Source organism: Ambystoma mexicanum, chromosome 7q (genome assembly GCF_040938575.1).
Source record: "Ambystoma mexicanum isolate Mex_15411 chromosome 7q, UKY_AmexF1_1, whole genome shotgun sequence".
NCBI classification, from domain to species: Eukaryota; Metazoa; Chordata; class Amphibia; order Caudata; family Ambystomatidae; genus Ambystoma; species Ambystoma mexicanum.
Genome location: NC_090941.1, coordinates 254,327,616 through 254,615,973, shown reverse-complemented (window position 1 = coordinate 254,615,973; position 288,358 = coordinate 254,327,616).

Here is a 288,358-nt window from a genome sequence, read left to right as displayed (position 1 = left end):
ACAAAAGCACGCTTTCGGGATGAAGCGGCTGCTCCTGCCGCACATTTGGTGAAAATCCGTCCAGCGGTTTGGGCTGTAGACATGAGCAAAGTTTGTTCCCCATTCAGTCTATGGAAAAAAAATAAGTTTTGGGACGCCCCCTATAACTTTGCCCCCCGTGGACCAAACCTCACCAAACGTTGCAAAGAATTCAGAATGGGCCATATACTTTTTCTGCAAAGTTTGGTGAGGATTTGTCCAGAGGGAGCGAAGTTATAAGCCGCCTAAAAAGTGCTCTTCCTATAGGATTAGCAAGTTAGACCATAACTACACAGCCACTACCGTGGCTGTGTAATGATGTGAAATTGTATGATATGCCATTTATGCTGCGCATATACACAAGGCGTGCCGAGGCAAGGGAGGGAAAACAGATGGGAGACAGAGACAAGGAACCTGCTAGGCCAGGTGTCACTCAGATCACACAAGTGCATGGGGAGGGGGAGGAGAAAGTGGAGTACATGGGAAGAAGAAACAATGACAATAAGTAAAAATACGGCCCGATGCTGGCAAGTGCATGGATAAGTGCAGACATCAGGTGGTGGTGGAACTGTTAGAGATACAGAAAACAGTCCCCAAGTGCAGAGTTTGCCAGAAAGTCAGTGCAGAGGTACGACAGGCAGGGGGGGGTTTCCTGGGCCCGGGATCAGAGGGTGGCCAGGTAACCAGTGCAGAATAAGTTTCAGCCAGGAAGTCAGCAGGGGAAAGGAGGAGAAAAAGCATAGGGAAAGAGAAAGGTTTTGAGGTGCTTCCGGAACCGGTGAGGGTTCTCCTCAGGTTTCATGGAGGTAGGGAGGCTGTTGCAGTGGGAGGCCCCAGCCGAAAAAAGAGATCTACCACCAACTGGTTGCTTGCTAAAGTGAGTGACCCTGAGGGAGTTGAAGGTGGAAGGGCGAAAAGCTCGAGCACAGAGATATTTAGGAAGTGAGAGTTGCAGGTATTGAGGCCTGTAAGGATATTTGGCATGTTACAGCACAGAGTACAGCACTACTGCACAGGTAGCAAACAGCACAGAGTACAGCACTACTACACAGGTAGCAAACAGCACAGAGCACAGCACTACTGCACAGGTAGCAATTTTTTTTTGCAGCACCACCACAAGGGTGCGGTGCATTGCTATATGTGTTACCAGATTAACAAGGAAAGACAGGCCATTCAGTCAAAAACGATTTTAACATATAAGATGCAAATCTATTTTTACAGTTAAAAGCACATGTGCACACCCAAAAATGCACACTATTTTTCACCTGAAATGCCTATGGTGCGAGAGACACATTTGAAAATAATAACTAACCTTACTGACAACTAACCTGACTAATGAAACATAATCCACTAATAAAAATGTGTCTCCACTGCAGAATTAGGCCTATTCTGAAAGTGAACTTTTAAACGTACATCCCTTTTTTTTTCTGTTCTCTCTGCTGCCCTGTCCACATAACTACAGGAAGCAAATGGGCTCGAAAGAACAGGAAATCAGTTGGTTACAAAGTATTACTATAAAAATGAGCCATTGTGTAGAGAAGGAGGAGATGGCGTGATTGATTCTGATTGGAGCAGCGTCATAGCAAGTATCATGCTAGAGGGAGTGATCAGGCTTTTTGCTGGGGGAAGTTTGAGAGAGGAGAAAGGCAGTCGAGATTGGGGAGAGCTGAAAGAAGGACCTTTCCACTGGCTGAGGCATTCCTATCTGCAAAAGCTGAGAATTCCAGGCAATGACCCCGGTTTGAGAAGGAAAGCGTTCCTTTTTACTGGAGTTAATCTTCAAGGGAGCCACATTCAGAAAGAGAACAGCCAAAGAGAACAACTAAAAAGATAAGGTAATTACAGAAGTGTGGGAGCTGAGTGTGTACGATAATATGCAGTCAGTGTAGGATTCCTGTGCATGCCTTAATCAAATGCTAATGTTGCAATTTGAGTTCTGTTCTCCGCCACTCTCTTTGCAGTGTGTCTTAGACAATGCTTTTACTGTACCATTTTATTTATTTCTGTAAAGAATGAGATCGTGTTTAATTGCAACTTTTATAATACAGAAAAATATTTGAAAACAGACGGGTGGTGTATTTACTATTTACCATTACAATGCTGATGATGTGGGGAGATTTTAAACAGTGCAATGGTCATTTTAAGGCAGATGTGTGCATGTCAGATTCAGTATGAACAGTTGTGAGTGACTGTAGCATAGCTCGTTGGAGGTACATGAGCCAACGGGAAGGGAGCCTCTCTGAACATAGCTCCCTACCGTATATAAGGTAGTGGAAATTACCACAAGATTACCATATATAGTTCTCTGTCGTAAATAAGTCAGTGAGATCGCCCATGGTGGCACACTAGCACTAACACTGAAAAATGTGGTATTCCTAAAATGTAGGTCTGAGGTCTCTCTAGTGATTACACGAAAAATCTAAGCAAAGATAAGGGATTCTGGACATTGGGGCCACAAATAAAACAAGGGAATTATGCTCACCAAAATACCACCAACCGCGCCTACCACCCACGCATACCAAATATGCATGCCTGGGTGCTGAAATAATGCATGTTCACTGTATTATTGTTGTACATGGCCCAATCTGAATACAAGGAGTGATTGTTGCTAAGTTATATTTCGGCGGTAAGAAAATACCGTCAGGCCCCAAATCTCCACAAAATACCCTACATATTTATGGTGCGTTGCAGGCCGGGAAAGTGATCATAGAGTACCTACTGGGCGTGGCAAGCGTGTCTCACACTGCCATTTGCACATTAAAGGGAACCCATTTTATAATAGCAGTGTGCCACTAAAAACGAATTTCAGAATGTCACAAAGGGAAACCACATTCTCAGATCTAGTGCAATATTTAGAGGCAAAGTTATCTGCACATGGGAATTGGTCTTCGAATAGCACGTTAGAATGGAGTAACCGCATTCAGGGTGAGGTGCAGAAAGAAAAACTAGACAATATTTTTGCAGAAGGCAGCATAATTCAGGTCTGCCTTACAAGATTATTGAATGCAGCCGATAAAAGTGCAGAGAAAGACTGTTTAATACGGCTATGCGGCAAAATATGGTTTATTTTAAACAAGTCCCTGCGAATGCAAGAGAATGATACTCAGCTAATTAACAGGTTAAAGACTGAATTAGAGGGGGCAAGTAAAAATCAGGAAATGTTGAGAGCAGAATTGGATGTATGCCAAAAAGACATGCAATTAAAATGCAGAGACTTTGATACTCAGTTATCCAAAAGCAAGAAACAATTTGAAGATAGTGAGCAAGAATTGGCACACTTAAAAGCCTTAGTGGATCACATTAGGCAGGATAAAGATGAGGTTGTTTCAGAAATGCAGATTTTACAAAAAGAACATTGTGAAAAAGAAGGTGATCTCCAGAGTGCAGAACAAGAAATGATTAAAATGATCCAAGAAAGAGACAAGAGAAATAAAGAGTTCAATGAATGCCAAATGCAAATGTGCGAAATGCAGGAGGTGATTAATAAAATGAGTGATGAAAATAATTATTTGCAAAATGAAGCAACCAGACTCCTTAAAAAGTGTAAGGACTTAGAACAGCAAATGTGCATTCCCAGGTCCCAGGAGAGGCGGCAGGGTACCACATTCAATGGAGTGGAGGTGAATTCTAGCTCTGCCCAAAGAGCTAGTGCTCCAGTGACTGGGCCGGTGACTGAACTTGGTTGCAGCGCCCTTGGGGGATTTGATACTCCCATTGGGGGCAGCCACCAATATCATACACCTGAAAACAGGATTGAATCACAAAATAGTGCAATTCCATGTATTGCAACAAGTAGCCCCATAAAAATAATGAAATCCATTAAAGCCCTGATCAAACCATTTAAAAAGGGAGGTGAACGCTGCATTGAGGATCACTTAGAAGCGGTGCATGACATTTTTAAAGCACTCCAGATACCTAAGGAACAGTACAGACAATATTTTCATTTAACTTTAGATGCCCCGACGGCCAGCATCATAAGGGGATTAAATGAACAGCAGAATATGACATGGCTGGAGTTTGAAAAAGAAATTAGGCGTCATTTTTCTCCTTTTCAGTCATTGCAGGAGGCAAAGAAAGTCGCGTACACAATTACTGCTGGACCTAATACATCCCCTCGCCAATTTTTACAAGACTTAAAAAGAGCATTCTCTCGCTTTGATGTATCTTTTGACTCAAATTCCAATGAGTTTAAAACTGCATACTTCTATGGGCTACAGAAAGACATCATATCCCTATTGGTCCGTGAATTTGACCGTGACAAGTCCCTTGAATGGATTGTACATCAAAGCACAAAGCTATATGAGGTACTCTATTGTCAAGGTAGAGAAAGTGATAAAATGAAAGATACTAGGCCTAAATCTAAAGAACCCTCAGCCACAGTAATGGAAATCAGGTCAGCCAAAATGTCCCTTGAGTCTGCTCAAAGCCAAGGTAAAAATAATGTGGCACCTGAACAAAGGGGTAATCAACAAAGATCGCCATTTCCTGTACCAATGTTCCAAACACATGATCCTAGTAATAGACAGAGCTACATCAGCCCTAGGTATTTAGGGGATAGACCCCGGGTAGGATATCGGCCTGATATGGCAGGTATGAACAATAACCAGAGACAAAATCAAGATCAAAGAAATGATGGTCCCTACCAGTCATTGGGGACACAGAGCAGATTTGATCCCAGCACCATGATATATGGTAATCAGGATAGGCCCCGATATGTGGATCGATTTACTGATAATGGAAATCAACATAGGGGACAGTACCCACAATCTGAGAGACAGGACATGAGGCAAAACGTGAACTACAGTCCACGCCAGTACAATGATTCCCCAGCAGGGGACTATAATCAAAGGATGGGTGCAACCCGCTCCCCTCCACAAATGAATCAAGAGTTCAGAAACCATCCCAACCGACATCAATCACCTGAGAGGTATCAGAATATATCCAATCAGGGGGAAAACAACCAATATCGACCTAGGCCACAGAAAGAGGATCCTAGAGAGATGGAAAGGTTCCAGTGCCTTGAGGCCCAAGTGAAAATGTTAGCTGAGCAAATAGGAAAGCTCTATACAGCGCAAAAACAACCTTCCAAAGAGGGGGCTGATGGCCATAGCAATGACCGGGGGGCTTCCGAAAAGTGACTAAGTACTCATGATAACTGCAGTGCCAAAATGACAGATTGCTCTGATATAATTTTGCATAACGACTCTGAGATGCCTAATGGATTAAAAATGAAAGTACCAGTAAATGAAATTGTGATAGAAAGTGCAAATACTTCTAAAAAAGAGGTACGGTTTAACTTAGAGCTAAATAAAACAGTAAAGATTTGCACAAATGAAAAAGAAACATTAGGAATTCCAAAAGAACAAAGGAACAGATTTAAGAAAAATGACTCCTGCATGGGGAATACCAGTGAACAGGGAGTAAGTGGGGATGCCATAGCTCCTTCCCTGGGCAAGCAAAACAATGACCAAACACAGACAGAAAAAGGAAATACTCACAAGGAGGGTACAAGTCAATCACCTGAAGAATTCTTTGAGCCACACATTTTTGAAGAGGCTGAAAGGGCTGGTATTACACTAAATGATCACAAATGCACAGAATTAAAAAATGACAAATTGCTGAATGATGTTGTTACACATGTTCAGTTGGAAGGTTGTAATGTGGTCTCTGATGTTACCCAGATGGATGGGCGAACAGTGGCCACACTCCAAAAAACCTCTGAACATGGAGAAATGAATAAAATATCTCGCACAGAAATGGGTAAAAAGGAGGGAAAAATGTCTTTTCATTTACCAATGTGCTTAGCCAAAAGTGAAAAAGATCTGAGAAAGGTGAGCCCTGAAATCAGTAAGAATTCACATTTCTTATGTGAATTAGAGGAACTTGAGGACAGATATTATGCACCCATCACTGTAGAAGAAAAATGCCACACCTTTGCTATGATTGACACTGGCGCACAGGCCACAATTATGTCCAAGGAGCTGGTAAAGAGTATCAATGAAGGGAGGCCTCCACAGAGTCAGATCACAGTGAAGGCAAATCAAGGCCCAGTGCATAACTTTAATGGGGAGGAGGTGCCCATCATAGGTGTAACTGAGGTTGACATAAAAATAGGAAAGCACAGAATGAAACAAGAGATATTGATTACATCTATTTGTGAAATTCCATTTCTGATGGGGACAGATTGCCTGAAAAGATTGTCTCCTCTCATAGATGGGGTGAATGGAGTGCTGTGGTCCTTAACCAAAAAACCATTGAGGCCTAAGAAACTAAAATCACAAAACAGCAATATAAATGAATGTCACACCGTTGCCAAAACAAATGATGCTGTGGAGGTATATCTCCAGAATAGCTGCATACCTAGTGTCACTGTTATATTAATGTGTCAAGACAAAATGCAGAGCGACAATGAAAAACTACCTGTACAAATATACTTGGACCCAAGGAAAGATTGGCAGACTGCCATAGATGAGCACACATTATGTTTTTATCTAAAAGAGAAAACGTGCAAACAGAATATTGCTCCTAAAACAGATTCAGAAAAACACATTACCACTCTGGCAGAAATACACATGGAGGATGAGCAACCATGGGTTCATGTTGGTATAAATGATTATCTTAAAACAATAAAAGCCACTTTAGCGCTTGAACATGAAAGGAGTTTCATTAATGAGAAATTGTTGCAAAAAATTATGGAGAGGGAAGAAATCCCAAAATTTAGGATTAAAAACCAATATGTTTCTGGGTTGGACAGTCCAGACTTTGAAAACCGAATTGCAGGCAGATGCATGCTTAAAATTAGCATTGGGCAGAAAACAATTTACCATAATGTATGGATAGTGAGTGGGGCACAAAATGAATTTTACATGGGCAATGACATCATGCACAGAATGTGTATGGTGTTAGATTTCCTTAATCAAAAAATATGGTCACGCCTAGGTGGTCCGGCACCTGAATTTGAAGACAAAAGAAGGGCTTATCATTGTGCACAACTGGTTCCTTATGCAGTCGAATTACAAATGAGGAAAAATACTATTATTCCTGCATTTACAAAACAGTTTGCAATAACACTGAAATGCAAAAATGGACAGCAGATGAAAGGCTCTGATGCATTTGTATGCCTGAATGAATCCATAAAACAGCAAGGCCTGGATTATGAATACATTCCATTGGTAGACATTGGTGAGGGATCTGTAAAAATCATGGTAAATAATAAAGGTTGTCAGGATATTCATTTAGAGGAAAACTCCCCATTAGGAATGGCCATACAAAAATCACATTATACGGCAGATTTAAATAACATGGTGATTGGGAATATTCCTGAAAAATATGTAGATGCCAAGGGCGAGTTGCCAGAACACCTGGACTCTCAGCCCAAAGGAATATTTAAAATTCATTCTGTGTATCCTTATGATTCAAATGAGACAGTGTGCTGCCATCAAGAGGATTGCATAATATTTAATTTAAATGAAAATGAAACAGGAAATCAGCCCATTGAAGTGGAAGCTGATATGCCAAAATATTTAAAAGTGGCAGCTCTACAAAAAGACACAGCCACACAGTTAGAGGAAAGCGCTGAGATTCCTTTAACAGAAGAGTTTCCAGAATTTTCCAGAATGGTAGAAGAGCAGATCTCCTTAGCGGATGCATGTGACAGCGATAAGGATAGGGACGACCTGAGGGAAATATTTATGGAGTTTAAGGATGTATTTGCAAAAGATGCTTATGATTGTGGTTTAACTGATTTACATGTGGCCACACTACCAGAAGGTTGTAGCAGAAATCCAGTGTTTGTACGACAGTATAGACTACCGCTGGCATGTTTAGAATCATTGGCAGAGATTATTAAAAATTTGGAATCACGGGGAATAATCAGGCCCATTCATAGCACATCCAATACGCCTATTTTAGGTGTGTTAAAGCCAAATGGTCAATGGCGGCTGTGTGCAGACTTAAGAGAGTTAAATAAAAGAGTACCAATATCTAGATGGCCACTGCCATTCATTGATCAGGGCCTAGCTCAGATACATGGTTCAAATGTATTTACCACATTAGATCTCACCTCTGGATATTGGTGGGTGCCATTGGCAGAGGAGATACAACACTTATTTTCCTTTACATTTGACAGGACTCAATATGCCTGGCGTAGAGCTCCATTCGGGTACATCAATAGTGGTAGTGAATTTGGCATATTTTTGAGAAAGGCCATGCCGGATGCAGCGGAAAGAGGAACAATAGTTTATGTGGATGATGTCCTGATAAAAAATAAAAGCCTGAAAAGCCATTTTGATGAAATAAGACATGTACTTGGCCAATTGCAGAAAGCAGGCGCCAAAGTATCTTTGCAAAAAGCACAATGGTGCAAGAAAAAAGTGAACTTTCTAGGGCATGAAGTGACTGAACATGGGCTAAATCCACAAAGGAAGAAAATAGAGGCCATACAAAGATTAAAAGATCCTAAAAATGTGAAAGGAGTAAAAAGTTTATTAGGGATGACAGGCTATAACAGAAAGTTCATTGAGAATTATGCAGAAATCACTCAACCATTGACTAAACTGCTTAAACTGAATACTCCCTGGAAATGGGAAAGAGGGCAGTCTGATGCAGTGGCTAAATTAAAGGAATGTCTTGTAAAGGCACCATGTTTAGCATACCCCATAAAGGACAGGGATTTCTTTATAGAAATAGGTTTTTCTGAACATTGTATGTCAGCAGTGTTATCACAAAAACACGATTTGAATCACAAAACCATTGCATATGCAAGTAAGGCATTTTCCCAAGTTGAAATGAAATTTAATGAATGTGAAAAGGCCCTATTAACCACTGTGTGGGCGCTACAACATTTCCGCCCCATTGTTCAGGGAGAAAAGGTGATTATTGAAACAAATCATCAACCTTTGCAATTTTTAGAGAGTAAAAGAATTAGATCAGGCAATCTAGCACAATCCAGAATCACTTCATGGACGCTGGCATTACAAGGTTTTCCCGTAGAAGTGAGATATGGACAAAATAAAAAGAGCCCAATTGCTCAAGGGTTAGCTGACTTACATGACTGTGCAGCTGAACAAATACCAAATGAAATGGAAGTGGAAACTAGTTTACAGGAATTTGAACAATCACCACACAAAGCTTTTGATGAAAAAACATGCAAGGATTTGCCAACTGTATATGTGGATGGTTGTGCTTTTCACATTGAAAATGACAGTAATAAACAATTAGTGGCAGGAATAGGAAATGTCTGGTTGAAATGTGAAGGCGTTCCCAGTATAGGGATGAGGATTGGAGATAGGAGCAGTCAGGTGGCGGAATTGGCAGCCATTTCTAAAGCAATTGCTACTGCAGTTGATAAAAAGTTCAGTGAAATTGTCCTGGTGACTGATTCTGACTATGCACGGAATAGCTTTGTGGAGTATTTGCCTGGTTGGAAAGCAAGAGGCATGGTTACATACAACAAAAAACCACTTAAACATGGAAAAATGATACAAGCCATAGACAAATTGGTGTCAGCAAATAATTTAACAATATACTGGAGAAAAATTTGTGGGCATTTAAAAACACCAGGAGAGGATAAGGAGGGAAATGATAAGGCAGACCACCTGGCTAAGATTGGGGCTGTGATGGGAGAATTGCTACCTATTGATTATTTAATGGGTGAAATACAAATTGATGCAGTCACACGTTCTAAAGCACCAAAGGAGGTAGATCAACCGGTGGTGCAGTGGAGTCATGACACGCCAGACCAAGATTTGGTTGAGGCACAAAAGAATGATCAAATTTTGGGAATCTATTATAATCATTTGATAGATCCTGAACAAAATCCTTTAACAGAAAATGATTGTATGGGAAAAGAAGAGTTGAGGGTGTTATTAAAGAACAAAACACGAATTAGATTACAGGATGGACTCATGATTAGAGAGTCCATAACAGGGCAAATACAGTGGGTAGTACCCCTTTCATTCAGAGGACTAATGCTACACCATGCACATGATGCCATAACTGCAGGCCATAGAGGTTCACAAATAACATTAGAAATACTAAAAGATTATGCTTACTGGCCACATATGTCCCAAGATGTGGAATTATATACTAGAGGATGTCTAGTATGCGCCCAATTTAAACCTGCTTCACCAATGCATAGAGCACCATTGATGAAAAGAGGCCTAACTCTCCCGTGGTCAGATTTGCAAATAGACTATGTAGGTCCTTTAAAAAGGTCGAGCAGGGGACACCGTTATATTTTGAGTGTGGTATGTTTGATGTCGAAGTGGATTGAGTGCATTCCTGCACCAGATTGTAGTGCGCAAACAGCAGCCACATTGCTGGTGAACCATGTGTTCTCAAGGTTTGGGTTGCCACAAAGAATTGAGTCAGACAGAGGAAGTCATTTCACAAGTACTCTAATGAGTAAGGTATGGCAAATACTAGGTGTGAAAAGGAAACTACATATCGCATATCGGGCGGCGTCTTCAGGTACAGTTGAAAGAAGCAATAGGTCTGTTGTGGATATTTTAAAGAAATTTGTGGCAGAAGCAGGTTCCAGCTGGGATTTGCGTTTACCATTGGTTTTGATGGCAATCAGGTCGACTCCTGCCAAAGCAACAGGTGTTAGCCCCCATGAGGTCTTAACAGGTAGGAAAATGGTGTTACCACAACACCTACTATACAGAACACATGAGCATACCCTTGTGAGTGCATCCACAGTTCATGAATATATTGATGAACTGAGGAGGCATTTGCAACATGCATTTGCTTTTGTGCAGAGAAATCTGGAAAGAGCTGCTGACAGTGCAAAGTCATATTATGATAAAAAGACATCAGTAAAGGAATACAGTGTAGGGGATCAGGTGTACAAGTTTCATTTTGGAAAAAGTAAACAGAAAAATTCTAAATTTCTAGCAGCCTGGCAGGGGCCATTTCGAATTATAGATAAGGTCTCTCCTGTGGTTTATAAAATTTTGAAAAATGAAGGTGAAACAGCAATAGAGCAGTTTGTCCATGTAAATCAAATCAAACCATGCCATCCCAGACATGAGATCAGGCAGCTTGAGCATGTAGAGACAGATAAAGTCCCTTGAACAAAAAAAGAGAAAATAAATGGGTGTAGCCAGGAGGCAGTGACAAAGAAGTTAAAAAAAAGTTGATTGTTATGATGGTACATAAACACTGTAATATATGTAAAAATATATAATATAAATAAATAAATAAATAAATAAATAAATAAATAAATGCACATATAATGGAAGCTCATGGTTGGTGTGCAGAGAGAAAGTGTGTTAAATATTGAATATCTGCTTGTTTTCTTTTAACTTGTGTTTAATTTCAGGAAAAAAAAAAAAAAAAAAAAAGAAATATTTTTACCAAGCATGTTTTATTTTTGGCAAAAGGATGAAGTTAGTATTATGCTATGTACTTAATTTGTTTATTTTCTATTTTGATTTAAACAATTAACATTATTTGGTCGGAGGTTCCGAGATCAGAGCCCACGGGAGAGACGATGGAGTCCTGGAGTCCCCTGGATGAAGACCAAAAGATGCCTGCCTCCAGGTGGAGGTGAAGACAAGATGACCAGAATGCTAAAAAGGATGACTCCTATGGATCTAAGATTGCCAAGATGGAAGTGTACTCGAATGAACCGAATAACATCGCTGGTCGGGACATATCAGAAGCGGACAAGAGTGCTGACATATGGAGTTCCACGTATTTATTATTTTAATTATTTATTTTAATTTGTTATATTAATTATTTGTTTTAGTTAGTTGTTTTATTTCTTTGTTTTTAATTGACTTGGAAAATCTAAACTTAAAGTAATGCCACTTCAACTGAGAAGGCAAATGTGGAATATTTTGTAAAATAATGAACTCAGATGAATAATGTGTTGATTGCAAATTTTTCATTGATGCACATGAATATTCATTTTGTTGGATTGCTATATTGTAAAAGAAAAAAAGAGAGAACAAGTTGTTTTTAGGAATTGGCTTGGATTGTAGCCAAGTTCTAAAAACAAAAGGAGGGTATATGTAAGGATATTTGGCATGTTACAGCACAGAGTACAGCACTACTGCACAGGTAGCAAACAGCACAGAGTACAGCACTACTACACAGGTAGCAAACAGCACAGAGCACAGCACTACTGCACAGGTAGCAAATTTTTTTTGCAGCACCACCACAAGGGTGCGGTGCATTGCTATATGTGTTACCAGATTAACAAGGAAAGACAGGCCATTCAGTCAAAAACGATTTTAACATATAAGATGCAAATCTATTTTTACAGTTAAAAGCACATGTGCACACCCAAAAATGCACACTATTTTTCACCTGAAATGCCTATGGTGCGAGAGACACATTTGAAAATAATAACTAACCTTACTGACAACTAACCTGACTAATGAAACATAATCCACTAATAAAAATGTGTCTCCACTGCAGAATTAGGCATATTCTGAAAGTGAACTTTTAAACGCACATCCATTTTTTTTTCTGTTCTCTCTGCTGCCCTGTCCACATAACTACAGGAAGCAAATGGGCTCGAAAGAACAGGAAATCAGTTGGTTACAAAGTATTACTATAAAAATTAGCCATTGTGTAGAGAAGGAGGAGATGGCGTGATTGATTCTGATTGGAGCAGCGTCATAGCAAGTATCATGTTAGAGGGAGTGATCAGGCTTTTTGCTGGGGGAAGTTTGAGAGAGGAGAAAGGCAGTCGAGATTGGGGAGAGCTGAAAGAAGGACCTTTCCACTGGCTGAGGCATTCCTATCTGCAAAAGCTGAGAATTCCAGGCAATGACCCCGGTTTGAGAAGGCAAGCGTTCCTTTTTACTGGAGTTAATCTTCAAGGGAGCCACATTCAGAAAGAGAACAGCCAAAGAGAACAACTAAAAAGATAAGGTAATTACAGAAGTGTGGGAGCTGAGTGTGTACGATAATATGCAGTCAGTGTAGGATTCCTGTGCATGCCTTAATCAAATGCTAATGTTGCAATTTGAGTTCTGTTCTCCGCCACTCTCTTTGCAGTGTGTCTTAGACAATGCTTTTACTGTACCATTTTATTTATTTCTGTAAAGAATGAGATCGTGTTTAATTGCAACTTTTATAATACAGAAAAATATTTGAAAACAGACGGGTGGTGTATTTACTATTTACCATTACAATGCTGATGATGTGGGGAGATTTTAAACAGTGCAATGGTCATTTTAAGGCAGATGTGTGCATGTCAGATTCAGTATGAACAGTTGTGAGTGACTGTAGCATAGCTCGTTGGAGGTACATGAGCCAACGGGAAGAGAGACTCTCTGAACATAGCTCCCTACCGTATATAAGGTAGTGGAAATTACCACAAGATTACCATATATAGTTCTCTGTCGTAAATAAGTCAGTGAGATCGCCCATGGTGGCACACTAGCACTAACACTGAAAAATGTGGTATTCCTAAAATGTAGGTCTGAGGTCTCTCTAGTGATTACACGAAAAATCTAAGCAAAGATAAGGGATTCTGGACATTGGGGCCACAAATAAAACAAGGGAATTATGCTCACCAAAATACCACCAACCGCGCCTACCACCCACGCATACCAAATATGCATGCCTGGGTGCTGAAATAATGCATGTTCACTGTATTATTGTTGTACATGGCCCAATCTGAATACAAGGAGTGATTGTTGCTAAGTTATATTTCGGCGGTAAGAAAATACCGTCAGGCCCCAAATCTCCACAAAATACCCTACAGGCCCCAGGGCCCAGAAGGCCTTGTTCATAATGCAGAGGGTTATGACCTTATTCTTCGCAGCTACTGCGAGCCAATGCAGACATTTCAGTCCTAGAAAGATGCAATGCCTGGGCTTGTGGCCAAGCACAAGGCACGCAGTCTTCTTCTGGATGAGTTGCAGTGGGCAGAGAGTACAAGCAGACAGATTTAGAATGAGGCTGTTGCAGTAGTCTAGCCTAGAGAGATCCATATCTGTTAAGACAGTGATCTTTTCTGACATTGCTTTAAGTTAGTAACATACATTCAGTGCTGGTTATGGTGCCATATTTGTACGATTTATGCAGGAGATGCGTTAGTGGGCAAACACATTCTTACAATTGTCGGAAGGAACGAAGAGAGTTCCTGTTTCTATATTACAATGGGTGATATGGGTAAATGGAAATGTTGCAAGCATATACAATTGACGTGTCACTTGACGGTAGTGGATGGGAGAAAGAAAAGTCACCTTTTTAAGAACGTAATGGACGCTCACTGGTAGATACCGTGCACACAGGCACTTATAACAGAGTTGTAAACATACTGCAGAAAAGGTTTTCATACCGCCACTTTGTGGTTATGGGTGCTCATTTGGATGAATGTTGATGCACAAATCTTGCATTCTTTTACTGAACTTTCTACTGGACATGCTTTCCAATGACACGACACTTGGAGGCTTAATGTGCAACGGTACATATGAAGTGTTGTACAGAAGTGACAGTATTAGATGCTAACCTCTTGGATGCCATTGGTGGATGTGTGTACTCACTGAGGTAGTGATGGACAGAAAATAGTGGAAAGGGATGAAGGACTGCTCCTGCTTTACTGTGGCGCGGCCTCGCAGTACTTGGGGAATCACACGTGCCACATTCTGCGCTTGTCAACATGCTGGCCATTGGAAATGGGACTGTGGGGATTGTCCAATCAGGTGCTCATGGTGTGCGTCACAGGAAAAGGTAGCAATACATTTTCATTACTCTGTGTAGTGAGGGTGGCAGGCAGAGATGGAGAGACGCACTGTTTAGAAAGTCGGTGATGCTTTTGTGGAAGATCTGTTCCAGTATGCCATCGAAAAAGGCTTTTATGGCAATTTTGATTTGGAGGGAGTGGAGGCTTTGTGGTGCTGTGGCGATGGGTGCAGTTTTGGCGTGTGCTTGCAGAATGTCGACAAGTGGCCACTTTTGCTACTGTACATGGTGTGGTTGTGTACTATGGAGCATTGCATGTGGGTTCCATGCCTTGTTCCCATGTGTACCGTCAACTGAAGAAGTTGATGAAAGCAGTGAAGCACATTTTTTACAATGCCAAGGTGCTTTTCTCATGTATACCACCAAGAATAGTACGGGACTATTCCAATGATTGTTGTCACCAGCCAGAGGTCAGAAGGGGTCTTATCAACAGAAGCATGTGTGACTTCTTGAGTGCTCCTGGGATGTCCTCCTGTGAGAATGACAACATTGGTTCTCAATATATACACCTTTTTAATGCAAATTTCATTTCTCTGTTGACCAGAGGCAATTATATTTTGTTTAACAATATACAGGCTGCACTGAAGACCCAATTGTAAGAATGTGAGCTGAACTACAAAACACAAAAATACTTATAAAAACTGTACAAAAGGTGTTTCTATGGAAGCACCTTTAAAAAAATTGTCTTTTCAGAGCAACCACTACTAACAAAGTCCCCTACCCTGGTTGAAATGTATTCCCTCACTCCTGCACACGCACAGCATGAAAAGACCACGGATATCACAATACTTGGATGTTGTGCCAATGTCGTACTTCAAAAATGTGAATATGACGTTTCACAGCACAAAGACTTTTTCCCACAAATAGCATTAATCTTACTATTCCTGCCATTCCAATTTCTGCATGCCCTGTCAAAAATGCCTTGCTGCCCTTCTTGGAAGTACAGGAAGAATTTGTGTAGTAGTAGTAAACTCTTCAATACGCACTGCAACACATTAAAAAAAAAACCTCTTTTTATGGCGAGCCCTATCTACCCGATTCTACTACAGTGTTTTCCAGAGTGTCACGCCTCCCTTCATTTAGCGCACATTCTGTGGAGCTTATATGGTCCGCAGCGTTCTGCATCCGTTCATTGGCAATTCAATTGTTCAACTCTGAAAGGAGTTTTCATTATTTAACTTGTTTCCTTTTCCAGTTGATTTCTATTTATTTTGGTCTTGTAACACACAACACCAAATGAATGGAAGGCAAGGGCCGATCCAGAAAGGGCAGCACCTACAGGGATAACACAGGGGACGTGCAGAGAGAAGAAAATGTTGGGTGGCCCTCACTTGAATAGGTGGCAGTCATTGTCATGCTCCCGGACCGACCATTCCCAAGCACTTCCAAGTAGCTTCCCTCTGTAGAGTAGCCCGTCCTAGTACATGCACAATACAATGCCCTTTGCCAGTTAAGGGTCTGTAGCGCAGCATGTCTGGATCGGATGTTTTAAAGATCTGCTGCCCTACAGGAGTGTCTCTGTTGTTGGCGGCAGCAGATGTGGAGAATGCTGTAAATGAAATTACCCTACTGCATTGTTGGAAGGGCAGTACCCTGTCCACTTTTCCCTTGTGCTTCGATTTCAGTTCTCGTCACATGCAGTATGGACACTTCATGGTAAGACATTAGCCGTAGGACCAGGATTCATGGTGATGAATCCATTCTGAAATGCAAGAATGCTTACAACATCGAGAAACGCAGCTTCATTACGTGGAGCAGGAAGATATATATTAAGCAAGACCCATGCGGCTACAGTACTTTTCTAACCATCACTGATATTCTTTATGCTCCAAAGAATCTGCTCTTTGCTTACTTCTCTTTACATGTACTAGTATGTGAGTGACCAAGCTGCATCAGCTTCTCCATTTTGCAGACTCACTACAAAATGTCACATCTGTAGTTAAATGTTTTTTCCAACTCTAAGACCCGCAGGCGAACCCTTGAAAATTTCCATCACAGTGCTCAGTGCAAAAAAAGTGTGTCTGTTTCATGGGTCATGGAAAGGCAAGCAGCACATCAATCAAATTATGTGACATTTAACACGCCCACCGTACACTGGAGGTTGCTGTTCTTTGTTTTCCAGTGGGCCTCATACAGCCAGGCTTTATGCAGCCATAAATTGGTAGGTTTGCACAGCAACTCACGTAGTCGCCAGGACTACTAGAAATGCGGTAGCCTACCGTATGAATCCTGGCTGGCGACAGGGGCGGTGTTACCGGCACACAAAGGATGCCCTATGCATGCGCATAGCTGTGCAACAGATAGACGTGAGCTCCCACAACTAATTAAAAGTGCATTAGAAGCTGCAATCATACGGCCAATACTGGAGTCCTATGCATACCTGCATTGTGATTGCACATACGCCGTAATGCTTACCTGCAGTCATCTCAGACAGCGGCACAGACTTGCCATGCAATGTTAACACAAAAAGAAAAACCACTCACACACTCACCAACACTTAACATGTACACCTTTAATTTCTAAGATACACTGACACTATTAGGAAAAGGAAGGGGTAGCACAGCGGAATTCGGGCTTTCAACAAGGTCATCATGAGGGCAGCCAAGGAATCAATGACAAAACATTGTTAAAGGGACGTTATGGTTCAGTTGCGGTACCAAAAACCTATCACTGTTATAGAAAACACTATGCTAAAGCAACGTTCCGGTTAAAGTGCCATACTTAAAACCTATGAAATTCCCTAACAAAAAACATTGTCAAAGGGACGTTGTGGTTAAGTTGCGCTACTAAAAACCAATCACCTTTACTGAAAACACTATGTTAAAGAAAAGTTCTGGTTACAGTGCCCTACTAAAAACCTATGAAATGCACTAACAAAAGAACATTGTTGAAAGGGACGTTATGGTTAAGTTGGGCTACTAAAAACCTACCCCCTTTACTGAAAAAACTATGCTAAAGGAAGGTGCTGGTTACAATGCCCTACTAAAAACCTATCACATTCAGTGAAACATTGGTAAAGTGATGTTATGCTTCAGTTGCCCTAAGAACAACCCAGCAAATTAATTTCAAAAACTTTTGTTACAGGGACGTTATAGTTACTTTGCACTAACAACAACCTATCCATACTATGGTTACAAGTAACACGGAAAACCCCCAGAAATTTACCAGTAAAGTGATGTTATGCTTCAGTTGCCCTAAGAACAACCTAGCAAATTCATTTTGAAAACTTTTGTTACAGGGACGTTACAGTTAGTTTGCACTAACACCAACCTATCCATACTATGGTTACAAGTAACACTGAAAACCCCCAGAAATTTGCCAGTTATGGTAAGCTAAGCAACCATAACTCGTGCCACCACTGTGCACTGCTAAGACTAACACCCATGACATCAAAGATGGTATCACAAATGTCATTGATGACATTACTGACATATTTACGTTATTTGTTGCCCATAGAATCTCCTTTTTGGGATTGGCAAATTGAACTATTTTTTTCCAAGTGCACTTCGAGACTATGCTCCTTAAAAAACTAAGCTGCATAATTTAAAGACTCTTGAAGACCACTGTGCGTTAGATCAAGCAAAGCTGTGTCATCCGCATAAATTAATGCCCCATATTATGTCCCATTTATAGCGGGGGGCTAGTCCTTGCTAGTGAATTATATGAGTCAAAGTCTGATAGAAATAAAATAAACAACCATAACCCCTTTGTTAGTAGTAAACTCCTAGTAGGTTGCAAAACCTGGGCATCTTACGACTGCACACGTATATGTGTATAAAAGTTGGATTCATTTAAGTAGACCCGCAGGAACCCCAGCCTATCTAATTTACTCCATAGAATTGGCCTATCTAGAGAATCAAAAGCTTTCAATAAATCCAGGAAAGCAACATAAAGACATCCAGACTGAATCTTAGTTTATTTTTCAATGATCGTATTGCATTCAACATGAAACAGTGATCCAATGTAGTCTATCCTTTTCTGAACTCTACCTGGCTTTCGGGGATCATTTTATTAATCTCTGCCCATTTTATTCTAATCTTTATAATATACATTTAGAAAATATTTTGCTTCTACTGTCCAGCTGAGAAATAGGCTGATAACAGTGGGGATGGCTAGTTAATCCATTTTTGCAAATTGGCACAATTAAGCTCTCTTTCCAAGACACAGGAAGTAGCTGAGAGTGTGCTATCGCATTAAAAACTCTAGTCAACGTGGGGGCCCACCATGCAGAGAACCACTTGATAACCTCAACCTTAATACCATCCGTTCCCTGAGCTTTTCCCCCGTTAGCAGCCACCAGTGAAGGAATAATCTCTTCTTCTACAAATTGTACACAATCAACAAGACAAACTACCAGTCCTGTCCCATGTATTCCAGCCTCTGATGAGCGAAAAGAAAAGATACCTGAGAAATGTGAGCACCATACTGCAGGCTTAATTATATTTGCTTCATTGTTATCCCTCAATGTTTAGCCACCAGTCTCCAGAAGCCCTACTTGGTATTTTCCCATACCATTTGGTTCAAGTGATCCCATTATTTTTCTATATGGTCTGCTTTTTTCTTTTGACATAAGCTTTCATAACCCAATTTTAAGACATGGGGATTTCTGGCATGGAGAACCCAAGTCCTATATTCCTCACACAATCTCCATTTTGCCTTCCTGCATTCTGAATCGAACCATGGTGCATCTACTCTCCTTCTGGTTCAGATATTCAGTTTCAATTTGCCTTTGATTAATAGGCTTTGTTATTTCCTACATTAAGAGTTAAACATTGTCAATTACTTTAAGGTCTTCCACGTTGGGGTGGAAGATAACTGATTTTGAAATTCCAATATTTGTTCTATTTAAGACTGTTTCTATCCAGCTCTTGGTTAAAGTAGGTTTTGGTTTGAACTGATTCTCTACAGTCATTTCACGAGGCCCATCTATTAGGATCTCCCACTTAATCAATAAAGGGTTATGGTCACTGTCCGGGGCGATTAACAAACCTAAAATCAAGCATATTTTTATATGCAAAATAATTTATCAGCCCATAATCTATGACTGAAGACCGCACCCTGATCTAAACGTGGCTCTCGATGGGCTATCTCCAGAATATCTTCCATTTAACTGCACCAGCCAGGCGATTTTCATAAAATAATTGATCCGGCGTCCTTAGGCATCTTGTTTTGGGAAGAAGGGGCTTTGCCCCAGAATGGCACACATTTTTTGCCAGAGAAGTCTGGTCCTTGTCAAGTTCTTACTTTACCCCTAGTTTGGCATTAAGATCACCCAATAGCAGGTAGCTGAGGTTTTTATCCTGGAATAAAACCGTGCTCAGCATACCACCGATTTTAAACACATTCCCAGGTGCCTCCTTTGGGTGAATATAGATGTTAACAATACAGAGTTTCTCGCCAAAACACGGGTCAATATCCAAGAAAATGATAATACATTATTTGTTATCTTGGACATGTCTCTCTACTTTAAAAAATGCACTCTTACAAATCATGGTAGCAATACCCGCACTTGGCCGACATAGCCCTAAATGTTTTGCAGCAATCGAGAATACATAAAAATCATAAAAATATTTCAATAAACATCAACCAATCCTGTTTCTTGCATGCAAATCATGTCATGCTCTTTTAGCTATGCTTCACTGAGTTTACTAAACACTCTGGCAACATTCTAGCTAATTAAACTAATGCCTTCCTTTTGCTCTAAAAAGCTGCTCTGATGATTAACAGTTAAGGCATCATTAGGGCAGACTTGGATGTACATGTGTAATGCACCCATACACTGACTCCTATGTCTGAGCTGAAATTCTACTTTGAATCATTTTATGGGGCAAACAAGGGGTTTATCTCAGGTTAAGTTCTAATTCAACACTGGATTGATCAATCATGAGATGGTTATTACCAAAGGTGGTAGAAAGGCCAATACTCTGTTGTTGTGCTGGCTTGACTCTCCCTTCAATATGAAGTACCCACCTAGGGTTGAAACATGTATTATGCAAGTGATATATTTCATGCTTTGTATCCTTGTACACCTCAATCCCTCTGTATGACAAAGCTTCACTACAATTTATTACACAAGCCCAAAAAGAGGATTTGTCATCCCCAACCTGACATTGCACCCACCACAAAACATACAATCTGATAAAATTCTTCCAGCAGAGAAAATACTATAAGAAACATCTTGGACTCCCTGAATATCAGCCAGGGCCTTAATTAAAACTCTTTTTTAGGAGTCTTATTTCCGTCTGTAAAGCATTTAGAACAATATATAATATTCTGATTCCTCCAGTCCTCTAGAAGATCATATGTATTTTTAGATGACACATTTCGTTCCTCTCTAGACACAGGGGTAGGGAGGTTTAGATTCCAGTCCTGGAGCACTCCTCTTGTTTACTGCGCAGTGGGCATATTAACTCCTGTTGTGCCCACCCCTATCATTTCTAAATGTCTTCCGGCTGTATTTAGACCAGGGTTTTTACTCGACCTTGTAACAGGTTCACCACCTCCCGGGTAGGGGGGCTATACAGTTCCCCCTAAAGCCACTTAGTCCACTGTAGCCACCTTGCTATATACGCCTGGAGATGTTTGAGAAGACATATTCCCCTTTGAGCCTTCAAACACCTCTTTCCATTTTGAACTCTCTCAGTAGTATTTGAATCTTGCAATTTGGTGATAATGTCCAGACATGTGTCTAGCCGTAAAACATCCCATACACGTTGTTCTTGTATCAGACGCAGTTGATTGCTCATATCGGAGAACAGAGCGTTCAACTGCGCTAGCCACTCCACTAGGTGACTTTCACTCAATCTTGGCTGTATAGGATTTAAATTGATTCTAGACACACTAGTCCCTTCACCGAAATTGAAACGAGTATTAGTGATTAACCAGATACTCCACCACTTCAGCTTCTTCTGTCACTAAGATACTCTGTAGTAGATCAGCCTCATCAAGAGGTTGTGCTTCATTATCCAATTGGGAAGATGCAGCTATACTTCCCTCAGAAGCAGGCTTCAACTCTGTCCTTATTTCAGTCGATCCAATTGACTTAGAGATAAGATTGTCCATACAATCCCTAATAACTCCACTGAAGAAGGGAATAAGGGTGGCTCTGACAGCCCTCTGCTGTGCCGAGCTTTCGCCATGCTCCCTCCCCTGTTCTTGAATGAGAGCTAGCGTATTTATTGAAAAAGTAGAAGCTACATCTGAGGCATTGTCAAAGGGGTGAGTCTTCAGTAATTGTATCGTCTCTGGTGCCAAAACTGAAAGCACTGATAGATTACCAGCTACAGGAGCCCCATGTTTGGTTTGGAGTCATTTTTCTACCTTGATAGAAATTATCTATATAACGTCCCAACCCCTCCACTCCCTCCAAGAGAGTGAGGCCTGAATTAATTAGCTCTGCAGCAGCAGGGCTGTCCGCTCTTTTTGTCTGTTCACCCACCTCTGCTGTTAATGGCATTCTTGATAACAGGTGAAATCCAGGACCTTCTACCGTAGCCTGGTATAACTCTGTTGGAACTGAGCCTGAGGGCTCCGGGTATTCTTCTATACCGCCTTCTGAGTGTTCCTCTAGTTGCCCTTGCTCAGCTCAGACTTCTTGGCCTAACCCTTGCTTTGGGCAATCCAGCTCCATTCCCAATGCATTTCCAGGCGCAGTTTTGCATTCAGCCAGATCCCCAGGATCAGCCAATCTCAATAAAGGCTGTCTAGCTTGGCTCCTACGCACCCAACCTATTGGTGCTTGTGTTACCTTATTCATTTGAGGGGGGCGGGGGACAGAAAGTAGCCCGTCTTCCATCAGCAAAGCCTATACAGGGCTCATTGGTAGTTTTACTAGCAGCAATCCGATTTAGTTTTTAGATCGCCCCCATGCTCTCTGCTGTTACGACATGCATTTACCAAATGTCATCAAGCAGACACTGTCTCCCCTACGGTCTGCCACAGCTTTTTGACTCACACCCATCTTCTCTGAGTGGGGTGTGAGCTGTGGGGTGTCATCAACATAAAGTGATGCACTTAGACTATCAAGTATTTCTTGCCATAAGTGGAATTTAATAAAGGAGGGTTGGGGGCTGGGGCTGGGTCCGTGTCAAATATGCCAATGTCAGTTTTTGGTCACACTAGCTTTTCACTAGCTCTCACAGACACAACACAACACACATGCCCAGACAGACCTCTAATGGGCCTAACCAAGTTTCCTCTGCAGACTGTGTCCTGCAGAGTGTGGCATACACTCACTATTTGACACTGGCCGCGGGATTGGAGAACAGTATGTGGACAGCTTGCATGCACTGTGGACTCAGTATAGCACCCCACCTTTCTTTCTTTCCTTACTGCTTTACCGCTTTACCACTTTGCCACCAACACTAGCAATAATAGTGGTACTTCACAGGACTCCCACAGAAAACTGTTTTCCAGCAACAAAGGGGGCTCCTCACCTGCTTCAGCTTCCAGGGCTCACACAAACACACTAGATGAAAGCACCCTATAAGCATGTTGTGTGGTGTGTGGTTTGTTGTCAAACCATCACTGTCTCAGAATGCAGCCGCTACCGACAACCAAACCACAGACTTCCTCACAAGCATTTCATATATTCAGCATTGTCTCACCGTCCCTTTGTAACATTCTTACATGGTGGTTTTTCAACCAATTACTATATGTTTGTTTTATTTTCTGCATTTCCTTAAGGATTATGGTAGGGTCACTCAGCTTTTTCCATTACACAAATCATCTTAATCATTTCTTCCTTTCACAAACCACAAAGTCAAAGGTATGTGGGTGATAATGCTTATTTATCATCCCTCCTGCCAAATCACACTCTTCTTGGAAACAAACTTTCAAATGCACTTTCCAAAAAGAGTAGAAAATTGTCCCAAAGTAAAAGTACAAACTTTCCAGCCAAAGGTTGTATCACTTAAAATGTTCTCAAACCTTCCAGTAAATGTATGAATGGAATAACTATTCTAGCTCACCTTAATCCCACCAGTGTTGATCATGGTTCCTGTCAGAGAGCTACTGTTAATTAGTACCTGGAGAGCGGTATGTGGCGGCTTCACAGCCAATGTGGAGGCTCAGAACGCGGGCATTACCAGATGTTAATTCCTCCTCAGGGCTGGTGGCCACCATCTCCCCTCGCCTGGGAATGAGGTAAGTCTTCTATCTCCCTGTCCCTTTCCCCACATTTCCTTTGCCTCCTTCCCCACCACACATACCTGCTTTTTGGGAGCAAACGTGCTGGAAATACTTCTATCTTCAGCGTGTCCGCTCCCGATCTGCGACAGGCCACCATGGAAAGGAAGAAGTCCCTTCTGGACAACATATTGTCGCTTCTCCCTTTCCATGGTAGCCATTTTGTTTGTTTACTTTTTTAAAATTGTTTTCAAAGGCTGCCATGCAAAGGGGAAATTAACTTTTGTTTTCCCTTCCCAGCGGCCATTTGTTAAACTTTTTTTTCTCAATCCCTGGAGCATTTAAAAAAACAAAAAATACTTTTAGTACCCAGCTCTTATGGGCCATGGTACTAATAGCATTAAGCCCCTTGCAGAGGGGGGGGGGGCGGAGGGCATTATAACTTCTCAGGGCTTATTGCTTAAAAGGTAAGATTCTCCAGAAATCAGGTATTTTGTTGTATGTTATTCAGATGGTACAAGTGTAGAAGATTGGATGAGGGGCTGGGCCCCAAGAGGGGAAGGGAGGGGAGACACATAGACCCACTGGCACACACCACCCAAGCTTACATCTCCAACTGCCAGGGACGCAACCAGTGGAACACATTGCACACATTCCAAGCACTCACTCATTATTCTCTCAATGACCTCACACTCTCAGGTACACATGGGGAGAGGATGTAACAGCTACAAACCAGATTTTGCAGTTGAATGGCTAACATTGCTGTGATCAAACTTTGATCTCTACGCTGGGTATTGATAATCAAAAATCACCACATAACTTACTAAACAAATCGTCCACAAACATGTAATCCAATACAGCCACTGAACCACCCCTATGGCAAGTTGCCTGTGCCGGCAGATCACCGGACCTATTGCCATTCAACAGAAAGCACACCATAGCAGTAAGGCAAAAGTCCCACTTAAATCCTGCTGACTCCTTAACCATAGGACATACAGTCAAAGACAAAATTCGAGCCGAACACACACCTTGTTCCGCACATGGAGTTAAGGTCCACCGCAAGAACAACGTGCCATTGGTTTACCCCAAAATTCAATCTTGAACATAGGCTGATAGCTTTTCCAAAAACACTTGGACGGAAGAAATACCTTTCTGTCAATAAATATTAATCATAAATAAATCCATAGAATAAGGACCTTAAGCAAGTTTAACAAAAGTAGCCAGGGGCCCACACATAAAATTACAATAAGATTTAATAGACGGCCCCACTGTTGGTTTGACGGCTGTATTGAGACCTCCAGATGAGTATCCCTTACAAAACTTTAGAGCAGCCTGGAAAGCAATGGAGAATCCATCAAATAGAGGAGAGTCCAATCGCCACGTCTTCCAAAGTAGGTCAATCTTGTACTCCCTAGATTCCTCAATTCCACAGCGCGGCACGAGTTTGAAAACTGTTGTAGGTGTCCCCTGGAATTCCAATAGATGACCTACAAAAGATTTGCATGACTAAAGACTAGGCTTCCTTTGCTGATTAGAGTCAGAAGAGGGGGATAGCACACCAACCAACCAAGCCCAATCATCATAACCTTTAGGAGCAGATTGTTTCAAAGATGCCTGGGAACCCTCTATCAATAATGTGTCAGAACTAGAAACAGTTAGGCCAATACCCCTAAGGTCTAAAACAGTAGGAACAACATTAAGGTTACAGTACTGAGTGAGAGGCTCAGTCCTACAAGGTGTCATATCATAACCCATCTGCCTTAGTGGTGCAGATTCATTTACAATTGCATCATATACAACTTTAGTCAAGATGTTAGGAATGACAGTTTCATTGGTAGAGTTATCAACAAATTCAACTTAATCTATGTCTTGCAATGAGATTAGGTTAGGGACCTCATTAAATAAGGTTAGTACATTCAATTGATTGAGTAGTTGTGGTTGAACCTCTTGAAACAGACATTCAAACAGGCTATGGGTATACTTACTTTTTACAGATAGGGAAGGTTGGACTGGCCTGTAAGAAGACCCTCCCCTACAGCTAATCACGTCAGGCGCCCAAGAAGGAATTGGGGGTTGGAGGGGTTGCACATTGCCTGTTCCTCTAAAAAACGAAATACCTGTTTGTTATTGTAAGGACATGTATAGCATTTTTGCCAGCATATAATAGCATTTTGACATTAAATCGACACATATGTTACACAATGTACATAAGCCAGTAACACCAGCCACAAACTGTAGGTGGCGTTAAGAATAAACTCATTAGGTTCTATGAGATTTGCTAAGTCTGGGGCTCTCTACAGATAAATAGAAAATATTATAATGGAAAGGAAAGTTTTTTTTTTATAATGAGGTTATAGCATAAGAAAAAAGAACCATGCTCACCACCATACCACAGGAATAAGATAATTCTGAAAATACCACTAAAATTACCACTAATACAAGCTAACAAGGTAGGGTCACTAAAATAGTATGACACCAGGCCCACTCTAAATGTAAGACTAATATGCAGCCAAATTACCACCAATATTTTTACAGTAAGACAATACTGCCAAATCCCAACTTTACCCCAATAAGACAAAATCTCCTACATTATCCACCCTACTACTTAAAGGGTCAATCCCAGCAGTATGCATTTGATGCTCAGCTAAACATTTCCCCAGTGGAATAATAGATAAATCAAGCCTAAGGTCATCCATTACCGGAACAACCATCCTACTAATCAGTGGACAAACTAGTGACCCACTTCCCGAATTTGCTTCCTGCCAGGATAACGCATGCTCCCCAACCATTGTCTCCTGTGAAATTGTCATTACGGCAGGGCCTAGCCTTAAAGCTGAAGGTCGAGATGAAATCTCAGGCAAATTACCAGAGTGAACAGTTAAGAGGGACAAATATAAATCCTCTTTATCCTTATCCACAACCGCGTTCCCTGAGTACATAAAATATGTAATGGAACTCTTCCCCTCAGCCAGTTTAATATTTGCTTTAGCAGTTTTCTTTGCTCTTTTCTTCATAATGGGGGATTTCACTCTCTGTGTTTCGATTGCTGAGGTAGACAGACTTGCACTAATAGCCTAGTCCAAGAGCACGGAGTCTGCATCATCGTTGATTTACATAAGGCTCACATTAAGGCGATGCAAAAATGTATGTGTGCCCTTATTTTTAAGCTTATCAAGACACTTTACAACTGTTTTCTTTGGGGGGGGATACATTAGAAATGTTTCGACTTCCCAAACTAGCGTTCAGACAAACAACAGAAGTTCTACTTGCTGGGACCTCTGTTTGCAAATGAGCAAATAGACCACTTGACCTTGAAGCATCACTGCTACAACTTCCCCCATAACAATCAGAGTGATTGACTGTTAACTGGAACATGGTGCACTGCTATTAGAAGCATCCAAGATATAAAAATATATTTTTCAGCATTATCAAGCGAAATATCCTAAAAGGAAGAAAGGAAGTAGCAGCCGTCCCCGGTAAACCTCAAGGAGAGTCTTCCAAAGTGGGTACCAAAGCACTTTGCTCCTGAGACTTTGCATAGATATAACCCTCTAGAAAGTTCAACCTGGAAGTAATGGTTGTGAGGGAGTTTTGCTGGTCCTTAAAGTCATCCTTTATTATTTCATACAGTTTCACTAATGAAGTGAGAGCAAAGTTGAAAGGGTGGAAAGCAGGTGTAGAATCTTGAATCACATCATTAAAGTGGGAATAGAATCACGTATAGGCCTTTTCAGAGAAGAAGGTTGATAAGAAAAAGGAGACAGCTCGAATATCTTTGAGCTCTCTGATGAGCAAAGTGAGGAAGAACAGGACAGACGTGACGGTCTCAAATAATTTATGTGCACTTCCAAAAATGCAGAGGGGGTAACTGAAAGCTTGGGTCCCCAGCTGATTCCAAAAAATACCCTAACTCGATGGGAAGGACCCCTTTAGAAGCAGCCAACGGCTGATATGTAGTGGCTTCCAAGATGGAAAGATGCCCGACTGGCTTCTGCGTGGGACTCTGAGCAAGATTAGTCCTACTAGCAGTAACTGGTAAGATATTAGCAGGGTCAGCTATAGAAGTCAATGCATTGGGTGCATGAGAGCCTGTCTTTTTGGCAGAACAGGGAGAGGACATCATCGCGGCAGCCAAATTGGATCCCAAGAAGGCATCTGGTAGAGCGGTCATCTGGCAGAATTCTATTATGCAAGGCATATGCATACATATATGAACAATACAACAAAAGCACTTGCAAAACAAATTGCACCAAGGATCAGCTCACCTCAAGGTCTTGCCGTGGACTGACGCAGACTGACATGCTGCTTCCACTTTGCAAGGCACTCCGTGCCAGATGTGTATTTATTTGGATCATGCTGTAAATCCAACTGTAGCACCAAAAGTGCCCCCCACACCCCTGCAATACTTGCCAGGTAAAAGGTTTCCAGCAACTCCAGAAACACAAGTCACAAAAAGACTGAGGGCCTCATTACAAGTTAGGCGGAATGGGTTAACGGGGCCCCCTAAAGGAGGCGGACCCGTTAAACCCGTTCTGCCTCATTACAAGCTCCCCTCGCGGGACCCGGTAAGTAACGGCTGGTCAAACCAGGCGTGCTTACCGGGTCCCGCGAGGGGAAGAGGAAGCAAACAACGGGCCGCTTGTAATCGGCCCGTTGTTTGCTCCCTCCCCCATTCCCATTCAGCCCTATAGGGGCTGACATTGGAATGGGGAAGGTCCGGGCCCAGGTTCCTGGAGGGAGGAATTACCGGGCACTCCGAACTCGGAATGGCCCGGTAATTCCCCATTCTGGGAACCCGGACCCGATTTTGGCGGCAACCATGCCGCCAATAGCGGCATGGCTACCGTCAAAATCGTAATGAGGCCCTGACTCTGCATCCACTCCGCTGGTCTCGTCAGAAAGGTACACCATCAAGCAAGGGGTTTACCCAATGCCGCTGATAGAGACTAGCTTTGTAAAGCAAGTATTAATAGGTGGAAATGTTTGAACTAAGGCTTCATGTTAATTTAGCATTATTCCGGGTATTAGGAATTTCCATCATTTTTAGTTTGCATTTGCCATTAAAGAGCAGGACCCAAGATGTGGAAAACAGTGTTTATCCTGGCCTGGCCCGAAATGGAAGAACCATGCAAGAATACCTTGGCCATGTCCCTAATCAAAAGCAACAACAACCCCACGCATTTGACTACATTTTTACAATGCATTCATGAGGTGTATCTCTTCTTATAATTTGTGCAAAGGCATGTTGATTCAATAGGAAATCAAAGCAGCTCTGCCGGCAATAAAATCAGATGCACGTGAAAAAGCCACTGGATATCCTCTCGCATTGTCCCTCTCTCCCCATTAACCTTACCCACTGACCTATTTCAGATCTGCTAGGGCACCTGGAGACCATGCAAATGGTAATAGAGCACAAACCCTAATATTCTAAAAGCAGGTTACAAGGAGAGGATGGGAGTGGCAGAACTGATATGTGTAATCCAGGAGTGTACGCTGTGTTTCAAATCAATCAAAATCACAGTGTGTATAAAGCAAGTGTAAAACAGTATGATGGTACGGATTCTTTACGCGCCTTGCCACCAAATTGACCCACATGGTATGCAAAAAGATATTTTAAGATGATTTGAAACCCAGGTTGCATTTGGAGCATATGCATATCTTATTTTCAGCTTTGCAAACTAGATGAAATCGCAGCTGTTCATTTGTAACAAAGCATACGTTGTATATAAACGTATAATTTAATTTTCTTTAAAAAACAGCAAGTCATTTCACTTTATTTTGGTTAAGATGTCAAATGTTATTTTGCACAAATCAGTTAATGAAAACCTATTAGTTTACATATTAACTACTCACATAGTTATTATCTTTTAAACAAAGCACCCAGACAAAATACAGTTGTCACATCAACAATTTGGTGAGCAGTGTGTTTAACAATGGCCTCTCATTATCACTGCCACTTGACATTTGCTGGTAATTTTGCTATCAAGAATCTAAGTTAAGTTTAAAAAGGAGAGGACTGACAAAGAAGTTCAGACCCAAATAACATGGTCATACGCTTTTAATGGCTCTCTTTCATTAACCTCTAATGGGGAACCAAATACATATATTTTTTTAAATTGTTAACTTAATTGCGAAAACAAACACAATAATTTCTATCAAACAGTTTGTTTTATGAGTAGGACAATGTAAATCAAAATAGTGCATATTTAAAAAAAACATTGTAGAGCACTGGTGGAGAGGTTCAGGTCTGTTCTTAAGGTCCATTCATTTTTTTATAGTCGAGTGTCTGATCCTCTACACTAATAATCCTCTAGGGGGGCTCCCGCAAGCATACATGAGGGTAATCATTGTATGGTGTGTGGACAAGACTCCATTTTGGGGCTAGCCATGACCGAAATCTTGTTTACAAGATGTCTGGCTTTCATGACACGCCACACTCTGAGAGACAGGAGATACATTTAGTTTCCTTTTAGGCATACCTGTGATGGGGGAAAAAGGGAAAAAGCATGAGCGTTGGCTCTCCAGTATGAAAGGTGTCATATTTGCAGCAAAGGGTATATCACATGTTGACTGTAATTACCATGTTTATAAAAAGTCCTGCGCTGGGACCTCCCTCCGGGACAGCCTCCTTCCCACTCTGAAACTCGAAGAGAACGATCTCCAGTTCCGGATGCACCTCAAGACCTTCCTCTTTGCTTCTGCCTTCTCTCTTCCTGTGCCCTGCTGATTTCCTGTCTGAAATCCCCCTACCTGCACTTTTGGACACCTACTTTCTGCACTTACCCTTAAACCTGCCACCCGCTGGCCACACTTCTTGTCATTGTTTTGATCCCATGGACAGCACTGACCCCACCCCTTTCCCCTGGCTCTTTTCCCATCCCCTCCCATACACTTTGCGTGATCTCAAAGTCACCTGAAGCGATCTCAAAGTCACTTGGCCTAGTAAGATCGTTGTCTCTGTCCTTCCTCTGTTCCCCCTTCCTTGCTTCGTTGCGCCTTTAAACACTTGTGTATAGGCACGTTACAAATGCCATATCATATCATATCATGAAAGTGAATCACAATGTTCCTCTGACTTGTAGTCTAGTTCAGAAGTAAGCACATTTGAAGCAATATCTGAAGTGAAAGATATAAATAATATTATAGTGAGCAGATTACTTCAACATTGTTATTGTTTATTATCTTGTGGATTTGGGTACATACCGAATACCAGCTACTGTGAAAATAGTTATCACTTAACGGGCCTAATTAACAAAATGTTTAGCGTGGCGCAAAGTGACTTTTTGCGCTGCAAAAATACATTTTGTTCCACGCTAAATGGATTTTACACCAATTCAAAGGTTGGACTTTGCACTGACCTTTCCCACTTGGCACTAGGCAAGAGCCATTTGTGCGACAGTGAATGCAACACACAGAAAGGGCCAATGCAAAGAACAAAATAGGGGGTGGAATGTGCACACTCCTCATTAAAGGAGAAAAATGAGGAAGAACATGGGCGGGTGAGGGACGCACCGTGCAAACAACCAACGCACCCCACCAAGCACTTCATAAACCCTATTCACAGAAACAATGGCGCTATCACTTTGAGTCCAATGGAAAACGAACACACTGCAACCTGTCACCTGCCGGAAAGCACAAAGTGCAATGAAAGCCCATGAATAAAAAGCGCAATGAAACCCAAAGAACATACGATTTCCACAATGCCGGATACTGCATTGCTAGCACTGATATTACTACATGGAAGCAGAAGGACGGGGAGGAGGAGGGGTAGAATCTTCCATCCACAAACAACAATTTTTTTAAGGCCAAATGAGGTGCATGGAAGATAACGCTTCCCTCCCCATGTCATTCTAGACCTGGTCAGGGAGTGGGAGAATGACCTGGTATCACCCACCATGTGCTCACAGACTTTAACACCTCTTGTCAAAGTGCTATCATCCTTACACTTCCTAGCCACCGGATCCATCCAGCATACTACAGCATTGTTGGGGATATATCACAGCACTAACAATCAAGGTGCCTCCACCAGTTTTTGTGCTACCTCCCAGCACATGTGCATAGGCACATTTACATGCCATTAACACTCCTGGAAAGACAGAAAGTGTACCAATACAGTACAGGTCAAAACTAAATCCCTAAAGCCTGGTCAAAATTCACATAGATTTATTTGTTAGGGTTCGATGTAAAACACAACAAATAAATCTATTTGAATTTTATATGTTGGCTTTGTTGAGTTGGACATACACTTGTTCAATGGTGTTTTTCTAATGTGCATTGTTGTAATGAACGTGCTTGTACTCTGACCTGTGGATAGGGGTCAAAAACAACACAAAAAAACAACTTCTTTAAAACAATGGTTATAATGTTTTTGTATCAAATGTTCTATTGTGCTTTGAATAAAATAAAATAGAAGTGTATATTTTAAAATGAACAAATTGTTTGTATAGTGTGTTTAAAAAAACAGATGTCACCCGAAATATATAAAAACAAGACAGTGTGCCAGGAATGTAGCGCTTCAACCCCTCAGAGAGACTGAGCACATCTATCGCAACAGGAAACATTGAAATTCTATCAATGTGCAGGTGATCTGTGATGCCAAGGGACACACAATGCGTGTGAATGCTAATTATCTAGATTGCACGCATGATAGCTACAACCTGTAGCATTCCCCCATATATGGGTGAGTATCAACTATCAGCCACACACAAGCAGTCACATGACACACATGAACTCATGAAATTATATTGCATACAATTAATAACCATTTGGTCCTTTTCAGGAAACAGTGCCTACCTGCTGTCATCATTCCTGCTGACACTGATCAGGAATCCAACCACCCCAGGATAGGCACATTACAATGCAGCACAAATTGCCACTAGGGGCAAAGTTGGGTGTACATTCACACTGCTCAAATCATGCTTCCACTCCCTTGACGACTCAGGTGGTGTATTGTGAAGGGTTTTGACCCATGCTGAATCAATAGACTGGGTAGATGTGGGGATGAGCTGTTGCCGCCCATCATTCCATCCCAGAGTCCAGGAGAACCGCGCAGTTGTGCGCATACCAAAAGCACCAGGGGTGAAAGGTGGTGCCAAAGGAAAAATAGCAGCACCTGTCAGAGCAAAAGCGCTTTTAAATCACCTCTGTTTCTTTGAGTGCAAGCTCCAAATGTCAAGTTCAAACATTGCAAGACAGCTAATACCGGAGACCTTTGTTCAAAAATCTGTTTTACTGATGTCAAAAAGTTGCTGAAATCATGGGCACAAGACCACTCTAAAGATTCAACCTTCTTGTGGGGGGTTCCACATAACCACTCTATTGTAAGGATGCCTATCAGAATAATAGCAAAAATCTCCTGTCAAATTCAAGACAACTCAAAAATGGATGCAGTACCGACAAATTCCACAAGGTGGCGCTAGCGGTCTAAACTCTGACAGGAGAACTGGCTGACAAAGGGACCTGAGTCAACTGGACTTCAAAGCCTGTGGGTAAATTAAAACATCTTAGCCACCTGCTGTTCCCAGAGGCCAAGAGGCTGAGAACTCTTAACACCCCAGAGACTCACAACAGGAGGCAGGATATCACATGGCCTTTCTGAGTGAGAGGGAGGGGGTCTCCCCTTCTGCCTGGAGGAGAGAGACAATAGCCCCTTTCAGTTGAATGGGGTATGTTCATTTTGAGTGTTTCCTGTCAACAGCCCTCTGCCAGCAAGGAGAGACATGTGATCACTGACCCACCCAGACTTCTGGAGGCGGACCCAAACACTTTGGGGAGTTGAATTGCAACAAATATATATGTTATAGAAACAGTCATAACTTATTGTAACCAAATGACAGGAATGTACAACTTTGAGAGTCTGAGTATGGAAAATGCCCTCACGATTTGAGTCCAAAGTCCAATTTGTACCATGTTCTGGGGCAAAACCCTGCTAATTATGAATATTGTAGACACTGTATTTAAGCTAGAGACATGGAAAGTTACTGGGATATATGTGGAAGGGAAATGTACCTTTGTATAATTATTGATGAAATTCCCATATTGCAAAACCCACTAAAATCGAAAATAAGTTGCCATTTTTGAATGCAAGCTCCTAGAAACACCAGAGTCGGAACAGAGACTACCTTAAGCAAGGTGTAATATGTACCTGTAATGTCAACCACTTGTGTACCTGGGAAATATGTATTTGGATCAGAAATAGATTTGTGTGCACATTGACCAGGGAGAGTCATTTCTGCAGGTCATAAAAATGACACACTATCCCTTCCCAAATCAGGGACCAAAGAATCTATTGACCTATCAAATTAAGAGAGGGGCAGGCTTAGTGAAGCTAGCCTCTCGACCCACTTTCTAAACACATAAAAGCAGACAGTGCAGGACAGATAGGACATTCATTTCCATTTATGCAGAGCATTTTGATGGCCGACATCCCATCCAGACAGAGACCAGAACCAGGGACCCATAGACTACAGAACTTTGAACCTAGAAGGCCCACTGCAAGCAAAAGTATTCTCAGCAGGCCTTCAGAATCCATCAAACCTAACAAAACTATTCAACAGCCGGGCGAGCTGTTTGAATTCTTTGCCAAGAACTTTTGCCGGAACCGCAGACCAGACCCAGACCCAGACCGCTGTGAGCAGAACCAGAGATCCGGATCGCTGTGAGCAGAACCGGTGCCTGATTGACCTGATTGATCCGCCGAGCAGAGAGATCCGCCTCTGGACGTGTTGACCAGATCCATGACGAGGCCCATTCATTTCAAAATTAGGAGTGAGTATCCCCCAGAACTGTGCAGAAGCCAATCTTTTAGTTAAAATAATCTAATCCAAACTATTTTAACCTAATTAGAACAGCCTCCTATAAATCGTGTCATCTGTCATTTTTAAAGCTGCACAACTGTCACCTGTCAATTCTGCAGCTGCAAGCTGTCACCTGTCATTTTGAGTTTACTTTAAATCCGAAAAACTACTTTCACAAAATCGTCCGTATCTCTGGAACCGTTTGTCCTAGGAACGAGATTTAACTTTCCTCTGAAAGCTTAGAGTCTAAGCTTTCCAACAAACCGACTTCCTACTCCTTATATTATAATTTTACCGAAATCGCGATTTACGCACTGGCAAAATTTACCGCGATTTGCGATTTGGCCTGATTTCGTCATCTGTAAAAAGATAGCCGCTTTTGCCTGAACTGCTAAAATTCATTTGCAACCTAATAACCATCCATGAACCATTGTTGGGGCTGACCTGAACTGATTTAAAGTGTCTATCACTCACCCTGAACCTCCTATAGGGAATTAAAAGCTATTTTAGCATTTTTCACTTCCTTGCCACCACATTACAAAGCACTCTTGCCTGTGTTTTAAAAAGCATACCTGTTGTCTAAGCTTGCTGGGGGGGGGGACTGAATTCTGTGTTTTATTTGATAGTATTCCTGAAGACTGTGTGTGTTACTTCCATCTCCTTGCATTGCATATAGGGTGAGGGGGGGGTGAATTGCCACCAGGGGAAAAGTGAGCATATGATCTCTTGTGAAACCATATCAGTTTATTTTCTGTACTGCATTTATTCCACCTTGCATTTTCTTGAAACCATAAAGCATTTCAGCTACCTCATCCTCTATACTACTTCTAAGTAACCAAATCAGTTTACCAGTAGAACATTATCCATTGTTGATCACTGTCATATTTTAAGTGTGATATCCAATATTAATTTATTATAAAAGTGTGATAGATATATATTGTTATATTTCTCAAATAAACCTTTTAAATTGCAAAACAGACCTACTTCTTGGCTCAGTGGGATCAGGGGGATTCTAAGAGAGTGGTGTTATATAAGGGTTGTCATCCAGAGTACATGAACTGGACCTACAAATATATCAATAAGGGTTTCCCTCAGCATCCCAGACTAAGCATTGACTTAGCTGTAGTGTTGAAGTGAAGCCGCTTAACAAAGTGGGGGCTCGTAGCCGGAGATTCTGGGTTAGATCTATCACTTTTGCTGATTAATACAGTGTGCTAACTGACAGGAGACATACATCCGGTCGGATCACCACGCTGTGTTACGCTGTAAAGCACTCCTCAAAGGAACGCTCTAAGGAAACGGTCTGTTTTGCAAAAATGAAATACAAACTTCTGTAAGTCAGGAAGGAACTCAAATTCCAGAATGACGACACTGGTAGACATCAAAATAGCCAGAGAGCACTTCTCACATAAGCTATTTGTGAGAGGTGAGTGGACTCATCAGGACCAAACGGTCTGGTTGCAGGAAATCGCGCAACAGGTCACTGAAACAGGGTCAGATATATGGAGAGATCAGGGTCCACTACATGTGGCCCTGAGTGAACTATATATGGCCCCTAAAGCCAAAGATGAACATAATAAGATTGCCAGGATAGCGGCATATTTGTACCTATATATGGGAGCCATGCAGGACAAATGTGCTGAAGGCCAAGATCTGGCAAATAGGCAACAGATGGCGTTAGAGAAGGCCCAATCTGATCTGGACTCTTCTGAGCAGAGGCTGCTCAGGAGCCAGGAGTCAGAAAAGGACAGCACACAGTACATCACTAAAGTAAAGGAGGATATGGATGTGCTGCAACAGGAAAAGGCTGACCAGGATACCAGATTTCTGGCCTTACAGAAGGAGTACCAAGAAGGTTTGGACTCCCTACTGCAGAGCCAGAAAAAGCTGGAGCAACAGTTAGACTTCAATAGGGCATGTGCTGATCAGGTAGTCACCCTGCAAAGCCACCTAGATAGGGAGAAGGCAGAGAGCAATAAACTGATTTTGAAAGACCTGGATACCCAGGCAGAGTTTGACCAGGAGCGCCAGAAAGCTGGTGCCTTCCAAAGGCATAGGGACGACCTGGTGGCACACATGCATGCTCTTAGTCAGGAAAGGGATACCTTAGGCCAGGAAGTCTGCCACTTAAAAAGGAAAATGGAAGAAAATCACCTGGCCCTCAAGGGACTGGGTGATCTCCAAAAAGAACACCAGAACTTGTTAGAGCACACCAGGAGGGTGGAGGATGCTCTGGCAAGAAAGGAGCAGGCCAATAGGGACACAGCTCAGGAGGTAACCCTCCTGCAGCAAAGACTGGCCCAGTACTCCAGGACCAATCAGGAGGCACAGAGAGAGAATGAGGCTCTCTGCCAGCACAATGATAGGCTCCAGCAACAGGTAGCGATGCAGGAGAGACTGATAGACTCTAGTAAGGCCTTAACTGAGGAACTGAAAGCGCAGGCTCTTGCACTGCAACAGGGAGCAGGGGCGGATAGAGATGAGGTTCGCTGGGAAAGAGAAACTCCTGAGCATAACCTCAGGAGCCCTAGTACCAGAGGCCTTCATCTCTCCCAGTCCCTGGACTCTGCCACCCCCATGTCCCCTTGCGCACATGAGCCCAGGGCCACGGGGGTGGCAGATTACTATCCAGCTAGAAGTATGAGGCTCATAGGCCAGTACCTCCCAGGAATGGATGGGCGGGCATCCGGGTATGGGCACCCAAGCACAGTGCAATTTAGTGGGGAACCCCAGGAGAGTAGGCCCATTAAGGGCATCCTGAAAACCTCTGCCCAGTTAGGTCAGTGGGGGAGGTACCCATCAAATCCTGGCAGCAAGGAGGGATCTGAAGACTCCTCTGAGCATTACAGGACACATGAGACCAGGTACCCACATTTTGCCAGCCATTCCCAGGCTCGCAGAATCCGGGAAAACCTGGAAGATCAGACGGAATCCGGGAAAACCTGGAAGATCAGACAGGATCCTCTGGGAGCAGTGCTTCTGAGTCAGAGGATGAATGGACCAGGGTTACCCAAACCAAAAAGGCAAATAAGGCAAAAAGGGCCTTGCTTAAGGACCCATTGAAACAAATAAAGGCAATAAGGAGTGTCATCACGCCTTATAATAAGAACGCCAATTATTCTGTTTGGGAACACTTGGAGCTCTATGAGCAAATGATGGAGACTTTCCATTTGAAGGACAGCAGTAGATGCATCCAGTACGTCAAATGGACCTTCTCATCAGAATACTCCAGTTTCTTTGCAGGGCTGGAGGATCAAAACCATTCAAGGTGGTCCACATACAGGGTGGCCATCTTGAAACATTTTTCTGTACGCAGAAATCCTCAAGAGGCTCGCAAGGCAGCCTACAATTTGCAATGTGGGGAGGATCAGGCCCCACAAGAATTTGTACAAGAATTGAAGCGTGCCTTTGCGCAGACCACTAGAAGGGTGCGCACGGACAGCAGAGAATTTGTCAATACTTTTTTTCATGCCTTGCCCAAATACATCATGACCCAGCTAGTGAGAGATTTTCACGAGAAGAGGTCACTAGACTGGGTCATTGAACAGGCTACCCGGATCTATGAGGTGCAGAAGCCTATAGAAAATAAAAGTAATGTGCAGAAAAACCCCAAAACCAACAGCACCCCTGCTGCTGCCAAGGTGGCGGAGGTAAAGGTTGCCCCCGTTTTAGATTTGGAGATGGGGGGCCTAAAAACCTGCCTGCACCAAATAATTCACAGCCCAGAAGGCCCTCGGGCCAGTCACAGACAGGGAGTCGAGGAGGTAGTCCCACAAATGGGGTCACTCACTCCCCTGATTATGTCAGTTCCCGCAAGGGAAACCAACCCATCCTGGGTTATGTGTGGACTCCCCAAGCCCAAGGGGGGGGATCCAGCCAAGCACCTAACTCAGGGAACTTCCCTCCCAACTTCCCACAGGAGGGCAGAAATTCTCCAAATCCTGGGCAGAACTTTTTCCCCAGGTATCCGCCCAACTTCCAGCCCCAAAATCATCCATCCTTCTTTCCCCACTTTCCTGAGCCCAGACAACCTAATCCGGGAGAGGGGAGGCCAAGGGTGGAGGGGTATCAAAATCTTCCCAACCAGGGGCACTACCAGAGAAGGGATAGCTACCCTGCCCGGGATCAGCCCAGGGGAGAAAACAGGACCCCGTATCAGCCTGAGCGGATTTCCCAGTTAGAGCGCCAGGTTCAGAACATGGCACGGGATCTGGGTCACATACTGAGGGCTCAACAGAACCCTCATATGAGCATGCCACCGCAGAATGCCCCAAACTCTGGACCTGGTGCTCCAGAACAATGACGGGGGCAGCACCCTGATAACCCACCGGTTCCCAGGGAGGAGACACAAGGGGAAGGGGGGTATAAAGCCTTGGAGGAAGCTTCCTTCCCAACTTGTAAACAGCCCCTGGAAAACCAGGAACCGGAAACAAAATCTCTTGCCCCTGTAAGTCTGCCACCCAAGGAGCAGAGGGGGGGTAGGAGAAACAAAGGACCCAAACAGGCCCAGTTTGTGGAGGAGGTACAGATCTTCCAATTTGAAGGAGAGGGATCCTGAGAGGATCTTGGGAAAAGGATCTTCTCCTTTAGAGATGGGGGAACTCCTCTCAAAGAAAAATGGGCCCCAAGGGATTCCAATCCAGACTGGGGAGATATGGAGACTGAGCTACCGCCGCCCATCATCTCATCCCAGAACCGACAATACCAAAATCCCATGGGTCAAACCCATCCTGATGACTGCCTCCAAAAAGGGGGCGGCGGCCCAGAAGCCGAAACCATTTCCAGTTGCCAACTTTTTCTTTCAGATTCCCCAGGCTCTCCACAGAATTCTGCCCAAATCTCTTCGCTAGCAATGTCCAAAACCAGAAAGTTAGCCCACCAGTTGTCCAGAAATGTGCATTATCTGTGCCCCCTTGAGGAGAAGGAGAGAAGATATTATGCCCCGGTACAAGTACAGGGGCAGGGTACAATTTCGGCACTGGTGGACACTGGATCCCAAGCTACCCTTTTGTCCAAAAGGGCCTTTGATGAACTAAATGCAGGAAGCAGGGAGAATTACTGTATTCCTCTCACCTCTCTTCCTGGACAACTGCAGAACTTTGACGGGAAGGAAATTCCTGTCGAGGGGATTGCAGATTTGGACATCAAAATTGGGCGACACAAGGTGAAACACCCGGTCATAGTAGTGACTCCAGAGGGCACCCCTTGTTTACTAGGGAATGACCTCCTGAGAAGGTTGTCACCCCTAATAGATTGCGTAAACAAGGTCCTCTGGACCCAGACTAGCCGACCAATAAAATTAAAACAGAGTGTCAACCATGTTAGTTTAAACGGCACCTGCCACACGGTTGAACAAACTTCTGACCAAGTAGAATTTCACTTCCAGAACAACCAAATTCCAGACGTGACAGTAATAGCAGTAGGACAACAGACTGGTGATGGGGGGTCCTCTCCATTTCTGAAAATCAACCTTCCTTCCAGTTTAAGGTGGTATTCCACACTGGAAGGAAACACCCTGAAATTGTTTACTAATCCACAATCAGAAACTCCCTCTCCTATAGTCCAGAAAGATGTGAAATCAGCTCAGAGCCTGGCTGATCGTAAGCAAATTGGAGAGCAGTTGTTCATCCCTGTTCAGTCAAATGATGGGAAGGACTCTGTTCTCGCTCGAGTGTGTGTGAACAACGGTAAGAGCTTCATCAGCGAAGCCATGTTCTGCCAACTCCCAAAAGATCCAGCCATTCCCACATTCAAACTAATAGACAAATGGGAAATGGACCTGGAAGCACCTAATTCCAAACATCTCCTGCCAAGCAGGTGTATGCTCAAAATCTTCATTGGCAACAAGAGCATAGTCCATAATTGTTGGGTCGTGTGAGACGTCACTGCCACCTTTTACTTAGGCAGTGACATTCTCAATCGCTTCGCCATTAGTTTGGACCTAATAAACTTCAAAGCTTGGTCCCAATTAGCGGATAATCCCATGGGCTTTGATGATTCAGAAAAAGCATTTAGGTCAGCTCAATTGCTACCTTATGCAGTTGAAATTCAGATTAAAGAGGAAGTCACCATCCCAGAAAGGACCCGACAATTCTCCCTAGAAGTGAAAGTTAAAAGAGGACAAAAATTGAAAAACCCTGATGCTTACATTCATCTAAATGCTTCTCTCCAACAGCAAGGGTTAGGGGTAAACCCAACACCATTAGTCAACATAGAACATGACACCATTCCAATAGAGATGGATAACAGAGACTTAAAGAGTATTACTCTAGCCGCAGACACCATTATTGGAATGGCGGTTGATGACCGACATTTTTCCGTTGATCTAGGAAATGAACTGTTAGGACCAATCCCCAAGGACTGTTTTGACAGTGACACTGATGACAACACAACACCAGACAGGATTTTCACCCGGCATGGGGGGAACTTCCTGGTGTACACTTCTTGCCCTTATGGTAAGGAAGATGTGAATTGTGACTTCAGGAGGGATGAGGTGATTTTCCAGGTCCATGAGGGCTGCCTTTCCCACCTGAAGCCTACAGTCCAAATCAGCACTCTGACCAGGGACTTCTCCACCCAGCTGGAGGAGGCCGCTGAGATAGCCAAGCCAGAAGTCTTTCCCGGCTTCAGGCAGATGGTGGAAGAGAGGGTCAACCTAGCTGATGCCTGCGTGACTCTGGAACAGAAGCAAAAGTTGAAACAAGGTTTCTTGGATTTCCAAGATCTCTTTGCGGTAGACTCATATGACTGTGGTCGCACTGACATCCACACCACAACAATTCCCACGGCCCCTGGAATGACTCCAGTGTTTGTGAAGCAATATCGTTTGCCTCTCGCATCCATGGAGTCCCTTACTGAAATAATTAAGAACCTTGAGTCCAGGGGAATAATCCGTCCAGTACACAGCACCTTCAATAATCCGGTGCTGGGAATATTGAAGCCAAATGGCCAGTGGAGACTCTGCGCCGACCTTAGGGAGCTCAACAAACAGGTCCATACTTCCCGATAGCCTCTGCCCTACATTGACCAAGGGCTGGCCCAGATTCAAGGGTCACAAGTATTCACTGCAATAGACCTGACCAATGGATACTGGACCGTGCCTGTCAGTAGGGAGGACCAATACAAACTGGCTTTTACCTTTGGGGGCCAGCAGTACACCTGGACCCGGACTCCCTTCGGATACCTCAACTCCGGCAATGAATTCAACATTTTCTTACATAAGGCCATGACCGACCTGTGTGCGAGGGGTAACCTGGCTTATGTAGATGATGTCCTCATCAAAAGTTCATCTGTGGAGGAACACATAGCAGAGATCCGTTATGTTCTGATGCAGCTGAGGGCCGCCAGAGCAAAACTTTCCTTTAAGAAAGCACAGTGGTGTAGAACCCGTGTTAATTTCTTGGGGCATGAGATTACTCCTCAGGGTCTCTGTCCCTAGGAAAAGAAAGTGGAAGCACTTCAGAAACTGAAAGACCCCACGACTCTGCGGGAACTAAGGAGCCTCCTTGGACTGACTAATTACAGCCGAAAGTTCATTGAAGGCTACGCAGAGATCACTAGACCCCTGATTCATCTCTTGAAGGGGGGGGTCAAGTGGGAATGGGGTCCAGAACAATCCGAGGCAGTAAGACAACTCAAGAGAAGCCTCTCACAAGTGCCTTGCCTAGCTTACCCTGTCAGAAACAAGGAGTTCTTCCTGGAGACAGGGTTCTCTAATACGTGCTTGACGGCAGTATTATACCAAAAGCATGACAAGGTCAATAAAGTAATCTCCTATGCGAGCAAAACTTTATCCTCTGTGAGGAAAAATTCAACGATTGTGAGAAGGCACTCCTGGCAACGGTGTGGGCACTGCAGAATTACCGCCCGTTTATCCAGGGGCAACACATCATAGTGGAGACTCCACACCAGCCTCTGCAATATCTCCAAAGTGACAGAATCCGGGCCGGATATGTGAGTAATTCCCGAATTACTTCCTGGATTCTGTCAATGCAAGGCTTCCCTGTGGAGGTCTGATATGGCCAAAATAAGAAGAGTCCCCTTGCGTTAGGTCTGGCTGACTCGCATGATTGTGCTCGAGAAAACTGTCTTGAGGACGAAAGTCTAAAAATCAAGGACAACATGGAAGCATACCTAAATTCCCCCCACACAGTCTTTGAAGAAGACAAGTGTGAGGGAATGCCCACTGTCTATGTGGATGGATGCTGGTACCATGTTGACAACAACGGGGAGAAAGAACTGGTGGCCGGTGTAGGGAATGCATGGGTGAATGAGTCCCCTGAACCCTCCGCTGGATACAAAATTGGTCCCCAAAGTAGTCAGGTGGCAGAATTGATGGCTGTGCATTAGGCCATCCTCACTGCTGTCCAACATCAACTCCACGAACTGGTCATCATCACAGATTCGGATTATGTACGGAACGGGTTCGTCGAGCACCTGGTTAATTGGAAAACCAGAGGCATGTTATGTGCTAATAACAAACCCTTGAAACATGGGAAGTTAATCCAAAATATTGATGATCTGATCACATCGAATGGGATGACCATCTACTGGAAAAAGATCAAGGGTCATTCCAAAGTAGAGGGACCAGACAAAACTGGAAATGACTTAGCTGATCAGCTGGCCAAAACCGGGGCCATCCAAGGGGATCTAATAGAAATAGAGTCCCTGTTGGTGGAAATCCAGGTCACTGCCATCACTAGGTCCCAGACCAATGCTCACAATGATCTTTCAATTGCACAATGGAGTAAGGAGACCCCTGATGCTGATTTGATTACAGCTCAGAAGGGGGATCCAATAATTGGTAAGTTTTACCAACACATTGAGGACCCTGAGAACTTTCCCCTGACGGATACCGATTACATTGGGAAAGAGGACCTAAGAGTGTTGATGAAATGTCCAAAAAGGTTCCGAATCCAAGACAGTTTGTTGGTAAGGAAATCACAAGCTGGCCATGATCAGTGGGTGGTCCCTACCTAATTCCGAAGCCTGATGTTAAGTCACGCCCATGATGTGGCAACCGCCGGTCACACAACACTGGCAATCTTAAGAGAGGTTGCATACTGACCACACATGGGGCAGGACCTCGACCAATACTTGAAAGGGTGTCTTGTGTGTGCACAATTTCAGCCATCATCCCTCACACACCGTGCGCCTCTCCGAAAGAGGGGGATGACACTGCCATGGTCAGATTTGCAAATCGACTTTGTAAGCCCTGTAATTTGCTTGTCTAGAGGAAACAAGTACATATTGACGGTTACATGCTTGTTTACCAAGTGGGTGGAATGTCTCCCAGCCCCAAACTTCAAGGCAGAAACAGCAGCTGCCCTGATGATTAACCACATCTTTTCCCCTTTTGGTCTACCTCAAAGGATTGAGTCAGATAGAGGTAGCCACTTCACCAGTGAAGTAATGACAAAGATGTGGGATATACTGGGGGTTAAAAGGAAGCTACACATTGCTTACAGGCCAGCTTCTTCTGGAGCAGTAGAGAGGTACAACCGAACCATTGTGAGCATATTAAAAAAGTTTGTGGAAGATTCTGGGCCAAGTTGGGATATCCGATTACCTCTGGTCCTAATGGCCATCAGATCTACCCCTTCATCTGCAACTAAAATGTCACCATTTGAGTTGATGACCGGACGCAAGATGGTGCTTCCCCAGCATCTGCTCTACAGGACCCAAGAGCAGACACTGATAAATGCCTGCACAACTCATGAGTATGTGGAGAATTTAAGGAAACACCTCCAACATGCTTTTGCCTATGCTCAGCGGAATCTAGAAAGATCAGCTGAGAGTATGAAAACCACCAGGAAGGAATATGATGTGGGAGACCGGGTCTATCTATACAATTTCCAAAGGAACCAGGCCAAACAGCGAACATTTTTGCCTACATGGAAGGGACCCTTTGAAATTATAGACAAGATCTCCCCTGTTACCTACAAGATCCGCATCCCCAAAGGTAGTCTGGAGGAAGGGGAAGACAAGTGGGTACATATAAATCAGCTAAAGTGTTGCCATCCCAGGCACACGCTGCAGCAACTGGAGGAGTCCTCTGCAATACCAGAGGGGACCGCTCCAGATTAATTCAGTTCCAACCCTAAAATATCCCACACATAGTCTCTAAAATATTATGACGCTTGTAAGCCACTGTCTCTGAAGTATATCTGTTTTTTCAAAATTGGAAAGCTATGTCTATTAAAGTATAAAATGTATATGTCGCCCCACTATATCAATAATGGAGGAGAAATGTCTGTGAATAGGTATTGCCGCTTTCCTTTGTCGTCCTAGGAGAAAGAAAACCTGGGGACTGGCCAAGGAAGACGCCCAGGGACCGGGAGTAAAGATCCAAGGGGCCCGGTGTACCGCCCAATATTCCCATCAGGACCGGCGAGGAGGACCGATTGATCCAACTGGGTGGAGGAAAAGATGCTGAACTGTGCCATCTACAGAATTGGAAGAAGATAATGTGGACCTACCAGCGCAAGGGCTCAAAACTTCCTTTGCACCCGACTTCCCCTCGACTTGAATCAAAGCGTAGTCGGGCGGGGGGGTTTGTGAAGGGTTTTGACCCATGCTGAATCAATAGACTGAGTAAATGTGGGGATGGGCTGTCACCGCCCATCATTCCATCCCAGAGTCCAGGAGAACCACGCAGTTGTGCGCATACCAAAACCGCCAGGGGTGAAAGGTGGTGCCAAAGGAAAAATAGCAGCACCTGTCAGAGCAAAAGCGCTTTTAACTCACCTCTGTTTCTTTGAGGGCAAGCTCCAAATATCAAGTTCAAACATTGCAAGATAGCTAATACCGGAGACCTTTGTTCAAAAATCAGTTTTACTGATGTCAAAAAGTTTCTGAAATCATGGGCACAAGACCACTCTAAAGATTCAACCTTCTTGTGGGGGGGTTCCACATAACCACTCTAATGTAAGGATGCCTATCAAAATAATAGCAAAAATCTCCTGTCAAATTCAAGACAACTCAAAAATGGATGCAGTACCGACAAATTCCACAAGGCGGCACTAGCGGTCTAAACTCTGACAGGAGAACTGGCTGACAAAGGGACCTGAGTCAACTGGACTTCAAAGCCTGTGGGTTAATTAAAAAATCTTAGCCACCTGCTGTTCCCAGATGCCAAGAGGCTGAGAATTCTTAACACCCCAGAGACTCACAACAGGAGGCAGGATATCACATGGCCTTTCTGAGTGAGAGGGAGGGGATCTCCCCTTCAGCCTGGAGGAGAGAGACAATAGCCCCTTTCAGTTGAATGGGGTATGTTAATTTTGAGTGTTTCCTGTCAACAGCCCTCTGCCAGCAAGGAGAGACATGTGATCACTGACCCACCCAGACTTCTGGAGGCAGACCCAAACACTTTGGGGAGTTGAATTGCAACAAATATATATTTTATAGAAACTGCGATAACTTATTGTAACCAAATGACAGGAATGTACAACTTTGAGAGTCTGAGTACGGAAAATGCCCTCAAAATTTGAGTCCAAACTCCAATTTGTACCATGTTCTGGGGCAAATCCCTGCTAATTATAAATATTGTAGACACTGTATGAAAATCCCATATTGCAAAACCCACTAAAATCAAAAATAAGTTGCCATTTTTGAATGCAAGCTCCTAGAAACGCCAGAGTCGGAACAGAGACTACCTTAAGCAAGGTGTAATATGTAGCTGCAATGTCAACCACTTGTGTACCTGGGAAATATGTATTTGGATCAGAAATAGATTTGTGTGCACATTGACCAGGGGAGTGTCATTTCTGCAGGTCATAAAAATGACACACTATCCCTTCCCAAATCAGGGACCAAAGAATCTATTGACCTATCAAATTAAAAGAGGGGCAGGCTTAGTGAAGCTAGCCTCTCCACCCACTTTCTAAACACATAAAAGCAGACAGTGCAGGACAGATAGGACATTCATTTTCCATTTATGCAGAGCATTTTGATGGCCGACATCCCATCCAGACAGAGACCAGAACCAGGGACCCATAGACTACAGAACTTTGAACCTAGAAGGCCCACTGCAAGCAAAAGTATTCTCAGCATGCCTTCAGAATCCAGCAAACCTAACCAAACTATTCAACAGCCGGGCGAGCTATTTGAATTCTTTGCCAAGAACTTTTGCCAGAACCGCAGACCAGACCCAGACCGCTGTGAGCAGAACCAGAGATCCGGTTCACTGTGAGCAGAACCGGTGCCTGATTGACCTGATTGACCCGCTGAGCAGAGAGAACTGCCTCTGGACGTGTTGACCAGATCCGTGACGAGGCCCATTCATTTCAAAATTAGGAGTGAGTATCCGACAGAACTGTGCAGAACCCAATCTTTTAGTTAAAATAATCTAATCCAAACTATTTTAACCTAATTAGAACAGCCTCCTAGAAATCGTGTCATCTGTCATTTTTAAAGCTGCACAACTGTCACTTGTCAATTCTGCAGCTGCAAGCTGTCACCTGTCATTTTGGGTTTACTTTAAATCCGAAAAACTACTTTCACAAAATCGTCCGTATCTCTGGAACTGTTTGTCCTAGGAACCGTTTGTCCTAATTTTACCACAATCGCGATTTACGCACTCGCAAAATTTACCGCGATTTGCGATTTGGCCTGATTTCGTCATCTGTAAAAAGATAGCCGCTTTTGCCTGAACTGCTAAAATTCGTTTGCAACCTAATAAACATCCCTGAACCATTGTTAGGGCTGACCTGAACTGATTTAAAGTGTCTACCACTCACCCTGAACCTCCTATAGGGAATTAAAAGCAATTTCAGCATTTTTCACTTCCTTGCCACCACATTACAAAGCACTCTTGCCCGTGTTTTAAAAAGCATACCTGTTGTCTAAGCTTTCTGGGGGGGGAACTGAATTCCGTATTGTATTTGATAGTATTCCTGAAGACTGTGTGTGTTACTTCCATCTCCTTGCATTGCATATAGGGGGGTGAATTGCCACCAGGGGAAAAGTGAGCATATTATCTCTTGTGAAACCATATCAGTTTATTTTCTGTACTGCATTTATTCCACCTTGCATTTTCTTGAAACCATAACGCATTTCAGCTACCTCATCCTCTATACTACTTCTAAGTAACCAAATCAGTTTACCAGTAGAACATTATCCATTGTTGATCACTGTCATATTTTAAGTGTGATATCCAATATTAATTTATTATAAAAGTGTGATAGATATATATTGTTATATTTCTCAAATAAACCTTTTAAATTGCAAAACAGACCTACTTCTTGGCTCAGTGGAGTCAGGGGGATTCTAAGAGAGGGTTGTTATATAAGGGTTGTCATCCAGAGTACATGAACTGGACCTAAAAATATATCAATAAGGGTTTCCCTCAGCATCCCAGACTAAGCATTGACTTAGCTGTAGTGTTGAAGTGAAGCCGCTTAACAGTATTTCTATATGCACCTCCTGTATGCAAAATCATTCTGGCATGCTGGGTCCTAAATATTATTTCCACATGTCTTGGCATACCAGTAGAGATGCAGCAGGGCCTACGCTCTCCTCCACAGGCACCACCCAATCCCTTAGGAGACCAAAGGGCACAGGGACAGGACACACGCAATCAGGTAGTAGAAACCTGATTCACATGAATTACAACCCCTGTGGAAAACACACAGTAAAGCCACATCCCTTGCAGCCTTTGATTATGCAATCGGGCTATTCGAGCATGCCCATAACAACACTCTGAGAATGTGTCTCTGGGATTAGCAAGCAATGAGTGTCACATAACATTAAAAATAAAATGCCATCCCATCACCATCCATCACATTAAGTGCACAAGTCACTGCCACAGTCATTTCAAGTAGAAATGAAAGTTTCCATGTCAAATGCCCAAAATCGCAAATGTGCAAAGCCTGCCCCTGCCACAATGTCTCCATATGATGCGTTCCCCTGACTCACATGCATCAAGTGAAACAAAAATGGCTAACGTAACTGCCATCTTGATGATGGGTCCCTCTGCACAATTGCTGCTTGTCCTGCTCACCATTGTCATTTATGTGCTCAAGGAATGGGTGAAATATATGCCCACCCAGACCTTCCTCATGCATGTCTCAATAACTTTAACATGTTCCTTGTCCATATATAAAGACACGCTCCAAATCTTCCAGAATATAAAAGAAAATAAATATGTACGCACCATTCAACATTAACATTTTATGGTCACATCATTGGGAACACAACAGCAACCTTACACATGACACATGAAAAAGACATTTAGGGTCTCCCACAACCGCTCGTCACCAGCAATGCACTGCATTCTTCGCATATCATCCACATTCAAACTTGTCATCTGGATCTTCATCCGTCTTCTGTGGACTGTGAAAGTCATGTGTGGTACATGCCCATGCCTCGTGGACTGGGCTAGACTGGCAACCAAAAGAGCCCCAGGAAATAATACTCAAAGTGTCCCCAGATCACACTTTATTCCAAAAGCCAACCCTGTCCCAATGAGAATATGTGGAAATACCACAAAAAAAGAAGCCCAGGGTTCAGAGGTCTACCAGAAATGATCAAGAATACTGCATAGGCCAGTTCCCCCTGATCAAGGAATCACTACTTCACATGACAAATATCAGGCGATGGCATGCAAGGCTGGCATGACAGGAGTGTAAATATAATGTCACACTAAATAGAAGCTGTTGTGTCAGCCCTCAACAAAAACATGTGCACAGGAAAATCCTGAGGAAGCTGACTGCAAGCAGCAAGTCATGGGTGTAACCAGTAACACAAAGCACATGCATAGCAGACATGCACATACACAATTATGTAGGACAACTCACATCAATGACAGTGACCTTCACCTGATCATCACCACATATTATTAGACATGCTAAACCCTACAGGTGCCACGTCATGCCACTATTGTGATGCATATATCAACAGCCATGAAAATGCATGACAGTGCACAAACTTAACTGGTGCTGCTGTTGTGCTGTGAATCCCCCACCACCTCCACCTAACACTGTGCCTCCACATTGGTGCTAGGACAGTCAGTGTCCAACAGAGGGAATGGAGACTTGACTGGAAATAGAGTGATCAGGTTGTCCTCTCAGGGAGTGTAGGCACGGGATGAGGCAAGATATCTGAAATTACATTGGACATTTGTTTGGACCATCTAAAGGATTTTGTCTGACAGACTGCACTCAAATACATCAATGTTGAATGCATTGTTCACCTGTATTTGGGAGGCTGTAGCAGTCCATAGCAGAGTGTCAGTTGACTCCACTGAGCACTGCCGCATGCCGAGTCCCCAGCTGAAAAATGTGTCCAGTAGTTTGAGCAGTTGAGTCACTGCCATCTATAACAACGTGGCACTGTTATGAGGGAAAAATAAAACAGTCCGCCATGGACAGAGGAAAAAAATAAAAGGAAAATAAAACATGCTAATGCTACAGGCTCATAGACACAGTGCATGAAGAAGGGGTGGTGGTGACAAGAGGATAGGGGTGTGTGGGGACATGGCAATGACATCACTTATGTGGTTCACTTTGAACTCCCATCCTGTGGTGGATCCTGGGATGGTGCACTCTGACCATGGAATGCCAAAGCCTGCTCCTCAGTGGCTACAGTCACTCAAAGGAGGGGTGCATGCATGAGGGCCCCAATTGCAACAAGGGGGCCTGATGATGGCTATCTTGAGTGAGCAAAGAGTCAGCTTGCATTGTAACCCTCGCCGTCTCCAACTGCATGTTGAGAGTTTTCCGCAAGGCAGACATCTCCTGGTGGTGGAGGACTCTTGAGGACATCAGCTCCTCATGCAGAGGTTGACTCCGGAAATCAATATCTTGATGATCTGCCACATGATATCTCTTGCGGCCAAAAAACAATTACACAGGGATTGCAAATAGGAAGAACCCTCCGCGCGAGTCACCTGGCTCTGGTGTTGTGTGTCCTTTCTCCTCTTCTGCTGCAATAGGTGGGGTTCAGCAGTGATTGCGGCAATGGAGGAGATGACATTTTCCACCAGGCAAGGGATGTCCTTGGCCATCTCTTTCAGAACCTCATCCCATTGGGTAGTTGCACAAAGCAACTCCTCCACCCACTCCAAGTGTCTGGCAGGCACACACCCACCATGTGTGCGGAACATAGCAAGCCGGGATGCTGGAAGCAGTGTCTGTCGCTGTGAGTGCACTGTCATAGGCTGATGGTCTGCAAAACTCCCATGGACATGAGCTTCAGATGCTGACCCCATGATGGTAGGAGACAAACGTACAGACACAGAATCCAACATTGAAGCTGGGCATCTCTACTGCCAGGCCCAGGGTCTCCTGGCTCTCCCCCTCAGATTCAGCAGCCTCAAGGAACTCAAGGAGCTCCATCCATGGCATCCAGTCTTCTCAGTGGTGGAGCCTCCACCATGTCCCTCAGGATGCCTTCCACATCAGAATCTGCAGCATCATTGGAAGACGAGTCGGCAAGCCCGCTGATGATGGCCTGCAATATGTGGGGCTTCCCACCAGACACATCATCCTGGGCTGCACTGCTGGATGGTTATGCCTCATCCACCTGCTCCTCCTCATTCTCTGCATCCTCACTTGCACAAAGTCAGACAACAATATTCAGAGGCCTACCTACCCAGCCAATCATACATATGCAAAGTTAAATGCATGCAGAAAAATTAGGGGCAACCACATCTATGTCAGACATTGAAACTGGGCGTTCAGAAATGTGGAAAGCACAGTTGACCTAACAAACAATGTTCTGTGCAATCATGTTGGTGCATGTATTGGAGTATTAGGTAAACATACATACACACATACATGTATGAGAGTGAAACCTCTAACAGTAGATGGATGCAGTTCTGTGCAGAAATGCTGAGCCCCTCCACCACCACATCTATGGCAAGATGTGGAAGTATCACATTTTCTTATGCTTTAAAAACCTTCATGCAGGAAACTGTGTTGTCAAAATCCCCATCACTCCCTTTGCTAGATTGGTCAAGGCTAGGTTTGTGGTTACTCACGCTCACATGCATCTTGACCATGTGTGAGAAGAGTGCAACATGGATATGACAAGTGTGCTCTTGCTTGACCTCTGAATAACTGGCACTCCAAATGTGGAATGAACATCACTCATCAACAATATTTTTCCAACCACTTCAACTTCTGTCTGGAGCACACCCTCATGAGACTTCTCACTGACAGTGTTGGTCATCCGTGTCCACTGGCTGCCAGGGCCAGTGAATGGATGACTGACATCAGCCACTTCTGACTGTTATTCCATGTGAGTCACAATAAGTGTTCATAATACACTATCCACAAGCTTGTGAGTGTGTCTAATGACATTTGTCTTGCAGGCCATTGCCAAATATAGCAATGATTCTAAAGAATACTGTATACCGTAATGTGTGCTGTAAGGTCAATTTCAACCACAAACATGGGGCAAGCATCCACCGTCCAGGATGCACAACATGCAATGGAATTTTCTATGAATGCATTTCTGTAGTACTGATGGATGGATGAGAAGGATCCTGGGCAAAAGTACTACAACATGTACTAGCATAATATATGTTGAGCAAAGTGTATATATATCATGAACACATGACATGGCTGCATAGATGTCCATGCCTCCCTTGCCAACCATCTGCTCACTGCTGATGAGTCCACTGGTGACTTCTTCAAATGGAGTCAGCTCATCCATATGTGGTGATCCACCTCCAGTAGCCTGGGCAGAGACCACATTGCTGCCAAGCTTCTCCTTGTTCTGCCTCATGAGGTCCCTGACTCTCTTGTTTACCTCTTCCCCTGTCTGCCTCTCCACCCTATAGGAATTGACCTCCTGCCACATCCTTCACTGATTGGTCACAGAAAGGGTACTTCCAGCCCAAGGAGTCAGGTCAACATGATGTTCATCAATGTAATCAGTGAGGATTGTTAGCTACTCATCTGTGAAGTGCCTCTTCTTTGCTGGCCCCTTCTCCTTAATCTTTGCCTCTTTGAGGGGTTCTGCCTGTGCCTGCTCTGTAGGTTGATCCCTCTTAACCCTACTGGGTCTTGGTGATACTGTGACACCTGCAGACTCACCAACATGTTCAGCATCCTTTTCCTCTCCTTAGATCCCTCTCACTCATGCTGCAAGGTGTGTTCATGGCAAGGTACACACAGATTTTGTCTACGACAAATCTGCATAGTACCCCCTAAATATTGCTGCCTCCAAATCCTCATGGTAACACCTAAATTCTGCCTCCTCTGTTCACGGCCAGAAATTCACATGGTACCTCCTAAATATCATTGCCTCCAAATCTGTGTGGTACCCCCTAAATATTGAGACCTCTGTGCACAGCAGGAAAGGTACATGCAGATCGGAGGCACTTGTGAGCATGTTACATGCATGTGCACTGCGGGCGACACAGAATGTATGCGCAATGGGCCCTTCCTCTGACTTTGTAACTTCTGCGTAGTGCATGAAGTGGAGACACCTGTGCCTTGCTGTTACTTTTGCCTTGTGCCTCCTAAAGCCATATTTTCCTCCAAACCTCTAGATCTCCCTCTGCCTGGTAGTGTGTAACTGGCTGCTGACCACTAGCACTGCCTTGGAGTGCTTGGTATTCCCCCATAGCCTGTTCTTCTGTGGATCTACTGTCAAGCTCTGTGACCATCTCATCTGCCATATAAGGACTTCCACCTCTATATATCACCACAACAGCTCCACAGTACACATAGTCAGGGCCCAGATTAACCTCACCAACCTTAGGTGCACCATGAATGCACATCATCTAGTCCCCTCGAAGGCTAGGCTGAGTGCCATCAACTTCTCAGCTGCCGACTTTGGCATCCTGGGTGAACAGGTCTTGGCACATTTTGATGCTGTCTTCATTCTGCAGAAGTAACTTGGAACATGTGGCTTTCAAACGATCTGAGTGGACATCATGGCTGCCACAAACGTGGAGGAGGTGGCAGTCTCTACAGTGAACCATGCAAAAAAGCACTGAGACCTTAGGAACCAGAGCCAGGTGAAAGCAAAGAAAGCCCTTGAGCAGTTGTTCTCTGCACACCACCATTGGGTGTTAGCCGTTCACCTCCAGATACAGCAGAGGATCAACCCAGCGGTCCTTGACATACAGACATGTATCCAACCTGCTGGTGAGTACTCACAGGGTGAAGATTTCCACAAATCTGGTGTGTCTTGCATGGGCATGCATAACTTGAGCAAGTTAGTTCTTTTCACAGCATGTGTGTTGCACAATCCTCAAATGGCATGCAGCCTCATGTTGACACTGAAAGTATACAATGGCACACATCTCTGAAGTGGACAGGTGGTCAAATGAGCTCAGTCAGCTTTTGGTGACAAATTATACTCGAGTTCATGCACTGTGAGATGCTAACAGCAAGGCCTCTGACAGAAACAGTGGCCAGATTGAGATGTTGAGACAGACATGTGAGGTACATGTATGCACCCTCCTCTATTGGTTGTCCAATTGTGTATGATGATTGCATCAACTCCACTCAGCAGCTCAGACTGACCCATGTGTCTGGATGTGTGGTAATGGTAATTAAGTGGATTTTACTATCCAGATCAACATTGGGACCTGTCCGGCCACTGAATGAGGGGGCATACATGGTATGTCATCATGCCATTTGTTTGTGTTAGGAGCACGAGTATGGCTGTTTTATCCTATGCAACTGGTGCATTTACATATTGCATGCTTTCATTTTGGACTGTTAGTGGTGTATGTTGGTAAGTATGGTCAGATGTAGGTATTTCTATGTTGCTACAGACGATTGTGGCCAAGAGCTCTTTACATGGCCCTTCCTGCAGGATACACTTGGGTCACTGCTTCATTGTGATTGTGATGTGAAAGTAGTTGTTGTTCAGGGAATGTGCCAGGCATCAATGTGCTATGTTTGCATGTCTCATTGTGACTTGTCCTTTTGCCTCCATTTGTGAGACTGGATTCTTTCTGATTTCCAAGAATGGGCCTGTGTACATGATTCAGTTGCTTTTCGACTAATGCTGACAACATGCTACTCATACAATTGGGGAGTGTACAGATGCATTGGCAATTATGATTATAGGCCTGCCCACAGTGTCAGGTGAGGTTAACAAAGTGACAGAAGGCTGTGCATTCCACCTTGGAGGGGTCAGCATAGCCTCCTGTCCCAGGTACCTCTGCTGCAGCACTACCCACCTTCACTGATACTTCCACCCAATTTGGCCATACAGGATGCAGTGCTGCATTGCTGATGGGTGGCTTGAAGTGGCATATGTCTATCCATGATGCTGTGCAAACTTCTCAGGAGCTGTTTGTATAGAATCACGGTCAGATGGGCAATCTCTTGTCCCAACTGGTAACAGCACTGCTTTCTGTTGGCCTCTCTGGACATGCCACTGAAATGGCCCCCTCCTCCTCATCAATTGTGTCCTAGTCAATCCCAACTGAGGCCTCCATGCCAGCTATCACCATGGCCTCCTGTGCCCCTGACCCACATTGGCCAATCTAGATGTGCCTGCCCGTGTCACTGGTGGAGGTGGAAGTCCATTTGATGGCAGATAAGGTGGTCAATGAGTCATCCCAGGAACCTGCAGTGAACAGACTGTGCAGGAACACCAGACACTTGATGGCAGTTCAGGTGCTGTACTAAACCAATGCAGGCTGGCATCCAGTCAGAGGGAGTACCTGCGCTACAGACACATTTCCAAGGAGTAGGAAATGTTGTCAGTGAGGAGGCAAGTCCTGGATGGCATTGCAAGCAGGAGGACACAAGGAGGTGCAAACATTGTGCAATTGATGCAGGAGGCACAATGACACCTGCAGGCACTGGTGTCATCACAGGTGGGATTTGTGAAGCAGCAGACAAATAGAGGCAGTGGGTACATGAGGCGGCAATTGCCAAGGCTGTCATTGCGAGAGGTTGGCACAGATGCAGGAATCCATCCTGGAGGATTCTTGCAGGGCAGCAGAGGAAATTGAGTATAGGGTAAGGGAGGATGTGAAAGCCCTCTGTGAATCAACTGAGGCCTGCCTGCAAGAGGCGGATGTGGATGGCTAATCAGTCTTGGCTGAGGCAATTTCTGAGATTGACATGCACTAGCCCACTGACTCTTGTATATAGTTCAATAGTTGTATGTTTGCTTTTGTTTTGTTGATTTTTTTAAGGACCATTATTCTGTTTCCATCATTGCGCAAAGTTTTGCCTCACTATATTTATATTTCATAATTCAACACCACTGTTTGCTGTCTCTTTGTGCCATGTGCAGTATGTGTTGGCTGGCGTGCTGAATGCTACTCATGTTTCATTGTGCTGCAAGTTTCTGTGCACTTTTGATTCCATGAATCGGGTCCCATCTCAGTACATTGGATCTGCGCGCGCACTTTTCGTGATCGCGCTAACTACTTTGCACATACTTAGCACTTCTTTGCAACTCAGGTCAAACGCATTTTACTAATTATTATTTTTTTATAATACACACCTGTGTTCTTATAATTTTTTTGACAACACGAGTAATGTGAGTAGAAGAGGTTGAAGTGAGCAAATCACTAATGAAACAACGATGAAGTTCCTTTATTTTGCCCTGTTTATTAATGTCTGATATGGAACGCTTTGCATTGTGGGATCTGGTTTAAGAAATTGGAAAGTGGGTTTAATTTACTTTGGAGCATTTAAAACCCCTACACCGTGACCAAAAGTAGGTAGTGAGTTTCTGTATGTTTGAGTAATAAGTGCACAGGGACCTGTCTATAGACAGAATCTGTGTATATCTCAGACGTGTTTATACAAGGGCTAATATATGGGAGGAATGTTCAATAACTTGTAACTGTAACTTGTAAATGACGTGTAACTGACAGGTTCATCACCTTCGTACATCTTGAAAGGGAACGAATTGACGAACAAAACTGTGGGTTTTACTTAAGCTTAATCTTTGGAATGAAGAAATAGGTGTTTTAGGGCCTGATTTACAAAGCGTTTTTTAATGGCACTTTCATTGCATGGAATCCCAAAATGACATGGATACAGATGAAGACCCTTAAATGTGAGTGTCTGCACTCCCCTACTTTATACTTCTGCTGTTGAAGTGCATTATATTTTTGGAGATTTTTTTTGGGTTGTGTTACTGTAGCAGGTTTGGCAAACATAATTAAACAAACATCTATTTGAATCTTTTTCTAAAAGTATGGAGAAAGTATTGCAAACTCAGCAGTAAATATCTGGTTACCTTAAAAGTATATTTATTTTATAACTGACACCTAGCTTTAATTTAGAAATGTTCATATGTTTGCAAAGAGAGCTTCAGCTCCTCCTAAGACCAGGTGGGCGCTGGATTCGTAACATTGACTTGAAAGGTGAAGTGGGTGTGTTATTAATACCCACAGGTACTATTCTGGTTTGTTTGGGCCCTGGACTAAAAACTTCACTTGACTGCAGGTATCCAGGATAGTATGCCAACATGGAAAACTGGGCATTCACTTGCTGGCAAGTGCCACCCAGGATGGCCAATGTTGAAAGGATTGGGGCACCTCTAAAATCCCCCAAAACCTGCTAGCAGTATTGCTGAGATGGATAGAGAATGCATTATTGTGAGCTGGCAGATTGTTTACTGCCAGCTCCAGTGGTCCCAAATCTTTAACATACTTTCTGACTACTTTTCTCAAGGACATTGAGTATATTCGTTCACCCACAGAATACGTTTGAGTCACAGCCTTAAGGTAGACCAGTCTTCATGAAAATCCTGCAGAACTACCATTTTGATCTCTTTGAGGTGCTGCTTCCTCAATATTTTCGCTGTGCTCCCTAGCACCCAGTGTTTTGTTTGAGTGACTCGAAGGTCTACTCAACCCCGTTTACCTTAGAAAATGGAAACCGTAATTTCTTCCGTTTAAAAGGCTCTGTTTGCTTTTTCTCATTTTCCATGCATACCCCTTCTTTTTTACTTACATCAGCGTATCCCTTCCTATGGCCAGTGATACCACTGTAGACAAATATTTCCATTTCCTACTCTCAAATACTGCAACAACAAAAAACCTCAATTTTCAGTGTGATGTAATGTTTGCGTGTCCTCAATTAAAGGTATTCTCATAACTTGCAAAGCAAACATGTTTTCACTACTCCTCCCCATATACAACAGATAAACACATATCATTTGAGCTTTAACCGTGCCCTTGGTACATTTATATGCAAATAGAACATTTCCTGTCCAAATCCAAGTGTGACATTTTAAAATGAAGGGCCTGATTCATGGATTTTTCTGCACGGTAAATAGGGACTTTGTGGCCCATTCTGCAGGAATTTTCCAGACTTTGCGAGGACATAGCCCAGCACCAGCATGCTTCTGTGAGCAGTCGAGTGAGTGCCTTGCGTGAGACTCCACTATTCATGGATCTGACCACACAGCACCATGTCAGGGGAATCAGCATACAAATCTCTGGATCACACTGCCACATGAAAGCAGGCGTAATGCCCCTATGGCATAGGAATCACTGCACAAATGTAAGGCCTGATCAGGAATTTGGGGGTGTGACCACACAGTTGGGGGTGTCGTTCATAGGTAGGGGTGTGTGTATGCAGAGTAGCGGGGTGCAGCCACGGGTTATGGGGGTTCACATACAGATTGACCGGAGATTTGCCTGAGTTATGGAAAATGGTATGCATGTTTCAGGGTGCTGTTAACAGTTACAGGGGACCCCATGCAGTGTCATCAGGGTGCTGTCTTGGTTGTGGTGGACCCCACACAGTATTACCAGGGAGTATGAGTTCACGGCCAAGGAGTCCCCAAAGGTAGATGTATGTGGCTGTATTGGCTTTGTGTGGGGGCGTGTCAGAGGCATTCTGATCGCTACTTGTGCATATGGTTAGTTTGCAGGAAACATTCCATGACTGCACGGAGCGCGCAAAAAATCATATGTGCGCAGGGACGCACAAAGTTGTTTTCGGCATGGAGACTTTGCAGGATCAATGCACACTTTTCTATGAATCAGGCCTTTAATGGTAAAGGCTTTTTCATCACAGATTAAAACAGTGATGCATAAGTGTGTCAGTCCTTAGTGAAGATTGTAAAATGTTCATAATTGGGAGAATTTTAAAGTTAAATAACTTTGTGTGCAAAGGTCAGATAGGCCTGCGGGCAGTGCAGTAACTTGGCTAAAAAATGTTGGGGTGACATGACATCTAAATGAAAGGGTCCCCTGCCATATGAGTGTGACAAAATGGAGTGCCACAAACATTGGGGGACAAACCCCTTGCCCTCCCTAAAATTATGCCCATGCCTGTGGGTCATTGCTATCTTTATCAATTTGTTTAGCTAAATCTTACAAAGGCATTGGCCTTGATAACATGTTCGTGTCTGTTTATTTTCGTTGTTCAGTACTTAGTTTGGTACCTATTTTGTTGTGTTCCTATTTTGCTTCTAATGTGCTGGTGAAAGTTCATCCCTCACCCATACACAACACCTCCATACAGCCTGAACATGATTTTTAAGATACAGTAATCTAAGTAGACTTTTCAGGTCTCAAAACTGTCTCCTTAAAGACAATCTTAAATATCATGTCCTATAAATATGTGCCTGCATGTTTAAATCATAGGTCTTTGACTATCTAAGATTCCAAAACATGTGGAAAGGATGCAAAGCAAGTTAAGGCCTAAAACAATTCCCAAACCCACAACAGCCAACAACCCTTTCTCATTTCATATCTGTGGATAATCATTTTTCTTTTTTTACTGACACCCATTTAACCTTTCATTATCAGAAATCTCACTGTAGTCTCAGCTCATACAGGTATCTAATGCCAGGAATCTCAGATGAATACTGGCCTAGAAGGTTTTAGACTTCTGCAAAGGCACTTAAAGAGTTAATCTTTCTCTTGAATCTGATGTACGAACCAGGTAATTATCCGAATGAAACACAGCTCTGCTAAAGGACTGAGTATACATCTTCTTGTCTAGATGTGCCCCATCACCTTGTAACTTGACAATTAGGGCAGGATTCACAGAAGCATTTGATAATAGCACAATCCCATGGAAAATGCTCTGTGAATAAGGCCCTTATTGTGATGCTGCAGACGTTGACCTGTTTCAGTAGTAACCCATATCTTCATCATCCGTGTGTACCTGAAAACCTGCTCTGACCCCATACATGTCTATGACTCTTTGAGCCCTGCTCCAAAGCCTTATCTGATAAAACCTATCAACGCTCTCAAGCCCTAGCTTCCATACCCAGCCTGCAGAGACCAGCCTCCTCATCTAACTCCTACGTTGTCTCCTCTTCAACTACATCCCAGTGATATACTGCTGGGCTAACCAGCATGGATTACCTGGCGCACCTGTGTGGAAGCCCTGTGAGAAAGGGCTGTTCTGTGGCTGGTCTCCAGAGGAAATTAAACAGACTTACTACAGTATTTGTTATTAGAGAGAAAAAATGTCTGAGTCACATTGAACCACCCTCATATCCCACAATCCTTCTTTAACAACAGCGCTTGTGCCTTTGAATGCGTGCCTGTGTGGAAGCCCTGTCAGAAAGGGCTGTTCTGTGGCTGTTCTCCAGAGGAAATTAAACAGACTTACTACAGTATTTGTTATTAGAGAGAAAAAATGTCTGAGTCACATTGAACCACCCTCATATCCCACAATCCTTCTTTAACAACAGCGCTTGTGCCTTTGAATACGTGCCTGTGTGGAAGCCCTGTCAGAAAGGGCTGTTCTGTGGCTGTTCCCCAGTAGAAATTCAACTGACTTACTACGGTACGCCTTACGTACTCTGTCATTTCTTTCGCCTCAACATTGCAGCGCTATTTCAAACTTCTATTTGTTTGTTCTAGGTATTTGTTATTTGAGAGAAAAAATATCAGAGTCCCCTTGAACCCACCCACATATCCCACAATCCTTCTTTAACAACAGCGCTCGTGTATTTGCGCGCATGCCTGTGTGGAAGCCCTGTGAGAAAGGGCTGTTCTGTGGCTGTTCAGTGCTGGTAAGGGCAGGTAAGGATTCATACCATTGATTTGTTATACTTTTGCGCTATACCACCACATATTATTAGTCCTCAATTGGTTCCTTCCTTTTTTTTTATCTCTTATATATACATAAATCTGTCCAACTAACCAATAGAGTCAATGCAACGGATGTGGAAAACGACTTATACTACGCTCTATATGTTAAAAACCAGCATGCCTTCCAAACTCGAAACACTGAAATTAATAGAGCGGCTGAAACGCACGCCATGCAAGGGCGGGCAGCCTTCGCATTCTCACAAAGATCCAATACATACATCTAAAGACAGGGCGTACTCAGCGTCCGCCGACATATGCTGTTTCTACTCAAATGGATCCAATGAAAATGATACCGTTATTGAGATTATTAATGTAGAATCTACTCAAACTACTTCAGTTCTTAGCAGGACGTGCAACAATCCCTCCACTATTGACGTGAGCGATCGCACCATGACAAGCCTAACACTTTCAACTAACAATGGAAATTGCCATATCCCAGCAGCGGCGGCTGAATATTATGGAACTCCCAGATACGATCCTGCTAATATGTATGAATATTGCATTGTTTGCACCGTAATTGCAGCCGTCCAGCTATGATGATCTATTAAACCTAAACACGCCTGTGCAAAACTGTTTGAATCTGAGTGTTTTTAATTTTCCAGATCTATCAATAGCAGAACAAACTTTACATCCCAAACTACAGCATAATCTTCCTAATATTATCCATTTAATAACTGAAGATAATGTACCAACGGCAAAACCGATACAACAATGTGATTCACAACAAACAGCTGAAATAAACAGAAATAACGAACAAGAATTACCTTATCATATCCCCTTATCGCAATCTCCAATCATATTTGCGACGGCAGCTTCCATCTCGGAACAAATCCACTGCTCCAAACCACAATAACATCTATGAACCTAGTGTTAACAACAATGATTAACCTCTACGAGTCTGTAGACAAAAAGGCAAAATACACATTCGGAACAAAATCCTAGCACAGCTACAAGAGACCAATCGAACATTATTTAAATTAGAGTTTTCTAATGATACTAATTGGCATCAGAAATTAACAAACTTTTGTCCAGACTGTTACAAGACGCGTGTGAATGTGGTGACTCAGGGAGTGTACTCTCGCGAGCTACGTCGATTGAATACATGGTAGAGATTACTGAAAATCAAGCTTCCATAAATGATTCTGTACTGTTAGTCGAGACTGCAATGAAGAACACAATTAGTCCTAAAATTTCTAAAACACAAAGTTCAACTAATGTGGAACCTAAAGTTGATTTTGATATATTTTCTAAATCGGCATCAGCTCCTTCAAAAAAGGTAAAACCACCACCTCAGCTGAAGAAAACCAAAAATGTCAAAGCACTGTCTACTGTTACGAGTACTGGGTCTAAACAATTCATAAACAAATTTGACTAGGCTGAATGAAAAAAAGTTAGATGCCAGTGAAGCAATAACTAACAAATATAGAAAATTAGGAGAAAAAAACAAACGTCGAAGGAACTACTGCAAAATGTTCCATTGGAAGCGTCATCCTACGAATCACTAGATGACATAATAGACACGATTGATTCCCAAAAGCAAAATTTGAAAATGCCTTAATAAAGAATACATTTGTGCTCAAGCAGCAAGATTCTCAACTGCATGAAAAAAACCTTGAAGACTTTCGATCTAAGGCTTACAGACACAGAGAAACTAATACATCGCTGCTTCTCCACAATGCCTTCTGAAGCCTGTTCTCAAATTCAAATAATCTCTGCCAAGGAGCCTTCAGGGCTACATCAGCAACAATCAGCACTGAGAACCCAATTAAATCATGATACTACCACAACAACTGTTGCACGTCTAAATTGACCAAATACAATGCACTTTCACACTATGATAATACATTGTCGATCTGACAAACCAGAAAAATACGACCTGAATCGGTCCTCAGTATTGGACATTCGTGCAGAGATACCGACTCTGGAAGATCTATCGACTAGTCATATAGACTTAGTGGAATTCCTTCATGACACAGATTTAACCAGTGCCAGATTATGGATTCGATTGGTGTCATCCTGAACTTAATCTGGCATGCCCAACTACTAATCTTTGCTCTGGGCTTCACACTCAATTATGAATCGTTTGAGCAGTACAACACCATTCTACCTGTGAATGGAATTTCCACAAACACCACTTGCTCCAGTAATGCACAAAAACATGTTTCACTAGGAAGATTCGCCAATCAGAAAAACAAGCAGTCTGGAAACAAACCAAACCACACCTACACTCGATTGCAAACATGATGTCCTTCCAGTTCATCATCAGCACTTTAAAATATAACTTTTAAGCGTATATCCTGGAATACTTGTGGTCACTCACATCTTTTCAATAACCAATGTGACAATCTCAATAATTTTGATATCATAATTCTGCAGGAAACATGGTTAACCCAGATTCCTGTTTGGGATGATCATACTATCATGATAAATATTGCAGTCACTCAATCGAAAGGGAGACCAATGGCTGGCCTTCTTGTGGCCACGAAAAATGGGCCCATCCAAACAACTACATTCAGCTTGTCAAAATCAAAATACATCAATATTGCGTTGCCTTAATCAACTTGTATTGGAACAATCTGAGCATAAGAGATGATCATTTTCTGGTGGACATGGAATCTATGCTGGATTTGATTGCGGCTGATCAAACAATATCGGCCATCCTCATCACAGGCGATTTAATTCTACACAGTCTATTTGACATTAGCTACGCAACACCACATGAATAGAGCGAATAGGTGGTCAAGGTTAATGAAGAATCGGCAAATGATTATGCTTAACGGTGCAGTTGAGGGTGACCTGCCAGCCAAATCGACATGGCACTGTGAACATCAACAATCTACAATTGATTACATCTACACAGATCACAATTTATTCTCGCAGATCAGTAGCTTTTTGATCATTAATCAAAATTTTCGAAAAATAGATATCAGAACTCAATATCTTAGTGGTTAGCTGGAGGTGACCAATGGCCACAATCGACTCTCATTGAACCCAAAGCAACAGCGAGAATTACACACATTGCTAAAATCCAGCACTGGCAATAACAAGTCCAATTAGTCACTCAATAAGGATTACACATCGCGCTTACACTTGTTCCAAGAAATGACCAACTCATCCCAAAAGCCCATATATCAACATAAGCATAATTATGATTTCGACCTCAAGCAGAAGAAAACACAGCTTCAGAAAAACATAAGAAAAGTCTCTTCTAATGACAACGATAGCTTCTGCAAAATAAAAACTCTTAAATCTAAATACAAACACTGGGTAGCTTCAAGAAGATCAATTCTACATCAGCAAGATGGAGAAATAATGCTCCAAGCTTTAGCCTCCAGAAATTCAGGAGCAATATGGCACCTACTCAACAGTACTACATTACCTTCACAAGCTCCACTACAAATAAATGCTGTATCAGAAGGAGACTGGATTATACATTTTACGAATCTTTACCTAAGTGAAGACATGAACGTTCGACTTATCCAAGCCCTGGTACCATTATATCCTCCGCTCATATTCGATATTAATGATATTAAATTCTATATCTCCAGACTGAGCCGCTCAAGAGCTCCTGGTCCTGATGTCCTGTCCAACAGGGATTTTAAAGCTAACCCGGGAAATTGGGCGGAATACTCTTTTCAATCTTCCATGAGGTAATGACAACCCAACATATCCCTGACAGTTGAAGGGAATCAGTAATAGTTCCCATTTTTAAAAAGTGGAATCTTCAAGAGCCCAAAAGCTATCGACCGATATCATTACTTAGCGCCCCGGGGAAACTATTTTGCAGGATAACCCTGAGAGATTTAACAACTTGGATTAACCAAAACATTTTTGACTCCCATCAGATGGGCTTCACTCCGGGCATGGGTGCATTGATAAATCTTTTGACTATTACTGCCATCCACCAACAAAGTAATAAATCGAAACAGTCAATATTTATGGTGTATGTTAACTTTAAGTCAGCGTTTGACTCAGTTAGTAGACATCTCATGTTTCAAAAGCTATTATATGAAATTTTTTCATTGCTGATATGGCAATCTATTTTCTTCTATAACATCTGACCCTCCACATTTGGGTCGACATCCGGTACCCTGGCTATTCTACACCTATGACTTGCTCCTACTGTCAAAAACTCCAAATGGCCGTCAAAGACTATTAATGGCATTGGAGAGTTAGGCAAACGAAAATCATCTGGAAATCATCATTGACAAAACTAATATCCTCATAAACACATCAGCTAAACGAGTTCAGACATGCAGCTACAAATGGAGACTAAATGGAAATTAACTTGATGTCATCCAGCAATATAAATACTTACAAATCAATGTAAGCAGCCAATACACAGATTTCTCCTATTTGCAAGACCTCGAAATAAAAATGCACCCAGCAATATCACAAGCATTGATACTCAAACACAAATTTGGCAAATCCTCGTATTCATCCATCATATCCTTCTACTCACAGAAAGTAACGGCAATAATTGTATATGGATCAAACACCAAACCTCTGAAGACGCAACAGTTTTGGATGCAATTGGAGCGCATATTTTGAAGAAAGATCCTAGGCATTGCACAAAGTACTCTGATGTCTGTAATAAGATATGAATTGTGGATTTCCTCTCTGTAATTAGCGACAGAGTCCTACTCAAAATATGATCCCTCACTCACAAAGGACTGAACAACAACGCCCCTCCATACATTTCGGATAAACTAAATAGAAACTCGTTCACATACCACACGAGAGCAGCTATCCACCTCTTGCTTGTAATTCCAAAATTTAAATTAAAAAAAAAGGGCGGAGCCAGTTTCCCTGTAAAAGCTGCTTGCGCATGGAACACCCTCCCTGCTGCACTGAGAGCTAATCTACCATGCTCGAGCTTTAGACGCCACATAAAAAAATGGCTCTGGTCTAACGCCAACTAACTAACTCTCTTGGCCTGGATTCACCATTGGCTACCCACGGCGAATAACCACTATGTCATTCCTGATCCCTGACCTGACTTCCTCGTGGTATAGGTACCCCCCTCCTCCTGTACCCCTTATACATGCTTGCTAAATTGTTAATAACATTTGTACTGTATCTTCTGTATGCACTATTGTATGTAACTAAGCTCAAGTATTCTTGTAACTGCTGCGCCCGGCTACCCCTGGGTTTTGGTGCATATTATCAAATAATAAACTAAACTAAACTAAACTATATGCAATGTATTGCTGGAAAGTACTAAGATTATATAGAAAGCTAATTATGGCCCCAAAATCTGATCTCCGATTGATGAACTTGCAGCATATATGCTTACATCTGACAATACATTTCCTTGTAAGTGGCGTCTCCTTGTAACCAATGTGATGAATGTGGCAGAAATAACAGCAGAGACACTCATTTCTAATCCGGCCAAAGCCAAGAACAAATTGTGGCGTATAGATTGAATCTGGACCCTTGACCGATGTAAACAATACAAGATCTAAAAAGAGATCACATATATAGGAAAGATATTTCGAACAACTGAACAGTTCTTAGTCAAATTTTCTGTCGCACGCTATAGACAGAACTATTTGCGATTCCGGTTCGATCTCGTCAAAACAAAAAATATATTAGAACAATGCTATCAAATTAAAAAAGAGGAGAACTGCTGTCGTTTCTGCCGCATACCAATGCATAAGGAGACTTCCAACACCTGCTTACCGAGTGTAATAGTTTATTGCCCAAGCAACATTTACTTTTCAAACCCTATGTTGATCATTATACTATCTTAACATCAAAAGATTTATGGAACCAATTGTACCATTCTGAAGCAACAATGGTTCAAATAGCCATAGCCAAATGTATTGTGCAGCTCGAAATAGAAGTTTGGCCATATAATTGTATATAACCGGACATTGATTTTCATGTAAATGTGTACTGTGTAACCTGATGATATGCTTCAAACGACTGTAACCATTGTAGAGATGTCTCTTATTAGTCACACCGGACACACAGACCAGCTGTGGAGACTTAAGTTATTTCCAGGCAAGGCTTTATTTTACATATGTACAATCTGTACATTGCTCCAGTTACTCTTGTTATAGTTACAGCACGCGTGGACATTGACAGGGACATGGAAAGGTATGAACATCACTCATAAAGGAGCAGACCCACTCACCACAGACTCACCACAACATCTCCCCATCACCAAAACATCTAACCAAACAATCACCTTCCATTTGGACCTGCCACATCCAAACACAGAGCCGCCACACTGTGGCACCAACCATACACAGCCAAGGAAACCAATCATACATTCAGGTGGGGAAAAAACAGGGGGGGATCACGTATTTGCCCCACCACGGACCCGGTGTCACCACAAACATGACACCCTGGAGAAGCATAGTCCAAGTCCAACCAACTAACACACAATAAGAGGTGTTGCCATGATAGGTCAACAATTGCAGAGGGCTACTTAGTCACACCGGACACACAGACCAGCTGTGGAGACTCAAGTTATTTCCAGGCAAGGCTTTATTTTACATATGTACAATCTGTACATTGCTCCAGTTACTCTTGTTATAGTTACAGCACGCGTGGACATTGACAGGGACGTGGAAAGGTATGAACATCACTCACAAAGGAGCAGACCCACCGGCCATCCATTCAACCCAGCTCAGGCCCCCAACTGACACTCACAGAACATTCACACACAGATCCACCCAACATTCTCCTGAGCTGCATTCATGCACCAACATTCTACAGCAAGCATCCAGGCCAGTGGCAAGACAATACAACATTACAACATCTCCCTTTCATACCAGACTTATCACACTCAACATCTCCCTTCCATAACAGACTCACCACAGACTCACCACAACATTTTTTCTATTTTTTTTATTTTTTTTATTTCCAAGCAAGGCTTTATTTTACATATGTACAATCTGTACATTGCTCCAGTTACTCTTGTTATAGTTACAGCACGCGTGGACATTGACAGGGACATGGAAAGGTTTGAACATCACTCACAAAGGAGCAGACCCACCGGCCATCCATTCAACCCAGCTCAGGCCCCCAACTGACACTCACAGAACATTCACACACAGATCCACCCAACATTCTCCTGAGCTGCATTCATGCACCAACATTCTACAGCAAGCATCCAGGCCAGTTGCAAGACAATACAACATTAACAACCATGTTCTTAAGTATGTAACAGCGCCTAGTTGCCTCTGGGCTTTGAGCGTGATACAAATGACTAAATAAATAAATAAATAAATACATAGATATGACGAGGATTATGACTTCCGAACTGTTGTGCTCAAATGTATCTGGTGCACACATATTCTGTGAGCACACATTCAATCTATAAGATTGTAACACTGAGATTGTATAAGCCTAACATCACTTTTTGAACTTTTCTCTGTTCTGTTACTTTTCATGTTTTCCCCTGCTTATTTCCAATTATGCGATAATTGAACATATATGCGATAATTGAACATAGGAAATGTCACTTGTATCCCCTGGCATAAAAAAAAGGTTTATGAATTTTGATGCAAAATATATGAATATAAATGTAATATTTTGTTGTTGTTCTTTCTTAATTGAAAAGTTGAGTATCAGCTAAATCAATTAAGAACCTAGGGAGGTTGGAGGCACTCAGAAAACCTGTTACTTATAATTCTTCTTATGCGTCTTTTCTCTGCTCCACTGGGCGTGCCCTCTCCTTAACTCCCTAACTATGACTCAGAAATGAAGCATCCAAATTCGATGCTCATTTCTGCCCCACACCCAGATGGTTCCAGCTCAGGTGCTTGTCTGGTGCACCTGGTGTTCCACTCCATCTGTTTCAGGCCTTTATTGGTTCTTGCGTGACTGTCTTGGATTTTTGTCTACCAGAGGCAATTATTTTCACTGAATCTCTGTCTGGTTATATGCATCTTATCACAACTGTCTAAACTGATGATACATTCTCTATGTATCCTATATTATACTTTTACTGGCAGAGACCCAGCATCATGTGCTTTTGCCTTAACATTTGCCAGAATAGTTATCTGATTTCTATCTAGTGTCTTTTCCTGATAGACACACAACCTCTATTCTAAATTACATTTCCATATTGAGCACGATACGTGTAAAACTGGATTAAAGCGATGGCTCTTCATCTGGAAAATACAGAATCAGCTTTAAAACATCTCAAAGCCATCCAAAGTCAGTTTTTGATCAGCAGCTGCAGCAGTGCCCATCTTTCTATTTTGTGGTTAGAATAAACATAACCTCAACAAAAGCAACACAAACATGTATTTGTATTGACATCTGCTAAATACATCATAAAGTGACAGTGTTACACATTATGCTCTGGGTAACAAAACCCCATTAACACAAGTATCTGTCTATCTTTTGTTTTATTATTGCAAGGGATCCATCTGTTCAATTTAACAAGAGGATTTTCTTTTTTTAACTTCATATTTTAAAATTAGCGATATTTCCAGATCTTTGTTGCATATATTAAACCAAGTACATTCTTGTTTAAAAGACAATGGGCCTGATTCACAGAGCATTATCCAATGGGATTTTGCCATTATAATACGCTCCTGCAAATCAGGCCCAATAGGTCTGATGCACAAGCCATTTGTACATGGGATTCTCACATTGCAAAACGAGTTTGTAAATCAGGCCCAACAAGCGCTCCATTTCTCCTCTGTGTGTAACATAAAATGCAGGTCATGCAATAGAGCAAATAGCGACCTTTATCTAAGCGAATAGAAATGCCATTGCAATGTTAGGCACAGGATGTTAAACTGTGGTCTAATGGTTTGGCTGAAGAGCAGCACATCATAATCAAAAATGCTTAATGAAAAAGAAGTTGGCAGCAAAATCCCTCCACTACTTGTTGGTTTATTTCGAAATAAAATACATCACTAAAATGCAATCCTACATGCAAGTATACATAAAAAGAACTATAATTTTATCGAACTTAACAAATAACCGTTAATTAACAACACTACATTTAATCATTTCAGAAATGGTACCCTAATTAATGTGTATTATAGATGTTTGCTTAAACAGTGTTGCTCCTCACACGCTTATGAAAGCATTAGCCAATAGATGAAGCACAATCATTGCGTCGCGGCATGATGTAATGCGGCCATATCGCGAAACTGCTAAAAGCCACTGCTGTCGTGAATTTTCATAAAAGGCACAACACAGAATAAGATGCATTGTATTTTGTTTACATTCATGGCATTTCGGGCACATCACAAAACCACCCACAGACCATTTCACTGTAAATCTCACAAGAAGTGGAACGTCCAGAACCATGTTCATAATTAGTGCCTTCCCCCTAGCCTTATCTACAACTAACAGGTCATTTTCCAATCCTAAATTGGGTTTAAGAGCCTCATTATAGAAAACAAAGACCACTTCCAATTGTAACTTGAAATAAAACTGCTTTACCCAAGTGAGCTTTAAATACATCATATATTAATGTTCTCCTGTTAAATATATTGGAGACTCGTTCTATCATGTATGTATGGCCTTCAAATAGCCACTATTGCACAGCCCTAGGTTCCAAAATTACTTTCAGTGGAGACTGCCTTCTACCCATCGCCACAAACATTCTGCCCCTCCACCCCCTGCTGAGGGTTGGTGGGAGCCTCACTGCAGCCTACATTTATTGACTTCAATAAAGTGGGTCATTGTGTACATGTCTTGAGGAACGACCCTTCTCTTGCACACTGTGACAGCTGTGAGACCAAAATCATACGATGTGTGAGTGACCCTGTGATTGATGGTACTAAACGCCTCAACAGATCTAAAGTTTTGGACATTTTTCACCAGATCCCCCCTCTAAGATTTCTTCATTCAGATGACATTGACTTGATATCCTTTCCTCTTATTAACAACAATCAGATGGCCTGTTATTTGCATTTGTCCAGTTTGTCGAGAATGGTTTGGGACCAATGTACAAATTTACAATCTTTGGGCCATAATCTCTTTTTAATTAAGACAGCGCTGGAGGCTACGTCCTTTATATCCACTGCTCAAAAAGGAATGCCTGTGGTATGGCCTTACTTCAATCTAAATAGGTGTGCTTCACAGGTAAATGTTTAAAATCCACTACAATAGGACTGGTCATGATTGGAACTTGCTATACAATCTTTGGCAGGTCTACGGCATGGCCCACCACAACCCGAACCCCCTCTCAATCAAGGTTTTGTTGTGGAATGCATGTAGGCTGATCAACTTGAACAAGTTATTCTGTATCTCTTATTTCATGAGAGACTTTAACATTCTTATGGTACAAGAAACTATGACTACTTCCCATTTTGATCTCAAGGAGTACCTTACTTATACAAGCCCGACTACTCAAGCCGACTTGGGTCGACCGAGTGGTGGACTGGCCATATCTATAGACAATTCACCTAATTTATCAACAGACATACAGGGTAATTCATAGAATTCAGCGCACAAGTAGCGCACGAGGCTGGCGCACAGCGTGCGCGTGCGATAGTCTGCGCCAGCCGCGTGCGCCAAAACCGAATCCGGCGCACAGCGTATTCATGGATTTTAGGCTCCCAAACCAGCCGTGGCGCAGAGTATCGCAGCGACCCTGCAGCAGCGCCAGTAACGCCCCCAAGAACGCCCTCGCGCAAGGAAAAGCCATCAAAATCGCTAAATCATCGCAAAGGGCTGCGCTAACCCTGGACCAGTTTACAGGGCTGCCAAACAAGGAACGCAAAGCGGGTAACGTGCATATCAGGGGTACGCGTGAAGTTATACACGCGATTAGCCAGGGTACGTGTATTACAGGGGTACGCGGGAAGTATAACACGCGATTAGCCAGGGTACGTGTATTACAGGGGTATGCAGTAAGTTTAACATGCGATTAGCCAGGGTACGTGTATTACAGGGGTACGCGGGAAGTTTAACACGCGATTAGCCAGGGTACGTGTATTACAGGGGTATGCGGGAAGTTTAACATGCGATTAGCCAGGGTACGTGTATTACAGGGGTACGCGGGAAGTTTAACACGCGATTAGCCAGGGTACGTGTATTACAGGGGTACGCGGGAAGTTTAACACGCGATTAGCCAGGGTACGTGTATTACAGGGGTACGCGGGAAGTTTAACACGCGATTAGCCAGGGTACGTGTATTACAGGGGTATGCGGGAAGTTTAACATGCGATTAGCCAGGGTACGTGTATTACAGGGGTACGCGGGAAGTTTAACACGCGATTAGCCAGGGTACGTGTATTACAGGGGTACGCGGGAAGTTTAACACGCGATTGGCCAGGGTACGTGTATTACAGGGGTATGCAGGAAGTTTAACACGCGAGTAGCCAGGGTACGTGCATTACAGGGGTGCGCAGGAATTATCACACGCGATTTGGCTGGGTACGTGTATTACAGGGGTGCGTGGGAATCATCACACGCGATTTTGCTGGGTACGTGTATTACAGGGGTGCGTGGGAAGTCACACGCGATTAGGCTGGGTGGGTCCTCACAGGTGTTCCCTGTACACCCTCCACGGCCCCTGCAGGCAGCCTACAAAACAGGGGACTACCCTGCACACCTGCTCATGTCCCCCTGCACCCCCACCCCCCAGCAGTGCAGGGGCAGCCTCCACCAGTCCCCCACCCATGCCTCCCACCACCCCCAACCCCCAGCAGTGCAGGGGCAGCCTCCACCAGGCCCCCACCCATGCCTCCCACCACCCCCAACCCCCAGCAGTGCAGGGGCAGCCTCCACCAGGCCCCCACCCATTTCTCCCACCACCCCCACCCCCCCGCCACCAGGGGCACCCTCCACCAGGCCCCCACCCATGTCTCCCACCACCCCCACCCCCCCCCGCCACCAGGGGCAGCCTCCACCAGGCCCCCACTCATGTCTCCCACCACCCCCAGCCCCCACCATCCAGGGGCACCCTCCACCAGGCCCCCACTCATGTCTCCCACCACCCCCACCCCCCCGCCACCAGGGGCAGCCTCCACCAGGCCCCCACCCATGTCTCCCACCACCCCCACCCCCCCGCCACCAGGGGCACCCTCCACCAGGCCCCCACCCATGTCTCCCACCACCCCCACCAGTGCAGGGGCACCCTCCACCAGGCCCCCACCCATGCCTCCCACCACCCCCAACCCCCAGCAGTGCAGGGCAGCCTCCACCAGGCCCCCACCCATTTCTCCCACCACCCCCACCCCCCCGCCACCAGGGGCACCCTCCACCAGGCCCCCACCCATGTCTCCCACCACCCCCACCCCCCCCGCCACCAGGGGCAGCCTCCACCAGGCCCCCACTCATGTCTCCCACCACCCCCAGCCCCCACCATCCAGGGGCACCCTCCACCAGGCCCCCACTCATGTCTCCCACCACCCCCACCCTCCCGCCACCAGGGGCAGCCTCCACCAGGCCCCCACCCATGCCTCCCACCACCCCCAACCCCCAGCAGTGCAGGGGCAGCCTCCACCAGGCCCCCACCCATGCCTCCCACCACCCCCAACCCCCAGCAGTGCAGGGGCAGCCTCCACCAGGCCCCCACCCATGCCTCCCACCACCCACAACCCCCAGCAGTGCAGGGGCAGCCTCCACCAGGCCCCCACCCATGCCTCCCACCACCCCCAACCCCCAGCAGTGCAGGGGCAGCCTCCACCAGGCCCCCATCCATGTCTCCCACCACCCCCAACCCCCAGCAGTGCACGGGCAGCCTCCACCAGGCCCCCACCCATGTCTCCCACCACCCCCACCCCCCCGCCACCAGGGGCAGCCTCCACCAGGCCCCCACCCATGCCTCCCACCACCCCCAACCCCCAGCAGTGCAGGGGCAGCCTCCACCAGGCCCCCACCCATGCCTCCCACCACCCCCAACCCCCAGCAGTGCAGGGGCAGCCTCCACCAGGCCCCCACCCATTTCTCCCACCACCCCCACCCCCCCGCCACCAGGGGCACCCTCCACCAGGCCCCCACCCATGTCTCCCACCACCCCCAACCCCCAGCAGTGCACGGGCAGCCTCCACCAGGCCCCCACCCATGTCTCCCACCACCCCCATCCCCCCCGCCACCAGGGGCAGCCTCCACCAGGCCCCCACTCATGTCTCCCACCACCCCCAGCCCCCACCATCCAGGGGCACCCTCCACCAGGCCCCCACTCATGTCTCCCACCACCCCCACCCCCCGCCACCAGGGGCAGCCTCCACCAGGCCCCCACCCATGTCTCCCACCACCCCCACCCCCCCGCCACCAGGGGCACCCTCCACCAGGCCCCCACCCATGTCTCCCACCACCCCCACCAGTGCAGGGGCACCCTCCACCAGGCCCCCACCCATGTCTCCCAACACCCCCACCCACCAGCACTGTGGGGCACGTGGCCAGCAGGCAGTCAGGCAGCAGCAGATGGCAGGTGGGAGCGTGCTCAGGGCTCTGGGGGGCAGTAATTTGGCCTCCTGGCCAGGAGCGTGGTCTCTCGTGTGTGAACGCGTGGACAGCCTGATAGGGAGTGAAATCCCACACGTCAGCAAAGGCCCTTAGCGCGTAAACCCGTCAACAGCATATGCGCGCCTATAGTCACCTGCACGTGCAGGAAATTGTTGCGTGACACGTCCCAGTGTCAAAGCGTGTGATTGGTGAAAATGGATCTACACGCAGGAGTGACAAAGCGTGTGATTGGTGAACGTACACGCCGCGTAAGTGACGCTGAACGTGTGGGCCTGTATATAAGGTACATGTAGAACACCATTTCCTTGTACGTGCTTTTCGTGGAGAGCGAGTGGGTGAATTCTGTACTTCTTGTCGTTTCACACGCGATTTACTTCACTGCGTTTCCAGTTCGTATTCCCTGTTACCTCTGACAGCTTTTTCTCTTTTTTCTCTTTTACTGGTTTACCTGGGCCTGTTCCCTCAAACAGTGTCCCCTTCTACTGTTGTCCTGTCTTCTCAGACAGCGTACACATCTTCTTTTGGCGGGGGGTTTAGCCAGTCAAACGCGCTCATTTTTCACGCTCTTTTACCTGGCAGACGGTGAGTCACGCACGTATCCAACTTCTGTGCTTGCCCCGTGTGTAGCCTACCCCTTCAGAGGTCATTCTAGGCTGCGTGTGACACGCATACGTTCATTCTTGTGTTACTGGGTGCCACAGCGTAGTGCAGGTTTTTCTTTCTGCACACGTGGTCTAGGAGGGGTTGCGTGCACGTCATCTCCCTTTTTTGGGCCTCCTGTGCGTTGCGTGACCCGTCATCTTTCCCCAGGGGTTACAATCAGCCGTGCTAGAGCACTAGGGTACAATTACCATCTGGTACCCAACCCCTTTGACCCCCAATTGCCCAGGACAATTGTCTACAGCCACTCCCATACGCACATTAATATCAGTGCCATGGCTGGGAGGCGAGGATTCCGTAAGGGTGGCAAAGTTGGAAGAGCCACAAGTGGTGGCCGTGGTGGATCCGGTAGGGGACGTGGTCGTAACTTGCAGGGTGAGCCTGTCCCCCCATGTGTGGAGGACCAGTCAAGGGCACCCATCATCCCCCCCCTCCCCCCCTCCCCCCCTCCCGTTGAGGCTGAAGTGGTTGACACCATCCATGCTCAGCCCTTGTTGGACCAGCCCATTGTGGCACCAGACCTGGCTGACTCCATGGCTGACTTCCAGGTCAGCAGGGCTACGACACGTGCGCTGGTGCACGTTGATGCCATCATGCCACGTGGATCTGGGGCAGCAAGGTCATCTGCTGCACCAAGGAGGCAGGGCGGAGAGGCTGCAGGGGCAGCTGCGGCTCCATCCACCCCAGCCCTCACACACCCAGCCAGGACAGTGTCGGTCCTAGTCCATGCTGCTGACATTCCCCCTGACACCATCACACTAGAGCCAATGCCTGCACCAACCCCCATGCTGAGTGTGCAATCCCACACTCCTGATACAGAGTCCACCAGGGCTCCTGCCCCTAGTGTCCAGAGCGGCGCAGGACACTCAGGATCACCACCACCTTCCAAGCGGAAGAGGAAGAGTGCTCGTCCGGCACAGGCTGATGCCCCAGACACGGCTACACAGTCCGGCCCGTCCAGGAAGCCCAGCTTCACGGATGACGAACTGAATGCACTTGTCGAGTATGTGTCCGGACATGACAACGAGATGGTCATTGTTGCAGGATCCAAGACCACACCTGCACAACGCCAGGCACACTGGCAGACCGTTGCGGACATCGTAAGTGCCCTTGGAATCGTGAGGCGCACAGCCAATGATTGCTATAAGCGCTGGAATGACCTAAAGCGCAGGGCAAAGAGTAAGCTGGCCTCAAGTCATGCCGCAACTCCAGTGACTGGAGGTGGGTCTCCAGTAGTAGACATGGAACTCACTCCACATGAGTCAGTCGCTGGGACCTACGTCACGGAGGAACAGATCCAAGGCGTGGGAGATCTGGCTGATTACGAGGCATTGTCCGGTGAGTGCACATGCATGTGTGTGTCATCCATGTGCATGGTGTGTGTGTGAGGGCTTCTGTTCGGGTGCCAGGTGAGAGTGTGTGCGCCTGAGTCGTATGGGTCAGCCATGTGCTTCATGCAATCCTTCCTGCGCAGCTGCATTTGGCCATAGCAGTATCCCTTCTGCCAACAGTAGACATCTAGCACAACTGCAAGCCAGTTGCCCTTGAAGTGTCACCTTGACACAACATATTTGCTTCTTTTTCACTGTTCATTCAGTCAGTTTGTTTGCATTCCACCACTTTCACTAGGCATGTCGCTGTCCACTAGTCACATGTCTGACATGGGTATGGTAAAGTGGAGTGACTTTTTTACCTGGATATCATTTGTACACACATGTCCCTGTGCAATTTGACCATTTCAGACTGGCAGCTCCAGGTGAAAAATCTGACCTGTTAGAATCAGAAAAGCTATTACATGCGGGAACTGGACTGAATGAATAGGTGCTGCCCTCCTCTCCATCTTCACTCAATAGCAATGGTACATGCCATCTGTGTGATGGCATGTGTGTTTCACCTGCCAATCACAGGCCAATGTGTGATGCCACTGCCAGGCAGCATGCAGAAAATGTGTTCATCTTCCATCTTGGTGTCATCAGTGTGTGCCATTTGCCTGCACTTCATACGCAGTGAGGGTGCATGCATGGGAGGGTTTTAGTCATGTGGGACATGTGTCAATCAAGTACTGGTTCTCTTGCTTCTCAGCCCTCAATGTGTGCCATGGTGCTAATGCCAGTTTCCATTTCTTTGTTTTCATGTCTTTGCAGGGGAAGACGCACCTGATACTGCTGGGGTTGTGGAGATGGTGCAGACCCAGGAGGTGTCCCAGGGCCGACCAACCACCAGTGAGGGACGTGGTGTGGTGGTGGGGGAGAACCCACAAGTGCTGCAGGTCGTGCTCTCAAGGGGTGTCTCTGGCTGCACCTCCCCCGAGCTGTACTCAGGTGTTGATTCGGATGAGACCTACGTGCCGTCGCAGGTGAGTGTTCCAGGGAGGGATTCTGTTCTGTCTCACCCACCTGCACCAGGGTCAGTACCCTCCATGGGGATGTCAGTGTTGGCAGCTACGCCTTCGGTGGTTACGGATGCAGGGTCACACTCCGCGACATCTGATCCTGTTCCTGGGCCAGCAGATCAGAGGGGGAATGCAGTCCTGCAGCCTCAGGCAGTGCCGGCACAGCAAGGCGCAGTTCGCCTTGCCCCAGACAGGTGTGGTGCCCGCCGACGTGGTGGCCGTACGCCACCCGGCAATACCGCATGGGAGCAATCCATTTACGGTATGGCTACCCAACAGGCTGCATCATCCGAGATGATGGCTCAGGCCATGAATAGGGTGGCCACTTCCATTGTCCCCCCAGAAAGGCTGATGGAGCGACTAGAGCAGGCAACCGACTCCATCTGCCAGTCACACAGGGAGGACATGTTGGGGTCCAACAGGGACAGGCGGGCGGCACTGGCGACTCTGCAGGAGGCCATCTCCATTGAGTCCCAGGGCCACAGGGAAGCCCTGAGGCAGGAGCTCCTTCACCTCAGGACGACTCTTGTTGAGCTTGAGGCTTCAACACACCAAAGGACAGAACAGCAGCTGGAGCGTCTCACCCGTACGCTCTCAGCTGAGATGCAGGCAACGAGGGCGGAGGTCCGGGCATCCCGTGAGTTGTTGCATGGGGACCTCCGCACACTCATCCTCCAGAACCAGACCTAGCACACCCGCATGCTTGCAGCCATGGAGGAGCAGACTAGGGCCTTGCGTGGGCTGCCTCCCATAGTGCAACCACCTCCGGATGCAGCTGCACAGGGTGATAATAGCGACAGCAGTGATACTCCCACAATAGGGTAGCCGTGTGGGCCATGAGCCCATGGAGGTGTTTTATCTTCCCAGGATCCACGCAGGTGGGTTCTGGTGTGCATCCTGTCCTCGGACCTCCTGGGTGGCCTCCCCAACCCCCCCGGGCCCATCAATGGCCATTTTTGATTGTTTCTTATTTTTATTTTTATTTTGATTTCTTTTATTCCCAATTTTTTTGGGACAATCTGTTGGCTTCGATCTGTTGGCTTCGATCTGTTGGCTTCGATCTGTTGGCTTCCATGGTTCCTGTGGGCATACGCTGCATTGTGGCTGGGCACATGCAGGCTTGTAATGTATTTGGTTCAGATGCTTGGGTTTGAGTCACACACACCCCTCCTGCTTCCCGTTTCCATGGGCTTGCAAAGGGTGTGCCCAAGTGACAGTGAATTACACAGTGACGTTGGACTCCCATGAGCTGTGTGGCCAGTCTGTAGTCAATACTGTGTATACATTCATAGTGCATATTGCTGTTGTGTTGTACACTGCATGTTGCATTGATGTGTAACTCTTCTTCTGTGTCTACCTCCCAATTTGCAGGTCCCTTCCTCATGTCCACACAAGGACCTCTAGTCTGGAGATGGGGACCATGTTGGCAGCAGTGCACCTACAACTCTACATGGCGACAACACTGCACAGTTGGTAGTGGTGGGAGTGCAGGCATTTCCAGGTGGTGAGACTACTAATATGTAACATTTGTGATGTCATGTTAATGGTACTACGTGCTCAAGTATGTTGTTGGTCCGGCATTGCTGTGAGCATTTCAGGTGTTGCAGGTTTCGAATAGTGCCACTGTACATAGTGAGACTGATGTCATGTTGTGGGGATTACTTTGTTTACCTGCAATTAGCATGACATGGCACGGTGTGTCGTGTGGCGGTGCTGGGGTTGGGTTGGCTGACATGGCACTGTCCTCTTGTTGCATTTTGCAAGTGGGTATTCATTTTAGCTGCTTCAATGTGTAACTTCACAAAACTGCATTGGTGGTGTCTGTGTGGGTAGGGATGCACACATTGTGACACTTCCAGGTGAACAATCTCAGGCTGACATGGTATTCCCGGTTCATTCTCCAGACATTCAGGATCAGTGTCAGGTTGAGTCATCATTGATTGTCAGATGGAATGTGCCAGGGCAGTGTGCACTCCACAGGGGTGTGATTTCTATGTGAAGTAATTAGCCACTAGCTGTGTACGGGCTGCCTCCCCCCGTGCCCTTTCCCCTCCCATGCGCAGCGGCTGTGCATGTGGTTGGGGATGTGGGGCCACCACCATGTCCACGGCCAGGCCCCGGCGTGTTGCAACGTTGTGCAGGACACATGCTGCCACTATGATCCTGCACACTACTGGGGGAGCGTATAACAGCTGCCCGCCAGAACGGTCAAGGGAGCGAAAGCGTGACTTTAGCACTCCGAATGTGCGCTCCACTATGCCCCTGGTTGTAATGTGGGCTGTGTTATATCTTACCTGGGGTGGCGTGGTGGGGTTCCGAATTGGCGTCATCATGTGGGGGCTGAGAGGGTAGGCACTGTCCCCTGTGGAGGTGGTGATTGGTATCATTGGTGGGGTTGTGACCTTGCTCAGTATCCAACATGCAAGCATGTGCAGTGGAATACATACTCACCAAGCAGCCATGTATCGCCATGCCGCCCAGCTTCTAGGTCCCGGCTTAGGGTGGACATTCGGTAAATGAAGCTGTCATGGGTGGAGCCGGGATAGTTGGCATATACTGAGGTGATGATTCCCTTGGCATTACATGCTACCTGCACGTTGATGGAATGCCAGTGCTTGCGGTTCCTATAGATGTGCTCTGATGCCCTGGGGGGACGTAGAGCCACATGGGTGCAGTCGATGGCACCTAGCACTTTGGGGAATCGTGCCACTCCGTAAAAATCCAGGGCGGCAGCATGCCTTTCTGCAGGTGTTCTGGGCAGGTATATGTGCCTGCGGACTGATGGGCGTGCAGTCATGATGTTCAAGACCTGGTGTAGGCAGCGTGACTGGGTGGCCTGTGACACCCCACCCACTATGGCACTTGTCCGCTGAAATGATCCAGTGGCTAAGAAGTGCAGTACATTGAGGACCTTCTCCAGGGGGCTGAGTGCTTGGGAGCACAGGGTGGGTGATGTGAGGTCATCCTCCCACTCAGTCACCAGGTCCAGTATGATGTGTGGTGGAAACCTCTACCTCCCATACACCTGGTCATCAGGCATCCCGAAAAGGCTGGTTCTGGGTGTGAATATTCTGGCCCTGACTATCCTCCTCCTCCTCCTTTGGTAGCCCACTGCCACTGCTGCTAGGAACGGTATGTTCATCCTGGCGTCTGAGCTTGTTATTGTTAAAGTCCGCAATTTTATGCTTTGCGCGTGTTCTAGGCGAGCGTGTGACCCGCGCACCCCTGGAATCCAGTTCCCAGTCCAATAGCGTGTGGAAATTCACACGCACCACGGGATACAGCGTGTGACCCGCGCACCCCTGGAATCCAGTTCCCAGTCCAATAGCGTGTGGAAATTCACACGCACCACGGGATACAGGTTCGCTGACGTACTTGCGTGTGTAAGTGGCCGCGCACCCATTAAATACACGTACATAGGCCAATCGCGTGTACGCGCACTTTTGTCCAATTACACGCAATGAAATACACGTACATAGGCCAATCACGCGATGACACTCTGACGTGCAGTATTTCCACGTGTGTTCCGTCATCACGTGCTGAGTGGGGAACGCCCGTGCGGGTCACGTCAGACGCGCTTACGCGCTGAGGGACTCTGGTCCAATAGAATCGCGTATGCGTGCTGACGCGCTTACGCACTAAGGGCCTTTCCTCGGATTTCACGCTGACGTGCAGGATTTTCACGTGCCAAATCACTCCGTATCAAGCTGGCCACCCGAAAACACACGGAACACCACGCTCCTGCCCAGAAGGCCGAGTTACTGCCCCCCAGTGCCCCGAGCAGCCTCCCACGTGCTATCTGCTGCTGCCTGCCTGCCTGCCTGCCTGCCTGCCTGCCTGCTGCCACCGTGCCCTGCCATTTGGTGCCTGCACATCAGCCATCTGCAGGGGTCCAGTTGCTGTGTCCCCCCCTGCTGGAACTGAAGACTCCCAACTGGGATTACATCGCTCCACAGCCCAGCCCCAGGACCCAGTTGCCCACCCACACCTGCCTCTGGGGTTGCCATGTCGGGCACTTCCACATCTGGCACCAGTGGCAACCCCAGGCCAGAGGGGCAGAGGGGCACCAGCTTCACTGCCACCGAAGTTGGTGTCCTGGTGGAGCATGTCCTGGGGCAGTATGATGCCCTCTTTGGATCGTCCCGCGCCAGCAAGGAAGGACGGGAGAGGATCTGGGCCGACTGTGTGGTTGCCATCAACGCGGAGGGGGTGGCAACCCGCAACGTCCAGAAGATCAAGAAGCGCTGGGAGGACTTGAGGTCCAGGACCCTTGTGAAGGCCCGGCGCCTCGTGGAGGGGGGCCGGGGCCGCATGAGTTCCATCCAGAAGAGGGTCCTGGAACGCGTACGCCCAGCGCTCCACGCCCAGGTCCTTGAGAGGGAGGCCCGTCTGGAGTTGAGCGGTATGTGTCCAAGCATTACTGTGTGAGACAGGGCATGTTGCGGTGTGCTGGTTCTATGATACTTGCCTGTATGTGTGCCATGGGCCATGTATGCATGTATGTGTGCAGGGACATCATGGTAATGCATGTGCGACCAGTGATGTGTGACCCACATGGTTGTTGCATGTGTTGAAATGCGGCATGGGGAGCCCTATGCAGATTTTGGACATGAGAGCATGCCAGTCTCTGTACCTGGACATGGATGGGGGTGAAGGATGGGTGCTGATGCCAGGTACATATATGGTAGCCATGTCTGTGTGCCTGACCTGCGTGCCTGTGACTTGTGCATGCCATGGATGCATGACACATGTGTGTGACAATGCACAGATTCAGTGACGCACCCAACTTACCCTTGTTTCGCCTGTGTTCGGTGTGTTTGGGGCCAGATGGATGTGACTGAGGTGAAGTGTGTGCATGTGATATGCATGAGCCATGATGCATGTGAGTTACATATCATTGAATGTTTCTAGAGTCCATTGGACATGCATGGAAATGTCCATGGCATGCACCATGCCTGTTACTGTGTGTGTTTTGCCTGGACTGACCCATGTGTTGTGGAGGGACATGATGGAAGTGTACTTTGACAGTGGTGCTCATCTGCTATTGCTTCCTGTCTAGGGGACCATTGTACAGTAGCCTGATGCTTGTGTCCTTTGTCTCCCTCTACGCAGCGGCTAGTGAAGAAGAGGGCGGAGACGGCGCTGTGGAGCAAGGCGGCGGGGATGCCCCCACGGCTGCAGCGGAAGGGGTGGGTGAGCCCCCACAGGGGCCTGCTACGGCGGGAGACGGTGAGGAGCCATCCAGGTTGGTGGTTTGCACAGAGGATGGTGGGAGCATCCCTGCTGGTGCAAGTGGTGCAGTCCAGGGCCAGGGGCAGGAGGCAGCACAGGTCACCGTGGAGGGGCCTGTGCATGTCACTGTCCCTGACCCTGTGAGTGCACCACCATGCACCAGCAGGGATGCCCCGTCCCAGGCCCGTCCGCAGGTAGAGGGGATGTCCATGTCACCTGACTCCCCTCCACCTGCGGACGTGGTAACCCCTGGCCGCGTGGAGAAGGTCCTGATTGGGGTCGCGATGCGCACGGCTGTGATTCGTGATGACGTGCGTGCTTCCCGGGAGGAGCACGCACGTCATCACGAATTGCACCGTGCCGACGTGGCCCAATTGGGATCGGCCATGTTCGGGGGTTTCCTGCATGTGTTGGCCAATCTGACGGCCCTCTCCTCCTCTGTGCAGGCTATCCACCGGTCGTTCTCCTTGCCGTCTTCCGGCCCAGATGCCACCAGGGCCCCCTGTGGACCTGCCCCGACCAATGCAGCCAGCTCGGTGGGGATCCCATCCCTGCCACAGTTGGGAGTCGGAGGTCCAGCAGGGGTGGACAACACAGCAAGTGGACCCCAGCAGATGGAAGATGTGACGGCATCATCGGGCAGGGCACGTGCACGACGGCGTCGGTGGTTTCCATCAGCCTGGATGCCGTCGTGCTGGCAGAGGCAGTGGCGTCGGAGGCAGCAGCGGGCTCGACGTGGGAGGCATCATGGCTCGGGGCCATCAAGATCCGAGGGGCAGGCATCGGCCGGAGGGCAGGGCAACCCTGGGATGGTGGTGTGTTCCGTGTGGGAGGAGTTTGGCCAGCGGATAGGTGCGGAGCGGCAGCGGGCGGAAGAGGAGCGGCTCGCCATGGTCAGGGCGGAGTTCTCCATGCGTCGGGCATTGAGGCGGGCTGAGTGCCTCGAGGAAGCTCGCAGGGAGTTTGAGGTGGACATGGGGTTGTCCCTGCGAGACCTCGGGGCCAGGACAGAGTCCCGCCTCCAGGACATCGACATGGAGTTCGATGATGCCCTGGCCAGCAACATCACCAAGTGAGCCGCAGGACTTGCCCGCTGCCTTTGTATATAGTTATTTAGTTAGTTAGTGCTAGGTTTCCTTTATTTATTTTTATTATTTTGGACCGCTCGGACAATGGCCACTTTTTTGTACATATATTTTTCATTAGTTAGTGGTAGGTTTCATTTTTGGTGTTGGGCTCATGGACCCTGGAACATTCCTGTATATAGTTTGTTTTTTTGGGAGATACATTTTTTTAATTTCTTATTGTTTTCACCATGACGTAATGGTTTTTCATTAATTTCCTATTACATGATATTGCTTTGGACAAATTCATTTTAATTTTTTTTTCCTTTGTTTTTTTGTTTATCACTTTTGTTCTCGGACATGGACCATTTATTTACTTAGCCACATCGTTGTATGTTTGAAAATTTCACTTATTTTTGGTATTTAATACATTTTTTATATTTTCTTACACTTGTGTTATTTTCTCATTGGTTTGTTACATGTCATGATATGGGTTTTGACATTCACTTGCACCCATTGTGTATGTGTGTGTGACGGACATGTGTTCTTTTGCATACTTGGCATTGGGGTTGTGTCATGTGATTGCATTCACTATGTGGGTGGATGCAATCCTTGCCTGGGTGTTTGTGCTGGGTATGCTGGCCATTACTGCCATGATTGTGTATCGTCAGGACCTGGGGCCAGGGGGACATGTGTGGGGGCCTGCTGGCAGGTTCCCCACAGTGCTGGGGGTGGGGGTGGTGGGAGACATGAGTGGGGGCCTGGTGGAGGGTGCCCCTGGTGGCGGGGGGGTGGGGGTGGTGGGAGGCATGGGTGGGGGCCTGGTGGAGGGTGCCCCTGGTGACTGGGGGGGTGGGGGTGGTGGGAGACATGAGTGTGGGCCTGGTGGAGGCTGCCCCTGCACTGCTGGGGGGTGGGGGTGGTGGGAGACATGAGTGGGGGCCTGGTGGAGGGTGCCCCTGGTGACTGGGGGGGTGGGGGTGGTGGGAGACATGAGTGTGGGCCTGGTGGAGGCTGCCCCTGCACTGCTGGGGGGTGGGGGTGGTGGGAGACATGAGTGGGGGCCTGGTGGAGGGTGCCCCTGGTGGCGGGGGGGTGGGGGTGGTGGGTGACATGAGTGGGGGCCTGGTGGAGGGTGCCCCTGGTGGCGGGGGGGTGGGGGTGGTGGGAGGCATGGGTGGGGGCCTGGTGGAGCCTGCCCCTGCACTGCTGGGGGGTGGGGGTGGTGGGAGACATGAGTGGGGGCCTGGTGGAGGGTGCCCCTGGTGGCGGGGGGGTGGGGGTGGTGGGAGGCATGGGTGGGGGCCTGGTGGAGGGTGCCCCTGGTGACTGGGGGGGTGGGGGTGGTGGGAGACATGAGTGTGGGCCTGGTGGAGGCTGCCCCTGCACTGCTGGGGGGTGGGGGTGGTGGGAGACATGAGTGGGGGCCTGGTGGAGGGTGCCCCTGGTGACTGGGGGGGTGGGGGTGGTGGGTGACATGAGTGGGGGCCTGGTGGAGGGTGCCCCTAGATGGTGGGGGTGGGGGTGGTGGGAGGCATGGGTGGGGGCCTGGTGGAGGGTGCCCCTGGTGGCGGGGGGGGGTGGGGGTGGTGGGTGACATGAGTGGGGGCCTGGTGGAGGGTGCCCCTGGTGGCGGGGGGGTGGGGGTGGTGGGAGGCATGGGTGGGGGCCTGGTGGAGCCTGCCCCTGCACTGCTGGGGGGTGGGGGTGGTGGGAGACATGAGTGGGGGCCTGGTGGAGGGTGCCCCTGGATGGTGGGGGGTGGGGGTGGTGGGAGACATGGTTGGGGGCCTGGTGGAGGGTGCCCCTGGTGACTGGGGGGGTGGGGGTGGTGGGTGACATGAGTGGGGGCCTGGTGGAGGGTGCCCCTGGATGGTGGGGGGTGGGGGTGGTGGGAGACATGAGTGGGGGCCTGGTGGAGGGTGCCCCTGGTGGCGGGGGGGTGGGGGTGGTGGGAGGCATGGGTGGGGGCCTGGTGGAGGGTGCCCCTGGTGACTGGGGGGGTGGGGGTGGTGGGAGACATGAGTGGGGGCCTGGTGGAGGCTGCCCCTGCACTGCTGGGGGGTGGGGGTGGTGGGAGACATGAGTGGGGGCCTGGTGGAGGGTACCCCTGGTGACTGGGGGGGTGGGGGTGGTGGGAGACATGAGCAGGTGTGCAGGGTAGTCCCCTGTTTTGTGGGCTGCCTGCAGGGGCCGTCGAGGGTGACAGGACCCACCCAGCCTAATCGCGTGTGTAACTTCGCACGCACCCCTGTAATACACGTACCAAGCCAAATCGCGTGTGATAATTCCCGCGCACCCCTGAAATACACGCGCCCAGGCTACTCGCGTGTGGAACTTCCCGCGCACCCCTGAAATACACGCGCCCAGGCTATTCGCGTGTGGAACTTCCCGCGCACCCCTGAAATACACGCGCCCAGCCTATTCGCGTGTGGAAATTCCCGCGCACCCCTGAAATACACGCGCCCAGGCTATTCGCGTGTGGAACTTCCCGCGCACCCCTGAAATACACGCGGCCAGGCTATTCGCGTGTGGAAATTCCCGCGCACCCCTGAAATACACGTACCCTGCTGTAATCGCGTGTGGGACTTCCCGCGCACCCCTGTAATACACGCGCCCAGCCTATTCGCGTGTGGAAATTCCCGCGCACCCCTGAAATACACGCGCCCAGGCTATTCGCGTGTGGAACTTCCCGCGCACCCCTGAAATACATGCGGCCAGGCTATTCGTGTGTGGAACTTCCCGCGCACCCCTGAAATACACGTACCCTGCTGTAATCGCGTGTGGGACTTCCCGCGCACCCCTGTAAATGACGTACCCTAGTTTTTCGCGTGTAGGATTTCACGCGCACCCCTGGAATTCCCGTAGCCTAGCTTTTCGCGTGTGAAACTTCCCGCGCACCCCTGTAAATGACGTACCCTAGTTTTTCGCGTGTAGGATTTCACGCGCACCCCTGGAATTCCCGTAGCCTAGCTTTTCGCGTGTGAAACTTCCCGCGCACCCCTGTAAATGACGTACCCTAGTTTTTCGCGTGTAGGATTTCACGCGCACCCCTGGAATTCCCGTAGCCTAGCTTTTCGCGTGTGAAACTTCCCGCGCACCCCTGTAAATGACGTACCCTGGCTTTTCGCGTGTGGAACTTCACACGCACCCCTGGTATCGACGTGGCCAGGGCAATCGCGTGTGGGACTTCCCCGCACCCCGGGATACACGTACCCAGGGCAATCGCGCGAGTGACTTCTCGCGCAACCCGTTGTACACACACGCGCGAATTTTTGAACAGTGGGTGTCCGTGTAAATGGCGTACACCTTTGCACATCATTAGTCCTTTGGGGTCACGGTATGGCCCATTGCTGTATGTGGGTGGTATTTGTTGGCGCAGGTTTTGGCGCACTTTCGTTGAGTGCGTCGGGACGCTACCGCCTGCTTACTTGTGGCGTACGTTTTTGGGCCTGTGCGCTGGTTTGATCGAGCGCTGTTGCACTTGCCTCCTATACTTCCCTGTGCCGCCCACATTCTTCCCCATTCCGAGTGTTGTGCCCCATTTTATTCCCCATTCCGAGTGTCCCGCCCTGTGTTCGGCCTACTTTAGAGCTGTGCGCTGCGCTCGGAGTGATAGCGCAGTGGCCGTGGCGCACGCCGTTGGTTGACCTGTGCGCCGGCGTGCGCCGCGCACTTTTTCAGCGCACGTCCTATGCTTTTCTTACGCACGGACTTCCATGAATCGACGTGCGCTGGTTTCCCTGCGCTTTTCGCTATTTTTCGGCGCACGTATAGGCCCCTCTGCGCCGGAATTTTCGGCGCACATTTATTCCATGAATCGGCCTGTTGATCTACTTGGCAGAATTTCTTTTGACGGTGGGGATCTCATCTAGTGACATGACCTCTGAGGTACTATTATTAAACTTATATTGGAATCCCTCTAGACGAAAGTCTTCATATGGTCCATGCAGTACTAAGTATGCTGTTTGAGGGTTGGTTGGTAATAGAACATCCACATTCCAAAATACTGGGGGGTCGATGGTCAACGCACAAGGGATTCAAACACAATCCTCACAGGAGAGTGTCAACAGAGGCACTGAGTGGGATTTATTTTTTCAAGAGTGTGAACTGACTCAGCTACAACCTATGGGTGACATATTCCAGCACACAATGCATAGAGGCTTGCATAGCCCACATATTGATTAAATCTAGTGTCCACTCATCTATTAATGAATTCTGCATCTTTACAACTCTTTGACCCCAAAGTGGGTGACCATCTTGTTTCGTATTTCTCATTTGGATTCATACATGACAGTCACCCACACCTTCCTTTTCTGTCTTGTCCTACTCCTGAGGGTGGAGGCAATTGACTAAGGTGGAATCAAGGATTGCTTCAAAGATTTGTGACCTCCATTCTCGAGATGGTGGATGAGTCGGGATTGAGTCAAAGTTACTGTATATCTGGTAGCAGTTTGGTAGCCAAATTCTATGAAATTATTACAGTCTGTTTGACATGGCTTACCCTAGATGAAACAACTCTGGTGGGTAAAAACAAAACATTTCTCCACAAATTTGATGCAAGGATTGCTGCCTCCGAGCTAAGGAATTATATGGCAATACGTGTAAGGAATTATATGGCAATACGTGTACGATGGGAAATCAAGCTATCTGTCAGCGACACAGGAACTTGGTTAAATCTCTCAAGTTTGACCTGTTTACAGAGGATAACCAAAATATGTTGAAACGCTTGATGCAGTCAAATAATTGGATAACATCTACGCTGCCTGCTTTGACAAGTTGAAACTGCACTGGTTTGCCTTTGCAGATAACTTGATTTATTTTCGATGACGCGCTTATTGGCCTGCAGCGCAAGCTTCACACATTTTGTCAAAATGCAAGTAAAAATAATCTCCAGGCAAATGGCTCAAAATGAAAAATTGTTGTTTTTTCCAGCAGTAATACTCCTTAGGTAATGATGTGGACTCTGGGAGAGGGGAGGATAGAGTGTGTTTGTTTCACTTGGTATTTGGGATACAACCTTACAAATGCCTCTTAATTAGTTATGTGGAGGTATTCTTTGAAAGTTCAGCTACATCTGCTCATCTAGCATATGCAATGCTTGCTGACTCGTGTGTGCAGATTCTCTGTTCTGCCCCTCATACGTTATTACAACATGATGATTGAGCCAGTTTTTCTCTATGGGCTCGATGTATCCCTCCTTGACCTAGGTAACTATGTGAACGTTATCCAGCGGTCTTTGTGGAAGGAGGTTGGCTGCCTTGCCATGTCGAATCCCAATGTACTCATTCAGTACAAGCTTTCTCCAACATAATTACAAGCTTGTTAAATTACTAAAAATGTCTTGCTTCAGAAGAAAATTCCTTCTACTGTGACTTGGGAAAGGCAGCTAGGGAAACATCTTGACAATTCATTAACACCTATGATTCAAAGATGCAGGATTTATTTCTACTGATTGGCTCCTCAGAAGAGGAACTCCTCAACCGGCCAGGAGGGGCAAAATTAAAAGTCTTTAAGCAGGATTGGATGCATACAATTGACTCTATTAACACCTATTCCTCTTACATACAGTATGCAAAATCTGTGAGGAAAAGGGACCACCTCCCTCTATATCTGACCGTTTTCCTTGTAGTAAACATTGCTCAATTTATATGGAATTTAAATTAAATCAGTTTCCTAATAGATCACAGATGAAGAACTGTGTGTTCCTGGATAACTCTGACTCTTCTCTGAACTGTCTTTTTCGTAATCAGTCAGGTCTACTGGAGACCTTACTTCACTGGGTTTTGGAATGTCCAACTCTCCAGCTGCGTAGAGTCAAATTCTGCAGGCACCCCAAAGGTTTTGAGAGAAATTATTCTAGAGAAATGGTGTGGGCCAGATTCATGTGGGGGTGGGGGGTCTTTAATTATTGCATTATATCATTTTCTGATTTATATTGTAAGTTGCTTGGTTTAATTAATTATTTATTTTATTACTTTATCTTTTTGATATATGTTTTATTTTTCTTGTTGATACATTTTTTTTTATTTTGTGTAAGGTTTTTTGTAAACCAAATCACAATAAAAGAAATGTCTCTTTTCTTCTGGCAGGGGTTAGATTTACCTCTAGCTGTTATCTGGAGGTAAATCCTTCACCCCTACTGGCAAAGTTGTAGTTGTCCGTCTTGTAAAAGTGCTGGTAAACGTTATTACTGGCACTTTTACGGTGTACCAGAAAACTTGTAATGAGTCCCTATATAGAGTGGTCCTCCAGAAATTGATACATGAATGGTGCATATACAGGTGGGTAGTCAGAGAGGGTGAGTTGAAGATGGATGTTGTTCCTGTGAGGCCTACGAGGTGGTGTTTTAGTGCAGCTTTGAGGGAGCAGACAGTAGAGGCACTCTTAATATGGAGAGGAAGGGAATTCCAGTGGCATGAGGCAAGAACGCAGGAGCAGAATGTAGCAGAAACACATGGTGGGCGGGGAATTGAGAGTTTAGTTTTAGTGCTAGAACTGTGGCTACAAGGCGGAGATTAGTGAAAGATAGTGTTAGCTCTGTATGGGGAGAGGTTATGCAGGGATTCAAACACAAGTAGTGGAACTCAAGCAAATTGGCATGATGGTGGTTATTGGAGGTGGAAGAAAAGCAAGGAGAATTGTAGATGGTCTGGATGGTGAATAAAGGCCTATGTCAAGTTAGAAGGTGTCAAGTGAGAGGCCAAGGAGGTGGCTGCTGCACTACTTAAGGTGGCTGAGTACCAGGGTCATTCTGAGAGTTTTGGTTTTGTTTGGGGCGAGAAATGGCAGATTGTATTGGTGTTGAGGAAGAATTAAAATAAATCATGCATTTTACTCTGTAAGCAAAATAAATGATTCTCCCTAAACACCAAAGAAGTTAAATAAAAAAATCTTAATAGAGCACACTTGTATGTTTCATATAATTCTAACAAGATCGAATGTGTTTCATAATGCAAAGAATATTCATCAGACATTGGAGCTTTGATATGAGAAGCATTTTAACTCGTGATTTGACCTACTGCAACAACATCTCCCACATTGTGCTTCATTGCAAGCCTGTATCCTCCATGTCACCTACTGTTGTGATTCAGTGAAATCATCTCCAGAAGGATGCATAGTGACAAAGTAGCTCACTAGAGTTTGCCCTCCACCCATTGCATTTAATATTGCCCCACTCACAGCCCTCAATTGACCTTTGATCCTGATACAATTACAAAGAACTTATTTAGCGATGATGTTTGGCCCTTTTTTCTAATATGAGCAGGGTATGTTCATTTTCTCTGTTGCAAATACACCTGAACATAATCTTCCACGAAAATCTACAGTTCAATCACTTTGATCTTGCCTTAAGAATTCTTATAGACTCCATTATATGTTGATCTGTCTGTGCCCTATTTTATTTTCATTGTTTTGTTTTGTTTTGTTGTGATTTGCTAGATAATTATAATGTACATTTCTGAGACTTGCTTAAATTGGGAGTAAATTACCCTTAAGGAAGAAAAGAAATAAACGTGTTACAATCTTAGCGCAACATCGTGACAGGTCACAATTGACGAGCATATTACCCTATCATAAACTATTGAAGGTATGTTTAGTCAGGTTGGTCACTGCAAAAGAAAGCACTACTGCATTTTCATCTGACTCCAGGACCACTTCAGCCAGCACATTTTCAGGAATGCCCGAGCATACTCTCGAATTCCTCATGCATCAAACATTTCTATTGCGTACTAATATGCTGTCCTCAAATCTAATGTGGAAACATAACCCAATTACCAGAAAACATTAGGACAGATTGTCCTCTTCCCTTTTGCAGAAATCAGTAGTGGCGTGAATGTTGTCATCTAGTAGCAACACAAACAGCAAAGTTTAGCCGTCCAAAATTAAGGGAATGTCCAATAATGGTTCTAAGAAATTTACATTATTTAATTAAATAAAGCATCTTCACTAATAACTAAATAGGAACACAATTAGCTCCATGGCTACCGCCAAACTCGTAATGAGGCCCATTGTGTTCATCCCTAGCTACTTAAACATAACCAATCCGGTGTGACTAAAAGGAATACATGCAAGGTGCATAGTCCCCCCCTGCAATACAGGCCATGAAAATCACTGGTATGTCACCCAAACCCTCTCAACCCCATGACCTTCGTAGGCCACACCATGACATGGCATGCAACAGCACAAGAGCAAACCAAATGCACTATACATGACGAAATTGTCACAAAGTATCGAGTGCCACGTGATAAATAGAAACAGGCCTGAGACAATTACACCTGAGTGGAATAAGATGAAATGACTGACCAACCACCTCCAACACATACAAAGTCATACACAAATGCATGGCACCAGCGGTACCATCAACAAAAGACAGAATGCCTGTTGGCATGCACATTGGGCAATCCAAATCCTCAAATCCCAAAACCATGTGCTGTGCATGTGTGTCCTGCAACACACCACTCAGCACACAGCACAGTGAGTGGCATTTGCATTGGGGATACACCTTGAGCATCATATAAAAAAGGACAAGCAACAAAAATTACTCTGTGACGCAGGTACACAATCCAAAAATTGTAAGTGATCATGCGCTGCAGGGACACAGCATGGCAGAGTAGGCAATCTGTGTGCACGTGTGGGCATGGTTGTATGTGTGGTGGTGCAGTGTGTATGTGTGTGTGTCAGTAGGGACATGCACTCAATACATGCATGTGAAACGAAGTGACCCTCAGTTTGCTGTACACATCACATGTGAACATTGCCCTTGTGGACCCACCAGTGTGTTAAACCACACCAATCCCCTGACACCTGAAAAGTAAACCCGGCACAGGAACATCCATTGACCAGCAGAACACATCATGCACATAGTACCCCACATTGACAATGTCAGACAGTGACCAATCACTGTAGCCCAAGTGTTCCAACTTGACATTGTAACCACACGGCCCCCTCCCATCATCATTGTGGCTTAGACAGCTAAAGGGTGCAGGCTACCGTCTACAGCATGAAGTGCATCAACCACGTATACAGACAAGTATGAAAAAACATCACAATCAACTTTAAAAAAAGCACAGTTCACAAATATACTCACCAAAATTGATTGCAGACATGCCATGGAAAAACATCCTTAATCCCCACTAGGGGTGTATACACAAGTAGTACTGCAGACTGGCCACAGATATGACAAAAGTCCAATGCCCCTGTGTAATTTGCTGTCACACTGATCCATCCTTGCAAGCCCACGGAAAGGGGAAGCAGGAGTGGCAAATGTGTCAGGACCCCAAGCTCAAACACGTACACGAGACAAACTTGTATGGGCTCAGCTGGAACACACAGTGGATGCTTTCAAATGCCACAAACCACCACACTGTCACATGAATGCACAATAGACAAACAATAATATAAAACAAAAATAAAAATGGCCACAAATGACCCCGGACGGGGGGTGAGGGAGCACATAGGAGCGGGAGGTACAGGGTGCACCTCAACACCCATATGTGATGATGCTGAGATAAAAAAAAAAATCTCCATGGGCTCAAAGCCTGCACACCTCAACCTGTGTGGAAGATAAGTCATTGTCCTCGCCACCCTCTCGATGTAAATCAGAATGTGGACATGGCACAGTTGCCTGACCATGCCTATCCACAGCTTGCCCTTCCACGGCAGCAAGCATGCGGGTCTGGTAAGCCCTGTACTGTCTGGCAATTGCATGTAGGTCAGCATGCAGCACCTCACGTGATACGCGTGCTTCCTCTTGCAAGGTTGCACGTGTAAAACGGAGTAGCTCAGCCAAGATGGTGTTTTCAAGCTGCTCCATACACACTTCTGCCCGCTGCCTCTAGGATATCGAGAGCACACCCAGAGTAGATCTGAGGGATTGGTGTTCTTCCCTCAGGGCCTTCCCGTGTGCCTATGCCTGAGCAGCAAGTGCTTCGCGCAGAGACACCATTTCAGCCCGGAGTGCCCTGTATGAGACCGCCATGCCCAGGCTGAGTGAGCAGCATGTGGACTGTGTTGCCTGCTGCTGGAGCTCCACCTGCCTATCAGGGGGAGCATGGATTGGGCCACACTTTCCATGCCTTGAGCAATCATCTCAATAGCTGCCCCCTGTTGCTGTGAACTGGCCTACATGGCATGCTCTCACTCAGTGCTCCCCAGTGGCGCACGGCTACTGTGTTGCCAGACATTACACCTGCAGGACCCAAGGAGCATTGGTCCTTGCTGGATTGGCACTGCCTGTGGCTGCATGACTGCATCCCTCCGTCAGCCTGATGCCCCAGGAACATGAGCAACTGGTGTGGAGTGTGACTGTGCACCCGTAACCACCACAGGCGGACATTCCAACACTGCCTGTGCCCCTGAGGGCACTACCCCCACCACAGGTGTTGCGGCCAGAAGATCATCCACATCAGGATCACTCACCGGTGACAAATCGTCATGATGCGCATCCAATTCAACATTGTGCTCAGAGGGTTCATCAGAGCTTTACTGATTGCCAGTCCTGGACACAACGGTCTGGAGCACAAATGGGTTCTCATGGTCTACCACCCCACAGGCACCATTTGTGCCTGGTTGTTGATGTAAAATCAACCCCGTGTCTGGAATGACATCCTCATCCTCTGGCTCCATTGCATCATCACCTGTAGCGTGAACAAAACAAACATGAGTACACATGTCAGCAGCAGATAACACACACAGACATCCCTACATCGACAGCCAACACATGAAGCAGACATGTCACACACAACTCAAACTCTGGTATGCATCCAGTGGCATTGATAGGGAATGGCATCCTGAAAGCAGAAATGGATGTGTGTAAATTGCGGAGCCTACACATGTACTGAATGTAGTATATCACCTGCATCACACACAACCTCTGGCAGGCACAGATCACAGGCAGAAATGACAGATGTCAACAAAGAGATGGCACGTAGCATAATCATGTTTGAACAGCCAAATGGCCACAGCTGCAAGTGAATCAAAACACACCATGACACACGTAATATGCATGTAGACATGCATCACTAAATCATCATCACCAATATAGCTTCATCGGTCTGCAGCTCGGCCCGTACCGGGCGTCAGGGGCCCTGAAGACATAGGGCCTCATTCCGACCCTGGCGTTAACCAAGGCGCTATTAGCGCCTTGGTTGACACCGTTATTTTTCTGACTCCGCCATGGTGAATGGCGGAATTACCGCCCCATTCCAAGGTTGGCGGGAGCGGTAATTCCCCATTCACCATGGGCCCTTCCCCATTCCCATTTTTGCCCCATAGGGCTCAATGGGAATGGGGAAGGCGCTAATTACGGCACCGTAAATTACGGTGCCGTAATTAGCTCCTAGGTCCCTTTGCGGGTTGGTTTTTTAACGCCTGCAAAAAGCAAGCGTTAAGTACCAACCCGCAAAGGGAACTCGGAATAGGGACCAGTCTCGTTACTGGTGACCGTTAACCCTTACCGCCCTACTCAGAATGACCCCCATAGTTAATGTCCTGAGCAAAGCAAGGGCCTTCAACGAGGTATGAGGGACCATAACGCCCAGTACGGTCGGAGCTGCAGGTCCATGAAGCTTTTAGAACACCCTTCAGGGCATGATTCAGCACTGTGTGCAGTGAATGTGCAAAAAAACGCAGTGTGTCAAATCACTACGCCCAGGCTCCACCAGTATTCTCAAGTGGGCCTGGGCGTACTCATAGTGCACAACAGTGCACCTTCAGGATTGTGCTGGTTTAACATAACAGGCACAATGCTGAAATCTCAGCAGCATTTTTGTAAAATAACAACATATTTGTCATTTAACGAAAATGCTGCTGAGAACATGTGTAAATAAACACTTTCACACACACCAAAGTAAGTAGCTGCAATGTTGCACAACACAATGTTGAAGCTGCTTGCATATGTGTATGTGAAAGTGTACATATACACCCGTGTTCATATACACCCGGGTGGTGTATATGAACACCTTCGTATACAGCAAAGCAAGCAGCTTCAACGCTGCTTGCTTTGATGTATGTGAAAGTGTACACATACACACGTGCAGGCAGCTCTACAGTAATTACAACCCGACTTGCGGGCTGTAATCAATCTGCGGGCTATACCAGTTAGTATAGCCCGCAGATTGACTAATCAACTTTGCTAAAAACCTGCTAGGGTGTTCTAATACAGAGTACATGTGTCACAGGATGCAACTGTCCTAGTGCGTTTCATAACAGTGAAGGGATGAACATCTGAACATACATGCCAGGTCACTTTGACATTGTAGCAGTGAGTAGGCATGTAGAATGGTGTAACATGGCTCAGAAGTGGGTGCAATGCAGTGCAGTACATGTGTACGTTCACAACAATCTACATCAACAAGTACGTTTTGATGTCAATCAGTTAACATGATGGCAGTGTAAGGGCAGGTTCAGCCATCATGTGCAAAGTGAATGCACTGGGTTGCATGGCTACAGTTAACCCCCCCACCCCAATAGTGAAAATGCAGAGAGGCTTTGCATGGCAATGAAAGGTTGACCAGAGAACTGTGTATTGGCAGTGTTGGCTAGAGTCAATTGAATCATCTCAGTCAACTGACACCACAGCAGATGAGAATGGGACAGTAAGCAGGACACATGATGAACCCTCAGTAGTACACCCATTCATGCAGAAGCCACTACACCAGTTAAACAGAGTCAGGAGGCCTGCATCAGGGGAAGGCCTGTGTCCCACACAGACAATGACACCCTATACATGTGCGTGTGCAGGACTGAGCCAGAGTGAGCATGGAATGGATGACCAAATGCCATCATACATATGTAATCCCGGAGACGCACTACAATGATCATCCTGCTAAGTACACATAGGGTCGTGCATGGAATGCAGATGGAGCATGAATGAGCACTCATGTCCCTGGGGAGCATTTGCCATCTGCACAGTCCGAGTGAGACACCCTGCATCAAGGACAAAGGATGTACCCCACAGTATGTCTTTGGCAGGTTTGCAGAGGGAAGTGTGTATGTACACAGGAGCATGGAACAGGCCATTGCAGTAGTCTAGCATGTTACTCCCCAGTGCCATGGTGAAATTGAGGTGCAGGGGGGTAGAGGGGCAAGGAAGCATGCCCGCGTGGAGTACCTGCATGTAGGCTGACCACACATGCACGTCAATCATGCGATGACATAGTCCCAGTGCTGAGTGGAACGACACCACAGGCTACATGCAGACAGGTCTGTGAGCTGGAACATGGACCAGAGGGGTAGCCGAGTGACTAGCATGTGAGTAGGGTGCATGTGTGGTGATGAGGACAGTCCCTGTCTGCTTCACATGTCCAGCATGCATCACAACAGGCACGGATCAGTGAAGCATTGCATGACTCGCACATGAGAACCATGTACACATAGCATGTAGTGGCAGTCAAGCACAACACATCACACAAGCAGATTGAGTTCTTACTCCTAAGGTGGTGGCTCACTGCCAGTTACCTGAGTCCTGAGTCATGGTATAATTGGAGGTACGCTTTTGCTTTGCACAGCATCGGAGGTCATCCCAATGCTTTTTGCAGTCTTGAGCTGTGCACACCTGATATCCAAATGCATTAACACCATCTGCAATATGCTGCCAGTGGACCCAACGCTGGGCAGGCTTAGTATGGCAATTGGGACTACTAGTATATTGCATTTGTTTTCCGACATGTAGCCCACAAGGAAGTCCAGTTACTGGTTGTTGAATGGCTTCTTCCTTGACGTGCCGGAGGCCGGAGCTGTGTCTGGGTAAACATCCTCTTGTGCAGGAGCAACCTTTCACCTCTTGGGCGGTGGTACAGACCCTTACTGGCAAATGCCACCCTGATCAGTACGGCCAGTGGTGCTAGTGGACTGGACCAAGGGAGTGGTTGGTGGAACCAGGACGGAAGCCCTGACTTGTGTCAGTGGCTGCTCGGTGCTGTTTCCAGGACCCAGCACAGCAACTGCTGCAGTGCCAAGGTCTGTGACCGACACATTCCTGACTGGCAGACTCACAGCCGGGGTGGTGTTGGCTTCATCTGCCCATGCAGTTGCCACCACCCGGCTGCTTGGGGCAGCAAATGACAACACTGGGTCAGAGCAACCCTGCACGCACATTGCTTGTGCCCCCTGACCACCTGGAATTCAGCCTGGGAGTCCTCAGGTGGCAACGCATCATGTGCTGGCTGAACCAGAGCCTGGGTGGTGGTCACCACAGCTGCACCTTGTTAGGCAGAATCCTGTGCAGTGCTCTTAGTGACCACTACACACAATTAAGACTACAAGTGGCAATACAAGTTCACCTTTGGTAAAAGCCTGTACTACACTGTTAAAGTGGTAGCAGTAGCGGAGCAGCCAGACTTTTCTCAAGAGGAAATGAGCAGTAGTAGAAATAACACAAAGGGACCACAATTACTGTGACTCAAGCAAACACTGACTCGAGGTATTTGGTTGAAAAGTAAAAGTACATTTATTTTTGACCATCTGTTTGCAAAACACTTCACCTCTAATTTTGTTTGTTTGCTTGGACCACCGTAGCCTGCCACGAGACTTTTACCACTCCAAAATGGCCGTTCTAAACCATTCACCCCATCCTGCTGCCTAACCTCCTCCCCTGATCAGTCCGGTAACCTGATTGGGTGATCTGGCCACTTAGCAGCCTATCCGGAGCCGGCAGGCGAACGCTGGTCCACTGGTTTCTGCCTGGACCACGAGCCTTACACTGTGCATTTGCCCACCTGATAATCAGTCAGCTCACAGGATTGCTGATCGAGTAACGCAACCGCCTGCTGATGTTTTACACAACCTGAGTTCAAAGACCTGGTAAGCTTACCCGTCGCCCAATCCTGCAGAACTATATGCCCGCCCTCTCCAAGACTCGCTTGAACTGTGAACTATTGCTTACTCCTATCTGGCCACAACTTTCACATCATATGGAGCGCCGCCTGCTTACACGCATACCTCCAATACCATGATCGCAACGGCCATAACGACCAGCCCCATGCTAGTCGCGGTGCCTTATTGGAACATCCCTGCTGCTCGACTGCTGTTGTCACTGCTCTAACATTGGCCCCATGTTAATTGTTGTGCCTCACTTCTGCTAATGCCTAGCCTAAGGTATGCTACTGCCCTGCTGGCTGTTGTGCCTCACTATTGCTAATGCCTAGCCTCAGATATGCTACTGCCCTGCTAGTTGTTGTACCTCACTACTTCTAATGCCTAGCCTCAGGTATGCTACTGTCCTGCTAGTTGTTGTACCTCACTACTGCTAATGCCTAGCCTCAGGTATGCTACTGCCCTGCTAGTTGTTATACCTTACTACTGCTAATTCCTAGCCTCAGATATGATACTGCCCTGCTAGTTGTTGTACCTCACTACTGCTAATGCCTAGCCTCAGGTAGGCTACTGCCCTGCTAGTTGTTGTACCTCACTACTGCTAATGCCTAGCCTCAGGTATGCTACTGCCCTGCTAGTTGTTGTGCCTCACTAGTACTACTGTCTAGTCTCATGTATGCAACTTCCTTGCCAGTCGCTACTCCATACTACTGTATTCCCCTGCCAGGGAATTAGCCCTAACCACTGCGCCCTACTGCAGTAGCCCACTGCTTTAGCCTGCCTCACTCTCTAATGCGCCTATCACATTAGCTGAACTTTAGGTTAGTCAACGCACCCTGTTGCATTAGTCCAGACTAAAGTAACCTGTCCAACTGGTCTCTTTAACAGTTATAACAGGCCTACCAATCGAGTACACTTGCTCTAGTTTGTTTCACGCTGCACTCCTGCGTATCTTACCTTACCCTGTAACTGGCCCACTAACAGATGTCTTGGCCTAACCAGGTCTGCTTACATTTCATTCTCGCTATGTACCCTCACTGCCCTTGTAGACTATCAACAGGTGCCTTATCTAAGATAGTGTGGCCAACGCTATACATAGCCTACTCCCCCCTCTCAGTACTATAGTCTAACAACCTGTATACCAAAACCTGCACCATTATGCTCTCTACTATAACGACTCTACCTAATACTTATATCTGCCCTAAAATGATAGACACACTAAATTACAAAACTGTACACAAAACCAGCCTGCAACAAGAATACTCTCTTGCACAGGCATCATGCTGTACTGCTGACAGAAATTTAAGATTGCGCACCCGCCAAACTGCATGAACTACCGGCAAAAAAAATTGAGCAACTAAACTACCTAAATAAATGCCTATCAGAAATAGCAGCCACAGAGCCTACTTCTAATCTCACCAACCATAAAAGAGTTACACCTAACCCCCTAGGCAGATGACCAAAGACAACTCTATCGCCTCCACCACACCAGTAAGCTACCTAATGAACCTTAAAGGAGTTCTCATAAATGCCAGGTCTGTAGTTGCTCATGTAACTGAAATTGCAGACATAATCCTAACAGACAACCTTGACTTCCTGGCCATCTCAGAATCATGGTTACATGACGCTGCAGGCCCGGCCTTATCCCTGGCAGTCCCTGACAACTACACTATCCTGCGAGCAGACAGACAGATCTCTCGAGGTGGAGGAATAGCAATCATAGCTAAGACCAACCTAGCCATGAGAATTGTTACAACACCCACTATGAAATCCTGCGAATGCCTCATGGTCAAAGTACCCACGACCAACTCCCAAACGCTGAATATCTGTCTTATCTATAGACCGCCAGGTCCTATTGGAACCTTCTTGGAAGACATATCCACAGAACTGTCTAACAATTTAAAAAACACCTCACAAACCTTAGTGCTAGGTGATTTTAATCTAGGTTACAACGACATTAAGGACACCCACTCTACTGCAACTGCCACATCCTTGAGAGAACTTGGCTTCACTCAGAAAGTAAACTTACACATGCATGACAAAGGTCGCACTCTTGACTGGATAGCAGAAACAATTGTAATGTCAACATCAGGTCCATTGTCCCTCAGATCTGGACAGACCATTATTTACTAGTATTCACATTGGAAACTAACCTAGCCATAGCCCAGCCCCCCCGGTTGCACCACCCACCCTCACGAGGAATAAAAAACTTATGACAGCTGACAAACTGCTGCCCCTCATACCCCCTAAGCTCAATTCTGTACCAGACAACGTGGACCCCAACTCCCTAGTTGAACAGTATAACGAAATCATGAACTCAGCCCTTGACAATATTGCACCTCTCAAATTAAGGAAGAGTAAACCATTAAAACACCTGAACACGTGGTTCACCCCACAGCTAAAAAACCTTAGACTACTCAAAATAAAGCTTGAAACTGCTTGGAGACTCTCTCCATCTGCAGAAAACAAACTTAATATTACTAATATCTCAACCCAATACAAGAAGGACATCCTCCTGGCTAAACAGGAGATGTACGATAATAGAATATCACAATCTAAATCTAGCATCAAAGAACTGTTCAGAATTCTAAAAGAATTGGAAACACCTATCGTACCACAAGAGAACTGCACTAAAGATAAAAGTTGGTGCGGCAGCATCCAGCATGCTTTAACCAACAAAGTCTCCAACTTACAAAGCAAAATTGCCCTTAAGAAAGCCTCTCTAGCTCCTCAAGTTAATCAAAATATAGCTCCATCACTGCATCGCAAACAAGAAACCTGTTTCAGCTTCTCTAAAGTCTCCGTCATTGAGGTGGATAAGGTCATACTGGGACTTAAAGCGTCCAATTGTAAGGGTGACCAATGCCCGCCACAACCTATTAAGGACGCTGCGAGAGAACTCGCGCCCTTTATAACCAAACTTATCAACTCTTCATTCACAACTGGCACTGTCCCAAACAATTTGAAAGAATCCTCGGTACTACCACGACTCAAAAAGCAAACCCTTGACCCTGCCATACCCACAAATTTCAGACCCATCACAACTGTGCCATTTCTCTTAAAGATTATAGATAAAGTGGCCTGCATCCAAATACAGAACTTCCTGGAAACTAACCTCCTTCTTGGCTCTCGCCAATCCGGTTTCCGTCCCCAACATGGTACAGAGACGGCCATAGTTGATCTTAAGGCTCAAATAGACGAGCTTAGAGATAAGGGCCAATCAGCCTTACTCCTCCTTCTAGACCTCTCCGCTGCATTTGACCTGGTTGACCATAAAGTCCTATGCAGCCACCTAGATTCCGCGGGCCATTTCTCTAAGGAGGCCATAACATGGATCGAGTCATTCTTGAGCAACAGGACCATGAGAGTCTTTTCACCTTCGGCCTCAGCAGACCCCATTCCCATAACCTGTGGGGTACCGCAAGGTTCCTGTGTGTCACCAACACTTTACAATGTATTCACCAAACCCCTCTTCGACGAAATGGATAATTTTGGTATCGCCTTCACGAAATATGCAGACGATGCCAAATTCCTTCTACCTCTTACCGGAGATTATGTCGTCGACTTGGCTTTGGTGAATAGAATTTATGGCATCGTTCAGGCATGGATGGCCACCCATGGTCTATGCCTGAATGACGATAAAACTGAGCTCATTATCCTAGGCACCCCCTCCCACTTATCTAAACTCAGCTCAAATTACGCCAACTTCACTATTGATGGCAATAACATAAAAGTAGCAAAGGAAGTGAAGACCCTAGGCTTCTATCTAGACGCTACCTTGAACTTCACCAAACAAGTCAACTCCCTAGCCTCTGCTAGCGCTTACACGTGCAAATTAATCAGGGCTAGTAAACAATTCCTCTCCACTGACAGTTGCCTTATTCTCGCTAGAGCCCTCACACTTTCCAAATTGGATTACTGTAACACGCTCTCAGGTGCGAACAAACAGATCATCCACAAAATACAGGTTCTCCAGAACAATGCCTTGAGAGCAGCACTAAAGATTAATAGAAATGAACATATTTCCTCTACTAGAAGAAAACACAAATGGCTATCTACCTCTGATAAAATCCAACTTAAAATCGCCACCCTCACATAGAAGTGCCTCAATAATAGAGCACCGCCATAACTTACTGATAGAATCTGTAGAAAAACATGTCTCAGACCGACTAGAACAGCCAACTCTAATTGCCTCCAAGTACCACGCTTCAAACTCTCCACTTTTGGGGGACACAGTTATGGAACTCCCTACCTCCCGGTAATAGAGAACACCAATCCTTTTCCAAATTCCGACAGAACTTAACTAACTGGCTAAGAAAAAATGATAAATAACTATCCGGATAAACACTCTTTTGACCAAGTATTACTCTCCATCTCCGCACAGCCGTCTGCTTATTGATTTGTCTACCATGTGTTAGTCACTTCTGGACACCCTGTCTATGATGTACTGTGATCACCTTTGAATCCAACTATTCATGTAATTCACATTGTACTTATGCCTATGTATCTCATGTACCTATTGTTGCCTATGCATTCTATGTACCCATGTAACCAAGCTGAAAATATCCTTATTTTCCTGCGCCCTGATGCCCTCAGGTCCGGTGCGCATTATAAATAAACAAAACAAACAAACAAACAAACCTCTATCAAAATTAAAACCACACGAAAAATACACTACACATAACCAATTCACTTTGGACGAAACAACGCACGGTAAGTACCTTATGATTTTTCGGACCGGTGTTGTGAAACAAAAGACGTTACCGGGAATACATAAGCAATCACTTTTTGACAGTAATGACAGTTCGGTCTTACTAAAGATACGCGTATCCGCGGGAAGAAACGTTACCAGGGTAAAACCAAACTTAGCGCCTGAGTTACCAAAAGAGAGTTGGGGGCAAAAATATTCAGCAATACTTTTGTCAAGGCAGACAGAATCAAAGAACACCTTGTAACCCAAACATAAAAGTCAATAGGCCTGCGCCAGTGTTAGGTGGGTCAGGGTTCCTGTTGTCGAGGATCACACAGTCAGATAGTTCAAGATTCAAGGATGCCAGGAGTACTTGGATATTGTTAAATGAGGAAGCAAAAGTTATAAGAAGGAGAAAAGACAAGGACGAGCCTTGGATGAGGAGAAAAGGGTTCACCCTAGTTCCTCGAAGTCGGACACAGTACCTTATTCTTTGAAGAAGCTGGTGCCATGGCAGTTGTTCCTGGTAGTTTCCTGCAAACTCACAGTTCCTGGAGCTTCAGTCGTGGGGACAAGAAGGACGGCTGGAGTAATTGCACTACCCAGGGATGAGGCCAGCAGCAGCGATGGCGAATAAAAGGTGCGCTCCTTTTAAAACAGGAGAGGCTCTTCCGATAGCTATCCGGACCACTAAAGCAGTGTGCATCGATTTTGACCACGGAGAGGATCCTCTGGCTGTGGGAGATGAGCTGGTTGACCCCACCAGGCTCCAGGGAAGAAGACTCCGGACTGGATCTTCTCTGGTCGTCGAAGGGTAGATAGCTCAGGACTGCAGACAGAATCAAAGAACACCTTCTAACCCAAAGATAAAAGTCAATAGGCCTGTGCCAGTGTTAGGTGGAACCGGGTTCCTGTTGTCTAGGATCACAGAGTCAGATAGTTCAAGATTCAAGGATGCCAGGAGTACTTGGATATTGTTAAACAAGGAAGCAAAAGTTATAAGAAGGAGAAAAGACAAGGACGAGCCTTGGATGAGGAGAAAAGGGTTCACCCTAGTTCCTCGAAGTCAGACACAGTACCTTATTCTTTGAAGAAGCTGGTGCCACGGCAGTTGTTCGCAAACTCACAGTTCCTGGAGCTTCAGTCGTGGGGACAAGAAGAAGGACGGCTGGAGTGAGTTGCACTACCCAGGGATGAGGCCAGCACCAGCGATGGCAATTAAAAGGTGCGCTCCTTTTAAAACAGAAGAGGCTCTTCCGATGGCTATCCGGACCACTACAGCAGTGTTATGCAATTTTCGACCACGAAGAGGATCATCTGGCTGTGGGAGATGAGCTGGTTGACCCCACCAGGCTCAAGGGGCGAAGACTCCAGACTGGATCTTCTCTGGTCATCGAAGGGTAGATAGCTCAGGACTGCAGCAGGGCTTCACCGGTATGGGGTAGTTGCAGCAGCCGTCTTCTTCTCTGCTTCTCTTCAGTTCCTTGCAGTACCAGAGGCGACTCTGACTTCCAGCCCAAGAGTCCTGCCTTTTATGAGAAAATCCCCCATTCACACAGCCTGGCTGTCAATCACGCATCACCCGGGTTGTCCAGCCCAGACAACCACCTCAGCCAATCATGGAAAAGTGTGACTTGGGTTTCCTAGGATACCCTATGCAGAGGGTGACTACACACCTCCCTCACATTCAGCCCATCTAGACACCCAGGCGCCAAGAGCAGGGCTACTGTGCAGAAGCCTGCCAAAAGACAGTGAACAAAGAAGGCAAACCTGGTTTGCCGCACAAAGTAAAACCCAAGAAGGACTTTAACAAAAAGAAATGGCGAATAAACCCAACCGTAGCCAAAAGAAAGAACATTTGGTCAAGCGGGTTTATGTTCGAGGCTACTGTAATAGCCTGCAACAATACCATGTTTAAATAATATAATCGCGGTCAAATAATTAGGGTAGAGACCACTGCCACCAGCCAAGTCTAAATGTTAAAAGAGAAAAACAGAGCTCAGAGAGGCACAGACAAAAAGGGGTAGAAATTAACCCTTTTCAGTACTCCACGTAAGATGGTGTGCACTGGGTCTGTAGTTTTAAAGTGACTATGTAAAGTTAATGGCAACTTTACCTATTTCTGGGGGACGGTAGTCATCCCCAGAAAATGGAATCAGAGGGAAGTCTCAAAAGGCAACCCTGTGTTACTGCACTGAAGGTGCTGTGTAACACACAAAACATTGGGCTCATGGAGTGGTGTACTCCAGAGCCCAAGATCACACAAACAGTAGAAATACACATGGCAAAACACTGTTAAGACTGGGCAAAAGGCTTATACTCTTACCAAGTGGAAAACAATAAACTCCAGAAATCCAGCAAAGCTTCTGGGGGACTCACTAGGTGAGGGAAATTAGCCATAGAATGAGAATTCTCCCTAACACTCGCCCCCCCCAGACTAAGGGACAGGAGGATTTAATCCACTCCTGGATGGACCTCATACCTCTAGTTGGTTACAAACATCCTAGAGAGACCATCAGCATTTTGATGGTGACCTTCTGCTCTGTGTTCAATGGTAAAATCAAATCCTTGTAGGCAGATTGACCATTTGAGTAGTTTGGGGATTTTCCCTTTCATTTGCTTTAGCCATCTCAAGGGTTGGTGGTCAGTCTGAATAACAAAGGTAGATCCATACAAGTATGGTCTAAACCTCTTCAGTGACCACACAATAGCAAAACATTCACGTTCTATTGTTGCCCACCTTGTCTCAGGATCCTTTAACTTCCTGCTGATGAAACAAATGGCGTGTTCCCTACCTTTCTCATCCAGTTGACTAAGGACTGCACCTATACCTACATTAGAAGCATCAGTTTGTACAATGAAGGGTTGGTGATAGTCAGCAGCTCTTAGGACTGGCGCTTGACAAAGGGCTTTCTTTAGACCTTCAAAGGCTTGATTGCACTACTCATTCCATCTGACCTTTTTAGGGAATTTGGTAGAGGAGATGACATTTAAGGGAGAAGCTATGGTCCCATAGTTCTCTATGAAGCTCCTGTAATACCCAGTGAGGCCTAAGAAGGCTCTCACTTGGGTTTGAGTAGCAGGGGTGGCCACGTTTTGTACAGCTTGTACTTTGCTAGGCAATGGCCTTATTTCACCTCCTCCTACCTCATGTCCAAGGTAGACCACTGTGCTCTGATCAATTTGGCATTTACTTGCTTTTAGGGTCAGATGGGCCTGTTTGAGAGCATGCAAAACATGTCCTAGGTGATCAATATGTTCTTTCCATGTAGGGCTGGACACTGCAATGTCATCCAAGTATGCCATGCAGAAGTCCTCCATCCCAAACAGAACTTGATTGACCATCGTCTGAAATGTAGCAGGTGCATTCTTTAATCCAAAAGGCATCACCTTGAATTGGTAGAGGCCATCTGGGGTGGAGAATGCAGTGTTCTCCTTGGCCTGGTCTATCAGGGCTGTTTGCCAATAGTCTGATGTCAGGTCAAATGTGCTGAGGTACTTGGCTGCACCAAGTTTGTCCACCAGCTCATCTGTCCTACGCAAATGATGAGCATCAGTCTTGGTCACTGCATTTAGAGCTCTATAGTCCACGTAGAATCTCAACTCCTTGAATCCTGCCTTTGGTACAAGCACAACTGGGCTAGACCATGGACTAGTAGAGGGCTCTATAACCCAGAGATCAAGCATCTTGTTGACCTCATTCCTTATATGGGGTCTTACATTGTCTGACATTCTGTACCCCCTGTTTTTCACAGGCAAACAGTCACCAGTGAGGATATCATGCTGTCCCCAAGGCATCAACCCTGGTGAGACTGAGAACCGGGAGGCAAACTGATTTAACAGTAATTTGCATTCATCCTGCTGGTCAGTTGTGAGACTGGAAGAGAGATTAACTCCTTCGACTTGCTCATCTAAAGGTAAGCCTCTGAGGAGGACAGGTAGAGGTTCACTCTCCTCCTCCTCATGAGCTGAAGCCAGGAGCAATGCTCCTATGTCAGGTCTACAGACATAAGCCTTTAAACGGTTGGTGTGAAAGACTCTAGGAGCCTCCTTAGGATTGCCTAAGTCCAACAGATAGTTCACCTCTCCAAGTTTACCCACAACTTTGAAGGGTCCTATCCATATGTCCTGTAAGGCGCTCTGCCTTGTAGGTACCATAACAAGAACAAGCTGGTCTTGAGTAAACTCAACCATGTTAGCCTTCTGGTCATGCCAATGCTTGACCAGAGCTTGACCAGCCCTCAAGTTATCACTTGCCTCTGCCATCATGTGTGACATTCTCCTCCGGACACCTATCACATCGTCAGTCACTCTGACTGGCTTGGGGGAAGGAGCACTCTCCAACCCTTCCTTGATCAGTGCCAATGGACCTCTGACTGGATGACCATAGAGAAGTTCAAAGGGACTGTAACCTACTCCCTCCTGATGGACTTCTCTATATGCAAAGAGAAAGCATGGCAGTAAAAGGTCCCACTTTCTTTTAAGGGGTTCTTCTAAAGCACCTATCATGCTCTTCATAGTTCTTTTAAATCTCTCCACCAATCCATTGGTTTGGGGATAGTAGGCAGTTGAGAACTTGTAGGTGACTCCACAGGTTTTCCACATGGCTTGCATGTAGTGGGACATAACATTGGATCCCCTGTCAGACATCACCTCCTTAGGAAAACCTACTCTGGTAAAAATACCAAGTAGGGCCTTAGCCAGAGCCTGAGCCATAACAGTCCTCATAGGTATTGCTTCAGGGTACCTAGTAGCATGGTCTACTACAACCAGGATAAACCTGTTACCTGAAGATGTGGGAGGGCCAAGAGGCTCAACAATGTCAATCACAACTCTCTCAAAAGGGACTCCCACCACTGGGAGAGGCACCAGGGGTCCCACATTCTTGGCTCCACTCTTGCCAGAGGTTTGGCAAGTGTGACAGCTCCTACAGAATGTGTCTACTTCTGAACCCATCTTAGGCCAGTAGAAGCAGAGAGAGAGCCTTTCCTTTGTCTTCTTAAAACTTAAGTGACCAGCCAAAGGTATCTCGTGGGCTAACTGTAGGAACTGGAGTCGGTTCACTAGAGGCACTACAAGTCTTTTGCAGTCTCCAGGGGTTGACTCAGTTGGTTCACTGTAGAAGAGGACATCTTCCCAGTGCAACCTATACTTCCCAGGCTCGTTCCCATCGATCTGAGAAGCTGCCTGTAGGCGAAGACCTTCAAGAGTAGGACACTCTCTTTTTTCTCTGCTGAAGTCTGCCTGGTTGTGTCCACCTTCTGCCAGTAAATACTGCAGCTCAGGATGTTCAACAGGGTCAAGATCTCCTACCAGAGTAAGATCTTCTTCTAGATCTGATTCCTCAGTATCTAGTTGAACCATACAGGGTTGAACCTCACACTCAGCCCTAGCTGGTGGAGGAGTCACAGATGTGACTCTGGACAGTCTTGGTGATGTCCTTCGTGGCACAGGGGTGCTTCCTGGTTTCTTGATAGCAGACTTGGGTTTCCCCTTTGTCTCTTTCTGTCCTGCAATGGCAGTAAGTAAGTCCTGTGGAGTTAGGGTGATAGTTTCTTCTATCAATTCCCCAGGAGAGCCTCTCAAGGTTCTCTCCGTAGCAGACCTTGTGAGCTCCTGTTTCCTTTTGCTGGGTGGGCTGGGTTACTAGACACTACTCCAAGAGTTTTGGGGTCATTACCCAACAGGACCCTCCCAGGTATGTTATTGTGCACACTTACAAGTATTCTGACAGTCATGTCATTACACTGGATGAAAGGTGGTAATTGGGGTACCATTTGCACAGGGCCTCCAACTAACTTGGTTAGGTCTTTGGGTGCCTTAGCAACATCCTCTACCTTGAGAAAAACATTCATCAACCACAGTTATGCTGGCTCCAGTGTCTCTGATTGCAGGGGTCTCCTGACCATTCACACGAACACTATCTTTATAATACTCTTTAGTATTATCTGGGATTGAGTTATAGACATCTAAATTCTGTTGTTCCCAAAGACCCAAGGACACTAAAGAAACACTAGCTGAGACTCTCATGGGCAACTCAGCTAGTAACTGAAAGTTTCCACTGGCTATAGGTACTTCATCCACCTGAGAGAAGGCTAAGGAGACAGTGTAGACCCATAAAGGTTTACCCTTATATCTGGGATCCCCTTTCACATGGTCAGTGGACACAAAAGCAAAACATTTTCCAAATGCTTTAATGAATGGGGGTTGTTCTGACCTCCATCTGGTTTGGGACCAGATGGTACACTAGCCTGATTTGGTTTCCCTTGTGGCTTACCATGGTTATGTTTGTGGCCCTCTTTTGGATTTGAATTATTCGAATTCTCGTTGTTGTCTTTCTGTGGCTGCTTTCGCTCATCCTTTTTCTGAGTGGCCCCAGAATCCTTGTGAGTAGCCCTGTTGGCAACCCACAAGTCAGCAGCCTTAGCTAACTTCTTAGGATCTGTCATGATCTCTGCTTCCAAAAGGTCAGGGTTTTCCCAACTCCCTTGGAAGCAGATCCATAACCCAGGTTCCGAGTGCCAACCAGTCCCAATTGGGACCTTTTGGACCCAGTCCTGGCGCCAGTGGCACCAGGCTCATAAATATGCCCAGTCCCAGCGCTGGAAGCGCCGGGCTCATAATGCTTGGGTGGACTTACCTTCAGCAGACCATGCTGCTTACTTGCCTGCCAGTTGAGCCTCTGATCCTCTTCTGTTTGGAACTACTTTTCCTGTTGGGTGGGGCTGGAGCCACTCCCTAGATTCAGAACACTGGAACTCTTCTGGAAGGCAGGAACTCTTTTCTTACCAGGAACTCTTTTCTTACTTAGGCGTGGTTGTGGAAGGAGACACCTAAGCACTACAGGAGGCTATTTAAACCACACCCGGTGGATGAATCTTGCTTTGCGTCATTCTGCAACCTCTGCAGCACAACGCTCATCGTGTCTTCTGCATCCGGTCCTGGGCCTAAGGAAAAAGGCTTACCATCCTGAATCCAGTCTTCAGCAACACCTATAAAGACAAGAAAGAACAGGTTAGCATTCCGGCATCTGAAAGGCAAAGGCTTACCATCCTGAATCCAGTCTTCAGCAACACCTATAAAGACAAGAAAGAACAGGTTAGCATTCCGGCATCTGAAAGGCAAAGGCTTACCTACTCTTTGTGCGCTCCGGAGGTCTTCACACTGCATTCCGGCATCTGAAAGACAAAAGTTTACCAACTCTTCGCACGCTCCGGAGGCCTTCGGCGCTGCATCCCGCATCTGAAAGACAAAACAAGGTGCGTTTAAAGACATTGGGGAACTTTAATACTCACGTGCCATTACTCCTTTCCACATCTAATCCAGTGGGTATTCCGGCACCCTGCAGCCGCTCCGAACTCGTACCTGCAAAATAAAAAGACAGTTAGAGCGCATAGTGAAGCAGGCAACAAGCGCTTACTTACGTGCTTCCAGGCGCTTCTATTCATCACACGGGCTTCATCTTCAACTCACTTCAGCCCGTCATCCGCCATCGCCGGAACCCTGCAAAACAAGAGACATCATTACTAAAGACTTTAAAGACATTTGAATGACTCGAAACTTACCGTTCGTGCAGTAAACGACGGACAGCAGTCCTCTGAAGTCAAGAGGCCTGCGCTACCTATCCAGTGAAGAAACTGGTTACAGCACCCTGCCCCGAGGCAGATGGAGAGCTCGGCATTCACTTACCTAAGGTGAGAGCGTTAACCTTTGGGGGTCTACAGGAGAGGAGAAGAGGAAAGAGATAGAGACACCCCAATAACCCCAGTTCATTAACCCCATATTTTCTATCTGCAGACATCTTACTCTACACGTCAGGCATACAGTGCACAGAGGTCCAGCCCAAAGAGCCAACCGGGTGCTACACATCACCTTTGAAGATACGGTAGTCGCCCAGTCAAGACCGGCGCCTCTGCGAGAATCAGGTGAGCGTTACAGAACGCAAAGCCTACCGCAAAACTCTCGCCCAGGCGCTATGGAAACCTCGGATACTGACCCCCTAGCCCGGTTACTTGGGGAACTAAGGGCAGAAGTGCATGCAGCTCGTCAGGAAACGAATGCTCTAAGAAGGGAACTAATTATTTCCAAGGAGAGAACAGACAATCTTGCTAGACAAGTGCTACAGTCACAAGCCGGACAGACCCCGTTACCCGCATCAGGGGCAAATCTTCCTTCAACATCCTCTATGAATCCAGTGCAGATCAACCTACCTGGGAATGTACCTCTGGCTCCGCCCGAACGATTTTCTGGTGACCCAAAGAGGTTTGCAGTATTTATCAATCAGTGCCGGTTGCACTTCTTATGCCGGCCAGCAGCCTTTCCAACTGATCAAGCAAAAGTAGCTTTTGTACTTTCGTCCCTTAGTGGCAATGCGGCAGACTGGTCGATCCCTCTAGTTAATCAAGATGATCCGGTTCTCCATGATTTTCAAGCCTTTCAGCTTAGTATGGAAAAACTGTTCGCAAGACATTCACAGGGGCAGGCCTTGGACAATGAGCTTCTTTCGTTGCGACAGGGTAATCAAGACCTTTTGGCTTATATTGCATCTTTCAATAGACTAATAGTGGAAACTCAATGGCCTGAGGACAAAAGGATTACGCTGTTTTATAGAGGTCTACGTGGAGAGCTCAAAGACGTTTTAGCCCAAGTAGTGAATCCCCCACAAGACTGTTCGGATTATATAGACTTGGTCGTTCAAATAGATCACAGGCTGCAGAACAGGAAGGCCGATCGTTCCAAGTTTGATGCTCGAGTATTTTCCAAACCGCCAACTCCTTCCAAAGGAGTAGACTCCGGGGAACCCATGCAAATAGGGGGTCTGAAAGGTCCTCTAACACAAAGGGAGCGGGAAAGGAGGAAACAGTTGCAATTATGCCTATATTGCGGAAACTCAGGGCACTTTCTTCGAGACTGTCCGGTGAAACCTGCCAAGAAGGCAGTAGGAGCTGCAGTTACCAAAGTTACAAACTCTGAGCAGGGAAACGACCTCGCCCGACAAGAATAGAGGTCCTCTTGCCGAGCGTGAAAACCAGTTCCGTGACCTCGCATTTCGTGATACCTATGGTCCTCATTAGCCCTGATAATCCGGATCGATTACATGCAATTGAAGCTTACGTCGACAGCGGTGCCATCGGCAATTATGTGGATCATGAAATGGTTTTGAGGATGAATCTAACTCTTTGTCCCAAGGCTGTAAAGGACGTCATTACTACGGTGGATGGTACGGAGATAGCCTCCGGGCCAGTAACGCATACCACTCAAGAGGTGACGCTAGTAAGTCAAGATGGACACCATGAGAAGATCGTGTTCGATGTGATCAAGGCCCCTCAGTTTCAGATTATTCTAGGAATACCTTGGTTAGAGAAACACAATCCTCTGATCGATTGGCGAGCAAGAACGGTCCAGTTTCCAGAATGTGTCTCTACTTGTCACCCTCCACCTGGTGTTGCACTGGTCGCAATTTCTTCAGAGACTCCCCAGTTACCTCCCGAATACCTAGAATACCAAGATGTTTTCCGGAAGGATCAGGCTAACTCTCTACCTCCTCATAGGTCTTATGACTGCCAGATAGACCTGATACCTGGATCTACTCCTCCTTGTAGTAGAATTTATGCCCTCACCGAGCCTGAGAACCTTCACCTTCAACAATACCTGGATCAATACCTGGCAAATGGGTTTATTCGTCCTTCCAAGTCCCCTGCTTCTTCAGCTTTGTTCTTCGTTCCAAAAAAGGAAGGAGACCTTAGAACTTGTATCGATTATCGCTCCCTGAACCAGATCACCGTTAAGAATAGATATCCGTTACCTTTGATCCCTGAACTCCTGGACCAAGTCAGAAAAGCATGCATATATACAAAGCTGGATTTTAGAGGAGCTTACCACTTGGTACGAGTAAAAGAGGGCGATGAATGGAAGACGGCCTTCCGCACCAAGTATGGGCCATTTGAATATCAGGTCATGCCCTTCGGACTTTGCAATGCCCCGGCCGCCTTTCAATATTTTATGAACAATGTCCTCAGAGAGCTCATAGATGTATGCGTTGTTGTTTACATTGACGACATCCTCGTTTATTCTTCATCGGAATCTGAACATCGGAAACACGTGAAAATGGTCCTCGAAAGATTGCGTCAACACAAACTTTTCGCTAAGTTGGAAAAATGTGTTTTCAACGTGACTGAAGTTGAATTCTTGGGATTCATATTATCACCTGGCGGAGTGCGTATGGATTCAAAGAAGGTCGATGCAGTTCTCAAATGGCCATCACCATCCTCCGTAAAAGGTGTGCAAAGCATGTTAGGCTTCGCTAACTTTTACCGCAGGTTTATCCCCGAATTCTCTCGAATAGTCCAGCCCATCACTGCCTTGTTAAAGAAAAACAAACGTTTTGAATGGTCTACCGAGGCGGAACAAGCTTTCCAGGATTTGAAGACTAAATTTATCTCTGCACCAATCTTAAAACACCATCGCCCCGAACTCCCCTACATCGTGGAAACTGATGCTTCAAGCCTTGCCATGGGGGCAGTTCTATCACAAAAGGACCCGGTAACCAATCAGTTGCATCCCGTGGCATTTTGGTCCTGCAAATTCTCGCCTCCTGAAATCAATTACACGATTACTGACAAGGAACTTCTGGCTATCAAGTCTGCCTTTAAGGCTTGGCGGCATTATCTGCTGGGGGCCCGACACACCGTTACTGTGATTACGGATCACCGAAACCTGCAATATTTGAAGACCGCAAAAGCCCAATCCTCTAGACAACTCCGTTGGGCATTATTCTTTGCCGAGTTTGACTTCATAATTACCTATCGACCTGGTACAAAGAACGGTAAAGCCGATGCCCTTTCTCGGATGGGAGTGGAAGAACACTTGGTCAACCCTAAACCTGTACCAATCATTCCCGAACAAAGAATTCTGGGTGTAATCGCCACAGAATCCATAGAGGAAGTTAAGGATAAAGCCAGGCAACTTGTAACTCCAGCAGACATACAGAATTGGCATCTGCAGGGAAAGGACTTTGCAGTAAAGGACAACTTATTGTATTTCCAAGAACGATTATACCTACCCAGCACAGATTTACAGAAAAAAGTAATCTCTTGTTATCACGACTCTTTAATGGAAGGTCATCCCGGTATAGCCAAGACCTCAGAAAAGATCAAGCGCTACTTCTGGTGGCCGTCTTGGAAAAAAGATATCAGAGACTTTATAATGTCCTGTGGAGTATGCGCCCAAAACAAGAGTCAAAAGGAAAGACCAGCAGGCCTCTTACGCCCTATTGACATCCCACCTCGCCCTTGGCATACGCTTTCTATGGACTTCATCACCGATCTACCTCCATGCTCCGGATACAATACGATTCTAGTAATCGTGGACTTATTCTCCAAGATGGCGCATTTCATTCCGCTCAAAGGCTTGCCAACAGCAGCAACTCTGGCCCGAGAATTTCTCGAAAACATCGTCCGACTGCACGGTTTTCCTTCGGTTCTAATTTCGGATCGAGGTAGTCAATTTATTTCTCATTTTTGGCGAAGTTGCTGTCGGTCGGCTCAAATTGATGTGAGACTATCGACCAGTCACCACCCTCAGACCGACGGACAAACCGAGAGGACCAATCAAACTCTGGAACAGTATTTACGCTGCATGCTGCAACAAACTGAAAAAACTTGGAAAGATATCCTTTGGATAGCCGAGTATGCCTACAATAACTCTGTCCATTCGGGAACTGGGAAAACCCCGTTTTTTCTTTTGTACGGCAGTCACCCTCGAACCTCAGAGTTGGATCCCCTCCAAGATCTTGAAACACCAGCAGTAGACTACCTGCATTCTACAATCACCCAAGCCTTTAAGGAAGCTGTTTCTCACCTTCAAAGGGCTAAAGAACAATACAAGAAAGGAGCAGATCAACATCGGAAGGAAGCCCCTCACTATCAAGTAGGGGATCAAGTCTGGTTATCCACCAAATATCTATCTCTAAAAGGGCCACGCACATTCAACCCAAGATACCTTGGTCCCTATTCCATCACTACCATAGTAAACCCAGTAGCGGTCAAGTTGGACTTGCCCCCGCACATGAAGATACATCCGGTCTTCCACGTCTCTCTATTAAAACCCGTGCAACCTCAAACCCGACTAACCAAATCTCCAAAACCTATCCTAGTGGATGGAGAACTCGAGTTTGAAGTCAAAAGCATTCTGGACTCCAAGATCTCCAAATCTAAACTATTCTACCTAATTGACTGGAAAGGCTATGGCCCCCAAGAGAGATCCTGGGAACCTGCTGAATATGTCCACGCTCCTCGCCTAATCAAAAGATTTCACCGAACATTTCCTGACAAGCCAAAACCCCCGGAGAAGCCCGGTTTGGGAGGGGCCTTGAGGGGGGGTACTGTCATGATATCTGCTTCCAAAAGGTCAGGGTTTTCCCAACTCCCTTGGAAGCAGATCCATAACCCAGGTTCCGAGTGCCAACCAGTCCCAATTGGGACCTTTTGGACCCAGTCCTGGCGCCAGTGGCACCAGGCTCATAAATATGCCCAGTCCCAGCGCTGGAAGCGCCGGGCTCATAATGCTTGGGTGGACTTACCTTCAGCAGACCATGCTGCTTACTTGCCTGCCAGTTGAGCCTCTGATCCTCTTCTGTTTGGAACTACTTTTCCTGTTGGGTGGGGCTGGAGCCACTCCCTAGATTCAGAACACTGGAACTCTTCTGGAAGGCAGGAACTCTTTTCTTACCAGGAACTCTTTTCTTACTTAGGCGTGGCTGTGGAAGGAGACACCTAAGCACTACAGGAGGCTATTTAAACCACACCCGGTGGATGAATCTTGCTTTGCGTTATTCTGCAACCTCTGCAGCAGAACGCTCATCGTGTCTTCTGCATCCGGTCCTGGGCCTAAGGAAAAAGGCTTACCATCCTGAATCCAGTCTTCAGCAACACCTATAAAGACAAGAAAGAACAGGTTAGCATTCCGGCATCTGAAAGGCAAAGGCTTACCATCCTGAATCCAGTCTTCAGCAACGCCTATAAAGACAAGAAAGAACAGGTTAGCATTCCGGCATCTGAAAGGCAAAGGCTTACCTACTCTTCGTGCGCTCCGGAGGTCTTCACACTGCATTCCGGCATCTGAAAGACAAAAGTTTACCAACTCTTCGCACGCTCCGGAGGCCTTCGGCGCTGCATCCCGCATCTGAAAGACAAAACAAGGTGCGTTTAAAGACATTGGGGAACTTTAATACTCACGTGCCATTACTCCTTTCCACATCTAATCCAGTGGGTATTCTGGCACCCTGCAGCCGCTCCGAACTCGTACCTGCAAAATAAAAAGACAGTTAGAGCGCATAGTGAAGCAGGCAACAAGCGCTTACTTACGTGCTTCCAGGCGCTTCTATTCATCACACGGGCTTCATCTTCAACTCACTTCAGCCCGTCATCCGCCATCGCCGGAACCCTGCAAAACAAGAGACATCATTACTAAAGACTTTAAAGACATTTGAATGACTCGAAACTTACCGTTCGTGCAGTAAACGACGGACAGCAGTCCTCTGAAGTCAAGAGGCCTGCGCTACCTATCCAGTGAAGAAACTGGTTACAGCACCCTGCCCCGAGGCAGATGGAGAGCTCGGCATTCACTTACCTAAGGTGAGAGCGTTAACCTTTGGGGGTCTACAGGAGAGGAGAAGAGGAAAGAGATAGGGACACCCAAATAACCCCAGTTCATTAACCCCATATTTTCTATCTGCAGACATCTTACTCTACACGTCAGGCATACAGTGCACAGAGGTCCAGCCCAAAGAGCCAACCGGGTGCTACACATCACCTTTGAAGATACGGTAGTCGCCCAGTCAAGACCGGCGCCTCTGCGAGAATCAGGTGAGCGTTACAGGATCTATCTCCTTTTAATCAGCCAAGTGCTGTCTTAGCTCAGGAGAGCAGGCATCATAGATTGACTCCAACATTACAAGATTCCTCAAACCTTCATAAGTGTTCACTTTGTAACCCTTAACCCAACCATCTAAGTTTTTCAAACATTCACACACCCAGGTAGCCCAAGGGGTACCATCATGCTTTTTAAGGGTCCTAAACCTCTTAAGGTACTGGGAAGGGGGCTTCCCAAATCTAGCTATCAAAGCTAGTTTCACACACTCATAATCCTGCTTATCCTCCTCCCCCAACTCCATTACAGCATCACTTGCAACAGGGGGAAGCCTAGAGAAAAGCCAAGGAATCAATTGAATTCCGTGAGATACCTTGAATCCCATGATTATTCTCAAACATTGCTAACCAATCGAAAACATCAAGTTTAGTCTCATACATACAAATCATTTCCATTGGCATACGTGGTCTCTTAGGGCTGGAAGACCTAGAAGACTCTGAGAGAGAAGCATTTTCCAAAGACAATTTCTTCATTTCTAGAGCATGATCCATCTGCATATCTCTGAGCCTCAATTCTTGATGTTTCATGGTAGTTTGTGCCTCAATATTTTTCACTTCTAACTCAAGTATCATTTTCTCCAGAGCAATAAACTCAGGAGTGAGTGTGGGACCTGTGGGGGTCCCTGTGGACAGAGGTTGTGCTTTCTGAGCAGGCAAAGGAGTTGTAGCAAGGACTCATCTACTTCTTCACATCCAACACTCTCAGAATCAGAAACATCAGAATCCACATTTGCTGGAGGGGTAGGCCCTTCTGACCCACTCTCCAGACTTTGTTTTCCGATTAACTTTGCAACCAGTTCAGATTTCTTTCCTTAACCAGAGAGATTCTTTTCCCTACACATGGTTCCCAGAACCTCAGCAGTGTAGTTTAAGAGACCCTCTTCACTGTTGTTTTCCATATTTGACAAGATTTTTCAGTTAACAGAATTACTGGTGTTTAGCCTTGTTGTTAGTTGACCCAAGGTAATAGCAGCACTCTAAGTGTAATCACTATACCTAAAAATCCCACCGCTGTACACCAGTGTTAGACAGAATCCTGTGCAGTGCCCTTAAAGGACCACTACACACAATTAAGACTACAAGTGGCAATACAAGTTCACCTTTGGTACAAGCCTGTACTACACTGTTAAAGTGGTAGCAGTAGTGGAGCAGCCAGACATATCTCAAGAGAAAATGAGCTGTAGTAGAGATTACACAAAGGGGCCACAATTACTGTGACTCAAGCAAACACTTACTCAAGGTTTTTGGTTGAAAAGTAAAAGTACATTTATTTTCGACCATCTGTTTGCAAAACACTTCACCTCTATCAAAATTAAAACCACACGAAAAATACACTACACACAACCAATTCACTTTGGATGAAACAACTCAAGGTGTGTAACTTATGATTTTTCGGACAGGTGTTGTGAAACAAAAGACGTTACCGGGAATACATAAGCGATCACTTTTTGACAGTAATGACAGTTCGGTCTTACTAAAGATACGCCTATCCGCGGGAAGAAATGTTACCGGGGTAAAACCACACTTAGCACCTGAGTTACTAAAAGAGAGTTGGGGGCAAAATCATCAGCAATACTTTTGTCAAGGCAGACAGTATCAAAGAACACCTTCTAACCCAAACATAAAAGTCAATAGGCCTGCGCCAGTGTTAGGTGGGTCAGGGTCCCTGTTGTCGAGGATCACACAGTCAGATAGTTCAAGATTCAAGGATGCCAGGAGTACTTGGATATTGTTAAATGAGGAAGCAAAAGTTATAAGAAGGAGAAAAGACAAGGACGAGCCTTGGATGAGGAGAAAAGGGTTCACCCTAGTTCCTCGAAGTCGGACACAGTACCTTATTCTTTGAAGAAGCTGGTGCCATGGCAGTTGTTCCTGGTAGTTTCCTGCAAACTCACAGTTCCTGGAGCTTCAGTCGTGGGGACAAGACGAAGGACGGCTGGAGTAATTGCACTACCCAGGGATGAGGCCAGCAGCAGCGATGGCGAATAAAAGGTGCGCTCCTTTTAAAACAGGAGAGGCTCTTCCGATAGCTATCCGGACCACTACAGCAGTGTGCAGCGATTTTGACCACGAAGAGGATCCTCTGGCTGTGGGAGATGAGCTGGTTGACCCCACCAGGCTCAAGGGAAGAAGACTCCGGACTGGATCTTCTCTGGTCGTCGAAGGGTAGATAGCTCAGGACTGCAGCAGGGCTTCACCGGGATGGGGTAATTGCAGCAGCCGTCTTCTTCTCCGCTTCTCTTTGGTTCCTTGCAGTTCCAGTGGCAACTTTGACTTCCAGCCCACGAGTCTTGCCTTTTATGCGAAAATCCCCCATTCACACAGCCTGGCTGTCAATTATGCAGCAGGGGGGTTGTCCAGCCCAGACAACCACCTCAGCCAATCATGGCAAAGTGCGACTTGGGTTTCCTAGGATACCCTGTGCAGGGGGTGACTACACCCCTCCCTCACATGCAGCCCACCTAGACACCCAGCCGCCAAGAGGAGGGCTTCTGTGCAGAAGCCCGCCAAAAGACGGTGAACAAAGAAGGCAAACCTGATTTGCCGCTCAAAGTAAAACCCAAGAAGGACTTTAACAAAAAGAAATGGCGAATAAACCTGACCAGAGCCAAAAGAAAGAACATTTGGTCAAGTGGGTTTATGTTTGAGGCTACTATCATAGCCTGGAACAATACCACGTTCATATAATATAATAGCAGTAGAAAAATTAGGGTAGATACCACTGCCACCAGCCAAGTCTAAATGTTAAAAGTGCAAAACAGAGCTCAGAGAGGCACAGACAAAACGGGATAGTAATTAACCCTTTTCAGCACTCCATGTAAAATGGTGTGCACTGGGTCTGTAGTTTTAAAGTGACTATGTAAGGTAATGGCAACTTTACCTATTTCTGGGGGACGGTAGTCAGCCCCAGAAAATGGAGTCAGAGGGAAGTCTCAAAAGGCAACCGTGTGTTACTGCACTGAAGGTGCTGTGTAACACACAGAAAATGGGGCTCACGGAGTGGTGTACTCCAGAGCCCAAGATCACACAAGCAGTACAAATACACATGGCAAAAGACTGGTAAGAGTGGGCAAAAGGCTTATACTCTTACCAAGTGGAAAAAATAAACTCCAGAAATCGAGCAAAGGTGAGGGAAATTAGCCATAGAATGAGAATTCTCCCTAACACACCTGCAGCTACCACTACCGTTGGGCCCGTGACAGTAGATGAAACTGACTGCCGGGTCACATGGGCACCAGTGTTGGATGCAACAGCTGCATCTCCCGGAGCCGCAGGGGGTGGTGGCATGACTGCACCAACATGTGGCAGGACATCCTGCCCAAGTGGCGCACCCCTGCCTCTTCCCCCTCTGCAACCACCTTGGACACCCTGGACTCCCCCTACTCCCTGGTCACCCCGGCCACATCCATGACCATGCCCAACACGTGGAGGTCGCCCAACTGAGGTGCCCCTCACCTTTCGTGGCCTCCCAACCATGGCACGGAAGTACTAGTGCCAATGGGAGGTGCGCATAACAATTGTCGTGGGCAATTGGGGTGAAGGGGACAGGGTATGTGATGTAAACAGCACCCCTGTGCTCCTGCAAGGCTGTAGGTGACCCTGGGGGGAAAATTAGTCACGCAATGCTCAGGCACCCCCAAATATGCAATAAAACCATGCACGCAACCCTTGATAGCCCACGTGTGTGGAATTAAGATCCCACAGTACGCGTTGGCACCCAGGGACACAAAAAACGCGTACGCATGGGACACACAGGCTACTATGACCTCGTAAATGGGTACGCGATACACAGGGGGCACCGCAGTGGGAAAAATAACATGCGCAACTCACTATCTCACTAGCGTGGGAAAGAAAAACACACATAGGCAACACCCCTGCCAAAAGAAGAGGTACGTCCTCGATCCGTTGTGAAGTGATGGCGTGTGAAACAACAAGAAGTAGCAAAACACACGTCGGTCTCCAAGAAAAGCACATACAGCAAACTGCTGGCCCTCGCTCACCTTTAACCCGTGCCGAGGGAAACGCCTGCACGTGTCACGTCACTTACACGCTTACGCGCTAAGGCCTTTCCTCGAATTACACGCTCACGTGCTGTTTTTTCACATGCTAAATCACTCTGCATCGAGCTGGCCACGCGACAACACACGGAAGACTACGCTCCTGCCCAGAAGGCCATTTACCAGCCCCCCAGAGCCCCGTGCAGCCTCCCACGAGCCATGTGCTGTTGCCTGCTGCCATTGTGCCCTGATATTTGGTGCCTGCACATCAGCCATTGCCAGGGGTCCAGTTGCTGTGACCACCCCTGCTGGAAACGAAGCTCAGCCCCAGGACCCACTTGCTCACCCACAACTGCCTCAGAGGTTGCCATGTCGGGGCATACACCATCTGAGAACAATGGCAACCCCCAGCCAGAGAGGCAGAAAGCTGTCTGCTTCTCAGCCGCCAGAGAAGTTGACATCCTGGTGGAGCAAGTCCTGGAGATGCCCTCTTCAGATGACCGTGCGCCGACAAGGAAAGACGGAAGAGGACCTGGTCGGACATTATGGTTGCCATCAACGCAGAGGGAGTGGCAACCTGCGACTTGAAACACATCCAGAAGCGCTGGGAGGACTTCAGGTTCAGGACCCTCAGGAAGGCTCTGCGCCTTTTACATGTAGCAGATGCAGGGGTGTGCCGGGTCCAACTTACCATCGACCAGGTGAGGGTCCTGGAACGCTTCAACCCAGTGCTTCACCACCAGGTCCTAGAGAGGCAAACCCGTCTGGAGTCGAGTGGTGAGTGCCTGAGCTATCCCATTCGACACAGTGCATGTTGAGGTGTGGCAGGAGTCTGCAGCTTGGACATAAGTCTGACATGGCCCATGTATGGATGTGTGTGTGCAGGGACGTGCACGTGCTGCATGTGAGTCCAGGCATGTGTGATGCACATCAATGGTGTATGTGTTCCAATGCATGATGCCCAACTGCATGTGGAGATGCACACATGTTTGCATTTCTGGGTATGTACTAATCCATGGTTGGGGTGTGACACATGGATGCTGGTCCCACCTTCATGTACGTGCATGGTGTACATGTGCGTGTGTCTGTTTGGTATGTGTGTGACTGTGAAACACCATGGATGCATGTGACACAGACATCTGGGTACCTGATAGGCAGATGTGACATAGTTGTAGATGATTGCACTGTGACAGGTGGTGGAGATGTACATGTATGTCTGGTGGCATGTGGGCATGTGATAGGCACTCCGTAGGTTGCTTGTGACATCATGCCAACCTTTGGATGTTCATGCAGTTACATGTGTATGGATGCCGATGTATGTTGCACGTTCCCTGCATGTTTGTGCATGTGTGTGTGTTCAATTGACCTGAGTGTTGAGGAGTGTGATGGCGTCTGTGATGTCTGCCACTGCCACTCATGTGCAATTGTTATGCATCTAGCAGACCATTCTACGGTGCCCTGATGCATGTGTTTTGTCTCTCCTGTCTGCAGCGTCAACTAATGTAGAGGACGGAGATGGTGCTGTGGAGCACAGCAGCAGGGATGCCACCACCAGCCAGAGACTCAAGGCCCAGATCCCCTCCCAGATTGTAATATCTTCCAGGAGTGAGAATTCTGGTGTCGGTGCCGCAGCTGCTGAGGGGAGGTCCAAGAGGTGAAGGTTGGAGGTGGACTCCTCGGCAGCAGAAGGGGCAGGTGAGCCCTCACAGGGGCATACTGAGGAAGACGGCATGGAGTCATCCAGGTTGGTGGGTGATGTGGTTGCGGAGGAGGCCGTATCAGCCCCATGCATGGTGCCTGGAGGGGGGTGGTTCCACTGGTGCAAGTGGTGCAGTCCAGGGGCAGGGTCAGGAGGCAGCACAGGCCGCCGTGGAGATGACTGCTTGTAATCCTGCCCCTGATCCTGTGACTGCATCATCCAGCACCAGCCGGGATGCCTTTGTCCAGACCCGTTCCCATGGAGGGAATGCGTCTACAACAACTGTCCTTCCTCTCCCTGTGGACGTGACAATCCATGACCGGATTGAGCCTGTCCTAGTCAGTGTTGCGTTGCGCACACGTGGTATTCAGGATGACATGCAGGGTTCTAGGCATGACAATGCACGTCATTTTGAATACCTGTGTGCCCGCCTCGACTTGCTAGGACAGGTCACTGGCACAGGGTTCCTCGGTGTGCTGTATGCTCTTGAGACGCCCTTCTCAACTGCACCCCCTGTGTGCCAATCATCCTCTTTGCAGTCTTCCTGCCCTTGTCTCACCTGGGTACCCTGTGGACCTGCACCTCAGCATGTGGCCAGGCTGATGGAGACCACATCCCTGCCACAGTCGGGAGTCGGAGGTCCATCAGGGGTGGTCACACCACCAACTGGAACCCATCCAATGGAGGATGTGCAGGCATCTACGAGCAGGGCATGTGCACGACTGCGCCGGGGGATACCATTGTACCGGGGGCCATCGTGGTAGCACAGGCACGTGTCATCTAGGCAGCAGCAGGCTCTACGTGGGAGGCATCAAGACTCGGGGACAATAGCATCCCAGGAGCAGGCATCGGCCGACGGGCAGGAGGACCCATGACTGGGAGAGTCTTCCGTGTGGCAGCGGTTGTGCCAGGAAATTGATGCAGAGCAGCGGCAGGCAGAGAGGGCACGGATCATGATGGTCAGGGCAGAGAGCTCCATGCACCGGGCATTGAGGCGGGCTGAGTGTCTCGTGGCAACTTGCAGGGAGTTGGAGGAGTCCATGGCAGAATCCCTGTGAGCCCTCGAGGCCAGGGAACATGCACGCCTCCGGGACATCGACATGGAGTTCGATGATGCCCTGGCCCGTAACATCAAGAAGTGAGCCATCAGACTAGCCCGCCACCTTTGTATATAGTTATTTCGGGTTAGGTTTAATTGTGTTTTTTTGTATTTTGGAGTCCACGGCCTTTGCTCCACTTTTTGTATATAGTTTTGTTTTTTATAGGGTTTTATGTAGGTATCATTTTGTCATGGGATCATGGACCCTTCGGATTTCAGTGTAAATAGTTCAGGACCTGTACATGCTTTTGTTTTTATGATCCCATGAAGGAATGTTTTTTTTATGATTTTCCATTTGGATTGAGTTTATAGGATTTTGGAGATGGACCACTTTGCAGTTTGCATTTTATTAAATGTTTTAATTAATATTTTTCACGAATTGTGCTTTATTAATGATTTGAACTTTCATGTTTTTTATTCAGTTTCATCTTTTTATTTCATTTTGTCATTTCAAATTCATTTTAATACATTTCACAAATGTTAATTATTGGTGAGGTCTACTCTCATTGGTTTTGTGCATGCGTCAGTCAGCCTTGGCTCAGTCATGTGTCACTGCTGTGTCTCTGTTGGACATGTCTTTGGGTGCATGTGTGTGCTTTTCTGAATGTCATGGCATGGGGCATTTACTGGGGAGTGGGTACAATGGATGATGGTGTGTTTGGACTGGGGTGGTGCAACATGGGGTGTGATTTTGGGTTTTGCATTTGTAACGTGGGCCTGTATTGTGACAAAGTGTTTGTTGGGGGGACATGAGTCGGGGCCTGCTGGCAGGTTGACATCACTGGGGGTGGGGTGGGGGGGACATGAGTCGGGGCCTGCTGGCAGATTGGCGTCACTGGGGCTGGGGTGGCGTGGGGGGACATGAGTCAGGGCCTGCTGGCAGGTTGCCATCACTGGGGGTTGTGTGGGGGGGACATGAGTCGGGGCCTGCTGGCAGGTTGACATCACTAGGGGTGGGGTGGGGGGGACATGAGTCGGGCCTGCTGGCAGGTTGGCGTCACTGGGGCTGGGGTGGCGTGGGGGGAGATGAGTCAGGGCCTGCTGGCAGGTTGCCGTCACTGGGGGTGGGGTGGGGGGACATGAGTCCGGGCCTGCTGGAAGGTTGCCGTCACTGGAGGTGGGGTGGGGGGACATGAGTCAGGGCCTGCTGGCAGGTTGCCATCACTGGGGGTGAACATGATTGGAGACATGCCTACTGGCATGCTCACGGGTGATGGGGGCTCCGTTGTTGTGTGGGCTGCCTGCTGGCATGCTCACGGGTGATGGGGGCTCCGTTGTTGTGTGGGCTTCCTGCTGGCATGTGCACTGGTGTTGGGGGGGTTGGTTGTGGTGTGGGCTGCCTGCTGGCATGTGCACGGGTGTTGGGGGGTCCATTGTGGCATGGGCTGCCTGCTGGCATGTGCACAGGTGATGGGGGGTGGGCTGCCTGCTGGCATGTGAATGGGTGTTGGGGGGTTGGTTGTGGTGTGGGCTGCCTGCTGGAATGTGCAATGGTTTTGGGGGTTCTGTTGTGGCATGGGCTGCCTGCTGGCATGTGCACAGGTATTGTGGGGGGTCTGTTGTGGTGAGGGCTGCTTGTGAGATGCGTTAGCAGGTGATTCGAGTACGCACATCCTTTTCACATGATTGGGCTGGCGCGACCGGGGTACGTGTTACTTGGGCACCCCTCGGAATATGCGTACCCCACTTGCGGTAGCCCAATTGCATGTAAAATTCCTCACGCACACCCGGAATATGCGTACCCCGCTCGCGCCAGCCCAATCGTGTGTAAAACTCCTCACGCACCCTTCGGAATATGTGTACCTCACTCTCGCCAGCCCAATCGTGTGTGAAATTCCACGAGTACCCCCGGAATACGCGTACCCCGTTCATGCCAGCCCAATCGCGTGTAAAACTCCTACAGCACCCTTCGGAATACACGTACCACTCTCGCGGCAGTGAAATCATGTGAAAAGTGCACTTGCATACCCCGGAATACACGTACCCGGCTGGCACCAGCGAATTCGCGTGAAAAGCGCACTCGCGTACCCCGGAATACACGTACCCTGCTGGCGCCAGCAGAATCGCATGAAAAGTGCACTTGCGTACCCCGGGATACACGTACCCCACTCGCGCCAGCCTAATCGCATGAACATCACTCTCGCCTACACTCATATTCGTGCACCTGTGTGGTGAGGAGCCACATGCACCCCCTGCAGGCAGCCCACACCACAGAGGACCCCCCAACTACCCTGACCATGCCCCGCAGGCAGTCCACACCACAGGGGAACCCCCTACAAACCTGTCCATGCCCCTCAGGCAGCCCATCACCCCTGACCATACCCTGCAGGCAGCCCACACCACAGGGGACCCCCCTACAACCTGACCATGCCCTGCAGGCATCCCACACCACAGGGGACCCCCCTTCAACCCTGAACATGCCCCACAGGCAGCCCATCACTCCTGGCCATGCCCCGCAGGCAGCCCATCACCCCTGATCATGCACCGCAGGCAGCCCACACCACAGGGGACCCTCCTACAACCCTGACTATGCCCCGCAAGCAGCCCCTCAGCCCTGGCAATGCCTTGCAGGCAGCTCACACCACAGAGGGGACTTTTTCCACATAATTTGCCAAGCACAGGCGGGGTACGCATATTGCAGGGGGTGCGCAAAGAGATTTTCACTTGATTTGGCTGTCCGTGTACGGTACGCATATTGGCGGGGTTATAGTAGGTGTTTTCTACGTGATTTCGAAGGCGCGAGCGGGGTACGCGTATTCAAGGGGGTGCGCAAGTAGATTATCGCACGTTTTGGCTGCCGTGAGCGGGTTACGCGTATTGTAGGTGGTGCGCATGGAGATTTTCATGCGTTTTGGCTGCCGCGAGCGTGGTATGCGTAGTTTTTCATGCAAATACAGTGTAGGGGACTGTAAGATGGTCAAGCGTTAGCACGGCCCTTTGCGCCGTATTTGGGATTTCTATGGCTTTTCCTGGCACGAGAGGCGTTCTTGTGGGCGTAACTGGCGCTGCTGGATGTTCGCTACACCACGGATGCAAATGGCTTGGAAAATCCATGAATATGTGGTGCGTGAAAAATGGTATTTAGTGGAAGCGGCTGGCCCACACTCTGCTCCCTCTGTGCGCCAGCCACGTGTGCCACTTCTGCGCTTGATTCCATGAATTACCCCCTTAGTCTCACATGACGTGAAAATATATCAGTAGGGCAATTGATGCAACTTTGATTTCAAGCATTTTTACTTTTAGCCTAATCTGGCATGTTCAATGATATCTACAACAAAATCATTTAAAACAGGTAGGAAGCCTGGCATCTGGAAATATACAACTTATCTCTTATGAAATTTAAATCCCTGAGTGTTCTCAATGGACGATACCATTCATCAGCCTCCCATAGTCATAGTATTATTAACCATACTAGACAGAAATGTACAATTGGCATTTATATAAATAAAAACCATGGTTACATACATTTGACAATTTTAAACATGTCCCCATGCAATACAATACCCCATTTGTAATAAATCCCCATTTCATCTTTTTATTTCATTTTGTCATTTCAAATTTATTTTAATACATTTCACAAATGTTAATTATTGGTGCGGTCTACTCTCATTGGTTTTGTGCATGTGTCCGTCAGCCTTGGCTCAGTCATGTGTCACTGCTGTGTCTCTGTTGGACATGTCTTTGGGTGCATGTGTGTGCTTTTCTGAATGTCATGGCATGGGGCATTTACTGGAGAGTGGGTACAATGGATGATGGTGTGTTTGGACTGGGGTGGTGCAACATGGGGTGTGATTTTGGGTTTTGCATTTGTAACGTGGGCCTGTATTGTGACAACGTGTTTGTTGGGGGGACATGAGTCAGGGCCTGCTGGCAGGTTGACATCACTGGGGGTTCGGTGGGTGGGGCATGAGTCAGGGCCTGCTGGCAGGTTGCCGTCACTGGGGCTGGGGTGGTGTGGGGGGACATGAGTCAGGGCCTGCTGGCAGGATGCCATCACTGGGGGTTGTGTGGGGGGTACATGAGTCAGGGCCTGCTGGCAGGTTGCCGTCAATGGGGGTGGCGTGGGGGCGCATGAGTCCGGGCCTGCTGTCAGGTTGTCATCAATGGGGGTGGGGTGGGGGGACATGAGTCAGGGCCTGCTGGCAGGTTGCTGTCACTGGGGGTGGGGTGGGGGGGCATGAGTCAGGGCCTGCTGGCAGGTTGCCGTCACTGGGGGTGAACATGATTGGAGACATGCCTACTGGCATGCTCACGGGTGATGGAGGGCTCCATTGTTGTGTGTGCTGCCTGCTGGCATGTTCACGGGTGATGGGGGGCTCCGTTGTTGTAGGGCTGCCTGCTGGAATGCTCACGGGTAATGGGGGCTCCGTTGCTGTGTGGGCTGCCTGCTGGCATGTGCACGGGTGTTGGGGGGACCATTGTGGCATGGGCTGCCTGCTGGCATGTGCACAGGTGATGGGGGTGGGCTGCCTGTTGGCATGTGAACGGGTGTTGGGGGGTTGGTTGTGGTGTGGTGTGGGCTGCCTGCTGGAATGTGCAAGGGTTTTGGGGGTTCTGTTGTGGCATGGGCTGCCTGCTGGCATGTGCACGGGTGTTGGGGGGACCATTGTGGCATGGGCTGCTTGCGAGATGCGTTAGCGGGTGATCCGTGTACGCACATCCTTTTCACATGATTGGGCTGGCGCGAGGGGGGTGCGTGCTACTTGCGCACCCCTCGGAATATGCGTACCCCGCTTACGCTAGCCCAATCGCATGTAAAATTCCTCACGCACACCCGTAATATGCGTACCCCGCTCGCGTCAGCCTAATCGTGTGTAAAACTCCTCGCGCACCCCTCGGAATATGCGTACCCTGCTCTCGCCAGCCCAATCGTGTGTAAAACTCCACGAGTACCCCCGGAATATGTGTACCCTGCTTGCGCCAGCCCAAACATGTGTAAAACTCCTCGCGCACCCCTTGGAATACGCGTAACCCACTTGCGCCAACCCAGTCGCATGTAAAACTCCACAGGCACCTCCGGAATACGCGTACCCCATTCATGCCAGCCCAATCGCGTGTAAAACTCCTCCCGGACCCCTCAGTATACACGTACCACTCTCGCAGCAGTGAAATCACGTGAAAAGCGCACTCGCATACCCCGGAATACACGTACCCTGCTGGTGCCAGCAAAATCGCATGAAAAGCGCACTCGTGTACCCCGGGATACACGTACCCCACTCGCGCCAGCCTAATCGCATGAACAGCACTCTCGCGTACACTCATATTTGTGCACCTGTGTGGTGAGGAGCCACATGCACCCCCTGAAGGCAGCCCACACCACAGAGGACCCCCCTACTACCCTGACCATGCCCCGCAGGCAGTCCACACCACAGGGGAAGCCCCTACAAACCTGACCATGGCCCGCAGGCAGCCCACACCACAGGGGACCCCCCTACAACCCTGTCCATGCCCCGCAGGCAGCACATCACCCCTGCCCATGCCCCGCAGGCAGCCCACACCACAAGGGACCCCCCTACAACCCTGACCATGCCCTGCAGGCAGCCCACACCACAGGGGACCCCCCTACAACCCTGACCATGCCCCACAGGCAGCCCATCACTCCTGGCCATGCCCCGCAGGCAGCCCATCACCCCTGATCATGCCCCACAGGCAGCCCACACCACAGGGGACCCCCCTACAACCCAGTCGCATGTAAAACTCCACAGGCACCTCCGGAATACGCGTACCCCATTCATGCCAGCCCAATCGCGTGTAAAACTCCTCCCGGACCCCTCAGAATACACGTACCACTCTCGCGGCAGTGAATTCGCGTGAAAAGCGCACTCGCGTACCCCGGAATACACGTACCCTGCTGGCGCCAGCAGAATCGCATGAAAAGTGCACTTGCGTACCCCGGGATACACGTACCCCACTCGCGCCAGCCTAATCGCATGAACATCACTCTCGCCTACACTCATATTCGTGCACCTGTGTGGTGAGGAGCCACATGCACCCCCTGCAGGCAGCCCACACCACAGAGGACCCCCCAACTACCCTGACCATGCCCCGCAGGCAGTCCACACCACAGGGGAACCCCCTACAAACCTGTCCATGCCCCTCAGGCAGCCCATCACCCCTGACCATACCCTGCAGGCAGCCCACACCACAGGGGACCCCCCTACAACCTGACCATGCCCTGCAGGCAGCCCACACCACAGGGGACCCCCCTTCAACCCTGAACATGCCCCACAGGCAGCCCATCACTCCTGGCCATGCCCCGCAGGCAGCCCATCACCCCTGATCATGCACCGCAGGCAGCCCACACCACAGGGGACCATCCTACAACCCTGACTATGCCCCGCAAGCAGCCCCTCAGCCCTGGCAATGCCTTGCAGGCAGCTCACACCACAGAGGGGACTTTTTCCACATAATTTGCCAAGCACAGGCGGGGTACGCATATTGCAGGGGGTGCGCAAAGAGATTTTCACTTGATTTGGCTGTCCGTGTACGGTACGCATATTGGCGGGGTTATAGTAGGTGTTTTCTACGTGATTTTGAAGGCGCGAGCGGGGTACGCGTATTCAAGGGGGTGCGCAAGTAGATTATCGCACGTTTTGGCTGCCGTGAGCGGGTTACGCGTATTGTAGGTGGTGCGCATGGAGATTTTCATGCGTTTTGGCTGCCGCGAGCGTGGTATGCGTAGTTTTTCATGCAAATACAGTGTAGGGGACTGTAAGATGGTCAAGCGTTAGCACGGCCCTTTGCGCCGTATTTGGGATTTCTATGGCTTTTCCTGGCACGAGAGGCGTTCTTGTGGGCGTAACTGGCGCTGCTGGATGTTCGCTACACCACGGATGCAAATGGCTTGGAAAATCCATGAATATGTGGTGCGTGAAAAATGATATTTAGTGGAAGCGGCTGGCCCACACTCTGCTCCCTCTGTGCGCCAGCCACGTGTGCCACTTCTGCGCTTGATTCCATGAATTACCCCCTTAGTCTCACATGACGTGAAAATATATCAGTAGGGCAATTGATGCAACTTTGATTTCAAGCATTTTTACTTTTAGCCTAATCTGGCATGTTCAATGATATCTACAACAAAATCATTTAAAACAGGTAGGAAGCCTGGCATCTGGAAATATACAACTTATCTCTTATGAAATTTAAATCCCTGAGTGTTCTCAATGGACGATACCATTCATCAGCCTCCCATAGTCATAGTATTATTAACCATACTAGACAGAAATGTACAATTGGCATTTATATAAATAAAAACCATGGTTACATAAATTTGTCAATTTTAAACATGTCCCCATGCAATACAATACCCCATTTGTAATAAATCCCCATTTCATCTTTTTATTTCATTTTGTCATTTCAAATTTATTTTAATACATTTCACAAATGTTAATTATTGGTGCGGTCTACTCTCATTGGTTTTGTGCATGTGTCCGTCAGCCTTGGCTCAGTCATGTGTCACTGCTGTGTCTCTGTTGGACATGTCTTTGGGTGCATGTGTGTGCTTTTCTGAATGTCATGGCATGGGGCATTTACTGGAGAGTGGGTACAATGGATGATGGTGTGTTTGGACTGGGGTGGTGCAACATGGGGTGTGATTTTGGGTTTTGCATTTGTAACGTGGGCCTGTATTGTGACAACGTGTTTGTTGGGGGGACATGAGTCAGGGCCTGCTGGCAGGTTGACATCACTGGGGGTTCGGTGGGTGGGGCATGAGTCAGGGCCTGCTGGCAGGTTGCCGTCACTGGGGCTGGGGTGGTGTGGGGGGACATGAGTCAGGGCCTGCTGGCAGGATGCCATCACTGGGGGTTGTGTGGGGGGTACATGCGTCAGGGCCTGCTGGCAGGTTGCCGTCAATGGGGGTGGCGTGGGGGCGCATGAGTCCGGGCCTGCTGTCAGGTTGTCATCAATGGGGGTGGGGTGGGGGGACATGAGTCAGGGCCTGCTGGCAGGTTGCTGTCACTGGGGGTGGGGTGGGGGGGCATGAGTCAGGGCCTGCTGGCAGGTTGCCGTCACTGGGGGTGAACATGATTGGAGACATGCCTACTGGCATGCTCACGGGTGATGGAGGGCTCCATTGTTGTGTGTGCTGCCTGCTGGCATGTTCACGGGTGATGGGGGGCTCCGTTGTTGTAGGGCTGCCTGCTGGAATGCTCACGGGTAATGGGGGCTCCGTTGCTGTGTGGGCTGCCTGCTGGCATGTGCACGGGTGTTGGGGGGACCATTGTGGCATGGGCTGCCTGCTGGCATGTGCACAGGTGATGGGGGTGGGCTGCCTGTTGGCATGTGAACGGTGTTGGGGGGTTGGTTGTGGTGTGGTGTGGGCTGCCTGCTGGAATGTGCAAGGGTTTTGGGGGTTCTGTTGTGGCATGGGCTGCCTGCTGGCATGTGCACGGGTGTTGGGGGGACCATTGTGGCATGGGCTGCTTGCGAGATGCGTTAGCGGGTGATCCGTGTACGCACATCCTTTTCACATGATTGGGCTGGCGCGAGGGGGGTGCGTGCTACTTGCGCACCCCTCGGAATATGCGTACCCCGCTTACGCTAGCCCAATCGCATGTAAAATTCCTCACGCACACCCGTAATATGCGTACCCCGCTCGCGTCAGCCTAATCGTGTGTAAAACTCCTCGCGCACCCCTCGGAATATGCGTACCCTGCTCTCGCCAGCCCAATCGTGTGTAAAACTCCACGAGTACCCCCGGAATATGTGTACCCTGCTTGCGCCAGCCCAAACATGTGTAAAACTCCTCGCGCACCCCTTGGAATACGCGTAACCCACTTGCGCCAACCCAGTCGCATGTAAAACTCCACAGGCACCTCCGGAATACGCGTACCCCATTCATGCCAGCCCAATCGCGTGTAAAACTCCTCCCGCACCCCTCAGAATACACGTACCACTCTTGCGGCAGTGAAATCACGTGAAAAGCGCACTCGCATACCCTGGAATACACGTACCCTGCTGGTGCCAGCAAAATCGCATGAAAAGCGCACTCGTGTACCCCGGGATACACGTACCCCACTCGCGCCAGCCTAATCGCATGAACAGCACTCTCGCGTACATTCATATTCGTGCACCTGTGTGGTGAGGAGCCACATGCACCCCCTGCAGGCAGCCCACACCACAGAGGACCCCCCTACTACGCTGACCATGCCCCGCAGGCAGTCCACACCACAGGGGAAGCCCCTACAAACCTGACCATGGCCCGCAGGCAGCCCACACCACAGGGGACCCCCCTACAACCCTGTCCATGCCCCGCAGGCAGCCCATCACCCCTGCCCATGCCCCGCAGGCAGCCCACACCACAAGGGACCCCCCTACAACCCTGACCATGCCCTGCAGGCAGCCCACACCACAGGGGACCCCCCTACAACCCTGACCATGCCCCACAGGCGGCCCATCACTCCTAGCCATGCCCCGCAGGCAGCCCATCACCCCTGATCATGCCCTGCAGGCAGCCCACACCACAGGGGACCCCCCTACAACCCAGTCGCATGTAAAACTCCACAGGCACCTCCAGAATACGCGTACCCCATTCATGCCAGCCCAATCGCGTGTAAAACTCCTCCCGGACCCCTCAGTATACACGTACCACTCTCGCAGCAGTGAAATCACGTGAAAAGCGCACTCGCATACCCCGGAATACACGTACCCTGCTGGTGCCAGCAAAATCGCATGAAAAGCGCACTCGTGTACCCCGGGATACACGTACCCCACTCGCGCCAGCCTAATCGCATGAACAGCACTCTCGCGTACACTCATATTTGTGCACCTGTGTGGTGAGGAGCCACATGCACCCCCTGAAGGCAGCCCACACCACAGAGGACCCCCCTACTACCCTGACCATGCCCCGCAGGCAGTCCACACCACAGGGGAAGCCCCTACAAACCTGACCATGGCCCGCAGGCAGCCCACACCACAGGGGACCCCCCTACAACCCTGTCCATGCCCCGCAGGCAGCACATCACCCCTGCCCATGCCCCGCAGGCAGCCCACACCACAAGGGACCCCCCTACAACCCTGACCATGCCCTGCAGGCAGCCCACACCACAGGGGACCCCCCTACAACCCTGACCATGCCCCACAGGCAGCCCATCACTCCTGGCCATGCCCCGCAGGCAGCCCATCACCCCTGATCATGCCCCACAGGCAGCCCACACCACAGGGGACCCCCCTACAACCCAGTCGCATGTAAAACTCCACAGGCACCTCCGGAATACGCGTACCCCATTCATGCCAGCCCAATCGCGTGTAAAACTCCTCCCGGACCCCTCAGAATACACGTACCACTCTCGCGGCAGTGAAATCACGTGAAAAGCGCACTCGCATACCCCGGAATACACGTACCCTGCTGGTGCCAGCAAAATCGCATGAAAAGCGCACTTGTGTACCCCAGGCTACACGTACCCCACTCGCGCCAGCCTAATCGCATGAACAGCACTCTCGCGTACACTCATATTCGTGCACCTGTGTGGTGAGGAGCCACATTCACCCCCTGCAGGCAGCCCACACCACAGAGGACCCCCCTACTACCCTGACCATGCCCCGTAGGCAGTCCACACCACAGGGGAAGCCCCTACAAACCTGACCATGGCCCACAGGCAGCCCACACCACAGGGGACCCCCCTACAACCCTGTCCATGCCCCGCAGGCAGCCCATCACCCCTGCCCATGCCCCGCAGGCAGCCCACACCACAAGGGACCCCCTACAACCCTGACCATGCCCTGCAGGCAGCCCACACCACAGGGGACCCCCCTACAACCCTGACCATGCCCCACAGGTAGCCCATCACTCCTGGCCATGCCCTGCAGGCAGCCCATCACCCCTGATCATGCCCCGCAGGCAGCCCACACCACAGGGGACCCCCCTACAACCCTGAGCATGCCCCGCAAGCAGCCCATCAGCCCTGGCAATGCCCCGCAGGCAGCCCACACCACAGAGGGGACTTTTTCCACGCAATTTGCCAAGTGCAGGCGGGGTACGCATATTGCAGGGGGTGCGCAAGGAGATTTTCACATGATTTGGCTCGCTGTGCACGGTAGGCGTATTGGCGGGGTTATGGTAGCCGTTTTCCATGTGATTTTGTAGGCGCGAGCGGGGTACGCATATTCAAGGGGGTGTGCATGTAGATTATCACATGTTTTGGCTGCCGTGAGCGGGTTATGAGTATTGAAGGTGGTGCGCGTGGATATTTTCACACGTTTTGACTGGCGCGAGCGTGGTATGCATAGTTTGTCACGCAAATACAGTGTATGGGACTGTAAACTGGTCAATCGTTAGCACTGCCATTTGTGCCTTATTGGGGATTTCTATGGCTTTTCCTGGCACAAGGCATGTTCTTGGGGGCGTAATTGGTGCTGCTGGATGTTCGCTACACCACGGCTGCAAATGGCTTGGAAAATCCATGAATATGCGGTGCGTGGAAATGGTATTTAGTGGAAGCGGCTGGCGCACCGTCGCTCCCTCTGTGCACCAGCCACGTGCGCCACTTCTGCGCTTGATTCCATGAATTACCCCCTTAGCCTCACATGACGTGAAAATATATCAGCAGGGCAATTGATGCAACTTTAATTTCAAGCATTTTTACTTTTAGCCTAATCTGGCATGTTCAATGATATCTACAACAAAAGCATTTTAAAAAGGTAGGAAGCCTGGCATCTGGAAATATACAACTTATCTCTTATGAAATTTAAATCCCTGAGTGTTCTCAATGGACGATACCATTCATTAGCCTCCCATAGTCATAGTATTACTAACCATACTACACAGAAATGTACAATTGGCATTTATATAAATAGGAACCATGGTTACATACATTTGACAATTTTAAACATGTCCCCATGCAATACAATTCCCCTCTCATGTCCCTACCCATATTATTTTTAGTTAAAATATCATCTCCCCATGTATCTCAATATGATTGGTAAATGATTTCTTTTCCAGGCAGGGGGGAAACTATAAAACTATCCTTATTATCGAACCATGATGGCAATGTTTTCACAAGCAGCACACCTGCAGGTAAGAGTCTAGTTCAAACACTTCTGGGTTGACCTTACTTCAGTAAATTTTTGAATCCCACTTTTCCTCATCAAACCAACAAAGCAGAACTTATTTTTCATGTCTCATTTCTTAGACTGTTAGAAGTCTGGTGCTTTTAACACCTGCAATAAAAGGCACCTCTCCATTGCTTCAAAACAGATACATCGCCATGCCATTTGTCTGCAGTTGCACTAATTCATAAAAAGGAACAGAAGAGACTAAAGGGAACGCAGAGTAAAACAATGAACTGACTGAGCCCAGGACTCACATGGAACAATATAAAGAGGTTCCAAATAAAGCAGAAAAGAAAACATGTTGAGTTGCATTTCTTAAATATTCTTGCAAGCCATGTTTTTATGTTTTTATACCAAACACATAATCTAATCTTTCTTTCTTAAAACTGCGAGACGTTGTATTTGTTTTCCAGGAACCAAACCAATACCAATCGTTGTATACATTAACAGGGAAGACACAAACAGCATGCTTATACGTTTCTTCCTTAGTCTTATTTGTTATTCACAGTTCTGAGCTGGGTCATTCACATGCTCACTGGAACCGTTATATTATTATAGTCATAGATTTTCCCTTGAGTTGCCTGTTATCCTGAAGGCCCAGAGTGCCTACCCAAGGAAAAAGGTGCCCTGGGCATCCCGGGTCTTCAGGCTTAAGGAGTATCGCCCTGCACAAATTAGAAAACCTGGATCCTAGCACACACTCTTCAACAAATTGTGAAACTTGTTCTTAGGAGTTATTCACAAAAGAATTGTTAAAATACATATGTGACTTGCAGTTTTTCCAATGTCTCCCTGGTGAACATTTCCATGTGCCATCTGTTTTTCCATTTCTATTTTGTTATAGAAATTTGATTTGGAAAACAGTTGAATGAAACTTCCTTAAATGATGGACCAGCTCCATTTTGCCTGCTAGAAATGTCTGCTGAGTCTTAAGTTACCTGACTGCCAGATAAATGTCTTGTGGAGACGTTGTTCCCTCAGAGCAAGGGGTCTCAGCCGTGCAACGTGCTTTGCTGCTGGCTTTAGGACAGAAATATCTCAAATAATGTAAAAACCCAGAGCCCGAATCATGGAAAGGTGTGCAGAAATCCTGCAATGCCCACGCTGTGATAATGACACAGTGCGAGCCTGCCAGCAGATGTTTTTCTGCATGCTCTCTGTATTTGTGGAATAGGTCATGCAAAGTAACCATATACGTGAGTCATGGCCAGAACGCGGCCAGAACGCCCATGACACACCCCCACGCAAATCCAAAACAGCCAGAAACAGGATCCTTTGCATGCTTCCCGGGCGCAAATACATGCACCCTCAAAACAGTGCATGTTTTGGGGTCCCCCACTAGCAGGCCTGCATCTCGGGGACCCTGGGTGGGGTCCCCCGTGACTGTTACCAGCACCCCGACAACATGTGTACGATTTAAGGTAACTCCGGAAAAACTGTTCCTGCATCCCGCTACACTCTGTATGAGGATCCCTAAGTTAGATAAGAACCCCGGCTGCATGTACGCACCCCTTAATCTGACACCCAATCTTACCTCTGCACACTGATTCGGAGGCGCAAGTGTCTGTACGCCAACCTTCTGGTGGCGGATAGCATGAGGGCTTTTTGTGGCTGTTTCCCTGTCGGAAGGTTGCTCGGTTGGATCACTGAATATGGATTGTTACACCCAATAGTGGGCGTGCGATGGACTGGTTGCATGCTGTCCCTCGTAACGCCCACTTTTTCGCTAATTCTTCCTCATTTTCAGTGTTGTGCCCCTTTCCCTGCCCTCTTCACAAGCCACACCCACACTCTGTGTGGTGTCTCATGCAAGGCACTTGGCTGCTCGCAGGGACGTGCCAGGCTGCTGCGAAATCTACACAAGTCCAAGGAAAATCCTGCGCATTTGATTCAATGGATCGACAAATGGGAATATGCATGCAGTTTGGCATGCAAATTCCCTATTTTCCGTGCAAATAATTCCATGAATCAGGCCCTCAATGTTTACTGAACATCATGGGTAATCTAAAAATAAACAGTAGCTCTAATTAAGAAACATTTTTGGTGGTGTCACCGGGCAAGAGAAGGTAATAGGTATGGACCATATTCCCTACCTTATCTACAACAGATGACATGTGTGAATTTATTCACAAAACTACAGAATAAAAAAAAAATATTTCACCTTCACGCCAGTTATCATGGATCTTGTTTGCAAAGATTGCCTACTTTGTGATGATTAAGGGAATATCATAAGGCAATTCACTCACAATTGGATAATAATACAGATTACATTCAATAAGGTCCACTGGGTTTTCCATGAGCAGATTTTGATTCCATTTATATATGTTCCTTTCTGTGCCATTACAGAAGTATTGCAACCATATGCACATCATCGTTGGCCCTGCCAACAAATGCTTCAATCCTTGTCGACATGGTAGGCATTGCCCCCTATGCACAGAGACACAAGCAACCCTAGAATAGTCAGGTGTGAATGGACCCAAGCAATGAGATGCAGAATGCAAAGGACACGTGTCTGTTCATACTCTTTTCTGAGTCCAAGCCAAGCTGAAGCATGCATAGGAGGTTGTAGTCCCTTTCAGATGTGTCTGTTTGGGGTTATCCTTTGACTATCAGTTAATTCCATCTTTTTGTTACTGAACTACACCATTACTTAAGAGTACCAGCCATATAAAATCATTCATCTTGACACTGCACCCAGCGAGAGCCATTCCCTTGGTCTTCTATGTTAAGCGTCTCTGGCTGGTCTGATCACTGAGGTACAACTTTATTATCCAGCCACAACAAGTAAGGATCTGAGTTCAAGTGCTACACAAAAATGATCGCCAGCGAAGGCACCCAGGGGTCGTCATGAAATACAAGAAGGTTGTTACTATGAAATTGCATGTTCTGCATAAATGATATTTCTTTATATTTCACCAAATTTGAAAGGTGCAAAAGTGCCCACTTGCAGAAAAGTGTTTTAAACAAAAGACATAAAAGAAGCGTTAATTAAAGTAATAAAGAAAAAAAAGGGTTATTTGCCCTTTAAACCCAACTTTTGAGTGGTGTGACGTCAGAAGTACAATATTGCATCCTTGGGAAGTCTGGTAGCTGCTCAATCCATTGCCATACATGCCTCAATCTGTGCACTATTTAATCCTGAGTCGATATGCCCCTCGGTGGCGGGCTGACCCTGTAGGTAAAGGCCCCCTATCCAAGTTAAGGGCCCGAGAGCAGCAAGGGTCCCTTAACGACGGTGACAGTGCCATTACCTACATGGTCAGCATGCCACCGAGGGGCATCTCGGGTGCTTAACGTTTGTTGCTCGGCCGGACGCCGCAGAGCTGTCATCCAGGCAAGCCCCTCTTCAGTGCTCATGTCTGATGTTAAGAACATTGAAGATGGATTGCCGGGAAAACAGCACTGCCCCGCACCAGGCGGCTCCACAAAGGCACGCTTATTTATTTTTGGGGCGGGCAAACACTCTTAGCACCCATGTAGGGAAATACGTGGTCCTTAGAGGTGAGGGGGCTGGCGGAGCAGGGAAGGCAGGGGGCGCTGTTTGCTCCAAGCCAGGTTTTCCATGATGAATGCAGATCAGGTTGCGAGCATTTTAATGGGATTAAGTAGCCAAGCAGGATGCTAATGAGCATTCATTTACCATTTTGAAATTTAGCTACGAGACAAAATGCAGATTTAAAACATGATAAGACATATTGTTCCAAACCATATTTCAGAATCTTTTGGAGCCCGCAGTTGCCCTTTTGGGACATGCCCTGCTTATTTTCAACTGTGCAGAATGCATGGAATGGAAGCTGCACTTTTGCATTAGCACGCGCATTTTATTTTTTTTAAAAACAAGCAATGTTATGAGGACAATATTAAATATAGACTGAAAAAATCACGCACTTAAGTGTTTGTTTTCCTCTAAGAGCTTGCTAAAAATATGGCTTCTTGACAGAACAGCTGAACCGTGTGCCACAGGGCTGAGTCAAATGTTTTGTATTTCAAAACTGAAGTGGACTTTACAATAAAATTTAAATTGGGATATGTCTCTCTGGCATTTATATATCTTCCGAAATGCATTGTGTATTGCAAAGCCCAAAATGTCCTACAATTTTAAAATGTTTTTGTTTTTTAAATGTGTGCACAGGCCAGATAAGGCTAAACAGGCATTGGCAATGGCAATGGCGATATTGTGAAAGTGTTCAGACAGGGCGCTGCAGAGAGATTGTGATGATTTAGTGTAATTCCAAGTTTGGGTTACAGGAGTTGAGCATTTGGTTCATGGAAGGTTTGTTTGGCTTTTCCTAATTTCTGACCTGTAGGCCCTTCTCTGTCTGGCAAGAGAGTATTTGTTTTGAGGAGTGGGATTGGTTCTCCAAGTTCACTCCTATCAGTGCTTGACAGTTGTGAAAGATTTGATGTGGGTTTTGTACCACTTGGGGTTGGGGCAAGGTCTCTGAGAGGTACATTTAATTGGAGCGAGGGGGATGAGCACACTGGAGAGCCAGTGATCCAAGAGTTCAATGGGGGTGGGGGGCTTCCTGGAGTGTTCCTGGAGTGAGAGTACTGGGAATGAGCAAGATCTGGGTTAAGGGTGACTTTATTCCAGAGAGGGATGTTGAAGAAAGGGGTTGGATAGGGAAGGCTTGTAAGCTGAGAGATGGAGGGTGGGGAAGTCAGGAGGGAGAAGACGATTGTGGAGTGATCTGTCCAGATTAGAGGGCAGGAGGAAGGATGGATATAAGGTTAGGGGCACTGGGGGCCATGGCTAGAGACCATGCCATGAGGACACGTCTGGTGGAAGCTCCTGCTTTAATCCTTTTTTGATCCTGGATACTTTGGTGTATGCCAACCTAAATTGCTTGCCACTGCATGGGACGGTGGCGGTGATGTGTACCGAACATTTGGAGGCATTTTGGAGTCTGGATGCCCCTGATTGCACCTTTACATATCCGTGTGCAGCCCCGAACAAATGGAGCTGGGGCAAACAAAATGGCCAGCGGCACTTGCGTTGCAGTTCAGCGGCCTCTGCTGGGGTAAGTGTAGACATCCTGAAGGATCCATCAAGCATTATGGAACCCTGGTGAGGATATGGGCTGAGGTGTGTGGGACAGTGTCAGTTTGGCGCAAAGCCTTCACATCGGTGACATCACTGGTGGAGGAGGTGGACAAGTAGCACGTCCGCCACATGAATAGATGTGGCCGCGACCACGGGATATATGACCCCGCCGTTATGATTGAAATCCATGCACCTGCAGGAGCAGCTGGGTTATTGAGGACCACTTAGTAGGTGTGGAGATAGCTGCATCCTCAGTGCTAACAAGATAGGAAACGCAGTGCATTCACATGTGAATGGGTGTAAATGAGAGATATAGGGCTGTCCGCAGGGGTGTGAGGGAGCTGGAAGATGAAGCACTTGTCAACCCCTGTTTCTATAACAACCTGAAACCACCTGCATTGCTGGTAAGGAGGCAGCACTGATTGCCAATATGACGGTATCCTTGCATGAACTTGTGTGGCCTTGTATGGCATGAGTGGGCTATAGCGGCAGCTGTGTGCGACTATTTTGTGACCCCCCAGGCATATTTCATATACTAATTCACCCTAGTCCGGTCAGACCCCTGTTGTTACTGGTGCACACATGGCTCCTTGCTGTCACTACTTACTGTGGCATATTCTGACACAGCATGAGCTGTTGGGTGTCCTGACCCACGTTTGGACTATGATGCTGCAACATTTGGTGCTGTGGGCTTAGGAAATCCAAGAGGGCGGAAAAGCCCGCATTTGCGCCAGAATCCTGGAGAACCGTGCAGTTTTGCGCACAGCAAAATGGTCCACTGACCTGCCACCCACCAGTGCAAAGAAAGATGGTTCTGTTCAAAACCCGTATTTATTAATCTCAAAAATTGCTAAAATCATGGGCCCGGAACCACCAAACAAAAATCCAACTATGGTTGAGTGTTTTACTTTACTCTACTACAGATCCGCATCAATGCCATGTCAAGCAAGGATCATATACTATCAAGTAAAATCCTTTCGTTTTGAAATGTATTAATTCAAGACAGCTGTCATAAATAGGTGCAGTACCGGCATTGGATACTGACCCGCGCTGGCGCTCTATAAATCCTGACAGGAGAGCTGTCTTGCAGAACTGTGCAGTGAACAGAAGGGGGTCTTATGACATGCCTTTCCTGTGAACTCTTAACACCCCAGAGACCCACACCAGGAGGCAGGATATCACATGGCCCTGTTAATTGAGAGGGAGGGGTTTCACCTCCAGCCCGCAGGACTCAACACAATAGTCTCTTTCAATTGAATGGGATATGCTGATTTGGCTATGGACTGTAAACAGAGCTCTGCCTGGAAGAAGAGACATGTGATCCCTGACTTACCCAGTTCCTAGGGGCGGGCCAGACACTTTTTGTGAATTGAATTGAAGGCAAATATATGTTTTATAAAAACACTGATAACTAATTGTAACCAGAAGACAGGAATGTACAATTTGGAGAACCTTAAAATGGAATATGTACCTACAATTTGAGTCTAAACTCAATTCTGTACGATGTTCTGGGACCGAACCCCGCAATTTATTCATGTTGCAGACACTGGGTTTAAGCTAGAGACATGGAAATTTACTGGAATATGTGTAGAGAGACAGGGTACATCTGTGTAAATTTGGGTAAAAGTCCAATATTGGTAAACCAACCAAAAGCGCAAAATGTTGTCATTTCTTAATCCAAGCTCTTGGAAACATCAGAGTTGGAACAGAGACTACCTTATGTGATATATGGTATGTATATGTAATGTCAACCACTTGTGTATCTGGGAAATGTGTTTAGTTAGGAAAATGATTTTCTAAGGTAAAAGCAAAGGGGAGTGTTCTTTCTGTATGCCATAAAGATGACTCACTCTGACTCACTGCTCCCTTCTCAAATCAGGTCAAAGAGAAATCCTTGACCTATCAAATCGTGAGTTGGTTGGGCACAGAAAGTTAGCATCCACACCCATTTTCAAAAGACATAAAAAGAGCCACTGGAAGCCAGACAGGGACATTCACTTTCCACTTTCTTGCGGGACGCTTTGCCGGGAGACTCCAGACTTCAAATCCATCAATCTCCAGAGACCAGAACTTTGAATCCAGACTCCAGAACTTATAGCAGAGAGGCCTGAATCCACAAGCTGAATCATTTTTCAGCAGGCCTCAAAATCATTTGCAAATTATTCAAACAGCCGGGCTGAGCTGTCGGATTCTGGCCTAGAACCCTGTGCCAAAAACACCCAGAAAGCAGAGCTGCATCCAAAACCGCAGACCGGACCCAGACCAGATCGCTGTGAGCAGAACCAGAGATCCCGACCAGACCAGACCAGAACCATAGATCCAGAACCAAAGAACCAGTACCAGAAACCGCCCAGAAGTCCAGTCCAACCTGTTGACCAGATCCGTGACGAGGCCCATTCCTTCCAAAATTAGGAGTGAGTACCCAGTTAAAACTGTGCAGAACCCATCCCTTTGCTTAAAATAATATGATTCAAAACATTTAACCTGTCCAAAACTGCATCATAGAATCGTGTGTCCCTTCTCCGATTTTAAACCTGTAAAAGTGTCATTTGCCATTTGAATCATTATTTCATTTCTGAAAAACTACCTTCATAAAATTGTCCGTATCTCTTGGACCATTTGAGCTAGAAGCGAGATTTAACTTTCATTTTAAAGCTAGATTCTAGGCTTTCCAACAAACCCAGAACCGACTTTCTATTCATTATACGTTTTCCGTAATCGCGCTCGACACACTTGGAAAAAGTGCCGTGATTTGCGATTTGGCTCAAAATTGCTTCACTTGTCAAAATAGCAGCTTCTTGCTTTCCTTTGCTGAAATTCGTTGCAACCTGACAATCATTCATAGAGCATTAGTAGCTATCAGCCACCCTGAATCTCTTATAGAGAATTAAAATCATTTTTAGCATATTTTTCCCTTTTTTGCATACCACCTTTAAAGTACTTTGCCTGTGTTTAAAATCCTCCCTGTTTCTCTAAGCTTGCTAGGGGGGGAACTGAATTCGGATTGTACTGTGATTGTATTCCTGAAGACTGTGTGTGTTACTTCCATCTCCTTACAGGGGGAGTGAATTGTCAGAGAAAAAGTAATCATAGTATCTTTTGCTGAAATCATATCAAGTTTATTTCTGTACTGCCTTTTATTCATCTTTGCATCACCTTGAAACCATAAAGCATTCCCAGCTACCTTGTTCTTTCCATACCAACTCCTAAGTAATAAAATAAGTGTGCTAGTGTAAGATTATCCATTGTTGATAAACATCAAATCCTTAAGTGTGATATCAAATATTAATTTATTATAAAAGTGTGATATATATATATATTGTTAAATCTTTTAATTTGCAAAACAAACCTACTTCTTTTTCACTCTCACTGGGGAATTAATCACAAATGGCTTGAACCACACATGCAGGTATTATTGTTCAAGCGCAAAATCCCAGTCTTCCATGAATCCACCATGTAAGCGTGGGATATGCCACAAACCTGCTTCACCTGTGTAACAGATAAAGACATACATTACTGGAATTAAGGCAATGTTGCATTTTTTATTTGCACTATCATGTAAAGTGTACAGCATTGTTTTCATTTATAAAAGTAGCTTTTAATACAACGTATTGCAGTACCTGTGTTTTGCGTTCCACAAACAGAACTATCTGGTGCATTTAAATTCAGTAACACAAATGGAGTCAATTGTTATGCTAATGTAGCAATGAATCTTCTCTTTCAATTGCCACCAATTGTTCACAACATTTACTTAAACGACTCGGACCAGTAGTGTTTGCAAATGCTTGTCCTCCATAGAAATGCCACAAATAATCCGGACAACACTTACAGTGTCTCAGTTATAAAGTGACATTTGGAATACTGTGCAGGAATGAAACAATTTACCATAAACACACAGGAAGATCAACAAGAATTATTCCCAATGTACTTAGTACAAGTACTGGAAACCAAAAACATCCCTATAAACGAAATCTTCCAGATTTCAAACACATGCAAACATACATCACTCTATGCAACCATGTTTCACAAGACCACATCCCTAATCAATGATTTTTATATGTATCCATACCAAATTCTGAATCCATTCCATTTTAACAGCTTCTGCAGAATGCAAATCAGGGCATATTATGCTCTTTTTGCAATTCAGACAATCGTTCGACCATACAAATAAACTCATATAGCCAATACATCATACTAATGCTTCTAATGTACAATGCAGATGGTACCAAAAAATAACTGTAAGCTTACAGGCTTCACACACAGCCAAGTATCTCTTGGAAAGAAACCTTCACAATAGTACGTATTGTATGCCACACTCGTGCACAACCACTTCAGGGCACTACACTGCATATGTCAAAAAGCAAAGTAGTTGGTTTGAATGTAACAATACCTCCTTTACTGCAAAACATATGCAAATTTAACAAATTCCTACTTAATATTCCATCAACCCAAATGTAGCCACTAAGCCATAGCACAATTAACAGTTAGAATACGCCAGCAGGTATCTAACTACATCCAGAATACTACAATAGCACTTTTGAAAGTCAATCTAGTTAGACTAATCCAACAGGTAGCTAACTACTTGAAAAATACCCTTCATTCCAAAACACTTCAAATACGCCATATCAATTATTATACGACAAAGCGTTTTCTAACCTCTAATGTAGTTAGAATACGCCAACAACTATCTAACTACTTCAAGCATTCCCTTAATCACAACATACTTCAACCAAACATACTATCTCCCTTAAGCTCACGTAACTGTAATCAGTTTTTTTTTAAATCCAGTACAGATTGTTTCTCCAATGACCCAATAATTATTTAATGTCAAAACAACAGTAGTGCGTCATACACTAATGTTGTGCCGAACGTAGTACTGAGAATGTACTGTTTATGAGAGTCTTAAAACAAATTATACGTATCATTGTATACAACTACATCTTTTGAACTATACTGCTTAACAAAATGTACTGTTTTTTTTCCACAGAAAATAAACCAGAGATTACAGCTTCGTAACGCTATACAACTAAGTAACCATAGCAATTACAATACACATATTACTACTGTGGTCCCCATAGCGAGTGACCAGATTCTGGGAGGCCTTTGAAATTAAAAAACATTAGTTGCAGAGACGTTAAGGTGAGAAATTAATGCAACAAAACCCATGAAATTCAGCTAAAGCCACCTTAACTTTGTGCCACTGATGTGCAGCCTATGGCCACAATGATGACATCACAGATCACATCCCTGATGACATCAGTAATTACATTACAACAGTAACTGGCATTAATCATGGCATTCAGCCATGGCCAAATATATTTTAACACATGAATGGGTACTAGCCATGCCTTCATTTATCAACAGTGGTCACAATATTCACCCATCACCAATAATTACTTTACAACACTAACAGGCTACCAACCATAGATTCTGGCCTTTACCAGCTTTCAACTATGTTCGCTGTATATTATATACACTCATCAGGCACTAGCCATAGCCTTTGACCATGATCGGTTTGTACATCTATTGGCCATGTCCACTATCGTTTTTATAAAATAATAAAATGCCATAAGCAATGCTCTTCAGCCGTGCCCACTGTATATTACATACACTAACCAGTCACTAATCATGGTCTTTAACACAATACTAGCCAGTGGCCACAGCCTTAGACTGTGCCAACTGCATATTCTAACATATTAATGGGCACTAGCTATGGCCTTTAGCCATGGTCACAGACTACAGCTTTCAACGTTGCCCACTGTATATTTTCAAAAAAGTGATGGATGCGAGCCATGGCTTTTAACCATGCACATTGCTATGTTTTAACACTAGCCGACCAATAGCTGTGGCCTTTGGTACTGGACAGTGACTCCAGCCTTAATCATGGCCATGTTAACGGCCTAAATTGTTATTAAGGTATTCAAACATTTCATGAGCTAACTTATAAATGATGTTATGTCTAATTCCATTATGGATGTAATTAGTTATATTCAATGTAATTAGTGTTGTCACCAGTGATGGCATCAGTGATGTGATTTGTAATGTCATCAGTGTTCTCATACAACATGTAATTAGTGATGTCATCAGTGGCGTGATCTGTGATATCATCATTGTGGTTATAGGCTGATCAACAGGGGCACAAAGTTAAGGTGACTTAAGCTGAATTTCAGGGGTTTTGGTGTGTTAAGTTCTCAACTTAACATCCCTTCAACTAAAGTTGTTTCCTTGAATTTCAAGGGTTTTTTCATTCCATAGATTTTTAGAATGCTTCCAGACCACTAGCATGGTCTTTGGATTGCAGGCTTTGAGAACTCACAAAGTTTTTAGACAATGCTCAGTGAGGCTAAATTATTTGCCATGGACCACACACGTTGGTTAAGCAGCGTGTTGCAAGCGGTAACCCCTTTTCAGTACCGTCATTTTGCTGCAGGGCTCATTTCAGCACAGCCTTTTTGGCTCAAAAGTCATTCCAGCACTGTTATTTTGTTGTGGAGGATGTTTGGAAGTGGCTGACATTGCAATCAAATCTAAACACCCTCATGCCATATAAGATCAGAGGACTGCACTGCAACAAACCTCCCCACCTCCCAGTTACATTGCTTTTCTTTTAATTCAATTAAATTAGTTAAATAAATAAAATAAGAAACATACTGCCTTGAACCCTAGTCTGCCAGAGTTCAGTACCAGCATTTTACCACTAGGCCACAATGGCGTGCTGCTTCACAGTAAATACATTTCATACTTAGCCTACAATTTAATATGTTCAATGATGAAAGGATAGGTATTGTTGGGTATTTTGTGTAGATTTGGGGCCTGGCGGTATTTTCTTACTGCCGAAAAATAATTTAGCAACAATCACTCCTTGTATTCAGATTGGGTTATGTATAATAATAATACAGTGGATATGCATTATTTCAGTACACAGACATGCATGGTTGGTATGCGTGGTTGGTGGTATTTTTGGTGAGCATAATTCCTTTGTTTTATTTGTGGCCCCAATATCCAGAACCCCTTATTTTTGTTTAGATTTTTCATGTAATCACTAGAAAGACCTCAGGCTTGCATTTCAGGAACACCACATTTTCATTTTTAGTGTGCCACCATGGGCAATTTCTTGCTGTCTTATCTACGGCAGCGAGCTATCATGCAGTATTTATCACCAACTTATTTACGTCTGGTGAGCTATGTCCAGGGCCTCCCTTTCTGCCGACTCATAGACCTCCGGCAGACTACAACACACACAGTTAGTTATAATTGCTCATACTGAATGACATTGTGCACACAGCTGCAGCCAAATCTTATTTTTAGCTACCTTAAAAATGACAATTGCACTGTCTAAACATCTCCCCACATCATCAGCACTGTATTGATAAATGCACAAATGAAAGAGAAAATAAAACACACCACCCGTCTGCTTTCAGATATTTTTTGTGTATTATAAAAGTTGCATTTAAACACGATCTCACTCTTTTACAGAAATAAATGAAATAGCACAGTAACAGCATTATTTTTTTGATACACTAAGAAGAGAGTGGCAGGGAACAAGAATTCAATTTGCAACATTAAACAAGTGGGTAAAGCACAGGAATCTCCTTTCCTACACTGACTGAATATTTCCGCACACACTCAGCCCCCACACTTCAGCGAGATAATTACTAGGCTTATTCAGCATGTAACTTCTTTGGCTGTTCGCCTTCTGGAGGGGTTCACCCAGCAAGGACAAGCATTTGTTGTCACTCAAACTGGGACTTGTTGACTGGGAATCCCAGTCTCTGCAACCAAGTCTAATCTGCTTTAGGAATCAGGCATCCCCAGCTATCAACTCAGTCCTTCTCCGAGCTGTGTCAAGATGTCTCTCTCTAGCTTCTTCCTCAAGACTATACAAGAAAACTCTGGTTACCTCCTACCAAAGGATCCTAACCAATAAAATTCTATCATGCCCTAACCACCCTCTGCACACAATGGCTTGGCTTATACAGTTGCAACTGTAACCAAACTGATTTCCTGCTTATTCGAGGTCTTCGCTTCCTGCAGTTACTGTGGACAGAACAGTAGAGCAAAAAGAAAAAAAAAACTGAATGTGCATTTAAATAATGACTTTCAGAGCATGTCATTTTCCATTCATGTTGCACTGGATAACACATTATTATTAGTGGGTTATGATCAGGTTAGTTGTTAATGAGGTTAGTTTATTAATTTTCAAATGTGTCTCTTGCAACATAGGCATTTCAGGTGAAAAATAGTGCGCATTTTGAATGTACAAATGTGTGCTTTTAACTGTGAAAAAAAATTATTTGCATTTTATATGTAAAAATCGTTTTTGACTGAATAACCTGCCCTCACTTATATGTCCATGTTACACTGGCAATACATAGCTTGAAACAATTGCATCATAGCAATGCACCAAACCCATGCAGTGGTACTGCATGAAAAAAAAACATGCTACACATTGATCCTGTGCAGTAGTGCTGTACTCTGTACACGCTAAATAACCTTACATACCCTCCTTTTTTTTAGAACTTGGCTACGATCCAAGCCAATTTTCTTTTTAAAAAAACAAGTTTGCCCCCCATCCTTCTTTTAAAATGCATATGTATTGGGATATCTTTCTCTTCCTGACGTAGCTACCAAAATCAGCAACATTTCCATTTTTACTGATAGCACAATCAACCAACCACCCATGATTAGCACCAGGACAGCCAAACCCACTATTGAGCGTTCCCCCCAGGTTCCCCAATTAAATCCTTCCACTTCTATTATCCCCAGATTACTAACTGTAGTATTGTTTTTTCTCAGATTCATTTCTATAACATGTTTTTCTTTGTGATTCAATAAAAAACTCCACATCCGGATCTATTGGAAAAGTGTCCCTTTGAAAAAAATTGATATTTTCCACTTGGCTTTCCCAAATATCGTTTGTTACATGAAACAATGTTAACCCTCCAATTGACACAATTGAATCCTTTGGAACCTGTAAATAAAAACATTATATTTCACCTGTTTAACCACGTATGTTCCATGGTTGAAATGTACTACTGTCATGTTCTTTAAGCAGGTGCTGAACAACCATTTACCTGTGACCATCTTAGCATGGTCCTGTTCTTCACTCCCCATATTGCTAATAATCACCTCACATCCTTCTGATATACTCGGGTCAGATTTCAAACCATAAATAGCATCTGTGGCATCAGGAATAAACGGTTTACTTGGACACATATAACTGTTCTTTAAATTTGACACATGTTTCCAAATTTGGTATTAAATAAACTTCAGGCTATCATGACTGCCAGAGTTCAGTACCAGCATTTTACCACTAGGCCACAATGGCGTGCTGCTTCACAGTGAATACATTTCATACTTAGCCTACAATTTAATATGTTCAATGATGAAAGGATAGGTATAAAACTTGTGAAAAACCAAACATTAACATCATTGTAGCATAATGGTTAAGCACTGCATCTCAAACTCCTGCAAGCCAGGGTTCTTCAATGGCAGTTTTTGGGATAAATGTGTTTCTTTTTATTGTACTACAAGTCACAAAATTCAAAGTAAAAAGGAAATCTGAATGAGCATCGTACAAACAACAAGGGATGTGTGGCACATAATAATATATACAAGACATGTAACTTGGCTATATTCATGATTTCTCCTGCACCTCTATTTGTTTGGGTTAAATGGCAGTAGGGAATCTGTAAACTGGTGAAGGAGGAGGTAAGTAGTGTAGAATCAGAGGAGGGGACAACAAGTAAAATATGTTTTTTTTCAGCTGTGGAAAGTGAGAATAAGGGGCTGGAGAGGAGTGGTGTCTACTTGCCCACATCATAATACATTAACGGAATAATGGGTCTGTGTGGCTGCTGTGCAATGGAAGATGCACAACTATTATAAACTCATTTGTAGTGCAGCTCAAAAGACCTTCTTAAAATCATGCAGTGATTGGGTGAACGTTTGCATGAAGGAGGCCACATGGATCAAAGGCATGCCCATTAAGACTACATAGTCCAGAATACAGAGTGTTTTTCAAAAGATACTAATTTAAATTTTAAAAAAGGTCTTGAACCCTGATGTGCCAGAGTTGAAGGACCAGCATTCAACCACTATGCCATAATTGCTAAGTGCTTCATGATGCATACATTTCATACTTGGCTTACAAATTAATATGCCCAATTGTAAAAGACTAAGTATGAAACATGTGAGAATCCATACAATAATATAAATGTAGCTAAATTGTTAGCTGCTGCGTCTTGAACTTCTGCAGGCTAGCGTTCTCAAAGGCAGTATTCAGTGCAAATGTGTATTTATTTAGTTTTTTTTCCATTTTCATAATGTTTCCCAGAGATTGTGTAATACATGCTCCATTCTCTTTTATAATATTGCAGTAAATAAGTGTATTTCATGTTCGCGTTCAATTATGCAATGACAGAGTGATAATTGTCCCATCCTGTTTTATAATGTTGCAGTAAATACATGTTTAATCCATATTACAAAATGCAAAGTGCTTTCAGGTTCATGCAAATTGCACCCTCTCATGCCAAAACATCCTAGCGCTCATAGGTACAAAATTCAAAGTTCCTGTAGGTTCACGCTGTGCCAATTGCAACCTCTTGTGCAAAACATCCCTGCACCAAGACGTCCCTGCACCCCACTGACTGGATCAAACTGGGAATTCCCAAACAGGACCTTCAGTGAAACGGTTGCACCATTAAAGCATGCCCCTAAATGGCCGTGCCAAAATGTCCTGTTGAGTGCTCAAATCACCTTGTTTTCTGGCTGGTCTCTTAGCGACTGTTGTGATACAGTGCACAACCCCAACTAACCACATTTAAGCATCACAGAGAAACAGGAAGAGAATGAATGACTGCAAGAATAACCTATGCCCAGGTACTTTCTTCACCCATAGCGGAAATCAAAATCTAGCACCCATGAATATACGCACAGTACTGCTTAGCTTCAAAGTGAGTAAGGGGCCGGACCCATAAGGCCAAGTTGCTTAAAGTGGTCTTGTAAGTTTGCCTTACTTATTAGGCAACATGGCCTGAGGGGCCTGTCCTTTTCCTTACTTTGAAGCTAAGCAGGGCCGGTACTGGTTACTGCACAGATGGGATACTAAGTCATCAGCGTTTTTTCACCCTAGATGTCACTGTAGCTGTAAAAATTTCTATTTTTTGTATTATTTATAAAAGATTGCAGACTTTGAAAACTCCCAAAATGTTTAGTGAATGCTCTGTGTGATGACATTATTTGCTGAGAATCACACAATTTGGTTAAGCATCATGTTACAAGCCCCATGTTGTATGACCGGTCTCTTGGTGACTGTTGTCATACATCACACAACCCCAGCTAACCACATTAAGTTTAAGCAGCACATAACAGGGAATAAAATGACCAACGGCAAAAGTAACATATGCCCAGGTACGTTTGCCCTATAGCAAAATATAAAAGTTGGCCCCCATTAATATATGCACAGTAAGTGAACATATATCTTAAAGTGAAATACACAAATGTAGTTCAATAGACCTAACCCTTAGATGAAAGTGTGCAAGACCAAATAGCATTGGACTTAAAAAAAGTAATGACTACCAGATAAATAACTTGAGAGTGGAAATGTTCCAATAAATATGTTGGCAAAGTATAGGTGCTCACCATTTAAAATGTTCACATGAAAATGTGTAAGTGCCTGCGCTGGGATCATGACAACCTGAGTAAAATACTGTTAGCCAAAAACTTGAGAAAGCTTGCCAACCTCAAAAAAACCAAGGGGTTCCATCCGCCCTCTGAAATAAAGTTATGCTGTCCACCCACATGTGCCCTTTACTGGTGCCAGGAAAAACAGCCACAATCAGTAACTACACCAGTGTCCAGGATTCCAAACTCTCTTGCCACATTGCGGGCAAATACTAATGACTTACTTTCCCTGACATAATTTCCCCTCCTCACCCTCATTTCTAGCTTTCAAAAATATTCTGCTTCATAAAGCTAACTTAAAAAGTACACATACCATAGTGTCACTCAATTATATAAATCTTTATAGAACTAGTTTAGGCAAAAAGTATACAATTGTGTCATTATTCCCACCATCTTGACGGTGACACTACAACTACCAGAATGTAATTTAGCAAAAGGCAGAAAATTGTCTCTAACAGCAACATTTACAAGTACTGACAGTAGCACAGTTTAAAAAAAAAACAAATATTTGGATTCCCATCTGGTCGCCCATCCATGCAGAAATTGGGACTGACACTGCTTAGCTGCAAAGTGGGACGGACTCTTTAGCTTCAAAGCAAGGAAAGGGCCAGCCCTTTTTCTCTAAGTGGTCCTTTAACATTGGCTCATTTATTGGGCTGCATGGCAATAGCAGGGTGGCGGCGCGAGTTATGGTTGCTTATCTTACCATAACTGGCGAATTTCAGGGGGTTTTCGGTTTTACTTTGAACCATAACGTCCCTTTAACAAGGTTTTTTCACTGAATTTCATAGGTTTTTAGTAGCGCAACTTAACCATAACATCCCTTTAACAAAGTTTTTTTACTGAATTTCATAGGTTTTTAGTAGCGCAACTTAACCATAACGTCTCTTTAACAAAGTTTTTTTGCTGAATATATATATATATATATATATATATATATATATATACGATAGTGGCCATGTAGTTATGGTTAAGTTGCTGTTTCCATAGGAAGAGCACTTTTTGGGCGGCTTATAACTTCCCTCTCCCTGGAAGGATGCTCACCAAACTTTGCATAAAAAGTATTTGGGTCACTCTGAAAATTTCTTTGCAAAGTTTGGTGAGGATTCATCCGGGGGGGGCAAAGTTATAGAGGGGGTCCCAAAACTTTGTTTTTTTCCCATAGACTGAATGGGAAAAAATGTTTGCTCGCGTCTACAGCCCAAACTGCTGGATGGATTTTCACCAAATTTGGAGCAGGAGCAGCGGCTTAGTCCCGAAAGCGTGCTTTTGCAAATTTGGTGAAAATCCATCCAGTAGTTTTTTTTTTAAAATGACCAAAAATTAGGTAAAAAAAAATGTGTGATATCTGTGTTCGGTCCGCAGACACACTTCCCTGTTCAATCCGCGGACAGCGTCCTGATTGGCCAATCGGCTTGCGTGATGTTCGCAGACATGCAACATGTTAGCTGATTGGACGGCGTGGAGCATGAAGCGCGTCAGATTTTCGGTAGCGCCCGCCATCTTGGATTCGCGGTTGTCCGCGGACAGCGTGGTGAAACTTTGTTCAAAATTTGTATTTAGTAGAGTGTGTTGGTGTGTAGGAGTGTTTGGGGAGGGTGGGAGTGTATGAGATAGGATGAAAGTTGTGTTTTTTATGTGTTAGACGTTCTTTTTGTGTTCGATTTGTCTGCGGACATCACGGGTGTTCTGAAATGTTCTAAATAAACTGAATGGGAGTGTTCTGAGGACTCAATATGTGTCCGTTTTGTTCGCAAGCAAACTGAAACTGTTCTAAGAACACTTGCAGTGTCCTGAAATGTTCGCAAATAAACAAAATGGGTGTGTCCTGAGGACGCTGTCCGTATTGTTCGTTGTCAAGTTGAATATGTTCTAAGAACACTCGCGGTGTCCTGAATTGTTCACAAATACACAAAATGGGGGTGTTCTGAAGACGTTGTCGAACACTCGCTTTGTCCTGAAATGTTCGCAAATAAACTAAATTGGGGTGTCCTGAGGACGCTGTCCGTATTGTTCTCTGTCAAGTTGAATGTGTTCTAAGAACACTCGCGGTGTCCTGAAATGTTCGCAAATAAACAAGATGGTGCTGTTCTGAAGACGGTTCTAAGAACACTCGCGGTGTCCAGGGAATGTTCATAGGGGGTGCCCTGAAGACGCTGTCCGTATTGTTCTCTGTCAAGTTGAATGTGTTCTAAGAACACTCGCGGTGTCCTGAAATGTTTGCAATTAAACAAAATGGGGGTGTTCTGAAGACGTTTCTAAGAACACTCCCGGTGTCCTGGAATGTTCGTAGGGGGTGTCCTGAAGGCGTAGTCTGTATTGTTCGCTGTCAAGTTGAATGTGTTCTTAGAACACTCATGGTGTCCTGAAATGTTCACAAATAAACGAAATGGGGGTGTTCTGAAGACACTGTTCGTATTGTTCGTTGTCAAGTTGAATGTGTTCTAAGAACACTCGCGGTGTCCTGAAATGTTCGCAAATAAACAAGATGGTGCTGTTCTGAAGACGGTTCTAAGAACACTCGTGGTGTCCAGGGAATGTTCATAGGGGGTGCCCTGAAGACGCTGTCCGTATTGTTCTCTGTCAAGTTGAATGTGTTCTAAGAACACTCGCGGTGTCCTGAAATGTTCGCAATTAAACAAAATGGGGGTGTTCTGAAGACGTTTCTAAGAACACTCCCGGTGTCCTGGAATGTTCGTAGGGGGTGTCCTGAAGGCGTAGTCTGTATTGTTCGCTGTCAAGTTGAATGTGTTCTTAGAACACTCATGGTATCCTGAAATGTTCACAAATAAACGAAATGGGGGTGTTCTGAAGACACTGTTCGTATTGTTCGTTGTCAAGTTGAATGTGTTCTAAGAACACTCGCGGTGTCCTGAAATGTTCGCAAATAAACAAGATGGTGCTGTTCTGAAGACGTTTCTAAGACCACTTGCGGTGTCCGGGGAATGTTCGTAGGGGGTGTCCTGAGGATGCTGTCTGTATTGTTCTCTGTCAAGTTGAATGTGTTCTAAGAACACTTGCGGTGTCCTGAAATGTTCGCAAATAAACAAAATGGGGGTGTTCTGAAGACGTTTCTAAGAACACTCCCGGTGTCCTGGAATGTTCATAAGGGGTGTCCTGAAGGGGAGTCCGTATTGTTCACTGGCAAGTCGAATGTATTCTAAGAACACTCGCAGTGTCCTGAAATGTTCGCAAATAAACTAAATGGGGGTGTCCTGAGGACGCTCTCCGTATTGTTCTCTGTCAAGTTGAATGTGTTCTTAGAACACTCATGGTGTCCTGAAATGTTTGCAAATAAACAAAATGGGGGTGTTCTGAGGACACTGTCCGTATTGTTCATTGTCAAGTTGAATGTGTTCTAAGAACACTCACAGTGTCCTGAAATGTTCGCAAATAAACAAAATGGGGGTGTTCTGAAGATGTTTCTAAGAACACTCGCGGTGTCCTGGAATGTTCGTAGGGGGTGTCCTGAAGGCGTAGTCAGTTTTGTTTGCTGGCAAGTTGAATGTGTTCTAAGAACACTCGCAGTGTCCTGAAATGTTCGCAAATAAACAAAATGGGGGTGTCCTGAGGACACTGTCCGTATTGTTCGTTGTCAAGTTGAAAGTGTTCTAAGAACTATCGCGTTGTTCTGAAATGTTCGTAGGGGGTGTCCTGAAAACGCTGTCCGTATTGTTCGCTGGTAAGTTGAAAGTGTTCTGAGAACACTCATAATGTCCGCGGACATTAAAAGTTTCCATAGACCATAGTTGAAATGTTGGACTCTATGGATGTGATATGCTGCGGTGGTTGTTGCCAGGGCATAGAGTCTTGGCCATGCACCCAAGACTCTATGCCCTGGCAACAACCACCACAGCATATCACATTCATATTTGCTTATAACTTTGGGTGAAAAACAAATGTATAAGGAACAAAGGTATTAGATACTATGGATGTGATATGCTGCTATGGTTCTCCTTATTATTGTATACTTACTGTTTGGTCTATTAACGGGAGTCCATGTTTTTCTTGTTAATTTCTGTGATAAAAGAAAATAGCATGTTAGCATTAGTATTTTTTAATGACTTATTACATTGTATAATCAATATATATATTATTTTTTTGGACCCTCATATTTAGTAGATTACAAATCAGAGTACTGTGCAATTTGCTCAGTTTCTGTATTTGTTGCTAAAATCATTGGGTCTGTGGGAGCAAAAAAAATCCATGTTGGATTAAAAAAAAAACTTTTTCTGTTATGCTACAGTTCATTTGTTTGTTTGTTTTCAGTGTTCACTTGTTGTTTCTGGCTAATGCTTTATACTTTGGCTTGTATTTTTTAGGAGCAGTAACATATTATTTATTTGTTTTGATATTATAAAATTTTGGAGCAGTTAGATACCAATTGGCGTATTCTAACTGTCTATTTTTTTAATATATTTTAGTGGTATTGATTTATCTATTTGGATATTGTTAAATTTTGGGACAGTTAGATACCAATTGGCGTATTCTAACTGTGTATTTTTTGGTCTAATTTAGTGGTATTCATTTATCTGATTAGTTGTTGTAGAATCTTTGAGCAGTTAGATAGCTTTTGGAGTATTCTAACAGTTTATATTTTTTAACACAAGTTTACTTAGGGTTTAAATACAGTTTAGTTATCTAATTTTGGTTTTAAGAACATCAAATAAGCGTTTGTAAGATTTCCTGGTAATCTCTGCTTTAGAGTAATGATACTATCATTACATTCAAACCATCCACATTTCTTTTTTATATATGCAGTGTAGTGCCCTGAATTGGTTGTGGCTCCTGCGTGGTAGATTGTACCTATTGTTGTGAAGGTTTTCTTACCAAGTGATATTTGACCATGTGTGAATCCAGTCAGCTTGCAGTTGTTTTTGGTACCATCTGCATTGTAACGTAGAAGTATTAGTATTATGTATTTACTATGTGTTTGTATTACTAACGTGGAGCGATTATCTGAATTGCAGGTAGAGCATAATCTACCATGGTTTGCATTTTGTACAAGTCGCTGAAATGGAATGGATTCACAATTTGGTGTTGATATATATATGAAGCGTTCATTGGGGATTTCTGCTTGTGTCACATTGTTGCAGAGAGTGCATGTATGTTTCCACATGTATGAAATCTGAAAGATTTAATTTATAGGTATGTTTTTGTTTTCTAGTACTTGTAGTAAGTACATTAGAAATTCTTGTGGATCTTCCTGTGAATTTATAGTGAATTTCACCATTGCAGCACAGTAGTCCAATTGTTGTCTTATTCCAAAAACACTACACGTGTTGTCAGGATTGTTTGCTGCATTTCTGTGAAGTACTAACATTTGCAAACACAATGGGTCTGTACTGTGTAAGTAAATGTTGTCGACAATTGGTGTTAATTGAAATAGAATATTCATTGCTACATTTGCATAGCAACTTACACCAACTATATTTGAGAATTTAAATGGTCCAGGTAGTTCTGTATCTAACTGCTTTTTTGGAGTTTGTCTTCCTTCTTTAAAGAAGTACTTGGTTTACTTTCCCTAATTGATTCTTTTTTGCTTGTGGTACTTGATGAAGTATTAGTTTCTTTTACTCTCTTTGGAGGATTTGCAGTGACATCCTGTTGCATTTCTGTTTGATTTATTTTTCTTTTATAACGTTTAACTTTTTGTGGAACAAAATATGTGTTTAGGTGGTGGGTGTATAGTGAGCAAAGTCTATTGTATTCTAAAATGCAAGGAATATCAGTGTTTATTTTACTTGCATCAAAGTTGATTAGAAATAGACCGTCAAGTGTACGTAAGCGTGATAGTGCTACATAGCTCATGCCTTCTTTAAAGACTGTGTTACCAATATCTATCATTGCTTTGTCTAGGGTAAGACCTTGTGATTTATGAATCGTGACTGCGTATGCAAGAGTTAGAGAAAATTGTTCTCTGCGTACATACATATCTTTGAAGAGAAGGAATCTAGCTGTTGAGCGTCCTATCCTTTTAACTTCTGAAAGTTTGTCAAAGAGTATATTGACAAACTGAATGTTGTTGTCGCGTGGGTATGTTTGAAAGCCAACAACTGTACCCAGTGCTCCATTAACGAGTCCTTGGTCCACGTCAAGGTTACGTTTAAGCATCACTCTGCAATTTAAGGATAATTTTAATATCTTTTCTAAGCCTGCTGTGTTTGAGATTGATTTTTCTAAACTATTTAGGGGCCGATTCATGGAACAAACATGCGCCGAAAATCCATGCGCAAGCAGGCGCAAGGGAGCGCAAGCGTGAGAAACGCAGCGCACGTGCACCCGTGCGATTCAAGGAAACGCTGCCCGTGTTTCCTGCTGTCCGTGCGCCCAATCCAGCCATGGCTCACGCAGGCATACACGGCGTGCGCTACGTGCACAGCAAAAGCGCACATAGCATGGCGCACACAACCAAAGTGGGCGGAACAGTGGGCGTAACACGCGGAATGGGGAATAACGCGTGAAAAGCGTAACTGGGGAAGTACTGCAGGGAACTACACGGAACGCCCACACAAACGCGAACAACCCGTATTCATGGATCCGAATACGGGAAACCCGCGCACGGCAAAAGACGCACACAGGCGTCAACGTGTCCGCCACACGAAGGCAGGAGGAAGCGTCCCCACGCACAGTACAAAAGTGCGCGCAAACAACAAACACGTATATACAGCTACGATGAATGCCCCATTTGTCGCAGCACTGATCGTGGGACACCGCAGGAGGAGGAGAATAGCCAGGGCACGCATTTTCGCACCACGGACAAGCCTTTTTGGGATGCCTGATGACCAGGTCTATGGCAGGTATAGGTTTCCACCCCACATCATCCTAGACCTGGTCAGGGAGTGGGAAGATGACCTTACATCCCCCACCCTTTGCTTCCAAGCATTGAGCCCCTTGGAGAAGGTGCTCAATGTCCTGCATTTTTTGGCCACTGGGTCATTTCAGCGGACTACTGCCATAGTGGGGGGGGGTCTCACAGGCCACGCAGTCACGCTGCCTACACCAGGTACTGGCAATCATGACAGCGCGCCCCTCAATCCGCAGGCACATATACATGCCCAGAACACCCGCAGAAAGGCAGGCCGTTGTCCTGGATTTTTTCAGGGTGGCACACTTCCCCAAAGTGCTCGGTGCCAAAGATTGCACCCATGTGGCCACTGAGCACATCTACCGAAACCGCAAGCACTGGCATTCCATCAATGTTTAGGTGGTATGCGATGCAAAGGAAATCATCACCTCTGTCTATGCAAACTACCCTGGCTCCACCCATGACAGTTTCATATACAGAATGTCCGCCCTGAGCCAGGCCCTGGAAGCTGGGCAGCATGGCGACACATGGCTCCTAGGTGAGTACAAATGCCCTTGCACATGCATGCAAGTCACACAGAGACAAATACCCAAACCCTAATAATCTCAACTATTATCACCTCGCCAGGGGACAGTGCCTACCCTCTGAGCAACCACATGATGACGCCAATCCGGAACCCCACCACACCTCCCAGGTAAGATACAACGCCGCCCATATTGCAACCAGGGCCATAGTGGAGCGCACATTCGGAGTGCTCAAGTCACGTTTCCGCTCCCTTGACCGCTCTGGCGGGCAGCTACTCTATGCACCATCAGTAGTGTGCAGGATCATTGTGGCAGCATGTGTCCTGCACAATGTTGCAACACGGCAGGGCGTCCCGGTGGACATGGTGGTGCCCCCACATCCCCAACCACAGGCACAGGCGCTGCCCATGGGAGGGGACAGGGCACGTGGCGAGGAAGCCCGGACCCAGCTTGTAGCCACATTTTTCACCTAAACTCCCACCCCTGCGGAGTGCACACAGGCCTGGCACATACCAGGTGACAATCGATGATGACAAAGAGACAGTCAACTGTCACAACCTTACCACCCTGAGATAGTTGCCATGGAAGTGCCACATCGTCTGAATCCCTAGCTACTTAAACACAAGCTATCCTGTGTGACCTCTATACACAAGTATTTCAAGGTGTGATGAGGCAGGGATGGGGGAACAAGGGAAGACAGACAACGGTACTACTAGGCCAGGTGTCATTAAGATTGTGCAAGTGCAGGGGTAGGGGGAAGGGGGGAGTGCAGTACAGGGGAAGTAGACCAAAAAACAAATACATAGGTCAGCTGGTGGCAACTGCAAAGGTAAGTGCAGACAAGTGCTGGGAAGGGGGGGCTGTAGGGATAGAGAGACAGTACCGCAGTGCAGGGGTTGCCAGGGAGGCAGTGCAAGTGGAGAGTGGCTGGGCCAGGGACTGAGGTCAGTGAGAGTGGCCCAGTTGCAGATCCAGTGCAGTTCCAGTGAAGAATTCCGCAAGGGAGAGGCAGAGAGAAAGCAGAAGCAAAGAGGAAGGTCTTGAGGTGCTTCCCAAACCGGAGATGGTTCCCTTCAAGTTCAAGTGAGGCAGGAAGGCTGTTCCAGAGGGAGGGCCATGCCGCGGAGGGAGATCTACCCCCAGCTAATTGCTCTGAGAAGCGGATGACCCTGACATGCAAGGTGTGCATCACACACACCTGCAAAACAGGCCATGGCCATCACTTTTATGTCACTCAAACCCACCCAAACCACAACATGGCATGGCAAGCAATACCCATACACCAACACAGTAACAATAAGGTACACATTGCCATGTCCAAAATGTACAGTGGCATCAGACAATGATGCCTGACCTGGAATCAGATGAAATGACAGACCAACAACCTCCCACCCAAAATAAGTCATTTCCAAATGCATTACAAGAGTTGTAGACGTAACATAACAATGAATGCCTGTCTACATGCACATTGTGCATTACAAAATGAACACTGCAGCTTCTGTGTGCTGTGTCCTACTCCTGCAACACACTGCTCAGCGCACAGCACAGTGAACAGCCATTGTGTGTGATGCACACCCTGAGCATTACATCTAAGCAACAGAACACATCAAAAAGCAAATTAGCATGTACAGGATCCATAATTGGTCACAGAACATGTGCTGCAGGGACACAGTGGCCACCAGAAGGCAAACAGTGTACACATGGATATTCAGGGGTGGGAGTACATGTAGTGCATCAGAGTGCAAGTGTGTGGGTCTGCAAGGACATGCACTCAACATATGCATGTGCACTCAAGTGACCATCAGTGTTCTCTACACATCACATGTGAACATTCACCATGTGTGCACCCCAGCATGTCAAACCACAACTATCCCCTCGCACCTGAAAGGTAAACACAACACATGAACAGGCATTGATCAGCAGAACACAACATGTACATAGGATACCACCATTACAATGTCAGAGTTCCCATCACACTGCAGGGCAAGGCAACTATCAACAACAACCCCCCCCCTCCCTCACAAATGACCATGACCCACTGAACAACTGCACCTGGGTCATGGAGCCTTGAACCCTCAATTCCACCTGGCCACAGGATCACCTTTACCCTTCGTCACCATCTCCCACCTTGTGTGTAAAAAGGTGCCTGCACCCTCAGAATCCACACTCATTTCCAAAATCACAAAATCCAAGCCATAAAAACAAACCAGAACACCCTCCAGTAGATGACTTGACGTAGCAGTACCTCACAAAGGCCAAGTACTACCACAAAGATGCAACAACCAAGGTAGCACAGTAAAACAATGCCACAACAGGATGTGAACCATGTGTGATATATAACATAGGATGATGCACCATGAACGGATGTGTACTGTCACAGGTCCCATGAACAGGCGCAGGAGTGTCACGAAACAACCACCCCCACTGTGTCCCGGGTGCCTGCAAGGTCAAACTCACACAGGCCCCTGAAACCCTGGTGGGGAAGGAGGGTCAGGGATATGCAGTCGGGACAGGTGTTTGCACACTGGATAACTGGAATGAGTGGCAGGAGAGGGGAGGAGGAATGACACATGAAAGTAGGGAATGCACGAAAATGTACTACCTGCATGAACACATACACAATCCAAACAAACTTGGACATCATTGTCATGGCCTTCTGTAGTCCAGGCTTAGGAGTGGTACGAACCAACCACCCCCTCTAGGGTTTTGGCGCCTGCAATTTCGGGGCTTACACAGGCATCCGCAACCACAGCGGGGAAAGAGGGTTAGGGAACGTTGCTTGGATAGGTAAGGGAAGCAGGAACACCAGGTAGAGGGTACAGGGTTCAAAATTGCATAGGATTCTGGGTGATTAGTGGGAAAAAAACATACCAAATTGAATCACACATACATGCATGCATTAGTGCACCCCCCAGCAAGCCTATGCAAAGCAGTTTGAAAGAAAAACAACAAGACACTTAGCTCTGGTTTTGAGTGCTGGCCTCCTGCCTGCGCACTCTCAGGTCCGGTTACAGGAGCACTGCAATGCTGCAAAGAGAGCCACAGTCAACAACCTGTACGTTCCAATTACACAAAAACACACCACCAAACATGCCCCATAGCAACAAACTACTCTACAAACAGACAATCTGGTGTAGATGCTTCGTACCCATATATAACATTACCCCTGTGATGGGTCATACACAGTCAATGCAGTAAGTCAGCTGCCGGTGGGTGCGTGGCAAATGGAACACCAATGTGTCACATTTCACACAACATGCAATGTTCCCTGGGTAAGCAGACAGACCCATATAGCAAGCCTTGACTTCAGAGCAAGTTGCGTACCACCATGACCGAAACAAAGTTTGCAGTGCATTCATCATAAAGTACATGCAAATGAAATGCACTGCACCCGAGTATGTCCCTTGCTTTATGTCCCTGTGAGCTGCCCCTTTCCATGTCTCAGAAGGCTACATGGTTGATACAAGTGCCTCGATGGACCTTGGTGTACCGGAGGGTATGTGCCACTGCCCCTGCAGGTGACCCAGACAACCTTACAATCAACAGCCATCAGTGCACCAACACATCTGAGATGCATTGTGTGCTTCAACACCAATATCCGTCCAAGCTCACCCTCAGTGCTGTGACTAAGCCTGCATGTGCAACTCGCCTGGTGCAAGCTTTGCTGTGTTGGGGCCCCCCTGTGCTGCTCACCTTGCCTGGAGTTCCTTGGAACACGCCAGCAGTTCTAGGATGTAGGTCTGCAATCCCTGTGCCGCTGCTTGTGCACACATGTGCATGTGGGCACCAACAAACGTGTCCAGAATTCCATCGTCCAATGGGCCATGTCTGCTGGCAAAGGTGCTCTGGAGGCTCATCCCCCTGCAGAAAGGGCATGAAACACATGATTAATGCTTCAAAGTCATCTGTGTGTGTCTCTTCAGGCATCTAATTACTTGACCATGTCAGAGAGTCACAGCATAAATCACACCATCAGTCCGTCTTTCACATCCAAAGTGTGGAACACTATCTACAGCATGAATTGCAACAAGCACGTGTACAGAAAAGATAAGAAACATACTACACAATGCATAGAAATTAATGTACACATTAATCATGAAACACCCCATCTAGCAAAAGCTTAACAGTGGACAATAACACCAAAATCATCCCCACTAGGGGTGTAAACATAAGTCACACAGCACCAGACATGCCACAGATATGACAGTCCAAAGCCCTTGCGTAAAAGTTTGTGACACCGAACCATCCTTGCAAGCCCATGGATAAGGGAGGCAGGAGTGGCATATGTGAGTCAAGGACCCTAAGCACCAAACACATACACAAGACAAGCCTGAAGGGCCCAGCTGGAACAGACAGCGGATGCCTTCAAAAGCCACAAAGCACCGCACAGTCACATGAAAGCACAATAGACAAGCAATTTTAAACTATATTAACTAATTACACTAACTATGGAAAACCTACATTACCTAATTAAACTAACTATCAAACAGAAACTTAACTAAGCTAAAAGAAAAATCAAAAATGGCCACATACGACCCTGGGGGGAGGGGAGGCACCCAGGAGGGGGGAGGTACAGGGTGCTGCTCAACATCCACATGCGATGATGCTGAGCCAAAAAAAAAACCTCCATGGTCTCAACGCCTGCACAGCCCGACCTATGTGGGAGATAGATGGTCGTCCGAGTCTGGCTCATCCTGGAAAGGAGGACGTGTCACAGTAGCCTGGCCATGCCTAGCCGCAGCTTGCCCCTCGTCGGCAGCAAGTCTGCCGGATGGGTGAGCCTGGTTCTGTGTGGCGATGTGACGTAGGTCTGCATGCAGAACCTCACGTGATACATGTGCTTCCTCTTGCAAGGTAGCACGTGTAACACGGAGTTCCTCCTGCAAGGCCTGGCTGGACAACCGCTGCACCTCCCGGCAAGCCTGTAGCTCAGCCGAGATGGTACGATCAAGCTGTGCAAACCTCTCCTCTGCCTGCTGCCTCTGGGACATCATAAGGACACCCAGAGTGGATCTGAGGGAAGCATACTCCTCCCTCAGGGCATCCATGAGCGCCTCTGCGTGAGCAGCAATTGCTTGACTCAGAGACGACAATTCAGCCTGGCGTGCCCTGTCTGAGGCCGCCATGCCCAGCCTGAGCGAGCGGTCCGCTGGAGAAGCACCTGCCTAGCAGGGGGAGCACAGATCGGGCCACACGCTCCATGCTCTCAGCGATGTTCTCCATTGCTGCCCCCTGCCGTTCTGAATTGGCAGTCATGTCTTGCTCCCACTCAGTATACTGCGGTTGCGCGCGGCGACCGCGTTGCCGGGCTTGACCCCTGCGGGACCCAAGGACCGGGGGTCCTTGCTGTGTTGGCACCGCCCGCGGCTGCACGACTACATGCCCCCGTCAACGTGATGTCCCAGGCACATCAGTGACTGGTGTGGAGGGTGACCCTGCGTCCCGATCCACCACGGGCGGAGGAACCAAGACTGTCTGATCCCTCAGTGCAGGTGTCGCAGACAGAGGAGTGTCCACATCAGAATCACTCACCCCTGACACATGGACTTGATGCTCATCCAACTCAACATGGACTTCAGAGTCGTCATCAAGGCTGGACTCATAGGCAGCGAGAGACAAGATGGACTGTAGCACTTGGGGGTTTTCGTGGCCTACCACCCCACGACCCCCACTAGTGCCGGGTTGATGTACTGGTACCAACCCTGTGTCTGGCATGACAACACCATCCTCCGCCTCCATTGCGTCATCACCTGAAAAATAGAGAGAAAAAAGGTCACTACACATGTCAGAAGCACACAACACACACACACACCAACAGCAAACGCATCAGGCAGACATGTGACACACAACATATAACCTGGCATGCATTCTGGGTCTACTTTGAATCGCTTCTGTGATCAGACCTGTTGAAAGGTAGCAGTTTCCATGAAAGTGGGTCTATGCAGTGCAGAAAATGTGTACGCCACTCACTACCTACATGTACAAGGACTCCATGGTGTGTGCCAGGAAATGTGAAGGCAGTGCAATGCCAAATTCAGACATCACGTACATTGTGCATTCAATGTGTACCATATCTAGAAGCCAAGCACCCCTCAACCCCAGTACCAAAGCAGGGATGCCTAGCATGGTATCAAAAGGCTGACCATACACCTGTGTATTGACAGGCAGTGTTGACTGGCATCAACAGCTTAATGTGATTCAAGTGACAACACTGCAAATGATGCTGGGACAGTAAGCAGGACACATGATGAAAACTCTGGATTCTGCCCATGTGTGAATAAGACACAACAACAGTTGGACTGAGTCATTGGCCATTGAACAGGATGAGGCCTGTGAGCCACACAGATTGTCAGACCCTAAACATGTGTGCAATGCAGGACTGAGCCACAGTTGACATGGGAAGGCTGATGAGATGTCAGGCAATGTATGTAACCAAGGACTTGTATTACAGTGATCATCCAGTCAAGGACACATAGGGGCATGCGTGCAATGCACATGGAGCATGAATGGGCACTCATGTCCCTGCGGGACATCTGACCTATGCACAGTAAAAGTGAGATACCCTGCATCAAGTACTAAGGCTGTACCACACGGCATATGTTTGGCAGATTCTACGCTGGAAGTGAGCATCTACACAGGACGCATGAACAAGAAAATACACATTGGCAAGATTGAAGAACACCAGTGCAAAGGTGGAACTGGGGTGCAGAGTGGCGGAGGAGGGGCAAGGGAGCATGCCTAAATGGAGTCCCCGCATGCAGGCAGAGGAGACATGCATGACGGAAGCATTGCATTACTTACACATCAGAACCATGTACACGTCACATGTAGTGGCAATCATGCACAACACATCCCACAAGTGAAACACACACGTCCTCAGCAAACACGCATCAACACTCACTGGACTGGGCATCAAAGTCCAGCATCTCTCCCACTCCTTTGACCAATTCAGGTGGTATGAACTCCGCAACGAGTGCCTCATGCGGAGTGAGCTCTTCCTCCTCTGGTGCAGGCCCACCACCAGTCACCAGAGTCAAGTTGTAATTAGAGGCACGCTTAGCCTTAGTGCTGCGCTTGATGTCATTTCAACGCTTTTTGCACTCTTGCGCCGTGCGCACCTCATGGCCGAATGAACTGACATGTTCTGCAACATGCTTCCAGTGGGTGTCAAGTTGGGCAGCCGTAGTCTGACTATTGGCACCCCCTAGCATGTCACGGCTGTGGCCCCGCACGTAGTCCACGAGGAAGTCCAGCTCCTGCTTACAGAAAGGCTTCTTCCTCGACATGCAGGAGGTCGTGGCTGTGTGTGGGGTCCCAGCCTGTGCTGCAGGTGCAACCTTCCTCCTCTTGGACTGTGGCGCAGACCCTGGCTGGCTAATGCTGCCCTGACCAGTATGGCCAGTGGGTTCGGTGGATTGAGCCAAGGGAGTGGCAGGTGGAGGGATGACCAAAGGCCTGACTTGTGTCAGTGGCAGCTGGGTGCCCACTAATGGACCCTGCGCAGCAACATCAGCTGTGGCAGGGTCATTGACCGCAACGGTCCTGGTTGCAGACTCACAACCGGGGTGCTGTTGGGTGCATCTGCCCCTGCACTTGCCAACACCCGGCTGTTCGGGGCAGCAGATGACATGAATGCCCCAGGGACACGTGTCTTGGTCTGAGCAGCCCGGGCTGCCCCTATGGTTTCCCCCCAGGCCTGTTGGAGATCTACCAAGGGTTCCTCAAGTACCAACGCAGCCTGCGCTGGCAGACCCCGAGCCTGGGTGGCGGTGTCCACAGCTGCACCTGCAGCTACCACTACTCTTGGGCCCGTGGCAGTCGATGGAACGGACTGCCGGGTCACACGGGCGCCAGTGTCAGATGCAGAAGCTGCATTCCCCAGAACCACAGGGGGTGGTGGCATGACTGCACCTTCACATGGCACAACATTGTGCTCAAGTGGCGCACCCCTGCCTCTTCCCCCTCTGTGGCCGTATTGGACACCCTGGAGTCCCTCTACTCCCTGGTCACCACGTCCCCAACCACGCCCGCCACGAGGAGTACGCCCAGCTGAGGCACCCCTCACCTTTGGTGGCCTCCCAACCATGGCACAGATGTAGTAGTGCCGGCACAGATGGAGTAGTGCCAATGGGAGGTGTACAGCACAATTGACCTGGGCAATTGGGGTGAAGGGGGTGGGAAGCAAGATGTTAACAGCCCCCCTGCACCTGCAAGGCTGTGTGTGACCCCGGTGATGTAGTGACGGGTCACGCAACGCTCAGGCACCCCAAAACTGCAGTAAAACCGTGCACGCAACCCTGCAGACTACGTGTGTGGATTCAACCTCCCGCAGTACGCGGTGGCACCCAGTAACACGAATAACGCGTACGCGTGGGACACGCAGGCTACTATGACATCGAACATGGGTGCGATACACAGGGGCACCCGCAGTGGGAAAAAGAGCATGTGCGACTCACCGTCTGACAAGCGCGATGCAGAAAAACACGCGTAGCCAATACCCCCACCAAAAGAAGAGATACGTCCTTGATAGCTGTGAAGTTGTGATGGCGCGCGAAACAACAGGAAGCAGCAACACACGCCGGTCTCCACGAAAGGCACGTACAGTTAACTACTGGGCCCGCTCACCTTTAACCCGTGCTGAGGGAAACGCATGCGCGCGTCACGTCACTTTCGCGCATGAGTCCTTTCCTCGTATTACACGCGGACGACCAGTTTTTCACGCGCGCTGAAATGCCCATGCACGCCTGTGCGCGACACGTCACAGGGGCGCTTGCGCTTGAGGGACCTTCTGTCCAATGAAATTGCGTATGCGTGCAGACTCGCTTACGTGCTAAGGGCCTTTCCTCGAATTACACACTGACGTGCCGAATTTTCACATGCCAAATCACTCCGTATCAAGCTGGCCACGTGTAAGCACACGGAAGACCACGCTCCTGCCAGAAGGACGAACTACTGCCCCCCAGAGCCCCGAGCACGCTCCCACCTGCCATCTGCTGCTGCCTGACTGCCTGCTGCCCACGTGCCCTGCCATTTGCTGCCTGCACATCAGCCAGGGGTGCTGTTGCTGTGACCACCCCTGCTGGAACCGAAGACTCCCGACTGGGATTCCATCGCTCCACAGCCCAGCCCCAGGACCCAGTTGCCTACCCACTCCTGCCTCTGGGGTTGTCATGTCGGGCACTGCAACATCTGGCACCACTGACAACCCCCGGCCGGAGAGGCAGAGGGGCACCAGCTTCAGTGCCAGGGAAGTTGGTGTCCTGGTGGAGCAAGTCCTAGGGCAATATGATGCCCTCTTAGGAAGTTCCCGCGCCGACAAGGAAGGACGGAATCGGATCTGGACTGACATCGTGACTGCCATCAACGCGGAGGGGGTGGCAGTCCGCGACTTCCAACATGTCAAGAAGCGCTGGGAGGACTTCAGGTCCAGGACCCTGAACAAGGCCCGGCGCCTCTTGAAGGCAGCGGATGCCAAGGGGCGCCGGGGCCACTTGTTGGAAGATCAGATGAGGGTCCTGGAACGCATATCCCCAGCGCTCCACGTCCAGGTCCTTGAGAGGCAGACCCGTCTGGAGTCGAGCGGTAAGTGTACATGCATCCTGATTGTGAGCTGTGCGTGTGGTGATGTTTCAGTAGTGTGCAGGTTGCAACATCTGTTTGTATGGGGTCGAGTATGGGTGGGGGTGTACAGGGCCGTGAGGCTAACACATGCGAGGGCTGAAATGTGTGAGACATGGATGGTGCTTGTGTGTGTAGGCTTGCATGCCAACTGCAGTTGTGTGGGCACACATGTTTGGATGAATGTGTATGTAAGTAGACATGTTCGTGATGTCACGCATGTATGTTGTTTTCAGCTGCATGTATCAGCACTGTGTACATGTGCATTTGTGTGTATTTGACAAGGGTGCAACAGTGATGCAACATGGATGCATGTGACAGCGGGATGTGGAAGCCTGATTGGCAGATGTGACATGGATGCTCATCTGAACACTGCTACACTTGGCAGAGGTGTACACATGCATGCAAGTGTGGTGGTGTGTGTACATGTGTGGTGCACTTCCTGTATTGCATGTGATATCTGGCTCAGCTTTGCCTGCTCATGCTGTTGTATGTGTATGGATGGTGCTGGCAGTTGCGATATGGCTGTGGTATGGCTCATGTGTGCGAGTTGAAATGACATGTGTGTTGGGGATTGTGATGGCATGTCTGAGGTTTGCCAATGCCACTTATGTACAACTGTCATGTTTGTATGTGTCCATTTTACAGTGCCCTGATGCCTGTGTTTTATTTCTCCCTGTCTGCAGCGTCAACTGATGAAGAGGGCAGAGAAGGTGCTGTGGAGCACAGCGGCGGGGATCCCAGCGCCAGCCGGAGACGCAAGGCCCGGCTCCCCTCCCATGTTGTCATCTCGTTGGGGAGTGAGGAGTCCGGTGCCGCGTCCCAGGCCGCAGCTGCCGGGGGGAGGTCCAAGAGGCGGAGGTTGGAGTTGGACTCCGCGGCAGCAGAAGGGGGCTGGGACCCCACAGGGCCCAACGGGGGAAGATGGCACGGAGTCATCCAGGTTGGTGGGGGGTTTGGTGGAGGAGGAGGCCATGCAAGCAACAGAGACGGGGTCTGGAGGTGGGGATCCCACTGGTGCTAGTGGTGCAGTGCAGGACCAGGGACAGGAGGCAGCACAGGCCGCCGCGGAGGTGCCTGTGTGCAATCCTGTCCCTGATCCTGTCCCTGCATCATCTTGCACCAGCAGGGATGCCTACGTCCAGACCCGTTTTCAGGCAGGGGATGAGCGAACGACAACTGGCCTTCCTCTGCCTGCGGACATGGCTATCCGGGTACGGGTTGAGCCTGTCCTGACTGGTGTGGCGTTGCGTCACTGGGCCATGCGAGGTGACCTGCAGTCTTTTCATGAGGAGACTGCACGTCATCTCAAATGGCTCGTTGACCACGTCAGCCTACTGGGACAGGTCACCCAGGCCGGATTCCTCCGTTTGATGGGGCTTGCTATGAGCCCCTCCTCAACTGAACCCCCTACGCGCCAGTCGTCCTCCGTGCCATCTTCCCACCCATCAGTCACCTGGGTGCCCTGTGGAGCTGCCTCTGACAGTGCGGCCAGGCTGGCGGAGGAGGCATCCCTGCCACAGTCGGGAGTCGGATGTCCAGCAGGGGTCGCCACATCAACGACTGCACGCCAGCCGGCGGAGGATGTGCAGGCAGCAGGAGGCAGTGCACGGGCAGAGGCACAGCAGCAGCAGCAACGTGGTGGGAGACATGAAGGCTCGGGGCCTTCAACATCGGAGGGGCAGGCATCGGCCAGAGGGCAGGAGGACCCAGGACAGAGAGTGTCTTCCGTGTGGCAGCGGTTGGGCCACGCCATAGATGCGGAGCGGCAGCGGGCGGAAAAGGCAGGGCTCACAATGGTCAGGGCGGAGAACTCCATGCGGAGGGCCCTGAGGCGGGCCGAGTGCCTCGAGGCAATCCACAGGGGGTTGGAGGTGGACACGTCAGCGGCCCTGCGGACCCTCGGGGCCATGGAGGAGGACCGCCTCCGGGACATTGAGCAGGAGTTCGATGATGCCCTGGCCCGGGACATCCAAAAGTGAGCCGTCAGACTAGCCCGCTGCCCTTGTACATAGTTATGTAGTTAGTGTTAGGTTTCCTTTGTTTTTGGATTTTTTTGGACCTTTTGGACATTGGCCACCTTTTTGTATATAGTTTATTTTATTAGTTATTGTTGTTAGATAGGTTTAATTTCTTTTGTTGGGATAATGGACCCTGGCTTGTTCGTCTGTACATAGTTCACTGTTGGATTTTCTTTTTCTTTCACAATTTACCCATGGAGCAATGGCTTTCAATTATTATTTCCCATTGGATTTTCTTTTGTGGACTGTGACTTTGGACACCATTCCTTTGGATTATGATTTTTGGTTTTGCTTTTTTTCACGGACAAGCTTCTTTTAATTTTTGTACATTCTCATTTCTGTTTCTTTATTTTTGAATCTATTTATGTTTCCTTTAATACATATTTTTTGATCAAACTTCAATGTGTAGTATCATCTCATTGGTTTCATGCATATCATGATATGGGTTTTAAGATTCACTGACACCCATTGGGTGTATGTGAGGGACATGTGTTTGTTTCGAAACTTGCAATTGGTGTTCTGTCATGTAATTGCCATTTCTGAGTGGGTGGATGCAATACTCGGGTGTGTGTTTTGCATTTGGAGGCTGACCATAGGGACCAGGGATCTAGATTGTGATGACATGTTGGCTGGGGAACATGAGTTGGGGCCTGCTGGCAGGTGCCCCACAGTGCTGGGGGGTGGGGGTGGTGGGAGACATGAGTTGGACATGGGTGGGGGCCTGCTGGCAGGTGCCCCTGCACTGCTGGCGGGTGGGGTGGTGGGGAACATGAGTTGGACATGGGTGGGGGCCTGCTGGCAGGTGCCCCACAGTGCTGGGGGTGGGGGTGGGGGTGGTGGGAGACATGGGTGGGGGCCTGGTGGAGGCTGCCCCTGCACTGCTGGGGGGTGGGGGTGGTGGGAGACATGGGTGGGGGCCTGGTGGAGGCTGCCCCTGCACTGCTGGGGGGTGTGGGTGGTGGGAGACATGGGTGTGGGCCTAGTGGAGGCTGCCCCTGCACTGCTGGGGGATGGGGGTGGTGGGAGACATGGGTGGGGGCCTGGTGGAGGCTGCCCCTGCACTGCTGGGGGTTGGGGGTGATGGGAGACATGGGTGGGGGCCTGGTGGAGGGTGCCCCTGCACTGCTGGGGGGTGGGGGTGGTGGGAGACATGGGTGGGGGCCTGGTGGAGGGTGCCCCTGCACTACTGGGGGGTGGGGGTGATGGGAGACATGGGTGGGGGCCTGGTGGAGGGTGCCCCTGCACTGCTGAGGGGTGGGGGTGATGGGAGACATGGGTAGGAGCCTGCTGGAGGCTGCCCATGCACTGCTGGGGGGTGGGGGTGGTGGGAGACATGGGGGGGCCTGGTGGAGGCTGCCCCTGCACTGCTGGGGGGTAGGGGTGATGGGAGACATGGGTGGGGGCCTGGTGGAGGATGCCCCTGCACTGCTGGGGGGTGGGGGTGGTGGGAGACATGGGTGGGTGCCTGGTGTAGGCTGCCCCTGCACTGCTGGGGGGAGGGGGTGGTGGGAGACATGGGTGTGGGCCTGGTGGAGGCTGCCCCTGCACTGCTGGGGGGTGGGGGTGATGGGAGACATGGGTGGGGGCCTGGTGGAGGCTGCCCCTGCACTGCTGGGGGGTAGGGGTGATGGGAGACATGGGTGGGGGCCTGGTGGAGGGTGCCCCTGCACTGCTGGGGGGTGGGGGTGGTGGGAGACATGGGTGGGGGCCTGGTGGAGGGTGCCCCTGCACTGCTGGGGGTGGGGGTGGTGGGGAACATGAGTTGGACATGGGTGGGGGCCTGCTGGCAGGTGCCCCTGCACTGCTGGGGGATGGGGGTGGTGGGGAACATGAGTTGGACATGGGTGGGGGCCTGGTGGAGGCTGCCCCTGCACTGCTGGGGGGTGGGGGTGGTGGGAGACATGGGTGGGGGCCTGGTGGAGGGTGCCCCTGCACTGCTGGGGGTGGGGGTGGTGGGGAACATGAGTTGGACATGGGTGGGGGCCTGCTGGCAGGTGCCCCTGCACTGCTAGGGGGTGGGGGTGGTGGGGAACATGAGTTGGACATGGGTGGGGGCCTGGTGGAGGCTGCCCCTGCACTGCTGGGGGGTGGGGGTGGTGGGAGACATGGGTGGGGGCCTGGTGGAGGCTGCCCCTGCACTGCTGGGGGGTGGGGGTGGTGGGAGACATGGGGGGGGGGGCTGGTGGAGGCTGCCCCTGCACTGCTGGGGGGTAGGGGTGATGGGAGACATGGGTGGGGGCCTGGTGGAGGGTGCCCCTGCACTGCTGGGGGGTGGGGGTGGTGGGAGACATGGGTGGGTGCCTGGTGTAGGCTGCCCCTGCACTGCTGGGGGGTGGGGGTGGTGGGAGACATGGGTGTGGGCCTGGTGGAGGCTGCCTCTGCACTGCTGGGGGGTGGGGGTGATGGGAGACATGGGTGGGGCCTGGTGGAGGCTGCCCCTGCACTGCTGGGGGGTAGGGGTGATGGGAGACATGGGTGGGGGCCTGGTGGAGGGTGCCCCTGCACTGCTGGGGGGTGGGGGTGGTGGGAGACATGGGTGGGGGCCTGGTGGAGGGTGCCCCTGCACTGCTGGGGGTGGGGGTGGTGGGGAACATGAGTTGGACATGGGTGGGGGCCTGCTGGCAGGTGCCCCTGCACTGCTGGGGGGTGGGGGTGGTGGGGAACATGAGTTGGACATGGGTGGGGGCCTGGTGGAGGCTGCCCCTGCAATGCTGGGGGGTGGGGGTGGTGGGAGACATGGGTGGGGGCCTGGTGGAGGGTGCCCCTGCACTGCTGGGGGTGGGGGTGGTGGGGAACATGAGTTGGACATGGGTGGGGGCCTGCTGGCAGGTGCCCCTGCACTGCTAGGGGGTGGGGGTGGTGGGGAACATGAGTTGGACATGGGTGGGGGCCTGGTGGAGGCTGCCCCTGCACTGCTGGGGGGTGGGGGTGGTGGGAGACATGGGTGGGGGCCTGGTGGAGGGTGCCCTTGCACTGCTGGGGGGTGGGGGTGGTGGGGAACATGAGTTGGACATGGGTGGGGGCCTGCTGGCAGGTGCCCCACAGTGCTGGGGAGTGGGGGTGGTGGGGAACATGAGTTGGACATGGGTGGGGGCCTGCTGGCAGGTGCCCCACAGTGCTGGGGGGTGGGGGTGGTGGGGAACATGAGTTGGACATGGGTGGGGGCCTGGTGGAGGGTGCCCCTGGATGCTGGGGGGTGGGGGTGGTGGGGAACATGAGTTGGACATGGGTGGGGGCCTGGTGGAGGGTGCCCCTGGATACTGGGGGGTGGGGGTGGTGGGGAACATGAGTTGGACATGGGTGGGGGCCTGGTGGAGGGTGCCCCTGCACTGCTGGGGGTGGGGGTGGTGGGGAACATGAGTTGGACATGGGTGGGGGCCTGCTGGCAGGTGCCCCACAGTGCTGGGGGGTGGGGGGGGGGGTGGGGAACATGAGTTGGACATGGGTGGGGGCCTGGTGGAGGCTGCCCCTGGATGCTGGGGGTGGGGTGGTGGGAGACATGGGTGGGGGCCTGGTGGAGGCTGGCCCTGCACTGCTGGGGGGTAGGGGTGGTGAGAGACATGGGTGGGGGCCTGGTGGAGGCTGCCCCTGAACTGCTGGGGGGTGGGGGTGGTGGGAGACATGGGAGGGGGCCTGGTGGAGGCTGCCTCTGGATGCTGGGGGGTGGGGGTGATGGGAGACATGGGTGGGGGCCTGGTGGAGGCTTCCCCTGCACTGCTGGGGGGTGGGGGGGTGGGGGACATGGTTGGGAGCCTGGTGGAGGGTGCCCCTGCACTGCTGGGGGGTGGGGTGGTGGGGAACATGATTTGGACATGGGTGGGGACCTGCTGGCAGGTGCCCCTGCACTGCTGGGGGGTGGGGGGGGTGGGGAACATGAGTTGGACATGGGTGGGGGCCTGGTGGCAGGTGCCCCACAGTGCTGGGGGGTGAGGGTGGTGGGGAACATGAGTTGGACATGGGTGGGGTCCTGCTGGCAGGTGCCCCACAGTGCTGGGGGGTGGGGGTGGTGGGGAACATGAGTTGGACATGGGTGGGGGCCTGGTGGAGGGTGCCCCTGGATGCTGGGGGGTGGGGGTGGTGGGAGACATGGGTGGGGGCCTGGTGGAGGCTGCCCCTGCACTGCTGGGGGGTGGGGGTGGTGGGAGACATGGGTGGGGGCGTGGTGGAGGCTGCCCCTGCACTGCTAGGGGGTGGGGGTGGTGGGAGACATGGGTGGGGGCCTGGTGGAGGCTGCCCCTGGATGCTGGGGGGTGAGGGTGATGGGAGACATGGGTGGGGGCCTGGTGGAGGCTGCCCCTGCACTGCTGGGGGGTGGGGGTGATGGGAGACATGGGTGGGGGCCTGGTGGAGGGTGCCCCTGCACTGCTGGGGGGTGAGGGTGATGGGAGACATGGGTGGGGGCCTGGAGGAGGGTGCCCCTGGATGCTGGGGAGTGGGGGTGATGGGAGACATGGGTGGGGGCCTGGTGGAGGCTGCCCCTGCACTGCTGGGGGGTGGGGGTGATGGGAGACATGGGTGGGGGCCTGGTGGAGGCTGCTCCTGCACTGCTGGGGGGTGGGGTTGGTGGGAGACATGGGTGGGGGCCTGGTGGAGGCTGCCCCTGGTGGCTGGGGGTGCAGGGGGACATGCGTTGGTGGGCAGTAGTGCAAGTTGACATGTGGGTTGGCTGGGGGGCATGGCCATGGTGGATGGGGTGCCTGCAGGACATGTGCAGGGTAGGCCCCTGTGGTGTGAGCCACCTGCAGGGGCCGTGGATGTTGTAGAGGGAACACCTGGGAGGACCCACACGTACAATTCACGTGTGGTGCTCCCCGCGCACCCCTGTAATACACGTACCCTGATGGAATCCCGTGTGATACTTTCCGCTCACCCCTGATATACACGTACCCTGCTGATATCGCGTGTGAAACTTCCTGAACACCCCGAAATACACGTAGCCAGGAGATTCGCGTGTGGAACTTCCCGCGCACCCCTGATATACATGTACCCTGCTGACTTTGCGTGTGAAACTTCCCACGCACCCCAAGATACATGTATCCAGGAGATTTGCGTGTGTAACTTCCCGCGCACCCCGAAATATACGTAGCCAGGAGATTCGCGTGTGGAACTTCCCGCGCACCCCGAAATACATGTAGCCAGGACATTCGCGTGTGGAACTTCGCGCGCACCCCTGGAATACACGTACCCTGCTGATATCGCGTGTGAAACTCCCCGCGCACCCCGAAATAAACGTAGCCTGAACATTCGTATGTGGAACTTCCCACGCACCCCTGGAATACACGTACCCTGCTGATATCGCGTGTGAAACTTCCCACGCACCCCAAAATACAAGTAGCCAGGACATTCGCGTGTGGAACTTCCCGCGCACCCCTGATATACACGTACCCTGCTGAATTCACGTGTGAAAATTCCCGCGCACCCCTGATGTACACGTACCCTGATGGAATCGCGTGTGGAACTTCAAGCGCACCCCTGAAATACACGTACCAAGCTGATATGACATGAGGTGCTTCCCGCGCACCCCTGTAATACACGTACCCTGATGGAATCCTGTGTGATACTTTCCGCGCACCCCTGATATACACGTACCCTGCTATCACGTGTGAAACTTCCCGCGCACCCCGAAATACACGTAGCCAGGAGATTCGCGTGTGGAACTTCCCGCACACCCCTGATATACATGTACCCTGCTGACTTCGCGTGTGAAACTTCCCACGCACCCCAAGATACACATAGCCAGGAGATTCGCGTATGTAACTTCCCGCACACCACTGATATACATGTACCCTGCTGACTTTGCGTGTGAAACTTCCCACGCACCCCAAGATACACGTAGCCAGGAGATTCACATGTGTAACTTCCCGCGCACCCCGAAATACACGTAGCCAGGAGATTCGCGTGTGGAACTTCCCGCGCACCCTGAATTACACGTAGCCAGGACATTCGCGTGTGGAACTTCCCGTGCACCCCTGGAATACACGTAGCCTGCTGATATCGCGTGTGAAACTTGCCGCGCACCCCGAAATACACGTAGCCTGGACATTTGCGTGTGGAACTTCCCGCGCACCCCTGGAATACACGTACCCTGCTGATATCGCGTGTGAAACTTCCCACGCACCCCAAAATACACGTAGCCAGGACATTCGCGTGTGGAACTTCCCGCGCACCCCTGATATACACGTACCCTGCTGAATTCACGTGTGAAAATTCTCACGCACCCCTGATGTACACGTACCCTGATGGAATCGCGTGTAGAACTTCATGCGCACCCCTGAAATACACATACCCCGCTGAAATGACATGAGGTGCTTCCCGCACACCCCAGTGGTACACGTAGCCCGCTTGCCTTGCTGGTACAGGGTTGGCGCAGCCCTTTGCGCTGGATTGGGGATTTTGATGGCTTTTCCCTGCGCTAGGGCGTTCTTGGGGGCGTAACTGGCGCTGCTGCAGGGTCGCTGCACCACTGTGCGCGACGGCTGGTTTTGGTAGCTGGGATCCATGAATACTGTGCTCGGAAATGGGTTTTGGCGCACGCGGCTGGCGCAGGGATTCGCACGCGCACACTGTGCGCCAGCCGCGTGCGCCACTTGTGCGCTGAATTCTATGAATTACCCACTTTGTCTTGTTGTGGCTTGGCCACACATGGGTAGTGTCATACCATGTACATCTAGTTTGTCTGTGGCGCTAATTTCCATGATTGGTTGCATTTCTTTACTTAGCATGATTTCATTGAATTTGAAACAGCTTGCAAGAGTTGGCATTAAGGCCATACAATTGACATTTTTGTGGGCTAATTGTTCCATAACATCTGTGGCACATGCATTATCGCCATACAGTGCATTAATGTGCCGGGTTTTCAATATTGCATCTGCTTCTTTAGAAAGTATACCAACTCTGATACTTTTTAAAATGTTGGCATAAGTGAGATCTGCAGATTGCCGCATGTTTTTTGTTAATTCTCTGTATTGGAAATGTTGCCAAAGGTTGACATTTTCAATGCTGCCAACAGTTTTACGGCAGAGTTTGTGTCCTAATGTTTTAAAAATAGGCTCACCTTTTACTGGTGTTAATTGAAGCAGATCTCCAAAAACAATAATGTGTTTTCCTGCAAAGAGCTCTTCATAGTCTGTTTTGAGTACTTCTTGTAATCTGAGGTGAATCAAAGCTAACATCAGGTTGGAGACCATGCTCACATCTTCATCTATTAGTAGCATTTTCATTTGTTTCAATATTCTGCGTAATTACATTGCAGCTTCTGCAGAAAGTTTGTAATAGTCTAATTTGTTCTGGTGTTCTACTGGTAATAGTAGTAATCGGTGTAATGTAACACCACTTATGTTGTAGGCAGCTAAACCTGTGGGGGCAGTGACAACAGCTGACAGTTTGTTGTTTGTCAAGTGTTGAAGGAACTTACTAATGATTTTGATTAGGAATGTTTTGCCAGAACCAGCTTCACCATTGACGTACAGTAGTATAGGTTTATAATTATTGCAGGAACATTCTTTATTTTCATGTTTTACACCATGTGCAATTTGTTTTGTTACTTCTTGAAAAATGCTACTTTGCTCATTGTTTAGTTTTGATTGTAGTATAGTTAAGTCTTCCTTATCTTCATACTGACACATGGTGTTTTCTACTTCTATCATAGCTAATTCTGCCTCATTTATTATTAGTGGTTCTCCCAGTGGTTCTTGGCTTCCTGTTACAGAAGGTTGACTACTGTCAGGAGTGTCCTTATCTAGTTGGGCTTGAGTTCTTCTTCGTGTTGCTGTTCATTGTGCAACATTGTTTTGTACTGTGTAAAGTTTACATCAGTTAAAATGCTTTCATTTGCTTTGAAAGCATCCTCATATGAGTCATAGTTATCTAGTAATTGTTCTTCTTTTCTCCATGGTTTGAAGAGTTGTAGCAGGGACATGTAATATACTTCTTTATGTTGAGGAGTCTTTAATGACAATTTGATATGATTAATTAAATTTGGTTTAGTGAGTTTAACTAAGCTGCCTTCACAGTTTGTTACTCTATTTTTACCTTTTTTTCACCAGGTTTCATATTACTTTTGTATGTGTAGTTTTGTGCTATGTGGTATAGACACATGTTTTCCAAAGTATTACTTCTGTTTGGGTAGTATCTGTCCAATAAATTGTTTTTTAAAATGTCTTGGCTGTTGGGATCATATTTGGCTATTGTTTATACATCTTCATATGATTTTAGAACTCGTTTTCTAGATTTAGCTGGACCAAGACTTAGCCATACTATATTTTCAGATTTACCATACAATTCAGTACCAGTTAAACGATCAGCTGCTTCATATGATCCACATTCTCTATGGGTGAGCATTTTTATGCCCAAGCTGTATAATTTCTTAGATACTGTTTTATCTGATGACAGGTCATTCCAGAGGTCTTGGAGCTCTGTCTTTTCTGCTTTAGTTAATAAGTATGCTGTGACATATCGTGCAACTGCAGTAGAATTGTCTGCAATGTACTGCACATCTATGTTTGCATTCCATAAGTGGGCAATGATTGCATTATAATCATTGATATATTTTTCTTCTTCTTTTCTTTTTATGTAATATGTATTTTTAGGTGACTTACCTTTAACACTATGTCTAACTGAAGACATGAGGTTGTTCACTTGACCTGCATTTGTAACTGGTCTAGGGAAACCAAATCGGCATTTGGTGTAGTATTTCCCTTTGTTTTTGTATTTGCGAAGACAATATTTTCCCATTTGTGTCTTTGAAATTGTAAAATGTTTGCATGAAGATCACTATTTGTGGCTTCTGATGGAATTTCACAAGTGACATATTTTTCAATAAACTGTAAAACAGTGGCATCACTGTCTTGACCAAATTTAGGAGCATCTTTAATCCATAAAAGCATGTGGATATGTGGTGCTCCTCTGGCTTGGTATTCTTTTCTCCAAAAGAAGTGTTGCACTTCGCCAAGAGGAGGAACAGTTTTATTACAAATAAAATGTAGCATAGCAATGAAGCGATGGTGAAAATATCTTGAAACATTAACAGGATCCAAAGAACAAAGTTCTCCAGGTGTTAGTATATCTATGTTTGTTTTGTTTTTATTTGATATGCGTAGGAAATCATGTAAATCTTTCCATGCATATTCTGCACAACTTAATGTAACAAACCAAGTGGGAGGGCCAAGGTTTCTGATCATACAACCTACATCTCCATGACGTCGAAACCAGTACTCTTTAGTACCACGCATATTTGCTAATAGATTTGTAATATTTGATTGTAAAACCTCATCCTTTTGTTGCACTTTTTCTAATAATTGTGTAGCTGTCATATTTTGAAAGTGTGATCCTGATTTTAATATGTGTGCAACTCCGTAACATAAAGTTGCTAGTTCACTTTCAAGGAGTAGGTGGAATATGTATTCCACATTTTGTCTAAATCTGGGATCTTCAAATTACATCCGTAATGAGCGGTATTCTGAAGCTGATATTTGAATAGGTCTATCATCATACCATCCTCCTTTGCCAGTAGGAAAGAGTAGAGGAAAAGCACGTGCTTCTATACTTTTTTCCCATATGCTGATTGGCGATCCTTTTGTTTGACGCATTTGGTAAGTTTCCAGTACATCTTCTACAGTGTCATTACAGTGCAAAGGATGAATTGTATAATGGTCTAAAGTATTTGATATTGTAGCAGGATCTAGTAGCTCAAATTGACCAGCTTCTTGTGTTTCTTGAATTATTTCAGTTGTATCTTTCAAGTTTTCTTCAATATTAATTTCTTTGTAATATTCATTATTATCTTTAAGATATTGGAAGGCTTGTCTAACTTTATATAAATCTACAGCTGTTGCCATATTTTTTTGTCTTTTGTAGGTACTCCATTTACTAAGATAATTAAAGATTGCTGCATTGGGCGTTGCACTCCTAGAGTATGCACATTTTCTTTTAGATCTAATGGTAAATCAACTACTTTTCCACGAATGCCTTTTACCAATTCAGAGGGAGGTAATTTTGCTGTTTTTGGTTGAAGGTGTATTATTGCTTGAAATGGGTGTACTGTTTGAATTATGATGCTCCCATATAAATTAAGTTGTTGTAGGGGTTTTGGTACTGGGTATAATTCCAAATTATTTGGGATAGCACGTGAAGGAGTTTGGTTGTAGTCAAGTTTTGTAGTGCAATAACTGCAAAGTATTAAGGGCTCAGTTATTTCGTATTTGTTTTCTGCTACAAGATAGAGAGATAATTCAAACCATTAAGGGGCCGATTCATGGAACCAACGTGCGCCGAAAATCTAGGCGCAAGCATGCGCAAGCATGCGCAAGCGGAAAAAAACAGGCGCACGCGCACGCGTGCGATTCATGGAAGTCCCTGCGCGTGTTCACTGCGGGATGTGCGCCAAACCCGTGCATGGCGCACAAGTCACTGCAACATCGCGAAAGGCGTGCGCGACGGTGCGCGACGCGCACAGTGAAAGCGCACAACCTCAGCGCACACAGCAGAAAGTGGGCGGGACATGGGGCGTAACGCGCGGAATGGGGAACAACACGCGAAAATAAGGGCGTAACTGGGGATGCACTGCACGGAAGCAGAGGTAACGCCCACACGCACACGAACCACACGTATTCATGGAATGGAATAGGGCAAACCCACGCACAGCCAAAGCCGCGCACAAGCTGAAACACGTCCGCCACACGAAGGCAGGCGGTAGAGTCCCAGCGCATCAAAAAAGTGGCGCCGCGGGAAGTAAAATACGCGATTGAGCGGGGTACGTGTATTCCGGGTGTGTGCGGGAAGTGACACACGCGATTGAGCGGGGTACGTGTATTCCGGGGGTGCGCGGGAAGTTACACACGCGAATGAGCGGGGTACGTGTATTACGGGGGTGCGCGGGAAGTTCCACACGCGATTTGGCCGGGTACGTGGATTCCAGGGGTGCGCGGGAAGTTCCACACGCGATTTGGCCGGGTACGTGGATTTCGGGGGTGCGCGGGAAGTTCCACACGCGATTTGGCCGGGTACGTGGATTCCAGGGGTGCGCGGGAAGTTCCACACGCGATTTGGTCGGGTACGTGGATTTCAGGGGTGCGCGGGAAGTTCCACACGCGAGTTGGCCGGGTACGTGGATTTCAGGGGTGCGCGGGAAGTTCCACACGCGATTGAGCGGGGTACGTGTATTTCGGGGGTGCGCGGGAAGTTCCACACGCGATTGAGCGGGGTACGTGTATTTCGGGGGTGCGCGGGAAGTGACACACGCGATTTGGCCGGGTACGTGGATTCCAGGGGTGCGCGGGAAGTTCCACACGCGATTTGGCCGGGTAAGTGGATTTCGGGGGTGCGCGGGAAGTTCCACACGCGATTTGGCCAGGTACGTGGATTCCAGGGGTGCGCGGGAAGTTCCACACGCGATTTGGCCGGGTACGTGGATTCCAGGGGTGCGCGGGAAGTTCCACACGCGATTTGGCCGGGTACGTGTATTTCGGGGGTGCGCGGGAAGTTCCACACGCGATTTGGCCGGGTACGTGGATTCCAGGGGTGCGCAGGAAGTTCCACACGCGATTTGGCCGGGTACGTGGATTTCAGGGGTGCGCGGGAAGTTCCACACGCGAGTTGGCCGGGTACGTGGATTTCAGGGGTGCGCGGGAAGTTCCACACGCGATTGAGCGGGGTACGTGTATTTCGGGGGTGCGCGGGAAGTTCCACACGCGATTGAGCGGGGTACGTGTATTTCGGGGGTGCGCGGGAAGTGACACACGCGATTTGGCCGGGTACGTGGATTCCAGGGGTGCGCGGGAAGTTCCACACGCGATTTGGCCGGGTACGTGGATTTCGGGGGTGCGCGGGAAGTTCCACACGCGATTTGGCCGGGTACGTGGATTCCAGGGGTGCGCGGGAAGTTCCACACGCGATTTGGCCGGGTACGTGGATTCCAGGGGTGCGCGGGAAGTTCCACACGCGATTTGGCCGGGTACGTGTATTTCGGGGGTGCGCGGGAAGTTCCACACGCGATTTGGCCGGGTACGTGGATTCCAGGGGTGCGCGGGAAGTTCCACACGCGATTCGGCCGGGTACGTGGATTTCAGGGGTGCGCGGGAAGTTCCACACGCGAGTTGGCCGGGTACGTGGATTTCAGGGGTGCGCGGGAAGTTCCACACGCGATTGAGCGGGGTACGTGTATTTCGGGGGTGCGCGGGAAGTGACACACGCGATTTGGCCGGGTACGTGGATTCCAGGGGTGCGCGGGAAGTTCCACACGCGATTTGGCCGGGTACGTGGATTTCAGGAGTGCGCGGGAAGTTCCACACGCGATTTGGCCGGGTACGTGGATTCCAGGGGTGCGCGGGAAGTTCCACACGCGATTTGGCCGGGTACGTGGATTTCAGGAGTGCGCGGGAAGTTCCACACGCGATTTGGCCGGGTACGTGGATCCCAGGGGTGCGCGGGAAGTTCCACACGCGATTGAGCGGGGTACGTGTATTGCGGGGGTGCGCGGGGAGCAGCACACGTGAATTGCACGTGTGGGTCCTCCCAGGTGTACCCTCTACACCCTCCACGGCCCCTGCAGGTGGCTCACACCACAGGGGCCTACCCAGCACATGTCCTGCAGGCACCCCATCCACCATGGCCATGCCCACCAGCCAACCCACATATCAACTAGCACTACTGCCCACCAACGCATGTCCCCCTGCACCCCCAGCCACCAGGGGCAGCCTCCAGCAGGCCCCCACCCATGTCTCCCCCCACCCCCACCCCCCACCAGTGCAGGGGCAGCCTCAAACAGGCCCCCACTCATGTCCCCCTGCACCCCCACCCCCTAGCATCCAGGGGCACCCTCCACCAGGCCCCCACTCATGTCCCCCTGCACCCCCACCCCCTAGCATCCAGGGGCACCCTCCACCAGGCCCCAACTCATGTCTCCCACCACCCCCACCCCCCAGCATCCAGGGGCACCCTCCACCAGGCCCCCACTCATGTCCCCCTGCACCCTCACCCACCAGCAGTGCAGGGCACCCTCCACCAGGCCCCCACACATGTCTCCCACCACCCCCACCCCCCAGCAGTGCAGGGGCACCCTCCACCTGGCACCCACACATGTCTCCCACCACCCCCACCCCCCAGCAGTGCAGGGGCACCCTCCACCAGGCCCCCACTCATGTCCCCCTGCACCCCCACCCCCTAGCATCCAGGGGCACCCTCCACCTGGCACCCACACATGTCTCCCACCACCCCCACCCCCCAGCAGTGCAGGGGCACCCTCCACCAGGCCCCCACACATGTCCCCCTGCACCCTCACCCCCCAGCATCCAGGGGCACCCTCCACCAGACCCCCACTCATGTCACCCATCACCCCCACCCACCAGCAGTGCAGGGCACCCTCCACCAGGCCCCCACACATGTCTCCCACCACCCCCACCCCCCAGCAGTGCAGGGGCACCCTCCACCAGGCCCCCACACATGTCCCCCTGCACCCTCACCCCCCAGCATCCAGGGGCACCCTCCACCTGGCACCCACACATGTCTCCCACCACCCCCACCCCCCAGCAGTGCAGGGGCACCCTCCACCAGGCCCCCACACATGTCCCCCTGCACACTCACCCCCCAGCATCCAGGGGCACCCTCCACCAGACCCCCACTCATGTCACCCATCACCCCCACCCACCAGCAGTGCAGGGCACCCTCCACCAGGCCCCCACTCATGTCACCCATCACCCCCACCCACCAGCAGTGTAGGGCACCCTCCACCAGGCCCCCACACATGTCTCCCACCACCCCCACCCCCCAGCAGTGCAGGGGCACCCTCCACCAGGCCCCCACACATGTCCCCCTGCACCCCCACCCCCCAGCATCCAGGGGAACCCTCCACCAGGCCCCCACCCATGTCTCCCACCACCCCCAACCCCCAGCCACCAGGGGCAGCCTCCAGCAGGCCCCCACCCATGTCCAACTCATGTTCCCCACCCAACATGTCATCACAGTCCAGATCCCTGGTCTCTATGGTCAGCCCCCAAATGCTAAACACCCACCCGAGTATTGCATCCACCCACTCATATTCTGCAATTACATCACAGAACACCAATTGCAAGTTCCAAAACAAACACATGTCCCTCACATACACCCAATGGGTTTCAGTGATTCTCTAAACACATAACATGAAATGCATGAAAACAATGAGACACCACACATTGAAGTGCAACAAATAAATAATGTATTAAAGGAAAGATGAATAGAAACAAAAATGAAGAAACAGAAATGTGAATGGAAAAAAATGAAAAGAAGCATGTCCGTTCAAAATAAAAAAAAAATTAAAGAATATAGAAATCCAAAGTAATGTAGTACAAAGTCAATGTCCACCAAACAAAATCCAATGTGAAAAAAAAATTATAAGCCATTGATCCATGGATAATGTCAAAAAAGAAAGTATGTACAAGTCCACAACTATGTACAATGCAAGAAGCCAGGGTCCATCATCCCAACAAAATAAAGGAAACCTAACTAACTATACTAACTAATAAGAAAAACTATATACAAAAATGTGGCCAATGTCCAAAAGGTCCAAATGAAATAAAAACAAAAATGAAACTTAACACTACCTACATAACTATGTACAAGGGCAGCGGGCTAGTTCCACGGCTCACTTCTGGATGTGCCGGGCCAGGGCATCATCGAACTCCTCCTCAATGTCCCGGAGGCGGTCCTCCTCCATGGCCCCGAGGGTCCGCAGGGCCGTCGACGTGTCCACCTCCAAAGCCCTGCGGATTGCCTCGAGGCACTCGACCCGCCTCAGGGCCCTCTGCATGGAGTTCTCCGCCCTGACCATTGAGAGCCGTGCCTCTTCCGCCCGCTTCCGCTCCGCATCTATGGCGTGGCCCAACCGCTGCCACACGGAAGACACTTTTTGTCCTGGGTCCTCCTGCCCTCCGGCCGATGCCTGCCCCTCCGATGTCGAAGGCCCCGTGCCTTCATGGCTCCCACCATGGTGCTGCTGCTGCTGTGCCTCTGCCCCTGCACTGCCTCCTGCTGCCTGCACATCCTCCGCCGGCTGGGGTGCAGTCGTTGACGTGGCCACCCCTGCTGGACGTCCGACTCCCGACTGCGGCAGGGATGCCTCCTCCACCAGCCTGGCCGCACCGTCAGAGGCAGCTCCACAGGGCACCCAGGTGACTGATGGGTGGGAAGATGGCACAGAGGACGACTGGCGCGTAGGGGGTCCAGCTGAGGAGGGGGTCGTGGCAAGCCCCATCAGACGGAGGAATCCGGCCTGGGTGACCTGTCCCAGCAGGCTGACGTGGTCAACGAGCCATTCGAGATGATGTGCAGTCTCTTCATGAAAAGACTGCAGGTCACCTCGCATGGCCCGTTGACGCAACGCCACTCCAGCCAGGACAGGCTCAACCCGGGCCTGGATAGCCACGTCCGCAGGCAGAGGAAGGCCAGTTGACGCCAGCTCATCCCCTGCCTGTCTCCCACCACCCCCAACCCCCAGCCACCAGGGGCAGCCTCCAGCAGGCCCCCACCCATGTCCAACTCATGTTCCCCACCCAACATGTCATCACAGTCCAGATCCCTGGTCTCTATGGTCAGCCCCCAAATGCAAAACACCCACCCGAGTATTGCATCCACCCACTCATATTCTGCAATTACATCACAGAACACCAATTGCAAGTTCCAAAACAAACACATGTCCCTCACATACACCCAATGGGTTTCAGTGATTCTCTAAACACATAACATGAAATGCATGAAAACAATGAGACACCACACATTGAAGTGCAACAAATAAATAATGTATTAAAGGAAAGATGAATAGAAACAAAAATGAAGAAACAGAAATGTGAATGGAAAAAAATGAAAAGAAGCATGTCCGTTCAAAATAAAAAAAAAATTAAAGAATATAGAAATCCAAAGTAATGTAGTACAAAGTCAATGTCCACCAAACAAAATCCAATGTGAAAAAAAAATTATAAGCCATTGATCCATGGATAATGTCAAAAAAGAAAGTATGTACAAGTCCACAACTATGTACAATGCAAGAAGCCAGGGTCCATCATCCCAACAAAATAAAGGAAACCTAACTAACTATACTAACTAATAAGAAAAACTATATACAAAAATGTGGCCAATGTCCAAAAGGTCCAAATGAAATAAAAACAAAAATGAAACTTAACACTACCTACATAACTATGTACAAGGGCAGCGGGCTAGTTCCACGGCTCACTTCTGGATGTGCCGGGCCAGGGCATCATCGAACTCCTCCTCAATGTCCCGGAGGCGGTCCTCCTCCATGGCCCCGAGGGTCCGCAGGGCCGTCGACGTGTCCACCTCCAAAGCCCTGCGGATTGCCTCGAGGCACTCGACCCGCCTCAGGGCCCTCTGCATGGAGTTCTCCGCCCTGACCATTGAGAGCCGTGCCTCTTCCGCCCGCTTCCGCTCCGCATCTATGGCGTGGCCCAACCGCTGCCACACGGAAGACACTTTTTGTCCTGGGTCCTCCTGCCCTCCGGCCGATGCCTGCCCCTCCGATGTCGAAGGCCCCGTGCCTTCATGGCTCCCACCATGGTGCTGCTGCTGCTGTGCCTCTGCCCCTGCACTGCCTCCTGCTGCCTGCACATCCTCCGCCGGCTGGGGTGCAGTCGTTGACGTGGCCACCCCTGCTGGACGTCCGACTCCCGACTGCGGCAGGGATGCCTCCTCCACCAGCCTGGCCGCACCGTCAGAGGCAGCTCCACAGGGCACCCAGGTGACTGATGGGTGGGAAGATGGCACAGAGGACGACTGGCGCGTAGGGGGTCCAGCTGAGGAGGGGGTCGTGGCAAGCCCCATCAGACGGAGGAATCCGGCCTGGGTGACCTGTCCCAGCAGGCTGACGTGGTCAACGAGCCATTCGAGATGATGTGCAGTCTCTTCATGAAAAGACTGCAGGTCACCTCGCATGGCCCGTTGACGCAACGCCACTCCAGCCAGGACAGGCTCAACCCGGGCCTGGATAGCCACGTCCGCAGGCAGAGGAAGGCCAGTTGACGCCAGCTCATCCCCTGCCTGAAAACTGGTCTGGACATGGGCATCCCTGCTGGTGCAAGATGATGCAGGGACAGGATCAGGGACAGGATTGCACACAGGCACCTCCGCGGCAGCCTGTGCTGCCTCCTGTCCCTGGTCCTGCACTGCACCACTAGCACCAGTGGGATCCCCACCCCCAGACCCCGTCTCCGGTGCTTGCACGGCCTCCTCCTCCACCAAACCCCCCACCAACCTGGATGACTCTGTGCCATCTTCCCCCGTTGGGCCCTGTGGGGTCCCAGCTGCCCCTTCTGCTGCCGAGGAGTCCAACTGCAACCTCCGCCTCTTGGACCTCCCCCCGGCAGCTGTGGCCTGGGACGCGGCACCGGACTCCTCACTCCCCGACGAGATGACAACCTGGGAGGGGAGCCGGGCCTTGCGTCTCCGGCTGGCGGTGGGATCCCCGCCGCTGTGCTCCACAGCACCTTCTCCGCCCTCTTCATCAGTTGACGCTGCAGACAGGGAGAAAAAAAACACAGGCATCAGGGCACTGTACAATGGACACATACACACATGACAGTTGTACATGAGTGGCATTGGCAAACCTCAGACATGTCATCACAATCCCCAACACACATGTCATTACAACTTGCACACACGAGCCATACCACAGCCATGTTGCAACTGCCAACACCATCCATACACATACAACAGCATCAGCAGCCAAAGGTGAGCCAGACATCACATGCAACACAGGAAGTGCACCACACATGTACACACCAACCACCACACTTGCATGCATGTGTACACCTCTGCTAAGTGTCGCAGTGATCAGACGGGCATCCATGTCACATCTGCCAATCAGGCTTCCACATACCGCTGTCACATGCATCCATGTTGCATCACTGTTGCACCCTTGTCAAATACACACACATGCACATGTACACAGCGCTGATACAATCAGCTGAAAACAACATACATGCGTGACATCACGGACATGTCTACTCACATACACATTCATACAAACTTGTGTGCCCACACAACTGCATTTGGCATGCAAGCCCACACACACAGGCACCATCCATGTCTCACACATTACAGCCCTCGCATGTGTCAGCCCCACGGCCCTGTACACCCGCACCCATACTCGACCCCATACAAACAGATGTGCAACCTGCACACTACTGAACAATCACCACACGCACTGCTCACAATCAGGATGCATGTACACTCACCGCTCGACTCCAGACGGGTCTGCCTCTCAAGGACCTGGACGTGGAGCGCTGGGGATATGTGTTCCAGGACCCTCATCTGTTCTTCCGACAAGTGGCCCCGGCGCCCCTTGGCATCCGCTGCCTTCAAGAGGCGCCGGGCCTTGGTCAGGGTCCTGGACCTGAAGTCCTCCCAGCGCTTCTTGACATGTTGGAAGTCGCGGACTGCCACCCCCTCCGCGTTGATGGCAGTCACGATGTAAGTCCAGATCCGAGTCCGTCCTTCCTTGTCGGCGCGGCAACTTCCGAAGAGGGCATCATACTGCCCCAGGACTTGCTCCACCAGGACACCAACTTCGGTGGCACTGAAGCTGGTGCCCCTCTGCCTCTCTGGCCGGGGGTTGTCAGTGGTCACAGATGGAGTTTGCCCCGACATGACAACCCCAGAGGCAGGAGTGGGTGGGCAACTGGGTCCTGGGGCTGGGCTGTGGAGCGATGGAATCCCAGTCGGGAGTCTTTGGTTCCAGCAGGGGTGGTCACACCAACAGCACCCCTGGCTGATGTGCAGGCAGCAAATGGCAGGGCACGTGGGCAGCAGGCAGTCAGGCAGCAGCAGATGGCAGGTGGGAGCGTGCTCGGGGCTCTGGGGGGCAGTAGTTCGGCCTTCTGGGCAGGAGCGTGGTCTTCCGTGTGCTTACGCGTGGCCAGCTTGATACGGAGTGATTTGGCACGTGAAAATTCTGCACGTCAGCGGGTAATTCGAGGAAAGGCCCTTAGCGCGTAAGCGCGTCTGCACGCATACGCATTTTCATTGGACCAAAGGCCCTCAGCGCGTGAGCGCGTCTGTGACGTGACGTGCGAGGGAGTATCCCTCATTGCACGTGATGACAGTACACACGTGGATCCCAACCAATCGCGTGTGAAAGTTCACGGGACCCCGGAACACATGTACCCCGGCCAATCGCGTGTGGAACTACCCGCGCACCCCGAAACACACGTACCCAGGCCAATCGCGTGTGGAACTACCCGCGCACCCCGAAACACACGTACCCAGGCCAATCGCGTGTACGCTCGCTCCCCTCCGATCACACGCGATGACACCCGAATACGGGAAACCAACGAGTCCGCCCACACGGAGGCGTCCCGCGCCCGCGCACAGCATAAAAGTGCGCGCAAACAACAAACGCGTATATACAGCGACGATGAATGCCCCATTTGTTGCTGCAGTGATTGTGGGACACCGCAGGAGGAGGAGAATAGCCAGGGCACGCATTTTTGCACCACGGACAGGCCTTTTTGGGATGCCTGACGACCAGGTCTACGGCAGGTATAGGTTTCCACCCCATATCATCCTAGACCTGGTCAGGGAGTGGGAAGATGACCTCACATCCCCCACCCTTTGCTCCCAAGCATTGAGCCCCTTGGAGAAGCTGCTCAATGTCTTGCATTTCTTGGCCACTGGGTCGTTTCAGCGGACCACTGCCATAGTGGGGGGGGTCTCACAGGCCACGCAGTCACGCTGCCTACACCAGGTACTGGCAATCATGACAGCGCGCCCCTCAGTCCGCAGGCACATATACATGCCCAGAACACCCGCAGAAAGGCAGGCCGTTGTCCTGGATTTTTTCAGGGTGGCACACTTCCCCAAAGTGCTCGGTGCCATAGATTGCACCCATGTGGCCCTACGTCCACCTAGGGCCACTGAGCACATCTACCGAAACCGCAAGCACTGGCATTCCATCAATGTACAGGTGGTATGCGATGCAAAGGGAATCATCACCTCTGTCTATGCAAACTACCCTGGCTCCACCCATGACAGTTTCATATACAGAATGTCCGCCCTGAGCCGGGCCCTGGAAGCTGGGCAGCATGGCGACACATGGCTCCTAGGTGAGTACAAATGCCCTTGCACATGCATGCAAGTCACACACAGACAAATATACCAACCCTAATAATCTGAACAATTATCACCTCCCCAGGGGACAGTGCCTACCCTCTGAGCAACCACATGATGACGCCAATCCGGAACCCCACCACACCACCCCAGGTAAGATACAACGCTGCCCATATTGCAACCAGGGGCATAGTGGAGCGCACATTCGGAGTGCTCAAGTCACGTTTCCGCTCCCTTGACCGCTCTGGTGGGCAACTACTCTATGCACCAGCAGTTGTGTGCAGGATCATTGTGGCAGCATGTGTCCTGCACAATGTTGCAACACGGCAGGGTGTCCCGGTGGACATGGTGGTGCCCCCACATCCCCAACCACAGGCACAGGCGCTGCCCATGGGAGGGGACAGGGCACGTGGCGAGGTAGCCCGGACCCAGCTTGTGGCCACATTTTTCACCTAAACTCCAACCCCTGCGGAGTGCACACAGGCCTGGCACATACCAGGTGACAATCGATGATGACAAAGTGACAGTCAACTGTCACAACCCTACCACCCTGAGATAGTTGCCATGGAAGTGCCACATCGTCTGCATCCCTAGCTACTTAAACACAAGCTATCCTGTGCAACCAAAATGCACACATGACATGTGACATGACATGAGCCATACACAAGTATTACAAGGCACAATGAGGCAGGGGGGGGGAACAAGGGAACACAGAGAACGGTACTACTAGGCCAGGTGTCATTGTGATTGTGCAAGTGCAGGGGTAGGGGGAAGGGAAAAGTGCAAGGGTGGGGGGGAGTCCAGTACAGGGGAAGTAGGCCAAAAAATTATACATAGGTCGCCTGGTGGCAACTGCTAAGGTAAGTGCAGACGAGTGCTGGGAAGGGAGGGCTGTAGGGATAGAGAGACAGTACTGCAGTGCAGGGGTTGCCAGGGTGGCAGTGCAAGTGGACAGTGGCTGGGCCAGGGACCGAGGTTGGTGAGAGTGGCCCAGTTGCAGCTCCTGTGCAGTTCCAGTGAACAATTCTGCAAGGGAGAGGCAGAGAGTAAGCAGAAGCAAAGAGGAAGGTCTTGAGGTGCTTCCAGAACTGGAGATGGTTCCCCTCAAGTTCAAGTCAGGAAGTCTGTTCGAGGGGGAGGGCCCTGCTGCAGAGAGAAACCTACCCCCAGCTAGTTGCTCTGAGAAGCGGATGACCTGGACATGCAAGGTGTGCATCACACACACCTGCAAAACAGGCCATGGCCATCACTGTCATGTCAGTCAAACCCTCCCAAACATCAACATGACATGGCAAGCAATACCCATACACCGACCCAGTAACGATAAGGTACACATTTCCATGTCCTAAATGTACAGTGGCATCGGACAATGATGCCTGACCCGGAATCCGATGAAATGACAGACCAACAAAATGTCCCACCAAAAATAAGTCGATTCCTAATGCATTACAACAGTCGTAGACGTAACATCACAATGAATGCCTGGCTATATGCACATGATGCATTGCAAAATGAACACTGCAGCTCATGTGTGCAATGTCCTACTCCTGCATCACACTGCTCAGCGCACAGCACAGTGAACAGCCATTGCGTGTGATGCACACCCTGAGCATCACATCTAAGTGACAGACTACATCAAAAATCAAATTAGGCATGTACTCGAACCATAATCGGTCACAGAACATGTGCTGGCGGGACACAGTGGGCACCAGAAGGCAAACAGTGTACACGTGGATATGCAAGGGTGGGAGGACATGGAGTGCATCCGAGTGCAAGTGTGTGGTTCTGCAAGGACATGCACTCCACATATGCATGTGCACTCAAGTGACCATCAGTGTTCCCTACACATCACATGTGAACATCCACCATGTGTACACCCCAGCATATCAAACCACTACTATCCCCTCGCACCTGAAAGGAAAACACAACACATGAACAGGCATTGATCAGCAGAACACAACATGTACATAGGACAACAACATTACAATGTCAGAGTTCCCATCACACTGCAGGGCAACGCAACTATCAACAACAACCCCCCCCCCTCGCAAATGACCATGACCCACTGAACAACTGCACCTGGGTCATGGAGCCTCCAACCCTCATTCCCACCTGGCCACAGGATCACCTTTACCCTTCGTGTCCATCTCCCACCTTGTGTGTAAAGAGATGCCTGAACCCTCAGAATCCACACTCATTTCCAAAATCACATAATCCAAGGCATGAAAAGGAACCCAAACACCCTCCAGTAGATGACTTGACATAGCAGTACGTCTCAAAGGCCAAGTACTACCACAATGATGCAACAACCAAGGTAGCACAGCAAAACAATGTCACGACAGGATGTGAGACATGTGTGGTACATGACATAGGATGATGCACCATGAATGGATGTGTACTGTCACAGATCCCCTGTACAGGCGCTGGAGTCTCATGAAACAACCACCCACACCATGTCCCGGGTGCCTGCAAGGTCAAACTCACACAGGCCCCTGAGATCCTGGTGGGGAAAGAGGTTCAGGGATATGCAGTCGGGACAGGTGTAGACACACTGGATGACTGGAATGCGTGGCAGGTGAGGGGAGTAGGAATGACACATGAAACCAGGGAATGCACGAAAATGTACGACCTGCATGAACACATGCACAATCCAAACAAACTTGGACATCATTGTCATGGCCTTCTGTAGTCCAGGCTCAGGAGTGGTACGAACCAACCACCCCCTCTAGGGTTTTGGCGCCTGCAAGTTCGGGGCTTACACAGGCATCCGCAACCCCAGTGGGGAAAGAGGGTCAGGGAACATTGCTTGGATAGGCATGGGAAGCAGGAACACCGGGTAGAGGGTACAGGTTTCGAAATTGCATAGGATCACGGGTGATTAGGGTAAAAAACATACCAAATAGGACCACACATACATCCATGCATCAGTACACTCCCCAGCAAGCCTATGCAGGGCAGTTTGTAAGAAAATACAACAAGACACTTAGCTCTGGTTTTGAGTGCTGGCCTCCTGCCTGCGCACTCTCAGGTCCGGTTACAGGAGCACTGCAATGCTGCAAAGAGAGACACAGTCAGCAACCTGTACGTGCCAATTACACAAAAACACAACACAAAACATGCCCCATAACAACATACAACTCTACAAACAGACAATCTGTGCTCCATGCTTCGTACCCATATATAACATCACCCCTGTGACGGGTCATTCACAGTTAATGCAGTAAGTCAGCCGCTGGTGGGTGCGTGGCAAATGGAACACCAATGTGTCACAATTCACACAACATGCAATGTTCCCTGGGTAAGCAGACAGACCCATATGGCAAGCCATGACTACAGAGCAAGTTGCGTACCACCATGACCAAAACAAAGTTGCCAGTGCATTTATCATGAAGTACGTGGAATAGACATGCACTGCACCCGAGTATGTCCCTTGCTGTATGTCCCTGTGAGCTGCCCCTTTCCATGTCTTGGAAGGCTACATGGTTGATACAAGTGCCTCAATGAACCTTGGTGTACCGCAGGGTATGTGCCACTGCCCCCGCATGTGTCACAGACAACCCTACTATCAACAGCCATCAGTCCACAAACACATCTGAGCTGCATTGTGTGCTTCAACACCAATATTTGTCTAAGCTCACCCTCAGTGCTGTGACTAAGCCTGCACGTGCAACTCGCCTGGTGCAAGCTTTGCTGTCTAGTGGCCCCCCTGTGATGCTCACCTTGCCTGGAGTTCCTTGGAACATGTCAGCAGTTCTAGGATGTGGGTCTGCAATCACTGTGGCTCTGCATGTGCACACATGTGCATGTGGGCACCAACAAACGGGTCAGGAATTACGTTGTCCAATGGGCCATGTCTGCTGGCAAAGGTGCTCTGGTGCCTCATCCCCCTGCAGAAAGTGCATGAAACACATGATTAATGCATCAAAGTGATCTGTGTGTGTCTCATCATGCATCTCATTACTTGACCATGTCAGAGAGTCACATCACAAATCACACCATCAGTCCGTCTTTCACCTCCAAAATGTGGAACACTATCTACAGCATGATTTGCAACAAGCACGTGTACAGGAAAGATATGAAACATAATACACAATGCATAGCAATCAATTTCCACATTAATCATGACACGCCCCATCTAGCAAAAGCTGAACAGTGGACAATTACACCTAAATCATCCCCACTAGGGGTGTCAACACAAGTCAAAAAGCACCAGACATGCCACAGATATGACAGTCCAAAGCCCTTGTGTAAAATTCTGTTACACCGAACCATCCTTGCGAGCCCATGGATAAGGGAGGCAGGAGTGGCATATGTGAGTCAAGGAACCCAAGCAGCAAACACATACACAAGACAACCATGAAGGGCCCAGCTGGAACAGACAGTGGATGCCTTCAAAAACCACAAGGCACCGCACTGTCACATGTAAGCACAATAGACTACAAATTTTAAACTAACTCAACTATTAACTAATTACACTAACTATGGAAAACCTACATTACCTATTTAAACTAACTATCAAACAGAAACTTAACTAACTAAACTAAAAGAAAAATCAAAATTGGCCACGTACGACCCGGGGGGGAGAGGAGGCACCCAGGAGGGGGGAGGTACAGGGTGCTGCTCAACATCCACATGCGATGATGCTGAGCCAAAAAAAAATACCTCCATGGGCTCAACGCCTGCACAGCACGACCTATGTGGGAGATAGATGGTCGTCCGAGTCTGGCTCATCCTGATAAGGAGGACGTGGCACAGTAGCCTGGCCACGCCTAGCCGCAGCTTGCCCCTCGTCGGCAGCAAGTCTGCCGGACAGGTGAGCCTGGTTCTGTGTGGCGATGTTACATAGGTCTGCATGCAGGACCTCACGTGATACACGTGCTTCCTCTTGCAAGGTAGCACGTGTAACACTGAGTTCCTCCTGCAAGGCCTGGCTGGACAACCGCTGCACCTCCCGGCAAGCCTGTAGCTCAGCCGAGATGGTGCGCTCAAGCTGTGCAAACCTCTCCTCTGCCTGCTGCCTCTGGGACATCATAAGGACACCCAGAGTGGATCTGAGGGAGGCATACTCCTCCCTCAGGGCATCCATGTGCGCCTCTGCGTGAGCAGCAATTGCTTGACGCAGAGACGACATTTCAGCCTGGCGTGCCCTGTCTGAGGCCGCCATGCCCAGCCTGAGTGAGCGGGCCGTGGACCGTGCCGCCTGCTGCTGGAGAAGCACCTGCCTAGCAGGGGGGAGCACAGATCGGGCCACACGCTCCATGCTGTCAGCGATGTTCTCCATTGCTGCCCCCTGCCGTTCTGAATTGGCAGTCATGTCTTGCTCCCACTCAGTATACAGCGGTTGCGCGCGGCGACCGCGTTGCCGGGCTTGACCCCTGCGGGACCCAAGGACCGGGGGTCCTCGCTGTGTTGGCACCGCCTGCGGCTGCACGACTACATGCCCCCGTCTACGTGATGTCCCAGGCACATCAGTGACTGGTGTGGAGGGTGACCCTGCGTCCCGATCCACCACGGGCGGAGGAACCAAGACTGTCTGATCCCTCAGTGCAGGGGTCGCAGACAGAGGAGTGTCCACATCAGAATCACTCACCCCTGACACATGGACTTGATGGTCATCCAACTCAACATGGACGTCAGAGTCGTCATCAAGGCTGGACTCATAGGCAGCCAGAGACAGGATGGACTGCAGCACTTGGGGGTTTTCGTGGCCTACCACCCCACGACCCCCACTAGTGCCGGGTTGATGTGGTCTTACCAACCCTGTGTCTGGCATGACAACACCATCCTCTGCATCCATTGCGTCATCACCTGAAAAATAGAGAGGAAAAGGTCAGTACACATGTCAGAAGCACACAACACACACACACACACCGACAGCAAAGGCATCTGGCAGACATGTGACACACAACATATGACCTTGCATGCATGCTGGGTCTACTTAGAATAGCTTCTGTGATCAGACCTGTTGAAAGGTGGCAGTTTGCATGGAAGTGGGTCTAAGCAGTGCAGAAAATGTGTACGCCACTCACTACCTACATGTACAAGCACTCCATGGTGTGTGCCAGGAAATGTGAAGGCAGTGCAATGTCAAAATCAGACATCACGTGCATTGTGTATTCAATGTGTACCATGTCTAGAAGGCAAGCACCCCTCCACCCCAGTACCAAAGCAGGGATGCCTAGCATGGTATCAAAAGGCTGACCATACACCTGTGTATTGACAAGCAGTGTTGACTGGCATCAACAGCTTAATGTGATTTCAATTACAACACTGCAAATGATGCTGGGACAGTGGGCAGGACACATGATGGAAGATCCGGAGGCCGGCCACGTGTGAAGAAGACACGACAAGAGTTGGACAGAGTCATTGGCCATTGAACAGGCTGAGGCCTGTGAGCCACACAGATTGTCAGAGCCTAAACATGTGTGCAACGCAGGACTGAGCCACAGTTGACATGGGGAGGCCGATGATATGGCAGGCAATGTATGTAACCAAGGACTCATATTACAGTGATCATCCAGTCAAGGACACATAGGGGCATGTGTGCAATGCACATGGAGCATGAAGGGACACTCATGTCCCTGCGGGACATCTGACCCATGCACAGTACAAGTGGGATGCCCTGCATCGAGTACTAAGGCTGTACCACACGGCATATGTCTGGCAGTTTCTAAGCTGGATGTTAGCATCTACACAGGACACATGAACATGAAACTACACATTGGCAAGAATGTAGCAGACCAGTGCAAAGGTGGAACTGGGGTGCAGAGTGGCGGAGGAGGGGCAAGGGAGCATGGCCACATGGAGTCCCGCATGCAGGCAGAGGAGACACGCATGACGGTGGCATTGCATTACTTACACATCAGAACCATGTACAGGTCACATGTAGCAGCAATCATGCACAACACATCCCACAAGTGAAACACACACGTCCTCAACAACTACGCATCAACACTCACTGGACTGGGCATCAAAGTCCAGCATCTCTCCCACACCTTCGACCAATTCTGGTGGTATGAACTCCGCAACGAGAGCCTCATGCGGAGTGAGTTCTTCCTCCTCTGGTGCAGGCCCACCGCCAGTCACCAGAGTCAAGTTGTAATTTGAGGCACGCTTGGCCTTAGTGCTGCGCTTGATGTCATTCCAGCGCTTTTTGCACTCCTGCGCCGTGCGCACCTCATGGCCGAATGAACTGACATGTTCCGCCACATGCTTCCAGTGGGTGTCACGTTGGGCAGCCGTAGTCTGACTATTGGCACCCACTAGCATGTCACGGCTGTGTCCCCGCACGTAGTCCACGAGGAAGTCCAGTTCCTGCTTACAGAAAGGCTTCTTCCTCGACGTGCAGGAGGTCGTGGCTGTGTGTGGGGTCCCAGCCTGTGCTGCAGATGCAACCTTCCTCCTCTTGGACTGTGGCGCAGACCCTGGCTGGCTAATGCAGCCCTGACCAGTATGGCCAGTGGGTTGGGTGGATTGAGCCGAGGGAGTGGCAGGTGGAGGGATGACCAAAGGCCTGACTTGTGTCAGTGGCAGCTGGGTGCCCACTAATGGACCCTGCGCAGCAACATCAGCTGTGGCAGGGTCATTGACCGCAACGGTCCTGGTTGGCAGACTCACAACCGGGGTGCTGTTGGGTGCATCTGCCCCTGCACTTGCCAACACCCGGCTGTTCGGGGCAGCAGATGACATGACTGCCCCAGGGACACGTGTCTTGGTCTGAGCAGCCCGGCCTGCCCCAATGGTTTCCCCCCTGGCCTGTTGGAGATCTACCAAGGGCTCTTCAAGTGCCAACGCAGCCTGCGCTGGCAGACCCTGAGCCTGGGTGGCGGTGTCCACAACTGCACCTGCAGCTACCGCTACCCTTGGGCCCGTGGCAGTCGATGAAACGGACTGCCGGGTCATACGGGTGCCAGTGCCAGATGCAGGAGCTGCATCCCCCTGAACCACAGGGGGTGGTGGCATGGCTGCACCAACACATGGCACAACATTGTGCTCAAGTGGCGCACCCCTGCCTCTTCCCCCTCTGTGGCTGCCCTGGACACCCTGGAGTCCCCCTACTCCCTGGTCACCACGGCCACGTCCCCGACCACGCCCGCCACGAGGAGGACGCCCAGCTGAGGCGCCCCTCACCTTTGGTAGCCTCCCTACCATGGCACAGATGTAATAGTGCTGGCACAGATGGAGTGGTGCCAATGGGAGGTGTACAGCACAATTGACCTGGGCAATTGGGGTGAAGGGGGTGGGAAGCAAGATGTTAACAGCCCCCCTGCACCTGCAAGGCTGTATGTGACCCCGGTGATGTGTTGACGGGTCACGCAACGCTCAGGCACCCCAAAACTGCAGTAAAACCGTGCACGCAACCCTGCAGCCTACGTGCGTTGATTAAACCTCCCGCAGTACGCGGTGGCACCCAGTAACACGTATAACGCGTACGCGTGGGACACGCAGGCTACGATGACATCGAAAATGGGTGCGATACACAGGGGCACCCGCAGTGGGAAAAGGAGCGTTTGCGACTCACCGTCTGACTAGCGCGATGCAGAAAAACACGCGTAGCCAATACCCCCGCCAAAAGAAGAGATACGTCCTTGAGAGCTGTGAAGTAGATGGCGCGCGAAACGACTGGAAGCAGCAACACACGTCGGTCTCCACGAAAGGCACGTACAGCGAACAGCTGGGCCCGCTCACCTTTAACCCGTGCTGAGGGAAACGCACGCGCGCGTCACGTCACATGCGGACGTGCACTTTTTCACGTTTGATTACGCGCATTACACGCGGACGTGCAGTTTTTCACGCGCGCACGCTTATGCATGGACCCTTTCCTCCTATTACACGCGGACGTGCAGTTTTTCACGCGCGCTTACGCGCATTACACGCAGCGTGCAGATTTTTCACGTGCCTATTCACTCCGTATGAAGCTGGCCACGCGAAAACACACGGAAGACCACGCTCCTGCCCAGAAGGCCAATTCACTGGCCCCCAGTGCCCCAAGCAGCCTCCCACATGCCATCTGCTGCTGCCTGCCTGCCTGCCTGCTGCCACCGTGCCCTGCCATTTGGTGCCTGCACATCAGCCATCTGCAGGGCTCCAGTTGCTGTGTCCACCCCTGCTGGTACAGAAGAGTCCCGACTCAAATGACATCGCTCCACTGCCCAGCCCCAGGACCCAGTTGGTCACCCACTCCTGCCCCTGGGGTTGCCATGTCGAGCACATCCACATCTGACACCAGTGGCAACCCCCGGCCAGAGGGGCAGAGGGGCACCAGCTTCACTGCCACCGAAGTTGGTGTCCTGGTGGAGCATGTCCTGGGGCAGTATGATGCCCTCTTCGGATCGTCCCGCGCCAACAGGGAAGGACGGGAGAGGACGCGGAGGGGGTGGCAACCCGCACCATCCAGAAGGTCAAGAAGCGCTGGGAGGACTTGAGGTCCAGGACCCTCATGAAGGCCCGGCGCCTTGTGGAGGGGGGCCGGGGCCGCATGAGTTCCATCCAGTTGAGGGTCCTGGAACGCGCACACCCAGCGCTCCACAGCCAGGTCCTTGAGAGGGAGACCCGTCTGGAGTTGAGCGGTAAGTGGCCAAGCATTGCTGTGTGAGACAGGGCATGTTGCAGTGTGCTGGTTGTCTGATACTTGCCTGCATGTGTGACATAGGCCATGTACGCATGTATGTGTGCAGGGACATCATGGTAATGCATGTGCAACCTGTAATGTGTGAACCGCATGGTTGTTGCATGTGTTTGAATGTGACATGGGGAGCCCTGTGCAGATTGCACACATGACAGCATGGAAGTCTCTGTTCCTGGACATGGGTGGGGGCCTGGTGGAGGGTGCCCCTGGTGGCTGGGGGGTGGGGGTGCTGGGAGACATGAGTCGGACATGGGTGGGGGCCTGGTGGAGGCTGCCCCTGGTGGCTGGGGGGTGGGGGTGCTGGGAGACATGGGTGGGGGCCTGGTGGAGGCTGCCCCTGGTGGCTGGTGGGTGGGGGTGGTGGGAGACATGGGTGGGGGCCTGGTGGAGGCTGCCCCTGGTGGCTGGGGGGTGGGGGTGCTGGGAGACATGGGTGGGGGCCTGGTGGAGGCTGCCCCTGGTGGCTGGTGGGTGGGGGTGCTGGGAGACATGGGTGGGGGCCTGGTGGAGGGTGCCCCTGGTGGCTGGGGGGTGGGGGTGCTGGGAGACATGGGTGGGGGCCTGGTGGAGGGTGCCCCTGGTGGCTGGGGGGTGGGGGTGCTGGGAGACATGGGTGGGGGCCTGGTGGAGGCTGCCCCTGGTGGCTGGTGGGTGGGGGTGGTGGGAGACATGGGTGGGGGCCTGGTGGAGGCTGCCCCTGGTGGCTGGGGGGTGGGGGTGCTGGGAGACATGGGTGGGGGCCTGGTGGAGGCTGCCCCTGCACTGCTGGGGGGTGGGGGTGCTGGGAGACATGGGTGGGGGCCTGGTGGAGGCTGCCCCTGGTGGCTGGTGGGTGGGGGTGCTGGGAGACATGGGTGGGGGCCTGGTGGAGGGTGCCCCTGGTGGCTGGGGGGTGGGGGTGCTGGGAGACATGGGTGGGGGCCTGGTGGAGGGTGCCCCTGGTGGCTGGGGGGTGGGGGTGCTGGGAGACATGGGTGGGGGCCTGGTGGAGGCTGCCCCTGGTGGCTGGGGGGGTGGGGGTGCTGGGAGACATGAGTCGGACATGGGTGGGGGCCTGGTGGAGGCTGCCCCTGGTGGCTGGGGGGTGGGGGTGCTGGGAGACATGGGTGGGGGCCTGGTGGAGGCTGCCCCTGGTGGCTGGGGGGTGGGGGTGCTGGGAGACATGAGTCGGACATGGGTGGGGGCCTGGTGGAGGCTGCCCCTGGTGGCTGGGGGGTGGGGGTGCTGGGAGACATGGGTGGGGGCCTGGTGGAGGCTGCCCCTGGTGGCTGGTGGGTGGGGGTTCTGGGAGACATGGGTGGGGGCCTGGTGGAGGGTGCCCCTGGTGGCTGGGGGGTGGGGGTGCTGGGAGACATGGTGGGGGCCTGCTGGCAGGTGCCCCACAGTGCTGGGGGGTGGGGGTGCAAGGGGACATGTGGCTTGGCTGGGGGGCATGGCCATGGTGGATGGGCTGCCTGTGGGACATGACATGGGGTGCAGGGTAGTCCCCTGTGGTGTGGGATGCCTGCAGAGGTCGTGGAGGGGGTAGAGGGGAGACCTGGGAGGACCCACACTGCCAATTCACGTCTTGAACTTCCCGCACACCCACCACCCGCGCACCCCTGAAATCCACGTACCCAGGCCAATCGCGTGTAGACTTTCTCGCGCACCCCTGAAATCCACGTACCCAGGCCAATCGCGTGTAGACTTTCTCGCGCACCCCTGAAATCCACGTACCCAGGCCAATCGCGTGTAGTCTTTCTCGCGCACCCCTGAAATCCACGTACCCAGGCCAATCGTGTGTAGACTTTCTCGCGCACCCCTGAAATCCACGTACCCAGGCCAATCGCGTGTAGTTTTTCTCGCGCACCCCTGAAATCCACGTACCCAGGCCTATCGCGTGTAGACTTTCTCGCGCACCCCTGAAATCCACGTACCCAGGCCAATCGCGTGTAGACTTTCTCGCGCACCCCTGAAATCCACGTACCCAGGCCAATCGCGTGTAGTCTTTCTCGCGCACCCCTGAAATCCACGTACCCAGGCCAATCGTGTGTAGACTTTCTCGCGCACCCCTGAAATCCACGTACCCAGGCCAATCGCGTGTAGTTTTTCTCGCGCACCCCTGAAATCCACATACCCAGGCCTATCGCGTGTAGACTTTCTCGCGCACCCCTGAAATCCACGTACCCAGGCCAATCGCGTGTAGACTTTTTCGCGCACCCCTGAAATCCACGTACCCAGGCCAATCGCGTGTAGTCTTTCTCGCGCACCCCTGAAATCCACGTACCCAGGCCAATCGTGTGTAGACTTTCTCGCGCACCCCTGAAATCCACGTACCCAGGCCAATCGCGTGTAGTTTTTCTCGCGCACCCCTGAAATCCACGTACCCAGGCCTATCGCGTGTAGACTTTCTCGCGCACCCCTGAAATCCACGTACCCAGGCCAATCGCGTGTAGACTTTCTCGCGCACCCCTGAAATCCACGTACCCAGGCCAATCGCGTGTAGTCTTTCTCGCGCACCCCTGAAATCCACGTACCCAGGCCAATCGTGTGTAGACTTTCTCGCGCACCCCTGAAATCCACGTACCCAGGCCAATCGCGTGTAGTCTTTCTCGCGCACCCCTGAAATCCACGTACCCAGGCCAATCGCGTGTAGACTTTCTCGCGCACCCCTGAAATCCACGTACCCAGGCCAATCGCGTGTAGACTTTCTCGCGCACCCCTGAAATACACGTACCCAGCCCAGCCGCGTATGGAAACACCCGCACACCCCTGGAATACACGCTCCCAGCTCTGCGTTTGCTGCTGCCCTTTGCGCTGGGTTGGGGATTTTGATGGCTTTTCCCTGCGCGAGAGGCGTTCTTGGAGGCGTAACTGGCGCTGCTGCAGGGTCGCTGCGCAACTGTGCGCCACGGCTGGTTTTGGTGGCTGGAATCCATGAATACGCTGTGCGCGGAAATGGATTTTAGCGCACGCGGCTGGCGCAGGGATTCGCACGCGCACACTGTGCGCCAGCCGCGTGCGCCACTTGTGCGCTGAATTCTATGAATCGGCCCCTTAGAGTCTTCATTGTCTTCTATTTTGTATGATAAGTCTACGGTTTTTGTGTTAGTTTTATAAAAAGTTCTACGGCAACATACACATACATGGTTTGGTACTTCAGCTGATGTACTTTTAAATTTTAGTATTTCTTTTTTGTATGTGTTTAGCAAAAAGTTGCCATGTGTAGAATTGTTGCTTAATTGGTTTAAAGCTATTTCATTCTGTAAATGGCTTTCACTTCCAAAATATTTTTTCTGGATATAGTGAATTTCTTCAAGTAGGTCTTTTGCTGTACCATGTAGAAGGATCTTATTTAACTTTGCTAGTGCTAAAGCAGGACTTTTAGCATAGTACAGTTTATAGACTAGATTTCTTATAGTTGAATGATGTGTTGATATCCTTTTGATATCATGGAAAGTGGTTTTACAAGTAGGTCCTGTAATGCAGGCCAATGAATGTCCTTGTAGTCCTGTGTACTTGCGCACTGGACAGGTATCCATATTTTGCAGTATTATATTTTGATTTTGTCTTTGCTTTTTACATATTTATTGAGGAATTGGCGTAAAGATTTGAAACATTGTTTGGGAATGTTACACATTGACGTGCATGGCCATTTGTACACTAGACGTTCTGAATCAGTTGAATGGAGAGGTAATTCTAAGTTGTCAGGGCATATTTTTGTAAGGAGTACTTCTTGTTCCATTATGGTATTATTCACTTTTTCATAACCTCGACCACTGCTATGTATGGCAATTGTATGTGTTTGCTTTTGTTTGTATGCTTCTTCATTAAAATATGGTTCTGTGCTCGTAGTGTGATTCCATTCACCTCCGCAGATACTTAAGAAGTTCTTTCTGTTGACATTTCGCTTATTGAGAAGTCTTTTTTGTAATTTAGTTATTAGTTTTGTTAGTGGTTTCATTTTGTTTAACAGTAAAATAAATAACTTTCTTTTCAGAAGAATTGCACTGTCCATCAACGCTTCTAAGATTAATTTCCTATGATAGGTTTTAAGCATTGGACCCGATTTCTCTCCTGTTTTTATAAGATTTTGAAGGACTTTGTGACGGTACATTTTGGCTAAAATACTTTTCTTGGTATGCTTACTTTGCACTATATTAAAATTTGAAGAAATAGTTTTATCTGTAGTGATAGCTGATTTTCTGTTAATTGTTTTTTGGTTTGTTTTACCTTTTGATACAGGAGGCAACGTTTTTGTACTTGAAACTTCTTGTGTTTCACTAAATTACTGTATTAGCTGTTTTGTTTCAACTTTTTTTTACAAACTCTGCTAGATATGGATGCTTATGTTGAACACTTTTATTTTCATTTGCTCTACTTTTGCGTTGCTTTCTACGGACTTGACTATTGGCAGGCATTCTTTAGGGTATGTTGAAAAAAATAAAGAAGATATGGGTTGGGGTGTTCTGGAATGTATGTGTGCTGTGCGCATGAGTGTTTGAGTAAGATGATAAAGATGTATGTAATGGTGTGTGATTGTGCATTGGAAACTACAACTAGTACGGATAGGTATTCTTGAATTTATGTGTTACTAAACGGGGGTTCAGATGACAAAAAAAAAGTAAGCTAGTGGTGTGGAAAAGTACAAATAGTAAATCTAATATATAAAATTAAAACAGTTGTTTGTTCTATAATATTAAAATTGTAGCGGTTCAGTTGGGTAATTTGTGTGTCCAAAAATAGGAATTTGTGGGCCATTCTGGCTGTAAATCGCTGTTTAAGGCATGGAGATTTTTGGACAAAATGGTACACAATCTCTATTTTTAGGCACCAAAATAGCTTGTATTAACGTTATAGTTTGTTTGATTAATAATACAAATATTATGGTGATATTCTACTTACCTTTTTTCTTAAATTAACAGGTAACTTCTTAGTTCTTCTTTGTTCTTCGAATTCGGCTGCTTCTTTTCAGGAGACTCGTCTTCACTGCAATTGTAAAAGCTTCAAATGAGTAACTTTGTTTGTATATAGCGCTGTTTTTAATTTAGATATTGATTTTTTTAATTTAAATCCTCAGTGCCTTCTTTAAAACCATTAAACTAATTTATTTACATAAGATACATTGCATCAGTTAAGTACGTATGATATGTTCTTAATGAACAAATTGTATTGAATGACTAACTGTAGCAAAAATAAATATCTTTACTAAGTCTTGTAAAATTTATAATATACCAGTGAATACCACTATTTCTGTAAGTAAGCTGTTCTAGGTAATAGCGCCTCAATGTCATGTCTAAATTAAAGTAATTAAGTAAATAAATAAATACAAACAAATAAATATGAAATTGTATAAGTATTGTTTTAAAGATTTAAACATAGATTGTGCTTGCATGCAATTTTGTTTGAATATATGTCGTCTATATATTTCATTTAAAAAATGTTAGTTTAACATGATTTGAGTGTGTGTGTATAAAGAAAGTAAATAGTATAAAGGTTTATAAGTGATAGTTGATTTTAGGATATTGAAAAAAATACAGTAAATTCATTTTACAGATTACACAAGCTAAAAGTCTGTTTGAAAATGTGTTCATCTACTGTACAGAAAATATTCATACCTGAAGTTTGTGTTCATGCATATGGATATGCATGGAGCTGCAAGTAGAAATCTTGCAGATTTGTACAGTATTTCTGGTAGATGGTGCTTGCCAATGATATGACACTTGTACTCAGAGAGATTCACAGTACATTTGCAGTGCTGATCTACAATGATGCAGTTAGATCTAGAGGTCTTGAATGTGATTGGTGCATGGTCATGTGATTTTTTAGCTACATCCAATGAGGGAATGGCAGAGAGAGTGAAGTGGAAATGGTAGAAGGGCTGTTCATGTTACGATATGTCCGCAGACATGGCGGTAGTTCGCGGATATCGGGACTTACATACGGGGATTTTTGGGTTCAGAAGTCATGCAAATGAGAATAAGCACTAAAAGGGATAGGTCAGGAAAGTTTAGTGGGTGTGTTGTGCCAGGAGAGAGTTTCTCAGATACTCTTTTTGCTGAGAGAACAAAAGATAGCTATGGCTGTGTATTTCAGAAAACAGATTGTTTGGATTTTGGGAGATTCGTGGATACATTGGTTGAAGGTGCATGCAGAAAGCTGTGGAGTAGCTGTAGATCTTGGATTTCCACATGTGGAAGTACACTGGCATGGAGTACGTGGAATGAAGTGGTTGGACTTGCTACCTCTCTGTGCTACTTTGGAGACAGAGCAACATCCAGACATAATTGTAATTCATTGTGGAGGGAATAGTTTAGGACATGTGACTGGATTTTTTTTGCAATTTGCTATGAAAGAAGGACTTGGGAAGGTCATGGACATGTTTCCTAATTCTCAAATGATATTTTCACGGATTGCGCAGAGACAAATGTGGCTTTGTTCTTCTTCATTCGATCCACAAATGGAAAAAGCAAGGCGCAATGTTAATAAGGCTATTTGTGCCTTTCTAAGAGATGTTGGCATGTCTCTTTTCACAATGAAAATATTATGTTTCGTAGTACATACATTTTTCGCAGAGATGGATGGAGTCCATCTTACTTATTCTGGCAATCAGATTTTTCTGAGAAATGTACAAAATGCATTGCGACCTTTTTTGGAATTACAACAACCATTTTGAAGTAGGTGTTAAGCATTTATAATGTTTACTTACAAACACCACCCAAAGGCTCTTTTCAGAGTCATCACTTCTTCCCAGAGAAAATTGCAATGTTTGTGATGGGGTAGCAGCCCAATTTTTTAAATGTTCACAAACTGTCCGCGGACTTCTAAAAAATACAAAGGGCCCTGCTTCATTTATTTTCACTTCTATTTTTTAACTGTGAAAGGCGGCTCTGAACAGAGCCTTATTTTTTTTTTTGATTTTTGATATTTTGTATTTTTTTGGTTTTTTATACACGACACACTAGGAGAGAAGGGGAAAGGAAGGTAAAGGGGGGGACACCAACCACAGGCATAAGAAAGGGCGAGCTGACAGAGGAAGATGTAGAGTGGGTTTTATTTGGGTAGTGAGCAGATCTTCTCGTGCTCTGAGACGATAGTCTCAAAAGCACTACAAAGTCGCTCCCCCCGCAGAGTACTGTGTCACAGTACATACATACAACTGTGACCCTCAAAAGGTAAGGGTCATAAGTATTCTGTATGGCCTGTGAGGCAGCTTGAGGAAGACGCTGTCCCACAGAGGTGGTCCTTGTGGTGACAGGATCAGAAACAGAGGATGAAATAGAGGAAATCAACCTGCTACGTTCTTCGCAAAGTACAACCCTGCAAATAGCCCCAGAGTGAAATGACCTCAGGTGTCGCTTCATAGTAGTGGTCCCAAAGCTGTACTTACCGTGCTTCCCGTGACTGAGTATCATTTTGCACTCATTGCAGGTAACACGGTTTGCACGAGCCTTAGGAACATTACCATGAATGGTAAATAACCGCCACACCCAAGACTCATGCCTAGTGCGGGTAGTAGGGTTTTCCTCTACCTCATTCTCATCATCCTCTTCTTCCTCCTCCGCATCCTCACTCCTGTTCCCCTCTTCAGGCCCTTGGGGAGGTGGTGGTGGTGGAGGGGGTGGCGGTGGTGCTGAAGCAGGCGCAGCACCAGGTGGCAGTTCTGCAGCCAGGGATGCCATCTCGATGGCCTAATCAGCAAGTTGCTGGAGAAATAGCTGTGCTCTGAAGAATAGCCAGAAACACAATGAGAATAAGCTCTAGGGCGTGGTCTTTTATAGGGGTGCTTGTGCGCGGTTCGTGGACATGCGCGCTGTCCGCGGACAGATCGAAAACAAAAAAAAGTTTGCAAAGTTTCAAAAGTTATGTAGAAACTCAGGATTACTATGTGGGACTTGTGCCATGGTGAGATTTTATTGAAAAATATTATGGATTAATTGAAAATGTACTTTTAATATGTTCGGGGACCCGAACAGTGTCCTCACTCAGAACACGCGATCAGCGTGGGTGCGGTCATATGATCCGTTTGCGAACAAGTCCGCGAAGGAAGCGGCTGTCTGCAGGACACCAAATGCACGGAGATTGGCTAGCGCATGCGCGTTGATGTTCTACGGACACTGTTCGGGTCCTGAACTAATTAAAATTGCGTCACATGTGAAACGAATATTTCAGGACACTGCGTGTGTTCTTAGAACAGTTTAAATTTGCTAGTGAACAGTAAGGACAGATATACTGTTCTTCAGGACACGTTCAATTTCATTTAAGTACGAACATTTCAGGACACCAATTGTGTTCTTAGAACATTTTCAAGTTGCTAGCGAACAGTACGGACAGGTATAGTGTTCTTTAAGACACCTCCATTTTCGTTTAATTACGAACAATTCAGGACACCGCGTGTGTTCTTAGAATAGTTTCATCTTGCTAGCGAACAGCACAAACAGGTATAGTGTTCTTCAGGACACCTCCATTTTCGTTTATTTACGAACATTTCAGAACTCATGCACTGTCCGCGGACACCTACATTGTTTTTTTTTTAAAAAAACGAAACTATTTACAACACAATATAAAAATGTAACTTTATTTAACATATATTAATAATTTATGACAGAGAAGGTGAGGCAGAAACAGAAACAAAAACAGGAGAATTAGGGGTTTCATCATGATTGTTATTAGGTGAAGAAGGGATGGAAGTCTCATCAAAACGATTTGGGTTATGGAGAGGGTTTGGGGATAATTGACTGGGATATGGTGAGGAGGGACAAGTACATGTGGGGCAATGGTTCGAGGTTTTTGGTTTAAAATGATCTTCCACAAAAGTTTTCAAATTATTAAAATTAGTCAACAATAAATCCATTTTTTCTTCTATACTGTGAAAAGTGTTATCCATAACAGGTTTTTCTGAAGTATTTTCTATTTTGGTATGCTCTGTACAAAAAATATATATATATATATGTTAAATGTATACAAATTAACATTAATTAAATGGTTTATATTATAAAGTGTTTACCATTAGTTGCACTATCTTGTGACATTTCTTCATGTGGGAAATGTTCCTCTAGCCATTCCAGAGTACTAGACATTTCTGTGAGAGAAAAAAAAAAGATAATATATTTTTTTATCTAATACAGAAAGTTTATAAATATATGAACACAATTAAGTACACTTACTATTTCAGGTAAGATATGTTCTATGTAATCAGTGGGTCTGCTCTTGTTCTCAGTCTGTTGTGTTTGTGAGGTAATTATGTTGGAAGCCAATTTATTTTCTTGTGGTATATTCCATTTTAGAACATAGTGCATTTAAATGAATGGTTAGTGGGTTGTATATATGGGTTACATTTCTTATGTATTAGTACATATAATGTGTGTGTGTGCTTTTTTTGAATTTGTTAAATGTTCCTATGTTATGATATTACAATCAAACATACCCCCTCAGAGTTTTTTAGGTAGTGGTACTGTTCTTCGAACATGTCCGCGAACGTTAAATGAGTTCGCGGACATCAAGTACAGTAGGAGAGATTCAGTCAGTTCCATATGATATGTAAATAAAGTGAAAGTCATTATTGTTAAGTTACACTACTAAAAACCTACGAAATTCAATGAAAAAACTTTGTTATAGGGACATTATGGTTAAGTTGCACTACTATAAACCTATGAAATTCAGTGAAAAAACTTTGTTAAAGGGACGTTATTGTTAAGTTGCGCTACTAAAAACCTACGAAATTCAGTGAAAACACTTTGTTAAAGGGACGTTATGGTTAAATTGCGCTACTAAAAACCTATGAAATTTAGTGAAAAAACTTTGTCAAAGGGATGTTATGGTTCCAAGTAAAACCGAACAACCCTTGAAAAGTATATTTTTGCAGTCTGTGTTCAATTTCTTCTATTTGTGTAACTTTAAGGGTTGGCCTTAAAACGGCTGGCTTGGGGGAAGGAAAGGGTTGATGGAACAGGGAACAAAAACACAAAAGGATGAAACATATAACAAACGGAATTAAAACAAAAAAGTACATATATTTTTGGGAGTATATTTTTGTTTTTCTTTGTTGTTATTTTTTTCTCCCAAAAAGTGGGGGGTATTGTCACATAAAAAAAACCCAAAGATGACAGTTAATCTGGTGTTGAGATATTAACTTGTCCCAATCCTTAGTTGTGGCACCTCTTAATGCTACCCATTGATGCCATAGTTCACAAATGACTCTCATAACTGAGACATTGGGAGCCAGTAAAATTGAAAGCGGTGGAATTGACATTGTTGCAGAAGTTGAGGGTTCATTTAGTGTCAGTGACATCCCACTGGTGGGTGCAGATGCTGGAGGTGGTGCAGATTTTCATGCATGTAATGCATGAGCCCCATGCATTTTAGGTTTGTGGTGTTCGGGTGATTTCCGATATGAGTGTCCATGCACAATATGCACTGTACATCCTCCACATCTTTTTTAGAGCAGTGTTCTTTGACCTTGAAATATCTCCAGCTGTCTCCAGGGGTTTTGATTCCTGTGGATTTCTTCCAGGCTGGCAATGAATTGGAGACCTAGATGACATCACCATCCTTGCTGCTGCTGTTGTCATGTTAGACATGTTGAAATGTCCAAGTGGGGAAGAAAATGTAAAATCACAGAAATTAAAACACTAAAAAGACAATGCCACAAAAATGAAAAAATGTTTAAAAAAGAACAAAAGTCAAACAATAAATAGACAAACTGAACAAAGGACAAGACAAGGGAAACGACAATGAGGTTAAAAGTGGGTAAAAAGGAGGAAAGACTAAAGGGTTAAAGTGCCAAAAGTTGTTGTAGTTACTTGGTAAACATTTCACTAACAAGCACTAGTAGCAATGATCAATAAGAATGTATTTCTTTGTGGGTGGGGTGATATTTTGCTGCTACGCATTGCTGAGCACTCTGATTGCTCACTTTTGCATGTGCAGATATCGTCATACAGTGTGGGCGTAGCCGCGTCAAAACATTGCAACGTATGATTGGACCTTTTGTTGACTCAGGTCGGAGTCATGTATAGGTGCAGAGACGTTGTGCTTGATATGATTGGCTGGTGCATCAGGCCCAAAGATGCATTGCCATGTTGAAGATGCTTGATGTCGTATTGGGTGATTTTGCAGACATGTATTTCATCACACAGCATGGGTGTAGCTGCATCAATGTGTGACTGGTCCGTTTGGTGATGCAGCCAGGAGTCGCGTGTAGGCGTGCAACTGCAGTGCATAATATGATTGGCTGGTGCAACATGCATGAAGTCAGCTAGCCGCATCGCTGAAGCTCGATGTCCCATTAGGTCATTTAGAATGCACTGATTTAGGCGTACAGCATGGGCATAACAGCTACAATATATCGCAGTGTGTAATTGGGCTGTTTGTTGACACGGCTAAGCATGTGGAGCGCAGCCTGTGATCCGATTTGCTACATAAAACAATTGTGATGCCTCTATAGCTGTGTGAAAATAGCCACTGATTGGCCCTTTCCTCGATGCGGATGGTGCCACGTGCAGACTCGTCTCCTCGTTCTTTCAGACGATTGGTCAATAATTTAGTTGCAAACACGTCATACAGAAAACACATTCTGTTTCTGGTTTTGCCCTCTCCTAAGCACCTCTTTCCTGGTTTCCTTCATTGTTTTTTGTCTCTTGGTGCGTGAACTTCTTTGTAAGCCTTCAGGAACTTTTAAAAGAAGTCCCTTCACTTATACATATTTTTTTTTTATTCTTCCTACACCTCTTTGTTTGTCATTTTCTGTTATTTTAGCTTGCAATTTTTTTAATTTTTTAAGTATTTTGATATTAAGTGGCAGAGTTATTTTTGTGTTGTGTATTTTTCTTCCATGGTCCTGCATTCCAAAATGACTATGACCAGCAGAGATGGTGAGGTGGTGTGGGTGGCTTCAGCTTTACCCCCACGGAAGAAGCAATGCTCACAAAAAATATTTATGACTGTTGGCAATATTTCTTTGTAAAGGACCAAAACAGCAAATTGGAGATTGACAAGGTCATGTGCAATTTCTGTGGTAAGATTTTGCAGAGGGGACCTTCACACAAGCCATCACAAAGCTTGGGAACATCCACATTAATTCAACATCTTCTCTGCGTTCATTGCGATGAAGTTGATGAATCATATAGGAAGACTTATTTGAAACATAAGGTCAAAGCACATGGAGCAAGATCAGCACAGCAGTATTTATCATCTGAGCCACAGACTTCCAATACGATTAGGGGCTATTTTCAACCAACTAACATCCACCCTCAGTCCATCCTGCCTGCATGTGATCTTTCTAACTTTATCGTGCTGTGTAAAACCTGTCACAGAACGATGGAGGTGGGAGGTGGCACTCTAGATGCTTTGGGCAAGGCTCTTTCAGAAGATACGGCTAATTGCCAAAACTAGATATGTCAATTTTTTTACCCTGTTCGAAGTAGATAAAAACCACAAACAAATGTATTAAATATAAATACCTTTTTTTATATGTATGAATCCTAGTGCTTTTCCATTCCAAGTTCCTAACTCTTTTTTCCTTATCCTCCAAAATGATCCTTTTCAGGGCCAACTTTTCAGTTATAAAATAGACAATAAAAACACACACTGTATTTATGGATCAAAGACCATTATTTGATCCTTTCAATATAGTGTGTGTCCAGAAAAATGACATATCCTTGCATATTTAGTTATAGCCCTGTTATCCATTGTGGAAACTGCAGGTAAACCAGTGCTGGTGTTTTCAGGGGTATTTTTGGCATTGGTCCAACTTCATTCTCCAACCATGTCAGTAGTTTTGCACTCTCATCCCATTCTTTCAGGCACTTGTCGTTCTCTTCTTGTACCATGTTCATTCGTGATTGTGCTAGTGTAAGTGCCTTGCTTCCCACCACTCCATCCACCCATCTATCCTTAGTGTAGACTTTGCTATACTCTAGTATCTGGGGTCTTTCCCGAAAACCAGTGTCTCCTCCTGTCTCCTTCACTCTTGTCCAAGGACATGGTTGCTCCTTCACAGTGATAGCCTTTGTTTCTCTCTTGTCAGGTCCATCAGTTATGTACTGTATAACTTCATCTATTTGCCAATACTATTATTACTATTACTATTCCCTTGTCTGTAAATGAGATGGCCATTTTCAGTCAGCTCAGAATGTCTCATCCCAGAATGTTTACAGGTATCTGTCCAGAGTAAAACAAAGGCAGTGATAGATTGTGATCTCCTATAGAAAGTGAGATATTGGGCCTCATTACGACTTTGGAGGTAGCCAGGCCGTTCTTAGCCTCGAAACTCGTGTCCGGGTCCCGAAAAAAGGGAATTACCGGGCCATTCCGACTTTTGCTTGCCCGGTAATTCCTTTTTTTCGGGACCCGGACCAGGAACATCTCCATTCCCATTCGAGCCCCAATAGGACTCAATGGGAATGGGGAGGATGCTAACAACGGACCCGTTAATGACGTGTCAGTTGTTAGCATCTGGTCTGCTTGCGGGTGGTGGTATGCATGTCTAGTCTGGTCCAGACATGGATACCGCCACCCGCGAGCAAACTCGAATGTAGCGGCTCAGAATGAATGGTGCCTGGTACCTTACCGGCACCGTTCATCCTTGGCCGCCAGCCTCGTAATGAGGCCCATTGTCTGTAAAAGGAGCCACTTGTCACGCCCCAGAGGATCCTTGAGTGTTCATGGCATCACCTGCCAATGTAAATGCTCCTTCCCTAATGCAGAACCTAGACGCCCCTGTGTCAACAAGAAAGGAAAAGGTTTTGTCATCCATCAACACACCTATTGGAGGTTCCTCCGCAGGGTTGGGTGTGATCGACAGGATGGGACACATCAAGTTCGTCTTTGGGCTGTCCATTTGAGGGTACAGGGACATCCCATTCCCTGTAAAAGGGTTGTTCCCCACCATGGTAACACCTAACATTTGCCTGTCATGAACAGTCACCACTGTGTCCACATGTGCTGGTGCATCATTGTTCTGTGTCTGTGCTAATTATTGTGTATTCCGTCAAATCTGTGGTGCTTGTAAATACTGTGGTGCTGGTGATGGCACCTGTGTCTGTTGGGTGTGTGTGTGTGGCATCTGTTGATATTTTCCCTCTATCTCTCCCTACTGTTGCTGGTCCTATATGCATAATAATTATGCTGGTCCTGTCCTACCCAATTATGTTGCATCCCCCTGTATCTACACACTCATGAAATGTGTCCTGCTGCCCGCTTCACCAAAACACCTTTGTCTTGGATACATATGTAACATACTCCAGTACACCACACATAACAGAAGTGTATTCATTACTTTTTGAATAACTGTTGCTATGATGGTGAATATCAAGACCTACTACTTAAGCTAGTTCAACATTATTACATATAACAACTACCTTTGTTTTACATTTACAGAAAAAAAAGATTACAATCACCTACCGAAGGAAGAAAACCCTTCAAGTGCTATAAAGTAAGTATATGAATATATAATGTATGTCATGTTAATTGTAATAACATGAATTCATTGTGTATTAGCCTCGAGAATTATTGTCCACTTTACACCACTCCACTGCAGCAGACACATTTACTCTCACATAACCCTTATCTCTGTACAAGAACACCAACAACCTTAAAAAACAGACTTTCTTTTTTCCAACAGATACAACTGAATGCCTACTAAAAGTCAACTCTGTAGAAAACAAAGAAAATATAGAGCAGCTAAAAAGAGAGCGAAGTTATATAGCCACCCACCACAAAAAAATATTTATAGAAATATTCAGGCAGAAATAGTAAACTCACTCAAGAAAACTATAAAAGTCAGCACTAAGAAAAGTAATCCACCTCCTTCGAAAAATAAAAATAAAACAATATGTTGTAAAAAAAAAACTACACCTAGACATCAACCTCAAACTATATTTAGCAATGTTGATGTAGCCACAGTAAAACATTCAAAAAGTAAATTTTACAAAAAATATTTCTTGACCATAGTTCTTACGAATCAAATAAAACAATCTGAAAAATCACATTCTGTGCTTATCAGAGAATATGCATCCTTAGAGTTCTGATTGACAGTGCATTTAGACTAAAGATAGTGCTTTATATCACTTTTAAACAGAATTAAACCATTAACTAAATTAATGAAGAAACTACAAAACAATGTATAAACATGTGCAATGTCAATATAGATACCTTTTCTAACGTCTGTGTAGGTGAATGGTTTCACACAAGCAGCACACAACTATACGTCAATGAAGAAGTATATAAACAAAACAAAAAACAACCCCAATTGTCTTAGACAATAATGGACGAGGCAATGAAGTGCTAGCAGACACCATTATGGCAAAATAAACCATAACAGAAAAGTCTTGCCCAGCAAACCTTTAAAAAAATGTTCCTTTTGTCCAAGGAAGTCATCCACTGTACAAGAAGTCATCCACTGTACAAGTGGATGTGCAGCTCAATATGCAATGTGTGCCAACAGTCATTCAAATGTTTGCAACAATTCCTCAATCAGTATGGCAAACTAAAAAATAAAAGTAGAATTATAATTTTTCAAACCATGGACTCCTGCCCAGTGGGCCTCAACAGTGGACTACTAAAGCATTAATTAGACTGCTGTTCAAGAACTGCTTGTAAAGCACATTTATTCATATAAAAATGTTACACACACAATTCTGCAATGGGAATCCTTGTCCCTTGTCCACAGATTGTACAATGCAAAATGTACTGCTCTAGAACTCCAAAAATGACAAACTCCTTAATAGAACAACCAAAGAACTACCTAGACAAATATAGAACACATACACAATAATCAATTTGAAACAGAAGTAGTCTTTGAAAATAAAGTTAGTTCAGAAAACATCAACCAACAACTTACCAACAGTAAACTTCCTACATACACATACAAGAAAGAAATAGCAACGTTTCAAAACGTATCGGCTAAAATTCCAGACAAAGTATGTATCAGCAGTCTCAGAACCCTTCGTAAAAAGAGTATAAAAATAGTAGATATGGCATTCAAAATAGAAGACAATGAGGAATCCCAATAGATCCAAATAGCTTTATATTTAATAGAATAACTTAAATACAATATAACAGACCCCTTGCTAGTTTACACATACTGCAATACTAAGCTTGATAATAACCAAATACCATCAAGGGCTATAAATAATAACTAAGAAAAATGTCCACTTTTAAAAGCTCTCCAACAACATAATCTGTAGGAGAGCATCATAATTCAAAGAGTACACACATTCCAAGCTATAATGCTTCTTCAACCCAGAACTGCCAAATTGCATCCATCAGAATTACTCAAATGCAATTCTGGCAAAGTAGTATATTTACAATAAGCCCTTAATGAAAATGTAGAAACTCTAGGAGTAGAGTGATCAGTACAACAATCTTTGATTGTACTAGTCACTGGTGTGCCAACAAAGGCAAACAAATTTGGCAACAACTAGTTTTAAACAAAATTTAAAAAACACCTAGAATATCTTAAAGGAACAGCACATACTATATACTTAAACATAGAAGAGAAATTAAAAGAAAGCCCCCAAATATTTGAGAATGCACCACAAACTGGCCACTTTGAATGTGCTGATCCTATTGCTATGGGCAACATTTTAGAGGAGTATACAATTCACTCACTACATTCCAGAGACTCCATGGAAGATGCATTAGAAACATCTCAAATGCTTCAAGCCAAAGAGTCTCCAATGAGCATATGGGAGAAAGTATACAGACATGTTGTTTTCCACTACCCTTGCCACCAGGAAAAGGAGGAAGATACGATGAATCAACAAGCTAAATTAATGCATCATAATTTAATTCTTTATGAATGTATTCTGAAGATCCAAGATACCGGCAAAATGTAGAATACATTTTCCACCTCTTGTTCGAAAGCGAACGAGCAACTCTATGTTACAGATTTGCAAACAAACTAAAACAGTGTCTCATTTCTTAAACATTTCAGCTACTCAACTCCTTCAAAAGATAAAAGGCAAAGATGAAGTTTTGCAGTCAAGTATCACCATATCTGACACCATGCTGCTTTATGTTGAATGTTAAGGAACCTAGTTGTGTAGTATATGCATTGGATGACATGCATGACTTCCTATGCACTTCATAACATCGCAGCCTCCACTAAAACTCTCCCTGTAAAGCATTCCCTACACACACCATCACTATTTGTTACCCCCACTCCAATAATATCTGGCAAAGCTGACACTCCTAATAGCATCCTGCAACAACTAAACCAGGGGACAACCAGAAAACACATTTCCAATGTGCATTCATCAACGCTCGCTCCCTACCAGCGCATGTCACAGAGATTCACAATCTCATTACACATCTAGACTTAGACATGCTAGCCATTACCGAGACCTGGCTACATGAAGCTTCCGGTCCAGCCGTCTGCCAAACCTTAACGCAAGGGTACATCATCCTGCACCAAGATAGAACATCTAGTAAAGGAGGAGGGGTTGCCCTTATTCTCAAGGAAACCCTCAACGCTAGGCAACTAAAGACCACTGCGGCTGACAACTTTGACACATGGTATTTTCTACCTCACCAAATGACACCATAACAATACACATTGTCTACCGCCCACCAGGCCCAACTCTTGACTTCCAATCCAACATCGCTCACATCCTAGGTGACAACCTTGAAACAAATTCAAGAGTCATACTCCTAGGAGACCTCAACCTGGGTTTCAAAGATCCAAAAGACAAGAAAAGCAAAGCCCTCGCCAAAACTCTCCAAGACTTAGGCTTCACCCAACGAGTGAACGAACCGACCCACATCAGGCTTGGATGGCGGCCAATGGCCTATGTCTAAATGGGGAAAAAAATGAAATACTACTGGTAGGCCCCAAAGAATCCCTAAAAAAACCAGATGACAGATATTGCTCATTCAGCATTGAGGACACTGTTGTTACAACATCTGCTGCAGTGAAAAACCTTGGTGTCTACCTGGACTCCACCTTATCAATGGATAGGCAAGTTAGCGCCATATCATCATCAGCAGCTCTTACCTCAAAAATCATAAATATCATGAAACCCTACCTATCACAAAAAAACTACCTCAACATTGCTAGAACCACAATTGGTGCAAAGTTGGATTACTGTAACATCTACTCTTAGGAACCTCCGCAAACAACATCAACAGACTGCAAATTTCACAAAACAGTGCCATTAGAGCTGCACTCAGTGTCCCCAGGAGAGATCACATCTCCCAGGCAATAAAAGCAGCCCACTGGGTCCTGGTCAAAGAGCGCATAACATTCAAAGCCCTCACAATCACACACAGATGCCTTGCCCAGACCGCCCCAGAATACCTAGCAGAAAGAAAACACCAGGCTCCTGCCCACAGATCAAAATGTGACCAATACTCACACCAACTCTCAGTCCCAGCATTCAACAGAGCTAAAGCTGGAGGAACCAGCTTTGAAGTACTAGCCCCTAAAGCCTGGAACTCATTTCCGCCCAGTTTAAGAAATTAAGAATCCCTCACAACGTTCAGAAAAGTACTAAAATTAAAGTTAATCAACTAAACCGTTACCATACTGCACTTTCTCCAACATTGTTCCTCTGTAACTTCGGAACACCTCTCTACAATGTCATTGAGTGTCTATATTTGCCTCTGTAACTAATGTTATAACATGCATTAAGTGAATATTCTGTAACAGCGCCACAATGCCTCTGGGCTGCTGGGCACTTCATAAATACAAATAAATAAATAAATATATAAATACATAAATAACCAAATGAAAGAAATGTCCAGGAGAACTCTGTTCTCTTGATACTGTCAATGCATCAAGATAATTTCACCTTTGTATCATTGCCATGCTTCTGTTCATCTTCAATTAAAACTCCCCTCTACTTAGAGAAGTAGAACACTTCTTTTGGATAAAAGAATATCAGTCCAGAGGAACACTACACATCCATATGCTTTTGTTGATAAAATGTACTCCCAAATTTTGCCATGAAAGTGATGACACAGTTGTACAATTTATTGAATACTACCTTACCTATGCCATCCCTTCAGAAGACACACATAGTGACCTATGGTGACAAATATTAAGCTTCCAAAGACATAAGTCTGGCAAAAACTTCCAACGTTGAATTGGAAACAAATGTGCATACTACACGCAAAGTGTCACTTTGGCTTCCCTAGACCAGTTTCTACCAAAGGTCAAGTAAATAGTTTCATGTCTTCTGTTAGGCACAGTGTACAAGGCAAATATCCCCAAAACACATGCAACAATAGAGGAGATCCGGCATCCAGATTCATCAATGAAGGCAATCATATAATTTCCCTCTTGTGGAATGCAAATATACATTGAATACATTGCAGACAATGCAACTGCTGTTGCACGCTAGCTCACCAAAGTTGAAAAGACTGAGCTAAAAGACCTTTGGGATTACATTTCATCTGACAAAACCCTGTCAAAAAAATGTAGAACATTGGTATCATTATGTTGTCATATAGAGAGTGCAAGTCCTACAAATCTGCAGATTGTTTAAAAGGTACAGCCTTATATGCTAAATCTGAAAACATTCTCTGGCTTAAACTTGGTCAAGCCTCAGCATGAAAAAGAGTGCTCAAAGTGTATCAAGAAAATGAAACAATAGCCACAAATTATCGCAACAATGTAAATATTTGTTTAAACAATTTTATTGACACATACTATTCAAACAGAAGTACTGCTTTAGAAAACATGTGCCCATATGATGTAGCTCAAAACTACTCCTACAAATATTATGTTATGCCAGACAACTGGCAAATATTCTCTCTTAAACTGTGAAGGAAGCCTTTTAAAGCTTACCAAGACCAGCCAAATTCACCCACTAAATTTGTCCTTTAAATCTCATCAGCACAGATAACTTCATCAAATATTGTAGTGTAATGAGCAAAGACATGTGTAGGTGCATAAACCTACTGAGCTAACCATAGTGTATATTAGACCTATAGCCTGCGGTATTAGGAAATAGGACTAATAGCTTATCCGAAGAGAAAACTGAATGCTGCTAATGTTCGATTATGTTTTTTTAATATGATAGTTTAGTAGCATTTAAATACCTAGTACAGCAAGGTATATTCATCACAGAGAACATGAACCCTCATGAAGTTGCTCACAGAGGGTTAATCGCAAAACTTGTATTCAACTTCGACTTTAAAAAGAGGCTCACCGCTCATGGTACACAGACACTGAATTGCATGGGAAAACATAGTTGAAGACACGCTGACCTTGGCAGGTTCTTATAAACTACATTCCAGAGATTCTTTTCCTTTGTAGAAGGGGTGCAGGTGGAAGTGGATCTTGGTCACCTGGACTAAGCCCCACCTGTTATAACGTAAAAGTAATCACATAGCCCGAATGATATGAATAGTATGTTGGCCATAAGAAAATCGCATCATGTGATAAACTTCGCAAACCAAGAAACCTGAATGTGACCATAAGGAGTCAATTTTGTAAATGCCGGCCATTTTGTTTTTCTTTTTGCAAAATATATTATATGCTTTAGACTCACACACGGTGTGAGGCCACAGCTTGAACTCTAATACTAATGAAGGCAGGAATGTAGAGTCATGCAGAAATACATTGTTTTCCCCCTCACTGTGGCCTTGAAGCTGTGCAGAAGCTGTGCCTAATCAATAGTCCAGGTGTCGGTTTGTCTTGCAAGCACTGTTGTAAAAGACAGTTAAACATGAATTATATGCAACTAACGGTGTTCCTTCACGAAGAATCGTATTTCTGCCTCAGAACTGTCTGACCCTTAGCTCATGAGTCGCGACAAACACATAATGTTATATTGAATGTTTCTCTGCTAAGAACAAGGTATCCTTTCTGTGCCAGCGCTCCATGTTCCTCATAACAGAAAAGTGTCTCTGCAGCCTTTGCTAGAATAACTAATGTTTAGACTAAATGTAGATGTGTCATGAACTGTCAATTATCGAACCCTAGCCTGAGTGACATGTATAAGGGCGGGACGTACTGCATTAACAAATGATGATGTATTATGTATATATATGACTGCTTGAGCGCTGCCCGCTCTCTCTCTCGCATCTCACGGTGTCTGGGAACACACGTTGTGAGGCGTTGAGACCCAGTCGACCGACTGAAATACTTTGAATAAAACCAGACTTGTTTGGAAATCGAACTTCACCACTGACGTGTCATTGGGTATATGGTTATTGTGCCTTATTTCCATATATGGGTTAACAAAGATGGCGCCTGAAAAGGGACCCTCTCTGTGATGCTCCATCGCATACGTTGAAGGCAGTGACGAGGTCAAGGACAACGCTGTAGTACAGGGATCGGAAGGTGTTCGGGGTGCCCCTGCAGAAGCGATTAGAGATTCCTCCGCAGATCTGTACATAGCCGATCCCTGATCGACGAGCGTCAGGCAGAGAGCATCGGGGCTAGGGTCCTGGAAGCGAGCCAAATTGAGCCAGACATGCGGTTGTGACAATTCTTGGTTGCACCTGTATACAGGCGAATTTCCTCCTGAGAGACAAATTGGTTGATCAGGTGAGTCATGCCCCGGTACTTAAACATCCTAATATTGGTCGAGAGTTGCACTTGCAAGTACAAACGGGTAAGAAAAGGGTAAACGTTAACAATGGCTGGGAAATTTCCTACCTGTCTAGTGAGTTTTTTTCACTGCGGTAGACAATCTTTGGAAACTGGCCAGTTCGCGCCACCCGAGGGGTCGCTGGCACATTATATGTACATAAAATACAGAATAGGGGCAATAGTGTTTAATGTGGTTTGGCATAGGCAGACCAGATTTCTATCAGATCTTCAGTGGCCGAATAATGGGAGTTTTGAATTAGCACGTATAGAACATTTAGGATCTGTTTTGCTATGGAAAAAGGACAGATCTGCAGCGTTCGATGTTGTAAGAGACTGAAGGAAGGAAGCAAATCTGTGCTTAAAAAGTATTGAAAATCATGCACGCAGACATAACTCAAACACAGAAAAAGCACTAGAGCATGATCAGCAGAAGCATATAGAAGCTATTAGGAACATGGATAGGGCTTTCCAATTAGACGTACAGAAAATATATCCTTCAAAAGATTTCCATACATCAGATGAACTGATAAATAAAATATTGAATGAGCGAAGGAATGACCATTTAAGCACTGACCCAGTTGCACATCCTCCTTATGTATCCACTCCTGTTGCTATTGCTATTCCCACGATCCATCTGCACTTGCAGTAGCTGTCCATCTGCACCCATGACATAATTTCCTCCACCTCCTTCAGAGCATGAGTTATACGCTTTAGCTGGTAGCTCTGCATTAATGGAGCCTGGAAAAGGAAGTGTTAGACTGACTCGAAATACGATTAGCAAGGAACAGAAAGATGAACTGAAACAGTGGGCTGAGACCTATATTGATGATAGCGATGAAGTGACAGTGCAAAGTTCCATATGAGATCATAGAGGTCTTGGCGAACAACAGGTATTGTTAGAATGTATGGGAGAGTTTCTTGTTAAAATATGGAGTGATTTGACTAATACAGTGATACCACAAGAGTTGCGTGATTTGATTGTCCTTTTCAATATACGAGATAATGCAGCAAAAGTATGAGAACATGTTGGGCAAATATTTGTGTTCAAGCGTGAACCTGATTGATTGCATAAAGAGATAATGTGTAAAAGTGAACCGCACATGTCATATGTTCAGCAACGGTGTCTCCCGCCGTTGAAACCCGTCAGTGAAGATATGCGAATTTGTACGCGAGATGCGCTCAATGGATTACGGATGCTGCCATTTCCCAGATTGAAGTGCATGGTACGTTTAGTCAGTATATACCACAGATGCAGAGAAAGGTGTTACAAGTTATGGTGGAGTATTTGCAGGATGAATGTATGAAGAAAAAGGTGTGTTGTCCTGCTGAATTAATGATGTTTTATAAAAGAGCATTTTCGCCTGACATCGGAACACATGCTTTTTCTTTTGATTTGGCTTTGCTGCTTAATAGACGAACAGAGGTAGAATTCCCTACTTTGCAATTACCCATGAGGGAGGTGCCTCCCACATTTGTCCTGAAAGTAGATGTTGCCGCTGATGGAGCGATTCCAGCGCGAACGATAGAAGCCCATTATATCGTACAGTTTGTACATGCTCCCTTTTCTAGGCAAGAAGTGAATACGAGAAAGCAGACCGTTCCCGACATTAGAAAAAATCTATTCTATAAGGAAATTGAATCCGTTTTTAATGTGTCTGTTTATACGCTAAGTAACATTTTGTTATTGTTCCCTGTGATTCTTCCTCCAGACATATGGAAACAGATTAGAAGTATAAATGATGCGCCGATGTTAGGCGATACATGTGAGAACCTGATTAGAATTGTTAGCGAAAGAAAGGCGGGGCGAAGCCTCCACAAGTAATTTTGACTTTGCCTTTATGAATAGTAGAGAAATTGAAAACTTTAGTGCCTGAGAAGAGAATAGTTTGGGATAAATTGACTGCTTGCTTACAAGGTAAATCGGAAGGAGCAACAGATTATTTTAACCGATTTGAAGATGTATTTGCAGACTTTAGTGGTCAAGATCTAATTACTGAACCTGGTAAGAGATTGTTTGTTGATACATTTGTGCAAGGATTGTTACTGAAAATTCAAACATTAATAATGACATCTGAAAGGGCATGGCAAGCAAAATCACAAAGGAAAATATTACATATGGCCCAATTTTATGAGAATCAAGTAAATTCAGAGAAGGATAAGGAAATAAGGGAAAAGGGAGATTTGAAAACCACAGTGTTATTGCAACAGGTAGCAACCAATAATAGAGGTGGTGGAAACGCACCATCTAGATTTCCATTTGCCTTAGTATCCAACATACAAGGGGGTCTAATAGGTATAAATCAATGTGCTTATTGTAGACAAGAAGGCCATTGGGGAGCACAATGCCCGCACTTGCAGAATAGAAATGGGACTAATTCGAGAAGGCAATTTAGAGGTAGGCCAGGAATAGCAGGTCCGAATAGAAATCAGTTGAAGCCACAATTTCAGGATAATCAGGTAAATCAAAATCAACAACGGAACACTATGAATGGTGGAAATGTTTTTGATAATCCCTCCAATGCATACTACTCTGGCGTCTTTACATCTGATGATGTACTGTTCCATTAGGACAGCCCGAAACAGGGGTTGGAACCAGTGCCTATTCCCGTTGACCAGAAAGGGCCCTATGTAGAAATGAAGGTTGGGAATAGGGAGCACATTTTTCTGGTGGAAACAGGTGTACTAAAATGTTCGATAGATCATCAGCGGGTTCCAAACATACCACTGTCAGGGCATAATAATGTCTCAGTAGGGTTCTCAGTTACAACAGTAATTAGTCCAGTTTCACAACCAGTGCCAATTACACTAGGTGCATTTACTGAATCATGCCCGTTTCTCTTGATGACAAATTGCAGCGAAAATGTGTTGGTATTGAATCTATTGAAAAAGATGAAAGCAGTAATTCATTGTTCTCCTGATGGAGTGTACTTGACGATTTCGCCACAAAAACCTCCTGTATTGCAATTTGTATCCATACCGTTGCCAACTGAATTGTGTGAAGTACCAGCTTGTAAATGGGCAGTGAACGATAATGATGTTGGATGTTTGAAAGTAGAACCAGTAAAAAATTTTATGAAGGACGGAATTACATTACCGTGTATTCCGCAATACAAAATTTCGAGTGAAGGTGAAAAGGCATTGAAATCTATTGTGTCTGATTTAATTGCTGGAAATGTAATTTATGAAATTTCTGGTCGTGTTTGTAATAGCCCGATTCTTCCAGTTTACAAGAAAGGATGTAATGATATTCCTTACAGTTTTATATTGATTTACGCGCCGTTAACAAAGAAGTTGATCCCCAATTCCCGTTAGTCCCAGATGTAACCACAATTTTGACTTCGATTCCTGATTCGGCATCGCACTTCAGTGTGATTGATTTGAAGAACGCGTTCTTCAGTATTCCCGCACATCAAGACAGTAGATATTTGTTTGCTTTTACATTAGGAGGGCGCTCATTTACATTTACATGTATTCCACAAGACTACACTGAAAGTTTGAGTATTTATAGTAGAGCATTAAAAGAACAACTGGATATGCTTGAATTACCATCAAGATGTATATTGTTACAATATATTGATGACCTGCTTATAGCAGCAGACTCAGAGGACATTTGTAAAAAAGGCACTGTCACACTATTGACACATTTGGCGGCACACAGCCACAAGGCATCATTGAAGAAGTTTTCGTATTGTCGAGAGGAGGTGGCCTATCTCTGCTACCTCCTATCGAAGGTGGGAAGAAGATTGACACAAGAACGAGTAGAGAGCATCTCTGATATGCCTATTCCAAACACACAGAAGGAATTCAGGGCTTTAATTGGCATGGCTTCATATTGTAGGCAGTGGATAGCTAATTTCTCAATGATTGTAAAACCGATAGTGGCATTGACAAGGAAGGATGTTACCTTACCTTTGCCATGGAACATGGAGTGTAAAGATGCTTTTGACCTGCTCAGAGCTGAATTATGTTCAGCTCCAGTTTTGGGCATGCCAAATTATGAGAAGGGTTTTATGTTGTTTGTGAATGGGAAGGATGGATGTGCTTTGGCTGTTTTGATTCAGGAACAAGGGGGCAGAAATAGACCATGCGGTTATTTCTCTTCGACACTGGATCCTGTTGCATGTGCTTTGCCATGTTTCTTTCGAGCTGTTGCTGCAGCTGCAGCATCAGTAAAACAAACTGAGGGGATGGTTTTAGGTCACGCTTTAACATGATGGACCCCATTTAGTAGACATTCTTTTAAATAGATTGCAAACGCAACATCTCACATCCACCCGACTAATGAGATATCAAATTGTCCTATTTGCACTGCATATTCAAATTAAGAGTTGTTGCGCTTTAAATCCGGCCAGGTTATTGCCCCCTCCCAGTGAAAAAGGGAGTGAGAAACAAGTATCACATGATTGCTTAATCACTACTGAACAAGAGACAAAAGGGAGAATTGATTTAACTGATACCCCCTTGAAAGAGTCAGATGGAGAACTGTTTTCTGATGGTTCTTGTTTTAAATTACTGAATGGCATATCAACTGCTGCTTATGGCATTACTACACTGAAAACTATTTTAGAGAGCAAACGAATCCCACATAACTCAGCACAAGCTGCAGAAATAATAGCGTTAGCTAGAGCCTTGACATTTCTGCAAACCTTAGTGTAAACATTTATACTGACAGCCAGTATGCTTTTGGGGTGGTCCACAATTTTGGCTGACTGTGGGCTGAAAGGGGCTTACTGACGTCACATGGAACTAAGATTCAACATGGCACTTTGATAGTGAAACTGTTGTCAGCACTTTCACTTCCTAAGCGGTTAGCAATAATGAAATGTGATGCACATAAGAAAATAAAGTGTAATGTAAGAACAGGGAATGCATTTGCTGACCGAATTGCGATACAATCTGCCATTGATTTACACACAAAAATGTATGTCGAAACAGCAGAAAAAGTGTCCTGCATGATAGAGGACGGAATTGAGATAGTCAAAGAGATACAAGCAGAAGCCACTTAAGAGGAAATAACTCAATGGTCCAAGGGTCCAGCAGAGTTAGATCTTGAGGGTTGTTGGGTGGACAAAGAGAATAATAGATGGATGTTGCCAAATGCATATGTTTTGGCAATGGTTATGATGGCCCACAGTCCAACACACATATGTGTGAAAGAAATATGTCACAGCACCTTGATTCTGTATGGTGTAATAGGAACATAAAGAAAACTGCAGAGAGATTGGTTCAGAATTGCATCACTTGTTTACAACATAACATTGGAAAAGGAACAGCGACACATGTAGAAAGATTTGGCCCCCCTCTATGCCTTTTGAAGTCATCCATTTTGACGTCATAGAAATGGAAAAATGCCAGAACTATAAATATTTCCTCGTAGTGGTGTGTGCATTTAGCAAATGGGTGGAGGCCTATCCCCTGAAATATTGTTTAGACATGTCAACAGCGAAATCCATGTTAAAAGAATATTTTCCCCGATTCAGGCTGCCCTGTGTTATATGGTCTGACAATGGGCCGCATTTTATAGCGGCCATGATATTACAAATTTGTGCACGCCTCCGAATCGATAAGCGATTCCATTCAGCCAGACACCCGATGAGTGCCGGTTTGGTAGAACGCCAAAACGGTATTTTGAAAAACAAGTTAGCGAGAATTTGCACCGAAAGCAATTTGAAATGGCCAGATGCATTGCCACTAGCTTTGCTATGTATGCGTACATCTGTGCAGGCAAGGACTGGCCTCTCCCCATATGAAATAATAATGGGGAGACCAGCAAATGTCAGGAATGTGCCACGTCCAAAAAGATTGAGGGATGTAGAATATCCGTTGCTCATTGACTATTGTAAACAGTTGACTCAAAACTTGCGTTTGATTTATCAGCCGGTGCAGAAGGATATACATGCCCAGGACATTGTCTGTAACTGGGGGACTGGACCCTGGTTAAGAACTTTGAAATAAAATCTTTGCTTGCACCGTGCTGGAAGGGGCACTATCAGATGTTGCTGGCTACACAGACTACGGTCCAAGTGAATGGTTGAAAGCTTTGGATCCACACAACACACACGAAAAGAATCCTGTTTCCTTTGCCACATGAAAAAGAGATCGATAATCCTGACGTCAAAAGTAAGACAGCTGTGATGGATCACAAAGACATCGCCGAATTTTAGCCAGAAGTCCTTCCAAAGCCTGAGAAGGGGCTTGGGGAAATTGCAACGAAAATTGAAACATTAGTGTTACATCAACATTGTTTGACTGCTGCCTCATCATCATGAATTGCATCACCGACTGGCACTGTCTTTGCATCTGATGCAAACAACAACAGTGCATTGTTCATTGATCATACCGTACCTGGAGCTGTAAGGTACAATCTGCATTCACAAAATCGGAAGTAATCAGCAGAATTTGGTTCGCCTTTGTTTCTAGCTCACGGATAGAGCTGGGAACAGAGTCCTAGGGAAAGGGAGATTATGAGCTATATCGGATGAGAGCTCTGACAGGCGGTTTCCCGGTGCTATCAATGAAAGTGAAGGGCTTTGCAACCTTGCGTGGACAAGCGGGGCAAATGGAACCGACACTCTAAATTGATACTTGCTCCTGCCCTTTTGGAGCTGTAGAGGTAAACACCAGCTTGCTGCCATCATAAGCAGACTGAACCAAACTCGTTTGAACTTTGCTGCAAACGTGTGTTGCTGTGGAGAACTTTTTCTGATGGACACTGAGAAACTTTCTTCGATCATGCCTGTATTCGCTCCTGTTGCCACCTGTACTGGTGCTGCCATTGATAGACATATAGACATTGACATTAAGCCTGCATTAAGAAAGACTGGGTCTACAAAGACTAACCTGCTCCTGATTACCATACCTATTTGTAGAGTAGTTACAGTGACCCCAATCTTTTGGTACTTGGAAACTATGCATCCCTTGAACACTCTATTGCCAACTGTAAATGCTCCCACTATGTTTACCCCAGCTCATGTGCTTTCTTACACTCTTACGTCATGAGATGTGACACACCGAAAAGGATATGACAATAACACTTTATTGCTGATTATGAATATGGCCCAGGCTATTTTGAATAGATCCAATTGCTGGGTTTGCTCTCATTTACCCCAGCACAGAGAAAGTGGACTGGGTTGGTATATACATCCTTTACTGCTTAATACTGCCTGTTATGCATCATTAAAAGCTTTATTTTTAGGAAAATGGAATGATAGTGTCACTGGAATCTTTGATGGAACAAATACAAATGAATTTGAAAGATTGGTATTAACCCTGCTAGGTTGTGCTGTGTTCACAAACCAAAGCAAAATGAACACTGCATTGACTAGTCCTATAGATAGACTGTGTAGGCCTTACCAGTCCCTGATTACTTTGAAAATGGCTCTGGTTGGAAACAAGGATGCCATGCCTCCCTCCTATAATATTAATCACAGTCCACATTCTGTTCCATGTTGCTTGCGTAAAAAAGATTCCGACCCTGTGGCAACATTTTCTAGGTGTATGAATACTGCTGTACTTGAGCAAGAAGAGAAACCGTTATATATAGGAGGTTATGTCTATTTTGTGTGTGGAGAACAAGCTTATCCATGGTTACCTAGAAATTGGGAAGGTACCTGTTATTTAGGGATACTCTTACCTGGTGTGTTCCTAGCCAAAACTCCTGAAATAACAAAAATATCTAGATCTCGGCCACGACGAGATGATACTGCTGGGCAAATCTTTGGGGACATAGCAAAATGATTTATATCTTTCTGGGGACAAGTAATAAACTCATGGAATATAAGAAAACTATCCAGGGTATTAGAGAAAACAATAAATGGAACCACTGACATATTTTACAATATGACATTGGAACAAAAAGTAATGAGACTAATTGCCCTTCAGAATAGAATGGTTCTTGATATTATTTTGACTGAACGTGGAGGTGTATGCAAATTAATGGGCTCAGCGTGCTGTGTATTTGTAAGTGACTCCTCCCCTACAATACTTGAAGCAATTAAGAAATTACATGTCCTAAATTCTGAAATTCATGTTCCCGCTGGTGGCTGGAATCTAAACATAGGTTCATTGATCTGGGAACTGTTATGATCCTGGGGATGGAAAATAATTGCAATTTCTATTGTGATATTTGGTATCCTCATATTCTGCTGTTGTTGCATACAATGCTTGTCAGCCATTTGTACTATAATTTCGAAAGAATGTGTAGAAACAATTAGTACTAAGATTGTAAAGCCTCCTCCCAGATTGATAAATGATGGTCCGAAAGATCAGAATGAAATTATTAAGGAATTTATGGCAATCAATATTTCTGATGATGATAGTGACATGGGTAGTCCAGAAATGGACACCTGCTCTGATGAAGACGAAATGTATGGATAATGATGCTATTGGGTTAAGGCCAAAAGGAGGGTTTGTTATACCGTAAAAGTAATCACATAGCCCAAATGATATGAACGTTATGTTGGTCATAAGTGAATCGCATCATGTGATAAACTCTGCAAACCAAGAAACCTGAATGTGACCATAGAGAGTCAATTTTGTAAATGCCGGCCATTTTGTTTTTCTTTTTAGTAAAACGCTTTGCAAAGTATATTATATGATTTAGACTCACACACGGTGCGAGGCCACAGCTTGAACTCTGAAATACTAACAAAGGCACAAATGTAGAGCCATGCAGAAATACATTGTTTTCCCTCTCACTGAGGCCTTGAAGCAGTGCAGAAGCCGCACCTAATCAGTAGTCCAGGTGCCGGTTTGTCTTGCAAACGCTATTGTAAAAATCAGTTAAACATGAATTATATGCAACTAACGGTGCTCCTTCACGAACAATGGTATTTCTGCATCAGAACTGTCTGATCCTTAGCTCATGAGCCGCGACAAACAGATAACGTTGTATGGAATGTTTCTCTGCTAAGAACAAGATATCCTTTCTGTGCCAGCGCTCCATGTTCCTCATAACAGAAAGGTGTCTCTGCAGCCTTTGCTAGAATAACTAATGTTTAGACTAAATGTAGACGTGTCATGAACTGTCAATTACCGAACCCTAGCCTGAATGACATGGATAAGGGCGGGACGTACCGAATAAACAAATGTTGATGTATTATGTATATATATGATTACTTGAGCGCTGCCCGCACTCTCTCGCATATCACGGTATCTGGGAACAAACGTCGTGAGGCATTGAGACCCAGTCGGCCAATTGAAATACTTTGAATAAAACCAGACTTGTTTGGAAATCGAACTTCACGACTGTCATGTCAGTGGGTATATGGTTATTGTGCCTTATTTCCATATATGGGCTAACACACCCACCTGGTGCTTTCATGGTTGCGGCTCTTTTACTGCACTTAGCAAGCCCCGCCCCCCTGGTGCCTTCCAGGTTGATGCTCTTTTCCCTACTTAAGGAGCCCTCCAGCTTTTTTTCCTTTTCAGATGGGGAGCAGGTGCAAGTAGATTTTGGTCACCTGGCCTAAGCACCACCCATCTTCTTAACTCTGCCTCTTCCTTCCAGCTCTTAACTCTTAGATCAAGGGCGTCTCTCACCTGGGTGTCTGAAGTGAAGGGCAGATAAAGAAAAGGGCAATTCCTTTTTGGACCTGTTTGGACCTGTTCGAACCAGGAGGATCCAGGGCTCAAGCTCCTGCTCAGACAGCAGGTAAGCATGCACCAACATGTGTTTACTCCATCTGTCCCCACAGGCCATCCCACCCCTCTGGCCCCCGTGATTTTCCCTTGTGCCCCCCCTTCTCGCACACAGGTGTTGCCTGTTTTGCATGATTCTTCTACTCTGCTCTCCCTCCAGCCTACTTCTGCAGGAGTCTGTCCTGATACATTCTGGTTTCACCATCTCCGTCTTGTGGCCAATGCTGGAATTAACTTTTACGGGCTTCAATGATTCACAGTGCATAATCCTTTCTCATGGTGGCCCTCAATCATGTTGTTCCCATCCTGTATCCAGGCTGGCAACATTATGTGTTCCTACTGACTTATACAATTGTAGTCGCTCTCCACTCTTGCTTCTCCACTCTTTTTGACTGCTTACTCTCTGTTCTCTCCTCCTCTCACTTCTCCCTTTTCCTATTTCCTCGCCTCGTCCCCTTACTTTCTCCTATGCACTTACTCTATCAAAAAAAGTCCCTGGACCTAGTATGATAGCAACCTCGTCTGTCTCCTCCTCCGCCCCTTACTTGTTCCTCCCCCGTCCTGCACTATCTGAAATGTCATCAGGCCTAGTACAATAGTGGCTTGTTTTGTTGATCCGCTGCCTTTCTGCACCCCTCTCCCTCAAATTTTGTTTTCTCCAGCTCTGCCATAAAAGGTTGTCAGGCCTAATAAGGTAGTTGCCTGTCTGTCTCCATTTCCTTCCCACTCTCCTACTCCCTTCCTTATCTATGTCTTAGCTCATGCACTCTCTGAAATGTGTCGGGCCAAGTTCGATAGTTAATTTCACATCCTTACTGTTCATGGCCTGTAAGAATGTCATTGTGTTTTCCCTTCTTTCCTCCCTTGCCTTGAAGTGCTTTGAAATACATTGTGCATAGGCGCTGTATAAATAAACTATCATATCTTATCATATCATGCACTTTCCAAACCATGGAGCTGTAAGGAAAGAGTGACTGTCATTAATAACATATTTGGGTTTTCCAGCATTAAACCTGTTTTGCACCACACAAAGTTTGTAGAAATTTGCATCACTCTGACTGAAAGCCCTACCTAATAAAAGTGTATGCAAACACTCTCCTTGAGGGACTCATTTGCGGGTTTTGCTGCATGCTCATGCGAAGTGCCAACATTAATACCTGCTCCATCTCCAGAGGTTCCTAGCCAGTCACTCCTACCTCCATGCAGGTTCCAGTGAGGGGCAAGACCAGTTCCACGGAAGGGGTGCCAGTCGCAAGGGTGGCGTAGGTCCTAGATGTGACGATGCTCCAGAATACCTAGGAACGTGAGCCTTTGTGCTCTAAGTACTTGTGATTCATAACTTGCATTCTTTCCATTTTACTAAACGTGTTTTTCATTTACATTACATGTTCATGTTCGTTATCAAATTAAATGCAAGTATACCATATGTTGGTTGACTTTTTTCCAAAATGACCTCATAGTGTGTTACACAAAGTTCAAACCTGAGAGGGGAGGAGGGTGTATTTGTGCTGGCCCCAGCAGTGAACTCACACCCTTTATGGCCCTACTGCAACTATTCAAACCTTGAAGAAATGAGGAGACCATGACACATTTGAAGCTGCATTAAAGGCTAATGAAAAAAGTATAAGACATGACATTTTTAAACAGTACAAATAAAAATAGGACATTGAATGTCAACATGAAGAAGAAATATAAACTATACCAGAGAAAGACACTCCTGAAGGCAGTCAATCTTCTCTTACAGGAAGTCAACAACCACTTGGAAAACCAGTCATTCAAAATGAAGCACAAATAGCAATGAATGAGGTATAAAATAACACGTATTAATTGAAACAATCTGAATATTATTTGTCAGTGATCAAACCACAGCTAAATGATGAACAGTTCACCATGTACTAAAACATCAAAACCTGTAGCTGTAACAATTACACACCTCTGCTCCTGTATGTAAGTGGTTAAGCCGGTTCTGGCAACACCTTCTAAATTAAATCAATCAGAACATTTGCAGAAGTAGTAACAAACAACCACCTTTCAGCTGTTCTAACAGCCCCCACCGGTCTATCTCTTACAATATAAGAGGTGTAACTTTACAGTGACTACCTCTCCTCCCAGTAGAACATCAAAACAAATTTGAATATTACAAATTGTCTGCAGAATCTGCGAGTGAAGTAAGCAGAAATCTACAACAAATTAAAGTTCTCCTAGTAGATGAAGTAAGCATGGTATACAACCTCATGTTGGCTGTAAATCATATAAGAATGCAGCACATCCTAAAAGTTGGTTTCAAAGAAGTGTTTGGAGGAACACATGGACACAAACAATGCGGAAGTACTCACAGCAGCATTGGCAATTTGAATCTTTGGCATCTTTTTCACTAGAGAGAAATAACCCAAAACATGCAACAGTCTGCAGATCTAAAATTTGCTCACATTTTAAAAAGCATTAGAACTGGACTGTTTACTGAATACACAAAAGTCACCTTAAAATGTAGACTAATCCATGAGCTGTGTGGACAAAACACATCTGCCCCTGATGTGATGGAACAATGAACTCAGCAAAATCAAAAACACATGTGCTTCTTGCCAGCCCTTTCGTGCTGTAGCCAATACAGTGAAACAGTGATGAACAAATAAATGCAAGCCATAGAGAATATCTGCTGCACAGACACACTAGAAGTGCATGGCATGACACTCCATATGTGTCAGCAAGCAACAGCATGACTACAGAGCCTAGAGAAATGTATCTGCAGCTGGATTAGAACAATGGTTAACTCTCTGTCTGAACTGTAGAGTAATACAAAAATGTAACCTTGACATATAAGAAGGTTTAGTAAATGGAGCCATTGGTACATTTATTGGCTTCCAAAAACATGCACAAGAAAACAATATCCATTTTTTCAACATCCATTTTGACAAACATGCAGAAACAAATAGAATACCACACACAACAGTATGTTTCCTTCTTTTTAAAGACATGAATGTACGCAGAGAACAATTCCCTCTGTCTCTTGCATATGCTGTTACTATTCACATGTCACAAGGTCTAACCCACGACCACGCACGTATTGACATTGACAGCACAGTCTTCAAAGAAGGTGTGAGTTATGCAGCACTGTCACATCTTTGTACACTAAATGGTCTATTCTTAGTTAACTTTGATGCAAACATTCCTTGCATCCTAGAATATGACAGGCTGCAAACACTGTACATTCCACATCTGGCTATGTACACTGTACCTGAAAAAATAAACCTTTGAACATAAAAGTAGAAGAAAAAGAACCCAGACCACATCTACCCACAATACCAATAAAGAAAGAAACAATAACTGCAGGACCTTCAAGCGAAACAGAAGCATAATTATCTGGTCCTTTTAAATTAAGTATATGCAAATGTGGCAATGAATCTTCTCTTCCAGTGGCCACTATTTGTGGACAATATTTACTGAAACGGATCAGACCAGTTGTGTTTGCATATGCTTCTCATACACAGAAATACCACTAATAACTGAGGTAATTCTTATAGTGTCTCAGGTATAAGGCATGAATTGGACTACTGTGCAGGAATGGTAGAATTCACGATAAACATAACTGAAGATCCACAAGAATTCCTCATGTACAAACTAAAAGTAATAGAAACTAAAAACACCCCCCTTAATGACATCTTCCAGATGTCATACACGTGGAAACATACATGCACTCTTTGCAACTATGTGTCACAAGAGCACATCCCCAGTGAATGATTTCTGTATGTATCAATACCAAATTGTGAATCCTTTCTATTTCACCAACTTCTACAAAATACAAATTGTGGCAATGTAGGCTATTTTATCAATTCAGATAATAAATCCAGCATACACATAGATTCACATGCCCAATATAGCTTAGTAATGCTTTTAGGGTGCAATGCAGATGGTACCAAATAATTCAACATGTACAAAACTGAAGTTCCACAAGAATTCCTCATGTACTTACTACAAGTAATAGAAACAAAAAACATCCCCATTAATGAAATCTTCCAATTGTCAAACATGTGGAAACATACATGCACTCTCTGCAACTATGTGTCACAAGAGTACATCCCCAGTGAATGATTTGAGTATGTATCTATACCAAATTGTGAATCCTTTCTATTTCACCAACTTCTACAAAATGCAAATTGTGGCAATTTAGGCTCTTTTATAAATTCAGATAATCAATCCAGCATACACATAGATTAACATGCCCAAAATAGCATTCTAATGCTTTAGGGTATAATGCAGATGGTACCAAAACATGGTAAGCTAACTAACTTTACACACGGCCAAGTATATCTTGGCAAGAAAACCTTCACAACAGTAGCCAGAAAATACCACACTGGTACCACAGCCACTTCAGGCCACTACATTGCATATCAGAAACACATAGTGGTTGGTTTAAATGTAATGATACTTCCATTATTCACAAACATAGGTTTACCAGAAAATTTAACAAATGCCTACTTAATATTCTTTATACCTAAATTCACTCATTAAATTTCACTAGTACATCACAATTACATTGATAGGCAGTTAGGAAACACAAATGGGTATTTAACTACTTTATACATAAAAAAACACACAAAAGTTGTACCTCTTAATTGCATTACACCTTAAACATTCTTTACGTTTATCATTACATAGGAGATCCATAGTATTACAATAGTTTTTTTAAAATGCAATACAGTTAGAATATGCCAATGGGTATCTAACTACATCAAACATAAGTAAAACAGCAAACAAATAGTCCCTATAGCACTACCATTACAATATCAACTATATAATCAGTTACCACTCCCACACTACTGCTGGAGTACTTTCTACACATACACAATACAGGACTCTTTCATAAATGTAACAGACAAACTTTCAATGCAAAATAAAAGAGGTGATTACTGGAAGGTTTGAACTTAATCCTAACCTCTGGCATTCCTCTGGGCAACCCTCCAGACCATCGTTCTTCAGCCTGCCAAGTCATTACAGAAGGGGCAGTCCAGTTCAATCTGCTAGGTCACATCCCTTCTGCAAGAGACCACAAGCATCACTAGTTATGTCTTGGCCTCTTTGGGCATCATCAGTAAGGAAGTAGCCTGGGTCTATAGGCCCAGCAGGCTTAGGACCCACGTCTGGGCATACCCGTCCCACTTATGGTGGGGCAGGCAAAACAAAAGAGATGATTGCTGGAAGGTTTGGAATTAATCCTTTCCTCTGGAATTGCCCTGGGCAACCGTCTAGACCATGGTTCTTCAGCCTGTCAAGACATTACACAAGGGGAAAGACCATATGCAAATTAGGATTGGTCCCACTCCAAAAGGGGCAGTCCAGCCCAAACTGCTAGGTCACAGCCCAAATTGCTAGGTCACATCCCTTCAGCCCGAGATCACAAGCAGCCGAGACATGTTTCGGCCTCCTTGGGCATCACAAGTGAGGAGTAGCTTGGGTCTCTAGACAAACTTTCAAACCATGTATATGTAAACAAATGTATGCAATGTTTTCTTTTCAAACCATCTTTGATTTTTTCCCAGTTTGAATAATGAGAGCAAATTATAAACTCATAATACAATGTTGTCGTTTTGGTTTTCAGAAATTCTGATGAGTTTACTCAAGAATGCAAGAAGTTGAACCATTTCAAGACTAGATAGTATCATGGAATAATAACGTGCTTGTTGCAAATATAATTTTAAGCAACATATAAATCAATTGTTGTTGCATTTCTAACATATTATAAAAAATCTTACTTCAAGTGTATAACCGCCCCTAATGAAGTTCGAGTGATTTTTTTCACATTGCATAATAGGGACAAAACAAGTACGGCAGGCTTTGAGGACTTGTAAACCTCTCTTTTTAACAAATTGAACTTGTTTGTCCACCCATTTTTAATATGATCATATTGTGTAGTGTGATTCAATTGCCCAGCATAAAACATACCAAAAAGGTATTTCATCTAGTGGTGTGCACTATACACTTTTAGAATGAATGTGGGCCACATCACGACTTTGGCGGTAACCCTTAAATCCGGCGTTAGCGCTATTACTGCCGGATTTAAGGGTCTGCCAAATCAGGGCTTCGGCGGATTCTGCCCCAGCTCTGAGCTAGGGGGAAATCCGCCGAAAATTCACGCTCATACCGCCGGCGGGAAATCCGCCGGCAGTATGAGTGTGAAAATGTCCCCATTGAGCCCAATGGGGAATGGGGCATTCCCGAATGGGCTCAATGGGGAATGGGGAATACCATTACGGCCAAACTCGTGATCCGGCGCTATTAGCACCGGGGGTTAGGCGGTAGGGCAGATAGCGCCAGCGCTAATAATGCCGGCATTACCGCCCAAGTTGTGATGAGGCCCTGTGTGTATGTGAATAATGATCAGTAAGAGTTGATAAAGTTTAGTTGTTGTTTGCACACTTCTGTTTTTTCCAATATGTATGAAAAAACATGTGTTAGGTGTTGTTTTGTGAATACACCAATTCTATTGCATACCTGGGTTGACTAGACTCTCTATTATCATAATAATGAACAAGTATTACATGTATGTTAATAATAAAGATGTATGTACTCATGTTGTGGTTTGTAACACGTATGTGGGTTTTTTGTTCATAAAGTACCCAACATAGTACTAGTTATGAGGGTCAAAATAGTAAACACATCTGTACAACTGTAACTAATTATATTTGCAAAGTATCTTCTAACTATTTATATTATCTTTTCTTTACAGAGAAAGAAAAACAAATGATAGTCTCCTTAAAACCTCAAAATGAATGTCCATTCCCAGTGTAAAAGCTATTACAATGTCTAAAATCAATAACAAGATTATTCATTTCACAATATTCACCAGCCGTTTAATATGTATTATAGGCACATCACTGTAGCCATACTTACTGTGGTCATATAACTGTGGCCATGGCCACATCAATATACTTCAACCATGTCACAAGCACAATAGGCACTTCAATAGCCACTAAAATATATATGTGTATTACAAGCACACATATGTCTTACTCCCACTCACTACTTTTATTACATAACTATAAAATCGAAAAGGAATCGCAGAGAGAATCACAGTTCCATGCTCAAAAGAAGTTAGCGAACTGATGTCCATGACCGCACCATGCAATATGTCTGCTGAGCAGTGTTGGTGTCCGTATTTGTTGCAGACAGTAAAAACTGACCACAGACTCGCCGAAATCCACACAACCATTTTCCGAAAAATGAAAATGCTCCCATTTTGACATTTTATCTCTTCATTACCCTTGCCAGATACTCTTTCATCCTCAAAATAACCGCAAATGCATTTTTCAGAGCACATTTCTACTGCAGTGTCTGTTGACAAAGGGCGTGGTTTGTAGATCCAATATGGCGTCAGTTACAGGATGTTTTGATGCACCTCATGTTTTTTATTGACCAATAAGTGTGCACGTTTGTTTTATGCAGATGTCACACAGACCTCTCATTGGCTCAGAGTCATCCACATACACCAAACCTGGAAATTAGTCCACGGACCAGACAAGCATATCACTCATTTTTGGGGACCTACTTTTTGAGCATTTTTAAAACAACTACTGAATGGATTTACACGAAATTTGCAAAAGAACACTTTCAGGACCAGGCCACCCTTAGCGCACGCTTTGCACAAGTCCGTACAGCTGTTTGGACTGTAGCTGCAAAAAAACCAAATCCTTTTTGTCTAACCAGATTTCAAAGGCTTTGGGACGCCATATAACCTTGCCCCCTCCCCCTTGAGGAAACCCTCTAGAACTTTGCAAAATGATTCAGAGGTGGCTCCTTGCTTTTTTTTCAAAGTTTCGTTAGGATTTGTCAAACTATGCCAATGTTATAAGCTATCCAACAACTGTTCTTCCCATGGGTTGAGCAACATAACTATAACTGCAGGGCTGATATCACAGACCGTGTAATCTATAAAACCAATATGTAACTGATCAAATAAATAGCACCAAAAACAAACTTTATTTAAAACCTTGATTGGACATTCCATAATTTTTTATTTTTTATTTTTTATTTTTTATTTTATTGTCATCTTTAGTTTATACAAAATGTTATCACAAGGTCTCCATATGATCACATTCATCTGCAAGTCACAAGTAATCAAAATCAGGTTAATTATTAGTTGTTTAACTCTTGTGTTCTAGTCCTTCTATGATTCTTTTAAAATTACGTCTAAATAGTCAATGATAGCACAAGTTATTTTCATGTTCTGGCCTGATGTCACACGCGACCACCATTCCTCGCTGTTTCTGTCTAGTGGAAAACAAATTCCCAAATGAAAGTTCCTTTGAGTTGATATTGCATCACAATTTACAATCAGATGATAAATCGATTCTGTGTCTTTTTTACAATGTCTGCATAAATAGTTTTTTATATCACGGTCTTTCTTAGCCATGTCATCTCATTTCTTTATAGCGCATTTAGCCGCAGCCACAAAAATTGGTGTCGGTGAAGGCGGAATGGACATTTTAATAGGTATTTTGGTTGTACATTTACAGGGTAATTCATAGAATTTCGCAGAAAAGTGTCGCAAGCGGCTGGCGCAGAGTGTCCGCGTGCGATTGTCTGCGCCAGGCACGTGCGCTAAAACCGATTTCCGCGCACAGCGTATTCATGGATTTTAGGCTCCCAAACCAGCCGTGGCGCAGAGTATCGCAGCGACCCTGCAGCAGCGCCAGTAACGCCCCCAAGAACGCCCTCGCGCAAGGAAAAGCCATCAAAATCGCTAAATCATCGCAAAGGGCTGCGCTAACCCTGGACCAGTTTACAGGGCTGCCAAACAAGGAACGCAAAGCGGGTAACGTGCATATCACGGGTAAGCGTGAAGTTATACACGCGATTAGCCAGGCTGCCAGGGTACGTGTATTTCAGGGGTACGCGGGAAGTTCAACACGCGATAGTCCAGGGAACGTGTATTACAGGGGTACGCGGGAAGTTCAACACGCGATTGTCCAGGGAACGTGTATTACAGGGGTACGCGGTAAGTTCAACACGCGATTGTCCAGGGAACGTGTATTACAGGGGTACGCGGGAAGTCTTACATGCGATTAGCCAGGGCACGTGTAATACAGGGGTACGCGTGAAGTTATACACGCGATTAGCCAGGGTACAAGTATTACAGGGGTACGTGGGAATTATCACACGCGATTTGGCTGGGTACGTGTATTACAGGGGTACACGGGAAGTTCTACACGCAAATCGGCTGGGTAGGTGTATTACAGGGGTGCGCGGGAATGATCACACGCGATTTGGCTTGGTACGTGTATTACAGGGGTGCGTGGTAATGATCAGACGCGTTTTGGCTTGGTACGTGTATTACAGGGGTGCGTGGGAAGTACTACATGCGATTGGCCAGGGTACGTGTATTACAGGGGTACGTGGGAATTATCACACGCGATTTGGCTGGGTACGTGTATTACAGGGGTACACGGGAAGTTCTACACGCGATTCGGCTGGGTACGTGTATTACAGGGGTGCGCGGGAATTCTCACATGCGATTTGGCCAGGTACGTGTATTACAGGGGTGTGCGGGAATTATCACACGCAATTAGGCTGGGTGGGTCCTCACAGGTGTTCCCTGTACACCCTCCACGGCCCCAGCAGGCAGCCCACAAAACAGGGGACTACCCTGCACACCTGCTCATGTCCCCCTGCACCCCCAGCCCCCAGCAGTGCAGGGTCACCCTCCACCAGGCCCCCACTCATGTCTCCCACCACCCCCACCCCCCAGCAGTGCAGGGTCACCCTCCACCAGGCCCCCACTCATGTCTCCCACCACCCCCACCCCCCTGCCACCATGGGCAGCCCCCACCAGGCCCCCACTCATGTCTCCCACCACCCCCACCCCCCAGCAGTGCAGGGTCACCCTCCACCAGGCCCCCACTCATGTCTCCCACCACCCCCACCCCCCTGCCACCATGGGCAGCCCCCACCAGGCCACCAATCATGTCTCCCACCACCCCCACCCCCCAGCAGTGCAGGGTCACCCTCCACCAGGCCCCCACTCATGTCCCCCTGCACCCCCACCCCCCAGCAGTGCAGGGTCACCCTCCACCAGGCCCCCACTCATGTCTCCCACCACCCCCACCCCCCAGCAGTGCAGGGGCACCCTCCACCAGGCCCCCACTCATGTCTCCCACCACCCCCACCCCCCAGCAGTGCAGGGTCACCCTCCACCAGGCCCCCACTCATGTCTCCCACCACCCCCACCCCCCTGCCACCATGGGCAGCCCCCACCAGGCCCCCACTCATGTCTCCCACCACCCCCACCCCCCAGCAGTGCAGGGTCACCCTCCACCAGGCCCCCACTCATGTCTCCCACCACCCCCACCCCCCTGCCACCATGGGCAGCCCCCACCAGGCCCCCACTCATGTCTCCCACCACCCCCACCCCCCTGCCACCATGGGCAGCCCCCACCAGGCCCCCACTCATGTCTCCCACCACCCCCACCCCCCAGCAGTGCAGGGTCACCCTCCACCAGGCCCCCACTCGTCTCCCACCACCCCCACCCCCCAGCAGTGCAGGGTCACCCTCCACCAGGCCCCCACTCATGTCCCCCTGCACCCCCACCCCCCAGCAGTGCAGGGTCACCCTCCACCAGGCCCCCACTCATGTCCCCCTGCACCCCCACCCCCCAGCAGTGCAGGGTCACCCTCCACCAGGCCCCCACTCATGTCTCCCACCACCCCCACCCCCCAGCAGTGCAGGGTCACCCTCCACCAGGCCCCCACTCATGTCTCCCACCACCCCCACCCCCCTGCCACCATGGGCAGCCCCCACCAGGCCCCCACTCATGTCTCCCACCACCCCCACCCCCCAGCAGTGCAGGGTCACCCTCCACCAGGCCCCCACTCATGTCTCCCACCACCCCCACCCCCCTGCCACCATGGGCAGCCCCCACCAGGCCCCCACTCATGTCTCCCACCACCCCACCCCCCAGCAGTGCAGGGTCACCCTCCACCAGGCCCCCACTCATGTCCCCCTGCACCCCCACCCCCCAGCAGTGCAGGGTCACCCTCCACCAGGCCCCCACTCATGTCTCCCACCACCCCCACCCCCCAGCAGTGCAGGGGCACCCTCCACCAGGCCCCCACTCATGTCTCCCACCACCCCCACCCCCCAGCAGTGCAGAGTCACCCTCCACCAGGCCCCCACTCATGTCTCCCACCACCCCCACCCCCCTGCCACCATGGGCAGCCCCCACCAGGCCCCCACTCATGTCTCCCACCACCCCCACCCCCCAGCAGTGCAGGGTCACCCTCCACCAGGCCCCCACTCATGTCTCCCACCACCCCCACCCCCCTGCCACCATGGGCAGCCCCCACCAGGCCCCCACTCATGTCTCCCACCACCCCCACCCCCCAGCAGTGCAGGGTCACCCTCCACCAGGCCCCCACTCATGTCTCCCACCACCCCCACCCCCCAGCAGTGCAGGGTCACCCTCCACCAGGCCCCCACTCATGTCTCCCACCACCCCCACCCCCCAGCAGTGCAGGGTCACCCTCCACCAGGCCCCCACTCATGTCTCCCACCACCCCCACCCCCCAGCAGTGCAGGGTCACCCTCCACCAGGCCCCCACTCGTCTCCCACCACCCCCACCCCCCAGCAGTGCAGGGTCACCCTCCACCAGGCCCCCACTCATGTCCCCCTGCACCCCCACCCCCCAGCAGTGCAGGGTCACCCTCCACCAGGCCCCCACTCATGTCTCCCACCACCCCCACCCCCCTGCCACCATGGGCAGCCCCCACCAGGCCCCCACTCATGTCTCCCACCACCCCCACCCCCCAGCAGTGCAGGGTCACCCTCCACCAGGCCCCCACTCATGTCTCCCACCACCCCCACCCCCCAGCAGTGCAGGGTCACCCTCCACCAGGCCCCCACTCATGTCTCCCACCACCCCCACCCCCCTGCCACCATGGGCAGCCCCCACCAGGCCCCCACTCATGTCTCCCACCACCCCCACCCCCCAGCAGTGCAGGGTCACCCTCCACCAGGCCCCCACTCATGTCTCCCACCACCCCCACCCCCCAGCAGTGCAGGGTCACCCTCCACCAGGCCCCCACTCATGTCTCCCACCACCCCCACCCCCCAGCAGTGCAGGGTCACCCTCCACCAGGCCCCCACTCGTCTCCCACCACCCCCACCCCCCAGCAGTGCAGGGTCACCCTCCACCAGGCCCCCACTCATGTCCCCCTGCACCACCACCCCCCAGCAGTGCAGGGTCACCCTCCACCAGGCCCCCACTCATGTCTCCCACCACCCCCACCCCCCTGCCACCATGGGCAGCCCCCACCAGGCCCCCACTCATGTCTCCCACCACCCCCACCCCCCAGCAGTGCAGGGTCACCCTCCACCAGGCCCCCACTCATGTCTCCCACCACCCCCACCCCCCAGCAGTGCAGGGGCACCCTCCACCAGGCCCCCACTCATGTCTCCCACCACCCCCACCCCCCAGCAGTGCAGGGTCACCCTCCACCAGGCCCCCACTCATGTCTCCCACCACCCCCACCCCCCAGCAGTGCAGGGTCACCCTCCACCAGGCCCCCACTCGTCTCCCACCACCCCCACCCCCCAGCAGTGCAGGGTCACCCTCCACCAGGCCCCCACTCATGTCCCCCTGCACCCCCACCCCCCAGCAGTGCAGGGTCACCCTCCACCAGGCCCCCACTCATGTCCCCCTGCACCCCCACCCCCCAGCAGTGCAGGGTCACCCTCCACCAGGCCCCCACTCATGTCTCCCACCACCCCCACCCCCCAGCAGTGCAGGGTCACCCTCCACCAGGCCCCCACTCATGTCTCCCACCACCCCCACCCCCCTGCCACCATGTGCAGCCCCCACCAGGTCCTCACAATCCCCAATCATGTGCGTAATGGTCAGCCTCCACAGCCAAAAAGCCCTACCAAGTAACCCATTCACCCACATGGAAATGAAAACACATGTTACACCCCCAATGTTCATGAAGCAAATGAACCCATGTCCGTCACACACAGATTTTCAAATTGAATGGGAAAACACACAACATGACATGCATGAAACCAATGAGATGAAACCACACAGTGAACAATGGAAAATAAAATGTATTGGACAAAAATACGAATGGTAAAGAAAGAAAAATAACTACAATGTAAATGTGAAAAAATAAGCTGCATGTCCGCATAAAAACACAAAAGTAGAAAATCAAATCCATAAAATTTTGTCCAAAGTGAAATGTAAAAACTCTCCATGCAACAAAGAACTATGTACAAAAATAACAAGGGTCCATCATCACAACTGAACTAAGGAAACCTCCTAAAAAACCTACCTAAATATCAACTATATACAAAAAGTGGAGCAGTGTCCGTCGACTCCAAATCATAAGAAAAAACAAAGGAAACCTAAAACTAAAGAACTATATACAAAGGCGGCGGGCAAGTCCAGCGGCTCACTCCGTGGTGTTCCGGGCCAGGGCATCATCGAACTCCTGTTCGATGTCCCGGAGGCGGTCCAGTTCCATGGCCCCGAGGGTCCGCAGGGACGACGCCGTGTCCTCCTCCAACCCCCTGCGGATTGCCTCGAGGAACTCGGCCCGCCTCAGGGCCCTCCGCATGGAGTTCTCCGCCCTGACCATTGTGAGCCGCGCCTCTTCCGCCCGCCGCCGCTCCGCACCTATGGCGTGGCCAAACCGCTGCCACACGGAAGACTCTCTCTGTCCTGGGTCCTCCTGCCCTCCGGCCGATGCCTGCCCCTCCGATGTCGAAGGCCCCGAGCATTCATGGCTCCAACCATGCTGCTGCTGCTGCTCTGCCTCTGCCCGTGCACTGCCTCCTGCTGCCTGCACATCCTCCGCCGGCTGGGGTGCAGTTGTTGATGTGGCCACCCCTGCTGGACGTCCGACTCCCGACTGTGGCAGGGAGGCCTCCTCCACCAGCCTGACCGCACTGTCAGAGGCAGCTCCACAGGGCACCCAGGTGACTGATGGGTGGGAAGATGGCACAGAGGACGACTGGCGCGTAGGGGGTCCAGTTGAGGAGGGGGTCGGAACAAGCCCCATCAGACGGAGGAATCCGGTCTGGGTGACCTGTCCCAGCAGGCTGACGTGGTCAACGAGCCATTCGAGATGACGTGCAGTCTCTCAATGAAAAGACTGCAGGTCACCTCGCATGGCCCGTTGACGCAACGCCACACCAGCCAGGACAGGCTCAACCCGGACCTGGATAGCCACGTCCGCAGGCAGAGGAAGGCCAGTTGACGTCAGCTCATCCCCTGCCTGGAAACGGGTCTGGACGTAGGCATCCCTGCTGGTGCAAGATGATGCAGGGACAGGATCGGGGACAGGATTGCACACAGGCACCTCCGCGGCGGCCTGTGCTGCCTCCTGTCCCTGGTCCTGGACTGCACCACTAGCACTAGTGGGATCCCCACCTCCAGACCCCGTCTCTGGTGCTTGCACGGCCTCCTCCTCCACCAGACCCCCCACCAACCTGGATGACTCCGTGCCATCTTCCCCTGTTGGGCCCTGTGGGGTCCCAGCTGCCCCTTCTGCTGCCGAGGAGTCCAACTCCAACCTCCGCCTCTTGGACCTCCCCCCGGCAGCTGCGGCCTGGGACGCGGCACCGGACTCCTCACTCCCCGACGAGATGACAACACGGGAGGGGAGCCGGGCCTTGCGTCTCCGGCTGGCGGTCGGATCCCCGCCGCTGTGCTCCACAGCACCTTCTCCACCCTCTTCATCAGTTGACGCTGCAGACAGGGAGAAACAAAACACAGGCATCAGGGCACTGTACAATGGACACATACACACATGACAGTTGCACATGAGTGGCATTGGCAAACCTCAGACATGTCATCACAATCCCCAACACACATGTCATTGCAACTCGCACACATGAGCCATACCACAGCCATATCGCAACTGCCACCACCATCCATACACATACAACAGCATGAGCAGCCAAAGGTGACCCAGACATCACATGCAACACAGGAAGTGCACCACACATGTACACACACCACCACACTTGCATGCATGTGTACACCTCTGCCAAGTGTCGCACTGTTCAGACGGGCATCCATGTCACATCTGCCAATCAGGCTTACACATACCGCAGTCACATGCATCCATGTTGCATCACTGTTGCACCCTTGTCAAATACACACACATGCACATGTACACAGTGCTCATACATGCAGCCCAATACAACATACATGCGTGACATCACGGACATGTCTACTTACATACACATACATACAAACATGTGTGCACGCACAACTGCATTTGCCATGCAAGCCTACACACACAAGCACCATCCATGTCTCACACATTACAGCCCTCGCATGTGTCAGCCCCACGGCCATGTACACCCCCACCCATACTCGACCCCATACAAACAGATGTGCAACCTGCACAATACCGAATAATCACCACACGCACTGCTCACAATCAGGAGGCATGTACACTCACCGCTCGACTCCAGACGGGTCTGCTTCTCCAGGACCTGGACGTGGAGCGCTGGGGATATGCGTTCCAGGACCCCCATCTGTTCTTCCGACAAGTGGCCCCGGCGCCCCTTGGCATCCGCTGCCTTCAAGAGGCGCCGGGCCTTGTTCAGGGTCCTGGACCTGAAGTCCTCCCAGCGCTTCCTGACATGTTGTAAGTCCCGGACTGCCACCCCCTCCGCGTTGATGGCAGTCACGATGTCAGTCCAGATCCGAGTCCGTCCTTCCTTGTCGGCGCGGGAACTTCCGAAGAGGGCATCATACTGCCCCAGGACTTGCTCCACCAGGACACCAACTTCGGTGGCACTGAAGCTGGTGCCCCTCTGCCTCTCTGGCCGGGGGTTGTCAGTGGTCACAGATGGTGTTTGCCCCGACATGACAACCCCAGAGGCAGGAGTGGGTGGGCAACTGGGTCCTGGGGCTGGGCTGTGGAGCGATGGAATTCCAGTCGGGAGTCTTCGGTACCAGCAGGGGTGGTCACAGCAACAGCACCCCTGGCTGATGTGCAGGCAGCAAATGGCAGTGCACGTGGGCAGCAGGCAGTCAGGCAGCAGCAGATGGCAGGTGGGAGCGAGCTCGGGGCTCTGGGGGGCAGTAGTTTGGCCTTCTGGGCAGGAGCGTGGTCTTCCGTGTGCTTACGCGTGGCCAGCTTGGTACGGAGTGATTTGGCACGTGAAAATCCTGCACGTCAGCGTGAAAATCGAGGAAAGGCCCTTAGCGCGTGAGCGCTTCAGCACGCATACGCGATTCTATTGGACCAAAGGCCCTCAGCGCGTAAGCGCGTCTGTGACGTGACCCGCACGGGTGTTTCCCACACAGCACGTGATGACAGAGCACACGTGGAAAGACTGCACGTCAGAGTCTCATCGCGTGTGATTGGTGGAAATGGCCCTACACGCAGAAGTGACAAAGCGTGTAATTGGTGGAAATGGCCCCACACGCAGAAGTGACAAAGCGTGTAATTGGAGGAAATGTCCCTACACGCAGAAGTGACAAAGCGTGTAATTGGTGGAAATGGCCCTAGCGCGTACACGCCGCGTAAGGGACGCTGGACGTGTGGGCCTGTATAAAAGGTACGCGTAGAACACCACTTCCTTGTACGTGCTTTTCGTGGAGAGCGAGTGGGTGAATTCTGTACTTCTTGTCATTTCACACGCGATTTACTTCACGGCGTTTCAAGCTCGTATTCCCTGTTACCTCTGACAGCTTTTTCTCTTCTTTCGCTTTTAATGGTTTACCTGGGCCTGTTCCCTCAAACAGTGTTCCCTTCTACTGTTGTCCTGTCTCCTCAGACAGCGTACAAATCTTCTTTTGGCGGGGGTGTTGCCAACCAAACGTGCTCCTTTTACACGCTCGTTTACCAGGCAGACGGTGAGTCACGCACGTATCTAACATCTGTGCTTGCCCCGTGTGTAGCCTACCCCTTCAGAGGTCATTCTAGGCTGCGTGTGACACGCATACGTTCATTCTTGTGTTTCTGGGTGCCACAGCGTAGTGCAGGTTTTTCTTTCTGCACACGTGGTCTAGGAGGGGTTGCGTGCACGTCATCTCCCTTTTTTGGGCCTCCTGTGCGTTGCGTGACCCGTCATCTTTCCCCAGGGGTTACATTCAGCCTTGCTAGAGCACTAGGGTACAATTACCATCTGGTACCCAACCCCTTTGACCCCCAATTGCCCAGGACAATTGTCTACAGCCACTCCCATACGCACATTAATATCAGTGCCATGGCTGGGAGGCGAGGATTCCGTAAGGGTGGCAAAGGTGGAAGAGCCACAAGTGGTGGCCGTGGTGGATCCGGTAGGGGACGTGGTCGTAACTTGCAGGGTGAGCCTGTCCCCCCATGTGTGGAGGACCAGTCAAGGGCACCCATCATCCCCCCCCCCTCCCCCCCTCCCCCCCTCCCGTTGAGGCTGAAGTGGTTGACACCATCCATGCTCAGCCCTTGTTGGACCAGCCCATTGTGGCACCAGACCTGGCTGACTCCATGGCTGACTTCCAGGTCAGCAGGGCTACGACACGTGCGCTGGTGCACGTTGATGCCATCATGCCACGTGGATCTGGGGCAGCAAGGTCATCTGCTGCACCAAGGAGGCAGGGCGGAGAGGCTGCAGGGGCAGCTGCGGCTCCATCCACCCCAGCCCTCACACACCCAGCCAGGACAGTGTTGGTCCTAGTCCATGCTGCTGACATTCCCCCTGACACCATCACACTAGAGCCAATGCCTGCACCAACTCCCATGCTGAGTGTGCAATCCCACACTCCTGATACAGAGTCCACCAGGGCTCCTGCCCCTAGTGTCCAGAGCGGCGCAGGACACTCAGGATCACCACCACCTTCCAAGCGGAAGAGGAAGAGTGCTCGTCCGGCACAGGCTGATGCCCCAGACACGGCTACACAGTCCGGCCCGTCCAGGAAGCCCAGCTTCACGGATGACGAACTGAATGCACTTGTCGAGTATGTGTCCGGACATGACAACGAGATGGTCATTGTTGCAGGATCCAAGACCACACCTGCACAACGCCAGGCACACTGGCAGACCGTTGCGGACATCATAAGTGCCCTTGGAATCGTGAGGCGCACAGCCAATGATTGCTATAAGCGCTGGAATGACCTAAAGCGCAGGGCAAAGAGTAAGCTGGCCTCAAGTCATGCCGCAACTCTAGTGACTGGAGGTGGGTCTCCAGTAGTAGACATGGAACTCACTCCACATGAGTCAGTCGCTGGGACCTACGTCACGGAGGAACAGATCCAAGGCGTGGGAGATCTGGCTGATTACGAGGCATTGTCCGGTGAGTGCACATGCATGTGTGTGTCATCCATGTGCATGGTGTGTGTGTGAGGGCTTCTGTTTGTGTGCCAGGTGAGAGTGTGTGCGCCTGAGTCGTATGGGTCAGCCATGTGCTTCATGCAATACTTCCTGCGCAGCTGCATTTGGCCATAGCAGTATCCCTTCTGCCAACAGTAGACATCTAGCCCAACTGCACGCCAGTTGCCCTTGAAGTGTCACCTTGCCACAACATATTTGCTTATTTTTCACTGTTCATTCAGTCAGTTTGTTTGCATTCCACCACTTTCACTAGGCATGTCGCTGTCCACTAGTCACATGTCTGACATGGGTATGGTAAAGTGGAGTGACTTTGTTACCTGGATATCATTTGTACACACATGTCCCTGTGCAATTGGACCATTTCAGACTGGCAGCTCCAGGTGAAAAATCTGACCTGTTAGAATTAGAAAAGCAATTACATGCGGGAACTGGACTGAATGAATAGGTGCTGCCCTCCTCTCCATCTTCACTCAATAGCAATGGTACATGCCATCTGTGTGATGGCATGTGTGTTTCACCTGGCAATCACAGGCCAATGTGTGATGCCACTGCCAGGCAGCATGCAGAAAATGTGTTCATCTTCCATCTTGGTGTCATCAGTGTGTGCCATTTGCCTGCACTTCATACGCAGTGAGGGTGCATGCATGGGAGGGTTTCAGTCATGTGGGACATGTGTCAATCAAGTACTGGTTCTCTTGCTTCTCAGCCCTCATTGTGTGCCATGGTGCTGATGCCTGTTTCCATTTCTTTGTTTTCATGTCTTTGCAGGGGAAGACGCACCTGATACTGCTGGGGTTGTGGAGATGGTGCAGACCCAGGAGGGGTCCGAGGTCCGACCAACCACCATCGAAGGACGTGGTGTGGTGGTGGGGGAGAACCCACAAGTGCTGCAGGTCGTGCTCTCAAGGGGTGTCTCTGGCTGCACCTCTCCCGAGCTGTACTCAGGTGTTGATTCGGATGAGACCTACCTGCCGTCGCAGGTGAGTGTTCCAGGGAGGGATTCTGTTCTGTCTCACCCACCTGCACCAGGGTCAGAACCCTCCATGGGGATGTCAGTGTTGGCAGCTACGCCTTCGGTGGTGACGGATGCAGGGTCACACTCCGCGACATCTGATCCTGTTCCTGGGCCAGCAGATCAGAGGGGGAATGCAGTCCTGCAGCCTCAGGCAGTGCCGGCACAGCAAGGCGCAGTTCGCCTTGCCCCAGACAGGTGTGGTGCCCGCCGACGTGGTGGCCGTACGCCACCCGGCAATACCGCATGGGAGCAATCCATTTACGGTATGGCAACCCAACAGGCTGCATCATCCGAGATGATGGCTCAGGCCATGGATAGGGTGGCCACTTCCATTGTCCCCCCAGAAAGGCTGATGGAGCGACTAGAGCAGGCAACCGACTCCATCTGCCAGTCACACAGGGAGGACATGTTGGGGTCCAACAGGGACAGGCGGGCGGCACTGGCGACTCTGCAGGAGGCCATCTCCATTGAGTCCCAGGGCCACAGGGAAGCCCTGAGGCAGGAGCTCCTTCACCTCAGGACGACTCTTGTTGAGCTTGAGGCTTCAACACACCAAAGGACAGAACAGCAGCTGGAGCGTCTCACCCGTACGCTCTCAGCTGAGATGCAGGCAACGAGGGCGGAGGTCCGGGCATCCCGTGAGTTGTTGCATGGGGACCTCCGCACACTCATCCTCCAGAACCAGACCTACCACACCCGCATGCTTGCAGCCATGGAGGAGCAGACTAGGGCCTTGCGTGGGCTGCCTCCCATAGTGCAACCACCTCCGGATGCAGCTGCACAGGGTGATAATAGCGACAGCAGTGATACTCCCACAATAGGGTAGCCGTGTGGGCCATGAGCCCATGGAGGTGTTTTATCTTCCCAGGATCCACGCAGGTGGGTTCTGGTGTGCATCCTGTCCTCGGACCTCCTGGGTGGCCTCCCCAACCCCCCCGGGCCCATCAATGGCCATTTTTGATTGTTTCTTATTTTTATTTTTATTTTGATTTCTTTTATTCCCAATTTTTTTGGGACGATCTGTTGGCTTCCGTGGTTCCTGTGGGCATACGCTGCATTGTGGCTGGGCACATGCAGGCTTGTAATGTATTTGGTTCAGATGCTTGGGTTTGAGTCACACACACCCCTCCTGCTTCCCGTTTCCATGGGCTTGCAAAGGGTGTGCCCAAGTGACAGTGAATTACACAGTGACGTTGGACTCCCATGAGCTGTGTGGGCAGTCTGTAGTCAATACTGTGTATACATTCCTAGTGCATATTGCTGTTGTGTTGTACACTGCATGTTGCATTGATGTGTAACTCTTCTTCTGTGTCTACCTCCCAATTTGCAGGTCCCTTCCTCATGTCCACACAAGGACCTCTAGTCTGGAGATGGGGTCCATGTTGGCAGCAGTGCACCTACAACTCTACATGGCGCCAACACTGCACAGTTGGTAGTGGTGGGAGACATGAGTGGGGGCCTGGTCGAGGCTGCCCCTGCACTGCTGGGGTGTGGTGGGAGACATGAGTTGGACATGGGTGGGGGCCTGCTGGCAGGTGCCCCACAGTGCTGGGGGGTGGGGGTGGTGGGTGACATGAGTGGGGGCCTGGTGGAGGCTGCCCCTGCACTGCTGGGGTGTGGGGGTGGTGGGAGACATGAGTGGGGGCCTGGTGGAGGGTGCCCCTGGTGGCTGGGGTGTGGGGGTGGTGGGAGACATGAGTTGGACATGGCTGGGGGCCTGCTGGCAGGTGCCCCACAGTGCTGGGGGGTGGGGGTGGTGGGTGACATGAGTGGGGGCCTGGTGGAGGCTGCCCCTGCACTGCTGGGGTGTGGGGGTGGTGGGAGACATGAGTGGGGGCCTGGTGGAGGGTGCCCCTGGTGGCTGGGGTGTGGGGGTGGTGGGAGACATGAGTGGGGGCCTGGTGGAGGGTGCCCCTGGTGGCTGGGGGGTGGGGGTGGTGGGAGACATGAGTGGGGGCCTGGTTGACGGTGCCCCTGCACTGCTGGGGTGTGGGGGTGGTGGGAGACATGAGTGGGGGCCTGGTGGAGGGTGCCCCTGGTGGCTGGGGGGTGGGGGTGGTGGGAGACATGAGTGGGGGCCTGGTGGAGGGTGCCCCTGGTGGCTGGGGTGTGGGGGTGGTGGGAGACATGAGTGGGGGCCTGGTGGAGGCTGCCCCTGCACTGCTGGGGTGTGGGGGTGGTGGGAGACATGAGTGGGGGCCTGGTGGAGGGTGCCCCTGGTGGATGGGGTGTGGGGGTGGTGGGAGACATGAGTGGGGGCCTGGTTGACGGTGCCCCTGCACTGCTGGGGTGTGGGGGTGGTGGGAGACATGAGTGGGGGCCTGGTGGAGGGTGCCCCTGGTGGCTGGGGTGTGGGGGTGGTGGGAGACATGAGTGGGGGCCTGGTGGAGGGTGCCCCTGGTGGCTGGGGGGTGGTGGGAGACATGAGTTGGACATGGGTGGGGGCCTGCTGGCAGGTGCCCCACAGTGCTGGGGGGTGGGGGTGCAAGGGGACATGAGTTGGTGTTCATTAGTTCAAGGAGACATGTGCCTTTGCTGGGGGGCATGCCCATGTTGGGTGGGCTGCCTGCGGGACATGACCAGGGATGCAGGGTAGTCCCCTGTGGTGTGGGCTGCCTGCAGGGGCCGTGGAGGGTGTACAGGGTACACCTGGGAGGACCCACACTGTCAAATCACATGTGGAACTTCCCGCGCACCCCTGAAATACACGCGCCTAGGCTATTCGCGTGTGGAACTTCCCGCGCACCCCTGAAATACACGCACCCAGGCTATTCGCGTGTGGAACTCCCCGCGCACCCCTGAAATACACGCGCACCCAGGCTATTCGCGTGTGGAACTTCCCGCGCACCCCTGAAATACACACGCCCAGGCTATTCGCGTGTGGAACTTCCCGCGCACCCCTGTAATACACGCGCCCAGGCTATTCGCGTGTGGAACTTCCCGCGCACCCCTGAAATACACACGCCCAGGCTATTCGCGTGTGGAACTTCCCGCGCACCCCTGAAATACACGCACCCAGGCTATTCGCGTGTGGAACTCCACGCGCACCCCTGAAATACACGCGCACCCAGGCTATTCGCGTGTGGAACTTCCCGCGCACCCCTGAAATACACGCGCCCAGGCTATTCGCGTGTGGAACTTCCCGCGCACCCCTGAAATACATGCGCCCAGGCTATTCGCGTGTGGAACTTCCCGCGCACCCCTGAAATACACGCGCCCAGGCTATTCGCGTGTGGAACTTCCCGCGCACCCCTGAAATACACGCGCCCAGGCTATTCGCGTGTGGAACTTCCCGCGCACCCCTGTAATACACGCGCCAAGGCTATTCGCGTGTGGAACTTCCCGCGCACCCCTGAAATACACGCACCCAGGCTATTCGCGTGTGGAACTTCCCGCGCACCCCTCAAATACACGCGCCCAGGCTATTCGCGTGTGGAACTTCCCGCGCACCCCTGAAATACACGCGCCCAGGCTATTCGCGTGTGGAACTTCCCGTGCACCCCTGAAATACACGCGCCCAGGCTATTCGCGTGTGGAACTTCCCGCGCACCCCTCAAATACACGCGCCCAGGCTATTCGCGTGTGGAACTTCCTGCGCACCCCTCAAATACACGCGCCCAGGCTATTCGCATGTGGAACTTCCCGCGCACCCCTGGAATACACGTAGCCCGCTCCCCCAGGCCCGATCGCGTGAGGAACTTCACGCGAACCCCTGTAATACATGTGAAACTTCACGCGAACCCCTGAAATACACGTAGCACGCTCCCCCAGGCCCGATCGCGTGAGGGACTTCACGCGAACCCCTGTAATACACGTAGCCCGCTCCCCCAGACCCGATCGCGTGTGAAACTTCACGCGAACCCCTGAAATACACGTAGCACGCTCCCCCAGGCCCGATCGCGTGAGATACTTCACGCGAACCCCTGAAATACACGTAGCCCGCTCCCCCAGGCCCGATCGCGTGAATAACTTCACGCGAACCCCTGTGATGCACGTACCCTGCTGAAATCGCGTGTTAGACTTCCCGCGCACCCCGGTATACACGCACACGTATTTTTTGTCAGCGGGTGTCCGTGTTTGTGGGTACCCCTTTGCACGTCATTTTTCCTGGAGGGCCACAGTATGGGACATTCATCATGGCAGTATATAGGTGCTATTTGTTGGCGCACCTTTTGGCGCACATTTCTTACAGCCGCAGAGACGCTACCGCCTGCTTTCTTGTGGCGGTCGTGTTTGTGCCTGTGCGCTGGTTTGAGCGTGCGCTTTTTTCCCCTATTCTATTCCATGAATACGTGTTGTAGGCGAGCGTGTGGGCGTTCCGCGCACTTGTGCCCTGTACTTCCCCCGTGACGCCCACGTTTTGGCAAGTTGTTCCCCATTCCGAGTGTTACGCCCGTGTTCCGCCTACTTTTGTTGCGTGCGCCGCGCTATGTGCGAATTTCGCTGTGGCCTGTGCGATTTTCGCTGTGACCTGGCGCACGCTGTTAGATGGCCTGTGCGCCAACGTGCGCCGCGCACTTTTTTATCGCACATACGCTGGTTTTCTCGCGCACGGCCTTCCATAAATCGACGTGCGCTGCTTTTCGTGTGATTTTCGCAATTGCACTGCGATTTTCGCTATTCCACTGCGATTCGCACGTTTTTGCCCACTTGCGCCGCGCTAATTATTCCATGAATCGGCCTGTTAGTCTATTCATTGTCAGTCCGGACGGAAGTGCACTTTTGAAGGATGCTCTTTTTTCACTATTCAAGAACCATGCCCACCATTGGAGTTGTTTTTAACCAATTGTGGGTGACACTGAAGAGAGTCTTTATCAATGTCTGCTGCCGCCATAATTTGATCTACTTTATGGGTCCAATCTTTTATGATGTTTGAGGATGAATCAGATATTTTCGATTTAAATATTTTATATGCTGGTTCGCCCGGCTCTTCTCTTATTTTGCGTAGCAATGCGCATGCTTTCCAGACTGTTGAGTTGTACAAGGAGTTTGTGGCGCAATGTCGTCATTGAAACATATTGAGGTAATCTTAATACTTTGCGCCAAAATAACCCTTCGAGTATGTCCCATTCTTTGAAGTCAAGGTTCCATGCACATTCAGCCCCAAATCATATTGCAGGTATTACTTTGTTTAAATAGAATGTTAGTAGTGCTCAAAAGGAACATTTTCCATATGCATTGTGTAAATTCAACCCTTGTAAAGCGTATGTTATCATTCTATTTCTCATGTCTTGATACCATGGCCATTCTCGGATTGAGGTGCTATAGATGACTCAGAGGTAACGTATTGATGTAGTCATTTCAATTTCCTCATTTGCAACATGCCATTTAAAGTTCTTAGGTTTCTGCCCTTTCGTTGTCGTCATCTTAATTATTTTGGTCTTTACTGTGTTGATCTCGAGCATGTTCTTTGTTAGGTATATATTTAGTTTATTCAACAACCGCTGTAGACCTATTGCTGTTTGGTCAGCCAAGACTATGCCGTCTGCATATATAATGCAGTTTATCGCTTGGCCGTTTATTCTCGGCGGAAAGCATCTTACTTCTTTTAAATCAGCAGGTAAGTCGGAGATAAATAGCTTAAATAGCAGTGCAGCCACGGGCATCCTTGTTTGACTACTTTTGATGTAGGAATTGAGTTTGTCAAATCAGCGTTCTGATTAGTTCGGATACGAACCGATGTTTCTTCATGAAGAGCTCTAATCGGATCCAATATGGGCGATGGACATTTCCACTTTATTAGTTTTTGTCAGAGGAGATTTCGATTTATTTTGTCGAAGGCTTCCTTCATATCCACAAACACTAGGAATAGACTTTTGTGTCCTTTTAGTGAGGCTAATTTTAGAATATTTAAAAGTAATAAATTTACTTCAGTGCCTACACCTTTTGTAAAGCCTGTTTGGCGCCAATCGCCAATCTCGACGTGTTTACTCCATGCTGACAGGTTTTTTGTAGAAATGAGGCAAATAGTTTACCAATTCAACAAGGCTATAGGACGGTAGTTTGCTGGGTCCGCCCTCGAACCCTTCTTGTGAATTGGCACTATCATGGCTGTTCGCCAAGATGAGGGTATTTTTTGTTTGATTGCTATTTTTCCAAAAAGTATTGCAATAAACTGTGCCCACCCTTCTGCTTCCGATTTGAGCATCACGTTTGAGATGTTATCAGGGCCTGCAGCTCTCGGATTTTTCAACTGCTTGATTGCGTTCAAGATGTCAGAACTAGATTCTATTACGTTCCATCGTTCAGTTGGTGTCCTTTGGATTGTTTCTTGCTCATTTTCTTCATCAATGAATAACTTGAAAAAATATGCTTCCCATGAAAGGGGAGCTATTTCGTTGATCAATAGTTGGTTACTTTTCGTGTTGCCAGTATTTAAAATAGCCCACATTTCTCTGGAATTGTGTTTTTGAAATAGATTTAGCATTGTTTCTGCTCGTTCTTGATCTCTTTGAGTGGTAAATGCTTTAACCCAATTTCTATAACGTTGTCGGCGATGTCGTAACTGTTCATCTCGCGTGATGTTATTTAATTTCTGAATTTTCCTTATGTCTCGCAGAAAGAGTTTTTTTTTCAGTCGCAAGCTGACTGCTAAATTTGTGTTGGTGTTGGTGACCAACTATCTCTTTTATGTTCGTCTTTACTAGAAATGTACTTAATAATGGCACGTAATTAGCATCTTGTGGCATTGAGGGTTCTCCGAATGTGTCGGTCAACTGGCAAATCTGCTTCCGATTCATTCGGAGGCGGGTTCCGCTTGCATTTGAGCAGGCAGCGTTGGCATATTTTATCGGAGTGCTCTGCTCGGTCTCCTGCCAGGTCAACTTCAGCGGAAAATGATCGCTATTAGCAGCTGGTATCAGATTTAGATTTGTGACCTTTTTTAGTAAGTTATGTGAGATCCAGATGTAATCTAACATTTTCTTGGTTTGTTTTTGGTGCCAGGTTATATTGGCTGGAATGTCACCTAGAACCTGTCCGTTCAACATGATGCAATTTCGGTTACTCATTGCTGCGTGCCACATTTTGGCCTCCACTGACAATTTTTCAAACGTGGTGGGCCTTTGTTTGGTCGTGATATTATTGATCTCAAACCAAGTGTTGTTTAAATCTCCACATATCATGATTTGGAGATTTATTCCAATGGTTAGGTAGGTGTCTATCATTGTCGTTATGGATTTAACAAATTTAGCAGGGCTGATCATTGCAGAGTTCCAGTAAGTATTTATCAGCAACAACCAAGATTTTTCGGAGTTTGAAACACTTTGTTGTTCAATTAGCGCTCCTTGAACAAATAGGTTTGGGTTAAGTGCTTCTTTCACCTGCCAGTGTATTGAATGTTTTATCATCATCAATAAGCCTGAGAAGGGTCTTCCATTTCTATTTTTCCCAGCTGGATTTAGTAAGATCGTGTAACCATCTCTTGTGGAGGTTCTCGCAGACATGTTTCTTGTAAACATAAGGCGAAATTTTCATCTAAGTTTACCGGAAAGTTATTTAGCAGGTGTACGAATCTTCTTGTGTTCCAAGAAATTAGGTTCTGAGCCTGGCCTTGGCATTTGATCCATAGCTAGTTCCGGGCGATGGTGTGCTGTCTTCGTCGTGTTTCTTGTTGCTGTGATGCCGTATTCGATTTCTCTTGCCTTGTCCTAGAAAAATGGTGCCTCAATTGTTCTCTTCTTTGTTCCATTCGTATCACTGGAGCAAACTTTTCTTTAGAGACGTAATCGACATTAGTTGTGTCCTGTGGTTCAAGGGAGAGATCGAATCCATATAATAGGAGGTCATCTTTTGCATCAATGAGCGCTCTTCTTACGGCCTGTGAATTGATATGTAGCAGCACTTGGTCAGAGGTTCTTTCAGTTGCATATTATACAATCAGTATGTCCTCAGAGGTTACTGTACGCAGCGCTGGTATACATTTGAATAATTTCATGATGATACTGCGGTTTGAATTTACATCGACATCATCTGAATGAATGTTTTGTCTGTGAATTGATATGTAGCAGCACTTGGTCAGAGGTTCTTTCAGTTGCATATTATACAATCAGTATGTCCTCAGAGGTTACTGTACGCAGCGCTGGTATACATTTGAATAATTTCATGATGATACTGCGGTTTGAATTTACATTGACATCATCTGAATGAATGTTTTGTAATCTTAGTTTTGTTTGTGCACAGTTTTTGGTAAGCTCTCGCCTCTGTGGCTGATTTGAGCTTTGGGTAAATTCTTTCTGTTGCTGTAATAGTGTAAATTTGGGATTTACTTTACAGCGTGACTTAAAGTTGCCTTTATTCTGTTGTAAAATTTGCCTGGATCTTTTAACGTCTGGCGAAGGGGTCCATTTTAAAGACTTGTCTTTTGTTTGAAGTTTTTCTTCAATGACCATCCATTTTCTTGTTTCTTTTTGTGTCGAAAAGATTTTTATCTCAGGCAGGCTTATTGCTTCGGTAATCTTCTCATCTGAATATGTTGATAAATCACATAAGTCGATTGACAAGGCAGAAGACGAGCTTACTTGGTCTTCAGACTTTATTCACCGGCGTTTATTTGTATTTGTGTTTTTTGTTAATGATAAGCCACCAAGAGTCTTTGCTGTTACTGGAAACACTTCTTGAGGGTCAATTACTTTTTCTTGGGGCTTCGCGCGGTCAAACAGCGCTAGCTTGCTCGGAGTGGTGCGATTGCGAATAAAGGTTTTGGCTGCTTGGCGTGGTAGTTTCTTTGAGTTAGTTTTGTGCTCCAGTGGCAATGGATTCTTTTTTGAATTTGAAGTCGTATTTGTTTTACCTTTCACGTTCCAGGTTCCCACTTTAGCCAACCCTGAAAAAATTCCAAAAGAGCAAAAAGGGTTTGTTTTGTCGTTGTCCATTGAGACAACAGTGTTGTAGTTTTTGTCTTTCGCCAGAGTCGATAGGCCTTCATTAGTGCCACTTACGTTTTCTTCTGTTAGCCTTTTTGAAGATCTTTCTTGTGGAAGATCACTTGGTAATTTTGGAGGATTTTGGTTGTCAACTGAATCCGTTGTGCCAGGATTATGCGTAGGTTCAATTTGTAGGCCACCATTGATCGCGCACTGTGCAATGTTATTTGTAGTTTTCATTGCAATGGTGACAGTAGGATATAGAGCTGCCAGAGGTCTATGTACTGCTTCGATGTTTGCATCCGAGTCTCCATGTCCTTTTGCCAGAGAAGATGGTTCTCTGCTGACTCGGCTCGGGCTTGGGCAAGAAGCATGGGAGTCCTTTCTAATTTCATTTTGATGCATCCGTTTGATGGATTCAAGTAACGCAGCCATTAGATCATTTTTAGAGGATTGATCTTTTGTCATATGCTCTTTTTGTATTGACTGCCATCGCATTGATTGTTCTGCTTCGTGGGCAATCTTAGACTGAAGAAACTTTGTGAAGTCCTCAATTGCTGTTATTTTTTAAAGTAAATTTGTCATCATTAATCTTCGATTATTTATGGTCTCTTGTAGAGACTGGTAAAGGTTGATAAACGGGCATAGCGCTGTAGCTGTCACCGCCAAAACGTTATTGTGAATTTGAATTGCCGCTGCCGTTGACAGATTAGGTTTGATTCCTGAGTCACGATTGATGTTGCTTTCATTTTCTTGCGTTTTACATCTGTTTTGGGTGTTTTTTACTTCGTCCTCGTTTTTTTCGTGCTGCTCTTTAATAGCCACTGTAGATAAATTTAACGTAGAATCCCATTGGTTAGTTGACTTTGGTTCGAAGTTTTTTTTGTCAGGTAGTTTTGTTATTGGGGTGCTGGTACTGGCTTGACGCCTGGCCTCCGAGCTATAGGACTGTTTTGCCACGTCGTGCGTCCTTTTTTCTTCATTCTTTTTGTATAACTCCGTTTGAAAACTTGCTGTTAGTTTAGCTTCGACGGCAAGATAGTCAGCCTTTAATTTTTCAGTCAGGCGGCTATCTCGGGCTTCTTGAGCTGTCTGACTCTGGGGTTTGATTTTGCTTGTAATTTCACGCTTATTAGCTAATCCAGAGGGAGAGATGAATGTTGTAGGAACATTTCTCGTTGGAGCTCTGATCTGATTTAACTGACCCTTGACGCTCTTTGTGTCACTTATGTTGTTGATGCCAGGCTCTGCTTTATTTTTCATCAGGGTCTCCACTTGGGGGATTGTAGGCATTATGCTTGTTTTACTGCGATTGACTTTGATGCACGGAACGTTAATCTCAGATGGCGCATTGTCAATGGTGAGATTATTTTCAGACAATTTGCTAGTTTGACTTGTTGCGTTCAAAAGTTCAAGATCGGTTACTTCGAATGGAGATTGAAACAGTTCCGAGTTTATTTCTACTGAGTTGACATTGAGCGGAGAATGTGTTAATTGACAACAGTCAGTCATTGATTTTTCAATCTGCGCAGGTAATATGAGTAGTTTAAATACTTGTTTCGAGTCGACTCTACCTGGACGTTTCACCATTTCTTCGCGTAACCCAGATGCTTTAACCGACAAAGTATAAAGAGAAGGTATCTGAATGTTCCGTTTTGTGGTCGGGCAGTTAACAGTGGTGTCTCCTGTTAGATGTGATGTATTGGGTGTGTCATTAATTTCATGACTGACATTTCCCCCCTCAATTAGCTGGCTTACCTTTACTTTACGTCCAGAAGGTTTTGCCATCGTCCAAGGATTCAAGAGCGACGTTGTTGTAGGGTCTTTCCCCTTGTTTGTGGGCCAGCATCCAACATTTCCAGCACATGTAGACAGGCAGGCATTTGTGTCTTCATTGTAGATGTAAAGTTCACCTGCTTACAGCGCACAGCGAACAGTCGTAAACTCGCGCCCTTTACTGACGCGGGCTTCATGCCACAAGGGCGTCGGGGAGCGAGTTTTGTTGTGTGCCCTGCAAGGGGGCGTGTCCACCTTCAGCGCCGGCTTCCAGCAGGCGAGGCGAGTGTTCAGCTGTGTTCAGCTGTGATCAGCTGTAGCAACGCCGGCGTGTGGTTTCTTCAGAACGTGCCGGGGTGTCACAGCGCTCGCTTTCACAAAATAAGGCTTTAGGAATAGACATGCCACCCTGTTTCTAAGACTCTCAGCAGGTGAAAGCTTCCTCTCCGGCCGCACTCACGACAATAATTGTGTAATCTTGTACTTGTGCTATTTAGCTTCCACTGTCATCAGATTCACACCACTTTTAAGAGTAAAGCCTTCCTTTGGCACACGGTAGCACATAATATTAAGGAGGTATACCTCTTTGGGATACCTCCTTAATATTGGGATCGCTGGTGGCTTGTATTTGTGTGAGTTCTGAATAGACGTTTTAGACACTGCTCATCCATAGGCTCTTTCAGATCAGCAGCCAGTTTGTCAAAAATCTTAACTTTGAGGTTGGTCAAATGCCCCTTTCCCCCTACAACCTTACAAACAAGCCAGGCCCATTACCTGAAGGGTCGTGGCCACTCCAACTACCACTTTTGCAATACTAATGTTTGGGTATATTGCCAATAACCCCGCTGATTTAGCTACAACCATGGAACAATAGAAACTGGACATCTTCTGCCTAACGGAAACATGGATTTCCGATAATGTCACATCAATTATATGCATCATAGTTGCTCTACACTCTAAATTGTATGTTCAGAATAGAATAGGCAAAATGGGTGTGCGTGTGGCTCTGATTTATCACACCACCATTCAGATTCTCAATTATGGAAGCAGAAGAAGCTCCCATGATTGAAAATCTAATTTCCAAATGTTCATTAAACCATAAGATGACCATAACCATTGTAGTTGTCTATGGTCCATCAGCCACACATACCCCTTTTCTGATAGAATGGACAGAACTGTAAGTTAACCTCCAAGCTTTGCCAAACAAGTTGTACTTGACATTTGCGGTTAGACCAACCTTACATCTCGCACTCTGCTGAATTCTCCCAGACACTGGATAACATGGATTACCATTCTCGGTCTTCAAACATATGCATAGTGAAGCGTATGCCCTAATAATTACATTTCCCTTTAATTGCAAATTTAAGTCTACCATGAAAATCCACCTTCCATGGTAAGACAATCAACTACTATTAAATGAAGGAACCCACAGGTGCTTCCATATTGGAACCAAAATTACAGGCATCAAAGTCAGGGACCGTTAAGTTGTGCGTCACGTGGACGCTGAGTACCTGTGTTTCCAGGAGATGTTCGCACTGGAGAAGTCAGACTGGTTGATCCGTGAGCAGGATGAAGAAAAGATGACGCAAGGAATCAATCCTGACTCAGCCCTAATGGTACAGGGATGAAAGGGGACCAACTCCTGACGTCACGGATGACACTTCTATGCGGATTAACGTGATGTCAGAACAGTGCAAGCACTGACAGGGAAGGTTGATGGTTGTTGGTACTGCAGGAGGAGAAGTATAGGCAAGTCCAAGGTGATTAACTTGAAGGTTGTAGAATACACGTACTCCGTACTGCAGGTAGGCAATAGGCAGGTGGCAGGACTTCACAATGCAGATCCAGAAGAGCGTAGAGAGTCAATGCAGGAAGAAGTCCTAGAGAGCTGGTACCCAGGGAAGGCAGGCGAGGAACCCACAAGCACAGGAGACAAACCAGGACCAAGGAGGGAATGCCAACCAAGGAGAAGACAGAAACCCCAAGGGGAAGACCAGAGAACCCAAGGGGAGAAAACCAGGAAACGAAACGGGAACCCCAGACCCGGGGAGAGCAAAACTGAAACCAGGGAAGCGAGGAAAAGGCAGAGACTGGAAACGGGGCAGGCCAAGGAAGTCCAAGGACAAGGAACAGGAGGCAACAGGAGGCATATCAAAAGATCCAAGGGCAGTGGAGAGTCAGGAACAAACCGTGTTAAGACACAGTTTGTTTCCAGACTCAAGCGCTATTTATGGCACCCGGCATGAAACCGAGGTCAGAAGCGCAAACCAGAACACGCATGTGCAGTGGTCGAGCGGGGACGAGAACGAGGCTTGAAGCACAAGCTCGTCTCGTTGCTCATGGCAAACTGCGAGGCCCGCACATGCGTACGCCTCTGCGTACAAGTCGGAAACAGGTCCGCCCCTCGATGAATGCCCACACTTGCAAGCCGAACCCGTGGGTACAGTCGCCAGGCCCAGAAGCGTCCTGTGGAGGTAGCCCAGGAAGGTGCCCTAACACCATAACCCCCCTTGGAAAGGCCAGGACTCCCGGCTTCCAAGGATGTCGGGAATAGAACTCCTGCACCAAACGAGAGACATGAACATTGCCCACTGGTTCCCAGGTGCGATCACAGGCAGGATAACCCTTCCAATCCACCAAAAACTGCAATTTCCCCCGATAATAACGGGAATCGCATATTTCCTGGACCTTAAATTCTGGGAGCTAGTTTCAAAGTCAAGTTCCGGGCTGGCAAATTTTTGGAGGAGAGCCATACCAAATCCCCCACCGGAAACGGAGGCCCAATACTCAGATGTTTGTCAGCTTGAATCCTCATGCTCTCACGTGCCTTAACCAGGGTACCAGCAGCTCGATGTTGAAGATCTTGGATGCTGGACACCAGACGATCAGCCGAATACTGGGTTGGATAGGAGGAAGAGGCAACAACTTGGGGTGATGACCAGAGGAACAGAAAAAGGGACTCAGCCAAGTTGCAGAGTGAACAGAATTGTTATACGCCACTTTGGCAAAGTCCAGATGCAACATCCAGTTAGATTGGGAGGCATTGGTGAAACAGCCCAGATACTGCTCCAAGGTCTGATTGGTTCTTTCTGTCTGTCTATTGGTTTGAGGATGATGACCAGAACTGAGTACCCGATGGATGCATAAGTGCCGACAAAGCTGACTCCAAAAAAATGATATAAATTGAGATCCACGATCAGTTATTATGTTTTCAGGTAACCCATGTAAGCAAAAGATGTTATGCAAGAAAGCTTGTGCCATCTGAACCGCTGTAGGGATCTTCTCAAAGGGGATGAAGTGAGCCAACTTGGTAAAACAGTCAACAATAACCATGATACAGGTGTGACTTTCGGAGGGTGGAAGGTCAACAATGAAGTCTGCGCCAATCGTGTGCCAAGGATATGGTGGTATTTCTGTAGGGTGTTGCAGGCCTAAGTGTCTCTTGCGCGGGGTCTTGACCTGAGCATAGATGGGGCAGCATTCAACATAACGCTTGACTTGGGTAGCCCATCCTGGCCACCAAAATTGTCGAGCAATAAGTTCTTGTGTCGACCGGATTCCACAGTGACTACCTATCTTGGAATCATGAAAACCCTTCAATATGATCTTGCGGATGTCCTCCATAGGAAGATAAGTCTATTTCGAAAAAAGAGCAGGCCATTGTTTTCTCTTACTTGGGGACGTCTCACCAAAGCAGTCCGACTAGGATCGGTCATGGTTGCCTGAGCTACATTCTGTAGATAGTGTATTAGAGCCAGGAGGAAATGTCTTGAGGCAATCACAGGCTGATTCCGACCTTCCTGCTTAATATCATCTTCTAAGCAACGAGATAATGCATCCGCTTTCAGATTTTGTGTATTGGGAACATAGGTGATGTTGAAATCATAATGCGAAAAGAAGAAGACCCACCGAGCCTGACAAGATGTTCGACACTGAATGGAACTCCATTCCAGGGTGGGACGTATCTTGGCAGGATCCATATGTATGCCTGAAGCACTGATTAATTAACTAAGGAATTCAATGTGGTCTTGATGGAAAAGACACTTCTCCGCCTTGGCATATAAGTTGTTCTGACAGAGCCGTCTGAGAACCTCTTTCACGTGCAATATGTGTTCCTTGGGATCTCTAGAATAGACCAAAATGTTGTCCAAATACACTCAGACTGATATCCCAATCAAATCAGCAAATATATGGTCCATGAGATGCTGGAAGACTGCAGGGGCATTGCACAACCCAAATGGCATGACTCGATATTCGTAGTGCCCTGATGGTGTCTTGAACGCTGTCTTCCATTCATCGCCTGGTTTTATCCGCGCCATAATGATAGGCCCCTCGCAGATCAAACTTGGAAAATACTCATGCAGTATGCAATGATTCCATTATGCTCCGTATCAGGGGTATGGGATACCGGTCCTTCCTTGTGATGTCATTCAGTTGCCTGTAATTGACACATGGACATAAGGTGCCTTCCTTCTTCTTGACAAAGAATAATGGAAATCCCGCTGGTGAATTTGAAGGTGTAATGTACCCTTTCTGGATGCATTCCTCAAGATAATCCTGTAACACCTCCTTCTCATGGGAAGTTAGGGAATACACCTTACCATGAGCTATCACAGCGTCTGGTAACAAATCAATGGCACAATCAAAGGTTCTGTGGGGAGTTAGAGGAATATCCTTTGGTTCAGAAAAGACCTCTTGACATTCTAAATACTCAGGTGGTATAGATGAGACTGAGTATAGGCGAGAAACGCCATCTCCATCGGTCTGGATAGAAATAGACAGTGTTGTCAGAGAGGATTCTGTACCACAGCACTCTTGAGTACAGTCACCAGGCCCGGAAGCATTCTGTGGAGGTAGCGCAGGTAGGTTCCCTAACAGGGACCCAAACATTATCACCAGTAAATCATTCAGAAAGCAAAACTTTTCATATACGAGGTCTGACTTTTTTCGACCCTTGTCTATCAAGTCAAAGGTAAAAGACAATTTACTAGCCCTGGTAAAGATAAAAACCCCCTGAAGCGCAAATAAACCTGACAAGTGGTTTGATCTGGCACTTCACGGATGAAGAGGCAATTAGGAAATTGGAAATTATTTGCTGTCAGTCAAAGAATCGCCTTAGCAAGCTGAGATTCCTGAGCACGGGTTACCATGCAGCCATCCAGTGCAAAACACGCTTCTTACACAATTGTATATCCACTGCAACAAAAAAAAGAATCTACTGAGAGATTTCAAATCTTCTCAGAATGGATCATGCCCACAAGCAACTCAAATATATTGGTATCCAGCACAATCCCCACTGAACTGAAAGCTGCACGAATCATTTCATTGGAGAAGGCACATGCTGACCCAGCATGGTCCAATCACTATCATACCAATTTCAGATATCCCTTTTATTTGAAGCATTCTCGAAAATATCGCTACCACTCAAAAGATGGCATGTCGTTAAAGTTTCAGTCTCTTACACCAACCAGTCAGATGGTGGAACAAATGAACACATTACAGGCAAATTGGCATACCAGTGCAATTCTACTACTACTACTACTACTAATAATAATAATATAATAATAATATTTTGGTTTGGCCTGCCGAGAGTTCCATGCCCCAACCAGCAAACTCTTAGTTTGGTGGTCCAGAAAGACTACCGGGACATTCCTACTGGCACGCTTATTTCCGGACCGCCTGTTGACACTGCAGTTCTAAGGCTCACTTATTTGGGCATTGTCAAGGGTTCACTTGGTGGTGACCGTAACCCTCGGAAGTCTTGGATGCTTTGCTCCCCCTCCCCAAAGGAACTAGCACAGCAGACGAATGTACAGTCTCTTTGACCAGGTTCCCCAAGCAGGGGTGTTACTGGAGACACCAACTCTGGAACCAGTGGCAATAATATCGCAGGAGCTATAGAGATGACAAAATCATAGCATGACATAGGACAAGTCTGTGTACACATAAAAATCAACAGCAGTTTCAGCACAGTCTTTACAACAATATCCTGACCATCTTGTTGTCAAAATGCCTTATACATGGTGAACCCTAAACTTAAATACCTATGAATCATAAAAGAAGAATTTCAGGCAGAAGGATGCATGGGTCAGTGGCAACGTGGTTAAACACAGTTGTGACACACCGAGCTCTGGAACAATTGTGCTTTTACAGTACCAGGACGGAAAGCGTGCAAAGGCTGGGAACAAAGGGAAAAATAGGAGGAAAGAACCTTGTACGGCGTGATACCATGTGTCACGCCAACAAGGTGATGTGAGGCTTAATGGTCAGCAAGGCGTTGAGAATCTCCCAGACACCACCACAACCTGTATCATAGTCTGGTCAGAGGACCCAGAACTCCTGGATCCCATTGCGGGCATGGGCACCCAATTCCCTGAAAGCCCAGTGGCGCATGCCGCGTTTGTCAGCAACTCCCAGATAAGTGTAGCAGTGACCGCTGATTTCTATCTGGCATCAATTGAAGGAGTTTTTGTTTTGTTTTCTGGAAATAGCAGGGGTAGGAATTTTTGGATTGTTGCTTTCCGGATCCCTTGGTTGCCTTAGGAAGCAACTTTCAGTATGTTCACACATTGCATTTAACAATGTTGACCTCTCTCCTAGGTCTACAGAAAAGGTGCACACATTGCTAGTTTTAGTTTGTGAAGATTGATGACCTGCAAACAACACTCTAAACTGCACTAGATTCTGATCAGACGCATGGAATCTCAGATAAAGCTGACAAGTGACTTCACCTAGCCGTTGAAATAGATCTTTGGGTTGTATGGGCCTGCTGCCCACGTCTCAGTTTCTATGGCAGGTTCAAATCCTTCTCTACATTCTTCAGGGGACGATACGCCATAACCAATCAGATGGGGACTAGAAACATTCTGCATTCTGCATGTGCCTTGTTATAAAAAGTGCCACCTTAACTGTCCATATGTAAAACAAACTAGTCTTATCTTTATAAGCCAGAAAATTCACGTTTTCTGCAAGGAATGACGTGACTAAAGTTTATTGTGGCTTTGGAAAATGTCACGAAGGATTTGCAAAATGTTCCCAACTTCTTCCAGTGAATCTTATTCAAGCTTTGCAGTGCAACAATTACAATTCCCCCCACCTGAGTATGATAACAAGGGCAACATTTGACACTTGTTTTGTCAGTCTATTCCCCTATCGTCTGGCGCCTTACTCAGCCACCTTCTTTTGACTTGTTTTAGGGTCTGACACGCATCATGGTTATTTTATGTATACTCTACCAGTAAAGTTGTTAATAACTGCACAATGTATGGGCATGCAACCATCATTGCATAAGTGTCAGCGATTGGTGCCACAGTGCAAGATGTATGTTGATACAGGCTCTAAATAACCCAGGAATGTGTCCATTCAATATCATAAGGCTCCAGTCGCATCTGCAGCCTCCTGTGATTTTTCTCGAAGCTCGTCATGCAGAGCTTTGTTTTCTGACAGATGATCCTTCACTGATGCACTGCCTGCCTATGCTTGATGGCAATATCGAATGGGAAAGACAGCCAGTGAATGATGGCATTAATACGCACAGTTCTATCCCTTCCCCTCCACATGTGCCATTTCCTGATGTACTCGGACACATTCTGATTTGATCGTGTGCCGTGGTAAGTGAAATCACACCCTTACTGTGCGATTCTGGCAGAGGCCTGTGTGCAAATTATGCATGACTCTGCAGTTTCCATTGCTGAACTGCGTATTATCCACTCGGATTCCCCACAGCACTGAAGAACGCTGACTATATGTTGGGAATGTGCCATTTAGCTTACATAACGTGGGGCCGATTCAAACCGCGTGTTTACTAATTGCGTGTGCCAACTGCATACACAAAAGGGGCATTTACTTAAGATTGTGTGCAGGTAAATTCATACCAATCTAAAAATGATTCCTAAAATATCTTTTATAGTTTACTCTTATGCAACGTGTTGGCTTCATTGATGTGCGCGAGTATAGGTGTTTGGATTGTGTTTTACAGTACATTCCCTATGCAAAAGCAATGTACCCTGGAATGTGCTCCCACCGTGGCACTCTCCACTAAACCTGGTTTGCCTTGTCACAGCCCAGGTTCAGGGGGAGGCACAAAAGAGCCAGGGCTTTTTTCACACCCTTGCCGCCACTGCATTTATCGGAACCAACATGTTCATCCACAGCTGGTATTCTTCTTTACATGTATACCACTGAAAAAGTGGTGCAGATGAGGATGGACCCTTCAAACCCCATCGAATGCAATGTTCATCCACATTTGGGGAAGAATGCTCTCATAAGTGTTGGTCATACACTTGCACCTAATGCTCACTTATGATGGGGTGTGGACTACATGGTGTTCAGATTTTCAGGCCGGTCATCCTTATGACCTTTGTACTGTCGCCAGTGGCCACCGTATATGACTAGCCGTTTGCTTCATGCATCCTGTAGCCACTATGTTTGGAAATTGGGCCTACTGTGTTTTCTTTTATGCTTTTGATGAAAGGTTTAAGGTAGAGTGAGTTGTAAATTTGCTCTTGACCAGAGGGCATGATGGAGCCTTGGCACACGTGTGCAGAGCCATTTCAGGTTCTACTGGACCATTCCTAGCCAGTGCCACGAGCAACAACAACTCAACAACCTGTTCCCAATTTTAACCTTCCTAATCATCATCATTAGGATTATCTTCATCGGTCCTTTCAACATGTAGCTCTATGTTTCAAAAAGGATTCCAGGAAAAAAAATGTTTTAAGCACTTAAATTAGAAGGGGCATTTTGCCATATTTCTGTTATTTGTGGTATTTATTATACTGCTAACCCCCATGTTCGAGTGACGACTGAAGCATAAAAGGCCTGCCTGCCGAAGCCTAACTCGGGTCTCTTTGAGGGCTCAGGGCTGTTACCACCCCTGTCCACCACAAGCTCAGGGAGGATTGCTCTATCATTACTGTGATCTGCCTGCAGTGGGGATAATCACAGTTTACATGTATAGTAAGGCAAATATGCACAACACTCACTGTGCATGCCCAATTAGCCTTAACAAAATTACAAAGATAGCCAGCGTGAACAATAGTAAAGGGACCATTTAAGTCAATTTTCTGTGTTCATGTGGGATATATGGAAGAAGTGTGCATCAGAGATGGGCATTACTAGGTAAATTAGGTGGGTCCCAAACAAAATGGCAGATATCCAGGAGAGGCAGGCAGGTTTCCTTGAGAATGTGGGAAATAACTAATGTATACTGCTCTTGTTCCCTGCCATCTAATTGGCCAGATGCTCTGCCCTCGCTAATCAGTTGTTTGGAAAGAGCAAGACGGTAATCAATAGTGAAGATATGGACCCCTTGCTCACTGTGCTCAGAGAGGCACAACTCCACCTCACCGATGAGGCCCAACAAGGCTGAAAGATGTGTATGGGGTTGCTGTTGGTACTCTTGTTCAGAAGAGAATTGCCATAGCATTTCGGGGCTGGACTGCCCATGTGGACAACACAAACAGGACAAAGAGTAATACGCAAATGGATATTTCTCTTTTGTGAAAGGACCGGTGAGCTAAAGTGTGGCTGCGGACTCTTAAGTGGGTACCATCCCAAAGAACAGGTCATTTAGCCGTGTTTGTTCTCAAAGAGGGGCGCCTATGGACTATTTTTTGATTGTTTAAGGGACTTAGGTTTAGTCACCCTAAATTTCCTAGGGTCATCCAGACGTGAACCCCTTACTCACTGTGGTTAGAGAAGTACAGCTCCACCTCACTGTTGAGGCCCAACCAGGCTGAAACACGTTTATGGGGTTGCTGTTGGTACTCTTGTTCAGAAGAGAATTGCCATAGCATTTCAGTGTTGGACTGCCCATGTGGGCGGGACAAAGGCTGATATGCAAATTGACATTTCCCTTCTGTGAAAGGTACAGTGAGCTAAAGTGTGGCTGTGGACTCTGGAGTGGGTACCATGCCAAAGAACAGGTAATTTAGCTGTGTTCATTCTCATTCAATAAACTGAGGTCTAATTTATGCATTCGACCACATGGTAATAATTTGCATACCCAGCAAATTTATTTACAGATGGTTGTCAGGATTAAGCCTGCCTTTCCTTTCATGAATTGGGGCAAACCTCTTCCATACCAACATTTTGTCATTTTGCCTATATGCCAAATCGTTTCTATGAAGTATGATAATATGAAAGAGAGATTCAACTTCAGTCCTGCTCTTCAACATTTTGATTTATTGTTGTGTTTTTGGTGATGCAATTTTGTGCCTGGAGAAAACCAATTTGTCTTGCATTCTGACAATACATTGTGTAATTGCTGATAACCCTACATTATAGCAAGGTATATAAAGAACACCAGGATCACCTGTCCAATGTTTGTAAGGTGTTTTATTTTGTGTATGTCGGCCCTGCATGTCAGGCCAGGAATCTAAGTTATTTGTTTCAGATTTGTATATATTATTATATACAGGGAAGAACAATGCTCTTTTGATCACAAAATAACTTACAATAGATACGAAATCAGATTTGGAGGGATGCAGTGAGCTTCTTACAAAAGGGTAAGTTGGTGGAACATTTTGACCTGGTTGTGGAGGGGAGTAAATGGAACAGTCACCGAGGATAATAGTGGACATACATAGATTAAGGAAAACCAACATTACACATTTTTAAGAGCAGGTCAGTGATACAGCCAGCTCAGCTCGAGATGTAACCGTTATGGATGAAGTAACAGTGTGAAGGCAGAGAAAGTGCAGGACAGTGGCCATTTTTCACCAACTCGTTCGACATGATTGTGGTCTGCGCACCTGTGTCAATGATTGCAAATGCATTGCACTTCTCCTCCACAGTGATAGGAGCATAATACCTATCCTCAACTTCTTCAAACACACACAAAAAGTGTGAATTTCTGCTTCTTTCAGGACTCACTTTTCTAAGGCCCTTTTCACTTTTTGGTAAACACAGGGGCAAGTGAAATGATATTGCTCCCTCCTTTTTGGCCATTTCATTTTGGGAACCTTTGTCTATGTTTCCATGTTTAGAACCCATCTGAAGTGTAGCCACCCTCCGCCACTCTGTTCGGGGACCATCAATGTTCACATTGAAGTTTTTTGACTGAACATCCTCACAAAAATCACTTGCTTGCTTGTAATTTTCCAGCTCAGAATGCCTATTTGCATCTTTCATGGTGCCCGCCTTCTCAGTCTCTTGGAATATGTGTGGCTCAAAGTACTCTTCAGGTGACTGGACTACATCTTCCTTTTGAGCACTAATTTTTCCTGTCTGGATTTCATTAGTATTTTGACTATCAAGGGAGGGTATTTTAACAACAAATCCTACCTCTTTATCAGGTGTTTTAACATAGCATATGATGTCCTTTTTAAACCTGTCTCTCTATTCTTTAGGCTTTTGCTCATTTTCTCCTTTTTGTCTTTCATCTGCACACACCTCAATAGTTTGATTCAACTCTAAATTGAAGCACACTCCCTTTTTATTTGTGTGAGTACCACTTGTTTCACTTTTGCTGGTTGGTATTTTCATGTTTGAATCAGCAAGCAATTCAGGACCATTACACAAAACTGGTTCATGGGATTCTGTACATTTATCATTGCAGGGGCTATTACATAGTCATTTGTTGTCAGAACGCACAAGATCACTCCTGTGACCTTCTGTACCCACCCTTGACTGCTGTTTTTGAACTGCACATAATTTTCCTATTTGCTCAGACAACATTTTAACTTGAGCCTCAAGGCATTGAAATCTATCCAGTTCCCGGAATTCCTCTCTTTGTGTCTTAGGCCGGTAGTGGTTGAATTCACCCTGATTGGATCTGTTCTGATATCTCTCAGGAGATTGATTACTATTTGAGTTATTTCTGAACTCCTGGTTCATGGGAGGGGGAGAACACGGATTGGCCATTCTTTGGTTGTGATCGATTGGTGGTGGCGGCTGATTATAATGGCACGGGACATAGTTCATGTTTTGTCTTTCATTTGCTGGGAACTGTCCACTATGCTGATTTCCAGTTTCAATAAATCTATCCACATACCATGGTCTATCTTGATTGCCATACACCATAATGTTGAGGTCAAATCTGCTACTTCTCCCCAGCATCTGGTATGGGCCATTGTGTCTTTGATTTTGGGTTTGACTCTTATTCATGCCTGACATATCGGGCGGTATCCCACTCTAGGACTGTCACCCACATATCTAGGACTAATGTAATTTTCTCTATTGCTCGGGTCATGTGATTGGAACATAGGTGTTTGGGGTTGTGTCCTCTGTGTTGGCGTGCCATTCTGGTTATATGTCATATTGTTCCCTGCCTGGGTTTGGGCTGATTCAAGGGGAATTTTTGCAGATTCTATCTCCATTGTCTCTCTATTACTATAGATCACCTCATATAATTTAGTCCCCTGTTCAACAATCCAGTCTAGCAATTTGCAAATTAACTGTGATATAAAATCTTTTTGCAGGCCATAAACGTATGCAGTCTAAAATTCTGCAGAATTAGGATCAAAAGACACATCAAAACAGGAAATTGCTCTTTTTAAATCTTGGAGAAATCAGCGAGGGGACATATCTGCCCTTGCTGTCATTGTAGACACTGCTTTCTTGGTGTCTTGCATCGTATGGTGAAAAGTGATGTCTAACATCTTTTTCAAAGTCTGCCCATGACAGATTTTCCTGTTGCTTAAGACCTCTGATGAAGCTAGCAGTAGCAGAATCAATTGTTAGGTGAAAGTACTGTCTATACTGTTCCCTGGTTATTTGAAGGGCTTTAAATATATCATGCACTGATTCTAAGTGGTCTTCTATAATACAATTGCCTCCCTTTTTAAACGGTTTAATCACCATTTTGATGGATTTCATTATTTTGATAGTGTTACTTGGCACAATATCCGGGGATGCATTATTCTGTCGCTCATTCCTTTTTTCAGGTGGACAGGGTTGATGGTAACCAGCGGCAGGTGAATCAAACCCCACAAATGGGCTACAATCAGGCCTAGCCACAGGTATAGCCATTGGTACATTGTTCCCTCGTGCAGAGTTGGGACTAATCTCAATCCCATTAAATGTGTCTTTTTTCCTGAGATTTAAAACTAGATATTTGCTGTTCCAAACCTTTGCACCTTTTATGAAGTTGGTCTATCTTCTGACAAAGGTTAGAGTTCTCATCATTAATCTGATTAATCATGGCTTGCATTTTATTTATTTTTATTTGCCACTGATTAAACTCTCTATCCTGCTGATCATTTTCATCTAGCATTTTGGCCATTTCTTGTTCAATAGTGTGAAATTCGTTTTCTCTCTGCATGTTATTCTTTTGAAGCATTTGCATCTCCAAAATGGTGTCATCTTTGTCCTGTCTGATCACGTCTATGACTCCTTTTAATTGTTTGAGTTCCTGTTCACTCTGCTCAAACTGTCTCCTTCTCTGAGACAGCTGCTTGTCCAACTCGCTGCATTTAGATTGCATCTCTTTGTTACATGACTCCAATTCCAATTTTAAACTCTTTGCCTGCTCACCTCCCTCATCCAAGCTGATCTGTAATGTATTAATTACTTCAACATCATTATCCTGTAGTCTTAAAGACCGATTTAAGAGGAACCAAAGCTTTGCACATAGTCTTATTAAGCAATCTTTTTCTGCATTTTTGTCTGAAGCTCCAAAGAGTCTCAAGAGGCAGACTTAGACAATGCTGCCCTCTTCAAAAATGTCATTTAATGACTCTTTTTGCACCTCCCCAGATATGCAATCTTGCCTTAGGATGGAATTTTCTGATGACCACACCCCATGGGTAAATAGCTTTGCCTCCTGGTAGTTCACCAACTCAGAAAACGTGGCTTCAATTTGGGACATAATGACACTTTATGCAGCTCCCTCCAGTCCCTTTCATTAGCAACTTTGCAATTAGCAAAAAACATCACCTTCCTCCTCACACCCGATTCCATCCTCCTCCTCTATAGCATTACGAAATAAGGAGTTGGCAATGACATTTAATTCACCTTTCATGTGCTTCTCCACCATGTTACCTTGCATAGTAGTGATCCATCTAACAATCCTTCTTGAAACCTTGTCTAACCCCCTCCTGATAAAAAATACCAAGGGGTTTGTGATCTGTGATGATGACAAACGTTCTTCCCCAACAAACTGCTGGAACTTCTCTTTCCCCGCAAGCAAGACAACGCCTCAGTTTCATTAACTGAATAACACTTTTCAGCATCCTTAAGAACACGTGATGCAAAAGCCAGAATTTGTAGTTCATCCCCTTTTCATTGGATTGAGAAACAACCAAGGCCATTGTCACTAGCATCCATATAGAATTGTACTTCCCGATTGTCCATGGATCCTTTTAAAATAGGTGCATTCACCAAACAGCTCCTTATGTCCCCAAATCGTTCTCACAACTTTCACACAATTAAAGCTTTTTTCACCTATATCTTCATCATCTTTGTTCTTTCGGCCAAATTTGCTATGCATTTTCCATAAATCTCAACCAAACCTAGATATGAGGACAACACCTTTTTATCTTTAGGTGCCCTCATCTTTGTTATAGCTTCCAGCATGGCAAATTCTGTCTTCACACATTCTGGTGACAATTTATGTCCCAAATACAGAACTTTCTCCAGTCTAACCCTGCACTTGTCAATCGCTATGGTCACACCCGCAACAGATATCTTCTCCAGCACCTCCTTCAGCCTCACATCCTGTTCCTCCACATCCCTACCCCACACCAGTGTGTCATCCTGATAGCAACACCTGGCAGGTAGGTCTTTGAGCAACTTGTACATGACCCTCTGAAATATGCTGGAAGCGGATACCAATCAAAAAGGCATCCTTATACAACGGTCTATTCCAAAAGGAGATATAAATGCTTTCAGATCTGCTTGTGTGCAGCTTTACTTGGTGAAATGCTGCGTTTAAATCAAGAGTCCAGAAAACTGTACCTCCCCCAACATTTACCAACAAATTAGCTATTTTGAGGAGTGGAAACCAATTAGACATCATATTCCTATAAAGCCATTTGAGATCGATGCATACTGTCTCACTTCCTTTCGGTTTATGCACGGCCACACTGGGACTTATCCATTCAGCTGCCTCCCCTTCTTATATTCTCCCCTCACCCAGCATGTTTTTAAGCACAGTTTCTACATATGCACTCAAAGCAAAGGGTATAGTGCAAGTTTTTGACCTTACCGGTACAACCCCCGACTTTAATTTAATCAGATGAGCAAAGCCTCTCAGACGGCCATCATTTAATCAAATACTTCAGGGTGCAAATAGGTTATGTTCATGTCTTTCCCTTGAACAGTTTCCACCTTTCCTGAGTCTTTGTGTATCACCACAATCTGAGAGGGATGGTCGGGATCTAATCTTAATCGAAGATCAGCTTGTGCATCCCAGGATAGAACATTTCGACCCTTGGCCGTGACCCTCACCTTCCCTTAGGTGCAACGTCCACCATACCTAAACTGAGCCCGAACTCCCCCACAATATCAACTGGCACCTCCCCATAGCCGTGGGCACTCATGGATGCTTCCTGCAAATGATAGGACTTAACATTTTCTCTCCATGTGTTTATATTCACAAGCATATAATCTGCACCGCTATCTATTAATAACCTCACAGGCACTGTTTTCACGCTTATCTCTGTCTGATGCTTTACCCTTCGTTTCGGCTTTGCACTAACTTCATTTACTCTCCACACATCATCTTCCCCACTGGTCCCTTCATCCCTCCAATATGTCAGGCGATCCTGAACCATTTTAACACTGTCTGATTTGTTCTTGTGTCTGCAACAGCGAGATATGTGTCCCTTTGTTCCACAATCTCTACATATTGTGTGATGGGCAAAGCACTGTTTGTCACTAGCAAGGTGATCAGGATTTCCACATCTGTAACATCTTTTATTCAATATCTTCCCTTCATGTCCAATTTCTTCTTACTCGTCTCTTTAATTTCCTCCTTATACCCTTGGTGTTTTTGGGTTTTTGATTGCTTAAAAGCATTTGCACGTGAAGGTGTGGACTTCGTGAGCTCTGATGCACTATGCACGTATGTTCCACTATTTTTGCTATTTCAATCGCTCTCTCCAAAGAGAATTCTGCGCCACAGGCCCCCTTAGGCCATAATGTTTGTCTAATGGTATGGTCTGCACACTTTATCATTAGCTGTTCTCTATTGTGTTTGTCTCTGCAGTGGTCATAATCACACTTTAAAGCTAGACCATGTAAAACTGTGACAAATTCCTCAATGGATTCTTCATGTTTCTGGTCTCTTATGGCAAATGATAGCTAGCTAAAAATGTGTTTTCCTTTACAACGAAATGCCGGTCCAGCTTCAATAAACGTTGCTAAAAAAATAGACAAACCTTCAGCTTCCTGTGATTGCAAATCAGGTAATTTTCTAAATATGATTTGGCCTTCTTGCCCCAGGCCATGATAAAGCAAGGAGTCTTTTCGATCTGTTGCAAAATTGCTTCCCACACTCAATGCAAATATCTCATGGAGCCCTCCTTGCAATCTCCCCAAATCACATTAGGCTCTCCTGAATGAGTTCAAAGCAAAGCAGGCTGTGGAATATTCATACTTAACAATGTGCCTTAAAAAGGTGCGCAAAATTATTTGTAGAATGCTATTCTTTACTCTCTGCTCCTGAAGGTAAATCCCTTTATATGCACACTCCAGAGTAAATACAACCCACTAGGGAAATAGGCCAAGAGGTAGCGTTGCATGGATTGCAAGTTTTACTCATACAAAATACAAATATCAGCAAAGAACTCTGCTGCTCGAGAGCGCTCTGCCCTTACATCATCAAACATGGAGTTATAAGCACAAAAAGCGTCATCGCTATACAAGACTGATTGGAGGCACCCTACACATGGGCTTGCTTCATAGGGGATGCGAAGCAGTAATTGGCTGATTCTTCTCCATCGACCTGGCTCCACGTGGGTCAGCTGGGCTCATCTTCGCAGTGAAGGTCGGATCTGTGTGATATATCCATCGCTGAAAAAATCAGAGATGGAAAGGTTTGCATGGAAAATGTACGCACTACAAATGTTTGTTCATTTCCCATGCGAACATCCAATAGAAAACCATACATACATACACCCCCACTCACACCCACAACATACCCACAACACCACCCAGCCACCCCCCCAACATACCCCACCACCCTACTTACATTTCCTTCCTTCGTGCTGTGTCTCTGCATCGCTGGTTCCCTCTCACATCCGTGATCAGGAACCAGCGCTGTAGGGTCCTTTTTTTTGTTGGGCAGGTGTTTCTCCCGCATCCCCCACTCACTATACTGTATAGTATAGTGAGTGGGGTGTTGCGGGGAACACCACAGGCTTTTTAAAAAAAATGTTTTGCTAAGGTGAGCTGCGGGGCTGTCCCCGCAACACCCCGCTCACTATACTGTATACTGTGACACCCCCCCAGCCTCATACCAACCCCACCAAAACACCTAAACACATACCACAAACTTTTGGTAGTTAGAACTTTTCGTGGTGTGTGTTTTAGGTCTTTTGGTGGGGTTGGTAATTTTTCTTCGGACATTTCGTCCAAAACCGTGAAGGTCAGGGCAGACATAAAGCACATTGTTTCCTAGCTAAGATAAACAACTAAGACAGACTATTCATTCTTCATGGCAGGCACCTGGGCGCCACAGGAAAGGGGTGCCAAGGAGAGAGGAGGATAAGATATAGTCATGTGAGCCATACATTCAGGGCCCCATTGATACCACATTCCCTGCACCTAATGTCTCCCCTCTGGAGATTGATCTTTGATTTCCCCTTCTCGGTATCTCATGTTACGGGGGACGTGGGTTGCTGCTAGGGAGAAATACAGTCATGTGGGCTTTAGATCTTTGGTGGGCACTTTATGAAGGTTAGGACCTGGGTGTCGGTTGCTTACCACAGACCAGGTGAGTGGGGCTCAGGTTAGTGATGTGCGACCAGCATCGGACCGGCTGTGTGGGAGTCAGAGGCTCGATGGCAGTTTAGTGGAGATGAATAGACACATCCCAGAGCCCGGTACTGTCTCACGCTCTGTGTCGGCCCCATTCCTAAAGGCGACACTGAGTATTCACAACACTGCAGGGACAAGAGGGAAATGGACTTCCATGGCAACAAGGCTTAAGCAGAGACTGCGTGCTATGCAGAAATTGGGCTCTGTGCACAGGACAAGTGCTAAGCATTAATTGCTATGTGGTATGAGGTCTCTATATGGTGCCCGGGGACGCAGACTGTTTCCCCCCCTGTAGGTTAGATAGTTTCATATGGGTTTTGCCTTATGTGGAAGTGCCTAGGGGGGTGGGATAGGCTCATTAACATGTCTGAGTAGCCCGTGATATTCAATGAAGTCCCGCTACACCTGACTTTGGAATGGGGGGCCTTTTAAATTGCTCTTTATTTGCTTCAGTAATGTGCCTGGGCTTGCAAAGGTAGGACAAACTATGCAGGCAGTACGTGTCCACCGAGCCATTTAACTTAAAGAGCCTCTGTAATGTGCCTGGCCTTGTAATGGCGTTGCGCACAATGCAGGTAGTCTTCTTCCACAGAGCCGCCTGACTTAAAGATGGCGGTCAGGTACGATCGCAGGACTTTGCATGTGACGGAAGTAAAAGCAGATACTTATTGCTTACCGTTTGACAATATTTCACAAGGTAGCGTTTTCCCCACTTTCCAAAATGCTGGATCCACTCTCACAGCAGTTTCTGATATGGTCTGCTGGTTGCCCTCAAGCAGATAACCTCAGTCTTTTCCTCTGTTGTGCCTCTTGCGGGATTACATGACTTTCAAGGTAAATCTGTAAATCATAAAATGGGGATCAGCATGCAGGCTGGGGCTGCTGCCTTGAACCTAGCTTGTTGCCAGAATTAAAACCATATATCACCCGGACAGAGCAGGTAAACATTGTATATTTATTCAGCAACTATGTACAGCACCCTCAAGTCACTCCAAAGCTCAGTAACTGTCTTCCCTCACACACATTCTTTTTAGAACCTGAAAAGCAAAGTGATTATGCAAGACAGCTGTATTTTGGATTAGTATGAAGTGAGGGACAATGAGATAGTAACAGGCAATCTCATTGACCCTCGCCAGGGCGTTACCAGACTGGGAATCCCTCTGCCCATAATGTTCCTACCTTTCTGTCCCCGGCTGGAGGGTGTGGCAGCCAATCAGACAATGAGGAGGCTCAGATTGGGCTAATCCCCACTCCGAGCCACCAAACAGATGGAGGCTGCCATCTTCTCCCACCAGGGTTTGAGGTAAGTGTTATTCCCTCCCCCCGCCTCCGCAATCAAAAGAATCCCCTCCTCGCCCTCCCAAATCCCACTTACCTTCTTTTTTGTCCATTTCAGCAGCAGACTCGCTGGGAGCACTCTGTCCCCAGCGCGTCCGCTCCTGATCCAAAACAGACCATCATGGAAAAGAAGAAGGTCCCTTCTCACCTTTCCATGGTGGCCATTTTCTTTGTTTATATTTTTCCCTGTTTTTTGAATGGCTGCCATGGAAAGGCACTACTTGTAGTTCCTGCTCCATTTCCATGGTGGCCATTTTGTTTGTTTATCTTTTTCCATTCATTTTCAATGGCCACCTTGGAAAGGGAAAATGGACTTTGTTTTCCCTTCCCGGTAACTATTTAAAAAAAAGAAAAATCTGTTCCGAAGCGCTGAAGTATTTTGGAACAGAACAGAAATGCTCTTAGTACCCCAGTCTTATGGGCCGTGGTACTAATAGCCATAGGCCCCGCGCAGGGGCGGCATTACCACTTCAGGTAATGCCAGGGCCTTCGTTTAGGCCCTCGCTTTGCTCGGGCCTGTAACTATGGGCCCCGGAGCATTACCTGAAGTGGTAATGCCCCCCTGCTCGGGATCTATTGCATAAATGAAGAATCAAGGTTCATAATTTGATGCATTAAACACCACATAACTATATACAGGCACACAAGCATAACTGTGCCACTAAATAACAGGTAGTATGTCTGATGATACCCAAATGATTATATATGCATCAACATTCTAGAATATTTGTATTAATCATGGGCTTTTTTTGAATTCTACAAACATCTATTTGATTATTGGGGAATTTACCAGTGTCAAACAAATACTTTTTTTATTTTACAAAAGAAAAAGACGTTTTCCCTTGTCAAATGTCAGTAGCAATATCTGCTTCCAAAACATGTCTGTGATTGCTTCAGGTTCACAAACAATCGTGAGCTGAACGTGATTACTGATGAGAATAATGTAAATACATCCTTTAGTAATAAACAGCTAAATGAGCACATCTGCTCCCTGCAAGTTAATTAATCTGACTTTGAAAATATTATTTTTTAGAAGCTTACTGAAATTTAATCAGAAATGAACTCTATAATTTTCAAGGCAAATATAATTTGATCTGTTTAATGTGCTGCTGAAATTACCATTATGACTTGAATAATTATAGACAGCTACAACATGAATTTGCGATGCGAAAAATATCTATATTTTAATCTTCCAGTAGTGATGCTACTGTTTTAGAGATATGTGTTTGCCTGAAAAGCCTCACAATGTGTGACCTAAGGTTTGACCAATATCACTTGCAATATGACCTTCCGAAAAGGTGAATGCTTTGACAGTTATAGCTCTGTCTGAGCAATGCTACTGATATTTAGTTTGTAAAGCAGAGATCAATATATATATATATATATATATATATATATATATATATATATATATATATATATTAACTTTCTGCAATTTACCAACATAGAATCATGTGATATCGGATGTATTTATTGCATCATGGGCCCATCTCACTTGCTTCTCAGGACCAATATCAAATATACCTTTGAACAGTAAGTGTACGTATTCCATTTTAATTAAACTAATATTATCACCTGAGGTGGATGACCAGATGAGTCAGCTAATTCAGTTTGTGAGTTGAAACTATTGATGCAACGCCACTTTTTACGAATGAGCCAATTGCACCCCAACCCAACCATGTTTTTCTGCCCGGCGACATTTCCAAACCCCTTTCTATCCCTCTACTACCTCACTGCCCACTCCTGTCCCCCACCATAGCCTCTCCTCAGATATCGGCCCCCTCAGCCCTCACCAAGTAAATGGTAGAAGGGCTCTGATTGGAATGCTGGCTTCCGTTTGAAGGGCAGTCATGGTCGATACGACCAATGCAATTGCACCAGGTCTTTTTTTCTACACATTGTTAGTCCTTTGAGGATTGCTCCCGACATGGTGATATCAATAACAACCCTGGCAGTGAGCTGGATTGACTGTTAATGAGAATGGGACCAATGTTAAGGCCCTCCCCTTTTCCCTATAACTGGGGCCCCCACTTATAGGGCCAATCCAACATGCTACCAGAGGTGTGATTCGTACTTCGCCATGGGCCCAAATACCGCTCTGCCGGACCACGCGCCGGCACAAAGAAGCACAATTACCTCTGCATCACAAGTCCCAGCACAGCTGTATTAGAGCCAAAGTACGACACTTATACCGCTGAAAACATGGCGCAAATACCTCCAGCCTCTAGGTGGAGGCAAATGCATACAGGTGGCTCAAATAGAGCTGCAGGTGAACCCAATCCACTCAAGAGGGCTACATAAGGCACACACCTTCCGCAAACATCAGTTCCCAACACCATGCTGCCAGTAAACATTTCGAGATAGGACATGCAGCTATTCATGCTGTGTCTGGAAGACAGAAGCAGGACAACAAGCCCAGGGCACAGGTGCATAGGAGAGGAGGTGGAGAAGGAGGAGAGGCCAAGCAAGGCAGGTACCAAATCCCAGGGTCAGGACTTCACCCTACACCCTCACTGACAGTAAGTTGGTCACCCTGTACCGTCTCAACAGGGAGACCATAAGTGAGCTGCTCACCACAAGGCAGGCTGACATAAAGAGCAGTATCAACATCTGGACAGCTGTGCCCCCACCGCTAAAGGTAGTGTCCGTTCTGCAATTTCTAGGAACTCGCACCTTCCAGAACTCTGCGGCCATGCTGCATGGCATGGCACAGCCAACATTTTGTGCAGTGTTAGTCCAGGTGCTGGATGACCTCCTCTGGCATGTCTCATGCTACATCTCCCTGCCCATCCCCCCAGCACAGCTGCATGCCAAGAAGGCCATGTCAGACATAACTGAAAAGATATGCTGATGCACACAAACAGTAGTGAATACCAACACACACATTAATACATGTACCACAATGCAACATGTTGGATCCATAATCAGTGGCCCACAAAGTGTCACATCACATCCCACAACAATAACCATGCCAATACCACAACCAAGTACCCATATACAATCAGCCTTCAATACTGACCCACTGCCCTCAGCAGTTTATGTAGTGCCAATAGTTAATCCATCAGCCCACATGCAGGAGAGCAAAGCACTGGCACAATCAGCCACCATGTCAGCTTGACATAGCAATGACAGACACATGATGATATGATCTGATAGGTTATTTATAACTGGATTAATACCCAGGGGTTTCTAAGTGCAGACCTGGGGATCGAACCTGTGGTGATCTGTGTCATCTTGCTTCCAAGGCGAACATGTTGCCCCTGAACTATCCGCCTGTGACATCAGCTGCAAGGGAACAGGGTGCATGTTGAAAAACATTAGGTGAGTGATACAACATGCAGGAGCATATAACAAGACACATGCCATGCAGTGAAGCCCCATATGCATCCACATGAAGCCTTTTGCCCTGATACGTTGAAGGGCCACCCCCAAACAATACGCTGTGACTATGGCTCTGCCTCTCTCCCTGCAGGTGATTCCGGATACCCACAGCTACCCTGGCTCATAACACCTGTGATCTATCCACAGACACAACAGGAGTTGGCCTACAATCATGCTCACAGCAGGACCTGTGTCTCAGTACAGGGTACCTTCAGCCTCCAGAAGGCCCGTTTCAGCCTACTAGACAGTACAGGAGGTGCCCTAATATATCAACCAGAAAAAGTGGGGGAAATCATGCTGGTGTGTGCCATGCGGCACAATATCTGCCTCCAGAGGAATGTCCCTCTACGCTCTGATGTGGGTGTGCCACCCCCAGAAGATGAGGATGCAGGGCCTGTCGCAGAGGCGTCTGAACGCATTGCCAGAGACGACGTCAGGGATGGATGAGTGGCTTGACAGGGACTGATGGACAATATTTTCTAGGACTTGCCCATTGTACATACCATGCACCTCTGTGTCCCACACACATTGATGAATAAACAGAATGGGCCTCAACACTGGTTCGGAGTAACCCTGCCGGTGCTACTGGTGGGTTGCTGCCGTACCCGTAACAAATTACCAATGCCTGACTTCCTGGTGCCACTGGGCTATTCCAAGTCTGGCTGCCTGAAAATCAGGCGCCAGTCCTTTTTTTAGTCCCCATTGGGGACACGGGAGCACCGGCACTGTTGCTACTGGTGCCGCTGCTACCGTGAAAACTCTGTGGGCGGGTGCCGTCCCTCCTGCCAAATCTGACCTGCCCGAGCAGATGGGCACCCGTCCGGCAGAGTTGTAGTGTGCCGGTCCGGAAACAACGGTGCCGGTAAGCTTACCAGCCCGTTGTTTCAGGAACGGCATACTTATAATGAAGCCAAATGTGACACAATGAGGAATGACCTTGCATTGATGAAGTTTAACTATCTTTAATGTTTGTAGTGTAGTGACTATGTTGGGGAGAAGTTGGACCCCCACCAGGGCTTCTGGGGGTCCCAGCTATGGGAGGCCCCAACAACTCCCATCTTGCCCAAAGAAATGCAGTAGAGTTCCAAGCAAGCAGCAACATGTTCCAAACTGCGTTTATTTCTGGGCAGCAAAAAAACACACAGAGGGCTTTGTGCACAGCGAAAATCCAGGCACCGTCTCCCCCGGGGTTGGCTTGCAAGCCAGCTTTGTAACACACTGCAGGCTGACATCACAGAATTGGACCAGCTCCCAGAAACCTATCGCATCCTGAGATTGGCTACTAAGCTGATAGGTAACCTATAGTGCCCTTATAGGAAGCCTGATCATTGGACCTCTGGAATTTGGTGTCAGCGGGATGGTTTAACTGTGCCTCCCCCATTACCTAATTCTAAAATTGTTGCATTGTGAATGTGTTCCTATTAGTTTTAGCTTGAACAGGCTTTTCGCCCCTGGGCCCTCAGCTTTCATTGGCCAGAGCTGAGCCATTCTTGTTACAAATATGTTTCAAATGATGTGTGGGTCTTGCGAAAATGTCTTTTGTTCCCAGAGAAAAAACACTGGACCCTGGGTGTGCTGCTCTGATTTACTCGTATTTGTGAAGAATTAAAAATGCTTGTCTGCCAGAGTTTTCTGTCGTTCAAGGAAAGGAATCTTATCTTACTGTAAGACCTTGGGCTGCTGCTGGGTTTGCGAGGTGCATTGCTGAAGTCAGCACGAATACCCACTGCGGCTGGTGTTCAGTAAGACAAGTGTACTTTGGCTATAATTTTCCTGAAACATGGCTTTAAACTGTGCCATTTAATTAGGTTAATTCATATAAGCATCTGCAAGACTTTAAACAGGAATTCTTGTGTTTTGTAGATTCTGGTATTGCTGCATTGAGGCTAATGTAGCATGTAGGTTGCAGTGTTGGTGAAGTGGGTGTTTTTCAGCATATTTGTCACCCATGGGTGCACTAGATCCTGGTGCAATGATGAGTGTGCTCCTTATTCTTCCTGCTGTCCTGTCTGTTGGTGTGCCTGAGGTGAGGGGGCAGGAGTTTGATCTCGATTTTCCCTCTTCACCTATCCCCCTCCCCATACCCCCAACACACAATATCCTGTCGTTCCACCCCAACCCACTATCCCTCTTATCTCCATCCCCAATACACTATCCCCTGTCCTCCCACCACCCCAGCACACCCACTGTGGGAAGCAAGGGAGCCATATGATTGCTTTTCAATGTCCCCCTCAGGTATCTGGGCCCACTGGCGATGATGAATGTTATTGGTGCTGAGTGGTCCAAGGTCACCCTGTGGCAGCTGGCTGGTGTCCTCCTTGGAGACATACGGCACTCCTGCCAGCAGGTGTGTCCTCGTTTACAGATACTGCTGCTGGCTGTTCAGGTACTGTAGGTGTGGAGTTGCTTCCGGTGGCACATGGGCTTCGCACAGGTCCTGCACTGCCACCAGCATGCCTGGTCTTGCTGCGGTCATGTATTGGATGCTGGCACTTGTGCTTCGGTGTCACATGTCTCAGGCCTTTAGGTGTGGTAATGGAGGTTGAAGGCTTGGAGGCACCAGTTGCTGATGGGCCTTCCTCCACCTTCTCAGCCTCTTCCCGAGCTGCCTGAGTGCCTGTAGGGGACACATGACATGCTGTCAGGTATGGTGCATTCATGAGGGCTGACATGCAAGTCACACATGCTCTTGATCAGAGTGGCACCACACCCATGTGGCCAGGTGGGCATGGTTAATCAGGGGCCATTGTATGTGCCCACATCATTGTGGGAATGGTCACAGATATGCATCTGTGAGCCATTTCCAGGTGTCGTTTGGCCCCTGTGCGGACAAGGCGGGCTGTCCATGCAGGGGCAGCTGACTGGGTATGACATGCATACATGGGGCCCTGCAAGGTCACGCATGATGTGACCTGCTCTCATAGACATGTGGTGGCACACAGGCACAGCCTATGTTTTTGCAGCACATGGGACGGTTGTATGTATTCATGCCACCACAGCACTTCCGCTGCCATCACATGCCTTGTGGGAGTGGATATAGTGCTTTCATCTATGGCACTGCCATGGCTCAGTGGGACGCTACTGAGCAGCCAGCAGCGGTGCTCTGTCTTGTCTTGTGTTTGGCTTGCTGCACCCATGTAGGTGCAGGGAGTCATACAGTGGCATGGGGCTCATGTGCCATGCCAGCATGGGGATGGCCACTGGGCCCGCAAAAAGTTGGTGTGACAATTGCACAGTGCTGTGGATACTCACACTCCACAATCCTGCTGGCACTGAGAGCTAAAGCAGGATAGTGGGGTGCATTGCACTTGGATTGGCCATTGCCATACCTTCACACTACACACCCGCTCATCTGGGCACTTGCAAGCTAATGCAGAGGGGGGGGCTGATGTGGCACCCTATCAGTTCACCCTGAATGCCCAAACCAGTTGCTAGGCCTGCTGGCATGTATCCCTGCCCATTGAAGTTTTTTATTCGAAGGCTAACATTTATGGATGTCATTTGCTG